This window comes from Furipterus horrens, unplaced genomic scaffold, assembly GCF_987537825.1.
Source record: "Furipterus horrens unplaced genomic scaffold, mFurHor1.1.pri manual_scaffold_7, whole genome shotgun sequence".
Lineage (NCBI taxonomy): Eukaryota > Metazoa > Chordata > Mammalia > Chiroptera > Furipteridae > Furipterus > Furipterus horrens.
The window spans coordinates 102,680,271-102,889,951 of NW_028327177.1; the positions used below are offsets into that span (position 1 = coordinate 102,680,271).

Here is a 209,681-nt window from a genome sequence, read left to right on the forward strand (position 1 = left end):
TAAGCCAGTTCGAGTTGGGTTTTTGTCACTTCCAACAGATATAGTCTCAAACAACTTACCTACACCCCTCTCTCACTAAAATCAATAAGCATATTGGTGAGGATTAAAAAAAGAAAGAAAGAAAAGTCTATGGGATTTGTCTAGCATTCCTTTTCCTTTTCTTTCTTTCCTTTTCCTAATAGTATCCAGCTTCTATTAGAAAACTACCATATCTCTTCCCTCTCTGGACAGGATGGTTATGAGTCCCAGGCCGGGCAATCATAGTGCCTGTCTTAGTCAGCTCTGGCACTATACCAGGATTCCATAGGCTATGAGGCTTAAACAACAAACATTTCCTCCTCACAGTACTGGAGATGAGAGATCAGGGTGCCATTGTGGTGAGAGCTCTCTTCCTGATTGCTGTCTTCAAGTGACAGAAAGAGCTCTAGTCTTCCTCTCTTTACAAGGATACTAATCTCATTATGGAGACTACCCAAATGACTTCATCTAAACCTAATTACTTCCCATTAATGTAATTTGATTTAATTTGCATTTCCCTAATGACTAGGGATGTTAAACATCTTTTCATGTGCTATTGTTTGTATATCTTCCTTGAAGAAATGTCTATTTTCTCATTTTTGTATTGTGTTGATGAGTTGTAGGAGTGCCTTTTTTTTTTTTTTTTTAGAGAGAGAGAGAGGGAGAAATATCACTTTGTTTTTCTACTTATCTATGCTTTCATTGGTTGCTTCTTGCGTGTGTCCTGACCATGGATGAAACCCACAACCTTGGCTTTTCGGGATGACACTAACCAATTGAGCTACCCAGCCAGGGCCAAGTTGTAGGCGTTTTTATATTTTCAGAATATTAATTCCACATCACATATATGGTTTGTAAATATTTTCTTCCATACTCTGGGTCATCTATTAACTCCCTTGATAGTGTTCTTTGATGTACGAATGTTTTAAATTTTGATGAAGTTTAGTTTATCAGTTTTTTTCTTTTGTTGCCTATGCTTTTAGTGTCATATCCAAGAAATCATTGCCAGATCCAATGTCATGAAAGCTTTCCCCTATGTTGTCTAAGACTTACAGTTTTAGCTCTTACATTTAGGTCTTTGATCCATTTGAATTAATATTTCTATATAATGTAAGAGTCCAATTTCATTCTTTGCATGTGGCTATCTAGTTTTCCCAGCACCATTTCTTGAAAAGACTGCCCTTTCCCCATTGGATGACTTTAGCATACTTCTTTTTTTTTTTTAAATAATTTATTTGTTTGTTTATTTATTTATTTATTTTTAAAGAGAGGGGAAAGGAGAAAGAGGGAGAGAAACATCACTGTGTGGTTGCCTCTCACTCATGCCCCCAACTGGGGACCTGACGTGCAACCTAGTCATGTGCCCTGACTGGGAATCAAACCAGAGACACTTGGCTTGCAGGCTGACGCTACTTTGGCATACTTCTTAAAATGAATTGACTGTGCATGTGAGGGTTTACTCGTAGGCTCCCTATTTTATTTCATTGGTCTGTATATCTATCCTTATTCCAGTACTGCTGTTTTGAAAGAATCAGTGGTTCAATGATTTTAAGCATGTTAAATTTTAACATGATAGATTGTTGCTTGTATGCAGAACTTTCACTGTATTTTATTCATGTTTTAGGGAATTGTTTGAAGCTTGGTGTTGACATGTCGTGCATTATAATTTCTTCCATGTCAAATAATGGGAACCAAGCTTCCTTCCAGTCTGTGTTTTCATAAAGAATATGTAATTTCTAACACAGATTACTAAACAAGAAATTCCTGTATTTTATTTCTAACCTTTATTGATTATCCTTACATATTTAGACATTCATACTTAATATAAAGTTTAAAGTAAATTAAGATCTCTATGTTCCTCCTATGCAGAAATTGATCTTAGAATATTTTAACTTAGAACCATATTCTTCCATCTTCCTGTTAAAATCCCAAAGAGTAACTTTTAAAAGTCAGATTTATTGAAGTATAATTTACATACAATAAAATTCACACTTTTTAGTTTTGGCCAACACATGCAATTGTGAAATCACTACCAAAATTAAGATATAGATCAATTCTACCACCTCCCAAAGTTTTCTGCTTCCCCTTTGATGTTGGCTCCTCACCACATCCTGAATCTTGGAAAACCATGTGATTAACAGTAGTCCCTCTCTATATCTCAGTTCACTTATCGCAGCCTCACTGTATTGCAGGATTTTTTAAAATATTATATTTAATTATTTATCGCGGATTTTTCGCTATAAGGTTAATAAAGGGCTGGGAACAGTTTATAAGTGTGTGGGAAGGGTTTATAAAGCCTTAAAGTATATGTAAATGCTAAAATAAATGTAAGGTTCCTACTTCACGGATTTTCACCTATCACGGGGGTGTCTAGAACTAATACCCGTGATAAGTGAGGGAGTACTGTATTTTTTTATCCCTGTGTGTTTTGCCTTTTCAACAACGGCATATAAATGGAACCATTTATATGGTTAGTATTTACCCTTTTGAATCTGACTTATTTAACTTGGCATAATGCATTTGCAATTCACCATGCTGTTGGGTGTATCAATAGTTGATTCTTTTTAATTGCTGAATAGTGATCCATTGTATAGACAAACATTAGGTTTCTGTCTGTTCACCAATTTGAAGGTCACTTGGACTGTTTTCACATTTTGACAAGTACAAATAAAGCTACGATAAGCATCTTATATATAGGTTTTTTTGCCCATTTTCTATTAAGCTGTTGATTATTACATAATAAAGTTATGAGAGTTTTTTATATATTATGGATAAAAGTCCTTATTAGATATGTGTTTTGCGAACATTTACTCCTAATTTGTGGTTCATCTTTTTATTTTATTAACAGTATCTTTTGAAGAGCAAAAGTTCTTCATTTTGATAAAGGCCAACTTATTTTTTATTTTATGGATTACATTTTTATATAATATCTAAGAAATTTTTGCCTATCAAGGTCATAAAATTTTTCCTCTATGTTTCCTTCCAGAAGATTTATAGTTTTAATCATTTCATGTAAGTCTATAATCTCTTTTAAGTTAATTTTTGTTTATGGTAAGAGGTAGGGTTGAGATTCGTCTTTTGAATATGGATATCTAACTCTTCTGGCACTAGTTGTTCAAAAAACTGTCTTTTCTCCTTTCAATAGCCTTTGCACCTTTGTCAAAAATCAACTGAAACAGCACTGGCCAGATAGCTCAGTTGATTAGTGTCATCCTAATAACCCAAGGTTGCAGGTTCAATCCTAGGTCAGAGCACATACAAGAAGCAACCAATAAATGAATAAATAAGTGGAAAAACAAAGTTATCTCTCTCTCAATCAATCAATCAATAAAAAAATCAATTGAAACATATTGAGATACCTCTTCACTCCCAGTAGAGTGTCTAAAATTGAAAAGATAATAACAGTGTTGCTGAGAATGAGGAGAAATTGGAACCCTCATACATTGATGGAGGGAATGTAAAGTGGAGTAAGTACTTTGGAAAACGATGTGGAAATTTCTCAAAATGTTAAACATAATAATACCATATGGCCCAGCAACTCCACTCCATGAATTGGTGAACAATGATTAGACCACACCCTCGGATCTGGAGCAAAGAAAGGCTATAAGAAGCAAAAATGATTGCTGCTGGGGAACTCAATGACTAGCAGATGGCATAGACACAAATTCTCGCAGTGGTTCTAAGATGACCATCTGGAGATTTACACACCCTAAGCACAGACAGTTCAACTTAATTTAGGGGCAACAGAATGCTATCCATGTGTTCCAAGATCAAGGTCTTTCCAAGAGAAAAGAAAACGTAATGTACACACAAAAACGTGGGCATGAATGTTCATAGCAGCATAATAGCCCAAAAGTGGGGACAACCCAAATGTCCATCAGCTGATAACTAGGTACATAAAGTGATGCATTTTCTTTTTAATTATATTTTATGATTATGCTATTACAGTTGTCCTGATTTTTCCCCATTTCCTCCCCCCTCCACCCAGCAGCCCCCACTCCCTCAGGCAATCCCCACACCATTGTTCATGTCCATGGGTCATGTATATGAGTTCTGTGGCTACTCCATTTCCTATACTGTACTTTACATCCCCATGGCTATTCTGTAACTATCTATTTGTACTTCTTAATCCCCTCACCTCTTTACCCATTCCCCCACACTCCCTCCCATCTAGCAACCATCAAAACCCTCTCTATTTCCATGATTCTGTCTCTATTCTTCTTGTTTGCTTAGTTTGGTTTTTGGATTCAGTTGTTGACAGATATGTGTTTTTTGCTGTTTTATTGTTTATAGTTTTGATCTTTTTCTTAAATAAGTCCCTTTAACATTTAATATAATAATGGTTTGGTGATAATGAACTCCTTTACTTTTTTCCTATTTGGTAAACTCTTTATCTGCCCTTCAATTCTAAATGATAGCCTTGCTGGGTAGGACAATCTTGACTGAGGTCCCTGCTTTTAATGATTTTGAATATTTCTTGCCAATCCCTTCTAGCCTGCAAAGTTTCTTCTGAGAAATCAGCTGTCTTTTTTTTTTTTTTTAAGATTATTTGTGGGGGTTTTTTGTTTTGTTTTTTAAAATAATTTACTTATTTGTTTGTTTATTTTATTTTATTTATTTATTTTTTAGAGAGAGGGGAAAGGAGAAAGAGGGAGAGAAACATCACTGTGTGGTTGCCTCTTACTTGCTCCCCCAACTGGGGACCTGACGTGCAACCTAGTAATGTGCCCTGACTGGGAAGCCAACTAGCGACACTTGGCTCACAGACCGATGCTCAATCCACTGAGCCACAGCAGCCAGGGCTTCAGCTGACTGTCTTATGAGAACTCCTCTCTAGGTAACTAACTTCTCTTGCTATTTTTAAGATTCTGTCTTTATCTTTAACCTTTGACATTTTAATTATGATGTGTCTTGGAGTGGGCCTCTTTGTGTCCATCTTTTTGGGGACTCTCTATGCATCCTGGACTTACATGGCTGTTTCTTTCACCAAATTAAGGAAGTTTTTTTCCATTATTTTTTTCAAAGATTTCCAATTTCTTGCTCTTAATCTTCTCCTTTTGGCTGTGACTCCCTGTCTTGGTAGTGTGGCCTGATGTAGTAACTGTCCTGTAGGGTCCAGTGGCACAGCCTCCCCTATTACCCAAATTGGGTACTTGAGGTGCACCCTTTGTGTGGGCTGAGTACACCTTCCTCTTACAATTGTGCTTTGATGGCTATTGGCAGGTCAATGGGAGGGATTTATTTAGGTTAGTCAGCTGCAAGTACTAGCTGTGACAACTGATCACCAACCTCCAGCCTCCATGGAGGACCAGCTGTGCATGGGCAGTGTGGTGGTGTGCCAACATGGTCTGTAGCTGCCCACTGGGTGTGCGGGCTCTGGGGTTTCCTGGGTGGTGCAGGCCAAGGTCAGCCCACACCTGTGTTTTGCCCAGGGCCATCCTGCCTTAGATATAAAACTATCTGAGATGGCTGCTCTTGTGCTGGGTTTGGAGATTCCTGGATGAAGCAAAGCTGTGAATCTAGGTGGCTGCTTTAGTGCCGGACCTGGGGCTCACTGAGGCCAGTTGTTGCTTGTTTGAGAGGATTTAGGAATTTGTGAATCATGAGCCAAGACCAGCCATTCATATGGAAAAGCAGCTTCGTTGGGTCTGTAATTTGAGTGGGGCAGAGTCTCTGGGGATCTCCAAGGTGGGTGAAACAGTGTTAGCTGGGTTGATAGTGTCCTAGATATGGCACCAGCTTGCTGACTCTGTGACTCTATGAGGGGAGAGTTTACAAAAGGGACAATGGCCTCTGCTTGCCTTGGTGCCGGACACTTTAGTTTCTCCCTTTATGCCACTGGTGCTGGAACTCAGAGGGAATGAGTCTGAGTAGGTGAGTCCATGTGTGGGTTTTTTAAGGCAAACTGCTTAGGGCTCCAGCAATTTCTTCCACCGATTTAATCCCTGGAGATTTTGCAGCTAGAAATTGTGGAGATTTATCTTTCTGGCACTGGAACCCTGGATTGGGGGGGCCCAATGTTGGGCTGGTACTCTCACTCCTGAGATATCTCTCCCGAATTTTTACCCACCACATGTAGGTGCTTGACCAGCCTGTCCCACGTCTCCCTCCCTCCTACCAGTCTCTGGATAGATGTGGTTTCTTTAATTCCATAGTTGTCAGACTTCCATTCACTCAATTTCCAATGGTTCTGAGTGATGCTTGTTCTATATTTTACTTGTAATTTTGATGTGGTTGTGTGAAGAGGCAAGCTATGTCTGCCTATGCCACCATCTTGACCATGATTTTTATCTTTTATTCTGTTAATGTGGTTTATTATATTTTTTTATTTGAATATGTTGAGCCATCCTTGCATTCCAGGAATAAACTCCATTTGAGCATGATGTATGGTCCTTTTAACATGTTGTTGAATTTAGTTTGCTAGTATTTTATTTAAAATTTTTTATCTATATTCATTAAGGATATTGGCCTGTAGTCTTCTTTTCTTGTAGTATCATTTTCCGGTTTTGTTATCAAGGTAATGCTAACCTCATAAAATTAGTTTGGGAGAGTTTTCTGCTCTTTAATTTTTAGTAAAGTTTAAGAAGGACTGACATTAAATCTTCTTTAAATGCCTGGTAGAATTTATCCATAAAGCTTTGTGGTCCTGGGATTTTCTTAATGGTTTTGATTATTGATTCAATATCCGTTCTCATTATTTGTATGTTCAGATGATCTATTTCTTCATGATTTAGTCTTGTCAGGTTGTATATTTTAGGAATTTATCTATTTTTTTTCAAGGTTGTCCTCGTTGGTGTATAATTTTTGTATTTTTATGGTATTAGTTATAATGTCTCCTCTTTCATTTCTAATTTTATTTGAGTCCTCTCTTTTTTCCTGTTAAGTAGAGTTAAAAGTTTGTCAATTTTTTTTAAATATATTTTATTGATTATGCTGTTACAGTAGTTCCAATTTTTTCCCCTTTACTCCCCTCCACCCAGTATCTCCCTCCCCCAGCATCCCCCCCCAAGTCCATACCCATGGTTCGTAAAAAATAACTATCCCTCCCTCTCAGATATTAAGACCCTTTGTAATCTTGTAAAGGACAATGGGCGAAGGTCTCAAGCTCCTCTAGCTGCTTCAAGCTGGACATGGTCGTCGTCCTACCTACCCTTGGGTCCAGAAATCCCTAATAAGAGTGGGGGTGTGGAGGGGAGGGTGGCCTTCCCACATGGGGAAGGATCATGCAGACTCCAGGTCAGTTGGCTGTCTCCGGACAACGGCGTGCTTGGTTTAGCAGGCTGGCATCCTTGTTGTGTTCTGGGGGCAACAGATTTGGCAAAAAGGGTTAAAAAGCATCATTCAATCCATAACTACTAGGTGGCAAAAGGCAGGGATTAATTTTTCAATGTTCCACATTAGGAGAAAAAAAAAAAAAAAAAGGGCTTCTTTGGAGGAAGGTGTGCTAGGCACATCTCTCCTGTCCAAAACCCTTTTGCCCATTTTATTTAGTTTGGGCTGAGGGAAATAGTTTATGTTTCCCCCCTCTCAGACCTCTGGGCCCTTTCTGTCCAAGCCATTAGGATAGAAAAGAGAATTCAGTTTTAAAGTGAAGCCCACAGACCACCCCATTCTTCACCAACTCAGCCATTTAGTTCAGCCAAACTGTTGAGTCTCCGGAGGCAGCGCTGGTCAATTTTTTTTATCCTGTCAAAAAAATCAATGCCTACTATTTTCTACTCTCTAATTTACTTTTGCTCTGATCTTTGTTATCGCCTTTCTTCTGCTAACTTTGGGCTTAGGTTTTTTTGTTTTGTTTTGTTTTGTTTTCTAGTTCCTTGAGGCATAAAGTTAGGTTGTTCACTTAGGATATTTCTTTTTCTTTTTTTTTTATAATTTATTTATTTGTTAGTTTTGTTTATTTATTTATTTATTTTTAGAGAGAGGGGAAAGGAGAAAGAGAGAGAGAGAAACATCACTGTGTGGTTGCGCCCCCAGCTGGGGACCTGACATGCAACCTAGTATGTGCCCTGATTGGGAATCGAACCAGCGACACTTGGCTCGCAGGTCGACGCTCAATCCACTGAGTCACAGCAGCCAGGGTTTAGGATATTTCTTTATTTTACTTTGTTGTTATTTTTAAAGACTTTATTATTGGGGGAGGAGGTATAAGGGAACTAAAGGAAATGGAAAAAATACAATAAAGATTAAATTGAAAAAAATAAAGATTTTATTTATTTACTTTTAAAGCGAGGGGAAAGGAGGGAGATAGGGAAACATTGGTTGCCTCTCCTATGCACCCTGACCAGGGACCAAACCTACAACCTAGGCATGTGCCCTGCCCAGGAATCAAACCAGTGACCTTTTACTGTGCAGGATGATGCCCAGTCAACTGAGCCACACTGGTAAGGGCAAGATCTTTCTTTATATTTAATGTAGACATTCATCACTATAGCCTCCCTCTTAGGGCTGCTTTGCTGCATCCTGTAAGTTTTAGAATGTTGTTCTTCCATTTTCATTTGTTTCAGATATTTTTTTTATTTAACTTTTGATTTCATCTTTCACCCATTGTTGAAATCCTATCAAATCTACAAAAAAAAAAAAAAAAAAACCTACTAGAACTAGTAAACATGATAGCAAGTTCACTGAATACATGGCCAATATACAAAAATCAATTGTATTTCTTTATAGTAACAATGAGCAATCAAAAATTGAAATATTTAAAAAATACCCTTTACAATAGCATCAAAAAAGCCATGAAAAAGATATAAATTTTTATTTTTATTTATTTTTTATTTTTAGAGACATGGGAAGGGAGGTGAGAGAGGGAGGGAGAGAAAGGGAGGGAGAGAAACATCAATGTGTAGTTGCCTCTCACATGCCGCCAACGTGGGACCCAGCCCACAACCCAGGCATGTGCCTTCACTGGGAATCAGACCAGCAACCCTTTGGTTCGCAGTCTGGCACTCAATCCACTGAGCCACACCAGCCAGGGCACATATAAAGTTTTTAAAAGTTGTGTAAGATTTGCATGCTGAAAACAAAACACTCATGAAAGAAATAAAAGAAAACTGAGACAAATCACATACTTTGTTCATGGATTATAAGACTCAATATTGTTACAATGTCAATTTTCCCCAAAGAGATCCATAGATTCAATCCAATCCACTTAAAAATTCCAGCAGGGATTTTGATAGACATCAACATGCTGTATTCTAAGAATTATATTGAAAAGTACAACAAAGGACTAGAATAGTTAAAATAAATTTGAAAAAAAGAAGAACAAAGTTGGAGGACTCATGCTACCTAATTTTAAGTAGCTACAGTAGTCAGGGTAAACTGGTATCAGTGAAAGGACAGTCACAGATTAATGGAAGAAAATAAGAGACCAGAAGGAGATCCAAATATTTATGGTAAATTTATTTTTAAAACATCTTTATTGAAATATTATTCACATACCACAAAATTCTCCTTTTTAAAATGTATTATCCATTGGCTTTAGTCTAGTCACATAGTTGTGCAAACATCACCAAAATCTAAGTTTAGAACATTTTCATCATGTCAAAAAGAAACCCTGCCCATTAACAATCACTCATCCCTTATTCCCCAACTACTCTAGCCTTAGGTAACCACTAATCTACTTTCGGTCCCTATATATTTACCTTTTCTAGACATTTCATGTAAATGGAATTATAAAATATGTGCCCTTCTGTTGATTGGCTGTTTTTACTTAGCATACTGTTTCCAAGGTCCATTCGTGTTATAGCATGTATTAGTACTTCATGCCTGTTTAGAGTGGAATAATATTCCATTATATAGCTACACCATAGATATATGTGTTTCTATACCATAGAAAATGTATTGGGCCATATGCACTGCTAAAGTCTGAGGCAAGGAGAGAATAATGATCACTGGGGAGCAGTCTTTCCATAAAGACAAGATGAAAACCCAACTTCTAGTCAAGATGGTAGCATAGGTAAATATGAACAACCACATTAAAATTACAACTAAAATATACAACGACCATCACTCAGAACTGTCAGAAACTGAGTTGAATGGAAGTCTGACAACTATGAAATTAAAGACCATGTCCATCCGGACTGGTAGGAGGGGCAGAGACATAGAACAGACTGGTCCCACATCTTCGTGTGGTGGATAAATTTTGAGAGGGATATCTCAGGGGCAAGAAGTCCCAGCCCCACACCAGGCCACCCATCCCAGCATTCCAGTGCCAGGAAGATAAGTCCCCAGAACATCTGGCTGCAAAAACCAGTGGGGATTGAGTTGGTGGAAGAAACTTCTGGAGTCCCCTTAAATAACTTATACACGGACTTACTCAGACTTACTCCTTCTGAGCTCCAGTACCAGGGTAGCAGCTTGAAAGGCACCAGTGGCATATGGGAGAAAACTGAAGTGTCTGGCATCAAGTATTAAGAAGTGCAAGTAGGTTGTTAAAAAATAGCTATAGGGATGTAAAGTACAATATACGAAATAGAGTAGACAAAGAACTTATACACCTGACCCATAAACATAAACAATGGTGGGGGGTCATTGCCTGAGGGACTGGTGTGTGCCAGGTGGAAGAGGGTGAAGGGGAAAAACTGGGACAACTGTAACAGCATAATTAATAAAATATAATAAGAAAGAAAAAGAAAGAAAGACAGAAAGAAAGAAAAAGAAAGAAAGAAAAAAAGGAAGGAAGAAAGGAAGGAAGGAAGGAAGGAAGGAAGGAAGGAAGGAAGGAAGGAAGGAAGGAAGGAAGAAAGAAATGAGCTAACAAGTCTTCAAAAGACATGGAGGGAACTTAAATGCATATTACTAGTGCTGAGAAAAGCCAATCTGAAAAGGCTACATCTGTATGATTCTAACTATATTAATTTGGAAAAGGCAAAACTGTGGAGACAGTAGATTGTAGAAATATTCTATAGAGATATGTCCCATTTTCTTCGGCAGGGCCTGTGAGTATCATCAATTCTAGATAAACTTTTAAAATCATTTCTTTCCTTGGAAGGGTGGACTGGATTCTGACCATTTATGCATCTTTGTGTTTATAGCAAAAATTAAAGATTCTCAGGTTAATTTTTTAACAATGACTCAAGGACCCAAGAACTTTTTATCTTTCCACTCTAGAATACATCTGTAATATTCATCTTTGTTACGGATGGCTGTAGCAGACATGGCCACACCCAGAGAGAAGAAGGCACTTCCTCCCATGCATCTCTTTCTATTAGGGAGCAGAATTTTGCCCATAGTCTCTTTGCAGACTTTTCCGCAGATCCAATTGGCCAGAATTCAGTAACCTGCATATATGTGCCTACAAGAGAGAATGGAATAGTGAATCTGGATATTCTCGAGTTTCTATAGCGAGAGGTGATCTCTTCCAATGGTGGAGAAAGGAGAGGTAAGAGGTGGAAATGGATTTTTGGTAGGCCACATTTCCTAACATTTCTATGAGTGTGGACTGGGAGAAAAGATATTTACCAACTCAGTCCACCATACTGACTGAAATTATTAACTTTTATAATTAGAGTAAAATAGATCTGATTTATCTTTTAAAATCTGTCCCAAAAAACTCAGCCATTTTAATTAACCTCCCAGCCATCAATTCTAGAAAACTCCAGATGATTTAAATGTCATTTTCTGCAACAAGTAGAAAACAAGAAAACATTTGTTCTTGACTGCTATGTGTTGCATCTTTATGTTATTGCCTTTAATCCTTTCAATGACCCAATGACATAGATGCCAATGTCCCCATTTTATGGATGAGGAAACTGAAGTTTAGAGAATGAAGGTTGCCTTGCTCGAGGACACAAAGCCTAGAAACCCAGCACAGACTGGTCTGCCTGGTTCCAAATTCCATCTACTTTTCTTTGGGCCATTCTTCCTCCTGTCCCCCCATCCCAGTTATTTGTAAGGATCAAGAATGTAATTTTCTGGACTTCAACTGGGCCTGAAATATCCGTCTTGCAAGCAGAAATCAGAGTGGAGCTTGTTATTAAGTAATCCGCCACACAGGCCCTTGATTAGCAATAGAAGTAAAATTCTACCAGACTCCGGGGATGCCATTCAGCAATATTAAATTTAGGGCATAAATTAGTCTGGCTGGAGAGTTAATTCCCTTTCTGGTTCAGGTGTTTGTCATGAGTGATGTCTAGTAGGAATTCAGCCTCCTGGTTCAGATTTTCTGCAGACAAGATTTCAGTAGAGCCAAACTTTCCCACAGCAGCTCAACTTCCTTGGCACTTTGCCCACTGGATGTGTTGTTTAGCCTCTACTTTCCCTTCAAGACCATGAACAGAAAAGCTCAAGGATTCCCCAGCCTTGCTCACCACTGACTTCTGGGCCCTGCACAGTGCCTGGCACATAGAAGCACTCCACACAAGCTTGTTTTATTGGTTGATTGATTAATAAATCATTGAAAATTTAGTTGCCCCAAAATTAAGTTGAACTGTGTCTGCCAGAGTTTGTAAAACTCCCAATGCTCAGGTTAGAATCAGTGAGGGAGACTGCCTCGCTGGCACCTCCTGGTCTTTGAGAGTTGTCCAGAGGCAATCGCTGGAAAATAACTTCTTGTGTCTTTCCTGTGCCCCAGTTGTAAGCCTGTAGCATAGTCACTGTTCCCTTCTTCCAGACTTCAGACTTTCTTCCATTCCTCACCTGGGTAACCAAAAGGCTCCAAATGGCAGTGCCTCCAAGAAAGAAGAACCCTAGCCCTTGGTCTGTGCTTGAGAGGATTCCATATATCACAAACACACACATAGGAAATTTTGGTAAAGAACACATAGGCACTCTGTCCTTTGGGATCTGGTGCTCAGTCCTGGCACTGTTCAAGCCATAACCCTAAATGTCCACTCTCACAACTCAGAGCCATGCTTGTCCACACCTCTAAAGAAAAGACAACCACATCTAAATAGCTTTCAGTGGGTTATGTCACTGCTAATATTCAAGACAGACACTGTTTCATGGTCTATGTGTTGGGGAGGATTCGAGTGGTAGAACCACGTGGATAAAAGAAAAGACAAGTCAATGTATTTATCAAACCCTCCCCCCTCAGAGAGCATGACTGCAATAGATTTTTGCACAACAAAGCATTGTTTCCCAGTAGTGCCAAGTGTACACTGTCTTGGTGCTTTCCAAGTTCCAATCCATATTTGCAGAAGTGCTCACAAATTAGTTCTATATTCACAAGAGTTGCATATGGTAACTGAGGAACATGTTGTAATATTGACAGTTTATCACTCTTACCTTTGCTTGCATATTTGCCTAGATGTAACAAGAGTGATATGTGATGCCAGTTCTTTACACTGGCAATGAGATGGACTCTGGTGTTGCAAATGGGCTTGCAAATCGTTTTGCTTTTATCAAAATATTTCATTAAAATTTTCAAAAACTAATTTCAGATTTACCTAAATAATTTTTATTTTAAAATTTAACAATCAGCCCTGGCTGGGTAGCTCATTTGGTTATAGCATCATCCTGAGAGGTCAAAATTGCAGAGTCAATCTCCAGTCAGGGCACATGCAAGACGCATCCGATGAATGCATAAACAAGTGGGACAACAAATTGATGTCCCCCTCCCTCTAAAATCAATCAGTAAAAAATTTAACATTCATTTAGTATAATTATATTTTGTCTTCTAACAATTTTTCATATTTTAGAAGAAAAATAACTTTTGAGAAAATATACATAAACAACAGTTTTTAAATTTTTAATATTTTACATTTGCTAAAATTACATTTTGAATGAAAATATGTTCAAATATCATGTAATTTGAATATAATTTTTAACCTTGTGATCATTACTGTCAATAAGACACAAATGATGTGAAAAACTGGACTTTAACAAAATAATTAGTGATAGTTCTGAAAGGGCAGCAAGAAAAATGTACATATTTACTAGAATAAATTTATAATTATTTCTAAATTATGTATCATGTTATTATTCTTCAAAACCTCATAAGTCTATGAACAAAACACTCATACAATTCACAATTAATTAAATTCAGCCATCTTTAATGCTGTGTTACTTTTAGTCATATATAAAAGCATGGCTTTCCACATTTTTCAATTTGGACATTGTGTAGTGTTAAGACAGGAGGACAGAGACCCTATCAAGACAACTCTCCATACATAACCCTCTCTTCCTGCACATCCCCCATGGCTGGGATATGATCACAGCTTCCCGTCACTAGCCTCAGGCACTGCATTATCCCTCAGGTTTTCCCTACACTAGGGCCACAGTTTTGTAACTAGTCCCTTTATTAGACCTTCCTCCATTTATCCAAGTGATGTGCCATCTACTTCCTGCTAGCACTCTGGCCAATACAGGTAACAAGGGGCCACGTTGTCAGAGGACTCTGGGCAACCTGCAGAAGAGGCAAAGGGACTTCTTAGCCTCAGGCTTTCTTCATCATGTAGCAGACAGAGTGAGCTGCCACCAGAAGAGCACAGTTGGCTTGGGGTATGCCACTCCCACGGGGTAGTTTCTGTAAGTTGCAAGGGGTGGGAACAAAAGCATTAAATATCCTTCAATATTTACCTTTTCCTCTGTTAGTAAAATATTTGCTTGATAGCTTCTTCATATTATTCATACTAGAGAATAAAGGAAACCTCCCCCTGGATTCCCCAAAGGAGAAAGGAAAGTGCTAGGTATATGTTATCCCTGTCACTCGTCTTGTGACATTAAGAGGAAATGGCCACATCAAAGGGAAGAAGCAGGGAGCTGGTGCAGTTCACATAGTATAGTGAGGAACAATCTGTCTGTCTATACCTCCTGTTATAAGTTGAATTGTGTCCTCCCTCAAAAAAAGAGATATGTTTAATTCCTAATCCCCAGTACCTCAGAATATGCCTTTATTTGGAAATAGGATCTTTACAGAAATAATTAGATTACAATGATGAAGTAACTAAAACCGTAAAACTCTCAGAAAAAACATAGGTGGTAAGCTCCTTGACATAGGTCTGGGCAGTGATTTTTGTATTGATACTACAACCAAATACAAAAATAAAAATAAACATGTGGGACTACACCAAACTAAAAAGTTTCCAAATAGCAAAGGAAAATAAAAACAAAGGCTACCTACCGAATGGATTATAATATTTGCAAATCATATATCTGATAAGGGGTTAATATCCAAAATATACAAAGAACTCATATAACTCAATAGCAAAAACAAACAACCTATTATAATTTAAAAATGGGCAGAGGTTCTGAATAGACATTTTTCCAAAGAAGGCCTACGGATGGCTAACAGGTACATAAAAGGTGTTCAACATCAGTAATGATCAGGGAAAAGCAAATAAGAACCATAAGATATCACCTGACACTTGTTAGAATAGCTATTACAAAAAAGACAAGAACTGACAAGTGTTGGCAAGAAGGTGCACTGTTGATGGTGATGTAAATTGGTGTAGCCACTATGGAGGTTCCTCAAAAAATTAAAAATAGATTTACCATATGACCCAACAATCCCCACTTCTGGGTAACTTTCTAAGGAAAACAAAAACACTGACTGGAAAACATATGTGTAAGCAATAATATAAACATAGTCACTTTAAAATGGAACCAGAAACACTGGCTGTTGTGGCTCAGTGAATTGAGCGTCAGCCTGCGAACCAAGTGTCGCTGGTGCGATTCCCAGTCAGGACACACAATTAGGTTGCAGGTCAGGTCCCCAGTTGGGGGCGCGTGAGAGGCAACCACACAGTGATGTTTCTCTCCCTCTCTTTCTGCTTTCCCTTCTCTCTAAAAATAAATACATAAAATAAAAAAATAAATTAAAAAAAAAAAAAATGGAACCAGAGCTGCCATGCCAGAGGAATTGCCTTGTGCATCTTATGTCTCAAATCATTGGAATGTTAAAATGGGCTAAATAGCCTAAACAACCTTGTTTCCCAAAGAATGGTTTACAAAGATGACAAAATGACTACTGGATTGAAAATTGAAAACATTTAGAATGCACGTTACTATGCTATGTTATTTCCACCAATAGAAATGCCTTCCTTATTGGTAATGATGTAATTGTTCCCCTTCCCTTTTTCATAAATACCCAATCCTTTGGTCTCCAAATCAGAATATTATTTGGGCTTCTGCATAAATTAATGATTCTCAAATAGCTATTCTTTTTGATCCCAAATAAACATTTTTTGCCTTTTTTAAAAAATTTATTTGTTTATTTTTAGAGAGAGGGGAAAGGAGAAAGAGAGGGAGAGAAACATCACTGTGTGGTTGCCTCTCACTCGCACCCCCAACTGGGGACCTGACTTGCAACCTAGTCATGTGCCCTGACTGGGAATCGAACCAGCAACACTTGGTTCGCGGGCCAACGCTCAATCCACTGAGCCACAGCAGCCAGGGCTTGCCTTTTTATTTTTTAAGTTAACATATCCACCCCCATGGTCAGTCCATTGATCCTAAAATACATAAGAAAAGACAAAGGAACTAAAATGGCAAAAACAGTATTATAAAGAAAAAGTAAATTGGTGGAATCATGCTACCCAATTTTACAGTAATCAAGACAGTGTGATATTGGCAAAGGGACAGATAACAGAGATGAATGGAATAGAATGAAGAGTTCAGAAATAGGCCCACATAAATGTGACCAATTAATTTTTGGCAAAGTTGCAAAGGCAATTCAATGGTATTGGAGCAATTTTTCATAAAATAGTTTTGGAACAATTGGTCATCCATGTGTGAAAAATCAAAAAACAAACCTCAGCATAACAAACCTCATGCAGATGGCACATAAGTACATAAAAAGATATCTGATCTTTTAGTAATTTGGAAAATACAAATTAAAACCATGAAAAGATACAACTGTACATCTAATGGAATGGCTAAAAGAAGATTGTAGACAATATCAACATCTGGCAATGATGTTGATAAACTGGAATTCTCATGCAGTGCTGGTGGAAGTAGAAAATGGTACAGCCACTCTGGAGAAACAGTTTGATGGTTTCTTAAAAAATTAAACATACACTTATCGCATAACCCAACAATCCCACTATGAAATAATTACCCTAGAAAAAAAAATCTTTTTTTAAAGGTTTTATTTATTTATTATTAGAGAGAGGGGAAGAGAGGGAGACAGAGATGGAGAGAAAGACCCTTGTGTGAGATTGCCTGTTGCATACCCCAACTGGGGACTTGGCTTACAGCCCAGGCTTTTGCCCTGACTAGGAATCAAACCAGTGACCTTTTGGTTCTCAGACCGGTGCTCAACTCACTGAGCCACACCAGCCAGGGCAAAAAATAAAATCTTATGATCACACAAAAACTTGTACATGAATGTTTACAGAAACTCCAATTCAAAGTCACCATAAACTAGAAGAATGTTTGATAACTAAATGAGCTGCGGTCTCAGTTCAATTAGCCCCAACACTACAAATGGGGCACCAAGGCCCACAGTGCAGAGCGAAAGAGTCTGGGCTCAGGCCCCGCCTGCCTGTGGCCTAGTTCCACCTTAGCTGTGGGGCCCTTACGTTACCCTCTCTGTGCCTTGGTTTCCTCAGATGCAAAATGAAGTCTGTTAAACTGAGGAGTAAAGGAGTCACCAGAGGAAAACATTACAAATAGTGCCTGAAACGTAAGTACCTTCTTGATACAAGTGAAAGCTGTTAGTATTTTGAGTTCTTTGTTGGTAGTTTCACAGCCACCATATATTGGACACCTGTTACGTTTCAGGCACCCAACTAAAATCTTCATGAGACAGAGATTATTGTACCTATTTACCAGTGAAGAAACAGACTCAGGGGAAATAATCTGCCCATGGTCACCTATTGATGGAGCCAGGCATCTGCCTCATGGGCTTTGTGCCGTACCAGTAGCTTTCAAAGTGGGGTCAGCATCAGAATCACTAGAGACAGAAATACAAATATTTGGGCCCCAGCCCCGGCCAACAGAGCCAGAAACTCTGAGGGTGTAGCCCAGTGTTGTTTGTCATAAGCCCTGCAGGTGTCTGATTGAGTTGATACATACTCCAGTCTGAGAACCCCTGTTCTGGAGGACAAACAAAATCATCCACAGTTCCCATCATTTGGGAGGCCCACCAGGGTTTTCAGTCTCTAACCACAGGAAATAAAATTAACCAAATAAATTTAACTATAGATTAGGTTGGAGTCATTGACTGAATAATAAATAATTATTTTAAATGACTTAAAAACAGAAACTTAAGGGGGAATTCTTAGTGGGATATATCTTTAATAAAAAAAGAGAGAGACCTACAGATCAAATAAAATCTGACTTCAGTAATTATATTATCAGTAATAATTTTGGTATTGTTATTTAAAAACTGTTAAAAACAAGACAACAGCCCCAAAATGGAGTCACTTATGCTAAACCCCACGTCTCCAAATGAAGACTTAGTTAAAGTTTCAGCTCTCCTGGAAATGAAATCTTAAACCAGTCAGCCAGGAATCGACTGATCAGCACTAGTTAAGTAATCTGTCTGATATACCCCAACAATCCCCTAAAGGAAAGTGACCTTGCCACAACAAATCCACTTTTCTGTCTAGTATAACTTCCTTGTTATCACTTTCTTGTGCCTGTGGAAGTCTGTCATTTACTCAGAGCCTCTTTCTATCTGCTAGATCGGATGCTGCCTGGTTCATGACTCATTGATAAAGCCAAGATCTTTAAAATGTGCTAAGTTGAAATTTTTAAAAATAGTTTTGGTGGCAATGATAGGATCTGAAAGAGACTTCTGATGGACAAAAAGCAACACAGATATTAATATCCATTGAACCCTTTGCATTCTCTTTGTTGTTCTTTCTGGGTTTTGTGGTAAGTTTCCCTTGGGTCTCAGCTCCCCTCTCTTTGCATAAACTCCTAATCTAACTGGCTTCTCAGTCCAGAGTTAACAGGTCAGTCAACAGTGATAAAAGGCTCTAATAGAGCCTTAGCCCTTGGTAGTCTACAGTCCCAGTCCAGGGCTTACAAGGGCACCTTGAGCTAATAGATAGTTCCACCCAGAACTGAGTCCCTAGCCCTTGGTTAGGCCACAGCCCCAATTTGTTGGGTTCTATTGGTTCATTCCAGAATTTCACTTTGGGAACTGCTGGTTTTGTGGGTGCATACCTAAGGCCTTCTTTTGATCAGTTCAGAGTACCAACTCTTTGGGTACTGCTGGTCTCCAAAGTTACTGCTGTTTTCTGCTCATGTACACATGAGGTAAAGGAATAATAGATCTGTTGTTAATGGGAATGTCAGAAGCCAAACCCATAAAACTGGTGGACATTGGGGAGCAATTAAAAGCTATTAAATACAAGAAGCCAACTAAATACAAGATTCCTGCTAGAATAATTTGGTCACAAAATGGGTTAGATCTATGCAAAGTGACCTGCTACCCTCAAGAAAATTTTTGTATGACAGGGTACACTGTAAAATAAAAAATTTTTAAATCTACAAGCCAGTGCCATTAATTTGGCTCCAATAGACCCAAGGCTTAGCTAAAGAAATGAGATATTCAAGTTTCAAAGAATTGATTCACCACCCTTCAGCATAACTGTTTATTTTATGCCTTAGAACTGTGGTTCTGGAGCTATTGATCTCTGCAAAAATGGCAAAATGTTACTCACACAACCTAGAATTACAATGGCCATTATGGATTACTTTCCAGTTACACAAAATTGTTTATTTAAGATGTGCACTTGGAAGTAAGGGTTCCCAAATCAACAACCAGAAGGAGATTTAATTGGTATGCATAAGCCTCCAAAGGGTTTCAAGACTTCAAAATAGTTTATTGAAAGATTCATTGCAAAAGGCTACTGGAGAAACTAAAGCACAAGAGGTACCTAAAATAAAAGACTATAAAATTGATGTGATTTCTGCTTCTCCCCTTTCTATCTTCCTTTACCTGAGTACTCATGTTATTGAACCCATGTCCCTGTGCCCAACACTTTAAAAGGCCAAAAGTCAAGATGTGAGGGTTTGGAGTAAGGAAAGGTTTATTGATCGAGAAGTCACCAACTGAGAAGATGAGAGACTTAACGGTGTCTCAAATCCATCTTGCTTGCTAGACCAGGCCAAGGCTTTTTAAGGGGCTGGGGAAAGAGATATGCTGAAGTGCTGGTGGGGCAAGTTTTAAATGGAGGACCTTGGAACTTGGCCATTTAGGGTAAAGGAGCATCAAAACTGGATCTTCCCAGACAATGGACCCTTGGCTTCCAAAACAGTTCTGTTGTTCAAGTTCCAGTTTTGTCCTGGTCCTTTGATTCCATGGAGAGGATAGGGGAATGAGAATCTGGTTCTGGGGGCAACTAGAAACCAAAGTTCTCTCCTCTGTGTATACTTTGGCTGTACGACTTGTGGTTTTGGTCTGTTGTCTCTGGAAAACAAACAGGATAGAACCATTTTAAGCTGGTTCTGCAGTTACAATTACAGTCCACTAATCCTCTGTCTGAATTGCCTTTCCACTCTGAAGTGTGCCTAGTTAGTGGCCCTACAGCTTCAACAGTTTCATGTCCAGAAACCTAAAACACCTGGGCCTCCCCCATTGTCCAGAATTCAACGTCTTGTTTACAATCAACTGAGACATTGGAAATGGAAGTTTTGTCAATTCCTTCCACACCAACTCAAATAGCCCATATCTACCCTCAAAGTAGTACCCCATGTGGGTCCCTGCTAGGGTTGATAGGTCTCTCAGTGATTCTCTGGTAAATTGCTATCAGCTATTCCCTTAAACAACCATTCAAATTAGCAGAAAACCTTGCCAAATTCTGGTAGGTACTTAGGCTGCTCTCTACTTTAAATCTCACATGTTCAGGAGCCTGCAAATGGGATCCTGGGAAAACTGGCAAAAACCTCAGATGGATGAGAATTTTTATCAGCATCAGCTCTCCTAGATTTCTGCAGTCCCTGGTTGAGAAAGGAAGGTAAAATATCACATTGTCCTATCCATTCATCTAGACTTTTGTAAACTTTGTTTGGGGGTATCTATTGGTTTTTATTTTTTAAGTATATTTTATTGATTATATTGTTACAGTAGTCCCAATTTTTTTCTCTTTGCTCCCCTTTGCCCAGTACCCCCCCTTCCCTACAGCAATCCTACCCCACTTAGTTCATGTCCATGGGCCGTACATATAAATTCTTTAGCTACACCATTTTCTATATTATTCTTAACTTGCCCCTATTTTGTACCAACCAATTATGCTTCTTAATCCCTGCACTATTTTTCCATTTCTCCCCTTTCCCCCCTCCCAGCTGATAACCCTCCAAATGATCCCCATACCTATGATTCTGTTCCTATTTTGGTTTGCTTAGTTGGATTTTTTTTTTTTTAGATTCAATTGCTGATAGTTGTAAGATTGTTGTCATTTTTTAAAATATGCTTTCTTGATTATGCTGTTACAGTTGTCCCAATTTCTTTTCCTTTTGTTCCCCTCCACCCAGTGACACCCCTCCCTCCAATTGCCCCCCTCCTTAGTCCATGCCCATTGGTTGTGCATATAGTTCTTCTCAACATATTCCTATCTACTCCACTCCCTCCTACTATGCTTCTTAATTCCTGTACCATCTCCCTTCCTTTCCCCCTCCCCCCTCCCAGTTGACCTCCCCCCAATATGTTCCCCATACCTATAATTCTTTTTCCACTCTCGTTGCCTGCTTAGTTTGCCTTTGTTTTTGATTCCCTAGCTTCCGTTGTTGGTTGTTGTGATAGTTTTCATTTTAATGTTCATAGTTTTGATCCTCTTTCTCTTAACGAGACCCTTTAACATTTCATATATCAGAGGTTTGGATCTGATGAACTCCTTCAGTTTTACTTTGTCCTGGAAACATTTTCTCTGTCCTTTTATTCTGAATGACAGCTTTGCTGGATAGAGTAATCGTGTGTTGTAGTACTTTGTGGTCGAGGGCACAGAGGCAATTCCAGCAGACAGAATGTGGGACGTTCGGAGGGCTGCCGCTCGCTCAGGCAGGATCAGCACTGAGCAGTGCAGGCTCCTTCCTTTTATTGGATTTTGCAGATATGCTAATCAACAGGGAGGGTCCAGGAATGAGCTCACAGGCACATTCCGGAAATGATCACAAAGTACTCGAAACTTACAACAGAGGAAGTTCAAAAGGTCAACTGAAGAGAACGCTTCCTGACAAATAAGTCTATATAGCATTCATAGACAGAAAAACAGGAAAACAGAAATCCAATCACTTACTCTTTTAAGGCTAAGGAACGGATGCACTGTTCAGAAAGCAATTAAGGTTAAACACCATTTGTACTTAGTTTTGTTTGATTTCCTTATCAACATCAGGGAAGATGGAGTACTCAGCAAGATTCTTTTTAAGTCACAGGATGTCTTTAAGATCCTGAGGCCTGAGCAGTCAGAGACTGTTGGCACCAGTGAGTCCAGCTCGCTGCTCGGATCATTAAACACCTGGACCGAGAGGCATGTAAACATACCTCAAATCAGAAGTCTTGATTTCCAGCATCAATTGTGTTTGTAGGTTTTTACTTTTCATTATGTACTTTGAATATTTCTTGCCTGCAGATTTTCTTTTGAGAAATCGGCTGATAGTCTTATTGAGACCCCTTTGTACGTAATTCTCTTCTTCTCTCTGGCTGCTTTTAAGATTCTCTCTTTATTCTTAATTTTTGACATTTTGATTATAATGTGTCTTGGTGTGGTTCTCCCTGGGTCCAGTTTTTTTGGAACTCTCTGTGCTTCCTGGACCTGTAATTCTATTTCTTTCCTCAAGTTAGGGAAGTTCTGCTTCATTATTTTTTCACATAATTTTTCAATTTCTAGTTCTTCTTCTTCTTCACCTTCTGGCAACCCTATGATTCGGATGTTGGCCCACTTATAGCTGTCCCATAGGTTCCTAAGCCTCTCCTCATTTTCCTCACTTTTCATTTCCTCTTTCTGCGCTGGTTGACTGTTTGTTCCTTCCTTATGTTCCCTTTTGTTGATTTGATCCCTGGTTTTCTTTCTCTCACCACTTGCTTCGTATGTGTTTTTGTTCATTTCAGCAGGACTAGCCTTCATTCCTTCCCCATCTTGTTTAAGATCTGCTGTTAGATCTGTAAGCATTCTTATAACCAAAGCTCTGAACTGTGCCTCAGAAAGATTTCCTGTCTGCTGATCTGTTAGATCAGATAGTTTCTGGCTGGTCAGCTGTGTCACTGGGACCTCTATCATGATCTCTGCCATCCTGACAGTTTTGTGTTTACCTTTGCTTTCTGGGTGGGGCAGAGCCCGGTGTACTCGTCACTACCAGGCGACCCTTCTCATCAAGCTCTGGCATTTTGTGTGGGTGCGGGGGTCCAAGATGCATTCTTGCCATTTACTCTCCACTGAGAGACTGGGGAGCTTCTTCCTCCATCCCCACCCCCTCCAGCCTTCACAGTCCGAGGCAATGGAGTTCTGCCTTCCCTGGCATTGGAATCGCAAGCTGACAGGTCTGGTCTTCAGCCAGGGGTGCTCCCCAGGTGTTTCTCGCCTCTTTTTAAATATGGTTGTCTGTGCTTACCGCTGTCCTGCCGCCATTGCTGCAGCTGCTACCACCAGCACAGCTTGATCTCTCCACCCTGGCTTCACCCCTCCTACCCATTCAGATGAGCACCACTTGTTTATAACTTCATACTTTGGACTTTCATGTAGCTTTATTTTCTGGAATTTCTGGTTTTGCAGTAGATGTATTCCTTCCTAGCTGTGGAGGATATGGAGCGTGTCAGTCTAGGCCTCCATCTTGGCCAGAAGTCCAGTTTGTTGTCATTTTAATGTTCATAGTTTTTATTTTCTGTTTCTTAATTTAGTCCCTTTAACATTTCATATAATAATGGCTTGGTGATGATGAACTCCTTCAGCTTTATTTTGTCTGGGAAGCACTTTATCTGCCCTTCCATTTTAAATGATTGCTTTACTGGATAGAGTAATCTTGCTTGTACGTCCTTGCTTTTCATCAGTCTGAATACTTCTTTCTAGTCCCTTCTTGCCTGCAAAGTTTCTTTTGAGAAATCAGCTCTCAGGCTTATGGGAACTCCTTTGTAGGTAACTCTCTTCTTTTCTCTTGCTGCTTTTAAGATTCTTTATCTTGAACCTTTGGCATTTTAATGATGATGTGTTTTAGTGTGGTCCTCTTTGTGTCCAACTTGTTTGAGACTCTGTGCTTCCTGGACTTGTATGTCTATTTCCTTTCATTATTGTTCCAAATAAGTTTTCAATTTATTACTCTCCCTCTCCTCTTTCTGGTACCTCTGTGATTTGAATGCTGGTATGTTTGAAGTTGCCCCAGAGGCTCCTTAATCTATTCTTGTATTTTTTGTTTTGTTTTTTGTTTTTAATTCATTTTCCTTCTTGCTTTTCTGATTGAATGTTTTCTTCTTCCTTATGTTCCAAATCATTGATTTGATTCTCAGCTTCATCCACGCCACTGTTTACTCCCTATAAATCTTTCTTTATTTCACTTAGTGTAACCTTCATTTCTGCCTGGGTCTTTTTTATGCTGTTGAAGTACCCAATGAGTTCCTTGAGCATCCTAATAACCAGTATTTTAAGCTCTGCAGCTGATAGATTGTTTATCTCCATTTTGTTTAGTTCTTTTTCTGGAGTTTTGTTTTGTTCTTTCATTTAGGCCATGTTTCATTGTCTCCTCATTTTGGCAGCCTTGCTGTATTAGTTTCTATGTATTAGGTAGAGGTACTTTGACTCCCTGTCTTAGTAGTGTGGCCTATTGTAGAAAAGCACAGTAGTAAGTTGGGCAGGGTAGACATTTAGGTAACCATCAGGGCAGGGCAACCCATGAGAACCAGGTTGATAGAGTCTCTGATATGGTGTAGCCACTCTGTGGCTCTGTGTTGGGGAGAGCTCAGGAAGGGGACAATGCTACTGCCTGGCCTCTGGAGCTTTGTCCAGGAAGAATCTGTTCCCTGGCACTTTCCCTGATAGCAGACACTTCAATTTCTCCCTGTATGCCACTGGTTCCCTTCCACCTCCTGCCCCAGTGCTAAAGCCCAGAGGGAGTGAGTCTGCATAAGTCCTAAGCCCTTTGCAGGCCCTATAAGGGGAGACTCCTAAGAATTCTACGGGTTCTTCTGCTGCTCCAACCACCACTGGTTTTTATAGCCAGAAGTTATGGGTACTTATATTCCTGGTGCTGGAATCCTGGGCTGGGTTGTCTAGTGTGGGGCTGGGATACCTCTCTCCCAAGGTATCCCTCCCAATTTTTATCCATCACACATGCGTGTGGGACCACCCATTCCATGTCTCTGCACCTCTTCCCCTCCTACACATCTGGATGAATGTGACTTCTTTAATTCCTTGGTTGTCAGACTTTCATAAAGCTCAATTTTCTGTGGCTCTAGGTGATATTTGTTTTGTAGTCTAGTTGTATTTTTGCTGTGGTTTTGTGAGGAGGCAAGCTATGTTTACCTACACCTCCACCTTGACTGGAAGTCCTAAGGCTTTCTTTCTCTCTCTCTTTTTTAGGTCATTTATTTATTTTTTAATATTTTGTTTTTCTGTTATTACAGTTGTCCCACTTTTTCCCTCTTCTACCCACCTCCACCCAGCATACCCTCTACTTCAATAATCAGTCCCCTCACCATTGTCCATTAAGTCTTTCTTTGGGCTATCTATGGGAGTGACTAGATCTTGGGATGATAATATCTTATGAACCCTCTTTGGGGATGTTTCTTGTGTCCATGGGGTTGTTCAATACTGAACAGAATGTTTATATTGTCCTGGCTGAAATTTGACAAGATATTTGAAAGGATTTTTTATTTTTTTATTTTTTTTTAAGTTTTTTTTTAATTTTTATTTTTAGAGAAGGGGAAGGAAGGGAGAGACACATCAATGTGCAAGAGATATATCAATTGATTGCCTCTTGCTCACCCCCAACTAGGATCCTGGCTTGCAACCCAGGCATGAGCCCTGACCAGGCATTGAACTGGGGACCCTGTGGTTCACAGGCCAGCTCTCAATCCACTGAGCCACACCAGCCAGGGCTGAAAGGTTTTTTTTGTTTTTTTTTTAACATAACTCTACAGCTCTGGCTGGTGTGGCTTAGGAGACGGAGGGTGGGTCTACCAATCAAAAGGTCACCAGTTTGATTCCCAGTCAGGGCACATGCTTGGATTGCAGGCCAGGTCCCCGGTTAGGGGCCTGTGAGAGGCAACCAACCTCACAGCAACGTTTATCTCCTCTTTCCCTTCTTCTCTCTCTAAAAATAAATAAATAAAATATTTAAAGAAAGAAAAAAATTTACTTTAAAAAATAATAAAGTAACTCTGCATTTAGAAGTTGGCCAAATTGGAAGCTGATATTCAGAGCCTGATAGAAACCTTTTGCAAGGCCTTTTCCTTTAAGCTAAAATGAAACTATGTACCCAGAGGAAGAAAAAAAAAATTCTAAAGATAAACAGCTCTAAATCTAGAACATAGGAATCTTTTTATTTCTATCCTAGTTAAAGATTTTCTCCCTGATATAAAGAAGCAAATAAAAATAATGTAGTTGGATGTGTGAATCAACCTTCAGGTTGCAGCCCAATTCTCTGAGGCATTAAAGACCAACTTGAGTCTTCATGAGAACAGAAAAAGCTCACCTATCTTTTTTTTACCAATTCAGTTCAAAAAATATGTAGGTATTATAAAAGTGTGGGATTTAGGAAACAAAAGCCTTTCTGGAGGAACTTGCATTCTTTCTCTGTGCCTTTGAGTTGGAAATGTTATAACCTGGTTTTTCTAGGAACTAATGAGAGCATCTCTGTAATACAAACTTCAGGGAGGTAACTGTTATCAGAAAGGGGGGAAAGGAAGAAAGGCTGTTTAGAAACTAGGTAAATTAAAAGTCTTAAAAACCTTTTTCACAAATATTACTAAAGAGTTTGAGCCATCTGAACAGGGAAACTTAACTTATACCATCTGTCAGAAACACAATTTGGATCCAACTGTTCTTTTTATAAACTAGTGAGTCTTGCATTATCATACCCATCTCATGACTAAAATGTTAAAACAAAAGCTATAAGATCTCTGCATCTGCATGTTTATGAATGTGTATATATGTATATGATAGGTCTGTGGATTTTTTCTACTTCCAGGTGGTATTACCAAAATTAATTTGTAAAGAGTTTTATTTAATTAACTTAAAGAAATAAAAGATTTATATAAATCAAGTATACTCTCAGAAATATAGAAAACTATCCCAAATGTTTTCCAAGTTCCCATGATTTAGGATAACCTTTGGGGGGAAAAATCTAGTTTAAATTTGTTGGTTTAACTAAAACAGGCATATATTTAGTTATCAAAACTAAATATTATACAGACATACAACTTTTATCCTACCTAGATTTACTGAAATTTAAATGAGCTCATGTTATCTCTATTACAGAATTTGTCAGAAAGAGATGACTTAGATGATGTCAAAGCTGCGTCGTCGGCGAAGAGCATCTCACGGATGAGCACCTCTTTGACTTTGGTCTTGGCTCGTAGACGGGCCAGGTTGTAGAGCTTGCCATCGGATCTGGTGTGAATGAAGACACCCTTGCTGCAGTCCTTAAAGGCGTATTGGAGGATCATGGAGAAGAAGATTCCGAACAGCGTAGGCGTGAGGACGCAGCCCTGCTTTACTCCGCTGCTGACTGGGAAGGCCTCAGAGGTTACGCCGTTGTAGGACACCATGCTGTGCATGTTGTCGTGAAAGGACATGACCACAGCAAGCAGATGTGGTGGACAGCCAATCTTCCGTAGCAAGCTGAAGAGTCCGCTTCGACTGACCAGATCAAACGCCTTCGTTAGGTCGATAAAGGCGAGGTAGAGTGGTTTATGCTGCTCGTGACACTTCTCCTGCAGCTGGCGTAGGGAGAAGATCATGTCCACTGTTGATCGGCCAGCTCTGAAGCCACACTGGGACTCTGGGTAGACGCGGGAAGCAAGGGTCTGCAGGCGGGCAAGGGCGACCCGGGCGAATACTTTGCCGACGACGCTGAGGAGAGAGATGCCCTGGTAGTTGTTGCAGTCACTGCGGTCTCCTTTGTTCTTGTACATGGTGATAATGTTGGCATCTCTCATATCCTGGGGGATGTAACCCTCCTTCCAGCAGCGACAGAGTAGATGGTGGAGCGGTTGTAGCAGGACTGGTTTCCCGCTCTTTAGGATTTCTGGAGGGATTCCGTCGCTTCCTGGTGCTTTCCCGCAAGCGAGGCGGTCGATGGCTTTGCTGAGCTCTGCCGCAGTAGGTGGGGTGTCTAGCTCCTCCATGACTGGTAGGTCTGGGATGGCGTTAAGAGCAGTGTCTGTTACGGTGTTCTTCGTTGCGTACAGCTCGAGGTAGTGCTCGGTCCACCGCTGCATTTGCTGTTCCTGGTCAGTGATGACCTCACCTGTCTTGGACTTAAGGGGGGTGATCTTGGAGGGGATTGGGCCTGTTGCCTTCTTGATACCCTCATACATTCCTCGTGCGTTGCCTATATCGGCGGCTTCCTGGATGCTTCTGCACAGGTTTAGCCAGTAGGTGTTGGCACAGTGGCGGGCGGTCTTCTGGACTTTGTTCCTGGCAGCCCGTAGAGCTTGAAGTGTACTGGGAGTGGGCGTGGCCTTGTAAGCCAGTAGGGCCTTCCTCTTAGCCTCGATCACGGGTTCCATTTCTTCCCAGTGAGCCTCGTACCAGTCAGCGTTCTTCCACTCTTTCTTCCCGTAAGCAATAATGGCGGAGTTGTATATGGCGTCGCAGAGACGTGGCCAATTGGATTCGATAATGTCATCCAGTGCCTCCAGTGCACACAGAATTATGGGCCAGAAGATTCATACAGAAGGAAGGCAGAGACTGGCTCTCTGCTCTTCCTCCAGGATGCCTAGATGATCATGCTGTAGCCACCTGTGTTTTCCAAAGGACGGTATTTTAAATGGGAGAAGGAACTCTGGGTGCAGCCTAGGATTGGTCTGGCCTGGCAGAGGGTGGCAGGGTTATCTTTCTTTGAGTGTTCTAGAGTGATGGGCTCTGAGGCAGAAGCCTGCCATTCTTCCAAAATTGTGTAACTTATGTTGTTTTAGTTTGTAAACTAATCTTATAAACATAAGGTAATTAAAACTAACAGGGGGAATGATAGAGGAACTCAAGAGTTAAAGGTTTTAGCCTTAATTGGTAGGCTTAAGTGATTAAAGCTGGAACTCAACAATTAAAAAGATTTCAGCCTTAGTTATAGGCTTAAGTGACAAATACTTGTGGAAAGCTGTTATTCCCAAATTGTGTGGCTTTTGAATGAAGACTCCTTTCCCTTTTCACCAAAACTCTGCCCCCAGAATTTTGCCTAGAGGGTGGCAGTGGGCAGCAGGACCCCAGATGCTGTTTGGTAACAAAATCTTTCCTACAGGAAGTCAAGAACCCACACATTACCAACTGGCCCTAGGCAGACCAGCTCAGGGCCAGGTCCCCTGTCTAATAACAATTCACTTTCTGTTTTTCTCTGCTTTGTTTCTATACCTTATCAGATAAAAGCTTTCTGCCTTGCACCCCATTTTAAAGTTTTCTGGATCCTTGGGAACAAAGACTACCTGCTTTTATCACCTAAATTCATAAAGTTTGTTTGTATCAATGGTTTGTTTGTATCACTTACATTGTCTTCCTTAAGCCCTGGCTGATCTGGCTCAGTGAATTGAGCATCACCCTGCAACCCAAAAGGCACACTGGCTTTATTCTCGGCAGGGCACATGCCTAGGTTGTGGACCAGGTCCCAACTGGGGGCTTGTGAGAGGCAACCCATCGCTGTATCTCCATGCATTGATGCTTCTCTTCCTCTCTTTCTCTCTCCTGTTTCCTCTCTCTAAAAACAATTAAAATAAAAAAGTCTTAAATTGCCTTAAAGCATTTTTTATAGTACTAAGCCATCAGAGATAAATATTCAGGTATTCATAGATGAAATAATGAGATTTGCTTTAAAATAATTCTACTGGTTGGGGATTAATAAACAGAATGGCAGATGTTGATTATTGTTGAAACTGGCTAATGGATACATGAGGGTTCATTAAACTATTTTCTCCACTTCTGTGAATGTTTGCAATATTCAGCTATGAATGAAAAAGGGGTTCTACAGAAAAACCTCACAGGATGATCTGACAATAAATTGCTAAGTAGGTAGGTTAAGGTGGGCATATGACCCTTTAGTCAAATATTTATCTTCGCCTTGAGCAAGCCCTGTCCATCGTTTTTGTGCATCTAGGTTAACACACCTTTAAAAATAAGTGTAATCACCCTCAATAGAGCACATGTTATTAACTATCCTGTAATCCAATCCCCGCCCTGCTTTCTCCCACCTTTAGGTAGTCTTCCTTAAATTCACTCCATAATTTCAAACGCATAGAAGAAACTGCAAAACTGTCAATTCTCTGGAGCATTTGACATCTTGCTCCCTGGCAATTGTTGCCAGTTTGGCTCAAATAAACTCTTATAAATTTTTTTAAACGTTTGGACGTTCTGATCAAGACCATTAAGAAGAAAATAAAAAGAATGTGGGGCTTTCAATCATAGAATTTAAAGCTAGTTATGACTGTGGGTTTCAATAAGTGGACGATAGGAACACTATAAAATTACAGGGACCTTGTGAGGAGCAGTGAAAGCAGAAAGCCTTATGAAATGCTGTTTTAGTCTTACTGTAATTACTATGGTTGCCAATACTAGTTGCCTGCGACAATTTCCTCCTCCCCCCGCTTCAATGGTTTATTTTACTCTTACTCTGCTTCTTTCCTATGGTTTCTTCCACCTACTTCCCTCACAACCCCGCCCATCCGCAGTGGTTTAGCCCGGCTTCCCCAGGGGAAACCCCGTGGGGCGGTGCACTAGGTAACTGCTAGTAGTCCGGCCCCCTCCCCCGAGACCACTTGGATCGTTCCGCGTCTGATGATGGGCCGGTAATCGGGGGGCAGGGCGCGAGTCTCGGGCTTCGATTGGTCAGAGCCAAGGTAAACATCCGTCAGGGTGGGGCGGGGCCGGAAGTGGAAGCGGAAGGCGGAGGCTGAAGCGGTTCTGGAGGTTCCGGGGTTGGAGTCGGTATCTCCAGGTGCCATGGCCCGGGCTGAGGCGTGCTGAAAGAGACGCGGGGACGCCGGAGGGACTCGGGGTTGGGCCATGGCGGGCGCTCGGGCCGCCGCCGCCGCCTCGGCGGGGTCCTCGAATTCTTCGGGCCACCCGCCGCCGCAGGAGCCGGGGCTCGGCGAGCTGCTGGAGGAATTCTCCCGTACTCAGTACCGGGCCAAGGACTGCAGTGGGACTGGTGGCTCTAAGGTGCGCTCGGAGGCCTGACGAGCAGGAGAAGGCCCCTGCTTGGGAAGTTACAGCGGAAAGGCTGAGGTTAGGGGTCAGAGGAAGGAGAGAGGGAAGTTCCAGGATCCGGATCCGGAGTGTAAGGGTCGGGTTTAAAAACCGGGAAAAGAGGAACCGAGGTCAGACTGAGGATTGGAAAAACGGCCTTTTGGTTTTAGACAAGGGGTTTGGAGGTCAAGGATCTGAGTGAAGGGCCATGTTCAGAGATTAGAGAGGAGGGGCTGAGGAGGGTTACTCCCCTGCAGCTGGCGGGGACAAAAACCGAGATTAAAAAAAAAAAAGTCTAGCGTACTCCTTCCTCCATTTCAGAGGTCAGAAGGAAGAGGCTGTAGTAGTGGGGCAGAACAGAGCTAAGAGAGGAACTGTGTTGCTTCCTTATAGTGTCTCCTATGCAGCATGACACTAAATTTAGGCCCATCTCTTTCCTTCCCCTGTAGAGTAGGAAGACAACCTACACTTTCTCTGTTCCTTTATCGAAATCAGGTCCCTGTTCCTCTTTTTACTACCGTTGGGGTTCTCTTCAGTCTCCTTATTTCCAGCTTCCAGTTTGGTTAGGCCATTCCCATCCTAGGCACTGTCTGGCAGTCTGATGAGAATCTTGTTGACCACGCAGTGACCTATCTCTCATTCCCTGTGTGGTTTGGCAAGTTTAGCATCCTGGGCCACGAAACTCTGGTTGGTCCTAGAGGTTATCTGTGCTGCTGCATACCTCAGTTGGCATCTGCTAGTCTCTGGAGTAACCCAGGGAAGACTTCAGTAATGATGGGACTTTTACTCTAGAAACCACGAAGTATTTTTATTATTTATTTATTTTTAGAGAGAGGGGAAGAGAGGGAGAGAAACATCAGTTGGTTGCCTCTTGCATGCCCCAAACTGGGGACCTGGCTTGATACCCAGACGTGTGCCCTGAAGAGGACTTGAACCGGTGACCTTTTTGTTTGCAGACTGGTGATCAGTCCACTGAGCCACACCAGCCAGGGCCCACCAAGTATTTTTAGAGCTCTATCTGAGGACCAACTGTTTCTATATTGTCTTAAGTACTTGTTACAAGTTAAGATTTGTTGGTCCCACCCAATCCTGCTAAGTCATAATTTCTGAGGGTGAGAACCTAGAATTTGCAATTTTTAAACAGGTTTTCTAATGAAACTCATGTTCTTTTAAGTATGAGGATCCCAGGTTTCAGCTGCTATGAATTTTTCCTCCCCATTGCTCTTTAAAGAGGCTGAAGAGGGTTAGTGGTTTTACTGGGCCCTTTTTTCATCCTACACACCCTTGAAGATTATGGTTGCCATAAGTTTTCCCTGACTTTCACTGCACCAGCCTTACAGCCTCTCTGAGCCTTCTGAATTCTTGCAGACTTCTTGTGATGTTATAGGTCTTATGCCTATTTTAGTGGGCCTTTCCCTGAACTGTGAATAAAATGAGCAATTTTAAGGGGAGCTGTTCCTTAACTAGAACTTCTAAATACTGGTCTGAGGCTGGAGAATGGGGAAGAATCTGGAGCCAACAGAAGATATGGGATTAGTCCAGTTAAAGTAACCTAGAGCAAGAGTTCTTAATATTTTATGGATTGTGGACTGCTTTGAGAATCAAATGAAAGCTGTAGTCCTCTTCTTCAAATGCTTAAGACAATTCCACTGCAACATTAAGGGGTTCAAGACCCTCCCGAAGTATACCACATATTGGTTAATGGACTACGTATTTAGGGCCTGTGTCCCAGCAATAGGTCTTTTCCTGGCATTGAATAATAATCACAGAGGCAAATGTCATTCCCAGTGACCTCTCCACATCATGAACTACCTATTTCTCACACTCAGAGTCCCAGAGTCTTCTTTATGCCTAGGTCTTGTCCTCTGTGCAGGTTGAGCGTATTGAGAAGAGATGTCTGGAGCTGTTTGGCCGAGACTACTGTTACAGCGTGATCCAAAATGTGAATGGGGACATCTGCGGCCACTACCCCCAGCACATTGTGTTCCTGGAGTATGAAAGTTCTGAGAAGGAGAAAGACACGTGAGCATTATGTGATCAGAGTGTGCCTGTCTGGAGAGGCCTTAACAGCTCATCCCCAGAGTCCGGAAGTCTGTAGCTGGGAAGGGTGCTGGGCTGGGCCAACTCACTTTCCCCAAGTGTTAAGCCATATCCACACCTTTATTTATTTCAGGGTTTGACATATAAGATTGGCAAGGCAGCATGGTGTAGAATGCGAGTTGGGAGTCATAGCCCTGGACTTCATTTCACTCCCATCCTATAGCAGCTCATTGTCCTAAGACTACTAACTACCCACCTGATCTCTGTGAACCTCAATGTCCCTTTTTTAAGAGAATGTGGATAGTAAAAAGAGAATATGTGACTGGGAGATCTTCTATGTCAACATGCTTAAGAGCCTGACTGTGGTCTGGAGTCTGGTTGCTTGAATTTACATGCCTTACTTGCTGGTTGTGTAACTAAGTTAGGCAAATTATTTAATTTCTTTGTTACTTTTCTCAATTGTAAGTGTACCTCTTTAGAAAAGTGGCTAGTGCAATCCCTGATGATGATGAACCGTGGCTATTAAAGCCTGGCATGTTTGTTGTAAGAATTAGAAATAAGAGCTACCATTTACTTAGGCCTAGCAGACATAAAGCACCTGGTACAGGCTGCAACCTATAGGTGGTCAGTAAATAGTAGCAGTTGTTTGACACCCAAAAATAATCACAGCATTGAGGCTCTAGGAAAAGCTTTATGTCAATCTCAAAGTTTGTTTCCCCAGTCTCCCTGCTTGCTGCTGATTTTAAGGGAATTCCAGGAGCTATTTTCAACAATATCTGAAAGCCTGGCTCCATGAGTGCAGTGTTAGGATGAGTGCTACAGGAGTTATGCTGTAAAGTGTAGCAGGCCATCCATACACATAGCATGCCCATTAGGCACCCAGGAACTGGCTAGAGACTCTGAATCTTGAGCTCCAGAGCCATTGAATCAATCAAAATCACAGCGTAACAAGATACCCCAGTGATTTGTAAGCACATGAAGGTTTGAGAAGTGCTGTTGTAGGCATACCAGCAGTTTGGTGTGTGTGTATGTTTGGGAAGACACCATGGTAGAGATCCTTTTTAGCTGGAATTGGAAGGATAAGTAGGAGTGTCCCTGAAATATCCTTTGGAACCAGTTTGTACAGGATCTTGATCATCAGGCCAAGGAGTGTGGACTTGTGGCTGTTAGTGATTTTATTTCCTAGTATCCCCTGAACCAGAATTTCCAGAACCCTCAGTCTCAGAGCTCCCTAGATCAGTTTTATATATGCTGTAGTCTGAGAACCTCTGCTGTGGCCCACCAGGAGTCAAAGAAGGCTTTCAAGCAGAACAACCAGTTTGGAGGAGTTCAAGGACTAAGCCTTAGTTTTGTCATATGAAAAATGGGATGTCTATAAGGGTGCCATCTCATGAGCTTGTGGGGTTCACTGAGGAAAATGAATGTATTAGAACAACAAATTGTGTGTAAATCATAGAAATTGTATCATATCCAGTTGTATAACCTACAAACTCCAGGGATTTCAAAGCCCAAAGAATTGGGCTTCTCTATGGTTCTGTTATTTATGGTTCCTCTGTCTTCCTATCTTCTTCCAGAGTTAAGTGAACTCACCTTCTACAAGCCCTTAAGCTAAAGTTTCTAAACAAGAGCTCTTTTTCCTTGCCCTTGCCCTCCTTCCAACCCTCTTCAGTGCTGACTGGTGGTTTTACAATGACATTATGATACTAAGCTCAGCTGTAGTCAAGGTGGTGCTTTTCTAACTTGATTTTGTGAGTGAATCACCTGGGGCTCTAGTTACAAGGCAGAATCTGCCTCAGTGGGCCTAGGGTTGGGCCTGAGTATCTGCATTTTCTAACAAGCTACCAGGTCATGTCAAACCACCCTGTAGCAGCAGTACTCTAAGGAACTCAGTCTTGGTTGGCTCACAGAAGCTTTTCTGGAAAGGAAATTACTTTAGTGCTGATTACATCTAGCCCTTAAAGAAAAGGAAACTAACATTTGTCAAGTGCCTACTGCTTGGCAAGTGTTAGTTTCACACCTTAACTCACTTAAGTCCTGCGACCGCTTCTATTGTACAGAAGTTCAAACCTACCGATGTAGTTAGCAGAGTGGGGTGAACAGCTAGGTCTTTTTCATCATGCTCTGTCCACCTCTCTGCCTTTTCTCTGTCATCACCGTGGCTATCCCACCTTGTCTAGCAGGGTCGTACCTTCCAGGCCAGGGCTACTGTGTTACATCCCTAAACCTGGAGTTTTTATTGGAGTTTGTTTTTACTTTTTGTTCCTTGCAAGGCCTTGAAGTGATACTGATTGAATTAAGCCTGTTTGTTGAAGAGAAGGGAGTATATGCATATTTAGGTGGGAAGAAGTAGAAATTTTTGCTTTGCATAGCTGGCTTTGGTGTTAATATGACAGTAATTAGACTGAGTTACATGGGGTAGAACTTGGATTCAGGAAGTGGTTAGGTCTGCTTAACCCATTTCCCTGGTTTAGCCCATCATCTGGAAATAGAAGCCTGGACAGGGATATCTGAACAGCCAAGACATATGTTTTTAAGTTTTTTCATTTATTAATTTTAGAGAGAGGAAGGAGTGGAGGCGGAGGGGGGAGAAAGAGAGAAACATTGAGTTGTTGTTCCCCTTATTTATGCATTCATTGGTTGATTTTTGTATGTGCCCTGACCAGGGATAGAACCCACAACCTTGATGTATCGGATGACACTAATCAACTGAGTTATCATTCAGGGCTGGCCGAGACATATGTTTATCAACAAGTGTTCATTGAGTTCCTGCCATGTGGCAGACCCCAGGGATCCATTGGGAAGCCTTACCAGATAGATGAAGTCCCTATCCTTAGATCTAGTGGGTAATACAGACACTTAAATAAGCAACGACTGTAACAAGAACCAGAATTAGGGAATTAAGATGAGGCATTGGGGGATAGTGGTTAAAATACTGCACCCATTTCCATTAGGTGGGGGGGGTGGGCGTTTCTCCACACCACCAGTTCTTAAGACACCAATTGGGTGTCCTGCAATTCAGCTCAATTCTGACACTTGTGAGCCCAGAGATAGCATTAGATTCCATATATTAAGGGGTTAGTCCTGCAAGACAAATACATAAGCCTACTCATTCAAATATAAGCATCATGTGCCAGACACTGCTAATGCTTAGCATTGTAAAAAGAAGATCCTGAGGCCAAGAGATAATAAAAATAAAAACAGGAACTGGGAACAGAAACTGAACTGGTTCTTTGAGTAGGAGAACCAGGAAAATAAACCCATCAACTAGCCTAGCAAGCATGAGTGTGCTTGCCTCTACATTAAAAGGCTGCACAGAACCCCTAGGAGGGAAACAGCATGTTCTTCACCTTCGTTTTGTGGAGAGTTTACTCAATGGAAGGACTCAACCTGGGAAAACCAAATATAGTCCCAAGGCATTTAAAGCTTAGAGGGAACTGCTGGTGTGAGTTAAGTGAGTCAGTTGGAGCAGATGGTGCTGATTAGATCTGTGAAAATGGCCTGGGGCCACCAGAAGGTAGAAGACTGCTGTGAACAGTATTGTATGTGCCCTCTCTTATTCTGATGGCCTTTGAGTTTAATTAGGCTATTGTTTTGTACTGAGGTGCCTTTTTATGTCACAGAGAAACTAAGGAGAAGGCGACAGAACTTGGTTTTCAGTGAACCATGAGTTTTCTAAAGCTTGGCTGGTTGGCCTGTGTGTGCCACCTTACAGGCATCTTGAAGAGGCACCCAGCTTCTTCAAGTTTGCCATTCTTCCTTCGAAACAGAAGAAAAGAATTACAAAAGTAACCTCTTAAATAAGAGACCTTCAGAAAAATACACCATGGAAAGTGGAAGTTCTCTTTCTTATCCTCCCACTCTCTACCTTGTTCTCTTTTCAAGATCAAACTGTTAGTCCAGGGTTTTATTTGAAGACTCCCCTTTAACTTTAATTTCAGACCCCTACTTGATAGCAATATTTTTATTTATTTATTTATATTTTTTAGTGTATTTTATTGACGTCCCAATTTCTTTACCCTTTGCTTCCCTCCACCTACTAGCCCCCTTCCCTCCAGCAATCCACCCCCCACCCCAGTTCAAGTTAATGGATCGTGCATATAAGTTCTTTGGCTTCACCTTTTCCTATATTCTTAACACGTTGCATACCGGGGAATTTAAATGCCTTTTAGAAATGGCCAGAATTCTCGCCACCCCTACGCAATATGTTAATATCCCCGTCTATTTCTTACCAACCAATTATGCTTCTTAGTCCCAGCACCATTTCCCCATTTCTCCTTCTCCCCCCTCCCAGCTGATAACCCTCCAAATGATCTCCATACCTATGATTCTGTTCCTATTCTGGTTTGCTTAGTTGGATTTTGTTTTTATTTTTTAGATTCAGTTGATAGTTGTGAGTTTGTTGACATTTTAGTGTTCATAGTTTTGATCTTCTTTTTCTTAAGTAAGTCCCTTTGACATTTCAAATAATAACAGCTTGGTGATGATGAGCTCCTTTAGCTTCCCCTTGTCTGGGAAGCACTTCATCTGCCCTTCCATTCCAAATGATAGCTTTGCTGGATAGAGTAATCTTGGTTGTAGGTTGCCTTTCATCACATTGAATACTGCTTGTCAGTCCCTTCCTTCCTGCAAAGTGTCCTCTGAGAAATCAGCTGATAGTCCTATAGGCACCCACCTGCAGGCAACTCTCTGCCTCTCTCTTGCTGCCCCCAGGACTCTGTTTTTATCTTCCACCTTTGGCATCTCAGTCATGATACATCCTGGTGTGGTCCCCTCTGGATCCAGCTTGCCCAGGACTCTCTGTGCTTCCTGGACCTGTCTGTCCATCTCCTTTGCAAAATTTGGGAAGCTTCCCTCATTTTTTTCAATTCTTGCTGCTTCATTCTGCGCTGGTTGACTGTGTTTTTCTTCCTTATGTTCAAAATCATTGATGTGAACACTGGTTTCCTTCCCTTCACCATTGGTTTTGTGTGGATTTTCCTTCGTTTCACTTCGCAGGCCTTCACTTCTTCTCTTATGTGTTTGTAGTACTGAAGCATATCTGTCAAGCCTGTGAGCATCTTTATCTCCAGTATTTTGAATTCTGCATCTGTTAGTTTGTCTATCTCCTCGTCTGTTAGGTTGGCTATCTCCTTGTTGCTTAGTTATCCCACTGGAACCTTGATCCGTTCCCTCTTTTGGGCCATACTTCTCTGTCTCCTCTTTCTGAGAGTCTCTTGTGTTTGCCTCTGCATCTGAAATAGAGCTGTCGCTCCTGTTACGTTTAAGGGGTGGAGTCTTAGGGATTCGTCAGTACAGGGTGACGTGTTTCACCACGTTGTGCTGTATGTGAGGGAGGGGTCTGAGATGGAACAATGCCACCCGCTCAGCACATGCCCCTCTTCTAGGCACTTCTCCCACATATGATGGGACTGGCGCCCCTCTAGCTGCTGCCCTGGCCGTTGTTCCCAGAGTGGGTGGGTCTGCGGATGTTATAGGACCGTGCGGTCTCTTTAAACAAGTGGACTCCGCTGAAACCAGCAGTTTTTGCCTCCACCCCAACCCCCACTGGTTTTCACAGTCAGAAGCAATGAGGCTTGATTTTCCCCAGTGCTGGGACCGTGAGTTGCGAGGTCTCTGGTGAGGAGCTGGAAACGCACTTCAGGTGTCACTCCTGACTGAAAATGTATGACTGCACTTTCCGCCGCCAGTCTGCCGCCGCTGCCGCTGCCGCTGCCGCTGCCGCTGTTGCTGTTGTTGTTGCTGCGGCCTCCGCCGCCACCACCACACCTCGTCCTCTCCGCCCCTCCTACCTGTCTGGATGAGTATTTCTTCTTTATATCTTTGTGTGTTGGACTTCCATGCAGTTTGATTTTCTGGAACTTCTGGTTGTTTATAGTTTTGAGATAGTTGTATTCCTTCTTAGTTGTGGAGGGAGATGCAGCGTGTCTGTCTACGCCTCCATCTTGGCCAGAAGTCCCCCCTGTCTGTTTTGTACCAACCAATTTTGCTTTTTAATCCCTGAACCATTTCTCCATTTCTTCCCCTTACCCCTCCCAGCTGATAACCCTCCAAATGATCCCCATTCCTATGATGCTGTTCCTGTTCTGGTTTGCTTAGTTGGATTTTGTTTTTATTTTTCGGATTCAGTTGTTGATAGTTGTGAGTTTGTTGTCATTTTAATGTTCATAGTTTTGATCTTTTTCTTAAGTATGTCCCTTTAACATTTTATATAATAAGGGCTTGGTGATGATGAACTCCTTTAGCTTTTCCTTGTCTAGGATGCACTTTGCCCTTCCATTCTAAATGATAGCTTACTGGATAGAATAATTTTGGTTGTAGGTCCTTGCTTTTCATCATTTTGAATACTTCTTGCCAGTCCCTTCTTGCCTGCCAAGTTTCTTTTGAGAAATCAGCTGATGGTCTTATAGGTACCCCATTGTAGATAACTCTGCTTTTCTCTTGCTGCTTTTAAAATTCTCTCTTTATCTTTAACCTTTGGCATTTTAATGGTGATGTGCCTTGGTGTGGTCCTCTTTGGGTCTAGCTTCTTTGAGACTCTGTGCTTCCTGGACATGTGTATCTATTTCCTTCATCATGTTAGGGAAGTTTTCCTTCATTATTTTTTCACATAAGCTTTCAATTTCTTGCTCTTCCTCTTCTCCTTCTGGCACCCCTATGATTTGGATGTTGGCACGTTTAAAGTTGTCCCAGAGGCTCTTAAGCCTCTCATTTTTTCCATTCTTGTTTCCTCATCCTATACTGGTTGACTGTTTTTTTCTTCCTTATGTTCCAAATCCTTGATTTGAACCCCGGTTTTTTTTTCCTTCACCATTGGTTTTGTGTGGATTTTCCTTTGTTTCATTTAGCACATCCTTCACTTCTTTCCTTCTGCATTTGCTGTACTTAAGCATATCTGTCAAGTCTGTGAGCATCTTTATCACCAGTGTTTTGAACTCTGTATCTGTTAGGTTGGCTATCTCCTCGTTGCTTAGTTCTCTCGCTGGAACCTTGATTCGTTCCCTCTTTTGGGCCATACTTCTCTGTCTCCTCAACCTGACAGGTTCCTGTGTTTGTTTGCCTCTGTGTCTTAGGTAGAGCTGAGCCCTAGGTATTGGTCAGTATAGGGTGACCTGCTTCACCACATTGTGGCGCTATATGTGGGGGAGGAGTCTGAGAGGGAACGATGCCCCTTCCTCAGCACTTCCCCCTTTTCCAGGCACTTCTCCCACCTCCGTATGGGACTGGTGCCTCTATCTGTTGTCTTCACCATGGTTCCCAGAGTGGGTGGGTCTGTAGATGTTCTAGGACTGTGGGGTGCTTTAAACAAGTGGACTCTGCTGAGAGTTTCTTCCTCTGCCCCAACCCCCACTGGTTTGCACAGTCGGAAGCAATGAGGCTTGATTTTCCCTGGCACTGGAACCATGAGCTGTGTGGTCTGGTCTGGTGCTGGGAACACTCCCCAGGTGTCCCTCCCTACTTTTTAAAATGTGTGACTGTGCTTTCCGCTGGCCTGCCACTGCCACTGCTACCACACCACACAACATCCCTCTCCGCCCTGGCTCCGCCCCTCCTACCTGTCTGGATGAGTATTTCTTTTTTATATCTTAGTTTGCTGGACTTCCATGCAGTTTGATTTTCTTGTACTTCTGGTTGTTTCTAGTTTTGAGGTAGTTATATTCCTTCTTAGTTGTGGAGGTAGATGCAGGGTGTCTATCTAGGCCTCCATCTTGGCCGGAAGTCCTGATATTAATATTTTAATAACTGACTGGAGAATATATCTGTGAAGGCCACTAAGAAATCAGCAGTGTTTTCAAAAGACTTGGTATTTTTCTTAATGTCAATAGTATCCATTCTAAAACACTACCACAGATGTGTAGGAGTCACTGAACTTACTTATTCTGAAGCAGTTTTTTGTATACATGTGCCTTGCAATAATATGCAGATCCCTGGAAGGATTACAGTGTGAGGTTTAAGAGCCTCTAGGAGTTGACTTGGAAGCTCAACCCTTGTAAGGAAGGAACATGGGAGTCTTCTCTTCCTTCTGCTTGGTTACTCTGCATGGCTAGGATAGCTTCCCACTCCTTAACTTTCCTGCTTGTTTCTTTTGCAACCAGAAGCTGTCACCGGCTGATTTGGAGCCTTTTGCTAAGGATCAGTGGGTTTATCTATGAGAGTAGACCCTTACTTTAGATGTCTACTGATTTGATAATGATTTGATGGGGGTGAGACTTGCTGGAGCTCGTTTCAAAACCTGACTCATGTTCTAAAAGCTCCTTTGCCAAACCAGTGCAATAACTACTATGCTTCTTAATGCCCAAATAGCTTGTCTTTCACCTCCTTTGTTCCAGCAAAAATGGCCCTATGATTTCCAGAGGGTCCAAAAGCACCTGTTATCTTACTCTGAGAAGAAAATGGTAATAACACTCAGTTTGCTGTGTATATTTCTGTATTTTATGTACCATGTCTTTATTGTTTTAATTATTATTATTTTTTTTAGAAAGAGGGGAAGGGAGAGAGAAAGAGAAGGAGATGAACATGAATGTGTAGTTGCCTCTTACACCCTCACAACGGGGAACCCTGCCTGCAACCCAGGCATGTGCCCTGACTGGGAATCAAACCAGCAACGCTTTGTGTACCATGTCTTTAGAGTAGCTCACTTTGGTTTTCATCTGAAAGGTTCTGAAATCAAGGTGACTTAAATTTTAATATCTATGATATAGCACTTTGTTCCTGAAAACTTTATCTCCATGATCTAGAATTTAGGAATTAGAGCCCTTACTAAATTTCAAATGAGAATTCACACATACGTGCAGACCTAGCCCGAAGTTTTTGTGAAAACACACACATGCCCACTTAGAAACCGGCCTGACCTGCGTTTCTTATCCACGTCTCAGGTTTCAGAGCACTGTGCAAGTGAGCAAGTTGCAAGACCTCGTTAACCGCAGCAAGACAGCCAGATGCAGAGGACGGTTTGTCTGCCCAGTAATCCTGTTCAAAGGCAAGGTAAGATCACGCCAAAGCCTCACACTCCCTGAGATCCTCTTCTGGGGTAACTGGCTTCATTCAAAATATGGGATAGTTTTGTTCTTGGTCTTTGCCAGCTGAGTATTGGTGGTTACTGGGTGCCTGATGCTGTGGAAAGCAGGCCAGAGAAACAGACTAATTCTGAAAACCACCTTCAAGGATGAGTCTAGGTAGAGAAGGGCTTGTCACACCAGACTACCTGACCCTGTGTTCTGGAGCCAGACTGCCTAGTTTCAGATCCTGGCTCTTGTTCCCTTCCTATGCAAGGCCTTAGTTTCCTCCTCTATAAAATGGGAATACCAATTGTAATTACATCAGAGGTTTGAGGAGATTAGATTAAGTGAGTTATTAAATTGTTGTTCATTCATTCTTTTAATCAAGTATTTACTGAATGTGTACTATGTTCCAGGTACTGTTTCTAGCCTTAAGTTACATCACTATATAAAGTAGACAAAAATTCTTACCACATGGAGTTTATATTCTAGTGACTGTTGTTATTTTGGCTGCCACATATGGTCTCATTTTCACCTACCTTTTTATAATTTTTTGGTGTAATTGATGTTCCCAAAACTTCTTCAGGCTATTACACTATAATTTACAGTCCCATGGTATCGTGTAAGAGGAATTCACCAAAGAGGGACAGTAGTTAAGACTAGTGGCCCGATGGCCTCATTAAGTGCAGGACTTAGCTTGAGAGCATTGGATGATAACAGAATACTAATTGGCAGGAAGGGGTGGGAGGGTGTTCCAAGCAGGTGATACAGTGTGGGAAAAGGCATGGAGGCAGGAACAAAAGTGGCCAGGAGACCTCCTTGACTGGATTGGAAGGTACCAGTTGGAGCAGAGGATGGAAGGGATTGTGTGCAGGAAACTTAACTGCTGACCAAGTGGTTTGCATTTGCTAGGGGAGCCACTGTGATTCTTGAGCAGGCAAATGCAGGAGGCTTTGATATTCTTTAATCTTTAAGAGGACTTTTCTATTAATCTAGCTTTCTTCCTTTGCACCTTCTTGTCCAGGCAGTGTGATACATTTCATATGTGTTAGCTTCCCCTGACTTGGTGTTCACTTAATACCTACTTATATGTGCTTAAGTCTTAACAGTGTGTTTGAACATCTGTCATTTCCTCTCTGCTCTAATCTCTGAGGGCAGAGGCCTCATCTCGGTGCTATCTTCCCAGCACCTGGCAAAGTACTCTCCCAGCTTGTAAGTACAAGCTCAACAGGAAGATACATCTCTTGGATAAAGCAGTAGTGGCCCTGTGCTAGCTTCTAGCAGGGCAGAGATGAAGAAGATAGTCCTTGTCCTCATGGAGCTCAGTGAGTGGGGAAGGCAGACCAGTGAACAAAGCAATTGAGAGGGAGATAGGGGAGACATAATAATGTCTTCTATTGTGAAACAGGGGTGTTATCCTCAGATGTGTGGCACTCAGTAGGCACTTGGTTACTATTGCTGTGATGGCAGTGTTTATTACGAGCATTACTCCAGAGGCACCTACCTCTGTGCCAGGTTGGGGAAGGGGAGTACATTAATTGCTTGCTTCCTACTTCAAAGCTCAGTTCATTGTGGCTACTGCAACCATGGAACTAAATGTTTGATCTTACTTACTGTTTTTTATTTTATTATTTTTAATTGAGGTATAATTAGCACCATAACGTTATATTAGTTTCAAGTGTTCAACATAATGACTCGGTATTTGCGTATATAGCGAAATAATCATCACAATAAATCTAGTTAACATCCTTCACCACACAGTCATGATTTTTTTCTTGTGATGAAAACTTTTAAGACCTATGCTGCTATCCGCTTTCAAATATACAGTATATCAATGTGTGAGAGATACATCAACTGGTTGCCTCTTGCATACCCCTAACCAGGGACCTGACCTGTAACCCAGGCATGCGCCCTATCGGGGAATTGAACCGGCAATCTCTCAGTTCACAGGTCAGCACTCAATCCACTAAACCAAACCAGCCAGGGCATGTGTTTTTGTTTTTGTTTTTTAATTGATTCTTTTTTTTTTTTTTTTTTTAGAGAGAGAACCTTTTGGGGTTTTCTTGTTTTGTTTTTTTAAAAATTTTTAAATTTTTCAATTATAGTTGATATACAATATTAGTTCCAGGTGTACAACCCAGTGATTAGACATTTGTATAACTTAGGAAGTGAATACCCGATAAATCTAGTACCCATCTAACACTATACACGATTATTACAGTATTGTTGACTATGTTTTCTAGGCTATACTTTATGTTCCTGTGACTGTTCTGTAACTGCCAGTTTGTACTTCTCAGTCCCTTCACCTTTTTCACCCACCCCCTCAACCCTCCTCCCATCTGGCAACAGTCAAAATGTTCTCTGTCTGAGTCCCTTTCTGGCCTACATATTAATTTATTATTTTTTTTAGATTCCACATATAAGTGAATTATATGGCATTTGTCTTCCTCTGTCTAACTTATTTCACTCAGCACAATACCATCTAGGTTCATCCATGTTGTTGTAGATTGTAAGATTTCATTCTTTTTTAAAGCTGAGTCATAATTATGTATATGCACCACTTTCTTATCCATTCATCTATTGATGGGCACTTAGGCTACTTCCGTATCTTGGCTATTGTAAATAATGCTGCAGTGAACATATGGATGCATGTCTTTTTGATTTAGTGTTTTTGGTTTCTTCAGATAAATACCCAGAAGTGGAATTGCTTGGGTCCTTTTTCTCTTGTTATAGCCTTTGTTTTAAAGTCTGTTTTGTCAGATATAAGTATTTCTACCTCAGCTTTTTTGTTTGTTTCCATTTTCATTAATTTTATTTCAATTAATTTCAGTACAGAAATGATGGGTTATGAATGGGAGCCATGAGGCTAGGGAGCAGGGTTCAGGAATTAGACTCTGCAAGGTGCAGCTTCCCACGGGCACCAGCTAAGGACCTTCCTGCAGAGGTTGGTGCCCCATTTGGGGAGTTGACCAACTCATCTGCTCTTTCCTATCTGACTAGTTATCTGATTGCCTTAATTAACAAAAGACAAGGACAAATCAAAGGGATGTGTGAGAACTAGGAGTAGAAAGAGGCATCTAAACCTTCAAAAATTCAAGAAATGATCTCAGAACTCAGCCACTAAAAAGGGGTATAAGTCTTCTCTGAAAATATTTAAGAGAAGAAAGGCAACAAAGAGTGAGATTCAGTGCCAGCAGCTTAGAGGATGGAGAAGGGTGAGCATGATAACACATGCCAGTGGAACTCAGATAAGCCACATGTCCCCCACGGTCTTGCTTTCAGGAATCAGATCCCTTCCCCCTTACCAATAGGGTCTTGGGGATCTTCAACCTAGGGGTTGACACCTCCGTGCTACAGCTCTCTACTTTGCTGCTCCTCGTTATTTGCTGGTCACCTTAGCACAGGGGCCCTTACAAGGGCCTCAGATGAGTCCATGGATGAACCTGGGAGAAGAATCCAAAACCCCCTGAAATATAGGTAAACTGGGGTGTGTACATTTTTATCTGGAAAAAGTTTATTGTTTTCATCAGATTTTCAAAATGCTTTTGGACCTAGAAAAAGTTAAGCCGCCCCTGTCAGAGTTTATCCTGCTTAAGCCCGCAGGAATCCCAACCCAAGTCCTCAAATTTTCAGGACATCCTTCCTACAAATCCATTCTTGCCCCCAGCACAGAAAAAGTACCCCACCCTGTCGCAGGTTCTTTCTAGGTTACTTTTCTATTACCTACCCCCTCCCCCAGGCTGCCACTATCTCAGAATGCTAGAAGTTCCCACTCATGCCCCTTTCCTGTAGCAGCAAAAACTGTTTCGTGCCATTATCTTATAGGTAGAGAAGGAGAAGGCAATATTTTTTGGTTTTCCAGGGACCCACTTTACCAGGCTGTGTGACCCATTCAGAAATGGTTTCACCCCTGACTGCCACCCTCAGCCTTTAGCTAAAGTCTGGGCTAGTCTACTTCCCCATCATTAGACATCTCCTCCCATTCCCCAACCCTACTGGATCTTGTCAAACACAGTTTAATTAAAGATGAAACCTTAAAATTAGATATATTGAAGTTCATGCCAGTTGCCTAGGTTTTAGAATTCTAGCTCTCAAAATGCTTCTTCAATGATGAGGAAAAGAGTAAAAAAACATGGAAGCAAATCTTCAGCTACTACATTTCCTTGAGGAGGAGAAAGAAGATATAATTTCTTATAAATAAAAAGAAAAAAGCCCCCAAACGTTTTGCCTATAATTGGCCCTGCTGCTTCAAATGTTGCTCACTCAACACTAAACAGTTTCAAGTAACCATACGCACACAGGCTTTGGAGATAGGTGGATCTAGATCACATCTCAGCTTGCCCCTCATTGTGTCATCTTATGCATTATTTCATCTTCCTGTGCCGGTCTTCATCTATGAGGCAGCAACAGTGTGGCCACTTGCCACATCTGCCTCATGGGCTCATTGTGAAAATTCAGTGAAAAGATGGTGTAAATGTTTCAGTACCACGCACACCACACATACATATGCAATAACCACCAAATCTCATGCAAGTAAACATGTGACAACCACTAAATCTATCCATTACAGTTAGTAACACTCTGGGTGCCACTCATTTGGGGAAATATCGCCTTGACAGAGACTATAGATTAAATTCTAGGCATACCTCAGATTTGACTGCTGTGGCCTTGATGCTGATAAAACTTCAGTGAGTGCTCCTGGACCTGTTTTGCTGGCCTAGAAGAATCAGGAGTATAAGTGTTCCTTCAACAGCATACTTCAGAAAACCAACTCACTGCTATAATTTCAAGTTATAAGACAAAGCAGTTCCATATGGATGTTATATGTAGCATGGTGATTATAGCTAATAATGTAATATTTGAAAATTACAGATGATATTAAATGTTTTTACCACAAAAAAGAAATGCTAATTATGTGGTGTGAAGGTGGTTTTAGCTAACACTATGGTGGTAATGATTTTGTAGAATATAAGTGTATCAAATCAGCATATTGTACACCTTAAACTGACAGTGTCATGGCTAAGTTATATCTCAATAAAGCTAGAAAAACAAAAAAAACCCTAGAAAAACATCTGATCCTGAAAATTCTGTTTCTCTTCCCAGCATATTTGCAGATCGGCCACACTGGCTGGCTGGGGAGAGCTGTATGGACGCACTGGCTACAACTATATTTTCTCAGGTGAATTTATTAAGCTGTGTCCTCTGTGACTAAGAACAAGAGCCCAGTCATAGAGAATAGCCACTCCCTGCTACAGTGGCACAGGTAAAGGGTGTGAGCAAGCTGAGGAGAGACTGGGGGCCTTCTTTTATCACTTGAGGAAGTGTTTGGGATAGAAGGCCACCAACATATGGGGCATCTGTGGTGAAAAGGTACAAGAGCTGCTGGTAAGGGATGGAGCTGATGGGGAAGGACCCTGGTCGGAAGCCCCTGGATGGAGCCCCATGCCACAACCTCCATGCTGACAGGTTTCTCTGGCAGGGGGTGCAGATGATGCCTGGGCCGATGCAGAGGACGTCACAGAGGAGGATTGTGCTCTTCGGTCAGTGCCAGGTTGTTATGGGTCTGGGCTTGTGTCAGGGTCGGGGTGTCTGACCAGTGATGGCCATTTTCATATTGACAGTGTTAATTCTTCCCCAGTCCAGGTGAGTGGATTTGTACCCTTCCTCCCACTGTCAAGTCCATCATGCTTTAGGGTTGTTGAAGTGCATCCTGTAGCTTTGCACCGAAGCTGACTTTATTGAATACTTGAGAAACCTTTCTTCACCCTGCTGCACATCAGGATCCCAGAGATAAAATGTCCCAGCCTTGGGTTCCTGGTTCCACAGTCAGAGACAAGGCCCAGATATTTGCATCTGTCTTTAAGCCCTACAGTTTCCAGAGTGTGGCCTGGGTGGTGATGGCTGGCCTGCCTGCAAGGTGTCAGCTAGTACACCTGGTGCTTAGGCACAGGGCAAGGGCTTCAGTACCCACATGAGAGATTAGAGACTAGAAGCTCCACAGCTGTGTGATTGGTCCCATAAGAGTGCTCAATATAAACAAGTGTTTTAGGCCCCTTTAATGGCAAGAAATGATCTAGTTCACATCTTTATACTTTCTTACGAAATGTTTTCAGAAAGCAGCATGATAGGATATTTTGGAAAAGCTCCTTTGCATGGTCTGTACCACATGGAAAGTCTTTAACTGGTATCAAGTGTCTCTGGAATGCACATGAGCACCCTAGTAAAATCAGCTGCCTGAAATCGTGGCTCAGTCCCTGAAAGGCATCTTGCTGTGCCCAGGGTTCTGCCTGTTAGTTTTGAGAGCAATGGCTCTGGCTTGTGCTCAGGAATGTTTAGCTCTTCCCCTGAGATCAGCCAACCTCTACCTCAGCCAGGCCATCTTCCACAGCATACTCTGTTCTTGGTTAGGAGACTGCTAGGGACAGCTAAGCAGTGGGCATGGGCATTTAAAAAAAAAAAAAAATTGCGACTGTTTACTTACTGTACTTTTGCCTTAATCTGTGTGACTGATCAAAAGGCAGCCTGGGAATTAGGAAAATTGTATCTTTCTCCTTGCTTCATAGGCTTGCTAAACAGAAAGAATTCACTTGGTAGTATTTCACGATCAATTGATCAGATAGCTTTAAAAAGTTCATCTCCCATCAAGAATTTGAATCTGTTACGTTCTGAGCAAGCTGTGGCTAAAAATGGTCATAAAAGGTAGAGGGATATAAACTCTTAACAGGAGCTCAAAGACTCTGTCAGCCACCAGCTTGCTGCTTTTGAGAACTCAGAAATTATCTTGAGTCTTCTGGCTTAATGTCAAGCTGGGCCAAAAAGCCTTTTCCTGGTTCAGCACTGCAAATTGCTTCTTTGAAATGCATCCCAGAGTGGGGGGTAGTCTCTTAGAAAGGCACTTTCTCTACAGCTTTTCTAGAACCAGTTTTCCTGTCTTCCCCCTTCCTCCATCTTCTGGAAAAGGGAAATAAGTTCTTGCCAGTGACATCTATACTTTCTTGAACATGCTCCCCACCCCTCAGACTTTTCTGAATGAATGTGCAGTGCAACTTCTCCCTCTGGCTCTTTGTTTCAGAAGTTCCGACACACATCTTTTTGATAAGGTCAGAGGCTATGACATCAAGCTGCTTCGGTACCTGTCAGTCAAATACATCTGTGACCTGATGGTAGAGAACAAGAAGGTGAAGTTTGGCCTGAAGTAAGTACAGGGCACCCACCATGAAATGGGCAGTGGCGATGTGTTCACGTGCTTTTCAGGTTGGTGATAGTACATAGCAGTTACCAAGGGCTCCCCACATGCCAGGCCTTGTGCTAAGGGCTTTCTGTCATCCTTTCATTGTATCTTCAAACACTCCTGCAAGACAGGTTCTAGTGTCGCCCCCTCTTGCAGGCAGGAAAGTAAAGCACAGAGAGGTTAAGTAACTTGCTCAAGGTTGTCCAGATAGAAACTGTGGGAGCCAAGAGTCTCTAACCTGCGTTCTGCTGCCTCCTCCTCTTAGACTCCCATGAAGATTTTCCTTTGGCTCCAAATTCTATACTATTTCTGATAGATTAGTGTTTCTTTTGAAATGGAACAAAAAGATCAGTGTATACCTCATTTTTATTTCACATATGAACCAAGTCTTCATGTGATAAGATAAAACTTGAAAATAATGAAACCTGGATGAGGGTCATGAAATTGTAGGAGTTATTCTGAAATTTCATTTATTTTTTATAACATTGACTTTTAGTTATGCTGAGGTTTTCCTAGAAAATATGAGGCTAAGTTATAGTTTAGCTCTCTGCAGATGTCTGAATAGTTCCTTATCCATCCCTCCATCTGTCAGAACAGACCTAAGTCTTTACCTTGCAGATGCTGTTGTTCCCCCTGTTAGGAGTGTCCTCCGAGAGTATTGAGATGAGAGTCCCGCAAAGTTATTTGGCTCTCATCTTACTCCATGCTCCAGGTCAGAGTGGCTGTGCTGCCTTTGTTTGTGGGACTTAGGCAGAAGGTTGTTCTGCAACTTTAGGTTCTGGTTGTGGTTGCTACAGTGTTAGAGGGAGAGTGACCTCTCTTGCTTAATAAGTTACGGTAGGTCAGGGCAGTTACATTTCTTAATTATTCAAAGTAAGTACTGCCAAAGGGCATCATTTGTAACTCTGAAGAGTAGTTTCTTTAGCAAGAGGTTCACTTAACTTGTTATAATACTCATTGGGGAATGGTGTGTATGTGTTGTGATGTCATAACACATTGTGTCCTGTCTTGTAGTGTTACCTCCTCCGAGAAGGTGGACAAAGCCCAGCGCTATGCCGACTTCACTCTCCTCTCCATCCCGTATCCAGGTAGGGAGCTCTTTTCAGGGTCTAGTCAAGTGACAGGCTTCCAAGGACTGGGGGCCCTCGGAGGCTGTCTGTAGGCTTTTTGTACTTAGGTACATAAGTGTCCCAGGGCTTTCCGGGAGGATCTTGTGTCAGTCAACATAGCACACTATGGCTCCCAGTCATAGGCTTTCATACTCAGGATAGGGTGCCATACTGAAAGGGCTTTCTACTCAGAGGGGTCCAGGGGTTGGGTCCTGGCTCAGGTACTCACTACCATAACCTTGAGCAAGTTACTTCATCTCTCTGAGCCTGAAGTTTTCTCAGGTGTCATTTGGAACTGAGAAAGGCTTAGCTCAGGGTTTTATTGTGAAGATTAGATGAGATCACATTTATCAAAGTGGTCTGTGCAGGTCAAGTATAAAATGACATTATTAGTACTGTGGGTCAGCAACTAACCGTGTTAGTTTGACCTGAGCAGATGTGAACGTTTGCATGTCTGAAATTGCCTCAGGCAGGGCTGTTCTATTGGTAGAAAAATATAATTGTTCTGCCCCTAGTTATACATTGTTGGTGATGGTCTCACTGTGTTGCAAAGCACTTTGGTGTGCACAGAACTAGCTGCCTTTGTCTCTGGTGTATGGACATGTATGCAACCTGTAGCCAGGGCAATATTCTCTGCACTGGATATTAAAACTCTGTTGGTCCAGTTGATAACAGTTAAGTTTTTTGGCAATAACTGCCAGGTAGGTCAAGGAGCCCTAACAGCAGTGTAAGACTTTGTCAACAAACAGCAGGAAGTGTACTCTTTTTTCTTGAAACATCTCTCCTGCTTCTCAGAACCAGCATCTGCCTTCAGTCCTGAGCTGGACCTTGTCTCCTCATCTTGTAACCACATAGCCTATAGCAAGGACAGGCTAGTGACAGCAGTTTGCTATATAGCCAGGAAGTCTTCTCATTAGAACTGCGGGGAGAGTATCTCCTCATCATTGTAAGCTGGTGACCCCAGATAGCCTGGTACTCTTAAAGTTACAGTGGCTTCCACCAGGGTCTCTTCATCTTCTCTGCCAGCTTAGCATTTGGTGCCTTATAGAGCTGGGCTTGAGTCCCAGCCGTAGCATGGTGTATCCTTGAATAAGTCCCTTAAAACCCTTCTGGAACATTGGTTTCATCCTCCATAAAATGAAAATAATGGTGCTTATTTCAAAGTAAAGTGTCAGACCCATCCCTAACAGGTGCTTGGTGAACACCAGACCAAATGATGGGTACATGGGAGAAAAAGCTTAGAGAAGCTCCTTTTCCCAAAGAGTCACTTTGGGCAGATGCCAACGTAATGATGATGCCATGAACTTGACAATATCAGAGGTTCGCTGTGATAGGAGTGTCCCTACCAGGGCATCTACACTGGAGCTATTGGGTAGATTGGTTTCAGAGTAGGCTCTCGATTCCCAGGAAATGCTTTGAGGATACATCACAGACAGAAGTACTCTGTGGAACAGAAAAGGTCTGTGTTGCCTGAGGAACCAAGCGTCGCTTTCTTTGTTTATATTTAGGTTCTAAGTACTTAATTACAAAAATTAGTTCTGCTAGAAGTTTGAAAACCACTGCTCCAGAACAATAGCACAATATCCTTTCTGTTGTAGTTTGGCAACTTGTTACAACTTCCAAAACGTTAACACTCTTTGTTTGAATCAGTTATTCATTAGGCCAGTAATCCAGCTAACTTGGGGGTAAAGATGTTCATCACAGCATCTATTTATACTAGCAATATGTGGGAAATGTCACTAATCAGAATAATGATTATGTAAATGACAGTTTAGCCATTGATAGTAGAATGAAATATTACATAGTCATAGAAAAATGCTTTAAAATTTTTGACATGGAAAAATGCTTAAGATGCTAAGCAGGATACAAAATTATATAAAGTAATCCTCCCTTATTTGCAGTTCCCTTTTCCACAGTTTTGGTTATCTGTAGTTAACCATGGTCTGAATATATTAAATGGAAAATTCCAGAAATAAACACTTCACGAGTTTTAAATTGTGTGCCATCCTGATTAGCATGGTGAAATCTCACGCTGTCCCTCTCCATTCTGCTCAGGATGTGAATCATCTCTTTGTGCAGCATATTCACACTGGTTATGCTGTACCTGACCATTAGCCACTTAGTAGCCGCCTTGGCTATCAGATCAAATGTCATGATATCACAGTGCTTGTGTTCAAGTAACCCTTATTTTACTAAGTTATGGCCCCAAAACATCGGAGTAGTGATGCTTGCAATGTAGATATGCCAACCAGAAGCTGTTAAGTGTGTGTATGTATGTGTGTATGTATGTATAGAAAAAAGCAGTATATATAGGGTTTGGTACTATCTGTGGTTTCAGGCATCTACCAGAGGTCTTGGAACATATCCCCCATGGATAAAAAGGGACAACTATACAATTTCCACTATTTAAGGCAAAAAGTGCTTACACAAAAGGTTGAGAAGGAAATATGCTAAAATTCTAAGATTATATGCCCTGCAATTTTTTTCCTGTTCTTCCCAAAATGTTTATATACTACATCTGATAGCTGTTTATATATTGAGGGAAGGGCGGGAGGGATCAATGAAAACAAAGCTGAGGATGGGGGAGATGCTATTGCATGCTCAGGTAAGGGGTCAGGAGAAGCGCTTTTTACTTTTTATACTTAGTTTTTGAATTTCTTCACATGCCTATATTACTTCATAGAAAGGGAAAGAGCCCTGGCCAGTGTGGCTCAGGAGCGTTGTCCCATAAACCAAAAGGTTGGGAGTTCGATTCCTAATTAGGGCACATGCCTGGGTTGCAGGTTCGGTCCCTGATTGGCGTGCATGCGAGGCAACTGATCAGTGTTCCTGCCTCACATCGATGTTTCTCCCTCTCTCTCCCCCTCTCTAAAATCAATAAACATGTCCTTGATGGAGGATTTAAAAAAAGGGAAAAAGAAACAAAATTGTCATTATCCAAACCAAGTCATTGAAATGTACTTTGCTGAGGATTCAGGGGTCTCATTTAAGCCCTGTAATGACTTTGAAGCTCAGACAGGAACTAGGACAGTATCAGTTCTAGTTCTGTCAAACCAACTTGGGCCCAGACTGGCCCTTGAAAGTGAGAAGTGTTTTGGGAGCACTTCCTTCAGGGTACCAAAATAGATGGGACGAAAAGCTCCCAGTATGAGTCTAATTTGTTTTCTCCTTGAGTGTGGCTGTTCTCCCCCAATTTAATCCCGTTCCTCTTGTCTCTCAGTAGGTCAGAAGCCTATTCAGGCAGTGAATGTTAGAAATTGCCCTAGGTACCGAGTCTGTTTTAATTCTATTTGTTTCTCACAAAAAATTGTGTCTGCATCCTAGGCTGTTCAGAGCTCAACCTAGAGCCCGCGGTATTTATTTGAGCAGCTCGAGTTTGAGAAGACAGCACTTCACAGGAGCTCTGAGAGATAATTGATGTCTTCTAAACCTGGACTCATAACTCATAACCTCTATCTGATATTTATATTTCTCTCTCCCAGGGAGGCACCCAAGAATAGGCTGAAGTGCTATAGCTGAGTATTGTTTCTGACTTCTGAGGCAGAAGTGAGGTTAGGGGGATTAGAGTGCAAAAACGTGTGTGGGATGAGAGCTACGTCTGCACAACATGTGACCTCTATCTCCAGACCTTCATCTCCAAAGGAACCTTCCTTTCTTCCCTGGACCTCAGACAGGAACTTGGCCCAAGAGTAGCTGGAGTGCCGTGTAAATTGTTTTTGGCTTGTGGCTATTTGTGTGGATTTGGACAACTGTTTTGCCTTTGGGAATCTCACCAAAGTGGGGCCTGTGGCCAAAGCCACATGCCGTCCAAAGTTTGTGTTGGCCCTGGTTGAGGAACTGAGAATTTAACTGCAAGAAGCTACTTTCAAAGTGCCTTTTTCCCATCCTTGTGGCTTGAAGCCCCAGCAGCCCACAGATGCTCACTGTGCGATGGTGTGAGAGCAGGCCTCTTCTTTCTGAGCCAAGCAGTGGACTGTAAGCTGCAGGGCTTGTGCTGTGGGCTCTGCTGCAGCAGCAACATGATGGTAATAATATGCTGCCATTTGAATGCCACTGGTACCAGTGCTGTGCTAGGTGTTTTATGTATGTTATTTTATCCTTAACTATGTTACAAATGAGAAAAACCAAGGATTAGAGAATTTAAACTCATTCGCAGTCACAGAGCTAAGCGAAAAGCTGAGATTTGAAACTGGGAATGTTGCCTAAGCCCTTTTCTCTCCACTGTTTCTGTCTATATTCCTGAGAGTTACCCTAGTGGAGTTTCTTATAATTTTCCAGCAAAGTACATCTTGGCCAGGTTTGTTGGAGATGGACGTGTCTCTTGAGCACCTGTCACATTTCAGGCACTATCTGTGCTCCTTTCCAGTATGTTACAATGTCCAGTCCTTACTGAAAGCCTGCAAGGTTGGTATTAGAGCTATTAGAGCAGAGGGGAGTGATCTTCTGTAACTACATAAATTGCTGAGATAGTGCTGATGGGGCTCAGATGGTAAGCCATGCTTTTTGTTTGCTGGCTGTTGACACTTCAGGGGCTTATAGGACAAGGGGGTCTGAAATGAAGGAGAAGTGACCAGTAGCCAGAGGGAAGAGGTGGAGAAGGTGTGCAGGCAGGTCGTACGTCCTCAGGAAAGCATGTGACTGGAAACCAGAAGAGCTCAGGAAGCTTGTTCCCTGTCTCTCACCTGCCCATTCTATTCCTTTCCTGCTCTGCCATCCCCCCCCCCCCCCCCCCATCATGTTAGCTACAGCTTCATCTGGGACCTACCAGTGTGGAGAAGTATCTGAGCTGGTAGCCACCTCAGACCTACAGCACTCAGGGGCATCTCAGGAGACTGGGCTAGAAAGAGTGGTGTCATAACTCTGCTCTTCTTTTCCAGGCTGTGAATTTTTCAAGGAATATAAGGATCGGGATTACATGGCTGAAGGGCTCATTTTTAACTGGAAGCAGGTATGAACAATAACACTCACCAACTTGGGTTTTAATGTTTCTTTGTCAAGGGAGACCATGGAGAACAGCTAGCAATCTTTTTAGAGAAAACAACTACCCTTTTTCTTCCTGTTCTCTTCCCTGAATGAGTCATTTTCTCTTCCTTTTCTTGTATATACATGTTTACATTCTTATCACATATACTTTACTTTCCCCCTTTAATTTCTTCCTTTCTTTAAAGGAGTTTCCAGGGACAAGATAGGAAAAGTTTTTCCTCTTTGCTCCACCATCTGTCAAGAGAAACCAGCATTCTGTTCCTTCCCTAGTCAGTGGGAGCAGGCCACAGGAACTTGCTGGAGGCAGCCTACAGGTCAATGACATCTGTCTCAGCAGTAAAGAATCGAATGGCCAGCTGAAAAGCTCCACTCGGCAGCAGTATCCAGTCCCTTTCATTTTTAAGCTCTTACTCCCAGGGTAGCACAGGCATCTGGCCCGGAGAAGGCAAGCACTGTAGAGGGACATCATGCCTGCCTGTGGTAGCCACAGCTTCAGGGCCACAGCCTGCCTCCATGCCTGCCTGCCTCCATGCCTGCATCTCATGGGTGTCTTTTCTGTCCCCAGGACTACGTCGATGCCCCACTGAGCATCCCCGACTTCCTGACTTGCTCTCTAAACATTGACTGGAGCCAGTATCAGGTGAGGGATAAGGGAAGGGTCCCAGGGGACTGTTGGTGCCTGTCCCCCAAGTCCCTCATGCAGATACTTGAAGGCCTGGCTGGTGCCCTCTGAGCTTTCACAGCCTAGGAAAAAGGGAACTGCTCACCTGTTTAACTCTCTCTCCTGATTTGCTCTTGGCCCAGAAAATACAAGCTGTCTGAACGTGACTCACTCAAAGATTTACGTCCACCAGGGGGTTCTTTTTCCAGAGGACCTCATAGTGGCTGCTTTCCAGCTCTGGGATTTAGTGACTTTTTTAATTTTTCCTTTTAAATGCATGTTCTGCCAGAGGAAGTGCAGAGCTACCTGACCCCATTTGATTATAGAAGCTTTAAAATTATTTCCATTGTGCTCTTCTCTGTCACTGTGGAAGAGGCCTCAGCCTTACTGGTTGCACCTCTCTCTCTCTCTGCTGTGTTTAGTCCACTGTACAAGCCCAAAGGCCAGCAGCCATTTCATTGTCACTTCCTACAGCCAGGACAAGGAGCCTTGATCTCCCACCACCTTCCCCATATCTATTGCCTGTGCCTGGGTGCCACCTCCTGGTCTCCTCTTGTCTGGCTGACACTCTGCCTTCAGGTTTTAGCTCGGGTGTTCATTCCAAGAAGATTTCCCTGATATCTTCTTTCCCTCATCCCCAGGGTCAGATGCCTGTATCTACATTCCCATTGATTCCCTATCATGGAATTTTCTACTGAGCTGTGGTCACTGATGTACAGATCTGCTTTCCCATCTCCAGTAGACTGAGCTCTAGGAGGATGGGGGAACCATGGCCTGTGTATCTGCAGCACAGAAATGCACAGAGCTTAGAGCTGGAAAGGCTGAGCCAGCGAATACCTCGAAAATATCCTGTTTCCCTCTTCCTCTTCCCCCAGGTCTGGACAATTCCTATCTAGCGTTGAGGTCTCAGAGAGGCCTGACCCACTTGTTGGCAGCTGTGTGCTCTCATATGACCTTGGATTTTGTTTTCCGGGTAGCAAGTTGTCTGTAAAGGTAGAGGCTGTGCTTATCTTGTTTTATCTTGTACTTTCAGCCCCTAATCACAAAGCATATGCTTCATGACTCTGAGTGAATGAGTTAGAGTGGTATCAGGTCTTCTCTCTATGTAGGTGTTTCTACAAGAGAGGGAGTTTTAGAAAGGAGAGCAGGCCAGTTGTTTGTTGTGTCCCAGAAGCCTGGAGAAGGAACAGGTTGGGGAGCCCTGCTTCCTGATCTCAAGTCCTACACTGTACCTAGATAGATTAAATGGCCAAAGGAACTTACAGGCTTCCTTCTTTTTTTTTTTATATATAGTTTTTTTTAAAAAATAATTTGTTTATTTATTTTTAGAGAGGGGAAAGGAGAAAGAGAGGGAGAGAAACATCACTGTGTGATTGCCTCTCACTCACGCCCCCAACTGGGGACCTGACGTGCAACCTAGTCATGTGCCCTGACTGGGAATCGAACCAGCGACACTTGGCTCGCAGGCCGACACTCAGTCCACTGAGCCACAGCAGCCAGGGCCAGGCTTCCTTCTTAATTTATCGTATGCAGAGGTCTCAAGTCACACTTATTCTCCCTTATGGCATATTCTTTTTCCTTATGTAGATGCAAACTGTATCTGATGAACTACTTACTCACCGAATAAGGTTCAATTGTAGGAGTTCAATATGTTGACACTGCTGAGGACGATTGTCTCTCAAAGGAGTCCTGTGCATGTGAGGAAGAGTTCTGTCTAATATGAGCCCTGGATCTAGGCCCTGGCTTGCTCAGCCTTTCTTGCAAGGCTCTGTGGCCTTGAGCAAATGACCTCACTTGTCTCTGAAAGTAGAGTTGACAACACCTATTTCAGTGTTGTGGTGAGGTTCAAGTATGATTACTGTGTGAAAGTGTCCTCTTAACTGAAATGCCAGACTGATTTTAATGATGATAATTAAGAACTAGGCTACTAGCTTGCTAACTCAAGGGAGTGAACACTAATAACGTTCCAGACACAAAAGCAGAAGTGCAGGGCTTCCTCCCTTGAGTCCCGTTGGTCTTACTGGGCCTCCTACCACCCTCTTCTTCAGCCAGGTTTAGGTTCTGGCCTTTCAGTCCCTTCAGAATGGAGGTCCAGGACTCCCCATTACTCCTCATCTCCTCAAGTGATCTCATTCATCATTCACTCCATTAGCCCACTGCCAGGTTGCCCAGGCTGGGCCTCTCAGGGCAGTCTGCCTCTACATCACCTTCTGCAAGTATCCCTCCATGCAGCCATCTCAAACTCAAGCTTTCCAGAATGAAATTGGCCACAATCTACAGTGCCCCCAGGCCCTCCACCATTTACCTGGATGCTCAAACTTGAAACTTGGGTGCTTTTCTTCCCCCACAACCATTGCCAGTTCCCATCAGTTCTCTTAACTGTCCCTGAAGAAACTCCCCAGTCCTTCTTGCCTCCATCCCTTAGCGTAGTCCAGGCCACAGTCATCTCAATGAGTCTCCTCTTTGAACATAGGGCACAGTGAATGTAAAGCACTTGAACAGGGCCTCACAGATTGCAATGCTCAGGTCATGGAGGAAGGTCGTCATTGCATCCCCTTCCCTAAAATCCACCACTGACTTTTACCATTTTCCTCAGAGTAGAGTCCAAGAACCCTTATGAGACCCACCCAGCTCCTCTTGTCCCATCCTTGTGACTGGCCATCCTTTCCTCCAGCCACACTGGCTTCCTTTCACCGCCTTAGGGAAGAGTGCTTTCCAGGTTTGCACATGCTATTCTCGCTGCCAGAAACACTTGTCTGCTTTCCCTCCCCTCATATGTCTGTCACCACCTCCAAGAAGCCTTTCCTAATGGTCCCCATGGATCCAGCTAGGTGCACCTTACCAATGACATGGTCCTGCAGCATCTTCGAGGTCTCCTTTTAGCCTGCTCACATGCAGCAGTTCACTTTGCCTTCCCTCAACTGCAGCCTTGTGAGGGCTGAGGTTGTTCACTGCTACGTCCCAGGGCCGGGCCCTCAGGGATGTTCACAAGTACGAGCACTGTGGCAGTACATGTGTGGATCAGATTGAATTCCATAGGGGTCTGCTTTTTCTTTCTGTGCCCCAAGACCCCTTCCAGTGTCTGCTGCTCCTCAAGCTAGTCCCTGACAGTGAATAGACAGCAAGGTAACACTCTCTAGATGTGTCCTACTCCCTAAGCACTAAGCCTTAGAGATGGACATGCCAAAAGAGTCTCTGTCCTTACTGAGCTCGATCTAGGAAGAGACAACATAACCATCACCTGCTTAGTAGAGATATTGACCAGTAGCCATAGAAGAAGACTATAGAGAACGTGATGGGGCTGGGCCTTTGCACGAGTAGTTTGCCAGCCAGGGGGAAGAATACTCCAGGCATAGAAACAAACAGAAGCATGGTGCTCAACTCTGCACCCAGAGACTTTTTCATGGAGCACGTCAGATAAGAGAGTCAGACGAGCCTAGATTTTAATGTACTTCCAGGTCTTCCTCACCTTCTGTAATCCCCTCACGCTATTGTTCCTTACTTAGGTATTGTGGGACGTCTCTGCAGTGCAGCATGGGATAAGAGCGTGAACCTTGAAGTCTGGCAGGGCTGAGTTAATGCCCCAGCTCAGCTTAGCTCTGTGACCTTGGGCCTCTGCCAACCCATCACTCCCCAGTCTGTGGTTCCGACCCTAGCACTGGGCTCATTGTGAATTTGCTGCCCCTCCCTGGTTGTCAGTGTCCCCTTGGAATAACCACCATGATTGAAGCTGTGCAGGTTTCAATCCTTGGTCAGGTCCTACCCCTTCTGACTGCTGCAGTCTCCCCCCAGCCCACCTGATTTCCCTGGGCTTTGTGCTACATAGCTCTTGCCTCCTGGTCTTGCTTCTCCCCTCCCTGTGAGAACTATTGTTCTGAGGGAATCTATTGGCAATCGTGTGTGTGACACTTGAGCCAGATGAGTGGAGAGACCCCTGTGCTACTACGGGTAATGACTTTATTAGTGCATTGCTGCAGCACTGTCTCTGGAGCTGCGGAAAGTGGGTCAGAACTCTCCAGGGGCTATGGGAGGGTCAGGTAAATGAGCCTGTTTTCAATTCCTGGGAAAACCATGCCAATTACAGGTGCCGTGTTCACCCTCCCCCTGAGGAAGTGCTCTCTCGTTGGCATTCTCCACCCACACTGCGCAGCACTAGAACACTGATAAGCAGTTGTATTGACAGGCTGCCCCGCTTGGGGGAAAGAGGCTGCAGAACTGGGTCAAGCCCCTCCATGGAATTCCATATAAGTGGACTACTTCAAAGAGCATCTGGTCTAGGCCTCTTTACAGCCTTTGCCTATTTTTCATCTCCCACCTTATGGGCCTCCTCTTTGAAAAGATTCTGTCTGCCAAAGAGACTGCATTTATTATTCATCAAAAGACAGAGTATGCAGTGAATAGCAGTAAAAAGTGACTAAAACATGGTTGATGAGAAGGTTGATATTTTCCTTTGTTTCTGTGATGTGATAGCAGATGAAGGAATGGCTCTTTCTTTTGGCAACACTGGCCACCAGCTCGGGGATCTGTGTTTGCCTCTGGTAACCCCCTGGAGAGCCCTATGGGGAGCCCAGGGCTTCGAGGAGGCTGCTGGTGGGTTGCCCAGGCTTCTGCATGTCTTCCTCTTCCTCACTGTCATGTTGGGATAGAGCACACTGAGTAAGGGGGACCCGTGGGCTGAGGGTGCAGGGAACGGTGGAAGGAAGCCCCAGAATAGGGAATGAAGTCTCCGATTATCTGGGATTTGAGACCAAGAGCCCTGGGTATTGTATTTTTTTATTATTTCAAATGCCCAGTCTGAATTAAATATCTGTTCCTAAACCCTTTTATCCTTCTTCCTTAAACAGAGTTGGGACCTGGTGCAACAAACACAAAACTACCTGAAACTGCTGCTTTCTATAATTAACAGCGACGGTGAGCCTGCCTCTGCCTGAGCCCTCAAGCCATTGGATCTCCTGGGTGTCCCCAGGTCATGACACTGAGAATGTCTGTTTGTTGGGGCCACACAAGTGCCTTTTACTCTTATGTAGAAGGCTCTGGGGATTCCCTAGTCCATTGGCAGCTTTATTCCAGGTCCTCAAAACCCTAGAAAACAAAATTGTAAACTCGTTACTATCTGAACCCCTCTAGGTCAGTCAAATTTTGAACATCAGTGTTGGCGGGAGGGTCATGTAATGGCCTCTTTTAATTCAGAAAGATGAGAGAAAATCAGTCCTGGCTTCTTATTAGGCACAAGCAAAAGCCCATAGAGAACCAGTCAACACTTGGTGTCTCTGGGGCAGGCTGACTCTTGGCATCAAGAAGGAATTCCGTGGGATTGCACTTGCTTGAACAAGTGAAAGTACGTTAGCTTATATAACCAACAAGACCCAAGAACAGAGCCAGGAGCCTAACATATCACAAAGAATCTCTCCTCATTTCTCATATCTACTATCTAATTAGCTTCATGGCCAGTAACCATTCCAGACTTGGTTCCTGCCATCTTAACTAGCCCAGACGAGAGAGACTGCTTCTTTCCCAGAGTTCATGCTCATAGGCCCCTCTCTGAACCAATCACTGTGGCCAGGTTTGCAAGAAAATCACATCCTGTCCCTGGAGCTAGGCTGTGATTCTCTGTTTTGCGTAGTACTGGCCCTAAAGGGGGCTTTTTGGAAAGTTAGGTGTTGTAGGAACTAGGGGAGGACTACTAATATTTGGTGGGTGTTAGCCAAGGACCCTAATTGTTCTTGGGACAGGCCTGCACAGTGAATTGTCTTCCCCTAAAATACCTATAGTACCTCCCTGAGAAGTGTTGGGCAGTGACATTCAGTTCAGCCCCCCAAAATGACCAGGACAGAGTGGACTGTCCAGCATCACTGCTTCCCTAAAAGTACAATGTAGCCAGAAGAAAGAGATGCTGCAGACAGACAGGTTCCCACCACCCACCCCTTTCTGGGACTAGATTGGAGAGGAATATTGGGAAAATGCACCAGGAAGAAGGAGACTAGGGGAGGTCTGGCTCTCACCAGGCCAATGGGGTGACATGTTTCCTTCTCATCAGCTTATGTTTGCTTCTCTTCTGGGTTCCTGAGCAGATGACAGCGGGCTGCTAGTACACTGTATCTCAGGCTGGGATCGGACCCCGCTCTTCATCTCTCTTCTGCGCCTTTCCTTGTGGGCTGTGAGTATGGTTGGTCTGGGTGTGAGGTCAGGGAACATTCAGAGGCCCCTACCAAGATCTACCCTTTGGGAGCATTAGGACTATCTCCAGAAAGTAGAGAAGATTTGGAGTAAGGTGTTGCGTTTAACACTGTTTCTGGGGGCTGTTGGGCAGCCTTGCCACTGGGTTTGTAGTTATGGTTCAGCTCCTGGAAGGAGTAGGGGGCTTTGTCATGGGGAGACAGCTTTCTGATTTTGGCACATCTTCCCTGTCTCTTTCAGGATGGGCTCATTCACACGTCCCTGAAGCCTGCTGAGATCCTCTACCTAACAGTGGCCTATGATTGGTTCCTCTTTGGGTAAGCCTTTGGGAAATATCAGGTTTTGGGTGGGGACAGTGCTTTGAGAACTATGCTTCTGTGTGTACATGTGTGTAGTGGCTCCTATGACAGTGTCAGAGGTCCCTGTGACATGGGTCCCCCTTTGCCTTCCTATCTTGGCACTACCCCCTGTAACCTCCTTGACTTTTTGTTGCAGGCACATGTTGGTAGATCGGCTCAGCAAAGGAGAGGAGGTGGGTACTGCTCATAGTCTTTGAGCCCATGCCAGAGCTCCCAAGAGCTTAGGTTTCTTTACCCACAGAGGGACAGGATGACGATCTGGCTGGTATTTAAGGTGTAGTTCCTTTCCTGGTGTGCGCTGGGATTGGGCAAGCATGGCAGGAAGAGCACAGGCACCATAGCCCCCGTTCTGACCCTAGGTTCCTTTCCTGTGCTCTGGAGATAACGCTGCCCACATGCTGCCTGTGACCTTCGCGTGTTGCTCCTTTTCCCCTTCTGCTGCTGTCCTTCTTAGGCTGACCTTATTTTCTCCACTCATGTCTAGAATCAATTTACAAGTCCTTTTCCGTCCCCCTCATCCTTACAGCTAAAACCTAGATGCTCATTCCTGTACTCTATTCTCATTACACCCACTCAGCAACTCTTAAACCCCAGGGTTGTCCATGCAACCAGTGTCCTGCCCTGCTCCTCACCACCAGCCCAGCTCAGAACAAGCAGGGCCAGCTGGGCTCTAGGGGCTCCTTCCTGTCTGGGGGTTATTCCTTCTTCCTGTCTAATCTGACTTCTCACACGCATCCTTTTGCTGCTTTTCACAGTCTTTGCCTCTTGAGTATCTGGTTTTCCCTGAACACAGACCCAGAGTCAGACCTGAGTTTGAATCTGAGTTGTCCCACTTATTACCTGGGTGACCTTGGGTAATGTGATTAACCTCTAGCCTCCTGCTGTTGATCCTGCTGCCTCACAAAGAGAATGAGTCCATATGCCCAGTGTGGGAGCTGCCATGCAGTGGTAGCTCTTTTTCTTCTGTCCCCTTGCTCCCTCCTTATCTTCTTGAAGCATCTTTCTCACTCTCCTGAGAGTGCCTTCTTTTCTAGGCATCTTATTTTCTGCCTCCTTTGGTTCCTCCCTCCTAGCGCTCCTTTCCCTTCCAAATCTCTTCCAAGCACTTATCACATCTGCCAGGGCTACAGAGCTTATAAGCCAGTTCCTTAGAGGCCTCCGTGAACTCGGTTAGTATCATTGACTTTGGCACTGTAATTGGCACATCAAGCCCCTTGCAGTCTCACCAGGACATCCTGCCCCCCAGGCTGTCTCCCCCACCCCCACAGCAAGCCAGATTCTGCCTTCAGAGACTGCAGAAGATGAGGCTGAGCCCAGTGGGGTTTGAATTTGAACTCTGCCCATCTCTCAGCATATACAAGAGACTCCTCAGCTGAGAGGGTTGGTTTTCAGGGTATATATAGACTTTTTTTGTACCCCACCAGACACTCAAGACATTGACGCTTTCTGCTACAGCAGTCCCACAAGATGAGGAGCCCCCATGGCCTGGGGCCTCCTCTTCCTCTTGATGTGGGGGGATGAGGGGAGATGGTGGGTGGTAGGGGGCTGAAGGGAGGGGGCAGCTGCTATCTTTGAGGCAGAAAGATGCAGGACAACATTTCATATGTAACCATTAGAATGTTTTTGCTGTTTTTATAATTCATAACCCTTGCTGGAGTTTCCTGGGAAGCTGGGGTAAGATGAGCTTCCATCTGTCCAGTAGATTGCACAGTAGGGGGCAGTTGTGCTGGGGGCAGCGAGTTTGTGACAACTAGCCCATCTCTGTTGCCTGGGTGCTAACTCAAAGGTGAGCTGTGCCCCTGGGTCCCTGAAGGTCATGGCTCATCCCTGGCCAGTTTCCTGTGACTGAGGCCTCCCCTCTGCCTCTCTCTGCCCCATTCCCACCCTTATGGCCAGGCCCATTCTTAACTACCTGTCAGTCATTTCAAGAAACCTGTTTACTGTGCAGCACCCAGGCAAAACATGCTCCACAAATTCAACTTGTTTATTTGGCAGATTAAACTTGACATTATTATAAAAAAAGACACTGATGTTTTAGAAAATGAAAACAAAAAACTGAGGCCTGTTAAATAGTACTCTGTTCCCCTCCCTTGTCTTTGAGATTCACAGCACACTAGCATATTTAAAGATTAAAAAGTCTTTGGTGAAAACACTTGTTTAATTTTATGTAACACAGCATTTTCATACTAACCTGACACTCTTTATTTTTTTAGGAGAGCACATGGGGCTCTAGGATACCATGAGTGGTTCATGAACCATACCTTTCAGAATCACTGGGGAGTTTTAAAAACTACAAAGACTATGCTTGCTGTGCATTTAATGGACGTCCATATGATTAGGGCAGTGGCTGAAAGGGAGAAGGGGGAGCAGGGGCTAGATGTCAGGAGCCCCCTTCTGTCTGTGCCCACCTCAGACTTAGACCTGCCCCTCCTAGCTCCTGAGCAGAGCTGGGGCTACACAGTGGCTGCTCCCACCCCTGCTTCTCCTAAACCACTATTTCTGGGCATCTCCCCTTACAAAAGCTTATCCCTTTCCCTTCCATTGTGTTCCTTAATTTGTGTTCCTTTAGTCTTGCCTCAGAGTAACCTCTCCCAGCTGTCCTTCTCTGTTAGTCTCTCTCCCTGGGGTTCTTAGGAGAGACTGAGGAGAGAAGATACTGTGCTTTTTATCCTTTTCAATAGCTTGAGATCATGCATGTTAAATTTGAAGAGTTTGAAAAATCCCTGGCTTACTTTCCTGCATTCCCAGGAAGGAAACAATTCCTTCCTTCCTTGCCCCAGCCAAGTGCAGTTGCCTGGCATGCTAAGCCCTCTCTACCACCCATACCATTTATAGACCAGAATATCCAGCGGGGTCCCCAGAAAAGGGCTGCTGTCTTGCAGGGGGTTGACCAGGGTGGCTGGCTGCCCTCTCCTGGGCATTCTGCCATCTAGATTCTTCTCTCTGGAGAAGGCTGTCTTTTTATGTGTGCTTTTTTTGTTTTTTCAGATTTTCTTTTTCTGCTTCAATTTTTTGAAGCATATCATCTCCGAGGAGTTCTCTTCTCTGAAGACACAGAGGTAAAAAGCTGCCTTTTCTTACACTAGTGACAAGGCGCTCTTGCAAGGGCTGCTCTAGGACAGGGGGGTGTCTTATTTGCCATCTTATCCCTGCCCTGCTTCCTTGCATTCTTGGCATGCTGGCCTGCTTTCCGTGCCTTCCCTCTGAGGCCAGGGTAGGGGTCCCTGGTGAAGGCTAGTGGGTAAAGAGGCTCTTCTACCTCTGAGACAGGGCTGGGGTCCCCTATCAGGTTTTGGGACAGAGGAGTGATCTTTGATTACTAGGAGAACAGGGTGCTGTGCTGTAGAAAAGGCAGCCCAAGGACAGGAGGACTTGTAACTCCCCACAGCCCAGCCAGAGCAGCCAGTTCTCCTGCCTGGATGGATAGTTGCCCTCCCTGGGCTTCTGTAAGGTGTGTCTTGCACCACTGTGCAGCCCATCACCATGGAGCAGAGTCTGCTCCCAGACTGGGAAATGCAGAGGTTTGCTTGGCAGTTGCCTTAAGACCCCTGTGAGAGTTGTTGTCTTTTCTGAGTTCCCTTGCCTTCCAAATTCAAGCTCCTAGTGTGTTTGGGCAGACTTGAACTCTTAAGGGGCCAAGCTGACAGGGAAGAGGCAGGCTTTGCTGGTCTCCCAGAAGTGAGTCTGGGGTTTTGCAACACTCTAGGTAGGACTTGTCTCCATGAGTTGCCAGTTAATTCAAGCTTCTCTCCCAGGTGAGCAGCATGGAGATGAAGGGTAAAAGAGGACCCCGGCCCAATCCTGAATTCACCATTCTGGGTTCTGTTACAGGAGGAAGAGTTTGCCAGCCCGGGATGCAGGCTTCACTCTGGAAGATATCTGCATGCTGAGTGAGTCACAGGCCCCAGCAGATTTCCCTTCCTCTGTGCCTCTTTCTGAGTATGGACCCCACAGGAATTGTTTTTTCTAGAAGCTTCTTTCTCTGGTTGTATGGTATGGAAGAAGTAGGGGACCAGTGTTGGGAGAAGACAATGTGCTGAACTGATGGCACTGGCCTCTTTCAGGACGAAAAGACCGTGGCAGCACCACCAGCCTTGGCAGCGACTTCTCTCTGGTCATGGAGAGCTCCCCAGGAGCCACTGGGAGCTTTACCTATGAGGCCGTGGAGCTGGTCCCTGCAGGAGCGCAGACTCAAGCAGCTTGGTAAGGGGCTGGGCTGGAACTAAGCTTGCTCACAGCTGTGGCCCAGGGACACCAGCTCCAGGGAGTGCCAAGAACAAAGGGGCCCCTGACAGTAGGGTTGAGAGCACAGCTCCATGTCCTGCTGTCTCTTCTGGGCCTTGAAGGCCAGCCATCTGGTTGGTGAGGGGCACTGCCTGTGGTGGCCCAGGAGCATGAAGGGCTGGGGCTGCTTGTGACATCAAGGAAGAAGTGACAGGGCTGGGTGAGGGAAAGCTAAATGTTAAAGGGACTCCCTGGGGGAGCTCCCTTGTATTATTTGCCTGGCAAGTGGGGGGACAGTTTAGAAAGAAGAAGACAAGAAGAGGTGAGTACAAAGTGATGATTGGGAATTGGAGCCTGGGTTGAGTGAACTCTTTGGAGGATCTGATGAAATCTGAGAACTTAATGACTCTCCCTAGACAAATAGCTCAAGATTTTGTGTAACATTTGGAGAAAGGGGCAGTTACTAAACTGATAGTTAAGGATCTGTTTTCTAGCATGTGCTCTGAGGACAGTAGGTATTATTTGGATGCCACAGTCCTGCCAAGACCCAGCTCTTGCTAACTGTGGCTGAGTCTAAGGGAGTACTGATGTATGCCCACTCCTATGTGGCATTTTTCCACTGGAAGTAAAGATTGGGCCCTGAGATTTGATAAAAGTAGGGCTTGCCTGGGGTGGCCCCTTGGCCAACCGTCCTACTTTTTCCACTGCAGGAGGAAAAGCCACTCATCCTCTCCACAGAGTGTGCTCTGGAACCGGCCACAGCCCTCAGAGGACCGCCTGCCTTCCCATCAGGGGCTGGTAGAAGCCAAGTCTTCCAGCTCCTCCTCCTCGAACCATTCTGAAAACTTTTTCAGGATAGGTAGCAGTCCCCTGGAGGTCCCCAAAGCCAGGTGAGGAGCTCCAAAGCCTCTGATGGTTGAAGTAGCTAGCCCTCCCCTCACCCTTTCATAAGTATGGAGAATAGAGTTCCTGGCATATGGGCTAGTGGGCAGTATACCCAGGAGGACAGAGGGAATTAACAAGCTTGTGGGCCAACTCACTATTTGGAGGATGGGTTAATGTTTGGGTACAGAACAAGAGCTGGTTTGTGGAGTGGTTTGAGACTCCTTCCTGGAGCCCTGGCAGATGGGGAATTTAGAAGGCGTAGTGGTTGTGATGTGAATTGAGGCTGCCTTCACCTATTGCCTTTGGCAGGTCTCAAACCACTACCCTACTCCCTTTCCTGTGGACCTCACATTCTCATTAAAGAGATGAATCTAGATCCTTCGATTCCCTTTTGGCACTCACATTCTATGTCTGAATTGGTGGATCAGTGAGAAGAACAGATAATAGGGAGCTAGGCTAGATATGCATGGCTGGGGCAAACCTCAGGAGCCTCTGCATACCTGAAGTGGGAGCAGCTCAGCCATGATGGGTAGGTGTGACTGGAGTTGCTACAGGAATTATGTTTCCTAGGTGAGATTCAAGCTGAGCACTGGCAGGGGCTTAGGTTTGGGGGATGGTCTGGCACTTGAGGGAAGTGTTTCTGAGCGGACTCCATGCCACTTTTTCCATGTTATACTCTCAGGGAAAAAATTCTGTGAATTGCTTTGTTTTCTAAAGCCTTGAGAATATCTGACCCTTCTGAAGAGAACAAAGCAAGTGTGGGACTTAAAGAAGTCCTTAATAAATTCTAGGGAGAAACGGGCATTTAGCAGAAAGCAGGAGCATTAAAGTCCACCCTGGATATAAGCCCAGCTCTGCCAGAGTTTCAGGCCTTTATTGTAGTAGGCCTGTACCAAGGAGGAAACAAGGAGCCCCAAAGTCACAACCATATTAAACAAGGAGAAACTTGGAACTTCTGGAACCCTCCTCTCACTGCCATCCTCTGGTTTTTCTCTGTGGACAAAAGCAGGCAATGGAGGAAGATGGGGAGGAGCCTCCTCCCCACATAGACAGAACAGATCAGTTGTAAAGCTCCAGACTGCACTGTCCAGACTGGTTTTAACACACTCACCTCTGAAGGTGAGCCCTTCAACTTGGAGCACTAACATGTCTGCCAAGGCTGTATTGAGTCTATTAAAGACCATGCTCCTCTGACCCAACGGGAGCTTTGGAGGGACAAGGGTGCTGAGCAGAGATCATGCTAGACAGCAAGTACACATACCTGTGCTCGTTCCCATCCTCTGTATGCCCACTGCCATGCCACCTTTGCATGCCCGGCTTTCTTGGGGCAGGTCCAGGGTTGCTGCAGCACTGTGTGACCCTTGCTGTTCTGGTCTGGAGCTCTTGCTCATCATCTCTGCCTCCTTTTCTGCCTGTGCAGCATTGCTGGACAGCTGGGAAGGAAACCAGAAGATTCCTCTTGACCTCTGTGGCCCTGTCCTGGTCTTAACTGACCAGTTGCTGGAAACTCACCTACCGAGGCAGCATTCCATCACCTGTTTCCACACCCCAGCTTTTTATTATTCCAATCTTCCTGCCAAAAGAGCCTACTTTCAAATCTTATGTTAGTTTCTCTGTATCTTACCAGTGGTTCTCCACTTGACCTGGGGGTCTCAGACTTTTATGCCAGTCCATGACAGCAACTAAGGTGCCTCTCTCAGAGGTTGAGCAGGGTTAGGGTATCCTCTGACTTCTCAGCCCTTTGTACCAGTGCCTGATTGAGTCTGGGACAGCTAGACCAAAGTGGGACACAAAGCCTGGAAAGGTGTGAGGTGGGCTGCTGTGAGCTGTTGGATGACTGCTGGGCTATTCTGGGAATGCCCACTTGGAGCCTGGCTGGGCTGACCAGGCAACGAGATTCTGGATTGGATACCAATTTGCCAGAGGTTTGAAAGACTGGATTATTCAGATTTGGAGCATTCTAATTATGTATTTCCATTAACATTAAAATTAATTTAGTCTCTTTTATCTCAAAGTGCCTGAGGGATCCTGTCATTAGCTTCCCTGCCTCTCTTAGGTAACAGTAGCCAACCAGCTTTTTAGTGCAGTAGGGGGGGACTGTATGGAAAGAAACCCTTTAGTAAAGCTATCTGTGACAGCCAAATTTCCTCTCATAATGTGAATTCCCTGGGTTTCATGTGCTCCAAATTCCCAAATTCTTTTTTGAGGCAGGGCTTCCCTATAAAAGGAATCAGTAAAGCATTGTTCAAAGGGGAAAAGTAGGTGTTGAGTTGGGAAGAAACTTCTGTGGGGGTACTACTTCTCCCCCAGCCCTAACCCATACCCCTCACCGGAAAGACTGGGGGCTTTTTTGCATTACTAGCTACTACTAAAGCAGATTCTGATTGAGCTTCATTTCTGGACCATTGTTAAATCTCTTATCAGCTGCAGGCCTGGGGGTTGGGAAGAACCAGGAACAGTGCTCTGAGCTCATGGCTCCCCAAGCCACGGTTAGTAAGTGGCCCAGCTCCATGTGGCCTTGGTCTCTGCCCCAGAGTCAGACATCCTTAGTGGTGGGGGATTACTAGCACAGCACTGTCCATGCCTGAGAAGGAGTGGTTCCAACACAGCCCATCATTAAGCCAAGCTGCCTGAAGAGCCTATGAGCTTGGCTGAGGATCTTTACTTAGCCTGGTTAAATAGCCAAGTAGCAACATAGGAACCAACTTTGCTGCCCAGCTAGCTGCTCTTCCCCAATCCACTACCTACTCCTGCTCATTATAAGCAGTGAGGTCTGTCCCAGGCTGTGTTTAATGAAGCAGAGAAACGAGATTGCTTTCTGCAACACACAGGTTTCCTTTCCTGTGTTTGATGTATGCTTGCATGGGGCCACGGCTCCAGGCAAGTGATGAGGATGAGAAGCCTAAAGGCACAGCCAGCTTGAGACCCTGAAAAGAAAACTTAGAGCCCCCAAAAGACCTCTCCTTGGACTTCTGCAGAAATGCAGAGGTGCCTGGTTGAGTCACATGCATGCATGTGCATGGGTGCCCATGGTTAAAGGCCAGGCTGGGAGAAAGTGATGTTTGTGTTTTCAAGTGTGGTAAGAAATCCCATTCTAGCCATTTCTGAAGTCAGTTGCTCTGTGAATTCAGGCCCTTGCTGAACTGAAAGATTCTTCCCTTAAGGCCCTATTCCTGGAGGTATTGACTCGGGTAGAAGCTGTAAGATCATCATCTGGAGGCTTGGGGGTTAGTGGCAGGGAGTGGTGGGGGATGTAGATTAGGTGACATATAGTCCTCAAAGTCTAGGATTCTAAGTCTTGACTCAAATATTCATTCCCAGCATGACCGCAGACTTGGCACTTGGTAGTTTAAACAGTAAAGGAAAAATTGGTTCATAGGGAGAAGTCCAGTGGAAAAGGCAGCCTTTGGTTCTTTTTCTTTCCCCTTGCCTCCTTCTACATGCTATCTTTGTCTTCTGTCCAACTTCCTTAATGGTGGGCAGTCACTCCTAGGACACCCTGCTTCCTTTCTCACATCCAGGGATCACATGCAGACGTCTTTTCCAACCATAGATCAGAAGCTCTATGCTTTGTTCCAGTTGGAAGGTATGTGTCCATCACTGAACCAATCCCTGAGGCCCCTAGCACCCCTTATCAGGAAGAAAAATCAGTCTATTCCAGGGCTAGCATGGGCTTTGGTTAGGCCTGGGTTTCACTCCCAGTTTTTCTACTTCCAGCTTTCTGACTTGGAAAAAATCACTTCTCTTTTTAGCTCAGGTTTTTTTGTTTATTTGCCAGGCCTTGGTTTATATGTCTGATTTATATGGCTTCAGAGGAGAACGGGAAGTTTTACTTATGTGAATTTTAGAAATAAATGAAAATTTTGCCATATTGCCAAACCTTGCCTATTTTGATGTGCTTTTGATGGGCAGGATTCTTAATGCATTACCAACTGTCCCATCTCTTTGTTTTGTTTTTTGTTGTTTTTACTTAAACATCAATTTGTTCTGTTTATTTATGCATTCATTGGTGGTTTCTTGTTTGTGAACTGACCAGAGATTGAACCCACACCCTTGGCTCATCTGGATGACAGTCTTAACCAACTGACTTACCAGGCCGGAGTTGTTTTTAATTTTAAATAATTTTTAATTTTTTAATCACATTTGACATATATTAGTTTCAGGTGTACAACCCAGTGATTATACATTTATATAACTTACAAAGTGATTACCCTGCTAAATCTAGTACCCATCTAACATCATACATAGTTATTGCACTATTATTGACTATATTCCCTGTGCTGTACTTTACAACCCCATGACTATTCTGTAACTACCAATTTGTACTTCTCAGTTCCTTCACCTTCTTCACCCATCCCCCCAGCCCCTCTCCCATCTGGCAACTTGTCAAAATGTTTCCTGTATCAGTGGGTCTGTTTCTGGCCTCCTTATTTATTTTGTTTTTTAGATTCCACATATAAGTAAAATCATATAGTATTTGTCTTTATCTTAGTTCACTCAGCACAATACCCTCTTAAGTCCATTCATGTAGCTACATTCCTTTTTTTTTTTTAAGGTTTTATTTGTTTAGTTTTAGACACGGGGAATGGAGGGAGAAAGAGAGGAAGAGGAACATCAATGTTGGTTGATGTAGCCTCTCACCTCCAATTGGGGAACTGGCCTGCAACCCAGGCATGTGCCCTGACTAGGGATTGAACTGGCAACCCTTTGGTTTAAAGGCCTGCACTCAATCCAATGAGCCATACCAGCTAGGGCTTTCCTTATTTTTTGAGTCTGAGTCATATTTTATTGTATATAAATACCACTTATCCATTCATCTATTGATGGACACTTAGGTTGCTTCCATATCTTGGCTATTGTAAATAATGCTGTAATGAACATATGGATGCATATGTCTTTTCAATGTAGTGTTTTGGGTTTCTGTGGATAAATACGCAGAAGTAGAATTGCTGGGTTCTTCTTTGTCTTGTTATAGCCTTTGCTTTAAAGTCTTTGCTTTTGTAGAAAGAGGCATGGATATATGCATGGAACAGACTGACAGCTGTCAGAGGGGAACGGAGCTGGGGGATGGAGGAAAGAAGGTGAAGGGGATTAAGCAAAAATAATACATATATATATAACAGATATATACATATATATAACACACACACACATATACACACATGTACATAACACACTGATACAACAGTGGGATGATAGCCAGAGGGTGGATGGAGGTGGGCAAAGAGTGGGAAATGGGGACGGAAAGAGACTGCTTGGGGCAGTAGGCACACGATGCAACATGCAGATGATGTTTTATTGAGCTGTATGCTTAAAACCTGTATGGTTTTGCTGACCAGTGTCACCCAAATAAATTCAATTGAAAAAAACAATTGATTCAGACAAAAAATAACATTTCTCTGGTATAAGTATTGCTATCCCAGCTTTTTCTTTGTTTCCATTTTCATGAAATAATCTTTTTTTTTTAAATCCCTTTACTTTCAGTCTGTATATGTCTTTTGATCTGAGGTGAGTCTCTTATAGGCAGAATATGTAAGGGTATTGTTTTGTTATCCATTCAGCCACAATATGTTTTTTGATTGGAGTATTTAATCTATTTCTTTGTAAAGTAATTGTTGATATGTTTTTGTTGCCATTTTATTCATATTTTTTTTCTTTTTCTTTTTGTTTTTGTCTTTTTCTTTTTCTTAAAGATGCTTTAGCATTCCTTATAGTGGTGAATTGTGGTGATGAACTACTTCAGGTTTTTCTTGTCTGGGAAGATTTTTATATGTTCTTTGATTGTAAATGATAGCTTTACTGGGTAGAGTAAAATCTTCATTGTAGGTCCTTGCTTTTCATCACTTAGACTATTTCATGCCAGTGCCTTTTAGCCTGCAGAGTTTCTGTTGAGAAGTCAGATGACAGTCTTCTAGGAGCTCCCTTGTAGGTAATTAATTTTTTTTCTCTTGTTTCTTTTAAGATTCTCTTTTTGTCTTTAATATGGCTTTTTAATTATGTATCTTGGTGTGGGCTTCTTTGGGTTCATCTTGTTTGGGACTCTATGCCTCCTGGACTTAGGTATCTTTTTCCTTCAACAGGTTAGGGACATTTTCAGTCATTTATTTCTCCAAATAGGTTCTCAATTCCCTGCTCTCTGTTTTCTCCTTCTGGCACCCCCAAGATATGAATGTTGGTCCACTTGAAGTTATCCAAGAGACTCCTAAACTATCCTCATTTTTTTGGATTCCTTTTTCTTTTTTTAATTTTTGGTTAATATTTATTTTGTTAAGTATATTGATTATGCTGTTACAGTTACCACAATTTATTTTCCCTTTTCTCCCCTCCACCCAATACCCCGCTTCCCTCCAGCAATCCCACCCCCCTTAGTTCATGTCCATGGGTCGTGCATATAAGTTCTTTGGCTTCCCACTTTCCACTACTATTCTAAACAATACCCCTGTCTGTTTTGTACCTACCAATTATGCTTCTTAATCCTCACACCATTTCCCCATTTTTCCTCCTTCCCCCTCCCAGATAATAACCCTGCAAATGATCCCCATACCTGTGAATCTGTTCTTATTCTGGTTGTTTGCTTAGGTTTTTTTTGTTCGCTTGTTTGTTTGTTTTAGGTTCTGATGTTGATAGTTGTGAGTTTCTTGTCATTTTAATGTCCATAATTTTGATCTTCTTTTTCTTAAATAAGTCCCTTTAAAATTTCAGGTAATAATAACCTGGTGATGATGAATTCCTTTAGCTTTACCTTGTCTGGGAAGCACTTTATCTACCCTTCCATTTTAAATCATAGCTTTGCTGGATAGAATAATCTTGGTTGTAGGTCCTTGATTTTCATCACATTGAATACATCTTATGAGTCGCTTCTTACCTGCAAACTTTCTTTTGAGAAATCAGCTGATGCTCTTATGGGAACCACTTTGTAGGTAATGCTCTTCTTCTCTCTTGCTGCTTTTAAGATTCTCTTTTTATCTTGAACCTTTGGCATTTTATTTTATTTTATTTTTTGACACTTAATACTATTAAATACTTTATTTATTCTTGGAATCTTTCTTCTAATAACTACAAAGGACACTGAGTCTCTCATATACCTAGTTGAACTAATGTATTTATTTATTTATTTATTTATTTTAAGTATATTTTATTGATTATATTGTTACAATAGTTCCAATTTTTTCCCCTTTGCTCCCCTCCGCCCAGCACCCCCCTTCCCCAACAATCCCCTCCCCAAGTCCATGCCCATGGGTCGTACATACAAGCTCTCCTGCCTCACCCTTTCATATATTCTTCTTTTTTAAAAAAAATAATTAATTAATTAGTTAAATATTTTAACAATAAAAAATAACAATCCCTCCCTCTCAGACTTAAGACCCTTTACAATCTTATAAAGGACAATGGACGAAGGTCTCGAGCTCCTCTAGCTGCTTCAAGCTGGACATGGTCGTCGTCCTACCTACCCTTGGGTCAAGAAATCCCTAATAAGAGTGGGGGTGTGGAGGGGAGGGTGGCCTTCCCACAAGGGGAAGGATCGTGCAGACTCCAGGTTGGTTGGCTGTCTCTGGACAACGGCATGCTTGGTTTAACAGGCTGGCATCCTTGTTGTATTCTGGGGGCAACAGGGTTAAAGGACATCATTCAATCCATAACCACTGGATGACAAAAGACAGGTATTAATTTTTCAATGTCCCACATAAGGGAAAAGAAGGGCTTCTTTGGAGGAAGGTATGCCAGGTACATCTCACCTGTCCAAAACCCTTTTGCCCATTATACTTAGTTTGGACTGAGGGAAATATTTTAGGTTTCCCCCCTCTCAGGCCTCTGGGCTCTTTCTGTCCAAGCCATTAGGATAGAAAAGAGAAACCAGTTTTAAAGTGAAGCCCACAGATCACCCCGTTCTTCACCAACCCAGCCACTTAGTTCAGCCAAACCATTGAGTGTCAGGAGGCAGCAATGCAGACAGGATTAAGTGAGGCCTATACGTACAATCACTCAGGTAATGAGATTGTAGGCTTATGCCCTTTGAAAACAGAAAACACATGTTAATTTATGTAACATAATGCACATACAAGTCTCTAAATCTGTAGGACTGTCTTATTAGAAAGACATCCAGTTGCAAGGCATTTGACATTCTTCTTGCCTGTAAATTAAACATCTTTGATAATGCCACAGACAGTTTAACTTTCAAATGAAAACAAATTTTAAATGAAAAGAAACTTTAAAGACTGTTAGCTGCACTACTTTATAGTCTACCACTGGGCATTGTGATCTTCCTTGAATCGTGATTTTTCTCCCTAAGATTACCCTCCTTGTCATTAAAGGGACTGCATTAAGTTCATTCTTAATTTATCCTGTTCATTTGCATAAACACAACAAGAGCAGCAAATGATCACTTATGATCTTTAGTTCTGCTTTGCTGGAACTTACGCAAGGAACATTTAGGGTGACCTTCAGTCTGCCCTTCAGGGCACAGAAGCTGAGCCACATACCTAGCATTCAGCCTTGCCTGTAAACACCTGTCTTTTCCAGGTCCTCCTGGTTTTCCATTGTGCCTTAAGGTCCTTTCTAGCCATCTTTCAGGAAAACAACCTTCATTCCTTCCCTAGAAAGATTGCTATGGACCGCTCATCCATCCACGGTACCAGGCCTTTTATCTCGTGGACTTTTATTACCTTTGAAAGTCCCAGTTGCTCAGGACTTTTTGGTAACAACCAAAGCCCAAGCATGTCTCCTTTAGGCATGACATTCCATTCAAAGTCTTAGTTAAAAAAAAAAAACAAAAAACCTCTATTAACAACTGGTCTTATTAGTTTTATGCAAAGAAACTTAGGTCATTACTTCTTTAGAATGCCAAATTCTGGAGGGATCAGATAGGGAGAAAATATATACAGTGTGAAGGAAAATCCTTGTCCTTCTAATATTCACTGAACTTGCATTTCTATTCTTTATATTTTTATTTTTCCCCCCCACTAAAAATTTTTCTGTTTGTTTTTCCATTACACTCGTCTCACTTTTTTCCCCCTCTTGCTTCCCTGCACCCTGCCCCCGCTTCTTCCACATTCAGTCTCCACCCAGTTGTCCATGTCCATGGGTCATTTATACATGTTCTTTGACTAGACCCTTCCCCTTCTTACCACTTCTCTCCCTCCCATCTCCCTCTTTGTTACTGTTAGTTTATTCCTTGTTTACATACCTCTGGTTCAATTTTGCTCATTTGTTTGTGTTGTTTATTAGTTTCCTGTAACAGGTGATAGCATAAGGTAATTTTCTTTTGTTGCCTGGCTTATTTCGCTAAGCATAATTCTCTCTAGTTCCAATCATGTTGTTGCAAATGGTAGAAGTTCCTTCTTTCTTTCAGTACTTATTCATTGTCATTTTCCCCCTTTGTACTCGTGTTCCTCTCTGTCTTTCTCTGTTTCTTCATCTTCTTAAAGCAGACCCTTTAGCATCTCTTGCAATGCTGGTTTGGTGGAGATGTATTCTTTTAGCCTTCTTTTGTCTTGGAAACTCCTTATTTCACCTTCCATTTTGAATGAGAGCCTTGCTGGGTAGAGTATTCTTGTTTGTAGGCCTTTGTTTATCATTACTTGGAATATATTTTGCCATTCCCTTCTGGCTTGTAGTGTTTCTGCTGAGAAATCTGATGATAGCCTTATTGGAGCTCCCTTGTATGTTATTAGTTGTTTCTCTCTTGCTGCTTTTAGGATTCTCTCTTTGTCTTTGAATGTTGGCATTTTAATTATGATGTGTCTTGAAGTGGGCCTGTTGGGGTTCATCTTCATTGGGGCCCTCTGTGCTTCCTGGACTTGCATGATTCTTTCTCTCTTCATGTTAGGGAAGTTTTCTGTCATTAGTTTTTCAAAGAGGTTTTCTATTCCTTGCTCTTCTTCTTCTCCTTCTGGAAGTCCTATGATACGGATATTATTACGTTTCGTGTTGTCCTGCAGCTGTCTTAGAGCCTCTTCAGTCTTGTTCAGTCTTTTTTCGTTTCGTTGCACTGTCTGTGAGTTTTTGTCTACATTGTCCTCCAGCTCGCTGATCCGATCTTCTGCTTCCTCTAGCCTGTTTTTAATTCCTTCTGCTGTGTTCTTCAATTCAGAGATCGTATTCTTCATTTCCTCCTGGCTCTTATTGATAGCGTCCATGTCCTTTTTGATGCTGGTATAATTCTTACTAAGTTCTTTATAGTTCTTCTGGAGTTCACTGTAGCTTTTCTGGAGTTCTTTGTAGTTTCCGCTGAGCTCATTGAGCTTCTCCATAATCCATGCTTTCAATTCCATATCTGATAGTTTGCTCCCCTCTTATTTCATTTAGCACTCTTTCTGGGGACTCTTCCTTTCCTTTCAATGGGGGGTTGTTTCTCTGTCTCCCCATTTTTGTGACTCCTATTGTTTGTTGGTGCTTCTTAGAATGATCTGCACTTCCTGGATCTGCCCCTGGTGGCGTCAGATCCTGTACCAGTCTGGGCCTAGGCAGCCTGTTGGAGACTTCCAGGGATCTACTGCCTTTGTCTGACTCCTTTAGTTGTTAATCTATTCAATCTGTGATCAGCCGTCAGGCTTAAGGACCGTGGGTGTGGCAGCTTAATTCCTGTAGGCGGGGCTTTTGCTTCCCCTCAGGCTGACGCCACTTGGCCGGGAATGGTCTGCCTGCAGTGTGGGGATGAGTCAGCACTGGGACCCGGCCGGCCGCTTCCCCAGCTCTCCCCTCAAAGCCACCACACCAAACTCTCCCCAAGCATTTCCTGTCCTCTCTGTCTTCCCTCTGCTTGTGCCCAGGGTAAGTGGGGGCAGAATATTTTCATATGTGATCCGCTTAAGAGCTCTTTTTCTCCAGCTGTTTCTCTCCGGCTAGCAAGAAAGCCTGTGGCTTTTCGCTTTTCTCAGCTGGATACTATTTTACTTTCCACTCTGTTGCTGTATGCTGGGAAGCTCAGCTGAGGTTTTAGACCCTGCTCTTCTCAGGGGGAATCCCCGGCTGCTGAGCTGTTTCTCAGTCCCTTCAGCTGCTACCCGTGTGACGCCAGCCAGCCCTTCCGAGTCTCCGCACTCCCTACCGGTCACGTTGTGATGTAGCAGCCTTTTCTGTCTCTCCATGGTTATAAGACTTCTCTCCAGCTGGTGTTCAGTTGGTTATTCCAGATGATTTCTCCAAAATTACGTTGTAAATCCAGACTAGTTCTGGGAGGAAGTTAGTGTAGCTTCCACTTACTCCTCCGCCATCTTGTTTCTCCTGCTGAACCTTTGGCATTTTAATAGTGATGTGTCTTGATGTGGTCCTCTTTGGGTCTAGCTTGTTTGGGACTCTCTTTGCTTCCTGGACTTGTATGTCTATATCCTTCATCAAATTTGGGAACTTTTCCTTTATTATTTTTTCAAGTAAGTTGTCAATTTCTGCTCTTCCTCTTCTCCTGGCACCCCTATGATTCAGATGTTGGCACATTTAAAATTGTCCCAGAGGTTCCTAAGCATCTCTTCATTTTTTTCAATTCTTGTTTCTTCATTCTGTGTTGGTTGACTGATTCTTCCTTATGTTCCAAATCATTGATTTGAACCCTGGTTTCCTTCCCTTCCCCATTGGTTTTGTGTGAATTTTCCTTTGTTTCACTTAGCTTAGCCTTCACTTCTTCCCTTCTATGTTTGCTGTACTCAGCATATCTGTTAAGTCTGTGAGTATCTTTATCACCAGTGTTTTGAACTCTGCATCTATTAGGTTGACTGTCTCCTCGTCTGTTAGGTTGGCTATCTCCTCATTGCTTAGTTCTCCTACTGGAACCTTGATTTGTTCCCTCTTTTGGGCCATACTTTTTTGTCTCCTCAACTTGACAGGCTCCTATGCTTGCCTATGTGTCTTAGGTAGAGCTGTCTCACCTGTTATGTTGTAAGGGGCAGAGCTTTAGATGTTCATCAGTGTGGGGTGACCCATTTCACCACATTGTGGTGTTGTATTTGGGGAGGGGTCTGAGAGGGAACAATGCTGCTTGCTCAGCACTCACCCCTTCTCCCACTTCCGTTATGGGACTGGCACCTCTAGATATTGACATGGTTGTGGTTCCTAGAGTGGGTGGATCTGCAGATATTCTAGGACCAAGAGGGCCCTCTAAACAAGCAGACTCTGCTGAGAGACTGGCAGTTTCTTCCTCCACCCCAGCCTCCACTGGTTTTCACAGTCAAAAGCAATGAGGCTTTATTTTCCCCAGCGCTGGAACTGTGAGCTGCCCTGCCTGCTCTGGTGCTGGGAGCACTCCCCAGGTGTTCCTCCATACCTTTTCTTTTTTTTTTTTTTTTTTTTAACAATTTTATTGATTGATTGATTTTAGAGAGAGGGTAAAGGAGAAAGAGGGGAGAGAAACATCACTGTGTGGTTGCCTCTCACATGCCCCCAACTGGGGACCTGACATGCAACCTAGTCATGTGTCCTGATTGGGAATTGAACCAACAACACTTGGTTTGCAGGCCGACACTCAATCCACTAAGCCACAGCAGCCAGATCCTCCCTACTTTTTTTAATGTGTGACTGCACTTTCCGCCAGCAGGCCACAGCTGCTATTGCTGCTGCCGCCCCTGCCTCCAGAATGCGTCCTCTCCACCATGCTCCACTCCTCTTCCCTGTCTGGATGAATATTCTTCTTTATATCTTTGTTGGATTCCATGCAGCCTGATTTTCTGGAATTTCTGGTTGTCTCTAGTTTTCAGGTAGTTGTATTCCTTCTTAGTTTTGGAGGGAGACACAGCGTCTATGTATGCCTCCATTTTGGCCAGAAGTCCAGGTTCTTTTTTCTTTTTGCTGTTCTGATTGGGTGTTTTCTGCTTCCTTATGTTCCAGATTGCTGATTCAGTTCTCTGCTTCATCTGCTCTGTTGTTGATTCCCTGTAACATATTCTTCATTTCAGTTATTGTATTCTTCATTTCTGACTAGTTCTTTTTTATGTTTTCTATCTTTTTTTTTTTTAAAGATCTTATTTATTTATTTTTAGAGAGAGGGGAAGGGAGAGAGAAAGAGAGGGAGTGAAATGCCAGTGTGTGGTTACCTCTCACATGCCCCCAACTAGAGACCTGGCCCACAACCCAGGCCATGTGCCCCAACTGCGAATCGAACCAGCAACGCTTTGTTTGCAGGCTGGCACTCAATCCACTAAGCCACACCAGCCAGGGCTCTTATCTCCATTCTTGTTTTCTATTTCTTTGTTAAGGTTCTCACTATTCTTTCCATAAGTTCATTGAGCATTCTATAACCAAAGATTTGAACTATGCATCTGGTAGACTCTTTGCCTTCATTTTATTTAGTTCTTTTTCTGGAGTTTTGTTCTATTCTTTCACTTGGGGCATGTTCCTTTGTCTCCTCATTTTGGCTGTCTCCCCATGTTAATTTCTATGTGTTAGATAGAGCTGCTTTGTCTCCCGGTCTTGGAGGAGTGGCCTTATGTAGTCGGTGTTGGGCTCAGTGGCACAGCCTTCCCATTCACCCTCCTGTTGTAGTTGTGAACTCAGTTTTTTGAATCCCATCTTTAAAGTGGGTGTAATGATCCTGGTCTCCATAAGTTTGGGTTTAACTGAGGTCATGGAGTGAAATAACTGGCATATAATAACTACTCATCTTTTCTATAGATGTTCAGTTAACTGTAGCTATGGTTAAGGACCTGTCCTTATCAGTCACATATATGAGGGCCAGTGGGCCATGTCAGGTCACTGCATAGGTAAAAGGCCTGGTCAGATCTGTTTGTTTTTGCTTCAGCCGTGTGGGTTAGGCCAGTTCTGCTGGGATGGGACTATCTAAAAGACACCTACCTGAGTTGGTCCACAGTGGGTATCTGGCAGGAGGTGGATGGAAGGTAGAAGTTGCAGCCTCTTTGGTGCTATGAAGAGGGCCTAGGCTATATCTATCTAAGGGAGTGAAGTGTTGCCAAGAAGCCAACCTCCTGGTTGTGAGCCACAGGGATGTGAACAGATGACCTTAGAAGCAACATTTGGCTCCAGTTCTGCAGTTTGAAGGTAGCTTATCCCAATATTCCCTCCAGTTCTCTAGACTAGATATTAGAGGAGGTGGAGCTCAGGCCTCTCTCTTTTTCTTTCTTTTTTTTTTTTTTTTCTGCTTTGCTTGAGTAGGGGTATGGGGCAAAAGAATATGGTGTCTTGTTAAAGATGGCTTAGTTACATGTGTATTGAGACTTTCTTTTACTTCCTTCTTCCCTCTCTTCCTTCCTTCCTTCCTTTCTTTACCTTTAATGAAACATTTTCCTTTCACTTGCAGGTACAAGTGCTCCCTTCTGGTGACTGATTTCCTTTCATCTTTAGGTATCCCCTATAGTCAGCTAATCCAAACTGGCATTTATGAGTACTTCTCTGCTTAGCACAGTCCCTTGCTCTAAAACCCATGAGCTGAACGGTTGCTTTGCAGCCCTTTCTTTGACAAAAGCCTCAAGTAGGAAGACTCATTTGGAGCCTGTATGCTCACTCTTAGAAAAGATGCAGAAGATGGCTACTTGCTGAGATGGCTTCATATCCTCTGGGATCATGTCCCCTGATGCCATCTGTGCTGCCTACTCCATCCACACCTGTCCTTTGACTGCTCCAGGTGTGGTTCTTGCCTGGTGGTGCTGCCTGCTTGACACTGAGGAAGTAAAGGGAAGTGACTCGCCTAGGAAACCAGGAATCCTTGCAGGGAGCCTTTCTAACCACATTGCATCCGTCTGCTATTTTCCCATTGGCAGTGTGAGCCTCTGGTAGCTCTGGGGGAATAAGGTTGGGGGAAAAAGAAACCCCTGTGGTCCTTGCCCCAGGAGTGCCTCATCCTGCCCAGCCTCTTCTACTCAGCATCCCTTTCAGTCCCTCAACACTTCTGTGTTTAGGAATTGTTTTCCTACAAACCACTAAAACTGGAAAATAAACTACACTAAAGATTGAACAGTAGAGGAGATTTGTGGAGCCAGGCTGACCTCAGAGGGGTTATGCTGATTGAAGGTCCCAGCATGACCTGGAGGAAGCACTGGGCAGGAGCCAGACTGTGGCATATGGCTTGCCATCTCCTGTCTCTTTGATTTACAGACTGCATGCGCCGTACCAACTTTCTCCATCTAGAAACAAGGCCGCCCTGCTTTCTTGGGCACTAGGGGTTTCTACCAGGTAGCAGACCATGTCCTGTTCTCATCTCTAATGCCTTCCAGAGTTAACAGGAATGATGAATGTGACAAGTTCTGTTATAAGAGGTTCCGATTCATGGTGGCTTTAATGTAGAAAGCCATCTGTTTCCCCTTGTCTCAAGGTGGTTCTGTTTTGGGACAAATCTGTAATCAAACTTGACTTTAAAAATCTCTCATACTCATTAGCTGTGATACCTTGGGCAAGTGTCTTCACCTGTCTGGGCTACCATTTCCTTGTCTCTAAAATGGGTGTGGTTAAGGATCACTAGAGATGCAGTGCCGCTAGAGCTGCATACAGGTGGCAACTGCTTGGGGATAAGGTGGCCTGATGTGACCAGTGTAGGAAACTCTTGCCTCAGACTAGGAGCCCTTTACACCAGCCAACTGGGTGGGTCGAGGTCAATGAATGTTTTTTTCTGTTTCCCATTCCTACACCACTATTCATGCTTCTGCCCTGTTTCTGGGTCCCTACAGGAGCACCTTCTGCTATTCTTGAAATAAAGAATAAAGGTTCTAGCATCAAAGATGATGCATCTCTGGGGACTGAGACATGGGGTAGCTGATGAAAGGGGCCTTTGTTTGATATATCCCTATCTCCACTCCTCTTCTACCCCTACTGGCTAGGCTGCTACCCAGAGATGGCAGAGTGGGGTTGGCTTGAGTGGGAAGGAGGTGGCAGCAGTAGATTTCTAATACAATGTTCCTCTCTCTGCACCACACAAACTTCCATCTAAAAAAGGCCTAATGAAGCTGTCAAGTTGCCTGCCTGATTCATCCCTTCCCTCTGGGCATAGCCAGTGAGTTTGCTGGGTGTGCTTGTGAATGCAAACTAGGGCTCCTGGACGGCGCTACAGAGTGGGGACTAGGGCTTCCAGCACCTCTTAATCTAGGTCACCACCCTTCACTGTCCCCAGAGGCTTATTCTCCTACCTCTCTGACAGGACCTCAGTAATCTCTGGGTTCTGCATTGCCCTCCCCACCAATCTGCATGCTGGGAAGTGTGAGGTGATCCTGCCTCCCTGGTGTCTGGGACATCCAGCCTTGCTCACTTCCTTTTGGTGCTGTTAAGATTGTACTTGCTCTGTCAGCCCTGATCCTTGGTGTTGGTTGCTGGCTCACCTCTTGTCACCATGCTTTGCTCTTATTCTTTTGCTCCTAAAAATCTTTGCACTAAGCATTGTCCTCACAGCTGACCCTGCTTTATGGTCTGTACCCTTCTTTCTTGGTCACAGCCTATCCAGCTGTCTTTGCACTTCTGGAGAAAGCAGTTGATTTTACAGATGCCCCACCAACAACCTTGTGGCCATGGCTCAGGGCCAGCATGGCTGCCCAACCCCCTCCCCTCCACTGCTTCCCGTCAGGCATATGACTGACTGCATCATCTCCCCCTCTCTCCTCTCTGTCCCAGATCAGTGGACCATTCCCTGCCCGGATCCTCTCTCTCCACAGACTTTGGCAGCTGGCAGATGGTAACAGGCTGTGGCAGTATTCAGGAACGGGCTGTCCTGCACACAGACTCCTCTCTCCCTTTCAGCTTCCCGGAGGAGCTCCCTAACAGTTGTCTGTAAGTGTATTGAGAAGGCAGGATGCTCCCCTGCCCATATCAAAAGCTGGTGAGCAATGAAGAGTGCTGGTTAGGAATGAAGCAGAAGCCAGCTCGGGGAGCTGTCCTGGGATCCCTGCCCCACCCGTGTCTTAGCTAGTATACCTCCCTGCTCATGGACCCCTGAGGTACAAAGGAGGCCTTATGGGCTGCTCAGGAAGTGCACTGGAATGTATGTTCATTCTCCCCAGCCTCCAAAACCCATCCGGGGGTGTCTCGAGGCACACCCTGAGGGAAAGCTGGCTGGACTGTAACTGTAGACGATTCTATTTCTGTCTGAGGCTTTGCCTGACAGGAGAATCCTTTGAAAACAGAACAGTGGGGAAGTGAATTGAAGGTAGGTGTATGGCGGAGACCAGAGCCAGAATATTGCTGGGTTAGCCCTAGGCCTGTGCTCATCGTTATTAGAACCATAGGTTCCTTGCCATCCCCTCCTCATTTTTGTCTCCTGTTTTTGCTCCTTCTGGTCAGGAAATTCGGGTGGTGATACTAAACCCCAAGCCTCTAAAATCCAAGTCTCAATACTGGGCTTCCAACACTTGTAACGTATCCACTTGAGCGGATGCCTCTGTGGCAATCCCTGCCCCCTGCCTGTTCTGCCGCTTGATAGATGTCAGTGCCAGGAGAGCCTCTGGTGGCCTGGGTAACTCCTGCTGGGCTGCTCCTCGGCTGTGGCTGCCTGAGGGCCTTCCCCTCACCACCATGGGTGAATAAACGTCAGGTGCTGCAGATTCACCCTTACCACCAGAATCCAGCTCATACCCCCCGGTGCTGATAGTTTGAAGGCAAGTTGCCCTAGGGAATTGAAAAGATCCCCGCTTAGGGCAGGCAGGGGCTGGACCTTGGGGTTCCAGGATGGCACTCACGTGGTGGCCTTGCAGCTGGGGAGTAGCCCAGGGACTTCAGAGGCTACTAGTGCCTGGTACAGCCTTTGTAGCCAAACCCTTAAGCCAGAAACAAGATCCATATCTTAGATTTTTGAAAGATTAAAAAAGATAGTTGTCTGTACCTTTCTGTAAGTACTTTCTACTTCAGCCACACTGGCCTAAGTTATCTCTATAGCAAACAGACATCTCTGCCCCTGCTTAATAGCACCACTCACTTACCTGACATTAGCCACTGAAATGGGCATCTCCAGTCCCAGATCTTATAGTTTATACCTTGGGCAGCTCTCTGAGCTCTTAGCGCAGAATTCTGGTTGGTTCTGGTGGTTCCCAGAGGAGGACTAGGTTCTATGTGATCTCATAGCCTCCAAGACTGCAGGGAGGGTGTGGAATCAAGGCTAATTCATGCTGAGGTTACACAGTATCTGAGTTCAATGCTTGGGCTTTGTTATCAGAGAAATTTTAGTCCAAATCCTAGCTATTCTGCTCACCAGCTATGTCTAGGGGTGTCAGCTTTGACTTTCTGAGCCCATTAGCTCATCTTTTGAGAGAAGCTAATGGCACTATGGTAGCTCCAGTCCCTGCCTACCCATAACCTGCTGTGTCTGTGCATGGATCACATATCTTCTCTGGACTCCAGTTTTCTTGTCTTTAAATAAGTTGTGACCTCGCCCCCTCTGCCTCCCAGAAATGCCCTCATGTGGACCTTTGGCTGTTCCCTGAATACAAACTACTAATCTGAATTTCTCCTGGTTATATGCTCTGAGGAAAAGCTGAAGACACATAAATGGCCTCCAGCCTATGTGAAACCTAAGAAAGTAAAGATCTAGGGCCATGCATCTCCCCCAAAAGCCAAGGGACGCTTTGGAGTTGTTCTTGGTATTGCAGGAATCCAGTGTCTGCTCCATTTTCTTAGTGCTGCTGTGAGAGCTATTTGACTTTCTTTCTCCTTAGAACCTCCTCCTCCCTAACTCCTCCCTCCTTTTTCTCTTCTCTCTCTCACACACACATGCGCGCACGCGCACACTTCAGTGCCACCAGTCCGCTTTCTCTAGATCTGTTCTCCCCATACTTCCTCGGGACTGTCATTTATTTTTATACCTCCATCTGTTCCCCAGGACCTGGGGTGCAAATCATTTGGGCTTGGGAATTGTGGACATTTCTGCTGCTTCTGACAAAGTCCCAGGAGGGATTACCCAGGGATTGGTCTCTTTGGGGATATGTTGGAGTAAGTTAGTAGTTAGGGCTAGTTTTTGCGCTTCAGTGGAAGGGAACGTGAGGGTTCATCTTAATATAGGTGTGTCACCTGTCTCTCCATTTGAGTCCTCTCCTTTCCTCTGCTTCCATGGCTCTCCCACCTCTAGATTGCATGCCTTTTAGTCCAGGGGTTGGGTGTGGCTGGTACCTCAGGCCTCTTTTATTAAAGAACCCTTCAAACCTTGACTGGTATGGCTAAGTGGGTTGGGCGTCATCCGGCAAACTAAAAAGTCACCTGTTTGATTCCTGGTCAGGTCCCCCGTTTGAGGGTATGTGAAAGGCAGCTGATCAGTGTTTCTCTTGCACATTAATGTTTCTCTTGCACATTAATGTTTCTCTTCCCTCTTTCTCCCTTCCCCTCTAAAAATAAATAAAAATCTTTAAAAAAATACCCTTCAAGGTGTCAAATAGCTTCATATGGAATTCACACATTGATAAGCCTGAGTTTTCATGCACGCATTCCCCTTCTTGACTTACAGTTCTAGACCAGGGAGAGAAGGGGCTTCCTCTTTTCTATCTGTGATCAGTGCCTGTATTGGCCAGGGAAGGAAGAGTACATGTCATCAGAAGAAGAATACTATTGGAAAAGCCAGCGCTTTCCTAGCTGTTTACCTGGGAGCACAGTGACTGAAGGTGTAGCCAGAGCTTTGGCGATCTCGTGAGCACCCTGGCCCCTCTAGGGCACTGCCGAGACCTTAATCCCAGGATGCTCCAGGTCCTGGCCTCAAGAAAGCTGAGCCTTTTGGTCAACCAAGGCCCAATGCCTGATGTTAGAGTCTCCCTACAGTTAGACGTAAGACTTGTACCTCAGCTTGTTCTTACTAAGGAATGGAAGCCAACAGCTATTAGAGCAAACTCCCTCCTGCTTGGCTTCTCCCCTTCAAAATTATCCAGAGATAGTTGTTTCCCATAGAAAGTTGGGCCAGTGCCCCAATAAAAGGTGCTGCTTCCATGTACAAACAGTAACCTGAAAACTGAAAGGAATGGTTTAAGAGAACAGGGTCAGATATTTGAGGCCTGAACTATAAGGGTGGTGTGAACACAGGACAGGTGTTGGTCTTGTGCTGGTGAAGACAAGGATCAGCATTTTGGCATGAGGAAGTTGTTCGATCCTGCCCCATGATAATGCATTCATTCTTCTTTCCTCTCCATAGGCTCGCAGCCCTGAGTGAACGGGAGACTCGTCTGCAGGAGGTGCGCTCAGCCTTCTTGGCTGCATACAGCAGCACAGTGGGGCTTCGGGCAGCAGCCCCCAGTCCGTCTGGTGCCATTGGGGGCCTGCTGGAGCAGTTTGTCCGTGGTGTTGGGCTCCGGGGCACCAACAGCAGCACCTTATGAAGTAGCCAACCCACAACAGTTTATGCTCCTCTCTCACCTGAGCCCTGAGTGGAGTCAAAGCCATGCCTGGCCAAGGGGTGCTTCACGGTCAGGGGAAATCACTCCCACTCATTGCCATCATGCACATGGAAGCCCCAAAGCCAAGCAGGGCCAAGGACAGGGTTCTCCAACCCCCAACTTCCTGACTGATGACCGTCACACCTCTTGTCACTGCCTCCCACCCACCCTAGTCTTTGCTAGGATTCCTGCCAACTCAGAACTGTGTGGGGATTCCCTGGGGCCTTGCGGAGGCCAATACTTCACGAAAGGCACCCCCTTTTCCATTGTTTCCTAGGGAGGAGGGGGTCACCTGCACTGAGAATAGGCAGTTTGACACACAAAATAAAATCAAAGTCTTTCTAAACAGCAGTTCTCTGGCATCCTCATTTGGTTGCTGTCTGTGAAGTTACTTGGAAGATTCTCACTGTCCATCCTTGTGCTGGAAGAAGGGGTTTTGGGAGGTGTACCTTAATTCCTGAGTCATGGTAGTCTCTTCAGTGAGATGGGGACATGTAGTCAGGCTGCTAAGGGGTGGAAACAGTTGTCCTCAGGCCTGAGGAGGCCCTAGTCACCTAGGGAATCTGATTATCCTTGGAGATTCTTGGGGCTGCCTGAAATGTAGACTTGAGGTTGCTGAGATCTTCATTTAGCTGTGGTTGGGTTGGAGGGGTGTGTCTTCCTTTGTAAGAAGTCCTGGAGGCAGCACAGTTCTGGTACAGGTGACCTGCAGACCCTGTCTAGGGTGGAGGGACTGGCTTTGGGGGCTTTGAAGGCAGTTGGGGTGGGGAGGGTAGGTCTGTGTGACCATCTCATCTACAGCATAACCTAGAGTGGGTTGCGTTCTTCAGTGTGTCAGCATTTCTAACACCATGAAGTTATTAGGATTCAAAGACCTGGGCAAAAGGTGTTGCACAGTGATGTTAATGGCCACCATTTACTGAACTCTGACTCTTAATACAAAAGAGGTCATTGGTGTGAGTGTCCAGAGGAAGGAAATACCAGCAAATATTTCTTGAGAATGCACTGTGTACAATCCTCTGTGCCAAGTCTTTTCCATGGATTATCTCAGAATTTTACAACACCCCAAGTAGGTGCTATATAGTTGCCTTTCTACCAGTGAAGAGACTGAGCCACGGAGATGTTGAATAACTTGCCCAAGGTCACACAGCTAAGGAGAACTCGTCCTATTCAGAGACCTAGGAAGGGCGGGAGTGGAAAGAAGCAGATTGTTGAGGGAGTGCTCCGGGAGAGGAAAGGTCCTAATAGCTTACCAGGTGCCCCAAACCCTTCAGCATCACGGACAGCTCTGCAGAGGGCTTGGGTTTTGCCCGGGAGAAATGTACTGGAGGGACTCTCCCAAGGTACTGGTTGGAATTGAAGTCTGGATAGGGTTCCCCGCTGGCCCTAGGCTGCTCCAATGGGGCGGGGGCCACCCGCAGGGCTGGGCGGGGCTGTTGCCATCTGGAGTCTGTGCTGACAGCCACAGTCTAGGCGTGAGCTGCGGGAAAGCACACCGGGCTGGAGGGAGTGCAGCTGCCGCCGCGGCGGCACCTGGGCCGGCCCCGCCGCCGCCGCCACCCCTAGCCTTCCGCGGCTTCTGCTGCCTGACCAGCCATGTCTCTCAGCGGAGCCTCTGAGCGCAGCGTCCCGGCCACCAAGATTGAAATTACCGTGTCCTGTCGGTGAGCTGGTCAACTGGAGAGGGCTTGGGGACTGCCTCTGACACAACTGGCTCCGGGGCTCGGTGCGGACAGGGGCTAGACCCCGGGGGAAAAAGCAACTGGGGCTGGAAAATCGCGGATGTAGACTCTGAGTTCGGGGAGGGGGTTTCCTTGAGCAGCCCCACCTGCAAAAGAGGGCTCACTCAGCTTGTGGGTTCAAGGGATGCGTCGCGGGGATCCAGCAGGATCTGTGTCCCAGGAGGACAAAGTTCCGGGGCTAACCCTCATTCCTGGGCCCCCGGAGACAGTGTAGACGCGTACGCGTCTAGTCGCAGGCACACAATCCTTGGGGTGATATTTCCGGTGCTGTCCAGGGTGCTAAAACGCGGACCCACCGCTGGATGTAATGAGGAAGGGAGGTGCAATTTGAGCCCCACGCCTCCCCTGGGTGCCCAACTCAGGGCAGAGTCGAGGCGGTGGGCTTCAGAATGATTCACCCTCTCTGTCTGTCTGTCGCTTTCTCTAGGAACCTGCTGGACCTCGACACCTTCTCCAAATCCGACCCCAGTAGGCGGCACGAGGGCGGGGGTGGGGAGGAACTTGGTGTGCGAGCACGATTGAGGAGCTGAGGAGCGGGGAGGGGGTGCAGACTGACCTGACGTCCTTCCCTCCCAACCCCCACTCCCGCCTGCAGTGGTGGTGCTTTACACGCAGAGCCGGGCCAGCCAGGAGTGGCGGGAGGTGAGTCTGAGAGTCCTCTTCCAGCCCAGAGCTGCCCCTGGGAATCACCTCCCCGCTTGCAGGCCCCACGCTGACTCTCGGAACCCACCCCATCCCCGATCCAGTTCGGACGGACAGAGGTGATCGACAATACGCTGAACCCAGACTTCGTGCGCAAATTCGTCCTTGACTATTTCTTTGAAGAAAAGCAAAATCTGCGCTTCGATGTGTGAGCCCCGCCCAGTATTCTGGCTTGGATCGCCCGCAGACCTGGATCCACCCGAAATTTTGGCTGGCCACGTCCCCACCTGGCTTCCTGGGCTGGTTTATCCCCTGGGCCCAGTTCGGTCCCACGATGAAGGGTTTCACTCTAGTCTAGCTCCGCCCTCAAGTCCAGTTTGGCCCTGCCCTTAGGCCACATCCAATCCAGTTCACTCCCCGGGCCTGATCCTGCCCACAACTCTGCTCCGTAATTTACCTCCACCTCCATCTAGGTCCCGCCCCACACACGACCCCGCCCCCAGCAAGCCCTGACTCTGCCTTGCCCCAGGCCTCACACTCTGGCACCTGCCCCAAAGAAGACCCAGGTTTAATTCGGGTCCAAGCCTCTCCCCCACCCTCGATTTTAACGAGGCCTCTCCCATGAGCTCCGCCCCACTCTGGTTCCACTCTCTTTCCAGGTACAACGTCGACTCCAAAACCAACATTTCCAAACCGGTGAGCCAGCGTCCCCTCGTGGGCTGGGCATACAGGCAGTGCTCAGTATGTTAAATTACCCTCTTTGGAACCCTCCTACCCCTCAGCCCCGACTCCACCTCCTTGGGTCCGAACCACCCTCCCGGCCCTCCTTTCCTGCTTCTGCCTTGGTTTCCCACCTGTGCCTCTTACTCACTGCTCCTCTTCCTTCTCGGACGCTGCTGGGTCCTGCAGAAGGTGAGGCTGAACCCCGCTGGGCGGGGTAAGAAGGGTGGCGGTGAGGGGTGGGATGGCAACCTGGACAGCAACTTTATGTAATGGCAGGGCCAAAAGGGGAGCTTGCCTTGGACCCCCTCACCCACCGTCTCCTTTAAAGCACTGGCTGGGCCTAAGTTCTTGCAATGTCCCGCCTCCTCAGAACTCCTTGGTCACGGCAGCTGGGCTGGGCTGGGCTGGGATTCTGCCTCCCGGCCTCGCTGACTCCATATCCTGATGCAGGATTTCCTGGGACAAGCGTTCCTGGCCCTGGGAGAGGTGATTGGAGGCCAGGGCAGCCGCGTAGAGCGACCCCTCACGTGAGCTGAACCGGAAGGGGTGAAAGGGGAAGGGTGGGTGCCTCCAAATTTTCTTCCCAAAGACGCAGCTGACCTAGTAGTAGTGAAAGTTGGGATTCCCCGGGTAAGGAGACTTTAATGGTTCCCATCACCCTCGCCAGACACTCCAATCTCAAGGACTTGGCTGAAGTCAGTCTCGGGCCTGACATGTCTTTTCGCTCTCCTCACTTTTTCTGAGTCTTTCAACCTTTAAAGTCCATTTTTAAGCCCTTCTCCTTCAGGAGGCTTCTACTCACTTAAGTCAAATCCTCTGGAATTTCCATTACTCACTAAGTATTTATTAGCAAGTTTTATATGCCATACCTTGTGCTTGGCACCAGGGATTTATTCATTCTACAAATATTAATGGGCATATGCTCTATATCAGCCACTGTCCAAGGGACTTAGGTTATAGTGGTGCACAAAACAAAGGTTCCTGCCCTCGAGGAGCTTATACAATAGAGGTGGGGTGGTGAGACCTACAAAATACACATAATAAATAAGTTAATTATGTAATATATTAGAAGACAGTAAGTGCCATTGGGAAAAAGCTAAGTAGAGCAGAATTTGGGGGTTTGGAAATGCTGGGTTGGTGGGAGTTGCAATATTCAACAAAATGGTTAACTAGGCCTCTTGGTGAAGTAACTTGGAGCAATGACCTGAAGGAAGTAAGGGAGTAAGCCATGCAGATATATGGAGGCGGAATATTCCAGGCCGAGGAAAATCCTCAAAGAACAGCAAGAGGCCAGTGTAGCTGGAACAAAGGGAGCAAGGGGAAAGAAAGGAGGAAGTGAGGCTGGAAAGTTAACATAAAGGCCTTATAGCCACTGGAAGGACTTTAGTTTCTACTCTGAGTTGGGAGTCACTGGAAGATTGTGAGCAGAGAAGTGACATGATCTGACCATGCTTTCAAAGGAAGATGCTGGCTGCTAGATTTAGAATAAATCCTGGGAAGACAAAGGTAGAAGCAGGGAGGCAACTGGAAGGCTCTTGCAGTAATCCTGGGTGGTAGTAGTGAAGGAGAGGAGAAGTAGTCAGATTCTGGATATATCTTGAAGGTGGAGCCAACAGATTCCTGACAGATTGAATATGGATATAAGAGAAAAAGATAAGTCAAGGATGACATCAAGGTCTTTCACCTAAACAAGAAGAAGAATGGAGTTACCATAGACTGAGAGAGTAAAAAAAAAAAAAAAAAACATAAGGGAGGAGTAAGTTGGTGGAGGATTCAATCAGGAGTTCAGTCTGAATTCAGTGTTGAATTTCATAATTTTTATTAGACATCTGAGTAGACATAATAGGTAATAAGGTACATGAGTTTTAGATGCTCTTTAAGGCCATGAGACTAGATGAGCTCACCAAGAGAGTGAGGAAAGAGAAACAAGACAAAAGATCAATACTCCAGGAGTTGGAACTAGAAAAAGAGACTAAGAAAAAGCATTAACGAAGTAGGAGGAGAACCAAGAGAAGGTGGTGGTGTCCTGGAAGCAAAATGAAGAACATAGATCAAGGAAGAGAGAGTGACTAACCTTGTCAAATGCTTCTGCAGGTCAAATAAGGTGAGAATTCAAAATTGGCTATTGGATTTAGCAAGACAGAGGTCACTGGTGACTCTGACAAGCATAGTTTTGAAGGAGAGGTGGAAGTGACAGTTGGAGGGATGTAGAAAAGAATGAAAAGAGGAATGGGAGTCAAGGAATCTTTCAACAGGGTTTTGCTACAAAAAGTAGAAGAGAAAAGAGGGGTGGTCAGAGAGGAAAGCAAAGTCAAAAATAGTTTTATAATGTTTTAACATGAGAAAAATTATGCTACACTTGAATGTTAACTGAAAAATTGATATAACAAAATGAGGGGGGAATTGCTGAAGTAATGTCCTTGTGTAGGCAAGAGGATGTGGAATGTAGCTTGCAGTGGAGGGATAAATTAGGCACATGGATAGTCATTTATAGCAATGGTAGGAAGAAAGTCGTGTGGGTGAAGATCCTGGAGGCAGGGGAGGTGTGGTGGTGGGTCTGTGGACATTCTCCTCTGGCTGCTTCAGTTTTGTCAGTGAAGTAGGAAACAAGGTTATTGGCTGAAAGTGAAGATGGGGAAGGAGGCTTTTCAGGTTTGAGGAAAGTGGAGGAGTGAAACTGCCATCTATCAGAACTGAAGAGTAAAGGTTCTTGGGATGTCTAGTATAATTAAGGACCCTCTTGAGGTTTGTGACCATGCATTTAAAATAAAACCAGTAAGCATGAAATTCACACTGGGTGAGGAGGGGAGGGAGAACATCAAAGAGGTGAAAAACAGTGAGAAGGCAGTAGGTTCAGAGACTTTGTCCTGGATGTGCAAGTGAAGAATCCCTGTACTCATCACACGTATCTTTTTAAAGCACAAAAAGTCAGAGTTTGAAGAAGCCAAAGAAATAGTTCAGCATTCTCATTTTAAAGATGGGGAAAATCACATAGCAAGGCAGAGCCAGAACCTGTACCTGGAACACTCCTGACCTAGTTTTCCGTCTCCCGTACTTGGGATCCTTTTGAAGATAAGGGTTCACGGGTCCATATCAACAAGGTCCCTGACTGCTTAGGGACCCAAGGCAAGTTGGGGATGGGTCAGAAGAGGTTATGGTTGACCTTTTTTTAAAATTTTTTGTTTTATTTTTAGAGTGAGGAAGAAAGGGAGAGAAACATTAATGTGTAGTTGCCTCTCACGTGCCCCCAACTGGGGACCTGGCTCACAACCCAGACATGTGCTTGACTGGGAATCAAACCAGCAACCCTTTGGTTTCCAGGCCAGTGCTTAATCCACTGAGCCATACCAACCAGGGTTTACCCTTGTCTTTTTTATTTTACTCTTCATAATCTTTGGAAATCACAGCATTTTTGACCTAACAAACCAGCCCTTTACCCCAGGTCTGGATAGAAATTCCTGTCTCTAATTCAGAACTGCTACATCGTACTCTACTTTCCTGTTGGCTTTAACATCCCACCTCCTCCTGGAAGCTGGGTGAGGGCAGGGTCTAGCAGAACTGGGCAGTGCCAGCTGACCAATTCATACCTAGCACAGTGTTTGGCATATAGTAGATACCACAGTCTGCTTTGAGAAATATAACCACTTTCATGTCTATAATGTTTTTCTATCTATGCACTCATTCAGATCTCTTCACAGCTCTATAAGTGGGCATGATTCCCATTTCATAGAAGAAAAAACTAGGGCCCAAAGAAAGGGGAAATAACTTGCCCAGTACTCTAAATCCTGTCTTTCCCAATGCTACCATTGAGATATTTGCCTAGCCTATAGTAACCCCAACCTTCCAGACTCTAGACCCCTCCCCAGTCACAGTTAAGCCCTTCCCCACTAGGAAACACTCAGGACAAACGGGGACACACTTGGGGGCTGTCAGTAAACGGCAAATTGAATCCTTTGGCCCACCCAACCAATCTCAAATTGGCTGCCCCAATCCTTGTTACCTACTCTTCCACCCTCACAAAGAGGCTTTTTTTGCTTCCAGGGGTGTACCAGGCAAGAAGTGTGGGACCATATTGCTGACTGCAGAGGAGCTTAGCAATTGCCGGGTTAGTAAGGGCCACATGCTAGACCCAGGAGGCTTGCTTCTCTCTCCAAACTCCCTTTAATGGGCTATCTGAGGCTATCAGAAATTTGAGGTCAATAGTCCAACTTCATCCCTAGGACATTGCTACCATGCAGCTGTGTGCCAACAAGCTAGACAAGAAGGACTTCTTTGGGAAATCAGACCCCTTCCTCGTGTTCTACAGGAGCAATGAGGATGGCACGTGAGTCGCTACCCTTTCCAGTGGCACCCCACCTTCCCTGCTGTGACCTTGGGCCCATTAGGGTACTTAGACTGGGCATCATAGATTCCACCAGGACCTGAGTCCAGAATTCACTCAAGGCAGCACACAATATATGCTTAACAAGTGGAAGGATCCCAGGAATCTCCCAAGAGTGTCAAGCCCTCTCTCTGGGCTCAGTCCTACCCAAAGGCAGATTCTAATCTTGCTCCTCTCCAGGTTCACCATCTGCCACAAGACAGAAGTTGTCAAAAACACACTGAACCCTGTGTGGCAGCCCTTCAGCATCCCTGTGCGTGCACTATGCAATGGAGACTATGACAGGTCTGCTTCAACATAAGCTAGGGAATGAGAAAACAAGGGCATAAGAGTGGAGCCCCAGAATGATGGCAAAAGGGTCGTAATAGTGTTGGAGCATCCTGCTCAGTGAGATGGCAGTTTTGGGCATGGAGCTGATTAGATGGGGAAACAGATGGCCACAGGGATGGATAAGTGGATGGATGCATGAATGGATAGATGTACAGACAGATGAATGGTTGGATGGATGGATGGATGGATGGATGGATGGGTGGATGGGTGGGCAAATGAACAAATAAATGAGCAGACACATGGATGGATTGTCAGGTGGATAAACTGGTGACGGGGTGGATGGGTGTTATAAGAGGATCGATGGGTGGGGAGAAGGTGAGACAGATGAATGTGTAAGTGGACTGATGGCTGGATTAGTGGACAGACAGATGATGGATGAGTAAATGGATGAATGGATGGATGGCTATATGAGAGATGAGTGGATGGGTAGAGAAGCAGAGGGATGACTGGAGAAGCAGAAGGATGACTGAAAAAGCAGAAGAATAAGTAAGTGGAATGACAGGTAGACAGATTAATAGATGGTAGATGGATGGATGGATAAATAGATGGATAGGCTGACCATATGAACTAATAAATGGACAGTATGAAGATAGGTGGGTGTATAGCAGGATGGATGAGCACATAAATGGATGGTTATGTAGATGAATGGACTATCAGATGGACAGATATCAGGTGGTTGGGTATTTGGTTGCATATATGAATGGACAGGCAGATGGATGTCTGCATGCATCAGTAAGCCAGTTAATAGCTGGATGTATATTTAGATGGATGGATAAAGATAGGAATTAATACATAATTGGATTGGCAAATGTATGGGTAATTGGGTGGCTAGATGGACAGAGAGAAGGTTGAATGGACTGCCACACAAATAGGTGGACACATGGGGATGACTTAGGCATAGTACAGGTAACCCCCATATAACATGGCTGTTAGGTTCCTAACAAATACTGTGTTATATGAAACAAAGAACTAGTACAAAACAGGGGGGCTAGGTTCCAAAAATTAAAAAAAATACTATTATATTTTTATAATTAAGAGAAATATCTTTATTAAAGCAATTTTCATCATAAGTATTACATATTAATATTAATTAAGTAATGTTTTCTTTGTCATCACTACTAAGCTCCATTAACCAAATGTGTTTTCTTTTTGACAAGATATCCTCATCCTCTGAACTTTCTTCAGCATTATCTTTATTTCTATGCTCTACATTTTGCAAAAAATCTTTTATTTTAGATTGCTTGCTTTTAGCTGAGACATCTTTATAAATTTCATTATACAGTGCTAAGCACTTTTGAAGTTGTCTCTTCTTAAACTTTGTGCTCCTTTCAGTGCAAGGATCTTCACTTAAGAAATATGACTAACTGTTCGGCTAAGTCTAGGCCTTTTGCTTTATGCTTTTTAGAGTAAACTGTTTAACTTCTTCATTTTCATCAGTGCTATCATCCCTAAATTATCTTGGCACATTCCAGATGTCATTTCCCCCGAAATTGCTTTATCAGTTCCTTCTTCTACCAGCAATTCTTGGATATCTTCTACAGTCATATTGTGTTAGAGCGAAACCGTGTTATAGAAGTTCTGTGTTATATAGGGGATACCTGTAGTTAAAAACAAGGTCTTTGGAACTAGGATTTCTGAGTTTAAATCTCAGCTCACTTATGATCCTTAGTCAAGTTATTGGTTTTTGTACCTCGGTTTCATTATCCAAAAAATAAAAATAATAGTACTTATTTTATAAGGTGGTTGATGAATTAAGTGGGACAATCTGTGAAAGTTCTGAGAACGATGCTTGGAATATAGTAAGACTCAATAAGTGGTAAAGAATAGCAATAGTAGTACAAATAGCAGTAGTAGTAATAGTAGTAGTGGTAGTAGCAGTTGATAGTTGGGAATTGTGCATGAACCGATGAATGAATGGATAGGATGGATGGACAAATGGGAGGAGTGTTGAAGGAAGGACTGATGGGTGGATAGGAAGATAATTTGTGTATGGTTAAGTAGGGCTGTCTCTTAAGATTTGTCATACACATCCAGCCTATCTCTATCTTTTGCATTTCAGAACAGTGAAGATTGATGTGTACGACTGGGACCGGGATGGCAGGTGGAACTGCCTTCTGCATGTTACCCAAACAGTTCCCTATAATATTCAGTGCATTCACTAGGAACCCCAAAGTGGTTTTGGGAACTAGCAAGGGTGATGATAGATGCCAGGCCCTTAGGTACGACTGTGTCTCTGGTACATTGTCTCTTCCTTTCTCTGCCCCTTAGCTTGGCCACTCTTCTGGCCCCAGTCCCAATGCCCTGCAGCTCAGGTAGAGGCAGGGGATAGTGAGAACAAAAGGCTGGTTTTAGGGCTGGCTCCAAGCCAGCAGCAGCTACTGCTCATCCACCCCTCGCCTCATTGCAGCCACGACTTCATTGGTGAGTTCACCACCAGCTACCGGGAGCTGAGCAAGGCCCAGAACCAATTTACAGTGTATGAGGTGAGAGCTCCAGCCCTTCCCTGATTGCCCAGGTTCTCCTTCCATCCTAGAGTGCTTGGTCTGTAGTTCTCTTCCTCTGTTTCCCTCCATCACCATTATCTTCCTTGCTTAGGTACTTAACCCTCGGAAGAAATGTAAGAAGAAGAAATATGTCAACTCAGGAACTGTGAGTGCTCCCTGGAGCTCTGACCCTCCCTGGATCCTTCTGTTTCTATCTCTATAGATATAGCATGACACATATTGGGGGTACTGGAAGGCTGTGAACACAGATTACTTGGATTAGTAATGTTGGGCACAAAGTGGAACCATTAAGTTTTTCTCTCTTTTTTTTCTCAACCGTGGAAATTTTTTTATCTTTACTCTGTTGCAGAATATTTTTTTTAAAACATAAGTTGTATTTAATATACTTCTGGAAATCCAAAAATGTTCCCAACAGCTTCTTCTTTTTGCCTTTTCTGAAACTGGACAATGTGGGACAGGGTGCGGTGGCATCATGTGTCTCTCTCTTTTCCAAAGTAGTAGGGCTTCCTCTTCTGTCCCACAGGTAACACTGCTATCCTTCTCTGTGGATTCTGAATTCACTTTCGTCGATTATATCAAAGGAGGGTGAGTCACAGACCAAGGTCTGGGCTAAAACAATGAGTTCCTCCCAGTACTGAGCCTTCGTTTTTCTTATTTATGAATGTTCAGGATTCAATGAGATCATGAGGATAAATTTTAAAACACTTGGCAAAATATAAAGTGCTCTGTAAAATGCATAGTGTTGCCAATTTTTAGTTCTCTTTCTGAGGCTTCATCCATAGTTTCCAGCACCCCTGAAGTCACGGCTATAGTGAGGCCATGGATGGGTGAGCAGCAGCTGCTGCTGGTTTGCAGCCAGTCCTAAGATTACAGACCAGTGGTCTTCCAAGGTGGACCCAGTTATCTGACAGGGACCCATACAAAAGTTATGCCCAGGCAAGAGGGACAGATCAAGAGAAAGGGAAAAGCCAACCAGACTATAGACACATTCTGCTTGGTTCAGTGGAGGCAGGCAGACCTGGGAAAGGTACTTTGCTTCTCTCATCCTCACTTTTCTCCTATGTAAAATGGAGATGTTAATTACTACTTCAGGAATATAATAAGGGTGAAGTTAAATTACATGTAATATACTTGTCACACAGTAGGCATTTAATTCTGCTACCCAAAGTGTGTTCCATGGACCATCAGCATCTGCATCACTTGGGAGTTTGTTAGAAACATAGAATCTCAGGTTTCATCCAGACAATCCAGATCAGAATCTACATTTTAACAGGATCCCCAGGTGATTGATATGCATACTAGTATTTAAGAAATACTGGTATAATAAGTATTAGTCATTTACTTCTCAATCCATCTACTTCCCTGACAGGACCCAGCTGAACTTCACAGTAGCCATTGACTTCACAGCTTCTAATGGTGAGCATGTTCAGGGAATGGGATGTGGAGGAAGTCCTTAGGATTGGCCTGAATTCTAAGCTAGGGATAAAAAAAGTCCACTTACCAGGAAGCTCTGGCTTGAGGCAAAGCCCAGCCAGGCTCCAACTGGGACAGGATTATTGGGGGGATGTTATTGGGTGTAAGGGTAGGCAGAGGATACAGGAAAATAAGTGGGTAAATGGATCAAGAAAGTTGAATGGATACATAGCTCAAGAAGTGGATAAGTAAATGAATGAAGGGGAGAAAATAGGGGTTAGGGAAAGATGGATAGATAAAGGGGTGGTGAGTAATGACTGGGTGAGTAGATAGATGAACAGAGAGGACAAATGGGTTGGAGAGTGAGTACAATAGGATGCATGGATAAATTATATGTGGGTGGATAAATGGATAGATGCTTAAATTAGGAGCAATGATGGGTAAGTAGATGGGGAATGAATAAGTGGACAGGTGGATGGATCCCTATGAGGATAGACAAGCAAGTGAATGAGTGGAATGGATAGGGATGACTGAGTGGGTGGACAGAAGAATTTGGCTGTATGAATGGATGGAAAAGGAAGGGGAATGGCAGGTGGACAAGTGAATGGATAAATGGATGGATAGGTGAGTGGATAGTTGGATAAGAGAATGGAAGGGCAGATGGACAGAGGTGGACAGGCAGACTGATAGATGGATATATTCCAGCAGATGGGTGAATGTGTGGATAGTGGATAAATCGATGGATCAATATAAGGATTGGTGGGTAGACAGATGGATGATTGGGTAAAATAATGAAGAAGTACATGGGTAAAGAGTAGATGAATGGATGCATACAAGGATAGGCAGATGAATAGATGAATAGATGAATAGATGGATGAGCAAAGTGTCCATGAGGCTGGGGCTCCTGTGTCCCTACAGGGAATCCCCTGCAGCCCACCTCCCTGCACTACATGAGCCCCTACCAGCTCAGCGCCTATGCCATGGCCCTCAAGGCAGTGGGAGAAATCATCCAGGACTATGACAGTGACAAGCTCTTCCCAGCCTACGGCTTTGGGGCCAAGCTACCCCCAGAGGGACGGATCTCCCATCAGTTCCCCCTGGTATGGTATGGGCCAGAGCCTACACTCCATGCCCTGGCATCTAGCCCATCCAAGTTGACAAATTTCTTCTATTTACATTTCTTCTAAGGGTCATGGACCTGCAGAGGAGCAGAAAGCTATGATAGGGTAGAAGAGCAGGGAGGGTAGCAGGGCTGGAGTTTGGAGGGAAGCATGAAAGAGAGTGATGGAAAAAGGAAGGAGTGAGCCGGGATCAGAGCACTACTGGGTATACCCTGCATGGGCTTGGCCCAGCAGGGCATCTTTTCTGACAGAACAACAATGATGAGGACCCCAATTGTGCGGGCATTGAGGGCGTGCTGGAGAGCTACTTCCAGAGCCTGCGCACAGTGCAGCTCTATGGGCCCACCTATTTTGCTCCTGTCATCAACCAGGTGGCCAGGTAAGGAAACTGGATGGGGTTTGAGAAGAATGAGGGGCCCAGACAGGGACTGACTTCCCAAGGATAGTTAGGACAACTGTCAGTGAACTTGTGCTTTGGGGAGAGGGTAAGTTTGTGTTAGCCAGGCTTTGGTATAAAGAGGTTATTAAATGGCTTATTCTCGGGCAGGGAGGGTATCAACAAACTACCCCAGCCCCTTTCCCTGGGAACAATTCAAGCTTCATGTTTGGGGAAAAAATAAAAAAGGCATATAGTACTACAGTTAAGTCACAATTTTTTAAAGTATATTTTATTGATTGTATTGTTACGATAGTCCGACTTTTTTTTTTCCTTTGCTCCCCTCTGCCCAGTACCCCCCTGTTCCTCCAGTAATCCCACCCCCCTTAGTTCATGTCCATGGGTCGTGCATATAAGTCCTTTGGCTTCCCCCTTTCCTATATTATTCTTAACTTCCTCTTGTCTATTTTGTACCAAGCGATTATGCTTCTTAGTCCTTGCACCATTTCCCCATTTCTCCCCCTTCCCCCTCCCAGCTGCTAACCCTCCAAATGATCCCTATACCTATGATTCTGTTCCTATTCTGGTTTGCTTAGTTGGATTTTGTTTTTATTTTTTTAGATTCAGTTGTTGATAGTTGAGTTTGTTGTCATTTTAAAGTTCATAATTTTGATTTTCTTTTTCTTAAATAAGTCCCTTTGACATTTCATATAAAAATGGCTTGGTGATGATGAACTCCTTTAGCTTTACCTTGTCTGGGAAGCACTTCATCTGCCCTTCCGTTCTAAATGATAGAGTAATCTTGGTTGTGGGTCCTTGCTCTTCATCACATTGAATACTTCTTGCCAGTCCCTTCTTGCCTGCAAAGTTTCTTTTGAGAAATCAGCTGAAAGTCTTATAGGCACCCCTTTGTAGGTAACTATCTGCTTTTCTCTAGCTGCTTTTAAGATTCTCTCTTTGTTTTTAACCATTGGCATTTTAATGATGATGTGTCTTGGTGTGGTTCTCCTTGGGTCTAGCTTGTTTAGGACTCTGTGCTTCCTGGACTTGTATGTCTATTTCCTTCGCCAAATTTTGGAAGTTTTCCTTCATTATTTTTTCACATAAGCTTTCCATTTCTTGCTCTTCCTCTTGTCCTTCTGGCACCCCTATGATTTGGATGTTCGTATGTTTAAAGTTGTCCCAGAGGTTCCTAAGCCTCTCCTCATTTTTTTCAGTTCTTGTTTCCTCATATGTACTAGTTGACTGTTTTTCTCTTCCTTATGTTCCAAATCATTGATTTGAACCCTGGCTTCCTTCCCTTCACCATTGGTTTTGTATGGATTTTCCTTTGTTTCATTAAGCATAGCCTTCACTTCTTCCTTTATGTGTCTGCCATGCTTAAGCATATCTGTCAAGCCTGTGAGCATCTTTATCACCAGTGTTTTGAACTCTGCGTGTTAGGTTGGCTATCTTCTCATTGCTTAGTTCCCCCACTGGAACCTTTATCTGTTGCGTCTTTTGGGCCATACTTCTCTGTCTCCTCATCTTGACAGGCTCCTGTGTTTGTTTGCCTCTGTGTCTTAGGTAGAGCTGTCATACCTGTTATGTTGTAAGGGGTGGAGCTTTAGGTATTCGTCAGTACAGGGTGACCAGTTTCGCCACTTTGTGGTGCTGTATGTTGGGGAGAGGTCTGAGAGGTAACAATGCCGTTTGCTCAGCACTCGCCCCTTTTCCAGGCACTTCTCCCACTTCCATATGGGACTGGAGCCTCTCTAGCTGTTGCCCTGATCGTCGTTCCCAGGGTAGGTGGATCTGCGAATGTTCTAGGACTGTGGGGGCCCTTTAAACAGGTGGACTCTGCTGAGAGACCAGCAGTTTCTTCCTCCGCTCCAACCCCCACTGATTTGCACAGTCAGAAGCAATGAGGCTTGATTTTCCCGGGCGCTGGGACCATGAGCTGTGCTGACTGGTCTGGTGCTGGGAGTGCTTCCCAGGTGTCCCTCCCTACTTTTAAAAACGTGTGACTGTGTTTTCCATCGGCCTGCTGCTGCCTCCACTGCTACCACCACCAGTACACTGCGTCCTCTGCACCCTGGCTCTGCATTTCCTACCTGTCTGGATGAGTATTTCTTCTTTATATCTTTGTTTGTTGGCCTTCCATGCAGCTCAGTTTTCTGAAACTTCTGGTTGTCTCTAGTTTTGAGGTACTGTAGTTGTATTCCTTCTTAGTTGTGGAGGGAGATGCAGTGTGTCTACCTACGCCTCCATCTTGGCTGGAAGTCCAAGTCACAAATTTAGGATCAGATCTGGGAGTGATCCTGGTTTTACCACTTACTAACCATGTGACCTCTCTGAGGCCTCTCTGAGCCTCCATTTCATCCCTGTAAATGGCTGTAATAATAGGTAACAATAGCTCCTTCTTTATAGGGTTATTGGGAAGTTAAAATTAGATAATGTAAGAATTATTAGCACAGTAAGTACTCAATAAATGGCTGAATAAAAAATATCTCAGCTTCTCTGGAGCAAGCCTTGTGCCTTTCCCCTGTCCTGCCCCAGGAGCATTACCTTTGCCTTTCTCCCACCTAAGCTCCAAAGGCCCTTCTTATGCCTCTGTAACTTGTTTCCTGAGTCCATGCCACCCAGCTGGCTCACTTCTACTACCTCTGTAACTTTCTAAATAAACTTTCTCATAATTTGAAATATATATGTATGTACATATGAGTAACTCCAAATTTTCAGAATAAAAATATAAAAAGGAAAGCCCAGATACATATCAAATTATTTTTAAATGCAAATAAAATGACAGAACTAAAACCAAACATGACTCAATAACCATAAATTGGGTAAGCTCACCTACTAAAAGAAAAAGATTCTCTGATTAAATTTTAAAAATAAATAAATTGTACTAAATATTGAATAGAAGAAACCCAACTAAAACAAAATACATTGGAAAGTTTAAAAGTAAAAAGATGAAACAAAAAGAATAAAAGTAGAAAGATTTCAGGGAGATTTATATGTTCATAGACTTTCTTTTTCCCTAATAAAGTTTTGTTTATTTTTTAACTCATAATAAGGATAATAGTTTCTTTAATTATAAAATAACATCACACATAACAGTGTTATAGAAAGTTTCAAGAATGGAGAAGTGAAATAAGAAATCATCTAGAATACTGCCCATAATAATGTGGATATATATAGAGTTCTTGACAGTCTTTTCCTTACACATCCATAATTGCAGTCAAATTACATGTAATATTTCCCTACTGATTATTTTCACTTAATATTGGTACCTGAGCATATTCTTTAGTTGTTATTAAACAGATTTCTCAAATATTTTCTTGGACAAGTTCACTGATTCATTCACTTAATTATTTAATAAACATTAAGAAAAGGGGCAATGTAACATGAATGCAGAATGTAGAATCAGATAGGCTAATACATCTGCTCTACCATGCACTAGCTCTAAGACTTTGGGCAAGACTCTAACCTCCATGTGCCTCCGTTGTAAAAATGGTGATAATAATATCCACATCATCAGGTTGTTAGCTATTACTGTTACTATTATTATAGTTATTACTATTCAAAGGGCATCTGCTGTGTGCTCAGTTCTCTGCTGGGGCACTAGAGACTCACAGATGAATCAGATCTAGTCTCTGCCCTTGGGAGCTCCTGTCTTGGTGCGAGAGACAGAAATATAAATAAATCATTACCTTCTGTAGGCCAGAGCTTCCCAGACTTTTCCAGCAAGTCGCCTGTCAGCAAACGCAAGTGGCTGCTTCCACCAGAGGAATCTGGGGGCACAGCTGAAAGCAGCTAGACTGAAAATGTTTTTGAAGTCCCTGTATTTTTCTTAAAAATTTATACTAATTTTACATTGTTTTCACAGTGTCCATGTTTGCTTTACTTTAGAAAATAAAGTGTTTTAAGTGTACTTAGAGTCATCTAGCTTTATCCACAAGATCATAGAGTAGAATGGATGTTCCAGGTATTTTATTGCCTTGGGTTCCCACAGGCACACAAGGTGGTACCCGCAGGGGTGTGAGAACCCATTTGGAGGGGTAAACAGCCCATCTCAGTGGGCAGTATCATAGAAGGCAGAGGGAGAACAGGGGAGGGTGTAACCTAGTCTAAGAAATCCAAGGCAGCCTACTCATGGAGGGGACTGCCATGCTGGGTCTAGAGAAGGGACTAAAGTAGGCCTGCGGAAGGAACCACATGTGAAAAGCACAGAAGCATGAAGGGGCAAGCTCAGGAAAAGAGTGAACAGTATACTAAGATCAGAATGTGCTGTGCATATAGAATGGAGGAGTATCCAAAGAGCAGGCTGGGAATGAAGAGAAGGCATCAAGAACTCAGGCTTTCGGCTCAGCTGGTCAACCATGGACTTGGACCATGGCTTAACATCTCTGAACTTCAGTTTCCTCACTTTAAAAATAGGAATAAAAACGTGTCTACCTCATAGAATGGTGGTAAGGATTAAATTAGAGCATGTATATCAAGTGTGCAGCTGTGATTCTGATGATCTCCTTTTTTTTCCCACCAAATAAGCCAAGTGGGGCACAGACAGGTCTCCCCCTACCAGTCACCCATCTCCAGGGTCTAAGTGGCCTTGGTAATGCTTGTACCTACAGGAAGCCAAAAATGTAATTCCCATGTCCCCAAGCCCTTCTGTGCCTCCCACTGCCCCTGGCTCACAAATGCCTTCATGAGTGGGCCCTCACCCACTGCGCCAACCACATCTCTCTTCTGTAGTCCTCATGTGCCACCTAAAACATACATCTTGGTTTGCACATCCAAACCCTCCGCCTGGAACACTTTTCCCTTTACCTTCTTATCTGCCCCCCACCGCAACAACAGTATCTTCACCTGGCTAATTTGTATGCCTTCTTCATTTTCAGATCTTAGATTAGATGTCATGTTTCAAAGCCCTAACCTCAATGAATCTTAATGGTGTAAGCATCCATGTCCCCCAAGACAATATCCTATTCTCTGCTGCGTGCTCAGTACTGAGCTTGATGCCTGACACACAGCAGGTGCGCAATGATACTTGTAAACCAAGTGAGTGACAGGAAATGGTACCAGTCCATTCTGGCTGTGGCCAGAATTCAGAAAAGGAGCAAGGGCTGCTAAAGATTATACCCAATTCCACTCTAGGAACTGGGCAAAGTGAGCCATAGCTATTTGAATTCTCCACTATTCTTTTCTCTGATTTTTAGATATCAGGTTTAAATAGCAGCACAATGCAAAAGAACTTTGTGCAATGATGGAAATGTTCTATATCTGTGATGTCCAATATAGTAGCGACCAGCTACATATGGACATTGAGCACTTGAACCCTTGAACTGTAGCTAGGGTGAACAAGGAACTATATGTTTAATTCTATTTAAGTTAATTCATTTAAATTTCAATAGCCACAGGTAGCTAGGAACTACTTTATTGGGTAGTATAGTTCTACCTTTCCAACCCTCACAGGGCTGTCAAGAGACCTGGGTCTGTCATGGCCTTATGTTCTCTCAAGGTCTTGTTTTTCTTATTTTGTAAAATAAGGAGAACAGATTCAATTACTTCTGAAGTCCTTTTCAGATGGAAAAGTGTTAGATTCAAAGATTGATGGTAAGAGAAGGAAAAGGAGTTCTGGGAGCAACAGTTAGACCAGCTGAGGACCCAGCAGCCCATGAAATGGGATATAGTGGGATATAGTCAGCAGAGGGGAGGAGGGAGAAAGACAAAATAGGTGAGAAGAGGGAAAAGGGGGGCCTTTAGCCTTTGGTCATTCTCTTGTATAAACACCAAAATCTTTTCAGAAGCTACAAAGCCCTGCGTGGTCTGGCTCCTGCCCTACCTCAGCCACATGGTCCGCTCTATTTCTCTCACTTTCTGGGCTCCAGACAGGGTGGGCTTCCTTCAGTCCCATCACAGAACCTTTGTCCATGCTGTTCCTTTTGCCTAGAATGATCCCCCCTTCACTAAGTCTCTTCTTCATCCTCTAACACTGTTTCCTTAAATAAGCCTTCACTGCCCTGGACTATGTCAGGATCCCCTACCATATACTGTCATAACAATGTCCCTTTCTATCACAGCACTTGTCACAAGTATAATTTTATACTTATTTCCATGATTCTTGGATCAATGTCTGCCTCCTATTGAGAGGGCTGGGGTAGATTTGTTTTTCCTCGTGGTGTTCCTTCAGCGCCTAACACAGAACCTACCATAGTAAGTGCCCCATAAATCTTACTGGAAAGATGATAGGCAAGGGGAGGCAGCCAGTCTGGGGAAGGAGTATGAGCTTCAGAATCCCCAATCCTTGCCTGCTACATACATGCTGGCTGTGGAAGCTTTAGGAGTCAGGTGTTTCCCTTGGCCTCTCTGGGCTTTCAGCTGGATTGTTTTCTTGGCCTCTCACCCAGGACTGCAGCCAAGATCTCTGATGGTTCCCAGTACTATGTTCTGCTCATCATCACTGATGGGGTCATCTCTGACATGACACAGACCAAGGAGGCCATTGTCAGTGTGAGTCTGAGGAAGAGGGCTTGTCAGGGAGAAGTCACTTTTAACAACTGTGAAGGGGTAGAGATTTTAATTGAATATCAATTTAATTAAATAATAACTGTGAAGGGGATGAAAGCTAACAATTTAGCCTGCCAGTTTCATGGAGGCTGGCAGGAAGACACAAGACTCATAGATCAGAGACAAAGGATTTTGTTATCCCCACAATAGCAGTGGCTCAAGTATTGGCATTTTCTCTTATTCTCTGAGTCCCAGTTCATACAAGGGGATGTGAAAACGGCCAGACAACACGTGCACCCACAGTGTGTTGCATTATGGGCCAGAAACCCTGAGATTAGGAACCCCATATCTTTTATGATGGACAGTAAGCATGCCTGTCCTTTGTTCCAGTGTGAGACATTTTATTACACTGGACATTAAATAAACCTGCCCTTTGTTCTAAAGAAAGACACTGTATCTTTCAAAGCTGTTTGTTAGGCAGACATCCTTGAAAAAATAGTCTGGAACAAAGGAAATCAGTGCCTATGGTTGCAAGATGTGCAGAAATGCAACACACACACACACACACACACACACACACACACACAGAATTGCTTCCACCAGTCACCTCTCTTATTATGACTACTCACCCCAGCCATTCATTCTCTTCCTCACAGGCTTCGTCACTGCCCATGTCTATCATTATTGTTGGTGTGGGACCAGCCATGTTTGAGGGTGAGTAAGATAGGGGGTGTCCATGAGAGGGACCAAGAACTACGGAAAATACAATAGGAGAGAATCTGAGCACCCAGGCCTGCCTCCCAAAAAAGACAGGATGGATGCCTGTGTTGGACCTTGGCCAAGTCACAGACCTTTTCTGAATCTGGTTCCTCATCATAACTGAGGCTGTTGACCTGAATTCTTCCCTCTTGGGATTCCTGGGAAGATGGAATATGTGGGGAGGCATAATAGTAATGCCATAACAATGCCTAATATTTGTAGGATTTTAATACAACCATTAGGCATTCTCATAATGACTCTAAAGGGGAGCTAAGCGGGAGGGGGCATCATGGGTTGGTGTGGGAGGAGCCAATCTGCTGAAGGTGTCTTTTCTGCAGCAATGGAAGAGTTGGATGGCGATGATGTGCGCGTGTCCTCTAGGGGACGCTATGCTGAGCGGGACATCGTTCAGGTAGACCTGACCTGGAAGAGGAAGTCACGGAGCTGAAAGGGTGGGAAGGAGGGGCTAAGTTGGCAACCGCTCTACCTTCTGCCTTCATAATCACCCACCGTTCTTCCCTTCACTCTTTCAGCCTTCCTGCTTTCATTGAATAAAATCTTAGTGAGAAACAGACAGGTTGCTGTAGCCATTATGGATCCATAGTGTAGGAGATCTCCAAGGCCCCTGCCTTCTAGTGAAGGCAACCAATAATAATCACACAGCTAAATATCTCATTAGATTGTGGTAAGTGCTCCACAGCAAATGCCACTGAGAGCCTATAATAGGGGCCTCTCTTAGATAGGCAGTCAGGAAAGGCTTCTATGAGGAAATGACATTTGAACTGAAACCAAAAACAAGATATAAGCATTACAGGCAGAGGAGCAGCATGTGAGAAGGCCCTGAGGCTCAGAAGAATTGGCCCAATCATAGAAAAGGCCAGGGTAGCAGGATCACGGTAAGTGAGAGAAAGAGGAAACCAATGCTTTGCTGATCATGGTGAAGATTTGGGGCTTCTTTAAAAATTGAAAGCTCTAGAATGTCTTTACATAGAGGAGTGAAATGGTCAGACTTCCGTTTTAAGAGGATCTCTGATCCACGGAGGGTGGAATGTAGCAGGGCAGAAGAGAAGGGAGGTAGATCCACTAGTGAAGAAGCCTTTAAATAGTAGAGGTAAGATGATAGGGATCTGGATGGAAATAGAAGCAGTGAGGATAGAGGGAAGAAGTGGGCTCAAAATATTATTTAAGAAAAATTTTATAATAGCTGACTATTTGAGTAAATGGTGATGGAGAGTGAGGAGGGGCTTCAAGGATGATTCTGTTTTCTAGCTTAAGCAACTGGGTGAGTGATAGTCCCATTTACTGGGAAGGGGAAAGCTGAAGGAGGAACAGATTTGGCAGAAAGGGTTAGGATTCAGTTGTGAACACTGGATTTGATGTATCTAAAACAACTGAAGGAACATGTGATACAGGTAACTGTAGAAGTATATAAAATCATCCAGGAAGAGAAATGAGAGAGAGAAGGGACCAGGTTTAAAAAGCAGATAGACCCCAGAGGAATGGCAGAGGGTAGGGGAGGGAAACTTATCCAGAAAGGGAGGAGCAGCTCCAGCAGTGTGATGTGTCAAGAGCAGGATGTGTCCAAGAAGATTATGGTCAAATGTCATGGAAAGAGAAGCAAGATTAGGACAATTACTATCCACTGGACTGATTTGGGAATGTGGGGCTGTTGACAGTAGCACCAAAAGTAGTGTCAGTAGACTGTGTGAAGCCAAACTGGAGTAGGTTGAAGGTGAACAGAAGGTGGAAAAAAGTGGGTGGGGAGAAAGCAAAAGTGGAAAGCTTTCTAGGATAGAAGGATATTTGGAAAGAGATGTTAAGGGTCAAAGAGGAAGCCTCCCTACTTCCCCACTTCCCCACTCCCCTCTCTACTGGCCACCACTCACTCTTGATTGTCTGTGCCTGTTCTAGTTCGTCCCATTCCGAGACTATGTCGACCGATCAGGGAACCAAGTGTTGAGCATGGCCCGACTAGCCAAGGACGTGCTGGCAGAGATTCCAGAGCAGCTGCTGTCCTACATGCGCACCAGGGACATCCAGCCTCGCCCTCCACCCCCTGCTAACCCCAGCCCGACCCCAGCTCCAGAGCAGCCCTAAGGACCCTACTTATCCAATGCCTGCAATCTTCCCACCCACTGCTTCTGCTGAAAGCCAGAGGCACCTAGAGCCCTATAACTCATTGGGAGGCCACCTTGGAGGATCAGTGCTGGGTGGTCAAGTCCTCCACCCCCTCACCCACAGAAGGGCCTGGCACTGTCACCACCTCCCTACCTTCATGCCAATAATAAAGCTGATAATAATAATTACTCCACTTCTATCTCTTGGGTCTTGGGTGGGGGAGACTAAGGGACTCAGGGGCTGGCACACCTACCGGAGGGAGCAAAGACAGCTTCAGCCAGGATTTATTCCCATCCTATTAAACATTCATCCAATCATTTTTTCAGACATTCTTCAAAGACTTTCAGGAGCGCTAAGTAAAACTGTGTACATTTTTTTCTGAGAGGAGAGAGGCTGTAGCCTTCATCAAACTCTTAATGGAGTTCCTGATCTCAAAAGAGGGCAGCTTTAAGATGATTGTATTAACTCTGCTCTGACCTGAGTTCTCTGAATGAGAATAATAAAAACAGCTAATATTTTCTTTGAGTATTCATTACATAACACACAATGCTAGGTGATTTATAAGCATCATCTATTTAATTCTTACAACAATCCTGTAAGGTAGGCACTGTTATTTTATCTCCATTTTACAAATGAGGAAACTGAGTCTCAGAGAGATTAAGTCACTTATTAAAGAGAACTCATCAGCTTGAATCCAGATTCCAGATCTTAACCAGAAAACATCTTCCTGGAGTGTTCTTTATTAAGATAAAGCTGGTTTGGGTTTTTTGTTTTTTTAAGACACTGTATATAAAAACATACATTATAGTGGGTCGGATGCAAGGTTTACATTAAGATAAAATGGAAGCTTCAAGATCCTTTGGACTTCACCCCAGAACCCTGGAAGTCCGTTTCACACTCCTCTTTGATGACAAAACTGAAGAGACTCAGTTACAAGCATGATTAACAAGTGAACTCTCTCTCCCTGGAACCCAAGTTCTCCAAAGCCCCCAAGAACTGACAATAAAGCTTTCGAACTCCGTTTTACAAATAAGGAGTTTAAAGTAAGAATTGAACAAACTTGCTCTAGATCACATAGCTATTAAGTGGCCTAGCCACATTAAAACCAGCTGTCTGTTTTGAGACCATCTTCCAAAAGGCAAACCGTAGCAATGATACATTTTCCCGCCAAACTACAGGGTACTAGGCATCTGAATCCCATTTTACAGTAGTTATGCCCTTTCACACCCCAACAGCCTTCTGCACCTCTCCAAATCCGGCCCCTCCTTACGGATCCACACCTTCCCAAATTCCTTCCCCTTCCTTCAGCCACGCCCAGTTATTCCTAACCTTGTCTGGTCCTTTCCGTCCAGTCCCGCCCCTTCACCTTTCCAAAACCCCGCCCCTTCCCTTGAAGCCTCGCCTTTTTTTCCCAGGTCTGTCCTTTCAGTCTAGTCTAGACCATACAGCTCCACCTTCCAGGCCAATCCAAAACCTCGCCCTTTCTTTTATGAGGCCCACTCTTCAGTTTGGCCCCCCTCTGTGCCCGGGTTCGGTCCCTATTCTTGCTAGGTCCTGCTTTACAGATAGCCCCGCCCCCTCCACAGAACCACGCCCCCTCCCCAAGTCACGCCCCGTAGACTGGTTAATTCTCTTCCAGCCCCGCCCCACCGCTACCCATAAATCCCGGCCATGCTTAGACTCAAACCCGCGTCCCTCTTGCTCTCGGCCCTGCCTCCAGCCCCGCCCCATGGCTCCGGCTCCGCCTCACCGCCTGCCTCTGAAACCAAGGCCAGGTCTTTACCGCAGCCGCGGCGCCAGCAAGGGGGAGGGAGAAGGGAGGGAGGAGACAGAGGGGGAAGGGAGAAGGGCGGGCTCCTCATCCCCAGCCCCGCGCTCACTGTTGGTGGCCGCAGATTCGCCACTTACGGCCCGACAATTCCAGATCCCGAGTACGGCGACTTCAGTCTCCATAAACTCATCTCTAAGGTGGAGGTGGTAGAGAAGCCGTGTGGGCTGTTCAAAGGCCCTTACGAGTGCCAGATAATGTTCTCTCTAGCCTCAGCTGGCGGGCGGGGAGCTGTGGCGAAAGTGCAGCTCGGCAGCGCAGCGGCACCACGTTTACCCTGCGCAGACGCCGTCGCCGCCGCTGCCGCCGCCGCTGCTACCCCTGCCTTTACCGCCACCGTCTCCGCCGCCGCCGTCCCCTCGCTGCCTCCCGGAGCCTCCATTGTTCCGGCAGTGCCGGGTGCGGACGCCGGGCAACTTAGGGGCTCTCGAAAAGGGAGGCAGCCGACTGAGTTGAGACCCCGGGGTGCCGGCAGAACCGGGAGCGGAGGGGGTCAGCGCGGGAATCCCGGGGAGCCGGGGCCAGAGCGTGGGACGGCAGGGGGCCGGGGTGGCGAGGTCTGAGGTCTCCGGAGTTGGGGGCTTCCCCTACCTGGCCCATCTTTCCCCGCCGGCCTCCCCAAGTGGGGTCGGAGCCCCGGCGGGCGGCCCCGGCGATGAACCCGGACTCGAGGTGGCCGGTGAGTGCGGGCCTGGGACAAGGGCGGGAGTGGCCACGGGGGAAGGGGTTGACTACTTTTGTGGGGTGCGCGTTGAGCTGCCCCGCCCAGGTGCCCTTCCGGCCCTTCCAGCCGGGAGAACTGACAGTGGTGCCTTGGCTCCCAGCAGGCATCCCGAGCCAGCAGTGTATCCTTCGGGGCAACCAGGGTCAGCCACAGGGGGAGAGCCCTGTTTAACTTATTACACTTCAACAAAAGGAAACGTCGCCGCATCCGGGAGAGGGCTGCGGGCACCGCCTGGGTCTGGCCTGATCCCTCCGGCTCCTGCGTGCTACTTCCTCCAACCCCCTGAGCTTCGCTCCTGGGCCCTGGGCCTTGGGTCCTACCCACGGGCTTTCAGATCTAAGTTCTCAGCTCCCTCCCCTGTGCTTCTGCGGCTGAGTCCCAGCGGGACATTTGCCCAGAGCTCTGTGCTACTTAGGAAGCCAGGGAGCCCGGGCAGCAGAGTTGCTGTGTTCACCAGGGACCCATCATTGAAAAAGGAGAGTTTATTTATGCTTAGGTAATTAGTCTGCATTTAAAGGCACAGAAGCACGTAGGAAATTGAAGGGAGCTGTAGTTGAAGTAGTAGTTTTAATGATGTGGAAGTCAGGTGCTTTGACACAGAGAGGCTGAAGCAGCTCACTTGGTTTGTTAGGTTGCTGATTACGTTGCACGAAGATAGAGGCCTAGAGAGGTCACTTTGTCAGGGATCTCAGGGTGGCACTGCCTGGATTGGTGCCAAGCCCCCAGCTGAATTGTTAAACTCAACTAAGCCTGGAGAAACTGGGGCAGTCTCTGACTAAGCTGGGCTTCCTGGGGGTTGGTGCCATCTGCTGTCTTCATTCACCCAGGAACACAGGAGAGAAGAAAGGGAGGGCCCTGAGGACCGGCATGGAACTGAGCGTGCCTGGATTGTCTTTTTCCTGTTTGTATCCTTAAGGCTTGGTACAGCTGCCAGGGCCAGGAGATGGGCTCTCCCTAAAGAGCTTAAAAGTGAACTAACTTTCTATAATCCAGTGATTTCTTCTGGAGTCCATCCAGGACTAAATTATTCGCTACCCATTCAGGCTTCTACATGGGCTAACACTAGTCTTCATCCATCTCTCTCAGCTCCAAATCTGGTGATTCCCCTCATTCAGCTATTCGAATATGGGAGATATAGACTAGGTGAACTCTGATATCTACACTGCATAGCTCCCAGTCTAGTGGGAGAAGACAAAGGTGAGAATGGAATGCTATGAAAACAGCTCCCCATAGGAAAGACAAGTCATAACAGAAGAAGTAACATTTAATCTGGGTTTTGAAGAATAAGTAGGGGCTCACCTGTAAGAGAGTATGGAAGGCATTCCAAATAGAAATCATCTTGCAAGAATGAAAGGTTATAACTCAGGAAACGGCAGGTTGCCCTGAATAGACAGAAGCACAGCTGAAACTAGTGAAAAGAAGAGTCTGGAAAGGAGGACTAGAGCCAGACAGTTAAAGAAGCACTTAAATGTCAACAGGGAATTTGGATATTACCCTGAAGTAGGGAGCATCAGAAAGATTTTAACCAGAGATTGAAATGACTTTGCTACTTGGTAAAACAATCACTCTGGCCACACTATGTGAGATAAGGCTAGAAGGCTGAGGCAGAGGGCAGAGTGACCAGGCAAGAGGTGATGAGGCCCACACTGTGGCCATGGTATGGAGGAGATGGCCTTTGGAGATGCTGTAGAGGTAGGCTGGCCAGGATCCTTGAAAAGAGGAAAGGTTGGAGGGAGTGGAGTGGGTAACCAGGAATTCTTCCTAGGCCTATGCTAATTTATCTGTACATTCTAGATGTGACAGCATGGGGGTGGACTTTGACGTGAAGACTTTCTGCCACAACTTGCGGGCGACTAAGCCACCATATGAGTGCCCTGTGGAGACTTGCCGCAAGGTCTACAAGAGTTACAGTGGTATTGAGTACCACCTGTACCATTATGACCACGACAACCCACCACCCCCCCAGCAGACTCCACTCCGCAAGCACAAGAAGAAGGGGCGCCAGTCACGCCCAGCCAACAAGCAGTCACCCAGCCCCTCAGAGGTATCACAGTCACCGGGCCGTGAGGTGATGAGCTACGCACAGGCCCAGCGCATGGTGGAGGTAGACTTGCACGGCCGCGTCCACCGCATCAGCATCTTTGACAACCTGGATGTGGTGTCAGAGGATGAGGAGGCCCCCGAGGAGGCTCCTGAAAATGGCAGCAACAAAGAGAACACTGAGACGCCAGCTGCGACTCCCAAGTCAGGCAAGCATAAGAACAAGGAGAAGCGCAAGGATTCCAACCATCACCACCACCATAATGCTTCTGCCAGCACTACTCCGAAGCTGCCAGAGGTTGTGTACCGGGAATTGGAGCAGGACACCCCTGATGCCCCACCTCGGCCAACTTCCTATTACCGGTAAGGCCACCCACCTCTGCCTCCCAATGGTGGAACACTGGTCAAGTGGAAAGAGGTGACAGGCAGCAGATAGGAGAGTGGCAGGGATAAAGGAGAGCAGGAGCACACTAGTCCTATCAAGGCAGTGAGAGGAACAGGATTCCAACTAATGATGGTGGCACTTACTATAACTACTCCCTCATGTTATTCTCTTTCTTTTCCTTCTCATGTTATTCTTATAGCCCACTCCAATAGATATTGTTCTCATTCAACAGATGAGGAAACCACAGTTCAGAAAGGGGCCAGACTTACCAAAAGTCACATGCCAGTAGATAGCTGAACCAGTATTAAAACCTAGGTTCCTCTGACTCCAAAGCTGCAGTATTTCCATTCTATCAAAGAATCCCTTCTCTGGTTCCCACCCTCTCCATTCCATCACTCTGTGACCTTAGGAAAGGCATCTGGCTTCTGGTGTTCTAGTAACCCCATCCGTAGAGTAGGTTTAATATTCCTCTGCCTACCTAAAGGCAGAGGACAAGGAACACTGATTTCATAAGGTCCTAAATTAGCAATTTATAAATCTGCAGAGGTAATTTTCCCATTATTTGTTCCTTTATTGTCACCCATCTTTTAGCATGCCTAATCAGTATTTACATCAACTCTATTCTGTACTCCTCCAATGGCTCTTTTTTTTATTTCATTTAATTGTTTCTTTGTACCCCACTTCCAAAAATTAGCCATAGTGGCTCCTAATAAAGTCACAGGCGTGAGCTAAATTCCTTTCAAATGAAGTAAAAAATGGAGGAGTGGGGGCAGTATGGTGGTAAAATTAAATGCAGGAAGCCTAGCCAAAGGATGGTACAAAAACCAAGTATAACATTTACCTTGGAGAGTTTTGGTATCCGAGGCAAAAAGGGCATTCTGATGAGTTAATTAAGGTGCAGTCTTTTGTGTCCACTAATCAGAAGTCCTGATCTCTGAGAAAGACTTACAAAGTTTTTGATATGAAAGGTATTTACCAAAAGTGTAATCCATGTGACTTATACTAAATCTCATAAAAGCAAGTCTGTGGGAACCCAAGTAATTTGGCTTAGTATGTCACTTCTCTCTTCTGTTCATGTGTTAGCCAGTCTCCTTCCTCTCTTCTATTCTTTCATCTGACCAGCCCAGCTCCACCCTCTTCTGGCTTTCCATTGTCTCTTTTCTGTTAGCACTGACTGTCATTTCCACCCCCAACACAGAAACCCCTCTCAGGGCCTGTCCTCTCTCCTAATGGCTCCCTCCTAATGGCGCTCTTTGCTCTGATGGGCAGCTCAGCTCAACTCATTATGCTCCTTTTCTTCCTCCCTAGACTCAGATTCCCTCTTTCCTCAGGGGGAGTCAGGTCTATTCTCCAGGGCAGCATTTCTCAACTGGTGCACTGCCATAAGTTGGGAGGTATACTGTATGTAATTTATTACTACTGTTAACAAAACTGCCCAAGTTTTGAAAATGATTTGCTTTTTATATAAATTTGAGAAGATTTGAGGTCATTTCTCTAATAACACCACTTTCTCTTGTTTGCATCTGATATATTTTCTTGAGGGGGAGAGGGAGGTTGGTGTGCCAGGAATTGTATATAACATTTAGCCTACCTTATCTGTTCTATAGCTAGCCTGTAATCTGGGTGCACTGTGGAAGTGTTATGCATCATCAGGTAATGTCATGTATGTCATGGCAGAGAAAAGTTTTAGAGCTGTTGCCAAGGTCCGGAAGGGGCCTTATGGTTCACACTAGCCCTGAGCCACATCCTTTTTCAAGGATGAGGACATTGCAGCCACCTTAGGGAAGTGGTAAAGGGCTAAGTAAAAAGCTGCTTCTGATAGATATAGCATTTTAGTCTCTTCCCTTCCACCCTCCAAATACTTTTCAATGAACAACACTGAGAACCTATTTCTATGTGGTGAATCAAACATGGTTCTTGCCTCTATCCTGTAATGGAGAAGCTCGACACAAAACAACTATAATATAAGGCAAGGTGGTGGATCAGGGCTATTCAAAAGCTAATAATAAAGCTGACATTTATTGAGTACTTTCTGCATGCCAGGTACTGATCCAAAGTATTTTACCTGTATTAACTCATTTAACGCTCACAATAGCTATATGAAATAGGTTCATGTTAGCATCACCACTTTAAGATGAGGAAACCTAGCCTCAGGGAGTTAGCTCACTTGCTTGCTATCATACAAAAAGCATGGCTCCAGAGCCTATGTTTGCCTGGCCTGTCTAGCACCAGAGTCCCATTTCCCTTGTGGAGAGAGGAGGGGCAGCTAGCTATGTGCCATTTGATGTAGCCCACTCATTTTTATAATTCCATTTAATCCTGACAGCATCTTTGGGAATAAGTAGTATTATCTTAATTCTTTTGTCAATAAAACCAGGGTTCAGAAAAGAGCAGTTATGTTCTGAAGGTCACAAAGTGGCAGAGCCAGGATTTAGTTTTAGGTTTGTTAGAAGCCAGAGCTCCATTCTTTTCATTGTAGCTCTCTGTAGTTTTACAGTACTAGAGTCCAAGTGACCTACAGCATGGTAAGGGCATGGGAGCCTGCTCTGACCCCCAGGAACCTACTGCCCCAGTGAGTGCTGCAGGGTAGAGTTTGAGTCCTAGCTCTGCCACTTCCTGGTTGTGTGACCTTTCTGTATTGGGCAATTAATTAACTTCTCAAAGCTTGCATTTCCTCATTGGCAAAATGAGGGCAATAAGAACATTGACCCTATGGCTGTGGTAAAAGTAAATGTGATAACTTAGCACAATGTCTGGCTCATAATAAATGCTCAGTAAATCTTAGCTGTTCTCATGGTTCTCTCCCAAGGCTATCCAGAGAACAACACAGTACCTATAATTTGAGGGAGCCCTGAGCTGATGTTGGCAACAGCTGATAAGACCTACAGCAGCTCCATTCAGGACACTGCCAGCTGGTGCTAAAACAACTTATATGTAATTTGCAAGTGACACCTGAGGACATTCCTTCCCCTGACTCTTTGCACCAATATTCACACCACCCCAGTGGGTCCTAACTGCCACATCTTTCTTGCTCTAGGAGTCTGGCTGAGCTTCTGCACCCCAGGGCAGGGGGTGTAGCACTAGGATATGAGGTTTGGAGTCAGCAGGCCTAATTTCACATCCCAGCTCTACCACTTTCTCACAAGGGAGCTGGGACAGGTGAAGTAACCTCTCCAAACCTACGTTTCTTTTTCTGCAAAACAGGAATGATTATAGGACCTATAGGTAAGGGTAGAATGAGACAACATATGTAAAGCTACAGGGAGCTTAGAGTAAGTGCTTGGCAAATGTAACCCATTGTCTTTAAGGGAGGGAGATCTCAACCATATGATGCTGAGCTGCCTGTGTGCACTGCAGATACATCGAGAAGTCAGCAGAGGAGCTAGATGAGGAGGTAGAGTATGACATGGATGAAGAGGACTATATCTGGCTGGATATCATGAATGAGCGACGGAAGACGGAGGGTGTGAGTCCCATTCCGCAGGAGATCTTTGAGTACTTAATGGACCGGCTGGAGAAGGAGTCCTACTTTGAGAGCCACAATAAAGGTGACCCCAATGCACTAGTGGATGAAGATGCCGTGTGCTGTATCTGCAATGATGGTGAATGCCAGAACAGCAATGTCATCCTCTTCTGTGACATGTGCAACCTGGCAGTGCACCAGGAGTGCTATGGTGTCCCCTATATCCCTGAGGGCCAGTGGCTATGCCGCCGCTGCCTACAATCACCCTCCCGTGCTGTGGACTGTGCCCTGTGCCCCAACAAGGGTGGTGCCTTTAAGCAGACAGATGATGGGCGCTGGGCCCATGTGGTGTGTGCCCTGTGGATTCCTGAGGTCTGCTTCGCCAACACAGTCTTCCTGGAGCCAATTGACAGCATTGAGCACATCCCTCCAGCTCGCTGGAAGCTGACCTGCTACATTTGCAAACAGCGGGGGTCAGGGGCCTGCATCCAGTGCCACAAGGCAAACTGCTACACAGCCTTCCACGTGACATGTGCCCAACAGGCCGGCCTTTACATGAAGATGGAGCCTGTGCGAGAGACAGGAGCCAACGGCACCTCCTTCAGCGTCCGTAAAACAGCCTACTGTGACATCCATACACCCCCTGGTTCAGCGCGCCGCCTGCCTGCCATGTCCCACAGTGAGGGTGAGGAGGAGGAGGATGAGGAAGAGGATGAGGGTAAGAGTTGGAGTTCAGAGAAAGTTAAGAAGGCCAAGGCCAAGTCTCGGATCAAGATGAAGAAGGCACGGAAGATCCTGGCAGAGAAGAGGGCCGCAGCACCTGTGGTGTCAGTGCCCTGCATCCCACCACACAGGTATGTGGGGAGCAGGTAGACAGGCTGGTAAGGGAAGAAGAAGCCCTGAGTGGAGTGACAGGATTAAGTTATATTCTTTCTACCAGGAGCTATGTAGAAGTAAAACAAAATCCAAAAGAGATGAGCTCTGACAGGTCCCCTGATTTTTACATTAGGAGCCAGAAACTTCAGTTTTTATATAGCAGACCTAACATGTCTTAAACTGACCTTCATTTTGATGGAGTGGTATAAATGATAAAGGATGTAATAGCTACCGGCCACAATACAAGAAATTGCTACTGAGGGCGAAATGGAGTGAAGAAGGGAAGGAAACGCTTAAGGAGCTGCTAAGTAATTACTGCCATGAATAAGTCTAAATGAGGGCTGTGATCAGTGATTTTGAACTCTCTTATGTTACCTAGTCAATTTCCTATAGTTTACTGCTATAGTGCAATCTTAGGATCCGAACTCCCTAACCCTTTGGTGAACAGGGTTAGGGATCTGGTTTAGTGCTGGGGTTTTGGCTTCCTGTCAGCTGAGATGCCATTGAAATAGACTTACTCCCTCTTCAGCCCCTTTCAGACACTTTCAACTAACCAGAGACCCTTGTTTTACTTACTTAAGGAAATCTGTTCTCCTGCTTCTCAGGCTCAGTAAAATCACCAACCGCCTGACCATTCAAAGGAAGAGCCAGTTCATGCAGAGGCTGCATAGTTACTGGACGCTGAAGCGGCAGTCACGGAATGGGGTCCCACTGTTACGTCGCCTGCAGACACACTTGCAGTCTCAGAGGAACTGTGACCAAGTTGGGGTACCGTGTCATACATATTCCCTGTGGGCTTTGGAAACTAGGGCCAGGGGATAAGGATCAAGATTTGTGACGAAAGCATTCAATGTCTGAGGGCTTAGTTAGACTCTTTGTTTTTTAAGCTAGCCCTCTAACCAGGCTCAGGAAGAAATCCTTACAGATTATCATTGTGAAGGGTACTGTTCCTATGGGTTTATTCATTCATTCAGCAAGTGTATACCAAGCATTGGCACAGAGGACCCTTAGGTTGAGGAGCTCCTCCTTGAGCTGGTGAACCTGCCAGCAAATTCCTGCGCGCCCTCCTTTGGCTTTACCTGCCCTTAACCCAAGTTTCCTGATCTATCCTTCCCTCTGGCTCCCTTATCATCTCCTGACCCCTTTTCGCTTCTACAGAGAGATTCTGAGGATAAGAACTGGGCTCTCAAAGAACAGCTCAAGTCCTGGCAGCGGCTCCGGCACGACCTAGAGCGAGCTCGGCTGCTCGTGGAGCTGATCCGCAAGCGGGAAAAACTCAAAAGGGAGACGGTGAGTACTCCTGGGTCAGCTCCATTTTATAGAAGAGAAAACATATCTGGGAGAAGGAAAAGCATGTGTTACCTAGCCAGGAAGCAACAGGGCTGATGTTGGAGTTAGGTCTCCTGGTACTCAGTCTGCTTTTAGGCCCACCAGAAGCTAACTGTCAGAGGAGAGTATGAATGGAAATCTGAATTATTTGATATAGGTAACTAATGCTGTAAGTTCAATCAAGGAAGGGAAAAGCCAGAGTAGTTGTGGAGTTTCATTGGGTGGGGCCTTGTAGAAGGTAGACCCGAGTGAGTACACCCAGCTGTTGGGGGTGGGAAGGAAGGAAAATTCCCAAACCAGCTGCGACTATCTCCTGAGACCTCTCTGGCAAGGGCCTTGTCAGGGACTGGCTGATTGGGCCTTTCTCTGTGTCAGATCAAGGTCCAGCAGATTGCCATGGAGATGCAGCTGACCCCTTTCCTCATCCTCCTTCGCAAAACCTTGGAGCAGCTCCAAGAGAAGGACACAGGCAACATCTTCAGCGAGCCGGTCCCTCTGTCTGAGGTAACCGAATTGGACGAAGTAAGAATCCCTTCCCCTCACTCCACCTTCTTTCTGTTCCTCTCCCAGTTGGACCCCTGCTGCAGGTCTGGGCCAGGGACTAGGAGGGGACCTTGAAGAGAGGGGCTGGTGGCCCTGGGGCTCCAGGATGAACTGGAGTCACATGCATCACTTGGACTCTGTCTTATTCCTATCATACCCTAAGGGCCCAGAATGGGAGGCAATCTGAATTCCCTCCCCAGAGGCAGGGACTGAGTCTGCCAAATGAATAATCCCAGGGCAGGAAGACACTTTCGGGGTGCTGAACCCTAGAGCGGAGACTTTAGAAGGCTCAGCACCTAAAGAACCAGCTCTGAAGCCCTAGGTCCTGACTGGCAGACTCTTCTCTGTAAAAGGTATAAAATGAGAGGCCTGAGGCAGCAGCCTCCTTATAAGTCGTAATGATAAACAAAAAAAAGAGCTATAGGAAAGCAAGGTGGTGTCATTTCCAGAGGACTCCCCTAGCTGTTTTCTTGTTGAAGCCTCATATGGCTCTAGGAGGAGGATTTGGCAGTAATATTACCACTGTTTTCCAGGCCAGGAAAAGAAGGCCCAGAGAAGTTAAGAGACTTGCCAAAGTCACACAGCTTGTGACTGGTAAAGTCAGGACTTAATCCACCCCTCCTTTCCTCTGTGCTATATGCCTACCTCTGTGGTGGGAGGAGATTACTGGATGCATTTCAAGGGGTGGCGTTAGGAGCAGAGGTTCAGGGGAAATGAGAAGCATATCTCCACTTAGCCACACGTACTCTGCTCTCCCAGGTACCTGACTATCTAGACCACATCAAAAAGCCCATGGACTTTTTCACCATGAAGCAGAACTTGGAGGCTTACCGCTACCTGAACTTTGATGACTTTGAGGAGGACTTCAACCTCATCGTCAGCAACTGCCTCAAGTATAACGCCAAGGACACCATCTTCTACCGGGCAGCAGTGCGGCTCCGTGAGCAGGGTGGTGCTGTACTCCGCCAGGCCCGGCGCCAAGCAGAAAAAATGGGCATCGACTTTGAGACGGGCATGCATATCCCCCACAGCCTGGCTGGAGACGAGGCCCCACACCACACTGAAGATGGTGAGTGATGAGTCACACACACATAAAGACCAATGCTAAGGATGAATAGCTTTCCAAAAGTCCCCTCCTGGGAGCAGGCAATATGGGCAGGAAGCAGTTAGGCTGAGTAAAGGCAAGTTATCCCCAGGAATGCTCCCTAGAAAACTAGACCGGGTGAATGGATAGCAGTGCCTGCCAGTCCACATCTTGGTGCTGCTATGTTATGGCTCTTTCTGGTGAGAAGCTGAGGGAGAGAAGAGTGGGTTTCTTACTACCTGCCCAGGTTTAAGGGGCCCAGAGAACTTCCCTGAGTCTGACCATTTCCCCCATCCTCACCCCTAGTAGCAGAGGAAGAGCAGCTGGTCCTGCTGGAGAACCAGAAGCACCTGCCAGTGGAAGAGCAGCTGAAGTTGTTGCTGGAGCGGCTGGATGAAGTGAATGCCAGCAAGCAGAGTGTGGGCCGCTCACGGCGTGCAAAGATGATCAAGAAAGAGATGACAGCACTACGGCGGAAGCTTGCCCACCAGCGGGAAACTGGAAGAGATGGGCCTGAGCGTCATGGCCCCTCCAGCCGGGGCAGCCTGACACCCCACCCGGCAGCCTGTGACAAGGATGGGCAGACAGACAGTGCTGCTGAGGAGAGCAGCAGCCAGGAGACAAGCAAAGGTCTGAACCCCATAGCAAGGTGGACCCCAAAGCAAATCTGACTTTGACTCTGAAGCACACACTTAGCCCCTGCCATCCCCCAGGCAGAGGTCTTTCCTATATAGCTAGCTCTACTTTCTCCCTCATTCCCTAATCAGGGGCCTCTTTGCTGCCTCTGTGGCTATTTTGTATAATGAGACATTGCTCCCAATTCCATGATCCCCAACAGTAGCTGGAATAATGGTCCTATACACCCAGGGTACACCCTGGACATTTACCCTTCCCACATCAGGCCCCTCACCAACTCTCCTTCTCTCTTTCTCTGCTCCAGGCCTGGGTCCCAACATGTCCTCAACCCCCGCACATGAGGTGGGTAGGAGAACCTCAGTTCTGTTCTCCAAAAAGAACCCGAAGACAGCTGGACCGCCCAAGAGGCCGGGCCGGCCCCCAAAAAACCGGGAGAGCCAGATGACCCCCAGCCACGGAGGCAGTCCTGTGGGGCCCCCCCAGCTCCCCATCATGGGCTCCCTGCGTCAGCGCAAGCGGGGTAGGAGCCCCCGGCCCAGTTCGAGCTCAGACAGCGACAGTGATAAATCCACAGAAGATCCCCCAATGGGTGAGCCTCACCATCACCCAGTCCCCCAAGAGAGTGAGCAAAGCCACAGTCCTTCCCAACATAACTTTCACGTATCCCTTCATTTGCCCATATATGAAAGCTAGAAGGGCCCTTAGGAAAACTTTTAAGTCAATCCCCTCATTTTACAGACTGGGAAACTGAAACCCAAAGACACTGAGCCAGCTAGATTCCCATCCAGGGCCCCCTCCATTGTATCACTTCACCTTTTCTCTTTTCACCCTCCTTTGGGGATCTCCTGCCCTTCAAGCCATTTGTGTCTTAAGGTCTATAACTGCCAAGGGAAGTATAAGGGATGGGGCAGAGCTGTAGCCAACTGTGGTGGACACTGCCCAGAGCAGGTTCTGCTGGCCAAGGTTGGAGGAATTTTCCAGCACGGAAGGGGAAGCCAGGCTCTAAGTACCTCTTACCCCCATATCATCTCTGATCTGCATCTTCCTGACTGATTCCTTTCCTCCTCCCCCAACTAAGACTTACCAGCCAATGGCTTCAGCAGTGGAAACCAGCCAGTGAAGAAGAGTTTCTTGGTATACCGTAATGACTGCAGCCTTCCCCGGAGCAGTTCAGACTCTGAGTCCAGCAGCAGTAGCAGTAGCAGCGCTGCCTCAGATCGGACCAGGTACCGGCCCTCCAGATCAAGGTCTGCCTCTGGGATGCTCTTCTGGGTTTCCCTATGGGAAGTGGGGTGGCAGCCATCTCAGCCTAGATTAAGATGGCTCAAACCCAAGGTTCTCTGCAAGATAATAGAATAGATGTGAATATCACCATAATGGAATGGAGGAGCCATACTGGGTTCAGCTGATATTTTAGAGCAGAGGGCATAAATTGATGCCTTGTGGCCTGCATTTGGCCTGCAGATTTTTTTTTTTTTTTTTTTTTTTTTGGCCAGTATGGTGTGTGTGTGTATTTGTTTTTTAATGAATCCAGAAGTGCCACATGAAATTCCCAGTTTCTGTCTTTTTTTAAAAAAGTAGATCTGGCAAATCTGGCCAATATTGCTTTTAGGGCATGCATTCAATACCATCACTGCTAAATCCAGCCCACATCAGTCAAATCATTGCCAACCCCCTGAGTATATTTGGATTTGAAATTCTTTTTAAGTAGCTTCTGCTTTCCAAGTCCTAGGTGCTAGGGGTTTAAAGAAGGACACCTACCACACCCTTCTCCACTCTTCTCCTTTGAGCTAAGCTCCCCTTGTCTTTCTACAGCACAACACCCTCTAAACAAGGCAGGGGCAAGCCCTCCTTCTCTCGGGGCACATTCCCAGAGGACAGCAGTGAAGATACCTCAGGCACTGAGAATGAGGGCTACTCCGTGGGCACTGGCCGCAGCGTGGGCCACAGTAGTAAGTACCATCGCCCAAGACCAGGGATGCTGGGGGCCCAGTGCCTGAGCCTTGCCAGCTCCCTGTCTGCTGATCTGCCCCCTCTCTCCCATTCCTGTGAAGTGGTAAGAAAGAGTCTGGGCCGGGGACCTGGCTGGCTGTCAGAGGATGAAGACTCCCCCCTGGATGCTCTGGACCTGGTGTGGGCCAAATGCCGAGGGTATCCATCATACCCAGCTCTGGTAGGCTTCTGCTTTTCTTGTCTTATGTCTTGCCTGTCAACCCCAGAATGTAGACTCACAATTATCAGACTTTTCTACTCTGCTGAGCTGCAGAGTACAAGGGTCTTTGGCAGATAGACAATTAGAGGTTCCAAATTAGTTTCTCCATCTCTCCCTTTTCCTTTTCTTTGCCCCTTGGGCTCTGAAATAGTTCAGCATAGGAAGAAGGTCAGCATTGCAGCCCTAGTAGCATAATAACTTTTGTTTGTCCCTACTTCAAAGGAGTCTCCAAATTCTTGGGGAAGAAGGGGGCTGAACCAAACCAAGGTCTTATTACTCCTTCAGATCATTGATCCAAAGATGCCCCGGGAAGGTATGTTCCACCATGGGGTTCCCATTCCTGTGCCCCCACTGGAGGTGCTGAAACTTGGGGAGCAGATGACCCAGGAAGCCCGAGAGCATCTCTACCTCGTCCTCTTCTTTGACAACAAGAGAACCTGGTAAGGGAGGAGAGGAGTATTTGGTGACTCACAGCCACAAATGCAACCCTGAGTATGGGGTAGGCTGCCAGGAAGTTCCAGCAACAGACAGACTGAGCTATCACATATCAGTGGAGGGAGGGACTTAGATCTTTGAGCAAAAGGGTTGTGTTGATGGTAAGTCTGAGTGACTGAGTGGGAAGCAGCTCACAAACAGCCATAGCTAGGAGACAAAGGACCATCAGTGACTGACAAATATGGAAGATTTTCTCGACCCAGACTCGAGTTTTTCCACTTCTGCCTCCATAGTGACAGGATGGAGATAAAGCAGGCATAAACATTCAGATTCTGAATCCCTGCTCTGTCTCATTTACATATGTCATCTTTTTGTTTAATTGTCTGCAGAGGATATTTAATATCAGTAAAGTCTGCCTGGAACCTATGGGACAGGGTACCTATTTCAGGTTAGGTCAGGGCTCCTCTTTTGAGTAGTTCTTTGAGGGCAGGGACCATGTCTCATGGTCTCTATAACCCCAGTGCCCATCAGAGCCTGGCTCTCAAGAGATATTTTTAAATGAATGGAGTGAGGAAGGCTGGTGCTTGTTGCTTTCCCAGAGATGACTTAACTTGTTCCCCACCTCATCTTATAGGCAATGGCTGCCTAGGACTAAGCTGGTTCCTCTGGGTGTGAACCAGGACCTTGACAAGGAGAAGATGCTGGAGGGCCGCAAGTCTAACATCCGCAAGTCAGTGCAGATCGCCTATCATAGGGCTCTGCAGCACCGCAGCAAGGTCCAGGGTGAGCAGAGCAGCGAGACCAGTGATAGTGACTGATACTGCCCAGCACCGCCCAACCTACAGTGCCCTGCGACCTCTCTCCTCCTTTTTACTCACTGTCCTGGAGTGGCACCGGCCTCTGCACTGACTCATTCCTGGTCTTGGGGCCAGTCTCAGGGGAAGTCGGGTGGGGGAGGTCCCTCCTGCCCTGAGTGCAGCTGGACTGTACAGAACACTCCAAGAGCCCATGGTGGCTCTGCGCAAGGAAAGGGGAGGTCCCACGGGCCAGAAAGCTCCAGAGACCTCACAGCATTGTAGTGCAGGTTGGTGGGCGAAGGTTAGGACACTGCATAAAGCAGGCCATCCCACCACCTATGCCTGCTAATGCCAGGAGAATCCATAACTGCCTAGTGGCCTGAGGCCGTGCAGGTGGTGAGGTGAACAGGCATCTCCCCAGCCTAACAGTGGGATTGATGTCTGTCCAGCCCAGAAGAGGGGCACTAGGTGACCCCCCTCCCCTGCTGTTGTAAATACTGTAATTAGTGGAGAATTTAAATTATTCTCATTTGTAACTGCGTTTCCGGGTCGCGCCAGAGTCATTTGGTACTAAAAAGACTGGGGCCTGTCCCCTCTTCCCTTCTTCCCATTGATTCCCCCACCTTTCAAACTGGTTTGTATTTATTTCAAAAGAAGAAAATATATTGATTCTTAGAAAATAAATTGTTTGGAATTCTTGGTTCTTACCTTCTACCAGGACAAAGGGAGGTTCTGTCCCCCAGGGATGGCAAATAATTGGGCCCAAGTGGTTGCTGGCTGCTGTGCATACTGCATTTATAAGACAACAGCAAATATAATAGGACAGCTCCTATGTACCTGTGCTGAGCACTTTTAGATACAGTTTCATGTAATCCTTGCATTAACTCTAGGGAAGGTTAATAGTAGGGTGGTTATCACCACAAAGACACAGGTTTAGAAAAATTAACTTGCCTAAGTTCTCACAACTAGGAAGTTGCAGAGCTAGGATTTTAACTCAGGTCTGTTTGTCTACAAAGCTGGCTCTTTAACCAGTATGCTGAACTGAAGGAAGTCTACTCCCCATTCTTTCATGAACTTCAGATGCTTCAAGTCTTTTGCCAGTAGGATGATGGGCCAAATGCTTCAGAGTCACTATAGTTGTGACCTTCCCCTTCTTAACTGGGGACAGAGCAGGAATGTATAGGGTTTCTCTGCATTCATTCCCAATCCTGGCACCTTTTCTGATTCACATTCATTGAAGGAATGCCTTCGAAGTGCTAGTTACCTGTGGGCTGGTGTACCAGTGGATGAGACAATCACAGGGAATAGGTACCAAGGGTCTTGGAGCTACTCAGGGAGTATAACATAACCACAGCATTTGACTGATGATACCAAATTCCTGGTACTCCCTAGTAGGTAATGTGTGGGGCACAAAGAAATCAGCTGCAAATCTTGCCCTCAAGGAATTTGCAATCTAATAGAGCAAAAAAAATAACTATGCTAGAAGATTTTTTTAAAAAATCACTCAGATAAAAGCGCAAATCTCCTAGCTTTTTGTGACTTTTCTCCAGAAGGGAAAAAATTACATAACATCTTTCCTGGGCCCACGCAGCCAGACCTGTCAACGGGGCTAGGCAGACAGGCTGCCTCAGGGCCACACACTTCCTTTCCCAGTCCCAGAGAAAGCCCCTCTACAGGCCGCATTCGGGGCGGCAGTGTGAGATGGTAGAGTACTGAAGGAAAGCTGAGACAAAGGAGCACTGGTGCAGGCGACGGGCGAGGCAGGACGATATGAGGAGTCGACTCTGGAGTGAAGTCTGGGGAGGCCTGTGACCAGCGGGCGCGAAAGCAGAATCCTCAGGAGGCAGACGCCGTGGAGACTCCTCACAGGGGCTTGGTGTGCTGGAGCTCTGCTCCGGCTGGTTCGATTCTCGGTGAAGGCGGATTTATGGGAGGACCGAGGCGAGTGAATAGCAGACCGGAGAGGCGCGGTGGAGAAAGGCTCTCTGGCGAGAAATCGGATTTGGTTATGCGGGCCGGCAAGCCGGAGGAATCCAGGGCTCAGAGGACATCAGGCGGTGATGACAGGGGCCCGAGAGCGCACTCTGAGCCCGGTCTGTGGAGACAAGCTGGTCTGCCTAGTTCAAAAGAAAGGCCCAGAGCGAGCCGAAAGCTAGCCGGCAACCGCTAGCGAGCCGGCAACGAGCCCAGCACGCACTAACCGCTGAGGCGCCTGAGGAAGGCCTGCCCAACCCACCCGCCACGCCCATTTTCATTGGCGCCTCTTATTTCCCCGCGGATTGGCTACTTCTGGATCCAATAAACCGGGCTTGAGCCCTCCTTCCTGTAAAAGCGAAGTCAGGCCTTGGAGAAGCCGGAAGAGTGCGCTTGCGCGTGCGCATGCGCGTGGGCTTGCAGGTGCTTCGGAAACTAGCGGCAGCTTCGTGGTCCGTTGGAGAGCTCCCTGCGGACGTGGCGGAGGGGATGTCTAGTGCAGGAGGTGGGACAAAGTGGAAGGAGCGGGACTTTGGTGACCAATAAGGGGAGGGGCCTACGGGGAGTGGAGGAATTAAATGAAATTGGGCAAGCCTTAAATAAACATTAAGAGCCAGGGCTTGGTGGGCGAGGCCTTCAGGTTCGTGGTCTCTTGGTGGGTCTGTTGGCTGTGAGTGAATCTGGTTCTGAGTGGGCGGGGTCATTATGGGGCGGAGACTGATAAAGAAATATTACCCTGCTCTCTCGACGGTTAGCATGGGACATCGTACACTATCCTCCGTCCCATCCCTATGGGCCTCCATCCCCTGTCCACGCTCTGAGCTACGCTTGGACTTGGTTCTGGCTTCCGGACAATCCTTCCGGTGAGTGACAGTGGCTCCTGACTCCTCAGCACTGTAGGCCTGGGATACCAAGAAATGTTGAGTGTGATGGAAGAAATCTTAGGGTACAAGAGGAAACGAAAGCACAGGTGGAGAGCCTGTACCTCCTTTTTTTATTTTTAATAGCCCGGTGATTGTTGGAGGGGTGAAAAAATAGTTGTCGCATGTTACCTCTTTTATAAAGTGGACATAGTAAGCCTATGCAGTGTTATTGTGAGGATAATTGATATAATTGATGTAAAAGCACTTTTATTTTACAATTCATAAATCAGTTTTGTACATGGAGAAGCTGTAAGATGGGAGGGCCCCAACGGGTGCGGGAAGGGAAACTGACTATGAGGGCTGCGGTGTACCTGGGGGCTCAGGTGGAGGGAGCAAAACCCTGCACATTGGAGTGGCGTGCTGGCAGACCAGGTATGGACACTGACCCAGACTGAGGAGCAGCTCTATTGCACTGTGTACCGAGGGGGGAAAGGCCAAATTGAGAAGCCCACACCAGAAGAGCTACAGGCTGTGCACCAGTACTTCCAGCTGGATGTCAGCCTGGCTCAATTGTATAGCCATTGGAGTTCCGTGGACTCCCACTTCCACGAGGTGGCTCAGAAATTCCAAGGTGAGTACAGAGCTGGGGCAGGGGTTGGGGTTCTTGTAGTTTGGTTAGGTTACTCAGTTTCACCATCTGTAAAATGGAAATTAAATCTACCTCATAGGATTTATGAGGATTAAAGAAGTCAGTACATGTAGTGTTTAGAATAGTGCATGACACATATTAGTTATTATTACTATTATTATTGTTCTGCTGATCACCATCATGGAGTGACAAGGATATTAAGTTAAATTCTGACTGTGATCAGGGGCAGGTAACATCATTCATTCTGTAAATATCACAGAGCATCTGCTATGTGACTGGGTATACAGCGGTAAACAAAATGGACACAAATCCCCACCCTTATAGTGCTTACATTGTGGCTTATCTATGGAATGGGATAATGACCCAGAGCTCACAATGTGCTATAAGGAATGAGAGCTCTGGTGGTGCATTCTCTAACAACACTGTCTCTCACTTCCCTGGAATCCCCCTGGTGCCTAAAATCTGAGGGTGAGAGGAGGCCACTCTTGACAGCCGGTGCTTTTCCTACCTCCTGCCTTTCCGATCTCCAGGTGTTCGACTACTACAACAGGACCCCATCGAGTGCCTTTTCTCCTTCATCTGTTCCTCCAACAACAACATTGCTCGCATCACTGGCATGGTGGAGCGGCTCTGCCAGGCCTTCGGACCTCGCCTCATCCAGCTCGATGATGTTACCTACCATGGCTTCCCCAGCCTGCAGGCCCTGGCTGGTGAGTAAATGGATCTCTGCCCCAAGGCCCACCAACAGCTTTCAAGGTCTATTCAGTTCTCCAGTGATCCACATCTCCCATATCAAAGTTTCCTACCTTACCAAAGCCTGCCCTCATCCAGAATCATCCTGCCTGGTCTGATCAGTCCCAATCATACCTCACCCTCTCAATCTGTCCCTGAAATGTCAGCACTTCACTACTCTGTTCTTTTTGCCCCATGGGTTTAAGGCTGCATCAGAAAAACATCCATATTCAGTGTACAGTACTTTGGGGTTAAATGCACACATGATTTTGTTTTTGTTTTTTAAGAGAAAGTCGCAGAGGTAGAAGAAATGGGCTCAGGGAACAAGTTACAGAGGCGAAAGAAGGGCCCTTGGAACTTAGGAGAAAGAGGCAAGAAAAACATGCCTTGGGGGAGTGGGGAGGGAAACGTGCAGACATGCTCCATAGGGAGAGCCACTGCGCACATGTTCTGGAAACACTGCTTAAGTCTGAATCCCAACTCTGGCACTTATTGAGCCTCTCTGTGCCTGTTTCTTCATCTTCTGAATGGGATAATAACCTCTCAGAGTTGTGACAAAGGTTGGGTAAAGGAACACACATACTGCACCTAGCACAGTGTTTGGCATTTGGGAAATATGCAGAAAATTCAAGTTGCTGTGTCTGTAGTGAACCCAACAATTTTGTGTCTAAGAACACACATATTCTTCACAGCACCCCTATGAGGTAAGGTGGGTTTTTGTTTTTTTTGTTTTTTTAAGAGAGAAAGACATCGATTTGTTGTTCCTCTTATTTATGCATTCATTGGTTGTTTCTTGTATGTGCCCTGACCCACAACCTTGGCATATAGGGACAATGCTCTAACCAACTGAGCTACCTGGCCAGGGGCAAAGCAAGTTTTTACAAAGACAAGTATCTCAGTTGGCAGATGTAAGGACTAAGTTAGGGAAAGTGCTTGGGGACTATATAGCAAGGAGAGAGCCTGCTTGGAGAAAATAGAATGTTTTTGGTGCTTAGAAACCCAGTCTTAGGCCTCAGCTCACAGTTTAGTAGTCATGAGAAATTCAGTCACCTCTCCAGGCTTCTCTTAACTTGTTTGTAGGATGGGAATAAGAGTTCTTATCTAGAAGGGCTTGGGATGGGGGAGGGGGTTGAATAAAGCAATCATGAGGCAGATTTAGAGCACAGGCATTGGTATCCCAGACCTGGATGCAGATCCCATTTCCACTGTGTCCTTTCTTGAGCAAGTGACTTAACCTCTTCTAAGCCCTCATTTTCTCCATCTGTGAAATGGGAAAAACAATAGTACTTTCATCAGAGTCCTTGAGAAAAGTAAGTGTGATAGTGTACCTAAAGAACTTGGCTCGTGTTTGCTACCTAGCACTTGATCATAGAAGCTGTTGCTATTATTATGACTTATTTTAGATCATGAGTGTGAACAGCCCTTTGGAAAGGTTAAGAAACTCAGTTGGGGAGTTCCTTCAGGGCAGCAATCCTTCTGAGTCCCTGCTCTAGTGCCCAACACATCGTAGGTGCTCAGAAAGCATTTGTAAAGGAGTAGAACCTTGGCCTTAACCGTCCTTTACACATGCAAGTGTCCTGGGGTCTCCCAAAAGGTGGTGAGGTGGGAGAAGGGTGTTAATGGGAAGCATTCCTGTGGCATGGAGGGTTCACACTAATCTGAGGATATAAAGGATTTGAGGATGCCTGACCCCTGCTGCCTTCCTTACCACCACCCTCCTGCAGGGCCAGAGGTGGAGGCTCAGCTCAGGAAGCTGGGCCTTGGGTACCGTGCCCGCTACGTGAGTGCCAGTGCCCGAGCCATCCTTGAAGAACATGGTGGGCTGCCCTGGCTTCAGCAGCTGCGCAAGGCCCCCTACGAAGAAGCCCACAAGGCCCTCTGCACCCTGCCTGGGGTGGGCACCAAGGTGAGGCCCCAGCAGGGTAGGAGCTACCCTCACCACCCTTGTAGAAAGTAACAACATAGGAGACAAGGCAGGCCTGAGAGCTGGGTGCAGGCTTGGCTTCTGAAGGCAGAGCAGGAAGGAGAAAGGATACAAGCAGATATTTTATTAGAGAAAATGCAAAAAGGGTATAAAGGACATTGCCCTTTGAATGCATATGTATAAAGGTCAGATACATCAATACGCTGCTATATGTATGTAGAAATTTCCAGAAGGAATCACAGGAAACTTAATAGTGGTTATCTTTGGGAAGACAAATAGGAAGATATTTCTACTTTTCATTTTATTCTCTTGAAATTATATGTATTTATAAAACTTTTTGTTTAATTTCAACAGGGTTGGCTAGCAACAAGATGATTGGGAATCTGGCATTTATTGTTTTCTTCTGTATACTTCTCTGTAGTTTAAAAAATGAGTTTTTACACAAATAAGTTTTTTTAATGGGCTCTGAATTTCACTCTAACATTAAATCTTTGTTCTGCCTCTTCCTAGCCATGTAACTCAGGCCAAGTCACCTCACCCTTTCAGAACCTGTTTTCTTGTCTGCGAAATGAATGTAGTACCAGCTTCTTTCCAGGTTATGATGAGAACCTGGCTTACATAGATGTTCATGCAATAGCACTCTCATCACAGCTATTTTTTGAATTATTAGTAGGTGGTGTATATTCAGAATATACATCCTCTTCAGAGTGGAGGAGGATGTAGCTGGCTTTGGGGCTAGAAGCAGGATGCTGCCTGGATACTGTCATTTCTCCTCTGTGGCTCACTCTGTGTCCATTCAAGGTGGCTGACTGCATCTGCTTGATGGCCCTTGACAAGCCCCAGGCTGTGCCCGTGGACGTCCACATGTGGCAGATTGCCCAACGTGACTATAGCTGGCACCCTACCACAACCCAGGCCAAGGGTCCAAGCCCCCAGGCCAACAAGGAACTGGGTAAGAAGAGAAGGGGGGTGGGGGAGGTGCCAGGGCTGGCAGTAGACTGAGGTGGTGGAAACTTGTCACACCTCTCCCTAAAACCCCACTCCTGTGGATGGAGAGTGGGAAGGGCCAGTTTATTTTGCCTCATTACTTCTGATTTAGGAAACTTTTTCCGGAGCCTGTGGGGCCCTTATGCTGGCTGGGCCCAAGCAGTGAGTATGCCTAGGCTTCCTCTCCACTACTCCACAGACCCCATAGAACTTCTCCCCGAGCCCTGACCCAGGGGACTCTTCTACTGCCACTGCCCCAGATGACCCTAAAGGATTCTCTACCCTCCATTCCCAGCCCTCACTCTACTGGCCTTGTGTTGTCCTGGGTCTGCTCCCCAGGAACTCTGTCTCCCCACACTACCACCAGCCCCACTAGCCCTAACCCCAGTATACCTTCTCCCCACACAGACTTACCCCCTGTCCCTAGGTGCTGTTCAGTGCTGACCTGCGCCAACTCTACCAAGAGCCACCAGCAAAGCGCAGAAAGAGATCCACAGGGCCTGAAGGCTAGGTGGGGGCACAGGACAAAGGGATTCTCCCAATACCTTTTCCCTCATTCCCCATTATTCTCCCCCATCCAGCCTCATGTTGGGAAGGGGGCTCCATGCAACTAACTACCTCAGCGGCCAGGTACCCTCAAATTGAGCAGTTTGTATAATAGTGTGGGGTGGGGGTTATCTGGGGCGACAAAGCAACCTATGGTTTTATCCTCTTCCCTTTATTACAAGAAGGAACAATAAAATAGAAACTTTTGTATGGAAAATGCAGTGGAGGAGTGGTAGGGAAAGAGTGGGGGTGGGGCAGGTAACCCTAGTTCAAGGAGGGAAGGGGAGTAGGCTGTCCTGCCCCTAATCTCTCCCACAAAAAGGGATCCTGACCCTAGATCCAGAGTTCTACAATTAAGGGGGCAGTCTGGGGGCCATTTCTGAGCCCGGCTCCACACAGCAGTCTCGACAACAGCAGCCAGTCGCTGGGCCTACGTGAGAAGAGAAAACAAAGTTGGCTGTAGAAGAGACCCTTCACACCAACCTGTTACCCCTTCGTGGACCACCCATGCCCTTCCACAGAGCCCTGGTCCTCACCCCCAGCTGCTGGTGTCAGCAACTCCCCATGGCTTGCAGTCTGTCCCTGCCCCTCCTGGCTGGTGCCCAGATGTAGCTTCCTCATGTGCCGTACCACAGCTGTGGCATTGAAGGCTTGCTGTGGGGAGAGAGGGGAGGAGGGACTTTTCATAGATGATATCACATGGCAGGGTCTGGCAGAGGGATTCTTGCAGTGGTTCCTTTTTTAGGTATTATTGATTGATCCCCTAAAACCATTTGAAATATCTACAAGGTATTATTAAATTATATTCAGCTATATTATGTAGTTACCCACATATACACATATATAAAAAGTACATATAAACAGATACATAACTTTTTCTTTAATTTTAAAGATTTTATTTTTAGAGAGAGGGGAAGAGAAGTAGAACGAGACATCAATGTGGTTGCCTCTCACAACCCCCCAACTGAGGACCTGGCCCACAACCCAGGGCCTGTCTGGGAATTGAACTGGTGACCCTTTGGTTCACAGGTTAGCACTCAATCCACTGAGCCACACAAGCCAGGGCTATGTAACTTTTTATATGTAATTAATTTATATTCACAATAGCAAACACTTAATATAGCATCATGTCAGGCATCATTGTAAGCACTTTACATAGTAATTTAATATTCACAGAAATCTGAGGTGAGCCCTGTTAATGTCACCATTGTCAAAGAAGGAAACAGGCACAGAGAGGTTAAGTAACTTGCCCAGGTTTGTGGGCAATCGTCCCACAAAGCGAAAAGTTGCTGTTTCAATTCCCAGTCAGGTTGCAGGCCAGGTCCCTGGCTGGGGGCATGGGAGAGACAACTGATTGATGTTCTCTCCCTCTCTTCCTCTCTTCCCCTCTCTCTCAAAATAAATAAAATCATTTTTTAAAAAAAGAAAGAGGTTCTTCGGTAAGCATCCCTGAGTAGTTACTGTGTGCCCAGCTTGGGGCTAGGTGTTGTGCAAGATGAGGTCTGGTTGGGGGTAGGGAGGAGTCCTGGGGAGACCGGGACCCAGGACTAAGGACATGGCTCACCTTCCACTTGCTCTTGGCAAAGTTCTTCTTGATCTGCTCGCTTACTGATTGGTGAATATTCTTATCCAGAGCTGTATCTCCTGCAATCCTAGGGTGGGGGGGTGTGGAGGGTTATCTGTGAAGGCAGAGGCAGGCCTAGGGGCCCTGAGCCCCACCCCAGTTTACAGGGCATGGGAGCTCTCACCATGGGTGCTGCAAGGCCTGCTCACAGGTGAACCTCTTTTCTGGATCTTTCTCCATCAAATGCCGGATGAAGTCTTTGGCTAAACCCCCAAGACAAAAGCAAAGATAGAAAGAGCATGGCAGTGCCTGTGGACACCCCCAAAACAGAACCTGCCTCCTCAGGTCTGGCCTGGTACCCAAGTAAGACAAGAGGCCAGACCTGTCCCTGCACCACCCATTCCACCTTTTCTAAGTCCTCCACCCCAGCCTTCCAGCTGTCTCCTTTTTTCCCTTAAAACCTTTTCTTAGAAAAGGTTCTACTCAATATATTCACACTGATGTGTAAATGATTAATAATGGTTTTACAGGTTTGCCTCCTACTAGGAAGCACAAAAGGACAGATGAAAACTTATGTGGTGTTTTAGATATTAGGAAGTCAGTGAGGGAGATATTTTCAAAAATACTGTGTGTGAAGACTGAATGAATGAATGCCTACAGGTTTCTCAGATCAGGGCCAGGCAGAGGGAAGAACCTGGGGTGTGTCTCAAAGACAGTTCTTAGTCTGAGTCTGGGGACTTGACTGAAGGAAGGCAGTGAGGAGACCCCCAAAGCAGATGAGGAAGGCACCAGGGGCAGGGCCCAGGGGAAGAAGGCAAAGCCCCAAATACCAGAGTCAGAGATGTCGTCCCAGTAAGGAGATTCAAACTCGTACTCGGCCTTCAAAATCTGTTCAAAGAGTTTGGCATCATTCTCGTCATAGAAGGGGGGATAACCGCAGAGCCTGGGCAGGGAGAAACTCATCCTCATTTCCATTTTCACTGTACGCATTGGCTCCGGATGGAGCTTTGGGGCAGTCCCAGGGGTCAGGCAAGACCCACAGGAAGGAGTTCCCCCATTTACAAAGGGGGTTGGGGGAATCTACCCCTCTGCCTTATTCACTCCTATGCAGCTCCACTTTCTGTTCCTTAACATGTCAACACCATCTTTTCTTCCTCAGGGCCTTTGCACTTGCTGTTTCTGTCTGGCTCCCTCACTTCATTCAGGATGCTAGTCAAATGTCACCTCGTCAGAAAGGACTTCCCTGACCTTTTTATTAAAATGGCATCCATTCCCATCTCGCTACCCTACTTCATTTTTCTTCATAGCACTTTTTTACCATCTGACATTTTATGGATTTATTTACATGTTTATTTACTTGTCTCTCTCCCCTAGTAGCGTGTCCGCTTCCTGAGAAGATGAACTTTGTTTTGTTCTCTGCTACATCCTCAATGCTTGGTGAAATGCCTGAAATATAGTATCTATTGGATGAAGTAACATTAGTCATTAATTGGTAGATAAAAATGTGGATGGCAGGAAGGAAGAATTAGCAGAGGGGAGGAAGAGAACAAAGTAGGGGAGAAGAGAAGTCTGGACCCATACTACCCCAATGGCCAAGCCCCCACTCACAGAATGTAGGCGATGACTCCAATGGACCAGCAATCCACTGCCTTGCTGTAGGGCTTCTGTGCCAGGACCTCAGGGGCTGTGTAGGAAGAGAACTTGGTGGTGACAAATCTCTGCCCTGCAGCCCCTGGTTCCTCCCCCACCCATGGCCTCAGCTCAAGTCCCTCCGCACCCACGTATCCTGGGGTCCCACAGGCCGTGGAGAGTACACTGCCTGGGTCCTCCATTTTGGAGAGGCCGAAGTCGGAGATCATGATCTTGGAGTCTTCGTCCAAGCTGTAGTACAGCAGATTCTCTGGCTTAGAGGGCAGGAGGGAGAAGAAGGAGCAGTCAGAGGCTGGCTGAACCTTCTGTCTCCCCAAGCACCCCCTGGGAAACAATAAGACCCCAAAAACCACTGTGGCTTCACAGATGCTATCTTGGTTGGAAGCACAAGAAACTCAAGGAGGTTAGAAATTCCAGAAAGGACAGGGCTTTAAAGATGTGGGAGGGAATTTTCTGTAAACCTCAGATGTTTATATTGTGAAGCCCTAAAGAAATAACTTTTAAGCACCTACTGTGTGCCAGAACTTGTTCTAGTGCTTGATTTCATTTCAACTTTACCATATCCCTACCAGGTCAGTCTGAATAATTCCACCTTAAGATGAGGAAACTGATGTCTTGAGAGGAAACTTTATAGTGACTTGCCTGAGAACCTACAGTTAGGAAGTAACAGGGCCAGGATTCAGACTCAGTTCTGTCTCACCCCAGATCTAGTCTTCTCCTAGACTGAATGAGATGTACTACAAAATGTGAACCCCATCATAATCTGAGAATTAGGATTTGAGGGGTTTCTGGTTTCATTATGTTTTGCTCTCCCATCCAAGTTTTCTACAAAGAATAAGTCCCAAGTGGGACTTATTTTCAGAAAAAGACACAAGACATTACTTGGGCAAAATGACAGTAGAGTTCACTTTTGTTTCCATTTGAGTATCCAGACTGGAATGGGAGGAAGCAGTTTAGGGCTTACAGGGTCCATTTTGCAGATGGAAAGCCAAGGTTCAGAGAAGGAGTGAGAGTTACCCAAGGTCACACAGTGAGGAGTGTGCAGAGCCCCCATCCCTAGGCACCTCAGCTCACCACACCCTGACACCCCACCTTGAGGTCCCGGTGTACGATGCCTAGGTCGTGCAGATACTTGACGGCATCCAGCACCTGGAATATAAGGCGGCTGGCATCCCGCTCTGTGTAGAAGCCTTTTTCCACAATGCGGTCAAACAGCTCCCCTCCTGACACTCTGCAACAGGAGACAGGGCAGTCTGGCCAAAAGAGCAGGAGAGGCAGGGAAGCTAGGGAGGGACAGCAGGGAGAGGTATGAGGAAGGGTCAGAAGTGGGGCCACTCACAGCTGCATGATGAGGTAGAGGTGGCCCCCACTCTCATAGATGTCATCCAGGGCAACAATGTTGGGGTGCTTGATCCTGAATGGAGAAATGAGGTGGTTCAGAGCTGAGAACAGTTTAGCTACCTTCCCACCTTCACCTTGAATTGCCTGAAAACTTGGGTAGGACAAACCAATGATCTGGATCCTGAAGGAAAAAGCCCGATTCACCACAATTGATAATAATGTATTAGAAGACAGAGTAGAGAGGTAAATATTAGACTCTAGCATTGGACAGACTTGGTTCCAAACCTGTCTCTACTACATGCTATTTGGGGGCAAGTTTTTCACCTCACAGTGCTGATCAATATGTGAGGTTAAAATTTTTTTCTGTGTTGGTAAATGGGTCAGCCTACAGGAGACTAGGGGCTTTATCCTGCTCACCACTTCCTCCAGCACCTGGGGCAGAGTAGGTACTCATGAATATTCATTGAATTGAGTGTAACCTCTCTGAGCCTGTTTCTTCATCTATAATATGAAGCCAATGGTAGTACTTCCTTCAAACAGCTGGATCACATGACATAATACAGGTATGTAAGTAAGATTCTGGCATAGTGCCTGCCACATAGTAAATGAACTAATGATGGTGATTGACCCTGATGGAAGATGGTTCTGCTGTAGACTTAACGTGTGACCTTGGACAAGTCCTTTGCCTTCTCTGGGCCTCAGTTCTCCCACCCCTACCACCAACAGTGGAAATGATCATTTTGTCCCTGCAGGGTGGTTGGAAAGCTCAGGGAAGAAACTGGAAGTTAAGATTCTCTGTAAACTTTCTAGTGAGGCACCAAGTTTCTTATAGCATGAACAATTCATAGACCAGGTGGTGTTGATTTAGTTAGTGGGTCAGCACACAGGCATTTTAAAATTTGTTGAGTGGCTTATTACGTTGGGGAACAAGGTATGTCTAGCAATAACAGCAGTTGAGATACATGGTTTCAAGTCCTGTTCAAAGATTGACCTTTAGACCTGATGGAACAGATCAAACCTCTGTAAATAAGCAATGACATATCAATGATATCTGTCATGTTAGCTATCATGCCAGGCACTGGAAATAAAGGGCTGCTAATGCTCTCCACAACCTTGACAAATGGAGATTACCCCATTTTATAAGTGAGTAATTTGAAGCTCAGAAAGGTTAAGTTATTTGCCCAAAGCAGGGGTTGGATGAGGATAAGAAGGGTCAGGGCAGGGTCAACCTGGGCAAGCACAGACTATGGCTCACGCACTTGTGCAGCACAGCAATCTCGTTTTCCATACTGCCCTCCTTGCCCTCCAGAGCCTTCTTGGCGATGCACTTGATGGCCACCAGCTTCTGAGTCCTTTTATCTTCTGCCAGGATTACCTCTGAGAAGGCGCCCCTGCAGGAAGAGGGGAGTCATGAGGCAAGGAACTGGAACCCTAACTTCCATCCTGCCTTTCCTCCTTTCCCTATGGGTTAAGTGACCACCTCTGGACCAAGGAGGTTGGGACGAGCCTCTCTCCATCACTTAGCCATCCTCTAGTGCCAATCAGAATAGCCCTGGCCACAGTAATTGGGTCATGTTGCAAGCCAGGTTATTGGCACTTTGAGCCTGAAGTGCTCTTTTCTGCTAAGCTGATAGAATGTATGCCTGGGGCTAATGTTAGTCATCTTTGCCACCACCTGGGGAGAACCTGTTTGAGAATGAAGCCAGCACAAAGGAAATCAGAGCTGAGAAATGGTCCAAGACAATTTTCTGATAACATCACGTAGGACCCTGGGTCCAGCCATGCCTGAAGTTTACACCCTGGCCTTTTTTTATTATATACATGACTGATTTCTTTTTCTGCTAATGCCAATTTGAGTCATGGCTAATTTAACACCCTTTAGAATCTTAAAATACCATCAGCATCACCTGAGAACTGTTTAGAAATGCAGAATATCAGGCCCCACCCCAGACCTACTAAGTCAGAATCTACACTTTAACAAGATCCTTAGGTGATTTTTATACTCACTGAAGTTTGAGAAGCAATGCTTTATAACAGGCTCAGAACAAATAAACAGTTGCACTGAAATTCAATGATTAAGGAGGGTTTACTAGAGTTTTTTTTTAAAGCTTTAAAAACTTTTATTTTTTACTTTTAAAGAGGGGGGAAAGGGAGGGAGAAAGAGAGAGAGAAACATCACTGTACGTGAGATATAGCGGTTGCCTCTCACATGCCCCTACTGGGGACCTGGCTCAGAACCCAGGCATGTGCCCTGATTGGGAATGAAATTGGCGACCTTTCAGTTGACAGGCCAGCGCTCAGTCCACTAAGCCACAACAGCTAGGACTAAAAGTATTCTTTCTGTAACGTTTTGGATAAGAGGTCAAAAGTCAAAAGCATCTTCCATAGTGAAATCTCAATCATCAGAATAACTAGTGACTGTAGTAGCCTCATTGCTGGCTTTCAGTTCTGTCCCTCTCCAATTTACTCTCCATGTTGTTGCCAGAGTGACTGTCTTGAATTGCAAACCTACAAAAAAAGTCTTAAATGTCTTCCTACGGTCTGTGGGATAAAGTCCAGCCTCCATGGCTTGGCTTTCAAGGCCTTGCATGACCTGTGTCCCTCTCTTCCCCAGCTCTGATTATAAGCTCCACCTGACTCTACCAAAACATGCTTCCAGGCCTTTGCTTATGCTGTCTTTCTGCCTGGAATGTCCTTTTCTTTCTCTGACAAGTGCACTCCTACCCATCCTCCAGTACCCAGCTCTGATGCCTCCTCCAGAAAATATTACCCCAGGCAGAAGCCACTGCTCTCTGGGCTCTACAGAGTCCCCATTCCCTTCTTTAATTAAAACTCAGCATGTACCCTGTTGTGATTTTCTATGTGTCTGCCTTCCTCACATGTCTGGGATCAACTTGAGGGCAGAGACCAGGTTTCAGTTTTTTGGGGATTCCCAGTACTAAGAACAGAGCCATGCCCAGCTGCAGTCCCTAGATGTAGGCCAGAACTCCCAGCTCTTGGCAGCAAGTTGGATAAGCTGGCTCCTTCCTTCTTCCCTACTTCCTTCTCTTCATAGGAACCCAGAGCTGTGGTAAGAGCTGTCACCATAAATGAAAAGCCAGTATTGGCCGTGGCAAGGCTGCCAGAGGGCCTGGGCTATAGGAAACAGGAAGTAGTGATCAACTGACCAGAGGAAGCACCACCCTGGACTCAGCCTCCCCAGCCAGCCAGGCCCAACCTCACCCCTCAGCTCAGGGACAGCCCCCAATTCTCTCCTGCCCTGAGACTCACGTTCCCAGAACATCACGGAAGTCGTAGATGTCCCTAATGTCTTCTGCCTGCTTCCAGCTGGGGCCTTCCACTGCCCCTGGCATGGCCCACTGCCCCCTGGCCACAGCCAGGGCTCCTGGAAAGAGGAATGGAGGGAAAAGATTCAGTGGTGCCCAGACTTCGATGTGGGAACTTACTGGTAGCCCTATTCAGTTATTCGTCCTGCGTTTTTTCATTCTTTGATTAATTTACATGACAAAATCATTCAACAAACATTCATTCATTCACCAGTTATTTATTCATTTGGCAGATCCTTATGTCTAGAGGAAAATCCTTCATGGTGGCAGCAAAATTCTGTATCCAACAAAGCCATTCACTCATTCATTCACTTACTCAGCTCACCTCCCAGTTTCTCCCTCTCCAAATCCAAATACCCCAGGAGCCCCTGGCCTCCCAAAGGACAACAGAGAATACCCCAGAGCAGCTTGTAGAAGCACAAAGCCTGGAGGATCCTCTGTACCCAGCAATGTTCCAGCCCCACCCTGGGAATTGCTCGGGAGTCTCCTCTCCCTCCTTGACGCCCAGCCTCTCGAAAATCAGACTTCCGGCAGCCTGGGCTTCCAGCAATATCTCAGCCACGTTTTTAAAATAGCTCCTTCTGCACGTTGCCACAGCAACAGCAGCCACAGCTGGAGCTCGCCAGGATTCCTACCCCCCCCTACCCCCGCCACCTTACTCCCTATCTGGGTCTCAGCAGTCTGAGAAATGGTCCCACCCAGCCTGTCCCTCTTGACTACCTGACCCTGATGTAGCCTATACCTTCTGCTGAGACCTCTGCAGGAGAGGGTGGGGGTTCTTCCTCCATTTACCAGATGGTGAATGGGGAGACGGGCTGGCAATGGGCAGGGGCTGTGTCCAGAGTTTCCTAAATGACCCCTCCCTGAGGCCCCAACAAAGTTTGCTGAGAGCAAAGGCCTTAGAGGGCTCCTTCCTGTATTGAAGGACTGCCCTCAGCTGGTTCTTCTAATATGCAGCCCAACTGGGGTCCATTCAGAGAACACAGCCTTTCAACCCTATTCCAGGCCCACAAAGGGTGAGATCAAAATGGGGCCCAGCATGCTGTGTGACCTCATGGAGGGCACTTTCCTTCTCTCTTTCCTTTGCAGGAGAATGTGGAGATAGTGCCCTGACTAGAGTTCCTAGCGTGAGATCCCACTCCTTTGATGGGACCTCCTTTCCAGGTGGGCCTGGACAGGTGAGCAGCAGTGGGGGACCTGGTGGGACCTCAGTGCCAAATACCTCTTCAGGAAATTAGGTTTGATGGTAAGCTCTAGAGGCAGTTTTAAAACCCACCTGGAGGCCTGGCACATACAACCCTCTTAGTTCCATCCATATCCCTGCACCCAGACACACCACATCAAGACCCACCCACACCTCTGAACCCAAACATCTGCCCCCAGATCCAGCACACTCTGCACCCAGATACCCTGACACCTGATGATATAGGTGCACCCAGACATCAGCACCTATGTCCAAACACATGATCCCCCAGACAGCCTCACCCCTAAATAAATATCCCTCCCACAGATCCCTCTCACACCCTGAAACACACATCTGTGTATACCTAGATTAGATGATACCCAGAAATACATACATACTGCTTACTGGTATACCAGACATCCTGGATTCACTCATACCCTTCACCCCCCGGTTCCTATACACCCTAGAAGCTCCTATACTCCAAACAGAACCCAAACAACTACACACCTTACTTCCAACGTCATCACTACACAATCATATACCACCACCACCACCTTACTACCTTTTGAGCCAGATACCAGCATGCACAACACCTGGACACATATTTGCAACAAAAACACTGATTCCCAGACATCCCCACCCATAAAGATACACTTACATACCAACACACCACAACTCTGCATATGATCTACATGCCTGTGCTAACATGAGCACATCCCAACCTGGCCCCCACACATTCTCTACCTTCAAATGCCCAGTCCTTCCACATTCAAGCCCAGGTGCCTGCACGCGTGCGCGCACACACACACACACACACACACACCCCTTCCCACCTTCCTCTATTATTCACTTAGTTCCCCAGCAACCCGCCTGGCACTTGCAGGGCCTGGGGCAGAGGTCAGGGGAAAAGGCCCACCCAACCCTGCCCATCCAGAGTCCAACCAGCCCCAGCACCCTTTCTCATCCTTGGGGGAAGGAATGCAGCGGCTGCGGGGTCCGGCCGCCCCTCCTAGGCTCCCAAGGGTGAAGACGGGACGATCCCCGGGCTGTACCTGCAGCTGCCCCGCCGCGGGGCTGGTTGGGAGTTACGAGGTGGCTGGCGCTGAGCTCCGGCCACTGTTCGCCTCCCGCCCCTGAGCGCCTGGCCCGCCCGCCTGCTCTCTCGCTGGGGCTCGGCTCCGGCTCAGCTGGCTCCCTCCGCCCGCCTGCGGCTCTGATGTCAGTAGAGGAGGAGCCTGCGGCGGAGGGACAAGGGACAGGGAAGCGAGACTCAGTTCCCCGGCTCTGGAAGATGTGCACGGGGGTGGGGGCTACCCCTAGCACAGGTTAGATCCCCTGCTGGACTCTCCCGCCCTTCGTCTCCGGTAGGACCCCATTCCACAGAGGAGACAACCTGAGCCCAAAGAGATGAAGGGTTCAAAATCAGCAGTTGGTCAGAGGCAAAGTCGAATTCGAACCCAAGTCTGTCTGATACCAGAGGCTGGCAGTTTCAGTCTGTCGCCTCGTCGAGTTTCTTTCAGACCGGTCTGGGAGCTCCCTTAGGTTGCCCCTCCCCTCTCTACCACTCCCACCTCAGTGCCCAGAAGGGAACTAGGTCCCTCACAAGGGCTCAGAAATCTGTTGAGGGTAGGGCGATGGGGCAGTAGGGAAAGGTAAGGCAATGAAAAGAATCGAGGCAGTGGTAAGGTGGGGATCCCACTTGACAAATGGAAAAACTAAGACCCAAGGGCCGTCAGCGAGGCAAAGCTGATGCCCCAATTCCCTACACCTCAGGGTAGTTCCCAGAAGGGCTAGGGAAGAAAGGGGGAGTCGGGGGAGTTAAATCAGGATCCTGGAGGAAGCTGGAAAGAGGACCAAGTGCCACGTGACTGGGCAGGCGCCAGAGGCTGATGGGTGGAGGGGAGGGGGGCACGAAGCCGCTCCTGGGGCGGCAGGCAGGCAGGCAGGCGGCCAAGGGACCTGACCGAGGCCCTCTTGCGCAAGGCCTTCCTTGAGAAGAAATTTGGTGTGAAGTGAAGGAAGGGGGAGCAACTCGCAGGAAGTGAGGGTAGGGCTGAACTGTGACCAGCCGGGGGAAGCACACTGCTACAGACCCCAACTCCACTTCACCTTTATCACCTCCCAGTGCCTCTCCCTCTTCCTGAATTCCTGCATTGTCCAGTTGGAGATGTGAAGAAGGCAATGTTTACTGCAACTCATTTTCAACTGGCTTTTTCCTCTATTCTCAGGACTGTGTCAGAGGGTGGTCGATTTATTATGTTCAGTGGACAGATGAGAGAGGAAGATGGCTGAGGTTCCTAAAAAGGCTTTAGAAATTGACTTTTCTGAGTCACACTTTACCTCTCTGAGCCTCGGTTTCTCGTTTGGAATATGGGAATATTAATGACTGACTCAGTTCTCCTGAGAATTCTGAGATGGATGTGAAGTGCCTGTAGGGATTCAAAATATGAGAGCTAGACTTAGTGTAGCTCAGAGAAGGGACCTCATTTGTCCAGGGACAGGGGGCTAAGGGACAATTTCCCCTCTCCCAAATCTCAGTATCTCAGACCATCTAGTCCATGGAAAAACACACTTCATGCCCAGGGCTAAGCCCCTAATCTCCCCTCCCTACACCCACCCAACACACCCACTGAGCTGAGGTTGTCTCACCAAATTTCTGTTTATCTCATTAACATTCTCTAGGTGAAAGGTGGCCTCTGTCCTTCTGAGGACTTGTATAATTTTTATGCTGTTTTATTTACATTTTGTCTACTTTTAAGCAAGTCTTGGGGTTATTATGCTTTTTTTTTCTAGCAAAGACATGTTTTTTTCTTTAAAAATATATTTCTACTAAACAAGTAATACATGATCATTGCAAGAAAATTACATAAAATACTAAAAATACACACAAGACCATTTTTGCTGCTGACCAGAGTCCTTCATTTGCCAAGTAACAGAAACCCAACCAAAGCCAGTTTCATCAGAGAGGAACCTATGGCTCACAATAGCTGATGCAAGATTGAAAGAAAAACAGCAGGATCAAGATCTTGCAAGATCCTGGAGACTGAAACTGGAGGCACAGTACTGATAGGATTTGCTTTCTCTCATCTCTCCTTATCTCGATGTCTCTCTGCACATTGGCTTCCTTACTTCTATAGAGTGATCTCTGCTTGTCAGGAATCATGGCGTAAGGCAGCCCCAGCTTTCCAACTGAACCCAGCAGGAGAGCTGTACACTCAGGGGAGGATTCTGATGGGCTCTGCTGGAGTGACATGCCTATCCCTTGACCCCCAAAACTGTGTCATGGGCAGCTACACCAAAGTCACAAGGAATGAAGAGGGGTAAATTACCCAAAGGAAATAGGGGTGCTGAGCAGGCATAATAACAAATCTATCCCAGCCCTGTTCTCATCAATTAGAAATAACCAAGAGCTAATATTTTTTGGTACATACTCTTCCAGACTTCTGGGGATACATGTACATATACACATTACTTCCTACAGCCTCTGCCCCATAATGAGCATATTTCAAGGTACTAAAATAACAAGTGAGTCAAGGAAAGTCAATTTTATGAAGAAAAAAAGGAAATAATCCTTTTCTCTCTTTTGCTATTAAAAAGATGACAAAGCAGGTCAGACATCTCCATCACTTCTTGAACTTGACAGAAAACAAACCATTGGAGGAGTGAATGGTTTTCTAAGATTAGAGAAAATGGAAGAAATCACAAGGGAAAGAAGGACAGGTTTATTTATAAAACATTAAAACATTTTTTTACTTTCTGTTGCTGGAAATAACCCCAAAAATCCATACTCTACTCCAAAATTATAGCTAACAGTAAAAAGCAAACTTCAGACTGGGGAAATGTTTTACACACAATGGGTTAATATTTCTATTACATAAAAACCACATAAAATTGGTAATAAACAGACTAGGAACCCAATAAATGGTCAAAGGAAACAGATGAAACACAATAAACATGGAACAATTTCTACCTCATAAGTAATCAAAGCACAAACTAAAAGAGCTCATTTATAGCCTTTCAAACTTGAAGCTTAAAAAACTGGTAACATCAAAGCCTGGTGTTAGTGTGAGCAATGAATACTTCTACACTCCTGGTAGGAAAACGACTTGCTAAAAATCTTCTGAAAAGCAATTTGGCAATATGCAGCAAAGGCTTAAATGATATCTAGGCCTTTTGACCTAGGAATTCCTCTTTTGGGTATCAATTTCAAGGAAATAATACTAAATCAGGACAAAGCTATATGCTCCAAAATGTCTGAAGAAATATATTTGAAAAAAATATATATATGTATATATTTGGTGGATGTATACCCATTTGGTGTTTAATTATTTAAACTTTATTTAAACAACAATAAAGAAATAGAATGAAATTGTCATTTCTGTCACATCTTTTCTCTCCTACTGTTGAAATAGGAATGGTGCATTAAAAGACATTTGGAGTCAGACAGACCTGGATTCAAACTCTATCCACTTCCACCCCTCACCAGCTGTGGGCTCTTGGGCAAGTCATTTCATTTCACTGTTCTGAGCCTCAGTTTCTTCATCTATAACATGGCATAATCATACTGATAATCATACCTACTGTGTAGCATTATTTTAAAAATCAGACAACTTAGAAAGTGCCTTTCACCCAGTAGGCTGGTTTCCTTGTTGTCACTTGGGTTCCCAGCATGCCCCTGGTGCATAATAGGTGCTCAATAAGAAATGAGACAGGCGTTCTCTTCTTTTCCAGACATCAGCCGTCCTAGGACAACTGCTTGTAATATTATTTCTTCTTCCATTCTTTAAGCTCCACATATTCTATTCAAGCTCCAGATTTGGGGTTTTCCTTCTGCCTTCAGGGCACATAGCCCTACTTCTTATCCTATCAGGAGCAACCCATCTTAAGAGACTCAGAGATCCCTCCAATGTTTACCAGATATCACTGATCTCTCTTGGCTAATACAGTACAGACATATTTTGGAGCAATGATTCTTATTATTCTGGTTCTCAACCCACAGTATCTTCAATTTTGTATGTGGCAGTGCTGGCAGGCCAAGAAAGGGACAGTTAGAACAGGGCCTCTAAAGTCTAAGAGCCGGCTTACAAAACTGGCTCACCACCAGTTATCTGATCTGGTCCTTCCCCTTTCTGTATCCTGGCTTTCTCATCTGTGAAATGAGGGTAATAGGCTCTGGCTGGGTAGTTCAGTTGGTTGGAGCGTTGTCCCTGATGTGCTAGGGCTGTGGCTTGATCCCTGGTCAGGGCACAAACAGGATTCAACCAATGGATGCATAGATAAGTGGAATGGAACAACAAATCTCTCTCTCTCTCTCTCTCTCCTTCTAATATCAATAAATTTTTAAAAATTATAAAATAAGGGTAAAGTATTATCTGCTCTTATATAGGGTTGTTGAGAAGAGAAAATGAGAGAATTCATGTAAAGGGCTTGGCATCATTGTAGTTTGATTCCTTATGGGCCTCCAAGAGCTGTGTTTTCACAATATACCTTGAGTTTTCATCAAAGGTTGTGAAAAGAAGTCACACGTGAAACTCAATTTCTATTCGCTATCAAATTTATGGAGAATATCATCAATACATGACTTCAGTTGACAAGTTTCTCCAGCACAAGAAATCATTGGAATTTTTGCCAGGAAAACTGGGAGATGCCCTTTTCTTTGATATCAAATGTTCTGAGACTGACTCATCTTATTTCCATTTTGGCTTGAATTCCAAGAAGTTTAGAGCTAAATCTGGTGCTTAATAACCCCAGTGGGCTTAACTTTATATTTGTATTTTATGAAATTCATTGTACACATCCTTAATTTTAAGCTTTCTCAAGTTCTTTTGAAAAAGAGAGGAAGGAAGGAAGGAAGGGAGGAAGGAAGAGAGAGAAAGAAAGGAGGGAGGGAAAGAAGAAAGGAAGGGGAGGAAGCAGGTATAGTTTGAAAAATGTGCTTGGCATGCCACATGACCTCTGTATCTACTAAAATACAGGTTTGGTTTCTCTAACAGACACCAAAAATAACTAACAAATAAAATGAAAGTGTATAACAATGGCCATAAGCAGTGGCTGCTATGATGACTACAAGGTGAGTGGGGGTCCTGGCTCCTTAGCATGCTGTTCTGCTGTTCCTATGGCGTTGTCTTTAACCACATGTTTCAAGATGGCTTGCCATCATGTTTCATCTCAGCCAGGAGCAAATGGGAACATGGAGGGCACACCCCTTGGATGCATAACTTCAGTTACATCTCTTCCTTTTACATCCTTTTGGTCAGAACTTAGTCACATGATCACACCTAAGTGCAAGGGAAGCTGGAATATTTCATTTTTCAGAGGCATACTTCCAACTAAAAAATCAGGAGTCTATTAACTATAGAAGAACATATTTTGAAGGACATCTACCAGTTTCTACCACATCCACCATTTCAGATGTATTTCTCTGCACTTGATTGCACTCCTGTCTGCCCCAATTTCACTCTCAATCCCTCTCATCAGTCCAGTGTCCATGCTGCTGTTACGAGTGCTATTATGGCATTCCCCTGCTCACAAACCACCCCTGGCTCCCTACTACCTAGAAGAGTGATTCTCAAACTTTAATATGAACCAGGAATAACCTGACAGGCATATTAAAACAAAGATGACTGGGCCCACCCACAGATTTCTGATTCAGTAGGTCTGGGGTCTGAGAATTTGCATCTTTATTAAATTCCCAGGTGATGCTGATCCTACTGGTCCAGAGACCACACTTGGAGAACCGTTGACCTCAAAAATAAAGCCAATGCTTATTAATCTGCCGTTCATGATCTGTCCCAGCCTGGTCTCCACCTACATTCCAGCCTAATTCTTATCCCTCTCCCTTCCACCCAGGGCTCCAATCACACTGAAGTTTTCCCCTCTCTCTGAGCAGGGCAGCTGTTCACACCTCTGTGCCTTCCTGTTCCTTTTGTCTGGAATGTCTTCTGTTCCCTGGCACTTTCCTTTTCACATCCCCCTCACGCCTTTCCTGACCCTCTGAGCTGTTAAGTCATTCTCTGCCCCATGTCCCTGCAGACTCAGTACATGATTCTATTATTGCTCTTACTGCCTTGCATTTTTGTCTGCCCAGTTGTCTTCCCATATCTGGAATCATAGTTACCTATATAGTTCTCAGCCATGGCAACAGGGTCACTGAGGAAACGAAAGTATGAATGTGGAAATGGAGGCAAGTAGATGGAGTGACTAAATGAACTAGAAAAGGAAGAGATGAAATCATTGAGTTAATACACTAAGGAGGGAGCCATGTGCTTGGTTCTCTCCATTGAGTCCTCAGCACCAGATAAGGAATTTATTCTGACCAAATTTCCACAAAATTCCAAGTTCTAGCCATTTCTTTCTTTGTAACAGGAGTAACCTGGAACCCTATATCCATTGAGTTGGTCCTCTAAAGTGCTCAGGGGCTGGCAGTGGCTGGGGACCCATGCTGGGTCATATTCCAGCTCAGGGCATAACCACCACCCAATCACCCTTGTCCTCACTTACCCTGGTGTTTCTGAAAGTCAGTTGTTAAGACATTTGGGACTCTGGAGAAAATTTCAGGGCCAAGGTTTTTGACCAAACTAGTGATGTGTCAGAATTGTTTAAAATTAAAATTAGAGCCCTGAGATGCTGGAACTAATCTCCCCCCTCCTCACCAGCTTTCTCCAAACCCCATAAAGGAGGCCTCCTCTAGCTCCAGCAGACACAGATACGGCCATAAGAAGAGATTCCCTGCCCCACTGTGGTTGTCAGCTCTCAGGGATGGTGCATTCTGGGGCTGGTAACTGTTCCTGCAGCAAGGCTGGAGAGCCTCAGAAGGTATTGCACTTCTTTGAGCTTCAGTGTCCTCTTCTGTAGGGTAGGACACTACTACTCACCTGTAGGTATGTGGTAAGCATCAAATAAGACGAGAGTAAATTTTTAAAAACTAGTTTTATTTGTTTACTTTTTAGAGAGAAGGGAAAAGGAGGGAGAGAGGGAGAAACATCAGTGTGCGAGAGATCCATTGATTGGTTGCCTCTTGCACGCCCCCAAGGGGATCTAGCCTGCAATCTAAGCTGTGCCCTGAGTGTTAATTAAACTAGCAACCGTTCGACCTTTTGGTTCACAAGCTGGTGTTCAACCACTGAGCCATATCAGCCAGGGCAGGAGTGAATTTTTGTTAACCAATGTCACACCAACAAATTCAATAAGAAAGAAAAAAAAAAGACATGGGAGTAAAGGGCCCAGCACAGTACCAGCAGGTAGTAGGTTCACAACATATATAACTACAGTTCTCACAACTGATACTTAATGGTTGTTTTTTCTCTAATGACCTAGGCCCAGTCAGCCTTCTAGGGTTTTTCCTTCTATCATGTGTTGTTTAACAATAGGGATATGCTCCAAAAAATGTGTCGTAAGGTGATTTTGCTGTGTGAATATCATAGAGTGCACTTACACAGGCCTAGATGGTATAGCCTACTACACACCTAGGCTACATGGTTTACCTAGCCTATTGCTCCTAGGCTATAAACCTGTATAACATGTTACTGTACTAAATACTATAGGCAGTTGTAACACAATGGTGTTTGTGTCTAAACATAGAAATGGCATGGTAAAAATATGGTATAAAAGATTTAATTAAAAAAAAGATTTTATTCATTTATTTTTAGACAGAGGGGAAGGTAGGGAGAAAGAGGAGAGAAATACCAAAGTGTGGTTGCATCTCACGCACCCCCAACTGGCGACCTAGCCTGCAACCCAGGCATGTATTCTGACTGGAAATCGAACTGGCGACCCTTTGGTTCGCAGGCTGGTGCTCAATCCACTGAGTCACACCAGCCAGGGCTGGTACAAAAGATTTTAAAAATTATGTGGTGTATGACATCTATTAGAGGGCACTTACCATGAAGAGAGCTTGCAGGATTGGAAATTGCCCCAGGTGTGTCAGTCAGTGATGGTGAGTGAATGTAAAGGCCTAGGACATTACTGTACACTACTGTAGACTATAAATATTGTACATTTCGGCTAATTACATTTATTAAAAAACACTTTTCTTTCTTCAATAATAAATTAAGCTTAGCTTACTGTAACTTTTAATTTATAAACTTAAAAATTTTTTTTAACTTCTCAACTTTTTTATAATAATATTATACTTAGCTTAAAACGCAAACATGTGCCCTGGCTGGTCTGGCTCCATGGACTGAGGACCAGCCTGTGAATCAAAAGGTTGCCCATTGACTCGGGTCCGGACACATGCCTGGGTTGTGGGCCAGGTCCCCAGTTGGGGGCGTCTCCCACTCTTTCTCCCTCCCTTCCCCTTTCTCTGAAAATAAATAAATAAAATATAAAATTCTTAAAAAAATTAAAAATAAATTTTTGTTTAGTAACAAATTATTTATTCATTTTTAGAGCGAAGGGAAGGGAGGGAGAAAGAGAGGGAAAGAGATATCGATGTGGGAGAGAAACATCCAGCGGTTGCCTTTTGCATGGAATGGCTGAGTATATTAAGAATGCTGGTTGTCCTCACCATCCTTATCCTTTTTCTTCATCCTTATCTTTATGGATCAGTTCACAGGTTATTTTCTTCAGAGATCCATCCCTTCCCCCACAGTAAATTGCAAATGATTCTCAATTTGAGGCAGGAACAAGAGCTATTTATTCATCTGTCTTCCTGCCTGGGCTGCAGAAGAGACACTGTTGGTGGCCTGAGCAACATCCATTTCCCCTTCTTACTCAGATCTTAGTTGGGTTCCAGTGTCCCTCCCCATTGCCTTGGGCTTAGAGGGAAAGTAGACACTCTCACTAATTCACACACACTAGAGTCATCCCTTGCCATAGTGGTTGGTTCGGTAATACGTATGTAAGGGTAATGGGCATGTGAGACTTAGTTTGAGCAAAACATCAGGGTGTCTGGGAAAGGCTTCTTGCTCTTTTGGATCAGCCATCGAAGCCAGCCTGCTCTTTTCTGTCCTCTTTTGTGCTGACTGCAAATGAGGAAGCATTTGGCCTCCCTCAGTGCTGTTGGCTACCACCGAACAGCTGCAGGGGAACCCAGTTTAGGTGAAAATGGCCACTGCAGAAGATACTGTGGAGACACCTGGACCCTTGATGGCCCTGAATAGCTGGACTGGCCAACCCTGGAGGTCACCCTACCCTAGGACCATCAAGCCCCTAGCCAACATAGTTCCTTGTTGTTAACCCACTTGGAGCTGGGGATGTTGTCACCTGCAGCCACAAGTACCCTCAGAATGCACTTCCTGAACGCATTCAGAGCCGCCAAGCACACCCTCCTGAGTGTCTGCCACACACACCAGCTGCTTCCTACCCCACAGTAACAGGCATTCAAAGACTCTGGATGCTTTTTTAAAAAACCACAGCAGTCACTTTACTCTTAAGTTTGCACTTTACAAAACCACAAAGGAGAAGTCCTTGAGGGAGTGAGGGGTAGGGGTAGGGAAGTGGAGGATGGTAAAGAGGAGGAAGAGGAAAGCCCAGAAATGCTGTCTCCCTCATCTTGGGGACTAAGCAGAGATTGGGCCCCAGGCCAGCCCAGCAGGGCCTCCTGTATACTGGTTGTACAAAGACAGGACAAAAGATCTCGGTGCAAGGCCACAGTCCTCTAGAGATTGTTGCCATATGACATTTGACAGTCAGCCACAGGCTGAAGCTTCCAGTAGCCCAAAGAAGGAAGTGGGCCTCCCTCCCCTTCCTCCCCCAGGCTGGGGGAAGATAGCCTGAGGCAGGGGTGAGTGCTACCCGTCCAGCAGCTTTAGGATGCTCTCACGCTCCTTCAGAGTCTTCCAGGCCTGGTCCTTCTCCTTCTTGGTAGGGGTTCGCTTCTTTTGCCGGGCAGCCATGATCTTGCGGAAGGCATCCATGACCTCATTATCTGCCATGCGGACCCGCTGCCTCAGCTCCTGCCTGCTCACCTCCTCCTTTGCCAGCCTGTGGGGACCAGACAGCCAGGTGTCCATGGGAGGCCCACTTCGAGTGGGTCCCCTCCCTCTTCCAGACTGGGCCCACCTACCACCCCAGAATGGCATTCCTATGGACCGTTTCAGACCAAAAAGTAAAGTTACTGAACCACACTTATATGGTGCTATGTGCTATCTTAAGTTCTTCAAAGATATTAGCTGTTAATCCCCATTACAACCCTGTGAGGTAGGTACAAAACTGAAATTCAAGAAGGGTAAGAAATGCCCCAAGATCCCATAACTAGTGAGTAGGAGACCTAAATCAAGGCATGCAGGCTCCAAACAATCTTTTAAAGGTGTTTTGGTACCAGCAGAAGACTTGTTTACTTCAGCATCCAAATTCCAGAGGAACCTACGGATCTAGGCAGCCTGAGATCTACAGGAGGCAGGTGAGATGCGAAACCAACCCCTCTGAATGAAATCCAATTTATAAATCCCATTGATGGTAGAGCTGAAAGACTGCTTAGAGATCTGATCTACTCCAACCTGTTAATTTTCCAGAAAGGGAAGCTGCTACTCAGGTCAAGACACTTTAAGGCCCTGCAGCTGGTCCAAGGCAGGGCTGAGAGCTGTACCCCGGCCTCTGATAGCCCCAAGCTAGTTCCTTCTCTGCCTATTACTTCTGTACCTGCACATCTCTGCTTTCTCCCCTCCCCCTCCCTTCCTCAGTATCTCTTTCATCTGTACTTTCCTCTTCTTGCCCTTCAGGGGGAACTAGAAAGAGGCTTTGGATTTGGCCTTGGGCTCAAGTCACAGCTTAGCTGTTTATTGGCTGTGTGACCTTCAGCAGGGCACTTGCTTCACTAGGCCTTTATTTGCTGCCCCTGGATTGTAGCTGAGATTAAATAGGACATTGTACATAAAACCCCTGGTACACAGTTGGCACTCACACACCCTGTCTTTAAATACCCTGGCAGCTTGTCAGTAACTGCCTCTCCTTTTAATGGTGTATGTGTTTATCAATCACCCACTTGGAGACTGAAAACCTTTTGCTCTGCCTCTCTTGCTAGCCTCAGTATAACATTTATGAGAAGCAGAGTTGGCCAAATGAATGAGTGTGCCCTGCTCTGTTGGCGTTTTGTGAAATGAAGAGATAGCGCTCGCCTGTGAGATACAAGGAGACGTAGTTAGGCTGCTTCTCTAGCTTCCCAATAAAAGGGCAGTGACTACCACGATCTCCTTCCAGATGTCACCTATACCCTTGTTGTGACCAATGCAGGGCAAAGGATGAGAGTCAATACAAAATGAATGACAATGTGACTAATTCCTGAAAGAACTGGTCCTAAAACGCTGCGTAATTTCAGGTGGAGGACCTGTAATAATCAGATGTTGAACAAAATGTTAACAGTTGATAAATGTAGGTGGAGAGTATATTGGTATTCATTGTACTATTCCTCCAGATTTTGTGTGTATAAAATTTTTCATGAAAAAAAAAAAAACTTTGGGGGAGAAAGAAAATAAGCACAAAAAGACTGCCCTGGCTGGTGTGGCTCAGTGGATTGAGCACCAGCCTCTGAACCAGAGGGTCACTAGTTCGATTCCCAGTCAGGGCACATGCCTGGGTTGCGGACCAGGTCCCCAATTGGGGACATGCGAGAGGCAACCACACATTGATGTCCCTCTCCCTCCCTTACCCTATCTCTAAAAATAAATAAATAAAATCTAAAATAAAATAAATAAAAATAAAAAAGGAAGAAAGAAAAAAAGCACAAAAAGACTTAAAAGATAAATCACATAACATGAATATAGTTAACACCACTGAACCGTACACTTAAAAATAGTTTAAAGGGCCGCCCTGGCTGGTGTGGCTCAGTTGGTTGGAGCATCATCCCATAAACCAAAAGGCTGTAGGTTCAATTCCCAGAGGGCACACGCCTGGGTTGCAGGTTCAGTCTTCAGTAGGGGAGCATATCCGGGGCAACTGATCGATGTTTCTCTCTCTCATCAAAAAATTAAAAAATAAATTAAAGCTATGTTTAAAAAAATGGTTTAGAGGGTCAATTTTACATCACATGTTTTTCACCACAATTACAAGTAATTAAATAAATCACAGATGCCTGAGCCCTAGTCTGCGGGATTAATCTGTTTGAGACACAGTCTGTGGGCTGGTGCCTGGCACTGACAATTATTTCAAGGCTCTCCACGTGATTTAGGTGTCTTGCCAGGTTTGGGAAGCCTGTCATAAAGCCCTCACAAAGTGACAAGCAATGGCCAAGGTCCTGTCGGCCAACCCCTGGCCCGTGTGTCCTGTCCACACTTACCTCAGAAGGTCATGCTTCTTGGTGCGGTTGTGGGCACTGAGTGCCTTCAGCTCGGCCTGCCGTTTGCGCAGCTCAGCAAGCACCTCGTCCTCTGAGTCCTCTGCAGGGCGGTCCTCAGACTCCAGCAGACCCTGGGCAATCAGCTCCTCCTTGATACGGCTCTCCAAGGACTTGGTATGTGGCACACTGCAGGGGAAGGCAGACCTAAGTTTAAGGGCCACCTTGGAAGGGGGCCCCTCAGAGGCTCCCAAGGTGAATGAACACCTTTCTTTCTCTTTGGACACCCCCTCCATATCTATATAATTATAAAAATAGACAGACAAATCTAGTCTTGTGTCAAACACAAACAACATAAATCCATTGCAAAAAAACCCCAAAACTCATAATGCCAACAACCCAAAGAGAAACACTATGATTTTGTTATATGTATTAATGTTACTTTGCTATACTATTGTTATTATGTTAAAATCTTATTATATATGTATTTTAATCTTTACCTGAGGATATATTTTATTTTTATTGATTTTAAGAGAGAGAGGAGGAAAGGAAAGAGAGAGAGAAACATTGATCGGCTGCTTCCTATACATGCCCTGACCAGAGATCGAACACACAATCTAGCTATGTGCTCTGACCAGAATTTGAACCCGCAACCCTTTGGTGTATGGGACGATGCTGCAACCAACTGACTGAGCCACTTGGCCAGGGCTATGTATATATATACAGTTGTCCTCCCTTATCAGCAAGGAATAATACATTCTAAGACCACGCAGTGGCTGCCTGAAACCATGGATAGTACAGAACCCTAACATACATACTTATGGTAATGTTAATTTATAAATTAGGTAGGCACAGTAAGAGATTAACAATAACTAATAATAAAATAGAAAAATTATAACAATGTACCGAAATAAGTTATGTGAATGTGGTCTTTCTCTGATAGCCAAAATAGCTACTAAGTGACTAACGGGGGGGTAGAGAATATAATGCGATATACTGGACAAAGGGATGATTCACTATACAGGTGTGATGAAGCGAATGGCTTCAGATTCCAGATGGCCTGAGATTTCATCATGCTCCTCAGAACAGCACATGACTGAACACTTATAAATTGTTTATTTCTGGAGTTTTCCATTTAATATGTCTAGACCACAGTTGACAGTGGGTAACTGAAACTCTGGAAAGCAAAACTGCAGCTAAGGAAGGGAATACTGTGCTATGTATATATTCCAGATTTTATTATGTTTTATTTCCAGTTTTTATTACAGATACTTTGTTTTCTTCCCTATGCACACACATTTAAATGTATCTTAAATAGAAAAGGATCACTGTATTGTATTACAACTGACATTTTCCTGACTTAGCACTGTATTGTTTACATATTTTCATATGAATTAGCTATATTTCTCTAATACAGTTAATAGTTGCAAGTTACTTTGTCATATAGTTATGACAACTTAGCAAACCACTAACCTTCAGCTGGACATTTAGGTTGTTTACAGTATGATGGTGCTATAATAAACAACCCTGTACTAAGTCTGTTCCTGCAGAAATGCTGGGCCAGTATGCATATTTGAAATTTTTGAGGGCTTTCTCAAACTGCCCTCGGCCTCTCTGTTAATTAAGAGCTCCCCATGTCAAGATGGGCAGAAGTCAACAGAACCAGGGGGCCAGAATGTGAGGCGTAGATAGGATGCCACTCACCTGAAGGGCTTGTTCTGATTTCGGGGAGAAGTGCTGGCCCCGTCAGCCCCTGACTCTTTCCCAGACATGTCAGGAATAGGAGAGTCCTCCATAGGGGAGATAATGTTTTCCTAGAAGACCACATAAATGGGATAGAAGGAGTAAGAGCTATAGCATTTCCATTTTCCTGCTCCCCTCTGACCTACATGGACAGTCTTCGCAGACCAAAAATATGCTTTTATCTTTCCCGTCCCACTCAGTCCAGGAAGCTTTTCTAGCCTCCAAAAAGCTTGATCGTTTTAGAAATCCCTCTTTGTTGGTACTGATTCCAAAAGAAGGGAGCACAGAAGAGCAATGACAGCACTCAAAGACAGTAATGAGAATGGCTAAGGTTTGTTAAGTGTTTGCAATGCACCAGGCACTGTGCTAAGCACACTGTGGCAGAGGTTGCTGGCTGTTCAAAAGGCATTCTTGTCTTTCTTCCATAGCAGCTAGGCTTATTGCTGCCCATATATACACTTCCCAGCCTCCTCTGCAGTCGAGTGTCGTCATGTAACAAATTCTCTCCAGTGGAAAGTGATGAGAGGAGATAAAAGCCACAGCCAGTCACAGCCCATTTGCCTTCCTTCATACACTCCTCCTAGGTCTTTTTCTGTGGTCTTCGAGTAGCAATTATACCCAGAGTGACATTGTGCAGAGTGCATGGTTTTCGTTTTTAAGATTTTATTTATTTATTTTAGAGAGCGGGGAAGGGAGGGAAAGAAACACGATCGGTTGCTCTCAAATGAGCCCTACCAGGAATCGAACCAGCAACCTTTTGCTTTGCAGGACAATGCCTAACCAGAGTGAATGTTTAAGATGGCAAAGCCACTACAGCTGGTATCACTGTCTGATGGTGCTGGACAGGGACCCCAACCCTCACCTCAGCCAACCTAAAGCATGTGCCCCAGACTGTTACACAAGAGAAAAGTACACTACTGTGTTTGGCCCAGATTGGAAACTGAGGCTCAATGACGTGAAGGATTGCGCCAAAGGTCAGAGAGCATAAAGAAAAGGGTCCCTTAACTTGGAGTTTGAGTCCTGCTTCTGTGTATAAGCTGTGTGACCTCAAGCGAACAGTTCCCTTTCTTTGAGCTTCAATCTTCTTGTATGTCAGATGGGGCTAACCACTGTCCTTGCTTCCAATGAAAGGATGTATGGAAAGCCACTTGCACAGGGTTCAGCCCTTAGCCAACACTCAGCAAAAGTAACTGTGAAGTAGTGGCTACCTTTGGGGGCAGTTAGAGACTGGGAGGGGCGTAGAGGGGATTCTAATATAGTGGTAATGTTTTATTATACAAGTGTGCTCATCTGTGAAAAGGTATCCAACTATACATTTATGACCTATGTACTTTTCTAAATGTATAATATACTTCAATTAAAAATGAAATAAAACATTAAAACAAAAGTAAATGTGGTTGCTGTTTTGGGTTGGGGTGCTCACCTCCACCAAGGCCTGCAGGAGGCGCTGAGTCAGGGCACCAAACGGGCACCCATCTTCTGGCTGCTCGTGCTGAGCCTCAGACTTCTTCAGCAGGGCATCCACATCTGAAGCAGGCAGAGAAGTGGTGGGCAACTGGGCTGAAGTCTGGGAACTCAAGGCCGGGAACTCAAGTCCTGGCCTGGGGTAGGCAACGAGGAGAGGGGCCTACCTTTAGTGTCCAGTTCAGTCAGCGGCCCCATGAGGCCTTTCTTTTTGTCAGCCATGGCTGCTGCCCGGGCTCCATCCTTTTGCTCCTCCAGCAGGTCCTCCTGTGCCCAGCGTTGGGAGTAGTGCTTTCCCAAGGGCGGAATCTGTAGGAGAGATCCCATAGGCTCAAAGTGGATAAACACAGGCTCTTCACTTCACTCATCTGCCTCCCAAGTACCTAGCTCAGGGTGGAGGCCTGTGCCTAGTACAGGTGAGAAGAGATAAAGGAAATAAAATCTCTACATTCAATCTAGTAAGGGAGATGGGTGTATAAAGAACTAAAAAACAGAAGCCAATATGGAGCAATTTCCGAGACACAAGGTACAGAACGGTGTGTGTACATGGAGCATCTCAGCTCACAGCTCTTTTCTCGAGAGGCCTTGGGGTCAGGAGAGGAAATTGTCTTTTGTAATTACATGAATTTATTACTACCTATGTTGATTACTTTTTCAAATAAAAATTTCAAAATTCAGACAAGTGAAGTGTCAGAAGTAGATCAAGGTTAAGCCCAAAATGAGACCAACTTTCTGTTAGGGAATCTGCAAAGGTATTCTGGTGGAGGTAATATGAGATCAGGGTTTGAAGGGTGAGTCGGTCTGCCAAGGGGAGAAAAGCATATAAAGAGGCCCAGAGCTAGCAAGAACCCTGTGTTGGCCTGCAGTAAGGGTACGGTGCTTGGTGGGGCTGTTAAATGCAGCAGTGAAGACAGGGCATGGCCAAGGAAACTGGAGAGGTGCGCTGGGCTGTGCCACCAAGGACTGAGACACTTGGAGTCGGTCCTGTGGGTAATAGAAGCCAGAAGACTGGGAGCAGAGCTGTGTCACATCTTGAGCATGACAGCTTCCCCCAATACTTTTCTCTATTTTCTACACTTGCTTTAATGGAATCTGTTTTATTTTCATCATTTAAAAAATAAACTTTTACATATTAAAGAAAGAAAGGCCCCTCTAGAGGCAGGAAGAATTAAGAGACTATTTGCATGAAAGCTGATCGAAGTCCTGCACCAAAGCACAGGGGATGGAGATATGAGGACAAAGGAGAATCTTACTGAAGTTGATACCTTAGGATGTGGTAACTATTTCGGTAGGGTAGAAGGGAGATACTGCAAGGAGAAAGGTAAGAGACTGGGTGATGGGTGGGTTAATGGGGCAGACAGGAGAGTAGGCAGGGTTGGGGAAGGAAGATGATATATGACTTTGATATCTTTGATTCTGAAGCACCTCTTGTTCTCCACCATGTCTATTAAGGCTCAGGGTTTCTACCTTGTAATGTTCAGCTTCATCTTCTGGGGGTTTCAGTAGCTCCTCTAGTGTGCGTACCTCCTCACTGGTGATATCGGCACAGTAGGGCTCCACTGAAGCCCAGAACCTACAGAGAGAAGCAGATCCTGAGTGGGCACCCCATGCCCCACCAGCCTCAGCCCGGGGCACATCCACAATCTCCATTTCCCAAATCCCAATGCCCCTCTATGTTCTCTGGCCTAGAACCTGTTAGGGGCATCATTCTTGGGGATCCGTGGCACATCAATTGGGTCATCGGTGAATTCATATTCCTGGATCTTGGGCTGAAGGTTTTTGGATTTGGGTCGCCCAGGGCCAGGGCCTGGTCCATGTCCTGCCTTTCCTTCCAGTTTCTGCTTCTTGGGCTTCCCATGTTTGGGGGGAGCCCCAAGCTCATGGTCTCGACCCAGCTTCAGAAATCGTCGGTCACCTTTCTTATCTTGCCAGTCAGTGAGGATCTGAAATTCAGAGACTGTCACTGAGAGGGGAAAAGGGAAGACACAGGACAACTCTTTCTCCAGTGAAGAATTAGGATCTAGAACTTGAGGAGGCACCAAGGTCTTTCCCAATCCCCTTTTTACTTAGCAAATTACTACTCATCCTTCAAACTCAGCTCCTTTTCCGTGCCCATCCCAAACAATTTTATTCATATACTTCTCATCATTCCATTCATTTGTCTGTACTTTGATTCACATCTGTAGAATTTAGTAGAAAGGCAAAACAAATGACCCTGTACATGCTAGCTCTGGGAAAATATGCTGGTGGTTAACTTTTTGGTGAAGACAAGCAAACCTCCCAGCAAACCTGCACTTCACTGGGATGCCTTCTCTGCATCAGTTACCAGCTTCTTAGCTGCTAAAATGCAATAGCTTGTGCCATAGCCCTACTCAAAAAGCTTCAGTGAATTCCCAAGACCCACAAGTTGATTCTATTTTACCCTTCAAGGTCCAGTTGAAATGGCATCTTCTTCCCCTACAGGTGTCTGGCACTTTGCACCTACACTGTAGGTTCAATTGTGTTGTATGGTCATACTAAAATGAATGGCATACTTTGTCTTTTCAACTAGATTATAAGCTACAGGAGACCAAGAAGCTCATCTTAACCAGCTCTGTTCCCCAGGATCTGGCATAGCACATAGCACACAGACCTCAGGGGATATTTATGCAGTGAATAGAAATAATCAGAGTAATACTGGTAATTTATATTTGAAATGCCAACTCAGTGTCAGACATTGGGCTGAGCCTTTGCAAAAAAAAAAAAAAAAAAAAAAAATCTCTCTTAGTCTCATAAAGCTCTGAAGTAGGTCCCGTTTTTCAGCCCAGTTTGCAGATAGGGAACTCATGCTCAGAAACAGGATGTAACTTTCCCAAAATCACATAGCTAGGAAACAACAACACTAGCAAGTGCTTAGGCCAGGATTCAAAAGCAGATCTCCACATAGCAGTTCCCCTAATACTCCTAACAATAACACCTCACCTGGTACTTGTCTGACCTCCCCCTCCTTTTAGCTGGCAAACTCCCTGAAAACCAGTAGTTTCCTAATTATCTAATGATTTGTACAGTGCTCACAACATAGTGGAGGGTTGGGGGACAGTCAATAAGTGCTTAGTGAATTAGAAATCTTGCGATTTATGAGGATGATGCACATTCCTACATACCACACAAGCCCAATTTGGGTCTCTCCCTCCCCTTCTAACCTCTTATACCACAGGCCTTGGCAGATGGGGCTAACTCAACGACCCATCCATAACTTGTTAGAGTCCATCCCTCGTGATGTCCTCTCTGTAGGGTATCACCTGGGTTTCAGCTTCCAACACTCGTAGGCGCCGGCTGGCAGAGGATAGCAGGGTCTCAAGCTCCAGCTGCAGAGTGTCCAGCTCCTCAATGCCGATGCCATCATCCTCAGAGCGGGCCAGCACCGCCGTGTAGCGTGGACAAACTTTCAGGTGGTCCACAGACTTGAAGTCGTGGAACTGCAAGGGGCAGTCCTTCAGCTCACTCATGGCTCAGGATACAGGACACTGTGGAGCTGGAGAGGAGAAGGCCATTGATGGGAGATAAAATGTCATAAGAAAAGCCCACGGGCTTCCTCCATCTTGGGAGAGCCTCAAGGAGAAAGCCCTGCTTCAGTACCCTATTGACAAGGTTGATGGCACAGCTCCTACTGTGCATCAAGGAAGGTGCATTGTACCAACTTCTCATTGAATTCCTCTCCCAACCCTATAAGCAGGTACCACGGTGGTCTCCATTTTACAAATAAGGAAACTGAGACTCTGTAGCGGTGGGTACATGCCCAAACTTAGTAAGATGCAATCTGAATACAGTTAGAAGTTCTTAAGTATGTGGCCCTCACCACCAGGATCTACTTATGCGCTGTCTTCCCTGATGCTCTTCCCTTTTGTTTTATTCCTCCTGGGTTTTGCTAAGCTTCTGAGTTCCAAGCATCCCATTCCTACATTGTTAATGTTCGCTATGCCTCCCAGCCTTGTTTTATCTCACCCTTTCCCACCTTTGCTTCTAATAATGGTTAAAGAATGTAGCTGGTAAGCCAGACATACCTCGGTCCAAGGCCAGGCTTTTCTATTTTCTATTTATGTGACTCTGATAATGTTATTTAACCTTCCTGAGTCTCGATTTTTCCATCTGTAAAATGGGGACAAAAATAGTCTGGGTCTGTTTTCCCATTAGAAATCTGAATCTGTAAAATGGGGATAACAATAGTACCTACCTCCCCAGGACGTTCTGAGGATTAACAGATGATGCTCGGCAAGAGCTCAGTTCAGTGCCTGGCACAGAAGTGGTGCGGCTGCTTAATGGCTAGTCCCACCCCTGGGTCGCCCCAGTGCCCCGCCTTCAGGGTCCCAGTCCTCTCGGGATCCCCTAATACGGCCCCCGCCCCCTCTGCCTCCTCACTCCGTCCATCTACGGCCCTCGGGCCGCGAGAGGGGGCGGGGAGTTCCGGTTGGTGGATCAACCACCCGGAACTGGCTATGAGCGGGCCCCCTGCAGTTGACGAGGGGGCGGAGAAACGCAAGGACAAGCCCACAGTGACTTGCCGGGGAGGGTTTCCTGGCCGCCAGCTAGTCCACTGCAGGTGGGGTGACGGGTATGCCTCGGGTGTACCCTAGGGAATGGCCGGGGCTGGAGGGCGGGGCTCACAGCCGGGTTTTCGGGCTGGCGGTTAGACCCGTCGAGCCCCAGGGGCTGGTGGTAGGAGGGGCCCGGAAAAAGAATGGGGGCGCAGAACCGGAAGGAACGAAGGTCTCCTCCGACTCGCCCTGTCCAAATATGGTGCCCAACCTGCGGCCGGGCTGCACCATTGTGTAACTACAGGGAAAAAGAGCGGCGAAGAGGTCAAGAAGGCCAAAGCCCAAAGCGAGAGCAGCATGGATAATGGTATAATCTTGAGTACCTATTTGAAACTTAAAGAGTCTAAAATAATCAAGAGAAGCCCAGCGGGAAAACTTCGAAAGGACCAAGTGTTGCAAGGCTTCCCTTCCCCCACTCGGAGCACAGATGGTAACGTCCGGAAGTCCGGGCGGAGACTGCGGCTGCGCTTCTCGCGAAAGGGCAGGCGTCGCGAGCCTGGCCACTTCCGCACTTCCGCTTTCCGGCCCAGCCAGCGCCCGCGATGGTGAGAGTGCTGGGCTGGGGGTCGGGGGCCAGGGTCGCCCCCCACCCCTGCTCCCCTTCGTTCCTGTTTTGCCGCAACGCTATTGGTCTGGGGGAGATACAGCTTTGCAGCGGAAAGACCCAGGGCCGAGGGATGCTGGAGGGTTGGGGGCACGAAGAGGCTGGGAGGAAGAGGGCGGAGTAGGGGCCGAAGTGAGGAAGGGGCAAGCGGGTGACGCCCTGGTAAAAAGCAGGCCTAGTGGCTTCACGGTCTGGCTCGCGGGACAGGTAGGGAATATTCCTGCTGCTTGGAGGAAGTCGGAAGTGGTGCTTCTTAGGTTCGGGATAGTGCATCCCAAGCACATAGTAGGCCTCAGAGCCCGTTGTAGGGCCGCGAGGCTTGCAGTACGGCCACCCTCCCACCCAGAACAGAACTTCATTTAGTACATTGCTCTGTTCTCCTCTGCCGGCTTGACCCCATAGTTTCCCAAGGGGAGCGTCTATACTTCCTCATGCCACTCTTTTCCTTACCCTCTGCCTTGCTTCTTCCGTACTGAAGGATCTCTTCTATGCTGCCTGCACTCACGCTCTTTTCTGTCCAGAACTCAACCGGTTTGTGTTCCTGTAGTACATAATATCTGATGCTACTGATCCCTTTCTCCCAGGAAATCCTCCAGTTTGATAAATGTGGGCATCCCTGGGAGTTATTAAGTGGTAATCATTTAGTCTGTTGGCTTTGATGACCTTGTGTATCCTGGTGACTCCTAAATTTGCCCTCCTAGCTCTCCTTTTCAAGATTTACCTGGATGTCTTGAAGACACCTTGACGTTAGGCCTCCAGAGCAAAACTCCACTTCTACCCTAAACTTGCTTGTCCTCCTTTGTTCCTTATACTGTCTGTGTATACCTCTCGATCTTTTGAAAAGCAAGTCTATTGGATTATTCCATGAGGCTATGTCTGTTTCAATTGTGGAAGGGCAGGCCTGGGGGAGTGGGGTGGAAAATTCAGCCTTTTCAGGTTTATCATCTATGAATTTTAATGAACACAATCTTGTAACCACTGCTGCAATCAAGATACAGAATATTTCTATCACCTCAAAATGTTCCCTCAAGTCCCTGTCCCACCCCATCCCAGGCAACCACCGATCTTTCCCCTTAAAATTTTTCCTTTTCCAGATTGTTATAAATGGAATTATTCAATATGTAGGATTTTTAATGTGGCTTCTTGCCATAATGCATTTGAAATTCATCCATGTTGCGTGTGTCAGTATATTCCTTTTTATTGCTGAGTAGTATTTCATTGTGTTGATGGGCATTGTTTGTTGGAACGTGTTTTTATTCCACGATCATCTACATCTTATGTCAGTGTAACCCCTGTGATATTCTCTGCTTGGCCTCTTCCACAGCCCCAGTCCAGGCTTTCATTAGTACTCTTTGAATAACTGCATTATGTCTCACTTCTCTCTCCAGCCCATTCTCCACAGAGCCTTCATGCAGCTGTAGTTGTATAACTTCCCCCTAAGAAAGCCCCAGCAGTTCCTTACACCACAAAAGAAAAGCTAAACTGAGTAGCCTGGCATGAGATCCTCCGCGAATCTCCAGCCTACTGGAGCATCATTTACTGAATCTAAAATATTTCCTATAGATAGCAACATTGTACTCATTACTACTTCAGAACTCTTAATACCCTGTTTTGTTATTCTAACCTTGCTTAAATTATTACTTTCATTCATTCATTCATTGAACAGAAAATGAATAAGGCACTATATACATGTGTTAGATATGAACAGGGGATAACTTGTAAATCTGTCACAGTTATCCTTTATATCATAGCTTTCCCTCCTGTAAAGATGGTATTAATCACCTTTGAATTTCCAGCACCTAGCTCAATGCCTAGCACATAGTAAACTTACCCATTTTTTGTTTCAGAAGATAGATTGAGGATAATTATTCACCTACATGCTTCTAGACTGGAGTTTCTCAACCTCAGCACTGTATGGGGCTGAATAATTTTTTGTTGTGCATTGTAGAATGTTTAGTGGTATGCCTGGCCTCTATCTTTTCAATGCCAGTAGTATTCCCATCCCAGATAGTGTCAGTGAAAAATCTCAAAATTGCTGAATGCCCCCTAGGAGGCAGAATGCTCCCCTGTTGAGTACCACTGGTCCAGACTTAAGAGTGGAGGCATCTTGAAGGCCTCGTCTGTTCTGTTTACTTTGGCATTGGAGAGCCTGTCACCCTCAGTACTGCCTGGCTCTGGAGTAGCTAGAGCAAGGGGCCAGTTGGTTTGGTGAGATAGATTCTGATTCTCCCTTGGGGTTTTTCCTACAGACTGCCACTCTCCGCCCCTACCTGAGTGCCGTGCGGGCCACACTGCAGGCTGCCCTCTGCCTGGAGAACTTCTCTTCCCAGGTTGTGGAACGACACAACAAGCCGGAGGTAGAAGTCAGGTAGGGAAGGAAAAGGTCAGAGTGGGGGTGATGGGAGCCTCAGAACATGCCATGAACTTCCATTCTGGCGTTGTCAGGACAGCAGTTCATGTATTTTGTCTTGCTGCCAGATGAGCAATGGTTCCCAATTTGGAGTTCAGAAAATAGGGTCAGTGGGTTGGCAGGACAAAACCCAGGGGGAAAACTACTCTGGAGCCAAGATTGCTTGGCACAAGGTAGGACTTCTCAGACTAAAGATGTTCGTGAAGTATATCCTGTGGAATTATTGAACCCACTCAGAGTTTTAAGAAGAGGATGGAGAATATAGTTAGATGCTGTCTCTGTTCTTTTCTAATTTAAAGATCAAGGACTTTTTAAAAAGATTTATTTCTTTTTTAGATAGAGGGAAAGGGAGGGAGAGAGACATCGATGTGCAAGAGAAGCACTGACCAGCTGCCTCTCGCACCCTGACAGGGAATTGAACCGGTGACCCTTCAGTTCACAGGCTGGTGCTCAGTCTACTGCGCCTCACCAGCCGGGGCAAGATCAAGGAATTTTCCCCCCCAACTAGCCTGGCCTCTCATTTCCTATAAATATTCTGCAATTCTTCATTTTGGGTTTATTTTCTTACCTAGTTTATGTTTTCTAAACAAGTTGTTCTTTTTACCCTTTCAAGTTTAATCTGGGAGATATATATAACTGAGATCTGTGGTATTACCACGCTGTGTGATACATTCAAATTTTAAAGAAACAATAAGATGTTAGTGTGTGTCGTGTTATGTTATTAACATATATGTTTTCTACTAGGCATTTTAATAAGAACAGCTCACAGACACCACCACCACAGTTAATTACCATTACATAGATCTAGGAACCCAGAGGCACCAAAATGGGAACTGAGCTGAGAGGGGTCTTAATGCCGAATAAGTGAATCATGCCAAACTGTGTTAGCTTGTTCTTTTCTCTAAGGCAGCCTCTCTCTTCTCATTCCTTAAATGGTATGTGGGTGTGCCTATATTTACTAAATTAAGAGCTGTCATTTGTAAAGCTATGGGACATTGGCCCTCTTTAATCTCTCTCAGGCCTTGCCAGGAAAGTAGGAATGAGTCATTTTACAGATGAGAAAATTGAGATTCCAGTAGGGTTACCCTCCCAAGGAGAAAAACAGAGGAGGCTGGGTTGCAAAACTTCTCTGCCCTGACCCCAGAGCCTGTGCTGTCTGCATTAGAGAATACTCTCACTGGCCCCCATCTTAGAGCACTCTACTTGTGAGTCTCCTGTTTCTTGGACTATGGTCTCAGATGGTGATTCCAGGACCTGTTGTGGGATTTCCCTGAACATTCTGTTCCTCTCTAGTACAGTGGCCATTGTGACATTGTGTTTTCAGGAGTAGCAAAGAGCTCCTGTTACAACCTGTGACCATCAGCAGGAATGAGAAGGAAAAGGTTCTGATTGAGGGGTCCATCAACTCCGTCCGGGTCAGCATTGCTGTGAAACAGGTGAGCTCACCACAGAGCCCCTGCCTCTCCAGGAAGCCAGGCATCCCTACCTGATAGATCAGGGTGGATGGAAAACCAGGCTCTATTTCCTTGAATGTGCCCAGGAAATGGGTAGAATAAAGAGCAAGCAACTCCGTCTTCTAGGCTTGCCCTGGAATAAGTCTAGTTCTGAAAAATAAATAGTACCAGTACCAATTTAATAGTCATAAACTCTGAAAGTAAGATTTAGGGTAAAAGACAAAGTGCAGTTTCTTATGTTTCCTCTGACATTCCCTCTGCCATCATAATTTTTGCCATATACATGTACTACCTGGATAGTTATTTACTTAATAAGTTTCTTTAAACTGGGTTAGTTTCATTAAAAGAAACAGGAATGAAAAAAACAGTATCACTTGACACGAGGAGGGAACTCTAAAAAATAAACATAATGAAAACAAAACAATGATTCTGTCGCCTACAGAAAGCTCTGACCCTGGGGCCCACTGTCTTTGTTAAGAGGAGATTTCCAAGTGTTGGGGACTATTCAGGGCATACAAATTTTTCTTTTAGAAATCTTGAGTGTTCAGCAGGGAGAAACTGGGAATTGTTTGATGGTCAGTGTTATTAAAGTAGAGACCACCTAAGGTTATCTCTGATACCCTAGGTGAGGTATATCACAGACTGGAAAATGTAGCACTGGTGAAATAAGAAGGAAGAGGCATCTTTGAATATAGGTGAGGACTCTGGAAGGAGAGGATAAAAGACGCAGGTTCACCAGAATTACCTCTCTGGATGGGCAAAGATGAGATAATATAATGCCCTGTTGGAGAGGCTCTAATATTGTAGACCCCTCTTTCAGTTGGCCACCAAGTGCCAATGATTCAAAGTTTAGGCAGTGATTGCTGCCAGTACCAAAGCCCACTGCCTTCATTGAGCCTGGGAGATATTGGGTCAGAAGACCAGGCTACCTGCTGGTCTAGGTTATCAGCTCTAGGGAAACAACATTTCTGCTTTGCTCTCAATAGGCTGATGAGATTGAGAAGATTTTATGCCACAAGTTCATGCGCTTCATGATGATGCGAGCAGAGAATTTCTTTATCCTTCGAAGGAAACCAGTAGAGGTGAGACCATGTGATGCATATGATTCTATCACTGAATCCACTATCACTGGCGTGGACTTGTTTCTAGAACCAGGATTGCTACTTCTCCAGCTGTAGGGCATCCACCCACTACTTGAGTTCAACAGCTGGCCTTCATTCCAGCTAGAGTAAGGGGATTAGCTTAGGAGAAGTTAGGTCTGCCTCAACCATGGAAATGGCCAAAAAGAGCAGACACATTCATCTTTCCAGAGCCTATAGTCTAGCAGCAGAAAGGACACATCAAGTCAAATCCTTTCTGAGCTTTACCACCAGCTAATTTTATAGTCTCAAGGATACAGTTGACATTGGGTTAGTTGTTGCTGACTTTGTACTGTGAGTCCTCTCCACAGACACCCTGTCATCTTAACTTCAGATATCCTCGATGACCCAGCAACTACCACACAGAGCAGCACATACCATCGTCAGATACATTAGGTGTATCTCATTCTGAGCTAAAATCTTTCTCCTGGTCATAGATCTAAACTCTGAGGCCACCCAGAATAAGTAAAATTGCTCTTCCACACACAGCCCATCTGATAATTAGAGACTCCATTCCATCCTTCTTCCACAGCATCTCTTCTCTCCATACTAAATGTTACCTGTTTGATTAGATTCTTCTGTAACAAGATTTCAATTCACTTTCCCTTGACTCATGAATGCAACTATTTGTGCCACAGATAGTCTTCCCAAGACATCTTATTTACACAAAACCCTCAACTGGGTTCAGTTCATTGGATCCAACCAACATAGACAACCCACCAGAGCAAGTGGGCTGCTCACTGAAAGGTGTGTTGGCTTGAGAGAAGATCACAGCCAGCTGGAAGCATGTGACTGAGTGAATGCAGAGGACAAAGCCAGCTAAGTTCCCCTTGGGATGCTAATATTCTGTTTCTTTTCCTCCCCGCTATTTTCCTTCCCTAGGGGTATGATATCAGTTTTCTCATCACCAACTTCCACACAGAGCAAATGTATAAACACAAGTTGGTGGACTTTGTGATCCACTTCATGGAGGAGATCGACAAAGAGATCAGTGAGATGAAACTGTCAGTCAATGCCCGTGCCCGAATTGTGGCTGAGGAGTTTCTCAAGAATGTAAGTAGGAGCCTTCCTGGTTTCCTTCCAGAGGTAGAAGGAGCCATGGGTCCTGTTGAGAACTTAGCATTTGGCGGGAAAGTGGTGCCAATGTGTGACTATTTCCTGAGGCCTCTAGGATCTCTGGTGGGTGGCAAATCAGCCAGATGCCTCAGGGCTGGAGGACCCGAGTTTCATCTTTGAGAGCTACAAGGCAGTTTCCATAACTAGGTGTCTGGGGGTGCCTCTTTGGGCTTTTATGGGGACTTAGATGCTAATTTCTGCATCTCAAAATGTACAGCGTCCTCCTCTATATCTAGTTCAAACCCAAGTGAGACAAATAAAATCTACATGTGAATTTTCTAGGAATATAGGACAGTTAATCATAGTGTAATTCCACTTCTCAAACAGACCTAAATATTTTTCTTCAGAGTCTGTTTCTCAGGCTTAAAGTCATGATTTCTTCAACCTGTTTTCCATCACTTTCCTGGCCTAAGTCCTCTGAATCCCACTTCAATTGATTGTGCCTTCCTAATTGAAAGGGCTGCAGTCCTCTGAAGAGGAGGAATTGTAAACATTGATGAATTGATGACACAGTTGTTCTTGCTGAAATATTCAGAACGTGCCTTCTCATTTTTCTTCTTCCAAACAATCTTTGGTTTGTTGACACGTTCCACTCAGAGTTGACTGTGATCCCTAGATGGTGGATTTAGTGTTTATTTCTACCAGTGCATACAGACCCAGCACAGGAACCCAGATTCCTAAAAATGGAAATTATACCCGCTTCCCCTGGGCTTTAATTACACGAGGGCAGCCAGCGTACAAAGTACATAGCTGTACTGTGCGCACAGGGTAGCGTGCTTGCTGAGATCACACAGGCTGTGTAGTCACACCGGCTGAGTGTGAGTCCAGGTTCCACTGCCTACCCAGACATGGGGCATGGGACCAAACTAAGCCTGTTTTCCTCAGTGGCGAAATGAGACTGAGTAATTAACCTGAACTGTTCCAGAGTGGTTGAACAATGAGGAAATGTAAAGCATATCATTTGGCACCAGAGTAAATGTTCTATGGATTGTAGCACCAATAGGAGACTTTTGGATTCAACTGTGAAGAAAATTAATTCTTGTCCCAATTTAATATTTAGATCATTCATCAGTCATTTTTGTGATAATTACATTTCTGTAGTTATACAACTAAAAGTACATTCACATGTTTCATTTAATACCTTAAACAATCTGAGTCAGGTGTTAATCCCCATTTTACAGATGAGTGAACTGGGGCTCTGGAGGTGAAATCACCTGCCCAAGGTCCCTCAGCTGTAAGTGGGAGAACCATGACTTGGAATTAAGTTTTAGACTGAAAGATCAAGAATAGTACTTCAGCATCTGGCTGAGAGGGGTCACACACTAGGTGCATGCAGGGGTCCGGCAGGTAATGTACATGAGTGAAGTGGGTTGTGTGGGGGCTTAGTGAGCACATGCCTCACCTGAAGAGGATCGCAACCACACAGCTTCATCTTACTGCTTTTCAAAGGAACCCCAGAATCTGGGTTTGTATTCACAATCTCATATTTTCAAAGTTGGCCACCAATTCATATTCTTTTAAACATTGTGTGGGCCTAATAGTACTAATTTTTGGGCGAGGCCATTTGTTGGTCTATAACCTCTGGTCTGTAAAATGTCCTGGTCTGTTCTTGGCACTTTGGCAAAAAACGTTTCAAGGACCTATCCTGGTTGGACCACACAGAACTCGACACAAAGTACTCAGTGCTCTTAAGTCTCCAAGCCCTTGTATCTCTAAAGAAGGCAACCTCCGTTCACCAAGCAAGGTGCTATGACAGTGCTAGCAGCCTCTATGACATGCCAAGGGAAGCTGTGGAAAAGCCCATGCCACCTTTAATTTCTCTGACTTGCCTGGTGCTGGGTTTAGGGCCAGTGCCCCAGAGATCACTGCTGAATTAGGAAAGAGCATACCCACAGGGGTGTCCTGGAGCCCAGCCCTGCCCCTCAGAGATCTGAGCAGAATGGCAACTCTCAGATCATCCCACCTCCCCCAACTCCCCTACCCCACAGTACGCCTGCCGGGATATAGCACTAACTATCGTTCACCACCTCTTGGTTCTCTTGACAGTTTTAAACATCTGGCTGGATCTCATGACCATCCCCCTCAGAATCTCCTGTCTCTGCGAAGTCGTCCTGGAGTTGCTTTTTGGAGCGGCAGCAGAAGCAGAGGAGGGGAACTGGGTTGGGGTGGGCATTAGATGCGGGAGGGGGGTGGTGTGCTTGCTAGCTGGCAACAAAGCAGCAATGGACCTGCCCCAAGGCCACACGTGCCTGGTCAGGCTGGCTTCTGATGTTCAGTCCCCTGGGCTGGGACAGATTTTTTTTAACGTCTTGAAACTTAAACTGTGCTTGTAGGAGACTGTAATCTTTTTGTCTTTTTTTTTTTTTTTTTTTTTAACAATCTTCACCTCAGTGGCTGTAACTGGTCCCAGTGATTGTACCTGATTGATTGCTGTGGGTCTGGGTGGGCCTGGAGCCAGAAGGCGACTACTATTCCTCCCCCAAGCCACCCCATTATGGGGAGGGAGGAAGGTTTCTGACTCTAGTTCCTCTTCTTTGCCCTCTTATCCTCAAGCCTTCTTGGGCCAGTTGAAGCAGTGGCCAGCTTCCTGAGTTCTGTCTAAAGATGGTCACCCAGCAATGACTGGGGACAGAGGCTGAACCAGTGGCCAGCAGCCATGCATAGGAGCTGGAGCAAGAAAGCCAGGTAACCTCTGGCCACAGGGGCCGCTTCAGGCCCTCCCAGCTGAGAGGGGCCACTGTTTCATTTTGTCTGTCAGTGCAGTGCCTGTGCTGAAGGTGGAGAGGTGAGGCTGGGGCCTTTTCACCTGCTCTGGCTCCTCTGCTCCCATACTCGCTGTACCTTTTCTTATTCCTCCCTCCCCTGATTAAAGTCTCTTCTTGCCCTTTTGGGGCTGCATGAGGTCTGTGCTCTGTGTGCATATATGAAAGGAGGGGAGGTGGGGCTTTTTAGGCTGGTACTTGGGCCTGCGGCCACCACCAGAGATGGTCTTTATGATTGGTCCCTGACGTCCCTGCCAAGGGCCCTAATTCAGAGAACTCCATTGCAGTCTAGACACCACTCACTTGTAAAACTGCTTTCTTTATCTGTAAAGAGCTTTGGTCCTTTCTACCTAATGAGCTCATTTGGGCTAAAAGCCATCCTCAGAGGGGTAACAATCCCATTTATGGCTAGGGAAGCTGAAGTTCTATGAGATGCAGCAACTTTCCCCAAATCTAGCCATTGAGCAAGAGAGTAGACTTCAAATCCCAGACTTCTGCTTCTACCAGTGCTAAGATAGTAGCCATGTGTGGCTATTTATATTTAAATTATTCAAAGTAAAGTTGAGATTTACTTCCTCACTCCCAGCAGCAACATTTCAAGTGCTCAATAGCTACCAGTGACTAATGCCTACCATGTAAGACGGTACGTGTATTTAATATTTCCATCATCAGAAAGCTCTGTTGGACAGTGCTAGAGTTCTTGGTGAAACTTCAAAGTAAAAACACTTGTGCTTGAATCCCAACTCTTGCTGCTGAAGTTGAGCAAATTATTTGTATTCTGTGCATCAGTTTCTTAATCTATAAAGTGGAGATAATAAAACAATGTTGACAGGACCTGCTATACAGATTTTAAACAACAGCTGATCTTTCTACCAGCCCACTGTCCAAGCTGATAACATCTCACTGTGCTAGACAAGGGGGATGACATCCCTGTCTTGGAGAGACTTGGGGGGACTAGTAAAAGAGCCAGATGTTTAAATAGATATGCTGAAGTGTTTCACATTCACTAACGTAAGTGTTTAGGATAAAGAGGGTGCTAGGAAACATTTCAGAAGGCTTAGCCTTTGAGCTGAGCTTTCAAGAGTCTTCCAGATGACCAAAGGATCTCGAAAAGAAGGACAAGGTAATGTTGGAGGAGGTACTGGGGCTGGGGGCAACTTGGGCAGCTGTCATCCCCTTTATGACTTACCTCTGTGACCTCCCCCTCCTGCCTTGCAGAATGAGATGTACCTTCCTCTGCGGCACATAGCTGTTTTCTAGCTTTGCAGTGAATGTTAAAGGTGCTCACAGTGAAGTTGATGTCCACTATAGGGCAGCTGCTTACTTAACCCTCACAGGACGGCATTGTGTTGGTGAGCCAGCCAAAAGTCATGAATCCATCTCCCAGGATCTGGAGCCCCTGAAACCAAATTTGCTGCCTGATGAAAAGAGACTGGATGGTTTCCAATCTACCGGCTCTCTCCTGGGGCCATGCCTTTGGGAAGCCCAGTCACCAGCGCATGGAGGGTTGGGAATGGTGATCTGAGTGGTTGTGGTTGGCTGGACAGCTACGTGGAGGACCCATCTTCACTGAATGGGCAGATTTAGCCAGTGACAACACAAAGTGGTTTTTTTTAGACCAGAAACCCTCTTCCCTGGAGTCTGCTTAAATGTGCACTGCTAGAATTTGCCTCTCAAACTGCCCATATTTCCATGACCAATACGATAAACCTTATGCGCAATAACATGGGCTTACATTTAACGGTGCTTATGTTTAAGAATGGGGCCTTGGAGTCAGACGTGGGTTCCGTTCTGGCTCTAAAATGTAATGATGCAAATTATTGAATATCTTGGAGCCTATTTATCTCACCTGTGATTTTTGAGGTTACTGTTTTGCCACTACTTCCAAAAGGGTTGCCTAGTTTTGTTTTGAGAGCTGTGCATAATTTTAATTACATTTTCTCTGCAATTGACTCAAACGTTGATCTGTGTTTCTATTATCAAGTTACTGTGGGGTAGGGGTGGGGAGGAGTGCACTCTGCCTTGATCGTTGTTTCCCCAATATACTGTCTTTCACATTTATTCCCCAAAGACCTGATCCTAGCTCCATCTGTCAGGCCCTACAGATGCCATCCCGCCTCATGAGGCTCCAGCCACATAGGTTGCCTTTTAGTTCCCCAGAAAGGTGCTTACCCTCCTTAGGGCTGTTGCTGAGACTTGCCTCTCTAGAGTGCTATTCCTCTCCTCTTCCCTAGCTAAATTCTCACCTCCTTTGCAGTCTGTAAGGCTTTGGCTTAAATGTCACCTCTTCAGAGGACTTCTTGATTGCCTTATCCAAAATATGCTCCCTCCCTGGTTTTAGTTCATTGCCCTTCCCATGCTTACAGCTGTTTTATACTTTTGCTGCTTACTTTTTGTTTCCTCTCCATTGGGCTGTGAACTCCATGAGGTCAGGGACCAACCTAGCCCATTGCCTAGCACATGGTCCTCTATAAATAACTGTGGAATTGGAAATGCTGGATGAGGAACCACGACACTGATTACCTGGTAGCCCCGTGCTGTGCTGTGCGCTTCCACCATCAGTGTTATGCTCATCAAGGGTTTGGGGCGGGTGAGATTCAGAGTTCACGTGCTCAGCCAGCCAACCGACTTGAGGGTGGCAAGGAATGGTTACCAAGGCAACAACAAACAGGGGGCGGAGCCTGGGGATGGCTGGCCCAATTAGGGCCTCCGCAGGGCCCTACTCGGAGAGGAGGCGGCACCGGGAGGGGGCGCATGCAGGGTCCTCACGCAGCGCTGCTCCTGAGTTCGGGAGAGCTGAAGGTCTCACATAGAGGATCCGCCACCTGGTACCGCCAGGAGGGTGGCCCCATATGCAGCTGGCTGAGAAAGCCGCAGCCACCCGAGCCACGCACCAGCTCCCTAGTTCCATGGCCCTGGGCACGCCACTCGGTGTTTGGGCCTCCAGAGAGGCTGCTGTGGCCCGGGCCCGCCTCCGTCTGGCCCAGTGGGACCTGCGTAGGTGGCAAACTCCCGGTTCGCAGCTCCGCCTCAGTGCGCAGGCTATGCCACGCCTTCGAGTCGCTCACCCACTGCACTCACACTCAGGGCGCCACGGATCTACGCCCCCTCGGGTCTTCGCAGACCCCGGCCATTGATGATGCCCCTTTGCAGGACGGTGAGACCCTGTGCTGTGTGGTCGGCCCATCCTGGCCTGAGGCGGTGGCTGTGAGGATGGGAAGATTTGGGGTGAAGGGAATGACCGGGAAAAGAGCGATAGAGGGAGGGCATCTGAATGATGGGTAGAGAAGGAGAAAGAGCATGGGCATTGGGGCTAGAAGAGACGCTAAGCCAAGCCCTCAATACTCATCTTTCTGCAGGTTCCCTTGTCCTCTGGCCAGGATTATCCAAGGCGTCTCATCACATGGGCCGGCTCAGAAAAGCCAAGATCTATGTAGAGAGAGCTGTCAAGGTAGGAGGGGACTGGGGGGGTCACATTCTAGAGTGGCTCAGCCTGCCTCCCTGATCTATTTTATTGCATCCTTTAAAAAAACAAAGCCCTTGATCCAACACCTATCTTCAAATACCTCCCTATTTGTGATACCCCATTCACTTAGCAGACTTGTCTGTTTCTTTAGGTGGGATTCACTCTCAGCTCCTACCAATCTTCTGTGCCCTTCATCCCTTTCTTCAGGAGCTACTATAGGCACTTCGCAGGAGCAAAATCCAGCAGTCCCTTTTCTGTCCTAATCTTGGTTATGCCCTCTGTGTCATTCTGCTCTGCTGCCCCACACACCCTTTCCTCTTGGCTGTCTGCTCACTCCTAGTCCCACCGCCCTACCTGCTGGTTTTCAGTTGTCTTTGAAGGTGTCTGGGCCTTTAGTGGTTCCCTGGGTCCCTGCCCACACATGTCTCCTTGGCTGTGAGTCCATTCAATGCACTGTGCCCCTTACGTGCTCTTTCCTGCCCAGCCTGTGCTCTAACCCCACACCGGGTAGATCCAGTGCCTACCTGACCTCTCCATCTGGAGATATCCAACACCATACTCTTGATTTTCCTGCCAAAACCAGTGCTCACTAGTCTCTGGTCTTCCCCATCTCCTGGTTGCTCAAGCCAGAAATCTGATCTTTCTGTTCACTTACCTTTACATCTACTCCCATCAGCAGAACCAGTCATCTTTATTTCTAGAACAAGTCTCAACTCTTATTACTTTCTCCTCTTCTCCATTGTAGCCACCGTCATTCTAGCTATTGTGGTTTCTTTCCTATACAAACCGCAGCAGCCTTCTAACTGACTTCTCTACTTCTATCCTTGTGTCCTCCATCTAGTCTCCATATAGCCACAGTCCAAACTTAGGAAGCCTCCAGCCTTGGCACTTCCTCACTTAGTGCTTCACACTGCTGTTGATATAAAATTCAAAACTGTTCCCAAGGCCTGCAGGGCCTTCCACAGCCTGGCCATGACCTACCTCCTCAGGAGCGCTCCCCTCATTTCCACCCTCACCCTGGTCTCCTTCTAGTTCCTTCAGACTTCTCTCCAGCCTCAAGAGCTTTGCACATGCTTTTCCCTTTGCCTCAACTACCATTTTCCAAACCCTGTAAAATTTGTGGTTCCTTCTCCACTGTCCCTGACTGTGTATGTATTTCTAGTTTCTCTGGATCCCCATTAAGTATCCAGATATCAGACCCAGCCAGTTTGGATTTAAATCCCTACTTTTTCACTTAACCACTGTGTGGCCAAGCTACTCAGCCTTTCTATGCCTTTGTTTCATGACCAATTAAATGGGGATAATAGCATCTGTTAAAAATACATGTTATTTAAAAAATGTTATTTTTAATAATAAACAAATGCCTAGAACATAATAGGGGTTCCATAAATATTAGCTATTATCATTATAATTTTGACTATGCATATTTATTTATCTACTTGTTTATAATCTGTCTCCCCTACTAGAATATAAAAATTTCCTGAAGGCAGAGCCCATAACTGTCTGGTTCATCATTTCCTATATCTGGCACCCTTCTTTCACCTTATAGCAGAAGAAGATCTTTATGATCCAAGGCCGCTACCCAGTAATTCGGCACCTCTTGCGCCAGAGGGGCTGGGTGGAGAAGAAGATGATCCACTCCTCAGGCACCACCCTGATGCCACCCCAGAAGGATCTGGATATCTCAGTAATGGATAATAGCAACACCGCTGAGAATGGTGAGCAGTTTCCTCCATTTCCACAAGCTGCTTCTCCCGAGTCCCTTTTCTCCGGTTCCCACTGTCCTAGGGTTGAGACCTTGGTGTGGGCCTATGGGGCATGGACAGGCACCTCACCAGGCCTGGGCTCTGCATTTGCAGAAGATGAAGATGAGGACAAGGCGTTCCAGCCACCGCAACTGTTTGACTTCGATGATGCACTGGAATTCGATGACCTAGATGGGACACATGCTCTGATGGTGAGGGCCCAAGGGACTGGCAGGCGTCTGCTTAGTTGGAGGGAGAGCACTAAAGTCTAGCTGGATGACCCCAGACAAGTCTTTTCCTTCTCTGAGCCTCAGTTTCCCCATCTACAGTAAAAACTGATTGCTTCCCTAAAGCCTGGGTGGGCCAGCAGAGTGGTGAGAGATACAGAAGGGCTCAGACAAGGCTGGACTGGGATGACAACTTCACTAGGTTGTATCAGAAACTGGCACAAACTTCATACCTGGGAATTCCTCCTTCCAAATAAAAACCCCATAGTTCATCTCCTTTCTCTGCCCTTGGCAAGTGAAGGCTGGAAGCAAGGGCTTAAAACGCTCTGAAAGAGGCTGATATGATGGTGTGGAGGACGTGCATGTTGAGGTAAAGACACTTGGCTTTGAGTCTTGCCACCACCACTTACTAAGTTGAACTGTACCAAGTTGCCATTTTTGCATGTCAGGAAATGTTGAGTATTGGCAGTTTCATAGGGCTCAACCTTGTCAGCCCTTGGACAAGTCACTTACCCTCCCTGTGCCTCAGTTTCCTCATTTGTGAAATGGGAATAACAATAGCACCTGTCTCATAGGGATGCGGTGAGGATTAAATAAATTGACATGAAAGTGCTTAGGACGTGGTCTAGCTCATGGTGTTATTGCTTATTGATAATTCTATCTTTCTGAGTTATAGGAAAAATAGAGTGACATAGAGCCTTTGTCACATGCTATGTGCCCATCAGCTTGAAGTCACTTTTCTGCCACTGAGCAAGTCATTGATGGCCATGGGCCAGAACAAGGTGTGGTACTCAGCTGTGTGGCGTAGTCACTGCCTAGGGGCACTTGGCCACAGGAGGGTGCAAGCCTGCTTGCTCTCAGCTCACCACCTACGTGCCCTGGAGGAATAGCTGTGTAGGCTAGTGGCCACCTTGGAAGCATCTCTCTTTCCATCCACTCACCCTGCTCAGCAGGGCAGGAAGAAGCCTCTTCCAGCCTTGTGCTGCCCACACCAGACTCCCCTGTCTCCTCTCCTCAGTCCCGCATGGTTCGAAATGAGATCCCCTACTTCATCTGGACCACTCGGCGGGATGTGCTGGACTGTCGATTCCTCTCTAAGGATCAAATGATAAACCACTATGCCCGGGCTGGCTCCTTTACCACAAAGGTGGGCTCCCCAGGGGAGGGGACATGGCAGCTTCCACCCCCCAGCCCTGGGGCTAACAACCCAGTTCCCTGCTTTCCTTGTCATTAAGAGAGAGTTCTCAGGAGGGGTTTGGTATATAACTCAGAGGGATTTGGAGTCAGACAGTCCTGGGTTCAAATCCAACCCCTGCGGCATGTCTGGCATGTGTAGACATTGACTAAAATAGACTCCAGGATATAAACGGGATCTGGAGCCAGAACAAACACCAAGTTCAATGACTGAGCAAGAAGGCCCTTACCTCCTGAGCGGAGGATATCTGGCTGATGGATCCATTCTATCTTAACTTAGTTTATTTACAAGTGATTTCACCTCTCTGAGCCTCAATTTCCTTGTGTTTAAATGAGAATGACAGTAAAACTATCTTCTAGGATTGTGGCAAGAATGAAGTCTTTATAACTGGGACCTGCTAGTGTATTTTTTGGTGTGGACTGGGAAGGATTCCTAGAGGAAGGAGGGACAGGGGGTATTCTCAGCAGAGGGACTGTGTGGGCAAACACAGAGATGAATATGAGCGAGTCAGGCCCTGTAAGTGGTCAGAGTCTGTGAGAGTGTCCAGGCAGAGTCTCCCTGAGCTGTCTGGGCATATGCTGAGGGTGGGGAGCCCCTGGAAGGTTCTCGGGGCAAGTCCCACCCTGCCCCCTCAGTGGCTAACTCCATAGGTGGGTCTATGTCTCAATCTCCGGAATTTGCCGTGGTTTGATGAGGCTGATGCTGACTCCTTCTTTCCACGCTGCTATCGCTTGGGGGCTGAAGATGACAGAAAGGCCTTCATAGGTAAGGAGATGCCCCTCCCCAGCCTGGACCCTTCAGCTGAAGGATGAAGGCTTCTCCTTGTGTGCTTGTTGACCCCAGCAGAATTCCTTCTCCATCCCAAATCCTTATCTTTCCCTAATGTGCCTTCCTTAATGAGACTCCTAGCTTGGTCAGCCCAGACCTACAGAAGATCTTAGGTAGTTTAGCTAGTATTCTAGAGCAGGTTCTAAAAGTTGGCGAATGGGCTGAGTTTGGAATTCAGAATGGATTCTAGTCAGATTCCACTGGCTAGATCAGATTCCTAATCTAGAAAACGTTCTAGACTTCAGGCTTCTAAAGCAGAATAGTTTCCAACTCCAGAACATGTTTTAAATTCTGGTCAGAATTTGGGTCCAGAGTAGATACTAGGTTTAAATTAGTCTCCAAAACTAAAGTAGGTTTGGGGCCAAAGTTTGGTTCTCAGGCTAGATGTATCAAAAGTCTATCAGGAACAGAAGAAAGAAATCAGACAATAGGTTTAGGTGAGATTTTGAAGGCAGAATAATAGCCAAGTCAAGTCAGATTCTGGGTCTGGTTCTACATTTGAAAAAGGAGCCAGGTTCTAACTCAGGTTCTACAGTTAGAAGGTAGTCAGGTTCTGGTTCCAGAGCCAGAACATGCATAGAGCCTAGGGGCTGAGCAGAGTATTATTCCCTGCTCCCGGAGCAGAGGACTTCTGGTTGACAGCTGCCCGCAACGTTCTCAAGCTGGTGGTAAAGTCTGAATGGAAGTCATATTCTATCCAGGCAGAAGAGGAAGTGGCCCCAGGTAAGTACTATGTGGTTCCCTCCATCCTCCCACCCCTTTATCCTCCCACATGTCCACCCATCCATTTATTATTCATCCACACATCCAATCTATTTATTATCCACATCCTCCCATCCACCATCCGTTTCCACCAACCCATCTGTACATCTACCCACCCCTCTGCTCTTCCATCCATCTACTCATCTATCCATCTACCTACCTGCTCATCCACACACCCACCAATCTATCATTCACCTACCCATCTATCCATTCATCTCCCCATCTATCCTCACATTGTTGATCTACTCATTCACCTACTTTCTCTCAGAAACACACTTCCTGTTTATCTCTCCACTCCTCCACCTTTCTGCCTATATCCTTCCACAGACCCATCTACCATCTATCCACCTGCTTTTCTATCCTTTTATCCATTACCTGTCTATCCTCCAGCCTATCCACTCATCCATTCTTCTGTCCCAACCACCTACCCACCTGTCTTCCTATCCATTTGTTAATCAATCCACTGCCTCATTCAGCCCTTCCATGGGCCTGGCATGTGGCCAAGCTCTGTAGCGAGGACAGACTATGAGGACAGACTAAGTCCTTTCTGTGGGGACCTCAGGTCTCTGCAGGAGAGGAAGCAGTGAAACTGTGTAGTTTCACATGGCCTGAGGACCCCTTGTGCCTTGTGGAGGCACAGAGAACGCCACATTCCATGTTGGCCCAATCCAGTGCTTGCTCTCCCTCTCTGGACTTAGCTCCTACCTCAAAGCCTCCATGCTATAACCCAGGGGTCTATTAGCCAAGGACTCAGGGACTTAAGGGGTGGCTCTACTGGGAGGTGGGAAATACCTGTCTCTTCCAAAGGAAGACCTCCCCATTGCTTCTTCCTGGATGTGTCAGGTGCAAAGAAGATTGTTGTGTGCCAGGATCAGGGGCCCAAGAGCCTCAGGTATGTCAGAGGCCCCAGAATCAGAGAGGATGCGGGTGTGTCTGAGTCTAAAGGTGCTGAGAGGCCCTGGGGATAGTTAGGGTAGACCCTCAAGTGATTGACAGGTTTTGGGACAGTCGGGGCAAAGGGTCAGCACTAGGGTCTAAGGTGGATTTAGAACAAAGACTCAGGTAAGTGACAGGTACCAGGGAAGTAAGGGGCGCAGGTGTGTGGTGGGCTTCAGGTATATTTAGATGAGTCCTCAGGTAAGTGACAGGCCTTGGAGCCATGGGTGTTGTGGCATGTGTCAGGTTACCTGTCAGATAGTGATAGGCCCCTTCCTACCTCTACAGGAGACAAGCAGCCCAAGATACAGGAGAAAAAGTCAGTGATGGTGTCTCCAGAGTTTGTGGATGAGGCTCTGTGCGCCTGTGAGGAGCACCTTAGCAACCTGGCCCACCTGGACATTGACAGAGACTTGGAGGCCCCGCTGTACCTCAGCCCTGAGGGCTGGTCCCTCTTCCTCCAGCGCTACTACCAAGTGGTCCAGTGAGTACCTCTGAAGCGCTGCATGGGGCATGGGCAGGTGCCCCTTGCTGTAGGGGGCTTCTGTGTTCTGACCTAGCACTCAGTCAGGGATAAACCCCCTCTAGTGCAGCCCCCACCTCCTCTCTAAGCATCTCGCTTTTGTTTGCCCTGTTATTCTCCTGCTCAGAAACTCTCAAGGGCTCCCACAGCCTTCATGATGGGATGCAAACCTTTCTTCCTGGGTCTTGGCATGGCATAGTCACAAAGATCATGGCTTGTGCTATCAGATAGACCTCCATTCATGTCCTAGATTTGCAACTTTCAAGCTCTGTGACCTTGGGAATGCTACTGATCTTTTTTGAGCTTTACTTTTCTCAAATGCAAAATATATTTTTAAAAATTATCTTCCTCAAAGGTAGTATTAGACAGGATAATTTGTATTATGTGCTCAGCACTGACTCAGTATTCACTTAGAAAATAAAGAGTCTATTAAGTCAATTAGATTTTATCCTAGAGGCCAGTGTTTTCCAAAGTGTGTTACATAGGATGCTAGTTCTATAGAACGTAAATCAATTTTGTGAAGAAAAAAAATTAAAAATGGGGCTTTTGTGGTCACTTGTATTTGGAAAACATTGGGTTAAACAAAGTTAGTAACAGGTTTCCTTGGTGTAGGGCTTTTCAGAATTTATTGGTGGTGCATACCTCAGAGAGAGATAAAGTAGGCAAAATAACATTTTTTAAAGTGATTTAAAAAAAAAGATTTTATTTATTAAATTTTAAAGAGAGAGGAAAGGAAGGTGTGTGGTTTCCTCTCACATGTCCCCCACTGGAGACCTGGCCCTCAACCCAGCAATGTGCCGTGACTGGGAATTGAACTAGTGACCATGTGGTTTACAGGCCAGCACTCAATCCACTGAGCCCCAGCCAGGGCAAATAACATTGTGCTTTTTTATAATGTTGATGAGATACTGCTGTAGGAACTTTAGTTTATATCAATTAGCCTATGGTAAAATTGGTTTTGTTATACATTGTTTCACTTAGTTGCAGAACCAGTCTACAATGTTAAGTGAGGACTTACTGCTTCCTGAGGAGTTGTTTTCAGAATACATGTTGGGAAAAAGCTCTTAGCAGAGGAAAGGAGTGTCATGATGAAACTGGACCTGTTGTAGGGAGATACTATTCAGCAGAGGTGTGCAGGGGAGACTGGAGGGAGAGGGCCCTGAAGGCAGAACACTCAGCCTTTCTTGTGTGCCAGGCTCCAGAAATGGCTCGTAGTCCCTGCCCTCAAGGGACACAAAGGTCAAGTGGGGAGACTTGCAGCAAGCCAGGTGGGGTTGCTGAGGGCCTCACTGGGGTGGGCTAATAGAAAAGGATGGAACAGATTCAATATTTTATTTATAGGGGAGACTAAAGAACTAGTAATGAACTTTGAATGAATGACATACAGATAAAACCCACAACGTTGATAATTCATTTGTATCTTTTTTAAATGTCAGAAAATGACCCTGTACTTTCCCCTTAGCTCTCAGAATATGTAAAGCCATTCTTCTTAAACCAAGAATTATCAAGATTAAGTTAGATAGAACATTAAGTGAAAAGGATGTGAGTCCTATTTATTTCTGGGTGTATTTCTAGAGGGCTGTAGGAACCTCTCAAAAGTCAAAATTTCATAAAAGACTGCATTACATGTATGTGTTGATCTGTTCAGTATAGACAGTTAGCACTCATTAATTCATTTAATATTTACTACTATGTTTCTCAATGCCCCTGCCCCCTTACCCCATACGTATCCCCTCCCCTTCCCCTCTGGTAATCACCATGCTTTTGTTTGTGTTTTCTCAACTTTTAAAAACAAATCCATGACTCAGCAGCCAGGCTTTTTACCAAGGTTGACTTTCCACAAGCATACTGTGGTTTTTTCTTTTTGTTAAATATAAAATCATATTGTCATGCTGAACATACTTTTTCAAATTACTACATGTGCCCCTGCCATCCCCATGTGACACTTTTCTGGCCCACATCACAGATTTACGGAGCACATTCTTTGTGCTATGGACCGTGGAAAAGTTTCCAGCAAACCATCTGGAAATGGAAGGGTCAGGACATAGGTGTGAATAAGAGATCCTGCTATGCCCCTTCCGGTCTGGCTGTCCTTGTTCCTGGCACTGCCTCGGTGGTTGCTGCTGCCTTCTTATTACAGGAGAGATAAGTTCTCCATGGCTGTAGACATTCAAGAGGCTAAGATGTTAAAGAGAAGTTAGCATGTAGTGGCAGCTTCCTTCCTGCTCAGTCAGAAGAGAAGAAATAGGAGAGTTTGGATGAGGCAGCCATCTGGGCTATTTTGTGACTTGGTTTAATTCAGGACATTTTGTGTCCTGTAAGGAACAGGGCCTCTCTTTGTCCATGAACCTCAATCTGAACAGACCAGTTGTGGAGGCAAGCTCCTGCCAGAGTACTTGTTTATTCAACCATTCATTCATTTAACAAACTTTTAGGGAGCGCCAAATAAGTGACAGATGCACTGCTTGGGGATGGGAATACAACAAAGAATAACAGCTATAAAAATGTTTCTGCTCTTATGGAGCTTATATTCCAGTGAGGGGAGACAGTAACCAAATAAGTGGTGTCAAGTGGTAGATCATACGAAGAGAAAAGAAATAAAGCAAGATGTATGATACAGATATGCTTGAAAAGAATTAGACTAGGAAGGGATTCAGCTATGAACCAGTGTTAGGTCCAGATTAGAAGGGGAATGAACCCCCACAACACACCTGAAGGTGAAAGAATCATGCAGGATGGAGTTTATGTCTTGATTCAGCCATTTAACTCTGTGTGGTGTTGGGCAAGTCTCTTAACTCTCCAGGCTTCAGTTTACACTGCTCTAAAATGGGACCAGTAATACCTTCCTGGCTGGGCTACAGAAAGGATTAGTGATAATATATGTAAAGCCCTTGGCACAAAGCCTGGCACGTAGTGGTGCCTCACCATTAGATGTGGTATGATTAATTCTGCCAAAGGCAATTTTAAAGTAATGGAAAGGGAAGTGGCAGAAAGTGGAGTGTTGGAGTGGGTTGGGGGTGTAATAAATGGCATTTTCCATCCTCTCCAATTCCAGCAGTCTGGGATGGTACCACTGGGCAGATTAGAATTTGGGGGAAAGCTTGAGGGTGGGTATGGAGGTTTGGGAGAGACCTGTCTAGATCATTAGGGAGGGGAGGGCACCACTAAGACTGGTAGGACGATGGCCAGGGGGCTTGTGTCTCCCTTTGCCGTGTCTCCCTTTGCCTTGTCTGCCAGGCTGTCCCCAGGCCCCGCCCCGCCCAAGACCCATCATCTCCCCACAGCGAGGGGGCAGAACTCAGGCACCTTGATGCTCAGGTCCAGCGCTGTGAGGACATCCTGCGGCAGCTTCGGGCCGTGGTGCCCCAGATGGACATGGAAGGAGATCGCAACATCTGGATTGTGAAGCCGGGAGCCAAGTCCCGTGGCCGAGGTGGGTGTCAGCCCCTGCTTCCTGCACCAGCACCCTACAGCCTCCTTCCCCAACTAGATAGGCCAGGGCTGTCAATAGTGCAAGCTCTATTGGAGCCAAACTGCCTGGATTTGAATCCCAGCTCTGCTATCAATATGCCTTGTGACCTTGAGAAAGTTATATCACCTCTCTGAACCTCAGTTCCCTCATCTATGAGAAAAGACAATACTTCCTACAAGGTGAAAATTACAAGAGGCAGTGTGTCTAAAGCTCAGCATGGTGCCAGGCAGAGTAATCATCCCCTAAATGCTGGCTGCTGTGATGATGCCAGCTTCTCCTCTGCTGCCCTCAGAGTCAGGTTGATGTTTTAGGTAGGTCTGGTGATACTCATGTACAGGTGCTTGTCATCTAAGCCTCTTGGATCTGACTAGTGCATCCTGTGAGGTACGTATAACATAGCGGTTAAGTGTATGGATACTGGGAGCCACACTGCCTGGGTTCAAACCCAAGCTCTGCCCACTACTATTTGTAAAACCTTGGGCTGGTTAGTTAACCTCTCATGCCTCATTTTCATCATTGGTAAAATGAAGTCAATAAATACATAGCTAGAGGATTAGATGAGTATGATATATCTAAAATACTTGGATCCTATGCTTTTACATAGTAACTGTTATATAAATGCTATTATTATTAGTTCCTATTCTGGCTGCTCAGCCCAATGTGAATGGAATCTGAACAGGAGAGCCAGCAAGCTGGGGTGGTGCCTTAGCTCAGCCTTTAAAAACTGGTTAAGGACTTCTTTTTTTTTTTTTTTTATAGATAAAATATATATTTATTTTGAAAAGTATAGCATAAGCCTCTTCAGGAAAATTACAGAAAACAGAGTAAAGACATTTGTTATTAAAAATGATTTGAGATAAATTTTTAAAAATATGTGCTTGTTAGGTTTTTTCATAAAAGTTTAGAAATTTATAATACTCGAAATAATGCTCTTACCATAATCTAGGGAAGTAGACAATTAAGTAATTAAGTCCTATGAAGTTTAAGTTATTGGTTACAATTTCACTGCTTCTGAAAGATTTCAAAGACTCCCAATATTTTTAAGTAAATTTTAAAATTATCAAATAGTTTTAAATGTCCTGTCCTTTATGAACTGATTCTTACTTAGTTCTCCAACCTAATCTTTGACCAACTCTCAATATGCTCCATTAATACTGATATTTTTTAATTTAAATTTTATTTTATTTATTTATTATTTTTTTTTATTTTTGGTTTTTCAATTACAGTTGTCCCCTTTTCCCCCAATTTCTCTCCCCCACCCAGCCCACCCCCTCTCCCACAATCATATCCCTCCCCGTTGTCCATGTCCATGAGTCATTTATACCGGTTCTTTGACTAATCCCTTCCCTTACTTATCCCCCTTCTTTCCCTCTCCCCTCCCCCCTATTGACTGCTATTCTGCTCTTTGTTCTATTTAGTTCCTTTGTTTGTGTTGTTAAGGACTTCTGAGATGTAGAAAACAGATTTTTGGCAGATCCCTCCAAATACTGCCCTTGGATGTATTTGTTCATGTCTAAGTGAAGCTGTTACAGCTCCAGATGCTGTGGGAAGCTCTCTTGGGAATGTCACTTCAAAACCGACAGTGTGGTCTTTCTTTTTCTGCCATATCTTGGAAATAGTTTTGTTTTTTCCAAGTATGAAAATATGTGTTTATTATATTTTAAAAAATTAGACAATGCAGGAAAGTAGAAAGAAGAAAGCAAAAGCCACCCTTGATTTCACTGAAATAACCTTTCAGTGTGTTTCTTTCCACACTTCCTTCTATGCATTTGCGGGGAAAGAGATTTATTTTATTTTAGTGTAGTTTAGTTTAAATAAAAACATACTATTCTGTAGTCTCCTTTATTATATCTTTCAATATCAATTAGTACTACTTATTTATTCTTGGCATATTTCTTTTTCTTTAACAGTAGATCTTGGAGATCACCCTATTTCAGTACATTTAAACCTGCTTTTTATTTCTTTCTGTTTTTAGCTTATTGGGTTTTTTAAAGTTTTTTAATTGTATTTTTTCATTACCATTTATCCCTCTTATACACCCCTCCCCCCACAGTCACCACTGCTGTCCATGTCCATGTATTTTTACCTTTTTGTTATGGACACTTTTAAAATACATAAACTAGCAAGAGTAGCACAATGAATCTCCATGTACCTAGCACCAAATTAAAAATTTTTCTCTCCGTTTTTAGAAAAACTTAATTTGTATACATATATATATTTGTATACATATATATACGTATATATATAATATATCTCATTGAAAAGGGTACACATTGTGAGTATACAAGTCAATGAATTGTCACAGTTGAGGAAACAGCACCCAGATCATGAAATAAAACATTACCTGTGCCCTAGAAGGCCCTGCCCATACTTCCTTCTAGTCTGTACCTCCCCTCCCCACAATGGTGATCCCTATTCTGATTTATAATACCACAGATTAATGTTGCCTGTTTGTATATTTTATATAAAAGTATAGTATGTACTCTTACCTCATTCTCTTTTACAGCTGCATAGTCTAATCTTGTTTAGATGTACTGTTGTGGACTTACCTAATCCTTTTCTGGTGGGTATTTAGATGGCTGCCAGTTTTTTCCCTATTTCTTTGTTTATTGATTGATAGCTACTATAAATAACCCTAATGAACACTCTGTGCAGAGACCTATGGTCTTTCCACTTATTTCCTTAGGATAAATTACTAGAAATGAAATTGCCGTGTTGGTCAAAGAGCATGAACAATCTCAATCTTTTTTACACAAGCAATAGTGTTTTTGGGAATCTTGGTGATCAGTCTGGCTGTTGAGAAAGGATCTGTCTTGGGAAGAGCCACAAATTATTCTGTGCCATTGGCAGGAGATCAGGCTGTTTTGGGACCAATGAAGGAATGAGTTTGCTTTGTGAGTGTGTATGTATGTGATTTGCAATGAGATTCTGATATTTATCGGCAGTAAAATGATGCTTTATAAGCATAGATACTTAATGTCATTAGTTAAAAAAAGAGAGAAAATTATATGATGCCATTTTCTATCAAGGAGAATGGCAAAAATAATCAACAGTGTTGGGTAGGATGTGGGCAAACACAATCTCATTTGCTGTTGCTGGGAGTGCAGATTGGTGTAAAATGGAAAAATGCACATACCTTGGAGCCAGCAAATCTATAGCTAGAAATTTATTCTACAGGTGACTAATAATAATGGTATGAGTTAACATTTACTGAATGCTCACCATGTGCACTATTCTAAATCTTGAACATGTTTAAATATATAGAATCCTATGAAACTGAGGCATATATAGATTCTCCCACAACCTGGAAGAATGTCCATAGGGCCTCGAAGCCACAGCTGGCTGCCTCTGGGGAAGGAGACATTTTCTTCATTATATGCCCTTTTTTATTGTCTGCTTTTTGTTTCTCATTTTATATTCTGTTAATTATATCAAAAAACAAATAAAAGTCATATATGTACATAGCTTTTTAAAAATCCAAGTGCTGTTTGAATTTTTATTCATCTATATATTCCTTTTCAATCAAACAAAACTGGCTAATTTTAAAAAATGTTTTTTTATTTTAAATGTTTTACTTATTTACTTTTAGAGAGAGGGGAAGGGAGGGGGAGAGAGGGAGAGAAACATCAATTGGATGCCTCCCAACTGGGGACCTGGCCTACAACCCAGGCATGTGTCCTGACCAGGAATCAAACCAGTGACCTTTGTAAGCAAGCACTGAGTCCACTAAGCCACACCAGCCAGGGAAAAACTGAGTCCACTAAGCCACACCAGCCAGGGAAAAACTGGTTAATTTTTAAAAATTTAAATCTTTAGCAGATTTTCAGCTTTCCCAAAGGCAACAGACTTTTGATTGAGGAAGGCAGCCTTAGCCACTTGGCCCTATCATTTCTGTTGGGATAAGAGCTTACTGGTGAGCTGTCCATGGTCCCCGGCTCTTCTCCTAGCCTGAGCCTGCCCTGGTCCCTGATTACCCCACTTCCCCCTTAGGTATCATATGCATGGACCACCTGGAGGAGATGCTGAAAATGGTGGACAGCAACCCCATAATGATGAAGGATGGCAAGTGGGTGGTGCAGAAGTACATCGAGCGGCCCCTGCTCATCTTTGGCACCAAGTTTGACCTGAGACAGTGGTTCCTGGTGACTGACTGGAACCCACTTACTGTGTGGTTCTATCGTGACAGCTACATCCGCTTTTCCACACAGCCCTTCACCCTGAAGAACCTGGACAAGTGAGCCCCACTACTTACCTCCCATGAGTTCCCATTCTAGTTGGGGAGCTGGCAAAGAACAGGCTATTCCAGTGCACTGTTGGGCTCCACACACAGACTACAGGCAGGCCAGCCCTCCATCCGTCCCACCATCCTTCCATCCATCAATAACTACTGAGTGTGTACCTTGTGCCATTCCCTATTCTAGGCACTTGGCTCACAGCAGTGAACAAAACAAAAGCCCAAAAGCCCAGCTCTCACGAGTTCACAGTCTAGCAGGGAGAAAGAGAGAAGCAATGAACATAATAAGTAAAATCATCTAATAGGCTAAAAGGCAATATAAAAAAAATGGAGAGCATGGTAAAGCAGGGGAGGTCAGGAGAAATTCTAGAAGAGAGAGGCAAGTTGCATCATTAGCTTGTAGGGTGAGAGAAAGCTTTGTTGAGTCCTGGGTTCAAGTTCCATATCTGCAGCTTTGAGCTATGTGACTTCTGTCAAGTGAAAACCTACTTAAGCTTAAGTTTCCACATCTGAAGAATGGAAACTAGTATGAAACTCATAATTATAGCTGTCAGCTATAGTGCTTGGCATGTGACAGGTGCTAAGCATATCATGCATATTAGTCACTCAAGAAAGCCCAGTGAAGTGGGCACCATACCCTCATTTTATAGGTGTGAAAAGAGCACTTGGATTAAATGACTTGCCTAAGATCTCGCAACTAGTCAGTATTGAAGACAGGATTCGAGTACATGTCTTTTCGACTATAGGGCCTATGCACTTACCCATCTTCCTATCTTCCAGGCACTGGGAGGGTTAACTGACACTATGCCCAAAGCACCCAATACTATGTTCTCCATAGTTAGTGCCCTCAGAAGAGATTCTGAGAAAAAAGAATGGTTCTGGCTCTAGAAGAATGTTATGAGCCCCAGGCCTTTGTCCTTGTCCTCCCCAGCGGGGCCCATCTCAAGTCGAATGGTCCACAGTGGCCAAGGGCTGGGTCCAGGCTTTGCCTGCCCTCCCCAGGTGTGGGTTGGAGGGGCAAAGGGGCCCAGGCCTCAGCTTTCTGCTCTCTGCCCCAGCTCGGTGCACCTGTGCAACAACTCCATCCAGAAGCACCTGGAGAATTCATGCCATCGGCACCCACTGCTGCCCTCAGACAACATGTGGTCAAGTCAGAAGTTCCAGGTCCACCTACAGGACATGGGGGCCCCAAATGCTTGGTCCACTGTCATTGTGCCTGGCATGAAGGCTGCAGTGATCCATGCTTTGCAGACCTCCCAGGACACTGTGCGGGGTCGGAAGGCTAGCTTTGAGCTCTATGGTGCTGACTTTGTGTTTGGCGAAGACTTCCAGCCCTGGCTGATTGAGATCAATGCCAGCCCCACCATGGCACCCTCCACGTCTGTCACTGCCCGGCTCTGTGCTGGTGTGCAAGCCGACACTCTGCGCGTGGTCATTGACTGGCGGCTGGACAGAAACTGTGACACGGGAGCATTTGAACTAATCTACAAACAGGTGAGTTGGCTGGGTCCAGGCAAGCCCCAGGGAGTCTTCCCCCTTCTAGGCTGCCCCATGGTGAAGTACAGGGCACTGCAATCAGACAGACCCAGTTCAATTCCTGGTCCTGCCACAGTGACTTAGTTACAGCTGTTTCCTTATCTGTAAAATGGAGATGCCCCTACCATTTTTCTCATGCGGTTTTGGAGGATGAAATGAATCAATTTGTGTGGGTAATATTTCTAGAGAGGCGTATAGCATAGTATTCCTGAACCTCCCTGTGTTCATATCTCTGCTCAATAACTACAAGCTGTGTGACTTTGAACAGCTTTCTAAGCTCTAGGAGGACAGGGGTCTTTTCCTCATCTGTAAAGCACAAATGAAAATAGGACCGCCCTTGCTGGTGTGGCTCAATAGATTGAGTTCCCGCCTGCAAACCAGAAGGTCGCTGGTTTGAGTCCCGGTCAGGGTACCTGCCTGGATTGCAGGCCAGGTCCCCGGTTGGGGGTGTGCTAGAGGCAACCACACATCGATGTTTCTCTCCCTCTCTTTCTCCCTCCCCACCCCCTCTAAAAATAAATAACAATTTTAAAAAAGAAAAGAAAATAGTACCTACCTCATAAGGTTGTGACAATTAAATGAATTGAAAGCACATTAGAACAGTGCCTGGCACATAGCAAATGCTACAGAGGTTTTAGCTATTTTTGTTATTACCTAATAAGGTTGTTAGGCATTTCATGATAAATGGCATCACTATAAAGTGCTTGGATATATAATAAGAGTAAGTTAGTGGAAGCCACTGTTGTTATTATAGACACTCTCACCCAAAAAGGAGAGGCTGGGTGGGAAGTACAAAAGAATCTTTGTTCCATAGAAATTCTGAATTCCAGCCTTAGCATATATTTCTAGTTTTGCTATTAGGATCCACTGTTACTTCCCAGGAGTTCTCCATGGCTGTTGCTTCCATCCATTGGGATCTCAGTTCAGCCCTGAATCATCCTTCCTTTTCCTGAACATTCTCAATAGTTCTTAGTCTACTACCTGCTCATAGAAATTTGGGGGTCTAAAAGTCTCTTTCATTTCGTATTGCATCTGTCCCTTCTAGTCCAAGTTGATATTTTTAAAAGCCTTGTGTGTCCCTTAAATATCAATTTATAATGCAGTCTATTATACAAAAGCCACATCCACAAATCTAAGAACTTTTCTCTCTTCTTTTCTTTGAGGCTGCTGTAGCACAAGAGCCCTCAAAATTATAAAAGCCCCGCTGTTAGCAGACCTCGCTGATAACTCAAAATGCATTAGAGACCAAAACATAAGCCTTACAGGTATACCCTTGGGATGCTTAAAAGATTTGTAGCTACTTTAATGAACCTATCAGGCATGACTTAGATCTGTCTGAAATTTTGTTGTAGTTTTTAAAAATGGAGATGTAACTGACATATATTAATTTCAGGTTTACAATATAATGATTTGATATGTGTCTATATTGTGAAATGATCACGACAATAAAGTCTAGTTAACATACATCACCACATGTAGTTAACAAATTTTTTTCTTATGATGAGAGCTTTTAAGATCTATTGTCTTTGCAACTTTTAAATATACAACATGGTATTTTTAACTATAATCACCATGCTTTACATTATATCTCCAGGACTTATTTTATAACTGGAAGTTTAAACATTTTGACTACCTTCATACATTTCATTCACCTCTCATCCTCCCACCTCTGGCAACCACTAATCTGTTCTCTGTGAGTTCAGTTTTTTTGTTTGATTCTTTTTAAGTATTTTATTTATTAATTTTTAGAGAGAGGGAAAGGAAAGGAGAAATAGAGGGAGAGAAACATCGATGTATGAGAGAAACATAGATTGGTTGTTTCCCACATGCCCCCAACTGGAGACCAGGCCCGCAACCCAGGTATGTGCCCTCACTGGGAATCAAACCAGTGATCCTTTAGCTCGCAGGCCAGTACTTGATCCACTGAGCCACACCAGCCAGGGCTGATTTTTTTAAGATCCCACATATAAGTGAGATCATATGGCATTTGTCTTTCTCCGTCTGACTTATTTTAGTGTAAAGCCCTCAAGGTCCATCCATGTTGTTGCAAATGACAAGATTTCCTTGTTTTTGTAACTGAATAATATTCTATTGTATATATATATATATATATATACACCACATTTTCATTATCCATTTATCTGTTGATGGACACTAAAGTTGTTTCCATGTTTTGGTTTTGTAAATAATGCTGCCATGAACACGAGAGTGCATAAATTTTTTCGGTTGGCATTTTTGCTTCCTTTGAATAAATACTCATAAAAATTAAATTTACTGGATCATATGGTAGTCCTATTTTTAATTTTTTGAGGAACCTACATACTGTTTTCCATAGTGGTGACTGCACCAATTTATATGCCCAAGAGCAGTGCACAGGGGTTTCCTTTTCTCCACATCCTCACCAACACTTGTTATTTGTCTTTTTGATGATAGTCATTCTTACAGGTGTGAACTGATATCTCATTGTGGTGTTGATTTGCATTTCCTTGATGATTAGTGATGTTAAGCACCTTTTCATGTACCTGTTGGCCATCGGTAGGTCTTCTATGGAAAAATGCCTGTTTAGATCCTTTCCCCATTCTTAATCAGGCTGTTTTTGCTAATGAGTTGTATGAGTTATTTATATATTTTTAAATAGATTTTTAAAGATTTTATTTATTTATTTTTAGAGAGGGGGGAAGGGAGTGATAAAGAGAGGGAGAGAAACATCAATGTGTGGTTGCCTTTTATGTGCCCCCAACTGGGGGCCTGGCTCGCAACCCAGGCATGTGCCCTGAGCAGGAAATCAAACCAGCGACCCTTTGGTTCACAGGCCCAGCACTCAATCCACCGAGCCACACCAGCCAGGGCTCTTTATATATATTGAATATTAATTTCTTACCAGATATATGATTTGCAAATATTCACTCCCATCCAATTGGCCTTTTCGTTTGCTGTGCAGAAGCTTTATAGCTTATTGTAGTCCCACTTGTTTACTTTTGCTTTTGTTTCCTTTGCTTTTAGTGTCAAATCCAAAAAATCATTGCCAAGACCAACATCAAGGAGTACATATTTTCTCTAGGAATTCTAGGTTTCAGGTCTTATGTTCAAGTCTTTAATCCATTTTGAATTGATTTTTGTGTATGGTGTAAGCTAGGGGTCCAGTTTCAGTCTTTTGTCTGTGGCTGTCCCAATTTCCCAAAACCATTTATTGAAGAGACTGTCCTTTCCCCATTCTTGTACCTCCTTTGTCATAAATTAATTGTGTGGGGTTATTTCTGGGCTTTCCGTTCTGTTCCATTGATCCATGTGTCTATTTCTATTCCAATATAATATACTGTTTTGATTACTACAGCTTTGTAATATGGTTTTAAACCAGGAAGCATGATGCCTGCAGCTTTGTTCTTCCTTCTCAAGATTGCTTTGGCTAATTAGGTCTTCTGTGGTTCCATACAAATTTTAGGATTGTTTTTTCTATTTCTGTGAAAAATGCCATTGGTATTTTGATAGGGATTGCACTGAATCTGTAGATTACTTTGGGTTGTATGGACACTTTAACAATGTTAATTATTCCAATCCCATGAACACAAAATATCTTTCCATTTGTTTGTGTCTTCAATTTCTTTGATCAGTTTTCAGTATAGAAGTCTTTCACCTTCTAGGTTAAATTTATTCCTAGGTATTCTTTTTGATGTTCTTTGATTTCTTTTAATCCAGAACACCCTCCTGCTTTTTGCCCCCATAGTTTGGATCTTTTGAAGGGATCAGGCTGATTGTTCTGTAGAACTGTCCCACATTCTGGACTTATCTGATTGTTTCCTTGGGTTGGTTTTGAACTGTTCTTCTGTTATCTGAATGTCTTGTAAACTAGAAGTTAAGTCAAAAAGCTTGATGAGGTTTAGTTTAACACTTTTGGCAAGACACTGTGAGAGGTGATGCTGGATACCTCATACAGTAGCACAAGGCACACTGTCAGAGCATCTCACAATTAGTGATGCTAAGTCTGACCATGGAGTTAAGGTGGTGACTACCAGATCTCTCCATTGTAAGATGTATCCTCCCCTTTGCAAGGATCAGTTACTTTGTAAGGTGATACGTTGGCCCTATGCAAATGACACATTTTCATGTCATCCTTTTCACCTACTTGTTTTGATATACAGTTTAATTCTTGCTTTTTGTATCAGTTACAAAATGGTAAGTTTCTGATTCTCTCTTTCCTTCTGCATTTATTAGCTGAGATTCTTCTGTAAAGATGAGCTTTTCCTCATCAATTGAGCTTTTCGGGAGCTCTGATATCTGGATTTTTAACAAGCTCCAAATGACCCTGTTTAGATAGATTCTAATCAGCATCCTTTGATGACACAGAAAACACCTCAGACTAGCTCTGGATGAAAAAAAAAAGGGTTCTTAGCAAAACACAGGGAGCTCTCCTGGAGCCCAGCTGCAGGAAGTACAGCTTGGTGTTATAGGAACTGAAATTCCACAAGAGTAATTTCTCTGCCTCCCTCTGCATATTTGCTACTTCATCCCCTCCACACAATGCCCTCCTTAAAGCTCTGTTTCTGCTTGCACAAACTTGGGTTCATGTGAGGCTCTAGGCAGGTTCTAACCCTCTTCTCTGGGTGTCATAACTCAGAGTCTCTCTGTAGAGAATCCAGCTGCACTTAGGAAGCTTTCCATCAGCAGTGGCCTGTGGAATAGAGCCACACATGTTCCAGCAAGGGCCAGGGAAGCTTAGGAGGGCAAGGGGGCAGAGAGGTGCTGGGCGGTGTGGCTGAGGCTCCCCGACTCCTCTGGTTACTAATCCAAGGGTTCGGTGACTCTCTAGGGACGATTCGGGTCTCCAGGGCCAGACTCCTTAGAGGACAGAGGTAGGCTTCCCATTTCTCAGCCCAGAAATGCCTCCTGACTAGGAGCCCCAGCAACTAATTCTATTCATCTCTGCCCTGAGTCCTTCTGGGCCTGGGATTCTAGCAGCACTGTCTGAGCCGGCCTTATCTTCTCTTCTTCCTCATAGCCCGCTGTGGAGGTGCCCCAGTATGTGGGTATCCGGCTTCTAGTAGAGGGTTCCACCATCAAGAAGCCCTTGGCGATGTGTCACCAGCAGACAGGGCTCCGCGCAGCGCTTCCTCACCTGCCGACCCAGAGAGACTCTGGGGAAGGCAAGGACTCAGGTGCCTTTATCCACATGTCAGCTCCTAGGAAAGTTCCTGGGGCTGGGAGCCTGGGGCACACCGAGAACCCAGACTCCACTGCCACCACATTGACTGCCAGAAAGGGGAAAAAAGGCAAGGCAAAAAGTGCTGTAGCCCTGGCCCACCCCAATGTCCAGAAGTCGGACCCACCCAGCACAAGGATGGGCTGCATTTTCCCCAGGACCTTTGCTAGTGGGGATAGGCAGCCCCACCCCTTGAACAGATTGCCATTGAGTCTGAAGAAGCCCCGGGCCCTGGGTAAGACCGTTCTGCCAAAACACCCCAGGACCCCAAGGCAATTTCTTCCTGCTCTGCAAGCCCCTCCTAACTACCTGAATTTGTCCCCTACCCACAGCCCCACCAAAGACCTACCAGTAGCAAGTAAAAGTCACCACTTACAAAGTATTTCTTAAAAATACACAACCGAGTATTGGCCCCTCCCTCCAAAAGAGTCATCCTGAGAGGCAGTTACTTCCAAGATGTCAGGACTCAATCCCAGGTAGATCTCTCTCCAGAGCCCAAATTTTTCCTGCTACAGTGTTCGTTCTTTGCCTCCCTGAAAAATTGCCTCTGGAGGAAAGGAGCTAATATTTACACAACACCTAACAGTTTACATTGTGTTGCTATATGACCAGCTCCTTTAGTCCTCAGCCTAGCAAGGTAGGTGCTATTATCCCTATTTTCCAGCCAAGGTATCAGGAAGTTTCAGGAAGTTGCCCATGGTTGCGCATCTTAAAAGGGGCCGAGATGAGACACAGACCCAGGTCTGTTGGACTCCAAACCCTTTGTCCTTCCTTGGGCCTCTGGAGGAGGAGCTGGGAGGGTTCCGTCTGCCTTCATGTGCCCCAGCCTTCATCTTCCCCCACCTCCCGCCCTGCACACACACCTTGAGCGGTAGCTAGTCAGCCTTGGGCCCTCCCCAGGCCTTCACAGCATTTCTTGCTCCCACCGCCCCTTACCACTTCCCCAGCCTCCACACCAAGGCCTGGCTATCTTCTCTCCATGTGCTCCAACCCCAGGCGCAGGTCCTCGGACTGCAGCACAGCAAGCTGGTGGGCTCTAAGGCCATGTTGACCACAGGCAAGGCCTTGATGATTCTGCCTACCACCAAGGTTTTGATTTCCTTCCCACCTAACTCTGAGCTCAAGCAGGCACCCACTATCCTGAAACCAAGAAAAGTGGACCTCAAACTACGACTCACACCCTGGAGAGCAATGATAAGTGCTGGGGTCCAGATTGGAAAGCACAGGCAGAGGGCATCTCCCAGGCTGCTGGAGCCCAAGGGAAGGGCTCGTTTCTCTCAGAATTCCCTTCCTAGACAAATTTCTGATCACCAGTTCCCCTTCTCCCCTCCTTTTATACCAAGGCTCTTGTTCCCAAGCGCCTCTGTGGCCCCCATCCTGAAGGTGCCTTATGGCCTTTACCCTTTGAAGTTGGAAGTCTTCCTAGCACACATAGGAAGATCAAGGCCAAAGGCGAGTTCAAGGCCAGACTCTGTGACAGACCCAAGGCTAAAGCATGCCTCATGAAGACGCTGAGCCTTAAAGGACCCCTGCCCCTAATCAATGCATACCAGGGGTTCGGGGGAATAGAGTATGTGAGGCTAGAGAAGCCCTTGCTTCAGGCCTCACTGCCTCAAATCCCGGATACAGCACCAAATAAAAAGCAAATAAAGTAATCTTGGCTTGGTTTCATTTCTGTCAGAGGGTAAAATAAATGTAGAGTGGGGTTCTGTATCCCAAAATCTAGAACAAGAGTTAGAGGCCATCAGCAACAGCTCCAGGAAACAAGGCCCAGAATTTCCACATAGCAGCAGACATGGGGCTTCCTGCTCAGGAATTCTCTCTAATCTTTAGATAGGGAGATAAGTCTTACTTTACAGAAGAGGAAGCTGTCTGAATGAGGAGACATGGCTTGCCCAAGATCACAGGGCAGTGGGCAGAAGTCTGGGACACATTGCCAGAATGGCTGGCCACTGGGAGTCCCCCAAGTCCCCAAGACAGAGGAGGAGCAGGGCTGACATCTAATGGGCATAAGATTTACAACATGAGACATAGGGGGAAGGGTGGACCTTGCCTGAACCCCAGTCCTCCAGAGGGAATTGGTCTGTCCCTCAGCAAGTGGCCAAAGTCACCCAAAAAGAAAATATCCAACAAGCCATACCCATCTGAAAATTAGGTATTCCTTAGTCATGGGTTGAATGGTACCCCCTCCCCAAAGATATGTCTACCTAGAACATGTTCATATGACTTTATTTGGCAAAAAGGTCTTTGTAGATGTAACATCTTGTAAAGATCTTGAGATGGGATCATCCTGGATTTTCCAGGTGGGCCCTAAACCAATGATAAGTGTCCTTATAAGACACAAACACGAGAAGGCCATGTGAAGATGGAGGCAGAGACTGGTGTGATAAAGACACAAGCCAAGGAACACTTGGCGCCACCAAAGGCTGAAAGAGGGGAGGAAGGATTCTGCCCTAGAGCCGTCAGAGAGAGCAGCCTTGTCAATACATTGACACAGATTTCTGGCCTCCAGAACTGTGAATCAACTGTTATTTTAAGTCACTTAGGCTATGGTAACTTGCTATGGCAGCCCTAGGAAATTAATACATTACATACACTCTGATCCAGAAATTCTTGTGTAACAACTAGGAAATGCTTACAAGCAGGTTCACAGCAGCACTGCTGTAACAGCTGAAAGACCTGCCCATTAACAGAATGGATAAACTGGTATATTCAAGCACTGGAGTTAAAATTCCACACCGTACAACACATGGGTTTCTCAGTATGGAGTGAGCGAATCACAAAAGAATATATACAGCATGATTCCATTTACAGAAACTTGGGGAATAGGTAAAATGAAATATATAATTTAAGGATGTACACATATGCGGTAAACTTAAAAAGACAAAGAATTCTCCCATTAGGGCAATGGTTTCAACCTCTTAGGGAGCTTTTAAGTAAGATTGATGCTAGGGGTCTCTACCCCAGATTAATCAAACTAGTATCTTCGCGGTGTATAAGCATGAGGATTTTTTAAAGGTTCCTGAGGGGGCCACGTAGTGGGGGTTCTAATGTGGGTTAGGGTTGAGAACTGCTGTTTTACAAGAGAGGATGTTTCTATTTCATGCCCGAAGTGATGGTTATATGGGCGTTACCTTATAATAATTATTTAAATCACAGAGATGTTTTGTGCACTGTTTTAATATATTTCACAATTTTTTAAAGAAAAATATCTCACATCTTCGCTTACATGAGCTTCCCCAGAGTAGTCAAATTCACAGAGATGAAGGAGAATGGTGGTTCCTGGCGTCTGGGAGAGGGAACAGGGATTTAGTTTAGTGGGGACAGAATTTCAGTTCTGGAAAATGAAGAGTTCTGGAGACAGATGATGGTGATGGTGGCAAAACATTGTGAATGTGCTTAATGCCACTGAACTGTACACCTAACAATGGTTAACAGGGTAAACCTTGGTAGGTGCATTTTGTCACAATGAAAAAATCTGACATTTCTTCCCAGCTAGAATTGGGACATTAATAGGCCACATATTGACCTCAGCAGAAAGCATTGTCCATAATAAACATTTACTTTCTCAGCAAATCTTCAGAACCATACTGAGTTAGGTTCATTTATCATCTCAAGTCCAGAGAGGTGATGTTATCTGTTCAACACCACACAGCAACAGCAAGTGGCCTAGCCAGGATTTGACCTTAGGTTAGTCCGACTACAGAGCTCAGGGTCTTAAGCTATGACCTTACTGCATGTTGAGCACTGAAATTCTTGGGGCTGTGGTCCCCCCACACCCACCACTTTCCAGAAGGAACGGCAAGAACAGAAGGAGGACTATTGCTGGCAGAGCCCCAAGCACTGTAGAGTCCTAGAGAAATAAGGGGGCAAGGGTGCCAAAAGTTCTATGGGGACATCCCTGGGCCTGGTGCCTGGAAGGTGGAGACAATGTAGGTGGAGGTGCAAGGGCAGCTGGGCAGCCTGGGAAGGCGTCAGGCAGAGGTGTCTGAGGAGGGCTTCGTCCAGGACCTGGGGTGGGAGAGGCATGTCAGCATTCAGCCAGGTCAGTTCCAACCAGCTCTAAGCAAACTGGGAGTGAGGCAAGTACTTCCTCCTTCCCGTAGTTAATTTCCTTTTTACATGTACACATGTACACACTCAAAACACACTCAAAATGGCAGACACTGACTAGGGGTTCACCAAATCAGTTTCTACCTAGGCATACAGCTAAACTACATTTCCCAGCTCTTGCTGCAGTTTGGTGAGGACATGTCACTGAGTTCTAGCCAACAGAATGGGAGTGTACATATGTATGCTGCTTCCAGACCTGGCCCATGAAAATCTCCCACATGAACCTGCACCGTCCCCGCTTATCTGCTGGCTAGATAACAACAGCCTGGATCCCTGAGTGACTGCTTGGAGCAAAGCCCACCTCTATCCCCCCCACCATTAATTGGACTTAAAAGGGAGGAAAATCAATGTGTTAAGACTCTAGTACTTTGGGGATACTCTGTTAGAACTGATAATTACCCTAATACAGACAACCTCTTTTACCCCTTATACCAAAGAGACTCAAAGAACGGCAGCTTTAGAAGGGTCTTTAAATATCAGCTAGTTCAACTCTCTTATGGGACAGATGGGCAGAAGGAGGTACAAGAGAGGTGTCACTTGCTCAGGGTCATAGAGCAAGACAGGGTCATAGAGCAAGACAGGGTCACAGATAACCTTGGAGGCCAAAATGAATGCCTCCCAGTTCTAAGCTGCATAGGTAATGTCTGGAGATGCTGCCCACCCTCGTCCCTCAGTTCACCCCCAGAAGGCAGAGGGCAGATGGGCTTGGGTACCTGTCTTTGGGGTTTGGTGCTCTCAGCTGGCAGTAGAAAGCGCTGGCCCAGGACAGTGCCCACGCGGGCAGAATATCTGTGGTCCCCAAGCACAGGGCAGAGCTGTAGTACCATGTGTACCTGTAGCTGACCAGGGAACACTGGGAGACAGGAGACACAGGACAGCTGGTGAGTTGTTCTCTTGTCCTACCCAGTATCCTCTCTTCCCATTTCCTCTGGGCAAACACCACCCCAATTCTCAGAGCAGGTGGTTTCAGTGAGGTCAATACTACTGCCCTGGCCTCAAGAGCAGGTTAGGATAGTCATAGCTGTCAATCCAACTGGCCTGTGGGATTCACCCATGAAGAGAGGCAACCCTGAATTTACTGTTGAAACTACTGAGAATAAAGAATGCTCTTTCTTGCTGGGATGCTAAACTGGTGGGGTATAAGCCTGGAGCTGCTGGAGCCCCGGGCCACCTCTGCTACACCAGAGGAGAGCCAGTGGGAGAAAGAAGCCAACATTCAGGAGGAAAGAAGACATGGAGGAACAGCTTCCTGATGATATCCCTGAGCCACTGGTCCAGCCAAATTCTGTAAGCCAATAAATTCTTTTTTGTGTGTGGCTAATAACAATTTGAACTAGCTTTTGGGAAACTTACAACCAAAAGTACCTTGAGAAATACAGAAATGGGAGGCTATATGCTAGACATGGCATAAAATGTTTCACATATGTAAACTTATTTAACAGTCATGACAACCCTGTAAGGTGGGTCCTACCATTATTTTGGAAAACCAAAGCTCAAAAAGGAGCAACCTGCCAATCACCATAAACTGGAATTTAAACCCAGGAGCTGTACTCTGCTTCCAGGTCTGGTAATAATCTAAAAACCCGCTTGCTATAAACCACCTAGATACACTGGGGAAATGTAAGTCACCTTTTTAAATAACACAGTGGGCACACAAGAAATAAGGTCCCCAAGACCAAAACACAAAAAGGAAAATTCCAGAACAAGGAAAATTCCAGAACATACAAGACCCAACATTTCACCTATTCTAGGGGGGCTGCCAACCTTGATATCCATGGGGATTGGGTTTAAGTAGTTACCCTAGGGGCCAGGGATGAGGCCTTGCTGCCCAAATGAAACCTTAAGAGGGACTAAATCTTCAATGAAACGGTGGGCCAAGAGGAAAAGCCAGCCACCAAAAAAGGCATAAGGGGAATGAACAAGTTTTCCCCTAAGAATTCACAGCCATGAGCTTGCTCTCACACAGGTTTGAGGCTCTAATACTTCTTAAATGATCTGTGAACTTTGAACTGAGACACTAATATTTAGGGAGGTCCTGAAGCAGTGATAGCCCTAACCTGAATTCACAATCCCAAATCACACAGCAATAAGGAAACAATTCACCAAGTGTGAGAGTCAGCAGGACACACAATAGGATTAGACCTTCAAGAATTTCAGACAATGGAATTACAGAAATACAATGGTTTTAAGTGATTATAAAGACAAAAAAAAAATAGTATGGGGGGGAATGCCATATATATATTTTAAGATTTTATATATTTATTTTTAGCTACAGGGGAAGGAAGGGAGAAAGAGGAGAGAAATATCAATGTGTGGTTGCCTCTCACATGCCCCCAACTGGGGACCTTGTCCGCAACCCAGGCATGTGCCCCGACCAGAAATCGAACCTTTGTTTCACAGGCTGCCACTCAATCCACCGAGCCATACAAGCCAGGGCGGCCATATTTTTTAAAGGACATTTGTATTTGTAAAAGAACCAAATAGAATGTCTAGAAGTGAAAAATGCAGTCAAGCCCTGGCTGGGTAGCTCAGCTGGTTGGAGCATGGTCCTGATGTGCCAAGGTTATTGGTTTGATTCTAGGTCAGGACACATATAAGAATCAGCTAATGAATGCATAAATAAGTGGAATAACAAACCGATGTTTCTCCCTCTCTCTCTAATAAATTTAGAAAGTAAAAAATAAAAATACAGCCCTGACTGGTATGGCTCTGTGGGTTGGGCATCATTCCACATACTGAAAGGTTGCCAGTTCGATTCCCAGTCAGGGTACACGCCTGTGTTGCAGGCCAGGTCTCCGGTTGGGGGCATGCAAGAGGCAACCAATAGATATTTCTCTTGCACATCTATGTTTCTCTCCTTTCTTTAACTCTTCCTCTCTCTGAAATAAAATTAAATTAAATTTAAAAAAACCAAAAACTAAATCTCCATACCTAGTTTCATCATAGGGAAACTACAGAACATCAAAGACAAAGAGAAGACCCTGAGATTAAAAACTAAGAGAAAAAGTAGTTGAGCTACAAACGAATGACCATTAGACTGACAGTAGAAGTGCTGCCTCCTCTAACTGGGCCTGCTCACATACATTCTTGGGGTCCATCAAATGCTCCCCAGGCTGATCCTAACACCACCACCTTTCTCCAACCCCCTTGCCTCCCCAGCCAAATACAGTTGTAAAGGCTGGCTGGGGCTCTAGACCCACTTGTGACCCACCTGTTAGTGGTTGCAGCTGGACCAGGGCACAGCCACAACCTGTGGCCACTACACGGAAGTGGCTTAGGGTCCTCTTGACACCTTCTAGGATGTCCTTTCGGGATGGAGACTTCACTGGAACTACCTGTGGTATCAGTCCCCAAGAAGGAAGAAGTTTCACACACACTTGGGAGCTATACCCTCCCTGCTCCCAATGGACTCAGGACAGGCAGTATAAGAGTGGTCACTTGCCTGTTTTAGGGGACAGGAGGGCCAGCCACTCACACCCCAAGTCTATAGCCTTAACTCCTCTGTAAGGGTAATATGTCCAGAGAGTCCCCTCCTGTTCCCCACCCAGACCCTAACTCACAAGACCAACATCATCAACACGTTCCAGTTTCAGAGCTGCTTGGATCTTCCCCTCAGAAGTAGCTGGGATCCCATCAGTGACAGCCCTGAGAAAGAGGCAAGAAGAGGTCACACAGTGTTTTGCCAGGACCTCCCCACTGCCATGGGAGCCTCCCAGCACCCCTCACCAGTAGGTGGCTATAGGTCTCTGGGCTCGTCGTGAATGGGCAAAGAACTTCTGGAGGCGGCTTGTGGTCTGGGGACAACTGGAGAGGAGTACAAGCCCAGAGGTCTCCCTAGAGGAAGAGAACAAATTACGAAAGTTAAAGTCCCTTGGGCTCACTCACAAAAAAGGGAGGAACACTGATCTGCTTAAGACCAAAGAATATACCAGACTCTTAACTCAGGGCTCCTTCTGAGGCTTCCTCATGTTTGATGATAAGGCTATGTAGCTCAGTGTGTCTCTCATTTTGCCCTGGCCCCCAGGGAGCTCAGAGACAAATGTCATAACAATTACCACCAATTGCTGGGTGTCTACCATGTGCCAGGCACTGTACTAGAAATTTTATATATATTAGCTCTGAAAGAATTAAATTCCCCATAAACAAGACCAGGAATCTGTGGAATTGAAAAAATAATTCTTTTCAAGTATCACCTCTAATTGATGGAAGTTAGAGGAAAGAATATCAATGATCAACTCCCAACGCCTACCATGAGTATGGGCTTGAAAAAGTGACTGCATACTGAGCACTGGTATTACCAGCTCTATCTTATGATCAAGGAAACTGAGGCTCAGTGAGATTTCATGCTTAGCCTAAGAACACAGTTTGTGCATGAGGATTTGAACCCAGATCTGCCTGCTCCCTCCTGTACCTTTATTCTACCTCTACAATCCCAAACCAGCCATGGAAATGTCTTGCTTATTTCCAAGCAACCTGTTCCCCAACCCTAGATGGATGCCTGTCCTACCTTCCTGTCATCCCCTTCACTTACTTCCCAGATGCTTGGACAACCTGGAGCTCCTGCTCCCCAAGCCCCAGGGATTGGCTCAGCTCTGGCAACACTGAGAGCAATGTCAGCTCTCCTGGTTTTCCTGGAAAAAAGAAAGAAAAACACAAGTTGCTCCCAGAGGCAACTTTATCCTTCCATCCCCTTCTTCACTATTCCCTCCCTGAGAGATGTCAAACCCCTTTTCAATGCCCATACCTGTCACTGGAAGACCCTGTGGCTTGTTCAGTGTCACTAGTGGTCCTGAAATATACATGACAGGAACATCATTGACAACAAAAGCAGCAGTTAGAATTTACAAAGCACTTTCTAATTCATGCAGTTCCACTATAACTCTCATACATGAGTTAGGAACCACACCTTAAACTTCCCGTCACTCACATATGCTAAGCTTGCTGCCACCTCAGGACCTTTGCATTTACTGTTTCTTCTGTCCCAGATTTTCACGTCTGCCTCCTTCATATTATCTTGGCTAAAATATCACCACCAGAGAGACCTAGTTCTGCAATCTAATGTCTGCCCTTGCTCCTACAGTTCCTCACCATCATAATAGGAGTATTCCCTCACTTATCGTGGGTATTACGTTCTAGACCCCCCTGCAATAGGTGAAAATCTGCGAAGTAGGAACCTTACATTTATTTTAGTATTTATATATATTTTAAGGCTTTATAAACCCTTCCCATACACTTATAAACTGTTCCCAGTCCCTTATTAACTTTTCCCACTCCCTTATTAACCTTTTCCACACTTTTATAAACACTAATTATGTTCTTAAACATATTCTACACTCTTAAACCTATGTAAGTTTAACAACACATGTATACAGTACCACAAAATCCCGCGATATAGTGAAAAATCCGTGATAAATAATTAAATATAACATTTTTAAAAATCCCGTGATACAGTGAGGCCATGATAAGTAAATCGCGATATAGAGGGACTACTGTACTTTTATTCATAGCACTGATCACTAGTAAGTACCTTGTTCATTTATTTCTGGTGTAATCCATTTCTCCCACTAAAATGTTGGCTCCCTGAGAGCAGGGACAATATTTATTTTGCATAGCTGTGCCTAGAACAGTGCCTGGAACATGGCCTATGCTCAATAAATAGTTGAGAAAAGTATTAAATTGCTGAATGAAGACTGAGGCTCAAACTGTTATTTTCCTAAAGCCAGAGCCTAGATCTGACTCCAAAGCCTGTGTTTTGTCCATCAATAAGCAATTTATTACTGTAATTCCCATTCTGAAGTGCCTACTGTGTTCAAGACCCTAGTTTTTCACATCTTCCCATTCCACTGCATCAACATAATGCTGAGGCTCAGAGAGATTATGTGGCTCTTCCCTGCCCATGTCTCTAACAGGAGGCAGACCAGGATCTGACCCCAAAGGCTTTAGTAGGGAACCCAGTCCTCCAGAAGGCTCAAGAGCAGGAGGCCCCCCCTCCTAGGTCTCTGTGCAGCTGTCCTGCTCACCCTCACCTTTCTGGTCCACCACAGACTTCTTCAGCACATCAACCAGCTCCTCCCGACTGAGGTTCTCTGGCTGCAGCAGCCCTGGGAGGGGCTGGTTTCCCAGTGTTCTCGACCATTTGCTGGAGCCTCGAGGTTGCAGCTGATGCCTGGAAAGGTGGGGTAAGCAACAGGGTAATCATTCATTTCCCCAGTGCTGCTCATTCTTATCTCCATAGGCCTCTTCCCAAACCTTAACAAATGCCTCAGAATTCCTGGGCTGAGCTCTATGAAAATTCAGGTTCGCCCGGCCGCGTTTTACAGAGGAGAGGGCTGAGGCTCAGAGAGGACTGGAGACTAATGTGCCATCACTCAGAGGAGTCGGCATTAGAACCCACATCTTAATTTCAGATTCCGCATACACATTCCCCAAGCCCCACCCTCCCTCTCACACGAAGTTGGGGAGGGGATGGCGGGGAGGGGTGGTGCAATCACCGGGCCTCGGTGCCAAAGCCTGAAACCTTGCGAGCTGCGTGGACCCCTGGCCTCCTCCACCAGCCAACCAAGACGTGGCCTAGAGCACCGTAGCCACCCATCTCCCGTGCGAGGTCAGTGCGCATGTGCTCAGAAGACAGCCCCAACTCCCAGCTCGTCCACAGCACGCTGATTGGTCAGATTGACTGTCAATCAGAATAGCAAAAGGTGGGGCTTTAGGGCGTAGAGAAGGCAAAACTTTGCCTTAGCCCTGGAAGAAAAGACACAGATTTACTTCTGTGCTTTTAGGGAACCTGAGGCACAGAAGAGGGAAGGGATTTCTCAGGGTCAGAAAAGCTGTCTCAGGACAAAACCGGGACGAAAGGTTAAAGTTTTCTGATTACCATTCCAATTCTCAGGAGCCTTCGGACTTCAAAAAGCCACTGTTATGGACATTATCGTAAGGCAAATGGCAGCGGGGATTCACACCCTTTGGACCAGTAAACTTCCTTGGAAGAACAGCCTGGTGCATAATCGAAAAGCAGAAAAAGGCCAGCATTATTGATCAAAGCAAAAACAAAACAAATCTCAAAACTGGAAACAAAAATTGTCCTGTGATTAGCTCTAGAGAGGAAATGACTAATACAT

General features: G+C 45.2%; 9 protein-coding genes and 1 pseudogene across 32 annotated transcripts; 7 read left to right on the plus strand and 3 right to left on the minus strand.

Moving 5' to 3' along the window:
- Positions 1–30,907: 30,907 nt before the first annotated feature.
- Positions 30,908–88,510, plus strand: MTMR14 (myotubularin related protein 14). 4 transcript variants are annotated; one of them, XM_090284106.1, is made up of 19 exons: positions 30,908–31,202; positions 33,103–33,251; positions 42,143–42,251; positions 47,369–47,444; positions 47,745–47,805; positions 49,338–49,460; positions 50,511–50,584; positions 55,483–55,553; positions 56,154–56,228; positions 61,094–61,160; positions 62,321–62,406; positions 62,667–62,743; positions 62,922–62,958; positions 65,774–65,844; positions 66,617–66,675; positions 66,850–66,988; positions 67,720–67,899; positions 84,434–84,589; positions 87,924–88,510. In XM_090284106.1, exons 1-19 carry the CDS (start codon positions 31,047–31,049, stop codon positions 88,105–88,107), a joined length of 1,950 nt encoding a protein of 649 aa, XP_090140232.1. In that variant the 5' UTR covers positions 30,908–31,046; the 3' UTR covers positions 88,108–88,510. The 4 variants fall into 4 exon arrangements, with proteins under 4 accessions (XP_090140232.1, XP_090140234.1, XP_090140233.1 ...); XM_090284108.1 differs by having other exon boundaries at positions 84,475–84,589; positions 87,924–87,988; XM_090284107.1 differs by lacking the exon at positions 84,434–84,589.
- Positions 88,511–89,648: 1,138 nt separating this feature from the next.
- CPNE9 (copine family member 9) lies at positions 89,649–110,950 on the plus strand. 3 transcript variants are annotated; one of them, XM_090284112.1, is made up of 21 exons: positions 89,649–89,828; positions 90,334–90,374; positions 90,502–90,548; positions 90,653–90,756; positions 91,208–91,244; positions 91,458–91,460; positions 91,722–91,798; positions 95,313–95,376; positions 95,492–95,595; positions 95,833–95,937; positions 98,042–98,083; positions 98,390–98,465; positions 98,578–98,631; positions 99,010–99,071; positions 99,856–99,902; positions 100,818–100,999; positions 101,272–101,399; positions 107,786–107,888; positions 108,542–108,599; positions 108,983–109,056; positions 110,556–110,950. In XM_090284112.1, the coding sequence occupies exons 1-21, from the start codon at positions 89,761–89,763 to the stop codon at positions 110,739–110,741; spliced, it is 1,662 nt and encodes a 553-aa protein (XP_090140238.1). In that variant the 5' UTR covers positions 89,649–89,760; the 3' UTR covers positions 110,742–110,950. The 3 variants fall into 3 exon arrangements, with proteins under 3 accessions (XP_090140238.1, XP_090140236.1, XP_090140237.1); XM_090284110.1 differs by lacking the exons at positions 91,458–91,460; positions 91,722–91,798; positions 95,313–95,376; XM_090284111.1 differs by lacking the exons at positions 91,458–91,460; positions 91,722–91,798; positions 95,313–95,376 and having other exon boundaries at positions 108,983–109,096; positions 110,556–110,618.
- Positions 110,951–112,883: 1,933 nt separating this feature from the next.
- Positions 112,884–127,798, plus strand: BRPF1 (bromodomain and PHD finger containing 1). 13 transcript variants are annotated; one of them, XM_090284116.1, is made up of 14 exons: positions 112,884–113,269; positions 115,109–115,717; positions 119,097–120,056; positions 120,660–120,846; positions 121,237–121,368; positions 121,783–121,929; positions 122,710–123,019; positions 123,341–123,664; positions 123,975–124,259; positions 124,749–124,917; positions 125,486–125,622; positions 125,725–125,843; positions 126,168–126,322; positions 126,952–127,798. In XM_090284116.1, exons 2-14 carry the CDS (start codon positions 115,119–115,121, stop codon positions 127,133–127,135), a joined length of 3,708 nt encoding a protein of 1,235 aa, XP_090140242.1. In that variant the 5' UTR covers positions 112,884–113,269; positions 115,109–115,118; the 3' UTR covers positions 127,136–127,798. The 13 variants fall into 13 exon arrangements, with proteins under 13 accessions (XP_090140242.1, XP_090140243.1, XP_090140244.1 ...); XM_090284117.1 differs by having other exon boundaries at positions 120,684–120,846; positions 124,749–124,896; XM_090284118.1 differs by having other exon boundaries at positions 120,684–120,846; positions 123,344–123,664; positions 124,749–124,896.
- A 1,628-nt stretch (positions 127,799–129,426) lies between these two features.
- OGG1 (8-oxoguanine DNA glycosylase) lies at positions 129,427–138,583 on the plus strand. 3 transcript variants are annotated; one of them, XM_090284131.1, is made up of 8 exons: positions 129,694–129,951; positions 130,335–130,582; positions 131,131–131,310; positions 133,057–133,238; positions 134,058–134,208; positions 134,356–134,405; positions 134,671–134,754; positions 137,513–137,629. In XM_090284131.1, exons 1-7 carry the CDS (start codon positions 129,794–129,796, stop codon positions 134,752–134,754), a joined length of 1,053 nt encoding a protein of 350 aa, XP_090140257.1. In that variant the 5' UTR covers positions 129,694–129,793; the 3' UTR covers positions 137,513–137,629. The 3 variants fall into 3 exon arrangements, with proteins under 3 accessions (XP_090140256.1, XP_090140258.1, XP_090140257.1); XM_090284132.1 differs by lacking the exon at positions 134,671–134,754 and having other exon boundaries at positions 129,675–129,951; XM_090284130.1 differs by lacking the exons at positions 134,356–134,405; positions 134,671–134,754 and having other exon boundaries at positions 129,427–129,951; positions 137,513–138,583.
- Positions 134,943–144,650, minus strand: CAMK1 (calcium/calmodulin dependent protein kinase I). 3 transcript variants are annotated; one of them, XM_090284127.1, is made up of 12 exons: positions 144,598–144,650; positions 142,615–142,729; positions 140,604–140,735; positions 139,343–139,417; positions 139,096–139,234; positions 138,131–138,257; positions 137,962–138,037; positions 137,184–137,296; positions 136,538–136,616; positions 136,354–136,441; positions 135,326–135,443; positions 135,074–135,219 (listed from the first exon to the last, which is right to left on the minus strand). In XM_090284127.1, the coding sequence occupies exons 1-12, from the start codon at positions 144,620–144,622 to the stop codon at positions 135,143–135,145; spliced, it is 1,164 nt and encodes a 387-aa protein (XP_090140253.1). In that variant the 5' UTR covers positions 144,623–144,650; the 3' UTR covers positions 135,074–135,142. The 3 variants fall into 3 exon arrangements, with proteins under 3 accessions (XP_090140254.1, XP_090140253.1, XP_090140252.1); XM_090284126.1 differs by lacking the exon at positions 144,598–144,650; XM_090284128.1 differs by lacking the exons at positions 135,326–135,443; positions 144,598–144,650 and having other exon boundaries at positions 134,943–135,219.
- A 9,537-nt stretch (positions 144,651–154,187) lies between these two features.
- On the minus strand, positions 154,188–164,738 carry TADA3 (transcriptional adaptor 3). The gene is made up of 10 exons (XM_090284136.1): positions 164,484–164,738; positions 164,314–164,398; positions 163,552–163,784; positions 161,963–162,213; positions 161,738–161,843; positions 160,438–160,579; positions 160,230–160,333; positions 158,768–158,877; positions 157,067–157,252; positions 154,188–154,776 (listed from the first exon to the last, which is right to left on the minus strand). The coding sequence occupies exons 3-10, from the start codon at positions 163,756–163,758 to the stop codon at positions 154,584–154,586; spliced, it is 1,299 nt and encodes a 432-aa protein (XP_090140262.1). The 5' UTR covers positions 163,759–163,784; positions 164,314–164,398; positions 164,484–164,738; the 3' UTR covers positions 154,188–154,583.
- Positions 164,739–165,306: 568 nt separating this feature from the next.
- ARPC4 (actin related protein 2/3 complex subunit 4) lies at positions 165,307–174,468 on the plus strand. Its single transcript, XM_090284137.1, has 6 exons — positions 165,307–165,389; positions 167,698–167,816; positions 169,183–169,294; positions 170,299–170,394; positions 171,334–171,504; positions 173,614–174,468. Exons 1-6 carry the CDS (start codon positions 165,387–165,389, stop codon positions 173,617–173,619), a joined length of 507 nt encoding a protein of 168 aa, XP_090140263.1. The 5' UTR covers positions 165,307–165,386; the 3' UTR covers positions 173,620–174,468.
- A 2,181-nt stretch (positions 174,469–176,649) lies between these two features.
- On the plus strand, positions 176,650–198,850 carry TTLL3 (tubulin tyrosine ligase like 3). Of its 3 annotated transcripts, none has more exons than XM_090284133.1 (11): positions 176,650–177,486; positions 177,689–177,780; positions 179,345–179,752; positions 180,786–180,914; positions 181,613–181,727; positions 182,415–182,513; positions 183,777–183,972; positions 187,296–187,444; positions 191,474–191,717; positions 192,776–193,211; positions 198,250–198,850. In XM_090284133.1, the coding sequence occupies exons 1-11, from the start codon at positions 176,829–176,831 to the stop codon at positions 198,838–198,840; spliced, it is 3,117 nt and encodes a 1,038-aa protein (XP_090140259.1). In that variant the 5' UTR covers positions 176,650–176,828; the 3' UTR covers positions 198,841–198,850. The 3 variants fall into 3 exon arrangements, with proteins under 3 accessions (XP_090140259.1, XP_090140260.1, XP_090140261.1); XM_090284134.1 differs by having other exon boundaries at positions 179,348–179,752; XM_090284135.1 differs by lacking the exon at positions 180,786–180,914.
- A 204-nt stretch (positions 198,851–199,054) lies between these two features.
- Positions 199,055–200,105, plus strand: LOC150004921 (tubulin monoglycylase TTLL3-like; annotated as a pseudogene).
- Positions 200,106–201,930: 1,825 nt separating this feature from the next.
- On the minus strand, positions 201,931–209,179 carry RPUSD3 (RNA pseudouridine synthase D3). Its single transcript, XM_090282959.1, has 9 exons — positions 209,055–209,179; positions 208,590–208,729; positions 207,308–207,352; positions 207,095–207,194; positions 206,290–206,397; positions 206,124–206,208; positions 205,775–205,898; positions 203,277–203,416; positions 201,931–202,461 (listed from the first exon to the last, which is right to left on the minus strand). The coding sequence occupies exons 1-9, from the start codon at positions 209,177–209,179 to the stop codon at positions 202,270–202,272; spliced, it is 1,059 nt and encodes a 352-aa protein (XP_090139085.1). The 3' UTR covers positions 201,931–202,269.
- Between the last annotated feature and the right edge of the window lie 502 nt (positions 209,180–209,681).

Excerpts from the sequence above, each read along its gene's own strand:
- BRPF1 (XM_090284113.1), top strand. The coding sequence starts at position 115,119 with ATGGGGGTGGACTTTGACGTGAAGACTTTCTGCCACAACTTGCGGGCG. Across the intron at positions 123,020-123,340 it reads CCCACACCACACTGAAGATG|TAGCAGAGGAAGAGCAGCTG; the intron begins GTGAGTGATGAG and ends CCTCACCCCTAG. Across the intron at positions 126,323-126,951 it reads TTTGACAACAAGAGAACCTG|GCAATGGCTGCCTAGGACTA; the intron begins GTAAGGGAGGAG and ends CTCATCTTATAG.
- TTLL3 (XM_090284133.1), top strand. The coding sequence starts at position 176,829 with ATGAGGAACCACGACACTGATTACCTGGTAGCCCCGTGCTGTGCTGTG. Across the intron at positions 180,915-181,612 it reads CTGGCTCCTTTACCACAAAG|GTGGGTCTATGTCTCAATCT; the intron begins GTGGGCTCCCCA and ends CTAACTCCATAG. Across the intron at positions 187,445-191,473 it reads AGCCAAGTCCCGTGGCCGAG|GTATCATATGCATGGACCAC; the intron begins GTGGGTGTCAGC and ends CTTCCCCCTTAG.
- CAMK1 (XM_090284128.1), bottom strand. The coding sequence starts at position 142,697 with ATGCCAGGGGCAGTGGAAGGCCCCAGCTGGAAGCAGGCAGAAGACATT. Across the intron at positions 139,235-139,342 it reads CTCTACCTCATCATGCAGCT|AGTGTCAGGAGGGGAGCTGT; the intron begins GTGAGTGGCCCC and ends CTCCTGTTGCAG. Across the intron at positions 137,297-137,961 it reads GGAGTCATCGCCTACATTCT|GCTCTGCGGTTATCCCCCCT; the intron begins GTGAGTGGGGGC and ends CTCCCTGCCCAG.
- ARPC4 (XM_090284137.1), top strand. Across the intron at positions 167,817-169,182 it reads AAGCCGGAGGTAGAAGTCAG|GAGTAGCAAAGAGCTCCTGT; the intron begins GTAGGGAAGGAA and ends TTGTGTTTTCAG. Across the intron at positions 169,295-170,298 it reads TCAGCATTGCTGTGAAACAG|GCTGATGAGATTGAGAAGAT; the intron begins GTGAGCTCACCA and ends TGCTCTCAATAG.
- TADA3 (XM_090284136.1), bottom strand. The coding sequence starts at position 163,758 with ATGAGTGAGCTGAAGGACTGCCCCTTGCAGTTCCACGACTTCAAGTCT. Across the intron at positions 162,214-163,551 it reads TGTTGGAAGCTGAAACCCAG|ATCCTCACTGACTGGCAAGA; the intron begins GTGATACCCTAC and ends TCTGAATTTCAG. Across the intron at positions 160,580-161,737 it reads ATGAAGCTGAACATTACAAG|ATTCCGCCCTTGGGAAAGCA; the intron begins GTAGAAACCCTG and ends TCTCTCCTACAG.
- RPUSD3 (XM_090282959.1), bottom strand. The coding sequence starts at position 209,179 with ATGCGCACTGACCTCGCACGGGAGATGGGTGGCTACGGTGCTCTAGGC. Across the intron at positions 208,730-209,054 it reads GGCTTTGGCACCGAGGCCCG|GCATCAGCTGCAACCTCGAG; the intron begins GTGATTGCACCA and ends CCACCTTTCCAG. Across the intron at positions 202,462-203,276 it reads GCACCAAACCCCAAAGACAG|GTCCTGGACGAAGCCCTCCT; the intron begins GTACCCAAGCCC and ends CTCCCACCCCAG.
- OGG1 (XM_090284130.1), top strand. The coding sequence starts at position 129,794 with ATGGGGCGGAGACTGATAAAGAAATATTACCCTGCTCTCTCGACGGTT. Across the intron at positions 133,239-134,057 it reads TGCCTGGGGTGGGCACCAAG|GTGGCTGACTGCATCTGCTT; the intron begins GTGAGGCCCCAG and ends TGTCCATTCAAG. Across the intron at positions 134,209-137,512 it reads CCAGGCCAACAAGGAACTGG|GGCCTTTGCACTTGCTGTTT; the intron begins GTAAGAAGAGAA and ends TTTCTTCCTCAG.
- CPNE9 (XM_090284112.1), top strand. The coding sequence starts at position 89,761 with ATGTCTCTCAGCGGAGCCTCTGAGCGCAGCGTCCCGGCCACCAAGATT. Across the intron at positions 90,375-90,501 it reads CTTCTCCAAATCCGACCCCA|TGGTGGTGCTTTACACGCAG; the intron begins GTAGGCGGCACG and ends TCCCGCCTGCAG. Across the intron at positions 95,596-95,832 it reads AGGAGCAATGAGGATGGCAC|GTTCACCATCTGCCACAAGA; the intron begins GTGAGTCGCTAC and ends GCTCCTCTCCAG.
- MTMR14 (XM_090284106.1), top strand. The coding sequence starts at position 31,047 with ATGGCGGGCGCTCGGGCCGCCGCCGCCGCCTCGGCGGGGTCCTCGAAT. Across the intron at positions 47,806-49,337 it reads GAGGAGGATTGTGCTCTTCG|AAGTTCCGACACACATCTTT; the intron begins GTCAGTGCCAGG and ends TCTTTGTTTCAG. Across the intron at positions 61,161-62,320 it reads TTCTATAATTAACAGCGACG|ATGACAGCGGGCTGCTAGTA; the intron begins GTGAGCCTGCCT and ends GTTCCTGAGCAG.